At 45.1% G+C, this 288,358-nt stretch overlaps 1 protein-coding gene, 1 long non-coding RNA gene and 1 pseudogene across 12 annotated transcripts; 2 read left to right on the top strand and 1 right to left on the bottom strand.

The window, feature by feature from the left end:
- Window positions 1-7,643: 7,643 nt before the first annotated feature.
- Window positions 7,644-7,701, top strand: LOC120096366 (U6 spliceosomal RNA; annotated as a pseudogene).
- A 41,613-nt stretch (window positions 7,702-49,314) lies between these two features.
- C13h1orf21 (similar to human chromosome 1 open reading frame 21) lies at window positions 49,315-258,701 on the top strand. Of its 3 annotated transcripts, XM_063272097.1 has the most exons (7): window positions 89,888-89,947; window positions 97,946-98,029; window positions 139,264-139,485; window positions 168,337-168,431; window positions 228,868-228,944; window positions 236,127-236,187; window positions 257,495-258,382. In XM_063272097.1, the coding sequence occupies exons 3-7, from the start codon at window positions 139,392-139,394 to the stop codon at window positions 257,531-257,533; spliced, it is 366 nt and encodes a 121-aa protein (XP_063128167.1). In that variant the 5' UTR covers window positions 89,888-89,947; window positions 97,946-98,029; window positions 139,264-139,391; the 3' UTR covers window positions 257,534-258,382. The 3 variants fall into 3 exon arrangements, with proteins under 3 accessions (XP_038946372.1, XP_063128167.1, NP_001099429.1); XM_039090444.2 differs by lacking the exons at window positions 89,888-89,947; window positions 97,946-98,029 and adding an exon at window positions 49,315-49,735; NM_001105959.1 differs by lacking the exon at window positions 97,946-98,029 and having other exon boundaries at window positions 89,890-89,947; window positions 257,495-258,701.
- Window positions 79,542-89,799, bottom strand: LOC108352552 (uncharacterized). 9 transcript variants are annotated; one of them, XR_010057069.1, is made up of 7 exons: window positions 87,594-89,799; window positions 86,217-86,366; window positions 85,923-86,050; window positions 81,843-82,150; window positions 80,137-80,199; window positions 79,803-80,013; window positions 79,542-79,662 (listed from the first exon to the last, which is right to left on the bottom strand). It is a non-coding gene; the product is annotated as an uncharacterized LOC108352552 (long non-coding RNA). The 9 variants fall into 9 exon arrangements; XR_010057070.1 differs by having other exon boundaries at window positions 79,803-82,150; window positions 86,217-86,309; window positions 87,594-87,886; window positions 89,591-89,799; XR_010057066.1 differs by having other exon boundaries at window positions 79,803-82,150; window positions 87,594-87,733; window positions 89,591-89,799.
- Window positions 258,702-288,358: the final 29,657 nt, after the last annotated feature.

Here is a 288,358-nt window from a genome sequence, read left to right as displayed (position 1 = left end):
AGTTTTCAGGATGTATAAGTGCTCTCTGGGGCATATAATTTAAAATAAAGGTCCCTTACATAGGCATTGAATGTCTAAAATTCTGAAAGACAAGACCGGGGGAGAAAGGCTCAGTAAAGTGTTTTCCATGCAAACCTGAGGACCTGGATTCAATCTCCAGCATTAGGAAGGCTTTTTGGTTTTGTTCTCAGTACTGGGAAGGTGAAGACTGGTAGACCCGTGGGGTTCATTGGCCCACCAGCCTAGCCAATCAGAGGAACCAATCACACTAGCCGGCATGCATAGATACATATGACAATATTAAGTACTGGCAAACTTGCTGAACAGATAGTGTGCTGTGATAAAATGTCTGTAAAGCCATTCCCATGAATTCCCATTCCTATGAATTTCACAAAGAGAAAGGCAAACATGTCCACAAACAGATTTGTGTACAAGGTAACTAATAGCTTTACTCAAGAGAGCCTAAACTAGAAATGATATCAAACTCTATGTACGTGGACATATACAAACACATTTTAGTTAGGATTATGTCATATAATGGAATGTTTCTCACCAATGGCAAAGAATCTGGGTCAGGAAAAAAGGGGAGTGAATCTCCAATACACTGAGTGAGTGAAGTCAGACGTGAGAAAGCATGTGTTTCATGTGTCTACTTGTGCAGTGTTCTGCAAGGGACAGTTCTCAGTGATGGTGTTAGCAGTTCCCTGTTTGCCTGGATTGTCATTTAGGTGAATTTAACTAGAAAAGGAGGCATGTGGAAGTAATGCATGTTTCAGGGATGGGAAGCACTCTTTGTGTTAGCTGTATTAGTGCTCATGCAGGCGTACGTACTCACAAAAATGAATAGAAGTAAACTCTAACGTTAGTATGCATGACTGAGTTTAACGTACTCCTTAATAAAGTTGACTTTTAAATGTTTGTGGACTCCCACTTTTAAGTTCACAGGAGCTTCTATCTAAAACCACACAGCCCAGCCTTAGCACCTATACTGTCACAGGAAGATGATGCCACCCATCCATGCTATTGAGACCCTGAAACAACCCACAGAATAGCCCGTGGCTGTGTGGTTAATATTCTTAGGCCCTCGTCTCCTTAGAGCTGGACTCTTGCTATCCTTCTGGTGGATACCGGTGGTCTTCAACCTTTGGACCAATGAGACAAAGCAGAAATAATGTTGCTTCAGAGCCAGGCCAGATCGCTATGAGTCCAGTCTCTAGGAAGCCTTAACAATAACTCTTACTATTGTTCTTCCTATGGGGTTGCCATCTCCTTCAGCTCATTCAGTCCTTCCCCTAACTCTTCCACAAGGGTCTCTAACCTAAGTCCAATGGTTGGCTTTAATTATCTACATCTGTCTTTGTCCTTGGCTAGTCAGGCCTTTCAGAGGTCTGCCGTACTAGGCTCCTGTCTTCAAGCCCTACATGGAGGACCTGGAAGGGGCAACTTCTGAATGTAAATAAATAAAATAATTTAATAAAAAAATAAGTCCTACTACCTTACTTTAGAGAATACATTGAAAAACTCCCACAGGCTTCATGGACAAGGAAAGGGGTTGCCAAGCCAAACTTTTGACATTACCCCCCAAAATACCCAGAAAATGTAAGTGAGGACGCCTGGACCGGAAGGGTAGACCAGACACCACATGAGCACTGCTCAAGAACCCCAACTGCTTAGGAACCGCTACCACCTCACAAGGCTGTAGACTCATCCAGCCAAGTGCTGACCTTCATCTTGACCCACAGAACATGACAGAAATTAAAAAGTTGTTGTTCTAACACTTAGTATTGTACAGTTCTGGTTAACCCCAAATCCATTAAAGGCCCTTCTTTTTCTCCTGCTTCCCATATTCCTGTTTTTCAATAGTTTCTTTCTCTGATATGTCAAAGTCAATACCCGTCTACATATTAATTATTCTACTCGTGGGATTAAGAAAGGGCAAATATCTGAGAGACTCATAAAGGCCATCCTCACTTGTCACATCAAATCCACAAATGAACGATGAGAACTGTCAAGTCAGAGCCACCGTCATCCCTAGCTCCCACCACGGAGCCTGTGCTGTGGATGGATGCTTACCTCATGCAAGCTAAGGTACAAATCACCCATAGTACAAATGACCCCCAAAGGAAACACTCTCGAGTTTCCTGTGGATGTTTAGGTAACTCCTCCTCCTCCATGGAAGGCAAACCTCTCTGAAATGCCAAGTCGCTCCTTGGAGTCCCAGGTAAGCTGTTGGGTGCATCTGAAGGAAGAGATCTGCTGAAACATGGGATGGCAGCTGACCTCAGCATCTGTGTTGATACATTATGATAAATAGAAAACACTGATGCTTCACTTCGTGGCCCTGGAACTTTGCTTAGCTACAAAATGCCAGCTGTCCCCGAGGCTCCAATTGCTTACTACTCAAGAATTCGTTCCGAGTACGAGAGAGAAAAGAGGACCGTGCACAAGCTGGTGGCAAACCCCAGGGAATAGTACAGATCTGAGAGCTGTTGAGACGAATCCGAGTGCTTTCAGATCATAAGACCTCCATTCGTCATCACTTCTAAGCATATTCTTGCAGAATCACTGTTTCACTGATTGTTTGGTATTTATAACAATAACCTATACGTCTACAGTCTGAATACTCAAGGCCAAATGCTAATACTTTAACAACCTGCCAGTGCCACTAGGTTATCCAATTATGCCACCTCCTGAATAAAAGGCTATCACGGTTATTTACTGTACGTTATTTACAATGACCTAAAAACTTTGCCATGACCTTTGTACCATCAACTTCTTTTACTTGATGCTGTCGCCAGTCCCCAGTCACAGGGGCCTTTATTAAGCATTTTCTATGTGGTGTACTGTATACCATGTTTTTAGATGTACTATTTTACCTGAATTAATATTCATAATAGCCCCCAAGAAAGACACAATGTTATCATTTTATATGTAAAGCCCCAGAAATTGTGTGACTTAGCCAAGGTGACCTGAATAGAGTGTTGGAGCCAAATAGTCAAGTCTTTGAATACCAAGTTCAGCCCCCCAGATGTGTATCTTCCAGCCATATAACCAATTGCTTGACTGCTATTTTTACAATATGACTAACAGACACGTGAAATGTACTGAATAAATAAATAGTTCTCATTGGCCCCTTCCATCCTCCTGTCCCTGACCTCAGTCAACGGCCATATCCAGTTGTCGAGGCAGACACATGTCATCTTTCCTTACCCTTAGTTCTCGACAGCGGCTACCCGGTTCTGTTGGTTTCCATTGTCATGATATTCATCTGAGCCACCTCCATAACCTCACCCACTACAAGAGCACGGTCTCTGCATACAGAGGCCACATTGGAGTCTGTAAGGAGTCATCACTCACTTCTTACAACATGCCCCACACAGCGATCTCTTCACATCACACACACTATGACAGCCAGACTCCCGGCACAAATGCACAAAGAGCGGCAGCCGGCCAGTTTTCAGTCTTCTGGTGCTCTCTTCAGTTTTGTAATGGTTGAAGCCATTGTTATTGGGAAGGGAGGGAGCCCAGGCAGAGTCACGTCAGTCACCATCTGTGCTCCACATTAGATCCCTCTCTTGCTTGTCAGTTGGCTTATTTCCTTTTATACAAATCCTCCACCCATGTGTCCTCACCCTAACATAAGCCACTAACTATTCCAGGGTGTTTTGTTCAGATGCTTCTGGAAACAGTGCATTGATGTCTTCAACACACTTCTTTGTTTGTCCCACTGTGTTGTCCACAGTGGTCTCCAGCTTCTGAGCTTCCTACTATCCTTCCACCTCAACCTTGGAGAGAGTCCACTGCAGGTCCTGATGATGCATGGTTTTCAGTTACATTCTACCCTCATCGTTTCACTCAGGGTTGTGAAGATGCATCTGGGTAACATGTTCCATACAGTGTCTATCTGGTAACTGCTATCCAGGACTCTGATGTATCCACTATTTGACAGTTTAGCCCTAGAGGGATGGTCATCCAAGTCAGACTGGTTCCCACCCTCCAAATCACAAATAGTAAATCTCTCACTGCTGTGGCCTTGTGTGGGTGTCACTTAGTCAGTCATACCGATGTGCAATCTTGCATATTTAACTGGAAACTGCACTGCCAAACGGCTCCAATAAAACATTCATAATGAGACAGCCATTGTCACAGCGGGATAGCTAAGAGCTGCGGGTGTGTCCCACACAAGATGAGACCGTGTCAAATAAGATAACATGATCCTTCTTTCAGAATGAGACAATCTGGTACACAAGTAAAAATAAAGAGAGGGTTGAATAGTATATAAAAACCAAAATAAATAAAACACCTAGAATAATATTAATGTCTCCTCCTGTGAAATATGCAGTTTTGGCAGAGCCACAAATGTTGACAAAGTGAGATACACAGATACACCTATATCCATGAGGAAAACCTTACATATTAAAATTAGGAATGATCCAAGAAGTTAAGAATAAATTATAAAATGTTAGTCCAAGCAGTAGGTAACTACTTGGAAATTTAAAAATATGGAACATTTCTAAAAGGAAATTTGATCAAGAAGACCTTAAAACTAAAGTTTTAACTCCATAATAAGCAGTGAAAAAAGGAGAAAGCCTCACACGACAGTGAATGAGGTGAAATGAGTCCTCTGAGCTGACAACAGCAGGGCCATGACGCCGGTCTTGCTTTCAGTGACAGAAACAAACATCTTTAAAGTGTATCATCTATCTAGAAATATTTTTACAAGTTAGGAAAAGAAAATGTATGGAGACAAAACTTCATTTTAACCAAAAGAGAAACAGAACAATGAAGTACATGATCTATTGCAAACTTGAGTAAGGCAATAAGAGAATGTGACAATACAGATGACAGAAAGTGAGAGGGACCTTGGAGGTGGCAGAGTAAAGATGCTTGCCATGAAAGTCTAAAGATCTGGGTCTGAACCCTGGAACCCACCCAAAGGCGAGAGAGAACCAGCTGCACAAATATGTCCTCTGACTTCTATGTGCACACCGTAGAACTAGTGACCCACACATCTCACGCATGTGGGTGATCATAACATACACACACACACACACACACACACACACACACAGATACACACACACACAGATACACACACACAGATACACACACACGTACATAGACGCACACACATGCATATACAAGCACACAACAAAAGTAATAAATTGAAATAAATTTAAAGAATGAGAGAAGAGTATGAGCTACAACGGATGGGAAACTTTTAAAAATTGTAGACATAATTGCAAGTTTTCAAATCTAGAAGAAATTGATAATTTGTTAATAAAATATAAACCACAAAAATTAACCCCAAAAGTAAAATATGGAAAACTTTTAATGGATGAATTGCCTGGAGGATGGTAGAAGGTCTGTGGACACGTTCACTAAAAAATGTCACATACCATTTCAAAGCTTTTACCTAACCAGGCTTTAAGGAGCAGAGAGTTTCTATCTCACCAGCTTCCTTTATTCCTACACTTCCTTCCCTTCTCCTCACTGCTTTTACTTTCTTAAACTGATTTTATCTTCCATAGCTTTAACAGCATAAAAGCAGACACAATCTTTCTCATTTCACAATGATTTGCAATTTTCTGTTGTTGTGTCTGACTTTAAAGAGAAATAATGGGCATATACCCAAAAGATGCCCCAACATATAAAAAAGACACGTGCTCCACTATGTTCATAGCAGCCTTATTTATAATACCCAGAAGCTGGAAAGAACCCAGATGCCCTTCAACAGAGGAATGGATACAGAAAATGTGGTACATCTACACAATGGAATATTACTCGGCTATCAAAAACAATGACTTTATGAAATTCGTAGGCAAATGGTTGGAACTGGAAAATATCATCCTGAGTGAGCTAACCCAATCACAGAAAAACACACATGGTATGCACTCATTGATAAGTGGCTATTAGCCCAAATGCTTGAATTACCCTAGATGCCTAGAACAAATGAAACTCAAGAAGGATGATCAAAATGTGAATGCTTCACTCCTTCTTTAAAAGGGGAACAAGAATACCCTTGGCAGGGAATAGAGAGGCAAAGATTAAAACAGACACAGAAGGAACACCCATTCAGAGCCTGCCCCACATACATATACAGCCATCCAATTAGACAAGATGGATGAAGCAAAGAAGTGCAGGCTGACAGGAGCCGGATGTAGATCGCTCTTGAGAGACACAGCCAGAATACAGCAAATACAGAGGCGAATGCCAGCAGCAAACCACTGAACTGAGAACGGGACCCCCGTTGAAGGAATCAGAGAAAGAACTGGAAGAGTTTGAAGGGGCTTGAGACCCCCTATGTACAACAATGCCAAGCAACCAGAGCTTCCAGGGACTAAGCCACTACCTAAAGACTATACATGGACTGACCCTGGACTCTGACCTCATAGGTAGCAATGAATATCCTAGTAAGAGCACCAGTGGAAGGGGAAGCCCTGGGTCCTGCTAAGACTGAACCCCCAGTGAACTAGATTGTTGGGGGGAAGGCGGCAATGGGGGGGAGGATGGGGAGGGGAACACCCATAACGAAGGGGAGGGGGAGGGATTAGGGAGATGTTTGCCCGGAAACCAGGAAAGGGAATAACACTCGAAATGTAAATAAGAAATACTCAAGTTAATAAAAAAAAAAGAGAGAGAGAGAGAAATAAAACGACAAAGTCTTCTTTCTAATCATTAACTGATAATTTCTATATTAATTCAGTCTAAGTCAATAAATAGTTATTTGGAGCCAGTGAAGGATGAAGTACTGATTGTTCCTGGGAAGAACAAAAATGCCAAGTTAGAAGAATTTAAACAAAAATTTGAACAGCATAGTTATTATGTAGCTGTTTTCTCTGAATTGAAATATTTATTCTTGGAAGGAAGTGGGAGGCTCTTAAGACTTGAGTAGAAGAAATGTAAAAGGTTCAGGAAGTAAAATTAAGGGGCTCAGGAAAGTGCTGAAGCTTACAAGACTCACATGGCCCCTCCCCTAAGTTATAGGAGCAGTAAGAATTACCTGTTCTCTGCTCTCTGGCCAGCCTAGCTGCATCCAGTTATATGTGAATCTTCAGAAGTACAGCTCTTGTGAGTTGTCACCCATGTTGGTGTAGAACTTTTGGCAAGTTGGTTACTACTTTTGGTCTTCCATATTTCTGTAAGTGACCCCAATAAACTAGCTAGATTTGAATAAAATCACTCTGCAGTCTGACATAGATGCCCTATCTTAGTTGAAGTGATGTTTACTTAAATCTCATTAGAAAAATTAAACAACAAAAGTTAATACCCTTCTCTTAAGACATAAGAATAGAAAAGGAAATATCCACTAGTCACCAAAATGACAAAAGCTGTTCAGTCTCACAGACTGTTCAAATCTTCACAGCTATGTCTTATGTGAAATGATCCTGTCTATGTTCTGGGAACCCTCACAGCTGCCATAGTCATAAACAGGCTTAGAAACATTAATAAATGGTGCTGAAGAAGCTTAATAATTCTGGTAACTAACAACCAGCATGTTCTGCAGTAGATTCTTCTTTCCAGGGCCATCTGGTTCATATATCAACATAGAATTTTGTTTAAAAGGAAAACAAACTAACAAACACAGGTTAGTGAGAAGGCTCTGGGGGGGTAAAAGCACTTGCCATGCAAGCTTGAGGACCGTGCTCGCTTCGGCAGCACATATACTAAAATTGGAACGATACAGAGAAGATTAGCAAGCTTGAGGACCTTCAAATCCCTACAAATCTACATTCAAGCCAAGCTCAGTAGCCCATGTCCATAATTCCAGTGTTCCAGTGAAGACAGAAGTGGAGATGGGAGAATCCCTGGAAACTTGTGGCCCAGCTAAACTGGTACACATATGATGAAAACCTCTCTCAAACAAGATGATAGACAATAACCAACATTTAAGGTTTTCCTCCGACCTCTACTCATATATGGTGACACATGTATACCTGCACTCACAAACGTGAAAATACACACACGCACGCACGCACGTACGTGCAAACAAACTTTCTTTCGTGGTTAAAAAAGAGCTAAACCATTGTCCCTTACCTGGCTGAGAGCATAGCTAGACATCACAGACTTAAAGTAATTGTTCTATGGTAATTAAGGGTGGGGGATTTTGTTTTGTTTTGTTTTGTCTCTTCAAAAAGGCATATAAACTACAAAAAATAAAGGAGATTAATGCCATTGAGAACCCCGTTGCTGATGCAGGTAAACATAATGAATTTAAACATATCTAAGCGGGAATAGGAAGTGGCATTTTATTCCCCGTGAGTCTGAGGATATTGCTGCCTTTAAGGACTTATGAATTCTCTCCCTACACATTAGTTACTTTTATTATTGCTGTGACCAAATAGCTGGCAAGAAGGAAAGGAAGGGTTTACGTTTGCTCAGGGTTTATGAAGGGATACAGCGCATCGTGCCCAAAAAAACTTTGCAGGACTGTGAGGCAGCTGCTCACATTGTCTCTTCAGTCAGGAAGCAGAGAACAGACAGGAAGTGAGCTGGGCTCTAAAGCCTCAAGTCTTACCCCTCATGACGCACTTCCTCCAGCAAGACTCCACCTTCAAAGGGCCCCGCCCTTCCAGAACAGCGCCTTCAGCTGGCGATGAAGTGCTAAAACACAGGAATCAACAGTGACTATTTCACAACTAGTGAAACTCAGAATGACATTATTAAGAATGTCTGACCTGGGGTTGGGGATTTAGCTCAGTGGTAGAGCGCTTGCCTAGGAAGCGCAAGGCCCTGGGTTCGGTCCCCAGCTCCGAAAAAAAGAACCAAAAAAAAAAAAAAAAAAAAAAAAAAAAAAAAAAAAAAAAAGAATGTCTGACCTGAACATTCAAGAAGACACGGTGTGGTGTAGTAGGTTATGGAATTGAATCAATGGTTTCCAAAATTTGGGCAAATATGGCCCTCATTTCAAGAATCCGGATTGGTATTTGCTGTGTGCACAACCTTATGCAGACTGTGTTCTCCAGAATAGAGATGACCAGATGTTAAATCTCAAGTCCACACGAAGAATTTCCATACCAAAAAGAATAGGAATTGTTGGCTTTTTCAAATTGAGCCATTTCAGAACTTTTGGAGGTGCAGGGCCAGACAGCGCCTCACTATACAGTCCTGGCTTGCCTGGAACTCACTATGTAGACAAGGCTGGCCTTAAACTCACAGAGAGCTCCCTGTCTCTCACTGGGATAAAGATGTGAGGCCAGATATTATAGAAGTTTTAAGAGCCTGTGATAGGTTCTCATCTCTACATGGTTGGCTGGAAGTTCTCGGACTGGGTTGCTGAGGGGTACAGGGCAGGTGTGGCCTATCACACAGTCTTCTTTCCAGTTTGACTCAGTCTGAGGCTCACGTCTGAGGCCACAAGGAGAGTGGCTTTCTGCAGTCTGCCCTCATGCGTGCTTCCTGGTGTCTTAGTTTCCTAACCGCTTGTAGTCTGAACTGAACCCCCTCATGCTTGATCTAACCGTGCTGGCATTATTCACTAGTTGTTTCGAGACTTGGCACTCATCTCTCAGCCATCCTGATATGACCTCCTCACAGGTAGGAACTTGTCTTCTGTTAGTCTGGCAGGCTAGGGATCACTGCACCAAGCTAGATCCTGCAAGCGTAGGAGAGACATTTGGTTGGTCGGTTGTAGACCATAGGGAATGAATGGTGCGTGTTTCTCCTGGCCTGCCAATTTAAAGATACAAGTTCCTCCCTCTCGAAGGCCTATCACTGAATTATGTACAAGGGCGTGAGGGTTACCATCTGCTCGTCACGGTGTGCTTTGCTTGTCATTAGTGATTTCCTACATGGTCCTTTAAATTAGAGAAATGCTGCACATCCATTACTCATTGCCCACAGTGATGCTTTTGTGAGCCGTTCCCTGCTTATCTCAAGGGACGTGTGGGACTGACCCAGAGCAGTCTGTGAAATAAGCAATTTTATCTCTCCTCCCATCCTTCCTTCTTAGGCTTGTTCACAGCTTACCCGTCCTTCCAGCCTCCTTCTCCAACCTCTCTCAACTAATACCCTATTCATTAGTTGGTAAGAACTATAATATATCATATGTCAGGTGTCATATATCTTACATCTTATATATCTTATCTTATATCTTTTATATTGTGTATCTTCTTATATCTTATATCGATCTTGTATCTTAATATTATATAACTAGTATTAACTCTTCGCAGGACTGTTTTTATTTTACTAAAGAATTCATAAAGAATGGGGTTTTGGGCATCTAGAGGAATTAATCTGTAATCATATATTTCCTATCTTGAAGAGTGGAATGACACTTAGTGACCAGCTTCCTGAAAGGTTGCTTTACTCAGTCAAGACCCAGTGCTCACGAGATTTAAGAAAAAGGTCCCGTTTCTATATGAAAATTTAGATTGTATTTTTTTAACTTTGCATAGGAATATTCATGCTTTAGGGGAACAGGCTTGAACTAATGAAACTCATGAATCACTATAAGTCAAAAAGTAATTAGCATGTATTTGTTTTCTTTATTATAATACTCGTAATTCTCTTTAAGAACGAGGTGTCACACATCTGGTAGAAATGCCACAAAATGTCCCCCTCAGCTCAGCACAGAGCTTACATAGCAGGCAGGCAGACATTCCTGTTGAGCGAGGCTGGCTGTGCAATGAGACTTTTTGGCTGTTGCTGTTCTCCACGATATCAAGGGACCTGGAGATTAATAATTCATTGGACTACTGTTTGTTGAGAATGAAATCAAAACAATCGATCAGGTATCAAAACATGCAATTAGGAATGAAAGCAACACACATGAAAAGCAAGTCCCATTGAGGAGATTATTAAAGGAAATTGGGGGTTAGAATATGAAAGGGATGGATCGCTACATAATTAGTGTCGGCAGAATTCAAATGTTTACTCGCTTCAGAAGGTTTAAAAAGATAAAAAAAAATTGGTGTAAGAAAGAAAGGAATGGCACAAAAGGAGGGAAAATGTATTTTGTGTCTTTATTTGTTTATGGCGTTGGGCCTGGGATCACACTCGGGACCCATGCACACTAAGCTACATCTTCAGCAAGAAAAACAATTTTAGTAGCCGGTCACAGGAAAGACAAGGTGTTAGGCAATGTCCTTATTTTGCTGGCTGTGAACGTCCTAAAGCTACTGGCTACACAAGCTATCTATCCCTCAAGCAAAGCCAGAGGCATAGGCCTCAGGCATAATTCCATACGGGCAGCAGAGGAGACAAACAGGATTACGTGTTCTAAGTTGATCTCAGACAAAGAATTTGGGCTACAAGAATAAAGGGCGAGAGTGGGAAAGGGATTTGATCGCTTCACAGAATCTTTTTCAGTCACTGCCAGCCCACTACCTGGGATAACTTCGGAAAGACTGCAAAACCAAAGCTACAGTTACCCTTGAGCAAACTTGGAGGAAATGTTATTCCGCCCGTGTCTCTTTAAGTAGTCCTTTGAGCAGCCAGAGACTTCTGCCGTCACATTCCCTCATAGCATTGCTATGTTCCGTATAAAGGCATTTCTGGGTTAATTACGTCTTAAGAAAACAGCTTCTGTCAAGTCTAGGAAGCATATTAAACTGAACTGTTCCTTGGTTGCACAGTGTAGGACAAGCCAATGTGACATCCTTAAGTATGGCCGTTCTGATTCCAGCTATTTCTCGGTCGAGAGCATAGCTGTACATAGGTGCTCAGTAGCTATTTATGAGATCAATGGAGACACGGCCACCAATGCGTCCTTTTTCTCCTGCGTGTTTCATGTTCAGAAAGAGCTTGTATGGGAGATGACAGTGACTGCCTTACTATGTTTGTTGTTTCAGGCCAGCATGCTAAAGTGAGTTTTAATTCCTGGAACTTCTTTAATACAGTCTAGGCAGAGAAACAACCTCAGCCCCATCTTACTGAGCTCTAGATATTGAAAGACTTTCAGGGATTGCTTTCGGCCCTATTGATCTGATTTGCATTGCAAATATATTTAATTCATAGTGCATTTTACTTCAAAGGAATAAAAAACACTTCCCTTTATTTGTAAAAATGGTTTATTGATTTATTTTACGTGCACATGTTTTGCTGGCATCACGTCTGTGTGCTACATACAATTCCGATGTCTGTGAGGGCCAGAAGAGGGTGTTGGGTCTCCCTGTAACTAGAGTTACAGATGGTTGTGAGCCACCATGTGGGTGCTGGGAATCAAACCCAGGTCCTCAGGAAGTGTAATAAATGCTCTTGACCACTGAGCCATCTTGCTAACCCAAAGGATACTTTCTGCTTGAATACTGCCTTAGAGGGGAAGCTTTTCTCATTGCTGTGTTTATGATTCTTATCTCACACTACAAAATCCAAACAAATTCCTCAGCCCAACCTAAGAAATAATTGTAGAGAATTGTAACATTAAGTTTAAAAATTAGTCTAATTTTCTAATTAGTCTAATATATTGTACATTCAAGAAAGGTTCAAACATGGAAATGTTGGGAAATTACAGATTTTTAAGTTTAGTTCCTCTGCACATAATGGTAAACAAAATTAATTAAATATTCTTTATTAATGTGCAAGTGTTCAGTAGCTTTTATGTATATATAATCACCAACATAATCAGTAAGAATGCTAACTCCTCAATAGAGAAAGACGTAAAAAAAAATCACTGACAATTTTAAAACAAAAGGATAAAAATAACCTTAAAAATATGTTAATGGTCAACATTCGTAATAGTTCAAAAATTAAAATTAAAATTGGAAGCTCGGTTTTCTCTCTGTCATGTAATACATATTTCGCAAATAACGTTTATTTTTGGCAAAAAACAGACACTTTCTGGAAAGCATTTCTGTGCCAAGACAAAACAAATATGCTTTGATGTTCTCAGGCAAGCAAAAGCAATGTTCTACTTATGTTTTCTTCATCATGTTGCTTATAATAGCTAGAAGTGGAAAAAATAGAGATTTGAAGTGAAAGGGATAAAGTAACATGTAGTCGGAAAAAAAATTCAACAAAACTGTGAGATCATGAGAACCTTCATATAAAGCAATGCTAAACAAAAACAAAAGTACTCCTCGCTGTGCATGCGTATGGCTTGGCTACTTCAGCTTATGCCTCTGTGCATGCTTGGCAAAAGCTTCAAAGGACATTAAAATTATTAAAATACTGAGTCTGCATTGTGCTGATTTACCTGATGTTTTCTTCTGTGTGTCTCTTTCCTCCACACACTTCCTCCCGTGATCATGTGTCACTCCCTTGAGTTTTAAAATGTAGCTTCTCAAAGTTAAAAGAAATGAAACGCCTGCTCCAAACTGCCTTCTAGACGTTTCCACAGAAGCATTCAGCTTTTTCTGGGGGGAAGTGATCTCTCTGCACATTCCCTAGGCTCTGTGCCCTGATACTGTATTACAACATAAAACTGCTCTCCGCTGACTCCTCTGAGGAAGGGATACTTGAGTGAGAGATGTTGCCAGTCTTTTCAGACCGTACCTGAGAGGCAGGTCATGTCGGATGGATCAGATGTACAGTTAATACTAAGAAGGAAAATAGCCTGGGACTAAGGGTCTTGGCTCAGTGGTGTAGCATATGTTGAATGTGAGAGGCACTGTGTTCAATCTCTAGCACACACACACACACACACACACACACACACACACACACACACACACACAAATGTAGGGAAAAATACAGTGTATCACAAAGATATCACCATCAGCCTTCAGAAGAAAAGAAACATCTTACCTAGTGCAGTGTCCTTGAGAAATCTTTCTTAAGCCTTCCCTAGTGTCCCTCTGCCTTTTCTGTAGTCTTGGAGATTGTCCTGATAGGACCTCAGTATTTGCAGCACTACACAAGACTCCGTTCCCAGCCTCATCCACCCAGCCAATCTGTGCGTCCCTTAAGCATAAATGTCTGTTTTATTCATTTCTGCCCTGTTGATGTCTATCCTGCTGAGCAACCAGAGGTATTTATTGTCTGGGAGGCTCAACTGAACCTTGCCTTTAAAAATGAATTCATGAGAATCCTGGTGGCACAGGCCTTTACTCCCAGCACTGAAGAGGGAGAGACAGGCAGATCTCTGCGTTTGAGGCCAGTCTGGTCTACAGAGTAAGTTTTGGGATGGCCAGGAATACTCAGAGAAACCCTGCCTCAAAAAAAGAAAAAAATTAAAGTGAGAAGTGCAATATTAATCTTGAAGTCAGATCAGTGGATGGTGCAAAATCCTGACTCCCTCTTCAGTTCTGTCTAAAGCCACCCATAAAACGAGTGGTTTTAGATTATTTGATCCAAAGTAGCTTCATGAAGCCCAGCTCTTGTGTCTTTAGCACATGTTCTCCTACAAGACTTCTTGTCCATCCACATATGGAGCCTTAACTCAAGCATTTATTTTAATAACTTTGTTTGGAAATGACTACATAAAGCCATGAAACAGAATTGCAAGTTTTTTTGTTTCACTGAAACTGGATCAATGTTTCCTGGCAAACACTAAGTGCCGTCAGTGGCTGGCCAGGCTTCTCTGTTGGATGTCTGGTTGTTTCTTACTTGTATAGCGCAGGAAAAGTTGGATGGTACAATCTACCAGAATCCTGAGAGACTCTTGAAGCTGGGCAAACCGCTCCGTCTGGAGCACACATTCATTGGTTAGTGCTTTCATTCATTGGTGAGTGTTAGTGCTTCCTGTGAACTCTGCCTGGAGACCTGTCGTCCTTTTAGGGCCTCCGAGAAGCCTTGCCTGACCACTCTGCCATGTAAGCTCCTGCTGCACTTGGAATGGACTTCTTCCCACATCTGCTTATTTCTCCAGACGTGAAGTCCTGTGAGGGCATGGACAGCATTGTATATGGTTTTGTAGCCTAGTGGTCAAGCACAGTGCATAAAATGTAACCATTCTAACAGAACTAAACCACTGGGGTAGGGGGAGCCGAGGGGGACTATGTTTTTTAGATAAATGCTTGCTATATTTTTACACTTTCTCTGGGAATTATCGCCTCCTAAAAAGAATATTAAGGTTTCCTAGGACATAGGTTATATTAGTCATTTTTTTTTTTTGTTGCCAAGCTAAAAACACCATGACCAAGGCAAAGTATAGAAGAACCAGTTTACTTGGGCTCTTTGTTTCGGTTGGATAAGAATCTTCAATGGCAGAAATCATGGCTCCAGGCATGGTGTCAAGAGCAGGAAACTGAAAGCTCACATCTTCAAAGGTCAGAGAGCGAACTGGAAGAGGTTCTGAGTTTTAACTTTCAGAGACATTTCGGCAAGTCCACACCTACCTATAACCTTCTCAGCGTCACCAACTGAAAAGGAAGGATTCAAATACATGAGCCTGTGGAAGACATTCTCATGCAAACCACTGCACTGGGTGACTGTTGGAAACCATTGGATTACAGTTCTGTCTTAGCTCTCTCTACTGGCAAATTAATTCCTCTTGAACCTCAGTTTCCTAATCCCTTAGCTGTGCTGATTGAAGACTAAATGAAACAATGTTGTTCTTCAGAAACCTTAGAGGGATTACTAATCTCTCATCTATGGCTGGAGGTCACCCTATGCTCGTAAGAACACACTTTCCCACCAGTATTTTCTTTTCTTTTTCTGTAAGCTTCTTGTTTTTACCCATCAATCCCTTTGACACTCTAGAGCAGTGATCAGCAAATACGTTCCAGAAAAGGTCAGATGTTGGCTGTTATATGTTTTAAAAGCTTTGCGTGTCCGTTGTATGCCATTATTTTTCTTTCATTACAATCTTTTTAAGATATAAAATGATTCTCAGTCTAGATACCGTACAAAAGCAGGTCTCCAGTCAGCTTAGACCTATAACCTCTAGTCGGCTGACCCCATTGTCCAGCAATGGTCCCCGACTGGCAGCATCAGCAAGTTGAAGGAACTCATTAATAATGCACATCCCTATAGTCCCTTTCTCCTCTCTGCCTCCTGAATCAGAAACTCTGACTTTGTGCCTAACAGCCTGCCCCACCCCAGGTGATTTGAAGGCCCATTGTCAAGCTCAACTGAATATCAGACTCACGGAAGGAGCTTTAAAGCAGGTCAGTACCAAAACTCCCTTGGATACCCAGTCAGAAATTCTGGGTGTGGGACCAAGGCACAATGCTGTTTAAGATGCTGCAGGTGATTCTGTTTGCTGCTTCTGTGATAATGGCTATATAAACCCAGGAGAGACGGCCTTCACATCTGCAAAGAAAAGTTTAGTACTGATAATGTTGCCAAAGGTTTGTAGTGCTTCAGAGTCTTCTTTTGATAATTTTTGAAGGGATCTCGCTACAGCTAATCAGAAGACAAGTACCTACAGTTACATATAAAGCAAAATATTAGGTAAAGTGCACATTTTAAAGGTGTATTAATTGAAGGCTGAGAGTGGAGCTCAGTTGCGGTGTGGTGAAACACGCCCGTAATCCCAGCACCCAGGTTATCAACTGTACTGGCTGGTTTTGTGTGTCAACTTGACACAAGCTGGAGTTAACACAGAGAAAGGAGCCTCCCTTGAGGAAGGAGCATTTTCTCAATTAGTGTTCAAGGAGGGAGGGCCCCTTGTGGGTGGTGCCATCCCTGGGTTGGTAGTCTTGGGTTCTATAAGAAAGCAAGCTGAGCAAGCCAGGGGAAGCAAGCCAGTAAGAAACATCCCTCCATGGCCTCTGCATCAGCTCCTGCTTCCTGCCCTGTGTGAGTTCCAGTCCTGACTTCCTTTGGAGATGAACAGCAGTGTGGAAGTGTAAGCTGAGCAAACCCTTTCCTCCCCAACCTGCTTCTTGGTCATGATGTTTGAGCAGGAATAAAAACCCTTGACTAAGACATGAACCAAGGATGGGGTTTATTAATTATCGAAAACACACTGAATTAAATTACAAGCACCATGGAAGAAATCACAATGGTGGAGAGAAACTAGAGCAGAATAAGTGGATATCTGCTGACTGGCAGACCACTAGTGTGGTGTGTGTTTAGCATGCACAAAGACCTACATTCAGTCTCTAGCTGTGGTGAGCATTGAAAAAGTGGGAATCAAAAATCCAAAGTCAGGGTTGGGGATTTAGCTCAGTGGCAAGCGCAAGGCCCTGGGTTCGGTCCTCAGCTCAAAAAAAAAAAAATCCAAAGTCACCCCCTTTTATAGATAGAGTTTAAGGTGAACCAGGGATTCAATTCGAGAGACTCTGCCCTTCCAAGTGTATGGATAAACCTAACTATATTTGACTAATTTGCATATGAAAAAGAATCCTTTTCATTTCAAAGTAGCCCACAATTTCAGTCTTACAAAAAGAATCACTCTAGAAGAATCACTCAAGTTCTCTTTCCCAATTTACTGAGGTGAAATCTGAAGATTATCTTTCTAAACCCCAGGCCTCACCACAGTGAGCTTGGTCCATTATTCCACTAACTGCTCAAAGAGTATATACTGTGGGATGTTTCACTCTAAAACCCTGTTTTCCTATATGTGTTATGTATTATGTGGAGAAACATCTGCATGGTTTCATACTGGTAAGATCATGCTAGAGCGTCCCATTTGACAAATGACATTCAGATAGTCTGCTCTAGCTACAAACCAGTTTAGCACTCATGCATTATTTGGCTTCAGGTCAAGGTGGTGTAATATGACCGACAGGGTATACTGCAGTGTCCCTAGCAGCCATCTTAAAGATCAGCAAAACTCATTCCTGTAAGAGAAGCTCATCCTGTAAGGTCAAGCCCTATGGTCATAGGCGTGGGATCTTTGACTGGAATTGTTCCTTGCAGGGAGAGGCTTCTGGGTTCTGTCTCCGCTGTGGCAGCAGGCTCACTGGATGCTTCTGCCTTTATCCTCGTCCCCTCTGGCCACTGACCACTACTCTGCCTTCTTTGTCATTAGCATTCCCAGTTTGCTCAGGAACCAGATAGCCATGTTCTCTGGGGAACTCTGTCCTTCTTTCCAGTTGATTCCTGCTGGCGACACAAATCGTGGTAATTCCACTGTTGTGGTTAGTGTTTGGAGTGAGAATGGAACCACAAATCTGGCCAATGAAACCTCAGAGGAAATCTGTAAGAAGAGCTTCTGGAAAGGTCTCCGTCATTCAGTGGGGTGCAAAGAAAAAAAACCTGCCTGCCTCCCTTCTTCCCTCCCACCCCTCCCTCCCTCCCTCCCTCCCTTCTTCCTTCCTTCCTTTTTCTTTCTTTCTTTCTCCCTTCATCCTTTCTTTTCATTGTTGGGAACTGAGTCTAGGGTAGCAAGTGCTTTTCCACTGAGTTAGATATTAAGCCACAACATGGAGTTTTGTAAAAATGTGTGTTGCTGGGAGCCAATGTAGCTATGTTGCAATGAAATATGTCTTGAGCCAAAAGCTGACATAACACATAGACGTACAGTATGTTAATTGGGATTTGCTACAGAAATAAAACCAATTATAAATCATTTTGGAAGTACAATTTAGAGAGTCCAGGAAATCCCTCACTCTTCCCACCTACAAGCCACAGTGTCCAGAAAGCTGGGGCTGTAACTTTTGGTTCAAGGTCAAAAGTCTGAGAAGTATGCTGGGTGCAAGGGCTAAGTCTTGGACAGACAGATTGGGCACCAGGAACACTAGCATCCAAGGCACTCTTAGGCAGATAACCAGGAGTGAAAGAGCCCTGTAGGTAAGACTGCTCAAGAATATGGCTGTTAAATGAACCCACACACCTATGGTCACTTGATTTTTGACAAAGGAGCCAAAACCATCCAATGGAAAAAAGATAGCATTTTCAGCAAATGGTGCTGGTTCAACTGGAGGTCAACATGTAGAAGAATGCAGATCGATCCATGCTTATCACCCTGTACAAAGCTTAAGTCCAAGTGGATCAAGGACCTCCACATCAAACCAGACACACTCAAACTAATAGAAGAAAAACTAGGGAAGCATCTGGAACACATGGGCACTGGAAAAAATTTCCTGAACAAAACACCAATGGCTTATGCTCTAAGATCAAGAATTGACAAATGGGATCTCATAAAACTGCAAAGCTTCTGTAAGGCAAAGGACACTGTGGTTAGGACAAAACGGCAACCAACAGATTGGGAAAAGATCTTTACCAATCCTACAACAGATAGAGGCCTTATATCCAAATATACAAAGAACTCAAGAAGTTAGACTGCAGGGAGACAAATAACCCTATTAAAAATGGGGTTCAGAGCTAAACAAACAATTCACAGCTGAGGAATGCCGAATGGCTGATAAACACCTAAAGAAATGTTCAACATCTTTAGTCATAAGGGAAATGCAAATCAAAACAACCCTGAGATTTCACCTCACACCAGTGAGAATGGCTAAGATCAAAAACTCAGGTGACAGCAGATGCTGGCGAGGATGCGGAGAAAGAGGAACACTCCTCCATTGTTGGTGGGATTGCAGACTGGTACAACCATTCTGGAAATCAGTCTGGAGGTTCCTCAGAAAATTGGACATTGAACTGCCTGAGGATCCAGCTATACCTCTCTTGGGCATATACCCAAAAGATGCCCCAACATATAAAAAAGACACGTGCTCCACTATGTTCATCGCAGCCTTATTTATAATAGCCAGAAGCTGGAAAGAACCCAGATGCCCTTCAACAGAGGAATGGATACAGAAAATGTGGTACATCTACACAATGGAATATTACTCAGCTATCAAAAACAACGACTTTATGAAATTCGTAGGCAAATGGTTGGAACTGGAAAATATCATCCTGAGTGAGCTAACCCAATCACAGAAAGACATACATGGTATGCACTCATTGATAAGTGGCTATTAGCCCAAATGCTTGAATTACCCTAGATGCCTAGAACAAATGAAACTCAAGAAGGATGACCAAAATGTGAATGCTTCACTCCTTCTTTAAAAGGGGAACAAGAATACCCTTGGCAGGGAAGAGAGAGGCAAAGATTAAAACAGAGACTGAAGGAACACCTTCAGAGCCTGCCCCACATGTGGCCCATACATATACAGCCACCCAATTAGACAAGATGGATGAAGCAAAGAAGTGCAGACCGACAGGAGCCGGATGTAAATCGCTCCTGAGAGACACAGCCAGAATACAGCAAATACAGAGGCAAATGCCAGCAGCAAACCACTGAACTGAGAATAGGACCCCCATTGAAGGAATCAGAGAAAGAACTGGAAGAGCTTGAAGGGGCTCGAGACCCCATATGTACAACAATGCCAAGCAACCAGAGCTTCCAGGGATGAAGCCACTACCTAAAGACTATACATGGACTGACCCTGGACTCTGACCTCATAGGTAGCAATGAATATTCTAGTAAGAGCACCAGTGGAAGGGGAAGCCCTGGGTCCTGCTAAGACTGAACCCCCAGTGAACTAGACTGTTGGGGGGAGGGCAGCAATGGAGGGAGGGTTGGGAGGGGAACACCCATAAGGAAAGGGAGGGGAGAGGGGGATGTTTGCCCGGAAACCGGGAAAGGGAATAACACTCGAAATGTATATAAGGAATACTCAAGTTAATAAAAAAAAAAAAGAAAGAAAGAAAAAAGAATATGGCTGTTAGCACTGAGGAAGCGAGTTCTGGTGGGAGACTGATCTTTTAACAGCTCATTCATTTCTTAGCCCCCTCCCTTCTCAGAGGTAGGTAATGATGTTTCTTTCAATGTAAGTTCTCTCTATTACAAGGCTACATCTCACTGAAGTTTGTAGCTTTGTCGTCCAATCCTATGCCAGACACTGCACAGTGCACCGGCCACACCATGTGGTTCCTGGCATTTTAAAAATCTGTTTATGTTTATCACTCTTTACATTGTTGTTACCATGGCCACAGTCTGAGCTGCCCGAAGGCTACTCTACATGCCTCTACATGCCTGGTGCTTTGCATGTCATAGGAATCTGGTAACCATCAGATGACTACACAAGTGAACTCTTCTTGCAAATCAAAGGCCAAGGAGGAGCTTGAGCACTTGGGCATATTTCTGGTTCTATCTTGGAGTCAGAACCCTGAGTACTAGCTAGCATCTTCTTCCCACACCGAGTTAAAAACCAGAGTGAAGAGTATTGTAGCTCATTTTTAAGAGCACAGTGACTCCTTCCTTTTCTCTTGCTCGCCCTCCATGGACACTTTTGAACTAAGTGACTGGATCCTGTGGATATATTTAAGGCAGACATTTTTATGTCTTCAAGAAAATTATTCTTTGAAGCCCTAAGAATTTCATCATTGCAGTGTGTGCAGTGTGTGTGTGTGTGTGTGTGTGTGTGTGTGTGCGTATGCACATATGTGTACATGCATGAGTGTGAACACAAGCATACCTTTTGAGAGAGATGGCCAATCATACCAGTTCTACAGTTACAAGTTTATAGGGAAACTTTGAAAGGATGGACCAAATCTAAACATAATACTGCTTGACAAGTAAGTGCCTTCAAGGGAAGTGTCTCATCCAGCAGACTGACTCTGGTAGCTGGCAAAAAGGAATTGGCTTAGATTACCTTCTAGGTACCCTTCTCTCCATCCCTTAGAAAGATAGATTTGTGGGCCTGGGGGTGAGAATGAGCACAGGAGAGTATAACGTCATTATCTACCTCAGAGAAAGGAGGCTGCTTCGTGCTAGGACCAGACGTCACAAGAAACATTGGGAAAGAGAGTGAAGGGTCTGTCACTGGAGACCAGGGTCCTCTGAAGCAGACTCTGATTTTGAAATGAATCCCTTTTTGGACAGAACATCCTCAGGAGTTCAACAAAAGAGGAGAGCATTCTAGACCGAAGCAAACATGCATATTAAACACGCTTCTTAAAGCCCTTGGCCGTCCACGTAGAGATGTATTGGCTGAATAACTGATACCAAGTGTGGTATTAATCCCACTGCAAACGCACTGCTGGAATCCTTGTGCAACACTCAATGTTCCCTATGAAATAGGGGCTTGCGTGTCTTTTACACTGCATTGTAAGTGTCTTAAGACGTGACGTCTTTGAACCTCAGTAGCCTAAAACACTTCCAGTGGCAGACACTCGGTAAATGTTTTGAAATGGAACTAAATCAGCATTTAATAGTGACACGGTCCAGACTCCATTAGTTGACAGATACTTACGAAGCCTAGGAGAAATAAAACAGGTAAGTGAAGATATTTCGCTTATGACCGGGATCTGGAATCAGATAGACCCCATTTGGTATCCCAGCTTTTCCAAGGTGCAGGTGCTTCCTCACTGAGCCTCAGTTTCCTCCTTGAGAAAATACGGGTGTCAGATTTCTCAGTGGAATGTTGGGAATGAAGGGAGGCACTGCCGTAGGTTGAACTGTGTGGCTCCTTCCAAATTCATGTGTTCGAGTCCTCGGTACATCACACCGTGACTTTTGGAAACGAGGGTATTGCAGATGTAATTGGGTAAAATCAGCTGAGGTGTACCCACCCATCCTACTGGAATATGACTGCTGTCTCGGTTGAAATGGAAAGTTTAGAAGGTAGACCTAGACACATAAAGAGTACAACAAGGGAGTAAAGCAAACATCAGAGTGACATTTCTGACCCCTCCAGATGCTAGGAAAGTGGCATGCATGGAACAGGTCCTTCCTCATAGCTCTCAGAAGGAGACAACCCACCAGCCATTTAGATGGCCTCCAGAATTGTGAGGTGATGGATTTCTGGTGCTTAAGTGACTCTTTTGTGGCGTTTTGCTAAGACGGTCCTAGTAAGCTCATATAAATAGCATAGCTGGGACAGCGCCTGGTCTAATGGGTGTCCAGATTTTATACTTACTGTTTGATGAGTATCATATTTTCCTGGGAGTTTATGCTTCAGGATGACTTTGGCAGAAGGTAAATATTTGATGGTTATGGGGAGCCACCGAGCACACTAGTGGGTAACATCATGATTTACATTAGAAAGGTCAATATTGGCTGCTAGGAGTTAAAATGGAATGGCAGGGAGTAGGGAAATGATATACGTTGTAAGTAAAATATCCCTCTCTGGAGAACCACATTTTCAGGAGCTTATTAAGAATCTCTCTCTCTCTCTCTCTCTCTCTCTCTCTCTCTCTCTCTCTCTCTCTCCCCCCTCAGTATTTTTCTTTTTTCATTTTTTTATACAATGAAAAGAGTACTTTTTCTTTTGTAAACTAAAAGTACCGAGAGATAAAGAATACCTTTGTAATCATCTCCTTTCAGAGCTGGGTGACACAGAGGAGTTTGTTTAATTTAACAGTTGTGCAGTTGAAGAGCACGCCAGTGGCTTCTGTTGGGACTCAGTTTACCAGCGTAGATGGCATCACAGTGGCCGGGGGCGGGGGGGTGAGTGAGGAAGCGGCCATGCTGGGACACAAGACGACCTTCTGGAAAGGTCTAGGCTTGCTTTTACCATCACAACTCACTCCGTGAAAATCAGCCAGGCTCCACTACAACTACACTGATTTGCCTCCTGAGCTCTCTCTCCGATGACTTAATTACTGTGCTTTAAGCCCCACCTCCTGAAGGTTCTTCCCACGCCTCACACATCATATAACATGAGGCTCAGGCTTCCAAAATGAAACTGTAGTGGACAAGACTAAGCCATACCTACACTCTGTTCTTCATGGTATATTCTTGAAGCTAAAAGGAACCAGCTAGCCAAAATTGAAATCAAAAACCTCACAGTTGCCTTCAAATACTCTTAATGATTAGGAATGAAACCATTGTGCCTTTAGGAGGAAAAGTACAGTAAATTCTTCTTTTATTTCCCAGTGTTTAAAATAGTCTCTTCTTCCTGTGTCCAAATTTAACAAACAGCGGGCTATCCATAGACACTCTTTCATCCAGCAGCAGATTCTGAGTGGGCCTTTAACTCCAGTTGGTGCTGCAGGCTGAGGTACCCTGTGATAGGTTTTCTCTGCTGACAAAATGAGCCAATTCAAGCTGAATTAAACTATAAAGGCAGATTTATTAGGGGAAGCTCTCAAGTTCACCAACCTCACAGGAGGTGAACCTTGGATCACTGAAGCTGTCAATCAGACAAGGGGTGAGGATGGGGAGTGATGGGGGTGGGTAATGGGGGAGGGGAGGCAAAAGAGGGAGAGAGTCTGGATTATATATGGAAGCGTCTCTGGGCAATAAGGAGCCCAGGCCCTGGGCTCAAAAATTCAGATAGAGGGCTAGATATGTCAGTCATGCCTTTTAACAGGTAGGGACTGAGGGATGCTATGAGAACCTGGGAGCCAGGTTTAAATATGCACCTCAGCCACTTGTCCTGAGTCTGACCATGGTGTCCCCTGAGAATGTCTCAAGCTAATGACAGATGATCAAACAACCCAACAATTCCCGTTGGTGGAGAAGAGCATCTCAAGATTCAGGAGCTTTAAGGGATTGTGCTGTGGAGAAACAACCCTGCTAGAAAAGTCCAGAGGGACTTCATGGGGCTATTGAAAGGTCCCATTTCAAGAGATGAGCAGGGCTGACCTAAGTGGGATTCGGAACACAGACAAAGGGTATCGTGTCTAGCATAAGGAAGAGATTCTTCCCCTGAACCAGTCTAAACCGAGAGTACAAGGGAGGGGAGGTCTGGAACCCCATAGTGCAAGAACAAGAGCTCAGTGCTATGCATGGCAGGAGAAATGTGTGCGGATGGAGCTTCAGGTACTGGCAGGGAAGGAAGGGATCATGTAGTCTCCGACACTGCTTTTCCTGGGTGTGTGTGTATGTGTGTGTATGTGTGTGTGACACGGGTATGTGGTTTTGTGTGGAGGCCCCAGGCTGACAGCAGGAATTTTCCTAAATCACCCTCCCACCTTATCCCTCTAAGGCTGCTTGTTCTGGAATCCTGTCTCTGCCTTCTGCGGCTGGCATTGCAGGCAGGGTGCCACACCCACCTGGCATTTACATGGGTTCTGGGGATTCTATTCAAACTCTAGTTAGTGCCCTTGTTTGGCAGGCAAGTGTTTGAACTACTGAGAAATCTCCCTAGACCCAAGGTCATGAAAACTCTTGCTGGCCATACTAAGCTGTCTTTATTGGATCCCTTTGGCAGTGAATGATACTTTTATTGTGAGGAAATATACACCCCACCTTAGTAATTTCTTTAGTATGTAAGTCAGTGACAGTAAGTGTATCCTTTGAATTACACAGCCTTCTCCACTCCCTACCCATTTCCAGAACTTTCTTATCACCACAGATGCTGTGCTAACTAAATACTCCACCCAGTTACCCCATCCCTCTTCTTGGGGACTTGGAAACCACAATCCCACTTGCCACCTCTAGAGATGTCCCTCTTCCAGGAGCCTTATGTGAATGGAATCATTCGATATTTGTGTCTTATTTTTCTGGTCTGGTTCACCTTGCATGAAGTTTTTGAGCGTCATCCATTTGCAGCCTGCTTAAGGATATAGCGCTCTTTTAGTGCCGTGGGTATACCGCACTGCGTTGTGTTTGTGGTTGCTAGGGTTGCTTTTGCCTTTTGGCTCCTGTAGATCATGGAGCTGTGAACAGCTGTGGGTAGCTACCTGTTTGAGTCCTTGCTTCTAACTTCTCTAATGGAGCTGGCAGGCTGTACAGTAGTTCTATATTTAACTTTGTGAGGAGCAAACTATTTTCCATAGCGACTGTTCTGTTTCGTGTTGCCACAGGCGATGCAGCGGCTTTCCGATTTTCCATGTCCTTGACAAAATTTCTTACTCTCTGTTGTGGGGTAGTAGTTATAGTCACCATCCTGGTAAGGTTAAAATGGCAGTCTACCGAGTGTTGGGTTTTTTGTTTGTTTGTTTGTTAGTTTGTTTTAAAACATTAGTTGGAGTGGGTACACCCATGCATGAAGGACAGCGGACAACCTGCCAGTTTTAACTTCTACCATGCGGAAGCAAACACCCGTTGAGCAGTCTTTCTGGCTTGTCACTGGACTTCAGAGCTGCATCTCTCTAATGGTTAGGTGACGTTGGGCATTTTTTCACGTGTTAATGGAACTCCCGTATGTCTTTGGAGAATCGTCTATTTAATTCCTTCGCTTTGTTTGAAGTTAGGTTGGTTTTGTTTGATTGGTTTTTTGGTTTGGTTGACTGGTGGATGTTGAGTTGTAAGTTCTCTTCATATTTCTGGGTATTGATTGCTTACCAGATTCATGATTTGAAAATATTTTCTTCCATTTCCTGGGTCATCTTTACATTTTGCTGACAATCTCTTTTGATAAACAAAAAAGTCAGTGAATAGTTTTTCTTTTTTCCCCCGGAGCTGAGGACCAAACCCAGGGCCTTGAGCTTGCTAGGCAAGTGCTCTACCACTGAGCTAAATCCCCAACCCCAGATAGTTTTAAGATGATAAGAGGTTGTCATGAGTTGCCCTGAAGTTGTTTGTATTCTCGTGTTAATTCTGCTTCCTCAAGGGGGGGTTGTCCCAACTAGTAGTTAGTCCTACTCAGATGATCCCATTTTAACTGGTGAATAAAGGCTAGAGCCTGTGACCGGGCAGTGGAAGGGATAGGTGGGACAGAAGATCTTAGAGAGGAAGGCAGGTGGAGAGAGAAGAGAGGACAGAAGTGGAGGAGGAAGCCATGATGGAGCAGAACCATGTGGCCAGGAGAAATCGCAAATACAAAGGGGCCTCATAGCTGGGGAATAAGTTAGTTGGACCGGCCTTATCTAGGCACATAGCTTATAATTATAATAACTGGGCTGTGTGTGTGTTTTTTAATAAGGGCTTATTGGGGTTGGAAATTCCAACAACAGGGATATTTTCTAGTCCGTGTATGGAGAGGGAATTTGAATAGGGCAATGTCAAAGGCAGAGAGACAGGTTGGATGATCATAACCCTAGGCAGGGGATAATAAGATACGAGCTATGAAAGAGAAGGGAAGGTGGGGAGGAGGTGGTTTCTTTAGAAAAGTGCTTGCCCCATAAACAACAGAACCAGAGTTTGATTTCCCAGAAGTCATGTAAATTCTGTGTGGGCATGATCAACTACCAACTCGAAGAGAGAGACAGGCTAAGCCAGTGTGGGAACCAGTTAGCTATACTAGTTTGGTGAACTCTGGATTCAAAGTGAGAGACCAGTCTCCCTAAGAAAGATGGAGATACCTAATATTAACCTCTGGCCTCAATGGGCACACACTTTTGTACACACACACACACACACACACACACACACACACACACACGTGTATACATACATGGAGGCACACAACACAAATATAGGTGAAAGGGGGAGCTGGAAAGAGAATGAGAGAAGAGAAGGAAGAATTCCGTTGTGTGACTTTTTCTAGTGCTACACGAACACCTCACGTATGCAATGATGGTAGGCCTGAGAAACCATCCCACCCAAGTCTAGCTTAGTGAACCAGGGAGTTTATGAGGCTTCAGATAGTTTATCTGAAGTATAGATGGCTCAAAGGCAGCTGGACGGCTGCAAAATGCAGACCTGCATAGATGACTAGTTGCAAAGCTGCATTCTTGATGCTCCTGGGACAAGTCCCTGGCCTTTATGCTTAGGGAAGAGCCTCCTCACCCCGCCAATTGCCACTGCTCTGTATAAGCTTGGGGAAGAACCTTGTAAATCTGGAGCTCCCTGAACCTTGTAAGTTTCGATTACTTCTGGGCTTTGTGTGCTTTCTTGACGTCTGATGTCTCCTGGGGAGAGTGTTTCAGGGCAGAGAGTCACACAGCAACTTACTTAGAAGGAAGGTAAAAGTAAACAGGAATTGGGTGTGGGAGGAGGGAGAGGAATCTGGTAAGCAAAGCGGGGAGAAAGTGCTAGAAACTGTTTGGATAATTACGAAGAGATTACAGGACCCACCTGAGGAAATGGGGGTGAGGGCTGACAAGTGGGGACCCCTGGGAAGAGGAGGTTCTAATGGGTAAGATGAAGGTGGGGTTAACTGAAGGCCGGTACTCTGGCCTTGAACAACTCAGCACAACATCCCCTTGGTTTACCGTTAACGACCTAAATGAGGTTCGTCTATTACAGACTTTCTGGACCTTCCAGAGGTTAAATAATGACACAGAGACTTACTAATTTTTATTATTAGCTTAGGTCTTTAGCAGTTCTGACATTCAGCTAGCTCAATCTAAATTTATCCTGACCCTTCTAGCACCACCAGATCTATGTCTTTGCTGATGTTTGTGTCTTCCCACCTCCATGTCCCGCTGATGAATCTCCCTTTTTCTCTCTCAGAGACCCTTTCCCTGCCAGGAAGTTCTGCCTCCATTTCCCGCCTAGCTATTGGCTGTGAGCTTTTTATAAAAACCAATCAGCCAACAAGGAAGGTGAATGTTTACACAACATGTGATGGGCCCCAGGAACCACAATACCGAGATCCAGTCAGTACTTAGCTCTCTGCCAGTACAGCAGTCAACGTTGACAGTGGACACACCTCCACATAACATCCCCCAGCGACCTTCAGTATGGACTGGGCTGGGTGTTGGGAAGGATGAGGGACAATAAATAAGTGTGAAAAAGAAACTCGTGTTCAAATCTGCATTACTCTGTGCAAGTACTGGTCCTTTGAATACACATCCTAACCTCTATTAGCTCCAGGTCCTTGTCCGTCACAGAGAGAAAACAAAAGCCTAGGAATGGTTTGAGGGTCAAACGGAAAACGATTCATGTATGGTTCATGCATAACAGTTAGCAGTGCACCTAGCACACAGAAAACCTTGATCTGTGAAAGCCATGTCTACAGCTCTGTCTCCTGTGCTCCAGGAAGGTGCTGGGAGAATCTTAGGTTTATAATCAGAAAAGTAGGTTTAGGGGCTGGGGATGGTTCCATGGATAAAGTACTTACTGTGCAAACGTGAGAACTTGGGTTTGGATCCCCTCTCCCAACCCCATCCCCACATCTAAATAGCTAAGCCTTGCATCATGCAATTGTGATCCCAGCCTTTGGGGAGACAGAGGATTCTGCTAGTCTAAGCAATCAGTAAACCCCAGGTTCCATGAGAGACCTATCTCAAAAAATAAGGTGGGGGTGGGGAAGAATGAAGAGATGGTTTGGTGGTTAAGAATACTTGTTGCAATTGTCGAGAACCATAGTACAGTTTCTAGCCTCCAAGTCAGACAGTTCACAAATGCTTGTAACTCCATCTCTAGGGAATCCAAGGCCCTCTTCTAGCAACTGCATGCACACACACACACACACACACACACACACACATACACACACTCACACACATACACACTCACACACATACACATACACACACACTCACACACACACACTCACACACTCACACACACATACACACACTCACACACACAGACACACTCACACACACATACACATACACACACACACACTCACACACACACACACTCACACACACATGCATATGTTCAAGTAAAGAATAAAATAAAATTTAAAATACAGTGGAAAGCAACAGAAGACAACTGACCTCCACAAGCACACACATATAGTTGTACACACACACACACACACACACACACACACACACACGAGCATGTGTAAATGCACATGTGAAAGTTAGGTTTTTTCAGTCTTTCTTAGTAAATCACATGCTATGTGCCTTTGCAAGTGCCTGTTAACCTGGCTACCTCGTTCAGATCCCAATATACCCCAGTTCCCACCCAGCCTGCACTATCACTCAAATTACTTCCAGGAGCAGGGGAACACCCAGACCATGCACATTCCACATCACTTCACATGCAGACAACCAGCTAATCAGTATTTGTGAAGCATCCTAAATGCCTATCGTGGTCTTCATTGCTTTCCTAATTCGAAATTAGAAAAGCCCAATGTACTTTATATTGTGCCCGAGGAACTTTATAGCCTAGGCATATGGCATCCAGCCTCACAGCCTCTAGCCACCTAGGATTGCTGAGCTGCCAGACTGCAGTTAATCTCAATCAGGATGTGCTGTAAGGGTAAAGAAAATACTGAATGCCACATTTAGATCAATAGTAAGGAGCATTATTATTAACACTTTTATATGGACTCCATGTTTAAGCAATCATATTTTGACATAGTGGGTAAGATGTACTCTCATATGAAAATGATTCCACTACTTCTCCTCAGTTTCTGTCTTAGCAAGGGTTTTACTGCTACCATGAACAGATACCATGACCAAGGCAACTCTTTTTTTTTTTTTTATTAACTTGAGTATTTCTTATATACATTTCGAGTGTTATTCCCTTTCCCGGTTTCCGGGCAAACATCCCCCTCTCCCCTCCCCTTCCTTATGGGTGTTCCCCTCCCAACCCTCCCCCCATTGCCGCCCTCCCCCCACAGTCTAGTTCACTGGGGGTTCAGTCTTAGCAGGACCCAGGGCTTCCCCTTCCACTGGTGCTCTTACTAGGATATTCATTGCTACATATGAGGTCAGAGTCCAGGGTCAGTCCATGTATAGTCTTTAGGTAGTGGCTTAGTCCCTGGAAGCTCTGGTTGCTTGGCATTGTTGTACATATGGGGTCTCGAGCCCCTTCAAGCTCTTCCAGTTCTTTCTCTGATTCCTTCAACAGGGGTCCTATTCTCAGTTCAGTGGTTTGCTGCTGGCATTCGCCTCTGTATTTGCTGTATTCTGGCTGTGTCTCTCAGGAGCGATTTACATCCGGCTCCTGTCGGTCTGCACTTCTTTGCTTCATCCATCTTGTCTAATTGGGTGGCTGTATATGTATGGGCCACATGTGGGGCAGGCTCTGAAGGTGTTCCTTCAGTCTCTGTTTTAATCTTTGCCTCTCTCTTCCCTGCCAAGGGTATTCTTGTTCCCCTTTTAAAGAAGGAGTGAAGCATTCACATTTTGGTCATCCTTCTTGAGTTTCATTTGTTCTAGGCATCTAGGGTAATTCAAGCATTTGGGCTAATAGCCACTTATCAATGAGTGCATACCATGTATGTCTTTCTGTGATTGGGTTAGCTCACTCAGGATGATATTTTCCAGTTCCAACCATTTGCCTACGAATTTCATAAAGTCGTCGTTTTTGATAGCTGAGTAATATTCCATTGTGTAGATGTACCACATTTTCTGTATCCATTCCTCTGTTGAAGGGCATCTGGGTTCTTTCCAGCTTCTGGCTATTATAAATAAGGCTGCGATGAACATAGTGGAGCACGTGTCTTTTTTATATGTTGGGGCATCTTTTGGGTATATGCCCAAGAGAGGTATAGCTGGATCCTCAGGCAGTTCAATGTCCAATTTTCTGAGGAACCTCCAGACTGATTTCCAGAATGGTTGTACCAGTCTGCAATCCCACCAACAATGGAGGAGTGTTCCTCTTTCTCCGCATCCTCGCCAGCATCTGCTGTCACCTGAGTTTTTGATCTTAGCCATTCTCACTGGTGTGAGGTGAAATCTCAGGGTTGTTTTGATTTGCATTTCCCTTATGACTAAAGATGTTGAACATTTCTTTAGGTGTTTATCAGCCATTCGGCATTCCTCAGCTGTGAATTGTTTGTTTAGCTCTGAACCCCATTTTTTAATAGGGTTATTTGTCTCCCTGCAGTCTAACTTCTTGAGTTCTTTGTATATTTGGATATAAGGCCTCTATCTGTTGTAGGATTGGTAAAGATCTTTTCCCAATCTGTTGGTTGCCGTTTTGTCCTAACCACAGTGTCCTTTGCCTTACAGAAGCTTTGCAGTTTTATGAGATCCCATTTGTCAATTCTTGATCTTAGAGCATAAGCCATTGGTGTTTTGTTCAGGAAATTTTTTCCAGTGTCCATGTGTTCCAGATGCTTCCCTAGTTTTTCTTCTATTAGTTTGAGTGTGTCGACCAAGGCAACTCTTACAGGGATAACATTTTACTTGGTGCTGGCTTACAGGTTCAGAGGTTCAGTCCATTGTCATCATAGCGGGAAGCATGGCAGCATCCAGGCAGGCATGGTGCAGGAAGAGCTGAGAGTTCTACATCTTCATCTGAAGGCTGCTAGTGGAAGACTGACTTCCAGGCAGCCAGGAAGAGAGTCTTAAAGCCTACAGTGACACACCTACTCCAACAAGGCAACACCTCCTAATAGTTTCACTCCCTGGGCCAAGCATATTCAAACCATGACAGTTACAAATACAGGCATTAGATAAATTTACATTATACAAAGTTGTTTGCCTAATATGTCTTCTTGGGTAGCACTGATCTTGACTCAATGTGGGTTTAGTAGAAGTTTACCCAAGTCCCAAGAGGTGGGAGTGAAATATGCACTATAATGAAATTGTAGCATGAGTCTGAAGAGGTGAAAGGTGACCTGGCCTGGATCCATCACTTGCCAGAACTGGAGCTGACACCTGTTTGTTCTTCCATTTCCTTCCCATCTGCTTCTTCTGCCATAGCTGAAATGGTGAAGGCGATGACGATGGTGAAAGGTGAGTGTGGAAAGGTGGGGCAGACTGTAAGAGTTAGGATTCAAGTCTGCTCACAAGTTGTGCTTGTTTGGATCCTCTGAGAAGCAATGTCAAGATGAACCTGAACGATCAAGTATTTTATTAAGGGAAATGCTTGTAAGAGAAAAGACAAGGAAAGGACCACAAGGCTGGGCCAGAAAGCCTGAGACACAGGAGGGAGAGAGGAAGAGGAAGGCTAGAAACATCCTAGGGGCCTCATAGTCTAGGATAAGCCCTACAAAGGGCCCACAGTAGGGAAAGTCTGTTCTGTCTTAATTACTGTTCTATTGTTATGAAGAGACACCACCATCAAGGTAGCTTATAGAAGAAAGTGTTTAACTGGGGGCTGGCTTACAGCGTCAGAGAGTTAGTCCATGACCATCAAGGCAGAAAACATGGCAATGGGCAGGCAGGGACTGTGCTAGAGAAGTAACTGAGAACTTATGTCCTGATCTGCAGGAGGGAAGGAGAAAGGGAGGGAGGGAGAGAGGGAGGAAGGGAGGGAGGGAGAGAGAGAGGGAGAGAGAGAGAGAGAGAGAGAGAGAGAGAGAGAGAGAGAGAGAGAGAGAGAGTCTGTTGTGGGCTTTTAAAAACTTCAAAGCCGGGGTTGGGGATTTGGTTCAATGGTAGAGCTCTTGCCTAGCAAGCACAAGGTCCTGGGTTCGGTCCCCAGCTCCGAAAAAAAGAATAGAAAAAAAAACAAAAACAAAAACAAAACTTCAAAAGCATATCTCCAATGACATACTCCTCCAGCAAGCCACATCTCCTAACTCTTCCCAAACAGACTACCAACTGGAAACCAGACATTCAGCTGTATGATCCTATGGGGCCATTCTCATTCAAACCACTGTGTCTCACAGGAGTGGGTCTTAGTAGCCTGGCTGTACATAGTTGTGGACTGGAGTAGTGGAGCTTTGCAGCAGTGTGTCAGGGAGCATAGTCACTAGGTCCCTGGTCAATGTTCTCCCTAGTAGGCATCTGCTGGTATACCACAGAAGGCAGCCCTGACGACACATAGGTTAGTTAGGCAACTTAGAGAAAGCATGGTCAGTACATTACTGGCAAGAGATCAGAGAGCTAAAACACCACTCTTTTCTCTCATATACTTAAAGAAAAAGGACAACCACAGCATGTCATTAACTACAGTGTAAATTGAAGCCCGGTGAGCCTAATACGGGTTTGAAATGAAAACCTTAAAGGTCACTTCCACTCCTGTACTTGTTATACGTCTCTTTTTCCAGGGAAAGACTCTTTTCTCAGTTAACATGCCCTGTGACCACAAAAGTGAGATATTTGTAGATACGAAAATATTGTAGTCAGTTCCTGCTTTGTAGAAGAAGCTCTGAAAACTGAAGGAGAAGAAGGTAGAGAAATGGTACTGAGAAGTGGTAGTACTATAGCTCAGGCTGGCCTCAAACTTGCTGTGTAGCACAGGTTAAACTTATAATCCTCCTGCCTCAGCCTTCCAAGAGCTATGATGACAGACATGTGCCACTACAGGTGGCTAAAGATAATGTAGGTTTCAGTGTGTGTGTGTGTGTGTGTGTGTGTGTGTGTGTGTGTGTGTAAGTCAGTATCTTAGTTACAGCTTTACTGCTGTGAACAGACACCATGACCAAGGCAACTCTTGAAAGAACAACATTTAATTGGGGCTGGCTTACAGGTTCAGAGGTTTGGTCTACTATCATCAAGGCAGAAACATGGCAGCATCCAGGCAGGCATGGTATGGAACGAACTGAGAGTTCTACATCTTGCACTGAAGGCAGACAGGAGAAGACTGGCTTCCAGGGAGCTAGGATGAGGGTCTTAAAGCCCATGCCCACAATGACACATTTCTTCCAACAATGCCACACCTACTCCAACAAGGCCACACCTCTTAATACTGCCACTCCTTGGGCCAAGCATGTACAAGCCACCACAGTCAGAGAACAGCTTTATGGAGTCAGTTCCTGCTTTCCAGGGATTGAACCAATCATGAGCTTGCTTTTGTGACAATGACCCATATCCCCAGTCCAAGATTTTAAATACATATAAAATATAATATATTTATATAATTATATTTATTTTTATATATCACATTTGTATAAATAAAATATCTATTTCCATATATTTATATATAACTGTATAAGTATATGTAAATGATATATAAGTAATATATAAATGTATAATATTTATATATATACAATATATAATACATATAAATATGTCTTTATTTTATAGTATATAATATATGCATAAATATATGTTATATACAAATATGTATAAAAGTATACATGATATATAATATATTATATTTCTATATACTATTAGCTTTACTATGAAATATGTAATAATATGTTAATATATTATTAATATGGTAATTATATTATATAATTAAAATACATTAATATATTCCCCTGTTTTATTGAAAATAGATTATTTTCTCATATGATATATCCTGATTACAGTCTCCCCTTCATCTATTCCTCTCAGTTCTTCCCCGTTTCCCCTCCCATCCGGATCCACTCCCTTTCCGCCCCTCATTAGAGAGGCACAGGCTTCTAAAGGATAACAACGAAACATAACAAAATAAAACATAACAAGCCAAAACAAAACCCACCACATCAAGGCTGGACAAGGCAAACCCACAGGAAGAAGGGTACCCAAGAGAAGGCACAAGAGTCAGAGACCCACTCACACCCTCAGGAGTCCCACCAAAATACCAAACGGAACAAAATGGTATGTACACAGAGGACCGGGGCAGATCCCATAGGCCCTGCGTTTGCTGCTGCAGTCTCTGTGAGTTCATACGAGCTTCGCTCAGCTGGTTTACAGCCGGGCTACGGATCAAGCCCAATCCTGCCTGGCAATGTATATTTTTAAAAGCAATCGCTCACACTCTGCAGTGTAGAAGTGGCCACTATTTGTATTTTACTGTTTTTCCAAAGCATGTGAATATGTAAGTTAACTAATTTTATTAGGTTTTTACAGATTTATTTATTTTTATTTTATGTATGTGAGTATTTTGTCTGCATGTATATATATGTGCCTGGAACCTGCCAAGCCCAGCAGAGGGCTTTGGACCTCCTGGAACTGGAGTTGCTGGCGGTTCTGAGCCACCATAAGGGTGCTGGGAACCAAATCCAGGTCCTCTGCAAGCACAGTAAGAGCTGTTAGCCACTGAGCCACTGCTCTAGCCCTAATCTAATTTATCTTTGCTATACTTGTGATCCTATGAAATGAATAATTTCCATAAGATTGTAGTGTAGTCAGAAACATTCCTATCATCCTCCAGCCCTTAAACTAACGTGTTCTAGTGAAGACCTTTGGTTACTTCCTTATGGTAAGTTCCTGCATGAATAACTAGTAAAGGTAAGGGTAGCTTCTGGTTACATGTTCATGGAAACGTTATCGCCAAGAGAAGAGTCTCTTCTTCTAAACTCTTGTCAGCTCCACATATAATAATTCAAAAAGGAAAATCATTCCTAAATGAATAAAGAGAAAGATCCCATTTTAATGTTTTAATTATTAATAAAATGAACCTTTTCATTTATATTCTTAGTAATCTACTTTCCTTAGCCATATCTTCATATCTTTGAGCAATTTCCCATTGAATGGTGTCTTTTTCATTTGTAGGCCTCTTTGCATATTAAGAAAACTATAATTTGTTTATCAACTATATCACGGATATCACCCGGTGTGTCACTTACTGTGATGCTATGTGGCACAGAACTGTTTCGAAACTAGCACTTTCTTCCATTCGTGAGATAATGCTTGCCTGGTTTTGTATTTGTAAAGATTCCTCCTGTGTTTGGTCTTCTACTAAAATAAAAGCAGAAGCGGCTTTACTATTCAGTTTTAAATATCTCATCATCCAACTGGACTTCAATTGTTTTGCTCCATCTAAAGTTGATATTTTACGGCTGTTGCCAGTTTATCCCTGTAATTACCACATCCACCCTTCCCTCTTCACCTTTCCCACAGGGAGCTGCTGCAAATCCTTCTGTTCCACATTCCTGGTTTTGTTGCATCAGATAAGGAAGCGACTCAGGGCGTCTACGTGAGGAAACGCATTCACATTTCTACTTTAGCACGAACGGTGGGACTCAGCTTTGAGCTGTGTTGCGAAATGAATTTTTATAGCCAATGAAGTATTTAAGCGTGTGAATGATGTTTATATCTTTTTATACATCAGAGTGTGTTTGAAATCTCACTTACAGTCGTAGTTCTTGGTGTTGTAGTGAGGCAGACTGATAGTGGCCCTAGGCAGTCACAGCAGTGCTGGATTGGATCTTCCCAACTTCCTTTGCGTTGGTGTCTGTGAGGCCTGGCCATTCTGAGATTTCTGATCTTGCATTTCCAGAAAGTTTCTGTTTCCCATTATGTAATTACAGTAATTCTTTTTGCTCCCTCTGACTCAAGCAATGATGATTAAGCTTCTATTTCTTGCAATTAAAAAATAAATAAACCTACTTGGAACGCCATGCGTATCCTTCAGGGCTAAAGAAGAGACGAGTTCATCAAATGAGGGGGTGTTCCTGCCTGGAAATGGACTGGATGTCTAAGGGAGGCAGGCAGTCCTGGCAGTAGGGATCCGCTCTGGTGAGCGGCTGTTGTATAAATGCTGCTGACAGTGGCCAGAGCTTAGCTGGGGTGGATGCTCTTTCAACAGTGATCTTAGCGATGTGATGCACTCAGGATTTTGTAGCCGGTGCATTCTCTGGGGGATTAGTAAGTGCCTCTTCCTACCTCCAAGGCAGCTCTCACCTCTCTAGCCTCTAAGCTGCAGTCTAATGAGTGTCCCCTGCATACACCTTCCTCCTGCTTCAGAGTCTTTCTTTTGCAAGTACTGAATGTAGGGCTCCCATTCTTTTCTTTCAAAAGAGTTCTGCTTCGTTGAAAGAGTGTCCAGCAAACAGTTCTTAGGTTTTCCTTGTTGAGGTTTGGTCTTTTGCTATCTAATGTAATGCTACTAAGTGCAGGCCCCAAAGACCGGGTTGTCCCAAGTTACTTCTGATTGGTAACAACCAACAGCCAAGAGCTGGGCAGAAGAGACATGAGTGGGGTTTAGGTTTTGAGGGCTTGGGGGTTGGAGGGACGAGGAAGAAGGTGCAGGAGAGAGGGAAGGAGAAATCTCCACTTAGGAATTGAGAAAACATGGCTTCGAGGGCTAGCAAATTGGAGTTAAGAGCAGTCCAGATGAAACATAGTAATGACTCGGGATTATCGATAGGAAAGTAGATTTTAACAGAATAGAGGAAAGGCAACTGCCCAGTTTTTGTGCTGTTTAAGGCTTATTGTAAATATACAGGTTGTGTGTATGTTTATCTGGGAACTAAATTGTCTAAGGCGAGGTAGAAACCCCGGGTTGGGGTTAAATAATATCTACAATGCTTCTGTACTGTAGAAGCAGAGCTTGAGCTTCTAAGATGCTTGCTGAATGGCCCCTATTGTTTTAATTCCTTTGAAAGGAATTAATTTTCAAAGGAACATGGGTGAATTAGGCTTTTGTGTTCCAACTACCATCGCGAGGTGGAAATTCTTTCTTGGTGTTTAAATTTTTTTTCTTATTTAAAAACTAAAAAAGAATTAATTTAAAAATAATACTTTCTTGGTAAGGTATTGTGGCTGCACCTTTTAATCCCAGTACTTGGGAAGCAATGGCAGGCAGGCAGAATACTGCGAGTTCGAGACTGCCTTGGCTTATATAGGATAGTTCCGGGCTACCCGGGGATGCATAGTAAGCCCCTGTCAATGATGATGATAATGATGATGATGACGACGACAATGATGATGATGATGATGAAAATAATAATAATAATTTATTACTGATTCTGCCAAAATAATCATCGGGAGAAATGCAAAAAGAGGAGATTGTTAGTAAAAATGCCAGGATATCTCAATAGCTGAAAATATTATTCAAATACAACTTGAATCCTCTCAGAATATAGTCTGTTCTTCCCTCCTTCATTTCTCCATTTCCTCTTCCCTGCCATTTATTTATTTATTTATTTATTTATTTATTTATTATTTATTTAGATTTTGCTGTGTTCTTCCTCCCAAACAATTTGTTATTTGTTGCTGTTCCCTCGTTTGCATCAGCCACTCATGTGGTGCAGGCTGGGCTTGAATTCTCTAAAGCCAAGGGTGGTTTTGAATTCCTGACTAGTCCAAGTGCTGGGGTTATGCATTCATGGGCCAGCTTCGTGCTTTCTTTCTCCCCTGTCTTCTCCTTTATTTTGTTTAGTGTGTTCAAGGGTACTCCCGGATGATATGAGACAGGAACTAGTGAACTCAGTTACCACATTTGAATCTCTCCACTTAGCTCTGTGCAAAGGCTTGTGGGAAAGCCAGAGGAAGCCTCGTGCTTGCTGCCACGATGGCAGACTTCCAAAGTGGGGACAGATGAAGACACATCGTGATCGTCATTACGTAGATGCAAAGCGAAGCCAGAATGAAATGAAGTTTTTACATCCACCAGGAGTGGGAACTTAAAAAAAAAACAATAAAAATGTCTGTGAGGACATTGAAAACCGACCCTCCTGGATGCAGGGAATATGTAAGCGTGTCGGTGGTAGTGATTGTGGAATTATGTAAACATGTTCAAAGTTACCAAACCGTATGACTTACAAAATCCGTACATGCTTTGTAATAGCTAAATAATACTATTATAATAAGTGAAAGAAATACACCACATTTCAATCTCTCTCTCTCTTTTTATTCTTTTTGTTTTTACAATGCAGACTGTATCCTCCTCCCAGTCTACCCTCTGACTGTTCCACATCCCATACCCTCCCAACCCCCAACCCCTCCCATCTCCAAGAGGATGTCTCCACCCCCCACCCTATCAGACTTCCCCTCTCCCTGGGGCCTCAAGTCTCTCGAGGGTTAGGTGCCTCCTCACTCACTGGGGCCAGACTACTCACTGTAGTCTTCTGTTGTATATGTGTTGAGGGCCTTGTATCAGCTGGTGTATGCTGCCTGGTTGGTGGCTCAGTATCTGAGAGATCTCCGGGGTCCAGGTTAATTGAGACTGCTGGTCTTCCTATACGGTCGCCCTCCTCCTCAGCCCTAATTCAACCACAAGGGTCAGCAGCTTCTGTCCATTGGTTGGGTATAAGTATCTGCATCTGACTCTTTCAGCTGCTTGTTGGGCCTTTCGGAGGGCAGTCATGATAGGCTCCTGTTTGTAAGCACACCATAGCGTCAGTAATAGGGTCAAGCCTTGGAACCTCTCCTTGAGCTGGATCCCCGTTTGGAACTGTCAAAACAAACAAACAAACAAACAAACAAACAAACAAAAAACAGAATAGCGAAAACAATACTTAACAATAAAAGAACTTTTGGGGGAATCACAATCCCTGACCTCAAGCTATACTACAGAGCAATACTGAAAACAAAGCAAAACTTCATGGTTTTGGTACAGAGACAGGCATGTTGATCAACAGAATAGAATTAAAGACTCAGAAATAATACACAACCAGGAGGATTTGAATTCAAACACTCACCCCATCTTTAAAGTCACAAGTCATGTGTGCTTGCCTGCACCTTAACCGGAGGTGGAGACCCAAGGATCACTAAGGCAGACTGGGTGCCAGTCTAACTCAAGGTCCAGTGAGAATCTCTGTCAAAGGAGAGTAAGGCAGAGAGTGAGAGAGAAGGACATCTGATGTCTTCTCTCCTCTTTTCTCTATGTATGCACACAACTACACACACACACATACACACACACACACAGACACACACACACAGACACACACACAGACACACATACACAGACACACACACAGACACACAGACACAGACACAGACACACACACACACACACACACACACACACACACACACACACACACACACTGGTTTCAAGGTAAAGAGTGGTCAAGGTGGCTTACCCAGGACCACACAGTAAGCAAACGGTAGGGCAAGCGGACGGTTTGAGAGGCAGCGCTGAAGACGTACAGGAGTTTGACTGTCCCAGGAGTGGTGAACACAGAGAAGACACACAAGATGGCTCAAGGAGAGAAAACTACACAATATGGGTGGGAACCTTTCAGCGCTAGGAACTGAAACCAGTCTGGAAAAGCAGGTAGGGCCCAAACTATGGGAGGACTGATGTTCCTGATTGGCAGTTCAGACAGACTTCCTTCAGACTCTCCAATAAGCAAGAGCCTCTTAAAGTAGAATGAGAATTATGCAGTGGATTCCTCCAGGTTGAAAAGGAGAGGGGAAAAAAGCCCCCCCAAACCTCTCTAAGGTGGAGGAGGCTCAGAAAACGAACAGGCTCACCCATCAAGCAGTAAACAGTTGTGGGGAAGATGAGACTTTGGTGAGGTCGCCTCCTGGGTGGGGCAGAAGGGACTCTGTGACCCAAGTGCTATGAGTTGTCACTATGCTCGTACTCTTTTGATAATGCCCCTGCCTGAGGCAACCATGCTCCTGTGAAGTAACACTGCTTCACCAGCTAGACTTGTATAAAATCATTTCTTTGGTCCGTGGTTGTCCTCTCTGTCACAGGAATAGGTGTTTCCCCGCATCTCCCAGGAAAAGTAACATAGTAATAAAATGTTTATGTTGTAGCAAGAAGACTCCAACGAGAAGACCTGTGTATAACCACTGGTGAAATCAGATATTGGAAAGGCTGGACCCACATCAAGGGTGGAAGGGATTGAACTTAGATTGGGGTTGTAGAACTAAACAGAGAGAAAAGAAGGAAATAAACCACCATCCCAAACTGCTGTGAGTGTATTTAGTCGCTTATCTGTTTGCTTGTTTTGCTGTATTAGGTTCTGACCGAAGGGCCCTCTGCTCCCTAGGCATGAGTTCAACCACAGACTCTGTTATAGCTTCAGCCTTGTGGAATGTATTTAACGGTTTGTGTTTAGACTTAACTTGACATTGACATCTGGCATTTTGAAAAGGACGAGACTATTTTTTACCAATTGTTATTCAGGACCAAGGAAGACAAGTGTAAGCATTTGAAGTGTTGAAGTGTAGGGTGGTATCTTGTCCCAAGCCACCTTTGGCCTGTAATCTCCAACCTTGCTTAATGGTCTCCTTGCTAAAGACATAGGAAACTCCTGTTCATTAAGCAGCTCTGTGGTCCCAGAGTAGCAAGCCCCTCTTCCTGTCCTGGAAGCTCACACAGGTCGTGCTGGGAGGTGTACTGAGGATGCCTACCATTCGGAGGATTCCAGACATGAAAATTGTTCTTTGCTATTCTAAGTCACAGTAGCTTGGCAGGCACGTGGCAAAGAACCCTGTGTAGGGCCAAGTCTCAGCTCCGTCATTTCTCATCTGGATAGTGTGGTTTGGGGGCCTACTTACTTAACCGTTGTGTTCCTTGAATTTCCTACCTAGAGAATAGAGTGAACATGGCCACCTCTCAGCGTTGTTGGACGCTTAAATGAGCTGAGATGTGAGGAAGAATTTAGAAATTGCCTTATACATTGCAGCATTCAGAATACTCTGAGACCTTGTTTTGAGATTTCCTAATCTCTTTCTTTTTCTTTTCAGAAACAGTCAGAAAACAATGGTTTGCTGGTTTCTCTGGGGTACCAATATTTTCCATTAGGTCTTAAATGGTCAAGTTCTCAGTAATTGTGCCTGAATAATTGTTCAAGCACTGTTTACAATATCTGAAACATGGAATCATATCCAGATGCCCTTCCCTTCAGTGGATGAAAGGATAAAGTGGTGTGTTTATGCAGTGGAATACCATTCAGGCATACAATGAGTCAAAACTCTGCCATTTTCAGTACGGTGGGTAGAACTAGAAGTCACTGTATTAAGTAAAATAAGCCAGACAATGATAAACAAACACCGCATGCTCATCCCCATTTAAGAAACAAAAAGTCGGCTGGGGATTTAGCTCAGTGGTAGAGCGCTTACCTAGGAAGCGCAAGGCCCTGGGTTCGGTCCCCAGCTCCGAAAAAAAAAAGAACCAAAAAAAAAAAAAAAAAAGAAAAAAAGAAACAAAAAGTCACCAGTTACCGTGGCTCACACCTTCAGTCCCAGCACTCGGAAGGCAGAGGCAAGCAGATCTCTGAGCTCAAGGCCAGCCTGATCTACAAGTAAGTTCCAAGACAGCCAAGACTACACAGAGAAACCATGTCTTACTCTGCCCCCACCTACCCCCAAAAAGTAACCAGAAAGTGAAGCTTGTTAGAAGCATGGGACAAGCAATGGTTACTAGATGTGGGGGAAGAACAAGATGGTGTGAGAACAGAAAAAGAAATTGACGAGGGACTTTTAGACACTGGGAAGATGCTGGGGGGGTCATAGTCCTAGAGTAGATACAGAGGAAGTGGTTAGTTCTAAAGTAGGAGCAGATGGGTGTACAGAATAAATGTACAGTGTGTGCAGTGAGGAACTCTCACTGTAAAGAATTCCACTAGTTATACAAATAATATGCATTTAGAATATAATTTCTAAAAATCATCACAGATACAACATAACACAGAACCATATTGCAAGTCAGTTCACGTCATCAGGCCCAGTGCAACTGATGACACTAATCTGGGGGTTGGTGTTTCATTGTATGAGTATTTTAACATTGGACCACTTTCTGAAACAGAGTAGAGAAAAGAGGGGGCATTTTCAAAGAGACAAAGTTGATATATATATATATATATATATATATATATATATATATATATATATATATATATATATATCACGCATATGCTTATTTCTGTTCCACATTCTCTTCTCTCTTTATCTCACCTTCTTTGGGTTGTGCCACAATTGCTTAGCTTTCCGAATGCTGGGATTTGCTGTCACCATTAAGAGGAAGAAAACAGCAACTTCACGGATCAGTCCCCCAGTGCCTCCTTAAGGCTGCACTAGGCCAGAGTATTACAGGACTCACACAGTCTGCCTCTGTCTCTGTTTCTCACAGAGTTTAGTAGCCTGGAGCATGAGGCCATCGTGTGAAACAGCAATACTTTATGTCCAAGTAAAATGGAAGCAGGGCTATCATTCAGCAAAGATCTGCAAAAACCAAATGACGTGGGCATCCAGGGATTCGTTGTCACGCTCTGGGTAGAAGAGCTGGTCTGTGCATTGGGAAGAAGGGCTCCATACTAAAAAAACTCACCTTGCTAGCCTCCAACATTGGAGTAAAGCAAAGGTCATGAAGCAAAACGGAGAGGAAACAGACAGCTCTGCGAGCTCAGGTTAGCCCTCATTCCTCATCTCAATCCACCCCCCCCCCCCCCCCCGATAATACAGCTCTTAAACTCCTGGCTTCAAGCCTGAATATTTTGGTCTACCTGCTCAACTTGTGAAAACAAGATAAAAGAAAATATATACCCTAAGGAGAAACCCAAGGAAAAATAAATGTAAGAGCTGTAATTTTCAGATCTAGAAAAGCAGGTTACTCGGAGTAATTCACACATTGTTGAAAGACCAATTAGAGTCATTAACAAGTTGTTGGCACTGACTTTAAACTCTCTACTCTGATTTAACCTGGAGCTGCCTGTCCTAAAAGGCATGATTCGGTATAATCAAAACACACATACAGCTCTCAACCTACAACTGCATACAGGGTACAGCGTGTGTAAACTTTGTACCCTACTCCTCAACGTTGATTTGATGGAGGGACTAAAACTAAAGACGCACATGACAGGTTTTCGAGAGTGTAAAGCTGTACAATGTTGTCATGTGGAGAGGGGGACATGGTACACTCAAGGGACTGCTTTCATTCAGGTGGAACTTTTAGACTGAGTCTGAATTTGGTTTTGGAAAATAAACTTTAAAAAGTAGACCAGTTTTTCCTTCCTTCCTCCCTCCCTTTCTCCTCCCGCCCTCCCTCTTTCCCTCCCTCCCTTTCTTTTAAGGAAAAATAGACGAGAAGAAAAAGAAAATATCTGTCTCCCTGTCTTTCTGTCTGTCCCTGTGTCTCTCTTTGTCTCTCTGTCTCTGTCTCTCTCTGTCTCTGTCTCTCTGTGTCTCTGTCTCTGTCTCTGTCTCTCTCTCTCTCTCTTTCTCTTTCTCTCTCTTGTTCTCTCTCTCCTTCCTGAGACAGGGTTTCTCTGTCTTGGAACTCTCTTTGTAGACCAGGCTCCGGCTGGCCTCGAACTCATAGAGATCTTCCTGTCTCTGCCTCCGGAGGGCTGGGATTATCGGCATGCACCACCATGCCTGACTGCAAATATATTTAATAAAGTGTGGGCTCCGGCATGGAAGCAGTAAGATTCAGCTGCTTATGTCTTCCCTTCCTGTCCCTCCACCTCCTGACCTCTGTATCTTTGTGTCTGCTCGGGAAGACTGATAACAGCATCAGACTGTGACATCAGAAAGATGCAGTGACTTAGCTCAGAGTCATTTCGAGTTACACAATGTACGCATGACACCCAGCACGTAATCAAGGCTCACTGCTACTGCGTGGAGTAAAATGAGAAGAGCAAATTTCAGGGCATTCGAGGATGACTTCTGTTTGAATTATCCTGCCCAAAATACCTACCTCTGTTTATTTAGAAGACTGAAAGCCTCTTGAAACTGTGGGACGCTCCAGGAGAGCAAGACGTAGCTTTGCTATCTTCTCTTCATCTTAGCTACTTCCCTGGGTTTCCGTTTTACATCCAAAGGTAAAGGGACTCTGTCAAAGTCAGCTTATAACAAGGGGTCATAGACTGGATGACTTAAGGCAAAAATGTAACTTCTCATTGTTTGGCAGGGTTCAAAGGCCAAGATCATGATGTCAACATGGTTGGGATTTTCGTAGGAACCTTCCCCAGGGATTGAACTCATATCTTCTTGCTGTGTTACTGTGTGGAGGTGGGGACATAGCACAATATCTGCTTGTTCCTGTCAGGGCACTGATCCCACCATGAGTACTAGGAGCTCACCTGGAAGACCTCCTGTGTCTAGTCACCTCCCAAAGGTCCTACCTTCTATCCCATCAGGAGCTAAGCTTTTAATATATAAATTTAAAAAATAACCTACACAGTCCATAATACAATTATGTTTAAAATAAAAAGTTAAGCTGGTGTGTTAGATGAGTGGGTGTACAGGGCAATAGCTGTAGGGATAGGAAAGATGATGGTGATGATGATGATGATGATGACGACGACGACGACGGTATCTTTGAAGACTTTTTTAAATGATCCATTCATTCATGTGTGTGCACACACACGTGCTGAGATCAGACAGCAACTACCAGAAGTAAGTCATCTCTTTACACTACTTACTTATTTGCATTTATTTATGTGTACATACACATGACACAGCTGTCCCAAGGACAACTTGTATGAGCCAGTTCTCTCCTTCTACCACATTAGTTTCTAGGACCAAAGGCAAGTCGGCAGGCTTGAAGCCAAGGACGCCTACTTTGTTTTGAGGCAGGGTCTTTCTGTCTCTGTCTCTGTTTTTCTGTGTCTGTCTCTGTCTGTCTGTCTGTCTGTCTGTCTGTCTGTCTGTCTGTCTGTCTGTCTGTCTCTGTCTCTGTCTGTCTGTTTCTGTCTGTCTTTCTCTCTGTCTCTGTCCATCTGTCTCTCTGTCTTTGTCTGACTCTGTCCCTGTCCATCTGTCTCTCTGCCTGTCTGTCTGTCTCTGTCCCTGTCTATCTGTCTCTGTCTCTGTCTGTCTGTCTCTGTCCCTGTCCATCTGTCTCTCTTTCTCTGTCTGTCTGTCCGTCTGTCTCGTGTCTGCTGCTTACTGGCCCAGGGAGCTTCCCGCTGATTCTCCAGTTGTCGGAGAGCAGGGATCACAGCCCCTTGGCTTTTTATGTTGGTGCTGGGATCGGACTGAGTTTGCCTTGTGCAAGGAGTGCTTTACTTGCTACAGTCATCTCCTCTCCCCATCTTTGCAGATGAGAATGCAGCTTTTCTGGGCAAAAGGGCCGTCGTTCTGGAAGTTATATTCAAAGTGTGGATGGTACGGGTTCAGATAGTCTGGTGCTGCGGAAGAGCAAGGTAGTGACGCTTGTATAAGAAGATGCCTTGGTAAATCTGCACATAACTACTTATATTTATTATACTCACCTTACCAACCATGTGTCAAGTAGAGCAGTTATTTTACAATGAAATGCCTAGTAGACCGGGCTGACCAGGCCGTTGGTTTTTTTGCTGTTTATTTCTTGAGACGGGGTCTAAGTGGTCCTGGCTGGCCATTTTGAGATCGTGAGGCCCTCTGCTTCTCAAGTGCTGGGTAGACCGTTGAGGAGCGGCCTCTCTGGCTCCAGGCCAGGGTGTTTGTGGTTATGACTTCTGCATGGGTTAGAAATTGCTAGGTAGGATGCTTACCACCGTGCCTCATACAAGCAGGGTTTTCAAAAACAGACTTTTATTTTTGGTGTGTGTGTGTGTGTGTGTGTGTGTGTGTGTGTGTGTGTGTGTTTGCGCATGCGTGTGCACGCATTGCACTGGCATGTATATAGTGTATCTACATGTACACCTGTTACTAGAAGGGAGTGATGGGTCCCCCAGAAGTGGATATACAGATGGTTGGGTGTCAGGACAGAACCTGGGCGGTCCACAAGCTCAGGGAGAGCTCTTCACTTGCTGAGTCTGTCCTGCCCAGGCCTGGACTTTTGCAGTTCTCACTCCGGCATGGGTTAGTGGCACATTTGGCTCCAGGCCCCCTAGTGGCGGTGCTTCCTGCTTCCTCCACCCACGTGGCATTCTACCTATTGCTGGGATGGCTGGGCGTGAGAAGGTGGTGGTGCTCTCTATTGCCCTCTCTCCCAAATAGGTGGGCAAAGATCCATGTAACATGAGGAATTGGTGTGTACTCTGAAGTAGTGTTTACCACAGAGGTTAATTTCTATAAGAATTCTACCACCAGTGGGTAAGCTAAGAGACTTGCATATGCTCTCCATGTATGCCAACCCTTCCCAAGGGTTTTTAATGCTTTTTTTTTAAAAAATTAATCTTAAGAATGGTTCAAGTTGTAGATATTTCATGCCCTGTGACACTAGATTGATCGTCTGTGCCAGTATGGACAGTGTCAATGAGATCTAAATGAATAGTTTCTCCGAGGAACAAATAATATTAGCAGTGTATTGTGACTGGGACCCGATAAATTACCTGTTCCCCTAATGAGGTGCTTAATACATGTGTGCTGGCCAAATAATAGTAGAATAAATGGGGGAAAAAGTCATGCACGAAGCACTTAGCAAGTGCTTCTCTCTGGACAGTGGAATTATGATGATTTTTTTATTTTCTTCATATTTAGCTGAATTTTTCACATTAAAAAAAATTTCACAGCCTGGTATGGTGGCGCATCCCAGAGATTCCAGCACTTGGGAAGAAGAGGTTGGGAAATAGGGGTTCAAGGTCAACGGAAGCTACCTACCCTCTACAAGAAAAAAACGTAAAGAGGAAAAAAAAAGCACGCTAAATTTGAGGTTAATATACACTGAAAGTGACCACTCTTGTTTATTTACTTCTTATGCCAGACATGAAGTACCACCTGTTTATTTTCTTCTTGCTTTCCTAGCAAGCTTATGAGGAAGAGACTATCAATTCCATTCTGTAGAATTAAAAAACAAAACAAAACAAAACAAGGGCAACAACAACAAAAAGCTGACTAAAACTTCCACAAGCATCTTCCCTTCCTAACCACCCTCTTTCAAGGGGTTAGGCGACAAATATAGGTAACAGAAAGAAAAATAAACTAAAATATGGGTATGTTAAAAAAAAAAGGCAATCCAAGTTGAGTTTCACGAACAATGTAATATTAGCCTTTGATGTTGACAAAAGAGATTTAAAAAAAGAATTGAATTTAAAAATGAAGAGGCCGACTTTCCAGACACGAATGGGCGGGTTTTTTAGCTTATTTCATTAAGCCAAATTATGAATTTGCTTTTCAATTAAGTGTCATATCACTGTCACAGCTGCGTCTTTTTCTGTCTTCCAACTTCATCCTGGCCGAATGTGGGAAGTGGTTTGGCTGTGTGTGTAATCGGTGAGGTCTGGGGAGGATCTTTTACCACCATTGTTTCCATGGGTGTCCTCACTCTGGGGGCCTGGCATTCCTCAGAGTCTAAGGCAGTGAAGGAGCAGTGAAGCGCGCAGAAGCTGCACAAAAGACACGCAAAGGCTATCAGTGTAGAAGGATCAATTCAGCGCGCACAAGAAAGGCCCAGTGCGCCTGGATGAGGGGGAAAAAAAATCCCTTCCCGAAGGGAAGGGAACGGGTTGACCTGTGGGGGTCCACAAAGAACTGGCCCACTGGCCAGGGACGATCTTTCTAGGTTCTTTATCAATCACTCAGCTAGGGCGGCCTCGCCCCTTCTGTCCAAGGAGGCCAGGGAGGGTGGGGAAAGCAGAGCAGGGCGTCCACATCTTTCCCCAGCAGCTTTTAGCTTTTACTAAGTTGCAGAAGCGTCTTCCTTCATTCATCTTGCAGGCGCCGCAGCTCCGAGGCAAGGTGGAGACGCTCAGAGGCGGATCTCCTGGCCTTGGATGCGGCGGGCTCTGCCCAGCCTAGGAGGGGTAGGGCGAGGCTGTGCAGCCTTCCCCAGTTAGCTCTGAGCAGGCATAGCCTCTCTGCGCGGCCCAGCTCTGTGGATCTGCTGGACAAGCATCTGCCCTCCCGGCTCCTGCCTCAATCCTGGTGAAGCCTCGGTCCGCGCCCACGCCGCCAACCAAGTGACAGGACCCTGGAAGGCCAGACAAGACACAGCCTTCGTATCTGGGCCTGCCCTCCAGCCTGCACGGGTGCGCGCGAAATCACAAACACATACACACACACACACACACACACACACACACACACACACACACACACACACACACTCCGTTCCGGCTGCACCCACACCCGCCACACAGACCCACAGTCTGCTCTTCCTGCAGCGCGCACACACACACACACACACACACACACACACACACACACACACACACACACACACACACACACAGCTCGCCCTCCCTGCAGCACGCGTGTGCATGCTCACACTAAGCTCTCTCCTCTTCTCCCTACAGAACACACACACACACACACACACACACACACACACACACACACACACACACACACCATACACACAGACACCCCATACACGCACGCACACACAGGTCAACAGCCAGACACAAGCTAGTACACCCTCCTCCCTCCCCGAAGCCCTGGCTGCCCAGCCCCTCTTTCCCGAGCGCCGCGCCCGGCGGCCTCCGCAGGCCCCGCCCCGGGGGAGGAGAGCCGGCCGCGCGCGGGAGCTGGGCAGGGGAGGGGACGGGCGGCGGGGGAGTGTCTGGCTGCCCCCGCCCCTCGAGTGAGCGCCTGGGCGCGGAGGTCCCCTCCCTCCTCGCTCGGAGTCTGCCAGCTCCCGCTCGCTCCCTGCCCACTCCCGGGGGGCCGTTCCGTGGCGCGGCCGCCGCGGCCACCGCTTCTTTCACACTTTAGTTGCGAGCCGCGCGCCGCGCTTAGTGACTGGAGAGCTGGCCGCGCGCCGCCTTCCCGCACGCACGCACGCGGGCCCAGCTCCGGGGTTTTCTGCTTTTACTCCAGGCGGCGGGGAGGAGGGGGAGCCCCGGCCACACTGTAGGGAGGAGGAGGAGGAGGACGTGGAGGAGGGAGGAAGAGAAGAGGCGAGGAGGCCAGGGGCGGGGGGCGGGGGGCTTGCCACCTTCAGCCCCCCCCGCGAGCGCCCAAGGTAAGCGGGAGCCACCTCCGGCGCGCTGGGCATCCCGGGTGGGCGAGGAGGGAGGCCTGCGGGGTGTCTGCCGAAGGGATGGGAGCCGCGATCCCCGTGCTGCCGGCGCTCTGCTCGGGCTGGGCTGCCGCTGCGGGGCTGCTGGAGCTGCTCGCTCCAAGGGACCGGAGCCAGGCTGGGGGAGTTGGAGGGGGGCGTCTGCTTGCAGGGGCTGGGATGCGGTTAGGGCTGCTGACGACTTTCGTCACATCGAGGCCTGGGTGGTTGGTGTGAGACACCCCTCCCTTCCCACCCGCACCCCGCGCCGCCCTCAGCCTTCCTGCTCTTCTCTAGCTTTGCCTGTGGCCGCTGTTACTTTGCAAGCAGGAGCTGGGAAGAAAAAAAAAAAAAAAAAAAAAAAAAAAAAAAAAAAAAGAAGACACCCAAATTTAGAATCTTTGGCTAAGTCTCCAAGTCCCTTCTCTGGTTCCCACTGATGGATGCGTTTATGTAGGGGATATGATCCCCGGGATTTCTGAAGTTTTGACCTTTTCAGGGTGGCTGTTTTTCTGTACATCTGCTTGCCTTCCTGGGTGTATTTATTATTCGTGCCCTTGCAGAGGGTGCTTGGTTGAATTACAGAAGCAGATTTCTTTCCCCTCTGCAGGCAGGCAGTTCGAGAAGTGCCGCGGCGGCTGGGCTGCCTTTGCTCAGCTGCTTAACGTCCTTCCTTATCATCCACCCTGCCCCCTCCCTCCCTCCAGAGAGAGATTCTTTTTATACCCCTATGTAATGTGTGTGTGGGAGAAGTCCCTAGGCCGAAGAGCTTTCATTGCCCATTCATTCCTCTTGTGAAGGCCCTGAATGGCTCAGGCATGTTGATAAAATTTTGGTGGGGGGTGCCTTTCTTTGCCTGTAGAGTTGCTTGGCCGAAGATAAAAATATACACACCCAAACACGCAATAATCTTGAGAGAGCAGGCACAGTTTGAGAGGGAAGTGATTTGTTTCCAGTAGGAAGTTGACAACCTATGAGATACCTTCATCGCCTGCGAGTTAGGAAAAGTGTTTTAAAATAGAGCGTCTGCTCGGTGTGGCTGGGAAGACAGCCATAAGTTCAGTTGCTGAGCAGCTCTGAAAGCGATACACCCTGACCAACCAGAACCTCAGTGAAGACAGCTAGCTATTCTGACTCAGACATTGGGAGGGGGCCGGCCGCCTGGCCACAGATGCCCCGCACCCCCTCCCCCACTTTTAGACTTGTGAGGAACTGAGAAGCTCATTACACAAATGGTTATAAGGAACACCTTCCAATTCAAGGCGATGTTGTTCACTTTCAACCTAATGAGAATAACCTTTGAGTTTGGCAGAATTGGGATGTACCAGGAAGAAACAAACATGGGTGGAGTGGACCTGGACTACTTCATCTCCTATGGGGGGGTGAGGGTGGGGAAAGGAAGATTAGGTGATATTTAAGAAGGGTCTGTTAAGTCCAAGATGCAGAATTTGGGGGTTCCTACCCTCTCCCTTTTTTGTGCTTTGGGACTGAGTTATATGATTCACTGAGTACGTCCTGGGTTGGCTGTTTGGAAATCCAATTGATGGGGTTTGGAAATTAATCTGGACCCCACCATCTGCTTTTGTTTCCCTACTTAACAAGGTAGGAAGGGTCCCTGGGATAGAGCAGCCCATCGTGTTTAAAGGCATTAGACACTATGCTGGAACCGGTACTTCAGAGATCAGACGTGCAGCATTGAAATGTAATCCCTTCTAGTGTGTGGTACTAGGCTTAGAGCACAGGGTTGTCAGGAAAGAAACAAACACAGTGCTCAGGACTCCGGATGCCTCCAGAGAGGGCTGAGGTAGCTCTGGCTTTCAGCTCGCACCTCATTTGGGATAGAAACTCTGTTCACACCCTGTCCAATTTGGAACATGTACCCCACTTGCCCTCCCTCTACCAACTGTGTGGTTGGCAGAGAGGATCCACATCCTTCAACAGGAAGAAGTTCATTCTACGAGGATCCCAGCTTCTTCCTTTTTCAGGGTTAAAAATTTTCACTCTAAGTTGAAAAAAAAAAAAAACCAGATAATTTTGTTTTCTTGTTAACCTCTTCTCCAACCTACCTCACTTAATGATCTTGTATGGATTTCTGGGCGCTGATAGGGCACTGTACAGACTGTTTTGATGAGATCCTGTCTCAAAGGAGGTGGACAAAGTTTCTGAAGATAACACCTGAGGCTCATGTTCTCGTTCTCTCTCTCTCCCCCCCCCCCCAATATCTTGAAGAGTCATAGATGTGAATGAAGACTGTCCCCATTCACAGGTGCTGTCTGTGTGACTGCTTAACACACGGTCTAAGGATGAAGATGGTTCACACCTTGTACCATGTCCAGGCTGCAGGCGCTTTAGTATTGTGTTGGGTTTGGCAAGCTCTGTTCAACATCGTACCTGAAAAATGGCTTGCTCTAGGCACTTGTGTGGCCACTTCTACTGCAGTATTCCTTATCAGAGAAGTTATCAAAAGCTAATCGTCCCTGTGCTTCCATTAAGTCGAAAGAATGCAGGAGACATTTATACAGAGGAACCCACGTATGTCAATAGCCATATAAAAACAGCTTTAGTCACAGGCCCATTTAAATAAGAAGGTAATGGGTTTTTGTATCCTTCGGAGTTTTCTTCAAGCCCTACTTTGAAGATAAGCTCAAAGGAGAGACTGTGATGGTAATTCTGGCTGGACACTGGAAGAAGACTGTCGGTTAACAGAAATTGCTCAGCTCATGTTGTCTTATAACACAATGACTTGTTTTCCTTTGGTTTGTTAGGAAGGAGTACAGAGGGGGTGTGGCATCGCTTTGTGTGTTAGGAATGTAATTTTCCCCCTGCTGTGTGGCTGAAGTCTCAGGCTGTGGGTAGTGGTTTGAATGGTTTAATTCTGGATCTCCTCCTGGCTAAGCTCTTGAAGCCTAAACTCACCAGCGTTTGAGGCTGTCCCCTGCACCGTGCCTTGGTTGTATGTGGGCAAGCCTTCTGAGCATGGCTGGCCAGAGGCGAGACTTGGCGCCTTTGCTCTTACAATGCAATTTTACGTGAAAATGTTTTTCTTTTTCTTTCTTTTTTTTTTTTTTTTTACATAAAAGTTGACTTTCCTCTAACTTTTCAGGGACATATTGACCATGTAAAGCAACCCCCAACATCTAGTGAATAAGGACTTCTGATATTGAAGGGGCTGGACTTAGTTTCATGAAAAAGTACAGAACTTCAAGAATACTATTTTGGAAATGATTATAGGATGGGCTCCACCCCACAGGGCATGGAGGGTTATGAGAGGTGGCACAGGTATGAAGACCCCACACAGTGCTCATGGTGAGTGTTCAGGGTTTCTCTGACTTGTCTCTGCTTTTAATATATAGTGTATTTGTGTGTACTCGGACACACGTACATATGAGGGCAGAGGGCAGCTCGAAGGAGTCGGTTTTTTTCCTTTACCTTATGGGTCAAACTCAGCTGTCAGGTTTGGTAGCTGGTGCCCTTATCTGTAAGCTGTGTCACTGTCCCAGGTAGAAATAATTTTGTCACTAATATGTTTTTACTAAATATATCCATCTTCAGCTATTTCATGGTGCTTTGAGCTTCACTCCTTAGTGTGGAGGGAGTAAATCATATTTAGGTAGGTTCTTGATACATCCTGAAAAGTGGATTGCAACAGACAGTTCAAAATACTGCTTTGAAAAATATGGGTGCATACAAACACACACACACACACACACACACACACACACACACACAGAGACATAACATACACAGACACACACAGAGAGACACACAGAGACACACAGAGAGGCACACACAGAGACACACAGAGACACATAGAAAGAGATACACATAGACACAGACACACACATACAGACACATACACACAGAGACACACGCAGACGTAACATGCACAGAGGCACGCAGATACACATACACACACAGAGACACACACACACACAGACACACACAGACACACAGACACACACACAGACACACACACAGACACACACAGACATACACACAGAGACACATGCAGACTTACATGCACAGAGGCACACAGACACACATACACACACAGAGGCACACACACACAGATACACACACACACAGACACACACACAGATACAGGGGTAGGCCTTTTGTGCAGGAAGAACTGCAATAGTAAGAGTGCATTTTAAAAAATAGTGACAGTTTTGACTTTTGGGGCTCATAATTCCAGAGCCTGTCTGAAGCGGTGTGTAAATTACAATACACATATTTTTTAAAGTAGGCAATCATTTTAGCCTGACGGTGTCAGTTCTGAAGTTTAATCTTTACAAGTTACAGCTGCAGTGAGGAGCATGGTGACATGCTGCAGTTGTGCAGTTGTGACAGGAGTTCTCGGGGGTAAACTGGGGCCGGGTAAACATGGGGGCAAAGCACAAGGGTGCCTGCAGCTGTGGGTACTAATGCGATCCCTGACTTCCCTGTAAGTGCGTAGCTGGACGACTGAAGTTGCTCTGTTTCCTACCCTCAGGGAAGAGTACAGCTTTCCCAATCTGAATTCAAGCTACTGACCAAGCTACTGGAAGGCAGGGCTGTCTTGCTTCTCTTAGAAACCCCCATGGCAGCTGGACCGGCGTACCACTTCGCACTTGGAAGTCACTCAAATGGTGATCAAACTGAAGGAATTAACTTAATTAGTTAAGGGTCTGTAATGTGTTTAAGACCTTGGAGAAATACATTAGATGCAGACATAGTTTTTAATAAATCTGTGTGCTAGTTTATTAAGAGCTGTGTCTTAGGCCTCGGGGTGGGGTTTTTGAAACATACTTGACAGAGAAGTTAATACAGGTTGCTCCATTAGTCAAACAGGATGCTCCGTTAAATTACCTCAGTTCTTGATGGGGTCATCTTGATTTGGGGTAGCCATAATTCCCTTGATGAACCCTTCTCTCCTGCTACCTCATTATTTGTCAGCCAATACCGATATCTCTTACTGATTCTCTCAGGGCGTTCTTTACATGTGTATAGTCTTGGACATTCAACTTCAGTGGTAGCAACCAGGGGTTTCCATGTTGGCGCCTGTCCTGGTGCTGAGGTCCTTGGGGAGAGAGCTCTAGCTCTCCCAACTCCCAGTTCATTAGGTTCATAGCTGCTTCCTCCCAAATCACCTGGAAAAAAGCAACATGGAGTCCTGCCCAGTTTTGTGAGCTCCTTCCGCTCCCAGCATCCTATGGCTCTCTCAGAAATCTGTTCTCTTGGGCTGGCCTTACCTCCCTCTAGTTTCTCAGCCAAGTATCCCTTTCAATTTTCTGTCCTTCCTGGAGCTTTTCCACGCTTTTCTGCCCCACAGATGTTCACCCACAGCCCCTTTGCCCTCTCTTCCCTCCACTGTGTTTATACCTGTGAGACACCGAGGTTTCTTTGAGAATGGGCTGCCCTATTATCTTAACCACATCTCAGGAGCCACTTTCTCTGCGTTCCTCCCACCTGCCCCCCAACTGCAGACTTCCTGCTTCCAGCCAGGCTCCTCCCCTCTGCCCTCAGGGGCCTGAGTCCTGCTTTACCCTACAACTCCTTACTCCTCCCACTTTTTTTCCACCCATCAAGCCTTAGATCTTCCAGCACATATCTGCCTCTGCCTGTTTCACAGCCTTCTGCCATCTCAACAGACGTGTTTACAGCACTAGTGAATTGACAGACAGGCACTCCATACCTCATGGGATAGATGGAATTGGAGCACTCCAAGTTCAGGGAACTTTTGGACTTGGTTTTCACTAAATTGATTCCGTGGTGCTGTTGTTGATTTTGAAAACCTCCTAGGTCGTTTGAAAGTACTTGGAGCATCGCACTTCTCTGCGTCTGTGTTGCTTTGAGGTTCCGTCCTCTGCCGCCGGATAGTAGCGAAAGAAACTGTCCTGACGGTGACGGCTATTTATAGAAAAACGTGATCAACAAATCCTCGGAAGCATTTCACAGCTTTCGGTAACAGCCCCAGCCAAAGGCTTCATTACACATCAGGTTCTCCTTGCTAATCACAAATAGAACGGTTTTATTTCATCTTGATCTTGTCCTCTCCTTTAGTTAATATTGCTATAACCTGAGCCGCATCCCCTCTCCGCTAATTTTTTGTGATTTTACAGTTCTCTGTGAGAGTTTGAGAAGCCCCTGGGACATGTTTATGCCAAGCAGAGGGCTGTGTAGCCAAGAGCTACCTTGCCGACGTCACCCCTGAATCCGTAGTGGATATGTTGGCCTGGCCAGTGAGTGGAACCACTTTGACAGAGGATTACAGACTGCAGCCTGGGCAGATGTAATATAGCTCAATGGTTGGGCACGTTTTTAAAAGCAGGTCTGAGGCCATAAGTTTGATTCTCAGCTCCAGAAGAAGGAAAAAAAAAAATAAAAGCAAAAACTGTACAAGCCAACTGACCTGTTTGTTTGCGGACTGGGCTTTAGAAAATTGGGCTTGAGAAGCAGCTAAGGACCTGGTCGTGCCCAGGGAGACTTGGGTTTAAGTCAGGTTTTCTCTCTGATGCCTCACTGTTACTGGAGGGTGGCAGATATTGCAGGGGTTGAGTTCATCACCGAACCCATGCATTTCACTTCCCATGGTGACTTACGGCTTTTCCTGCCCGAGAAGTATGTTGTTTGCCCTGGAAGGTGGGTTTTTCTTTTCATACCTGTGTTCAGTAAGTTGTGAGTGAAGTGGGTCTCCCAACAGCCCGAGAGGCACTGTGCACGTCACAGCTGCTCCGGATGGCTTCTCCCTGAACTCCCTTGTGGTGGAGGAGGAAGACAGCATTCCTGGGCCCCAGTGTGGGAAAGGCCTTGGCGTCACATGGCTTCTCATAAGAAGATCCGAAGGACCCAGGTAAAGTGAGGCAGACATGGTTCCTGTGTGCCAAGGGGTGACGCCGGTTCTGTCTGCAAGCTCTGCGGAAAGCAATTTTCCTATGACAGCCGTGTAGCAGTTCCTAGGATCGGAAGGTGGTAAGGGACGAAGCAGCGTCTACCTCATTACGAATCTCAAACGGATGCTGTGATGGAGGAATTCACCATCTAGGAATCTCTGAGCGCTGCCGAACGTCTGCCGAAACTCCAGTGTTCTGTTTTCTAGGTCAGGGACCTAGGGCTGAAAGACAGCTTCCCCAAAACATATCTGCTCACCCTCCTCAGGCTGTCCGTGGGATAGCCTCACTTTTGCTGTTTCTCCTGAGACTAAAGAAGCCCTTTCTCGAGTCTGAGTTCTGATCCTTCATGAGTCAAGGAACTCCTTCTGCTGTGAGATTAGTTTGCTCTTTACCTTCCGGTTACTCCTCAAGCACATCTGTTGTTAGTACCTTTGGTTTCAGGTTAGATCATTTTCTTTTCCACATAGAACCTCGGATGTTACACCGGGCAAGCCCACCTACCACTGAGCTGTGTCCCCCGTTCATCATTTACGTACTTTTTGGTCCCAGCTAAATCAATGCTCTTCTGTCCTGCCTACTGAGGCAGAAGAATTGACCGTGTTGCCTAAGTAGTTATTGGTTGGTTGGCAGCTAATAATTGATTTTAGGCTTGGATTTCTTTAAAAAAAAATTTTTTTTTTTAAAAATGAAAATGGTGCTCCCGTTTAAAATTCTCTTTAAATGAAGAAGTCTAGTCTGCACCGGGAAAGATAGTGTTGTCGTTGGCCCAAGCGAAGGCGCTAATCTTTATTATTTGCTCCGATAATTTATTGAGCAAACATTTGCCTTTGTTGGTGCCTCTCTCTGTCATCTCTGTGCCTGGCCCTGAGGAGATGCTGGAGAGAGCTAAAGGCCTGGCCCCTGGCTTGGTGGAGTTCCCAGGCGAGCCGGGGAATTGTTGTGTGAACACGGCCGGTGCTGAACACACAAAGCTCAGATAAGAAATCACTTGAGTTGGGAGACAGGCCTACAGGACAGCCATTCTCCCTGGGAGTAGTCACTCTTACTAACACTGCTACCACATGACCTCACGATCCCTCAGGAAGCCTCAGGTTGGACGGTCGAATGTGTGCGGTTTGATAGGTTTTTATTTTTCTCATTCTGTGCATTGCTGGACTCTTAGGCTGGCATTTTGGGACAAACAGGTCTGGAAGGAGGACGATGAAGCAGGCCGCCACGGGCAGACCCTGAGCTGAGGAGCCTCATGGGTACGGCTCTTCGTGGCAGGCAGCTCTTGTCAGCTGAGGGAGAGCTGGAAGCCGAGGCTCATGAGCTGTGTAGAGTTGGCTGTAGAGCTTGGGCTTTTACTCAGCGTCTACGCAGGGGGAGTCACTGGAAGTGGGAAGACGCATAGTTTTACATGGCCTTTTCTTGAGTGTAGAGAAGAGACTAAAGGGGGGTCAACCAGAACAAGTGGACTGTTCTGTTAATGCCCAGCTCAGTCAGGGATACTGAGAGCCCAGTTAATTCTTCTGCAGGCAGATAGGCCAAGGATTTAAAGCTAAACAAAACAGACCAGAACTGTAAGAAAAATGGTGAAGGCTAACTGCTAATACTCTCTGGATGGATCACGCTCGCTAAGACGGAAGTCTGTGCATTGAAGACAAAGGTTACTGCGTCAGTTTAAAATACACGTCTTAGTTTTGTCTGTTCTCTCAGGTGGAGAGGCCTAATAGGTAGCTGCCCTTCTGGCCTGGCTTTCAGAAGGGCGGTTGGGGTAGAGTAACAGGCTTGACCTCAGCTCAGTCATCATTTCTTAGCGAATCATTTTGCAATTTCCAGGGCAAGGTTAAATCCCTCCATTCCACCTCCTTACTGTACCATGTGACCCCTCCTCTGTATATCACCCGGTGTCGCAATCGCGTGCACACTTTTTATGATTTTTGGATTAACATTAATTCTGCACCCCAACCGAAGGTTAAAGCACACGAGGGCAAAATTATGTTTCTCTTTGGTCCTTCTATATTAATAAAGAATCCCATTACACAGAGAGGAGAAACAGCACATGTGTGTGTTGAACATATGTGTGTGTGTGTGTGTGTGTGTGTGTGTGTGTGGGTATATGTGTATGTATGTGTGTGTGTGTATGTGTATGTGTGTGGGTATATGTGTATGTATGTGTGTGTATGTGTGCGCGTGTATGTGTGTATGTGTGTGTGTATGTGTCTGTCTGTCTGTCTGTCTGTATGTATGTATGTATGTACATATGTATGTATGTGTGAAATGTTATTGTGATTTGGTTTGAGATTGCCCTGGGAAAGGATCCAAGAAAAAAGCAGAACATTGAGTTCTGGGAAACTCCAGCTTTTATCTGTAATGCGATAGAAAGGACAGAGGAGAAAGTTGCAAAACAGAGGGTCTCAAGGAGGCAAGCAAACTAGGGCAAGAGAGGTGTCTGTGAGACGGGGGTGGGGAGAAAGGATGGAGCAGTGGTGTGTATCAGAATTCTTGCATGAAGGAGTAAAATAATACTGATGAACCTTACCCAGGATTCTTGATGTCTCTTATTAAAAATGCTGGGATTATCTACTTCATTGAAGAATATCAAATATTTCCTCACTCTTCAGAAAAAAAAAAAGCCTTCATTGGCAACTTGCCATTGTTAAACTAGGCTCGGCTCCACACAAAGCCTGAAGTTCAATCAGTGCCTTAGTTTGTGTGCTCAGACTCTCAGTTTGCCACTCTGTAACTTACACCTGAGGAGGTGGTAACAAATTGAGGCTGGGTTTTGGAAGGAAGATGAAACAGCACAAGGTTTAATTGTTGTGGATTTATGACGGCGTATTGATTTATAAGGGGATAAAAATACGTCTTGCTGATGAATAGCTATTAGGACTCACCACACAGTTGCAACATTATGGGAAACGACGGCTAATTGTCTCCTTCCAGAAGTGGAGGCTGAGAAGCGGGGTCATTAACCATGGGTAGTATAAAGGGAAGCCCATGTAGACTCTGGCTTTCTTGTTTTCAGTCTCTGCAGAGAGACTCAAGGTAGAGGTGGGTGATGCACCCTAATACAGTGGGAAGGATATATTAGCTTTGGAGTCAACAGACTCTGTTCAGCTCCCTCCACTTCTAGCTTGCAATCGTGACTTACCGTGGCAATACTTGGCAATAGTACTAAGTGAAGCTAGTGTACTGAGTGTTTACTCCCTCACAGGTGCTGTGCTGAGAGCATTACATACATTCTGTTTAGTGCTCACAGTAGCTAGCTGCGACAATTACTCTTTTTAATTTTATTTTTCTTGGATATTTTATGTATTTACATTTCAAATATTATCCCCCTTTCCCTCTCTTCTTCCCCCCTCCACCTGCTTTTATGAAGATGTTCCCACTTCCACCCACCCACTCCAGCCCCAACACCCTGGCATTACCCTACACTGAGGAAATGAGCCTTCACGGGACCAAGGGCTTTTCCTCCTATTGATGCTGGACAATGCCATCCTCTGCTACATATGTGGCTGGAGTCATGGGTCCCTCCATGTATACTCATTGGTTGATGGTTTAGTCCCTGGGAGCTCTGGGGGGAGGGGGGTGTCTGGTTGGTTGATATTGTTGTTCTTCCTATGGTGTTGCAAACCCCTTCAGCTCCTTCAGTCTTTTCTTTAGCTCCTCCATTAGGGTCCCCCTGCTCAGTCCAGTGGTTAGCTGCAAGCATCTGCCTCTGTGTTTGTCATGCTCTGGCAGAGCCTCTCAGGAGACATCCGTATCTGACTTCTGTCGGCAAGCACTTCTTGGCATCAGCCATAGTGACTGGGTTAGGTGGCTGCATATGGGATGGATCCCCAGGTGGGGCAGTCTTTGGATGACCCTTTCTTCAATCCCTGCTACTCTTTGTCTCTGTATTTCCTCCCATGAATATAGATGGGGACAATTGAGAAGCGGCATGCTTTGACCCTTGGTCTTGTGGGTGACAAGATGTTGTGATGAGACCAGAATCAGTTTCTCCGACTCCATTATACAGCTTTTTAATGATCAACTCCTTGCCAGCTCTGCCCTCTCCTCTGCCCGTTCCCCTTTCCCACGTTTCTATTTGAAGCATAATTACAGACATGGTTATCATCTTGTCTGTGTCTATAGAATACTGTTTCCAAAAGATAAGAACCATTTTTCATATAACCACAATATCATTTCATTCCTCAACTTTTCAGCAATAATTCTTTTTCTATCAAATATCAAAAAAGCAAATTATCTTGATTGATTCTTTTCTTTCTCCTTCCTCTTCCTCCTCCTTCTCTTCCTTTTCCTCCTCCCTTTCGTCTTCCTCTTCCCTCCCCTTCTTCCTCCTTTTCTTCTTCCTCTTCCTCCTCCTCTGCCTTCCTCTTTTTCAATGATTTCTTGGTGACACTCAGGATTAAATGATGTTCATAGCTGAGAAATGCTTTTATAGTTTGGCTTCCTTTCTGTTTATCTGCATTTCTTCCTCAGTTTCTTCTCTAGAGTTTATCTGCTGAAGAAATGAACATGTCTTTAGAGGTTTTTGCATTTTTTATCCTTTACATTCTCTTCTTTCCTGTTCTTTCCTGCACACTGTTTGCTCATCCCGTGGAATGTGGTACACATCCCTTTACATCACAAGAGTGGTCACAAACACCATGCTTCTTCTGGGAGAAGTTAAGAGGCAGCATCTTGACTCGTGTCTCGTAGGTAGCGAGCGAGGTGCTGGGACTGCAGGCCGGGCTCTGGGGCCTTGTTGTTAAGCTGCCCCTCCCATAATGATCCCAGGCCCTTTGAGCCACTGAGGGCCACCGCCGTTGCAGAACAGGTTATAAAGCTAGGTTAGTCTTTTATCTGCACTTGCTAGCTGGGAGTTTTCTCTCATTAAACGTATCAACCATTTGGTAACCTTGAGCTACATGTCTTTCAGTATAATTAATGATTGTTTTTCCTTCCTTCTATTTTAATTAATGTTCACAGTGATGAGCTGATTTTCTCCTATCTTCCAAATGAGACCAGAGAGGTAGCTGTTGTATTGCTTAGGTAAATATCACTGTGAACACATAGATTTTAATGTAATTTCCATTTATACCCCCTGTGATTGTTTATTCCTTTTTGTACTTTTTTTTTTCTAGACAGGGTCTTGCTTGTAGCCCAGGCTAGTCTCCAGTTGACAGTCTTCCGGCTTCAGCCTTCAGATGGTTGTTTATTTTGAAACTCATTCTATGTTTTTTCCATCGGGAGAGTCTTTATATTGCTCTTTGAATCCACTTGGCAAGACTAGGAAGTCATTGATAGACTCGCTACTCTCTGGTTTTCAAGGTATTGCAGCTGCACGTTGCATGTTTGTGCCTCAGCTCTTAGTAGGGTAAATGGTGTTTAGATACCAGAGCCTGGATAGTGAGCGTTCTTGCTGCCTCCAGACCTTATTGATTCTTTCTTCCAATGGGAAGAACTAGGAAGGCATATACGTATACACATACCCACCGAGATATGGGTATAAACATATATGCAAATATGCAGATGGAGATAATAATTTATGTGCACATATTTGTATATGTGCATCTTTATACATAATTTTATCTGAGGTTATCAAAATTTTTTTTTTGTCCTTTTAGGAAAAGCAGTGGCATTCTGTAATTCTATTCATTCCTCTTTGCACTTATTTCCCTTTGGAGTTTTCTCATTACATCTTACAACTGTGACTTTGTGGTGTTAAAGTATCCAAATTAAGCATTTGAATAGATGGCTGCTTCTAGTCTTCTGCACTTGAGTTGTAGTGGGGTGTGGTTTCTTTTTACTTGCAAATCAAACAAAAACCCTTGAGTGTACAAGACTCCAGTGGAAAGCCTGGTGAATATTTGTTAGTATTCAATGCCTTATCTTTATCATAGGTTCTAAGAAGTAGAATCACTGGGCCAAAGGATAAATACCATGGGGTTTTGCTCAGTGCAGTCAGCAGTCCCCTGTTGCCCTCAGAAATGCTGCAAGATCCCCAATGGATGCCTGGAAGTGGCAGATTATGCCCAAGTCTATTTTTTTCTAGACCTCTGTTAAAACTTACCTTATAAATTAGACATAGTAAGAAGTTAAAATTGAACAACTGTGACACTATGCAGTAATAAACGTTATTAAAAACATGACTTACATACTTCCAGATGTTTCCATTTAGTATTTTCAGATCCTCACCATTAGATATACTGTGAAACCTTAGTATTTTTGTTATCTGAATCGTGAGAGATGATGACTTCACTACCTGACTCCACCTTGAGTCAGGGTCTGTTGTGTCCCAGGGTCTTTGTGGCCAAGAATAACCTTGAACTTCTGATCTTGGAGCTTTCGGTTCCCAAGTGCTGGGGTAACAGCTCTTGCACCATCGTGCCCAGTTTTATGTGGTGCTGGCCATCAAACCATGGCTGCATGGATTTAGAGGAGCAGCCCAGCCTTCTTTGTATCTCTTCTACAATGAGCTGCCTTGCCTTCTTTCATGGTTCTGGCTCAGGTGCCCTTCCCCCCACGGATCATCTCCCGTATTTCCTTTATTGTTATTTTGGAGATGTGAATCCTAATGTTTGTGAAGTTCTTCTTGGTTCATCGTTTATCATGCTCACTGATTGCACTATTCATTGTATAAATGAATAATTTCATCTTTTTATTGCTTCGTGGTTTTCGAGTCATGCTTTGGAAAAAATCATCCTTATTTTCCAGGCTTTAGAGTAAGACTGTATAATATAATATAATTAATATAGTATAAACCATGCATGTAATTTGTTATTAGCTACAGTAAATATGTAGATGAGATTAATTACAATAATGTATTTCTTTTAACCCCCAAATGTTATTTTAATAAGTAATCTATATTTAAAATTATTGATACTTAAATTTTTATTAGTGTATATTATTCAAAAATAGTTAAGTTTCATTGTATTCCATACATCTGTAGAATGCATTTTGATCATATTGGCCCATGCTAAACATTGTGAGACCACGTGTGTATGTTTTAATTAAAAAAAAGATTTAAAAAGAATTTTGTAGCTATATATGCATGTGTTTATGTAAACCATGTGTGCAGGGGCCCTTGGAGGCCAGAGGAGAACGTCAGACTCCTGGCGCTGGAGTTACAGGCAGCCTGAGCCACCACGTTGGTGTTAGGGATCGAGCCTAGGACCTGGGCAGGAGCAGCAAGTGGTCTTGACCTCCCAGCATCTTTTTGTTGTGATGTTTTAACTCTTGGCATAGCTCAGCTTTGCCCTACACTTTTGCGGTAAAGACTTGCTCTGTATTTAGGTTTCACAATTTGCAGTTGAAAAGGAGTGGTTTCTATAACTGTGTCCCAAGTGCACCCGTTTCCCAGTAACTGAATGCAGTAAGAGTGCTTGATCTTCACTTTCATTTAGTTAAGAGTAAATCAAATAATACTCAGTTCCCGAGCACGCCGGAGCCACGTGTGGCTGGCAGCTGCCATTTTGGAGAGCACAGTCATCGAGAAACTCACCTATGTCGTGGTGATTCTGTCAGTAATTTTTCACTATCAGTTTATCTCAGTGGATGGTGTGGAGACTGGATCCAATTTCCTCTTCTTTCAACCCGGTTATCTGGGTATTGCAAGCCCCTGCTTAAAGAGTCCATTCTTGCCCATTGGTTTTTAGATAGGCCCCAATTATAGAATTAATTTCCATAAGTAATCAGTTGTACTTCTACATTTTCTATTCAGCTCTGTCCCTTCATGCTCCAGTACCCTGCTGTTTAATCATACCGAATGTAGAATGTATTTTAATATTAAAACCATTCATGGTGTGGTACCATCTCACGCTTGGCCAATCTGTCATTGTCAAGTGTTGGGCAAAGACATGGAACGGAGGGGCCAAGCCCATGGTGCTGGTGATGTCAGATTGATGCAGTGATTATGGGAGGATGTTTGGAATATATCATTCCCTTAGCTGTCAGGAGAGTGGGATGGGGTCTCCTTTCAATATGTAGCAAGACTGGAGTGGGAGCAGTAAGCTTGGTTTACCACACCAGCATTCCCAGTCTTCATTTGTGTTGGGTTGGCTTCCCAATGAGGAACCCCCAAACCCCAGTGAGAGTACAAGAATGCCTGGGCAGGGCTGGTCATGGTAGCCACACTCTTGAAATGGCCAATGCATCTGCCAGCTGCACACTGAGTAAGGAGGCTCTGTATTCATACAAGCAGTAGTGAGGGTCACCTACACGTTGGTAAGTCACCCTGAAGTACCCTGATGTCTTGTCCTCCTATAGGCCTGAGTGCTTTTAAAGCTGTCATGTTCGAGGCTCAAGGAAAGACCACTGGGGCTATAACACAGTAGGGCACCATGTAGGTGAGGTTTAAAATTGCTTAAGCAGTCAACGTGCCTTTTTGCGTAATGAGAGAGTTGTGTGCGGGAAGCTGTATTCAGAAAGCAAGGGGATGATGATGATGATGATGATGATGATGGTGGTGGTGGTGGTGGTGGTGGTGGTGGTGGTGGTGGTGGTGATGGAGTGTGGGGGCTGTGGGGGCTGCAGGGTGAAGGCAGGTTGTGCTTGGGAAGGGCCTTGTGGGAAATTCCCTGGGTCCTCGCCTGGTCCAGAGATGGGCATACAGATGCTCCTTTTGCTTCTCGGTTAAAATCTACATGGGTTATTGAGTAATTCCTTGCAAAAGAGGAGCCAAACAGCATTGATCTGAATCCAGACACAGAGGCTAAGTCAAGCTCAAAGTAAATGTATGTGGGAGAGAGCCTAAGCCTGCCTGGTTGTTTGCTTTTGCTTTTTTGTGTGTGTGTTTTTGTTTCTTGTGTCATAACAATGACTTCTCAACTGTATGAAAGACTGAAGGCAGAATTTCCATTTGGTGTCTTGTCAAGCAGCAGGAAGCGTGTTCTCATGTAATATGTGCACACAAGGGACCGTGTCACCAACAGGTACAGTATGTACAGACTTCGTCGGTGCTTCCACAGTAAGCAAAAGAAAGCACGCTACTTAAGTAATCGTCACTACCGTCATTGAGTGAGAGCACGTTCTCCCTCCTTCCATCTCCTTGCTCCCTCCCACCTTCTCCTTCTTCGTCAGGATCTTACGTGTATCAGGCTGGTCTCAAATTCACTATGTAGCAGAGTCTGTCCTGGAACTATTAATCCTCCTGCCTCGGCCTCCCAAGGGCTGGGATTATAGGCACGTACCAACCATGCCTAAGGAGAATGCATTTTCATAGCAAACTCCTAATGAGCACGTGTTATCTGCCAGATGCAATATGTGCAGGAGCTCATTGGGTTTGAAATGCAGCCCTGTGGAAAAGCAGACGCGGTTTCCCCTTTGTAGATTGATAAACGGTTGCCTAAGAGGATAAACGACTTGTCTGAAGTCACACAGGAAGCACATGGTGGACTATGCATGCACGTTTATCCGGCCTCCAAATCCACATTCATAATTTCTGTTTCAGACCATTCTAACTTCTGCTCTTTCTCTCTGTCCAGTGCTTCAGCTTTTCCTCTGTTCCTTTTTGCTGGATTGTTTCTACCTCCTAAGATTTTAGACAAGGAAACCCCTCCGTCTTTCGGGAGCAGCCCTTCCTGATATCTCAGTTGAGTTTTAAACATCAGTCGTAGACTTCCTTCATGGCGGAATTGTTAAGTGGTTGCTTCCTGCCTCTCTGACTTGCATGGATTTCTTGATGTGAGTGGATCTGGTTCTGTGGGAGGCCCGTCTCTGCGTCTGATTCCTTGTTTTTAAATACAAAGCCTTCCTCAGTATGCGTCCTTCAGACTAGCCTGTACTCCCAAACCTTTCTTAGGTACAAACTCCACCAGCGTCTCTCTCAAACTTGTCAGGTTGTGGTACCCATGATGGTTTCTTGCTTCCTAAAGAACCTACACTTTCCCACTTATAATAACAAACAAGCTGTGCTCCTGATCTTTTATCTTTGGTATTACAGTTTTTTTAAAAAGCAGAGTAGTGGTAATTCTTACTTTGGCTTGATGGTACAGATGTGTGTCTTTGCAAGTCCCCAGGGCTACTCCTCCCTTCTTTCTACTGATATTTCCATCACCAACTGCAGCTGAGAAGGGGGACTGGGCGACAGGATAGGAAGGAAAATTCAAATGAGCATTTGGTTGCTAGGGAACCTGGTTTACTCAGAGATTATGACTTCCAAAAATTATGTAGAAATGGCAGGAGAACTCCTTGGGAGCTGCTGTCCCTTCTTCTGATTCATGTCTCTGTGGCCGTTGTGCCTCTTCCCCTGAGAGTGGATATACTCATTGTTTCAAGGAAGTGAAAGTGGAAAAAAAAATAAATAAAAACTAGGGATGTAGGTCAGTGGTGCAGTGCCTTCTTAGCACATAGGATGCATAGGTTCGAGCCCCAGCACCAGCGGAAGGCAATAATGTCTTAAAATCAAAAAGAGAAAGTCAGAAAAAACGAGAAAGTTGGGGTAAGAGTGAAAATGGTGGCTGCCTTGTACGACTTTTCACATCTCTGGTGAACTGTAGGTCTTCGTGTGCCTCTTGATGACCAAGGGAGGCACTGTTAGAATGACCGACAGGCTACATTTTTGTATTTCCTCCATTTTTGCTGTTTCGAGTCTCTGCCGAGTCAGCTTTAGGTTCAAGGATAAGGAAACGTACGATTGCATGGTATAACCTTTGCTCTGTGTGAAGATGAAATCTTCAATTTTTCCACTTTAAAAAAAAAATCATGTTTCTGATTAGTTAAGTTAGAAACTAACCACATTTTCCCCTGCACAAACTCCTCTGGTTGGAGGAGAGGCACAGTGTGTAAATGTGGAAAGGGAGAGCAGGGAGACCCAGCTTGGCTGTCTCCCACTCTGTCAGATCATGCACTCCCCATTTCTGGGACTCTTTTTTGGCTCTTAAATGTCACAGAGATAGGATTCAAGTGAAGGCCAGGGATCAATGCCAGTGACAGAGAAGGAAAAACAACCCTATATACGATCAAGTACTGGTTTTGGGAGGTGTGATTTCTGTTTGAAGGTGTGGCTAGCCTACTTGTTAAGTGGCAAGGAAGATAGGAATGGGGAGAGGATTCTTCATTGGACTAGCGCTGCCTGCCCTCAGAGGCCCCGACTACAACGACGACGTCCTTGCAATGTAGGAAATGCATTCAGGATGCTTTCCCCAGTGATTGCTCCATTAAAGGGCTATTCAGGAAAGACTTGAGCCTCGTTCTGACCCTGTTCCATTGTGTGGAGTAAGGGAACCTTGTGGAGACTGGTTCAAATGTGGATGCATGTAACAGTAAATGAGCCTTTCCCCTCTGCCCTTGTCCCTTCGCCTCTCTCGCTGTGTGGAGTTGAATCTTTGCTGTGGAACTAACTATGCTTGTCATGCTTTATGTGTTCAAACCGAGTGAGGAAACAATTAAATACATACATAGACACTATTTCCTATAATCGAATGGATATACATTTATCTGGTAGCTTTTAATGGGAAAAAACTAAAGAAATCTACCAGGTGATGTCTTCTTTCTAAGCTGAATGAACCCGTCCCCAGGGGTCCCATGTCCAGCTCCACTCCACTCCCTTTGTGCAGTGTGTACATCTGCCAGCCCAGGGCATGCTCATCTAGAAACTCAGACACGTTTCCCTCTTGAGCAAACACAATTCAGCATCCTGGGTTGCTTTGATAGCTTTAATAAATAGGTTGTTAATAAATCTGTGTTCCCTTGGAAGCATGATGGCTTTTCTGGGAATGAGGAGCAGCAAACAAGAATGTTTAAGACAGGGCATGAGATCTCTGGCGAACTAGTCATGGTGACTGGGATGCTACATGAGTGTGATGTTTAATATAGGTGCTCATTTATTCCTTTTTATCAAGTATGCCTAAAGTGTGTGTGTGTGTGTGTATATGTGTGTGTTGTGTGTCTGTGTGTCTGTGTCTATATGTGTTCGTATGTGTGTGTGTTGTATATGTGTTGTGTCTATGTGTGTGTGTGTCTGTGTATGTGTTGTGTACCTGTTGTGTGTATATGTGTGTGTATGTTGTATATGTGTGTCCATGTCTATATGTGTGTGTGTGTCTATATGTGTGTGTGTCTATATGTGTGTGTGTCTATATGTGTGTGTGTCTATATGTGTGTGTGTGTCTGTGTGTGTGTTGTGTACCTGTTGTGTGTATATGTGTGTAAGCTGTGTGTGTCCATGTCTATATGTGTGTGTGTGTATGTCTGTGTGTGTCTGTTGTGTACCTGTTGTGTGTATGTGTGTGTGTATGTGTGTCCATGTCTATATGTGTGTGTCTATATGTGTGTGTGTATGTGTATGTCTGTGTATGTCTGTGTGTGTGTCTGTTGTGTACCTGTTGTGTGTATGTGTGTGTATGTGTGTCCATGTCTATATGTGTGTGTCTATATGTGTGTGTGTATGTGTATGTGTGTGTGTTGTGTATGTGTTGTGTGTATGTGTTTGTATGTCTATGTGTGTGTGTGTGTGTCTGTGTGTTTGTGTGTGTGTGTGTGTTGTATACCTGTTGTGTGTATGTGTGTGTGTGTATGTTGTGTATGTGTGTCCATGTCTATATGTGTTTGTGTGTGTGTGTGTATCTGTGTGTCTCTGTGTGTGTGTTTTGCACCAAGAGTCATGATGGCGGGAAGAGTTTACAGATGCAGTGTCTGGTCCTTGTTTGGGCGGATGGGATAGTGGCTATCGGGAGAGGAAGAGAGTTTAGAGTCCATCAGGTAGCACTGGGAGTCTGGCTTCTGGTTCTCACATCTTATTAACCTGGCGTCTAACCTTGTTAGCTCAAATGACTGATATCACTCAGAGTAGTTGAAGGATTAACAGGCAAGTGACACCAAGCTCAGGCAGTCAGGGCAGAGAAGTCTCATTCCCTCAGGAATTCCCGAATCTCCGTGCCGAGTAGGTAGATGACTCAGTACGCTTGGTAAAACATTAAAATTGCTCTATGAAAACTGGGAAGCTTGTGGATGTTAATATTATTACATCGCAGTGGGGAATGGCTTGTTTTTGGCGGTGGTGTGTCTGAAAATTAAACATAAACCCTGAACTGAAACCTTACTTTTCAGTGACTGGATGGATGGGCAGCTGAGTGAACCCCAAAGCTCAGTCAGTTATTCCACGGCAGCCACGGAGTTCAGAAGGTTTGTGCTTATAGACATGAGCTCCTGCCTTTGAAGAGACTCCAGCATCTCATAGCAGAACCTGCTAGGAGTGGGAGAACGCTGTTGTATTGCCTTGATTTCTGTCTCTCTGCCTCTGTCTCTCTCTTCTTTCTTTCATTCAAATCCAAACCGACAGTGGATTGTGATGGGGTCATTTGCTTGGACCTGGGGCTCTGTAAAATTAAAACTATAAAGTAAATGTTAGTTGTCATGAGGCGTGGTGGCGTACATCTTTAAGTCCAGCACTTAGAAGGCAGAAGTAGGAGAACTCTGTAAGGTCAAGGCCAGTGTAGTCTACTTAGAGAGTTCCAGAGCTACATAGAGGGACCGTCTCAAAAAAAAAAAAAAAAAGTGTTCTATCCAAGAGGGATTTAAAACAACAACAACAGCCACAGCAACAAAACCTGTTTGTTTCTTGAGGAGAGGAACCCCTGCAGAGACCTCTGGAGTGGCAGTCACGGGTAATGCTAACTGGACAGAGTACAAAGGTGTGTTTTCCTGAAGGCTCCATCTTCCGTAGGGGATTCTCTGACATTTGAAAAAGCTGTTGTAAACGGTCAGATTTCACCACGCTTTCTACTACAATCCAATCTGATGAAGCCTCATGCATAACAAAAACAACACATTAGGGGCCCTTTATCTAACGCCACAATGCTCTCTCAGAACGTCTGTGCCTTTTGCTGTTCTCACAGTGACCCAGTGGGCTTAGATGTCAGCATTCTGTCTATCGGAGACTACCTAGAGTTATTTCAGGAAGAAGGCAGGGCGTGGGTAGTTCCCAACAGTCTTCTTTTTCTTTTGTTTAGACTTGTTATTTTAAATTATGTGGGTGTGAAGGGGTTCAGGGATGGGTTTGTGCATATGAGGCAGGTGACCACAGAGGTGAGTCGTGTTGGATTCCTCTGCAGCTGGTGTTGCGGGCAGTTGGAACCTGCCTGACTCCGATGCTGGGAACCTAACTGCAGTCATCTGCAGGAACGATGCACTCTTCCCTGCTGGGCTATCTCTTTACACCCAACACTGCCATTTCATTGGTCGTTTTTTTTTGTTTTTGTTTTTGTTTGTTTGTTTGTTTGCTTGTTTGCTTGCTTTTGTTTTTGTTTATTTTGGGTTGTTGTTGTTGTTGGTGGTGTGTGAGAGAGAGAGAGAGAGAGAGAGAGAGAGAGAGTATGTGTGTGTGTGTGTGTGTGTGTGTGTGTGTGTGTTTGCTTCTCTTCATTTTTACTCTGTACAAAAACAGATTCCTTTACAATTTGGGGGAAAGCTCAACCTGTGGTTGTCTAAAATTGATAGGATTTTGCTGTGCTGAAAGCCTTGGTCTGGGGGCATCCCGAATTCCCACTCCACAAACTATTCTTCGTTCTTTGCCGGTTAGATTCCTCTCATGTTGGATCTGATTCTGATCCTTACCTAGTGTAGGAAGAAGTTTCTTCACAATACGGGGAGGAGGTAAAGGAACCAGAGTGGAAATCCTGGAAGTGGGAACGTGGGCTGTGGACTTAGGAAGGGAGGGGGAAATCTGCAGAAAATGAACTCAGTGGAATTTAGGGCAACTTCTGTCCCATGTGCGCCCGATTGAAGGGTTTCTTCATGGGTGCTGGCAAATTCAAACAGGAAGAAAGTGAGCTTTGCCAAAGGATTAGTATTCTCTTGGTCATGAATTACCAACTCCTTCCAGAACAGCAATTAATCTCTTGCCGAGTGAGGGCCTTGCACTGCCTATCTGGGCAGCTCCAGTCTCACCTTGCTCCAGGCCAGGCTCATAGTGGGCTTGACAAATATATACTGAACTGAATTAAGTGTGTTGACTCCAGGAGCTCCCAGGACTTATTGTTTCATATCCTTCCACTCTGAGTTACTGAGTAATATCCTACGGTTCTAGCCATACCCCAGTTGGCTTTCCTCTTATTTATGCCTTTCCCCTACAGTACACCAGAGCAGCTACCGGCTAAAGAGAATCAAAGCATTTATTTAAATTTGTGTAAGGGCAGGGAAAGAGATAGCAGAATGGGGGATAAAGGATGAAATATTGACGAGCTTATGGGAAATAAAAGTGATATATTAAACATTCTCTACAGAGAAGAAGTTATAGAGATGGTGGGAGATTTACTCTTTCAATATGAACTGAAGTATAATTTATCTAAAAATTTAAAGTAACATCTGTAACAGAGTTTCTATGGCAAAATCCTTTCTCTAGCAGCCCCAACAGGCTGTCCTTTGTATGCAATTAAAGAAGCGAGCCCTGGAGAGCAGGGGGTTTTAGGCACCGTGATGGCATCTGTAAGGGGAACAAGTAAAGGGGTCCACTGATCCCCAAACCCATGGTCACACCTCCAATGTGTGTTAGGGAAAGAACTGGAGTGTCAGTCAGAGATCTGCAGACCTAGGCAGTTGCAGTCAAAGTGGGGTCTGGTCAGTCTTTTTCTTGGTTCCAGTTCTGAAAGGTGGTTAAAGAAGCCCTTACTGGTTCTGGAGGAGGGTTCATACTGCTTTTGTAGAGGACCTGAGATTAGTTGAAACTCCACCTCCAGATCTGATGCCCCCTGTCTTCTGTGGACACCTGCACTCACGTGAAACAACCGCTCTCCATAAACATGATTAAAATTAGTATTAATAAGGAAGGCTTTACTACTGGTCCAAAACATACAGGAAATCTAGGACTCAATGAGAAGATCAAACCTAAGGATAATAGGTATAGAAGAGAGTGAAGACTCCCAGCTCAAAGGACCAGTAAATATCTTCAACAAAATCATAGAAGAAAACTTCCCTAACCTAAAAAAAGAGATACCCATAGACATACAAGAAGCCTACAGAACTCCAAATAGATTGGACCAGAAAAGAAACACCTCCCGTCACATAATTGTCAAAACACCAAACGCACAAAATAAAGAAAGAATATTAAAAGCAATAAGGGAAAAAGGTCAAGTAACATATAAAGGGAGACCTATCAGAATCACACCAGACTTCTCGCCAGAAACTATGAAGGCCAGAAGATCCTGGACTGATGTTATACAGACCCTAAGAGAACACAAATGCCAGCCCAGGTTACTGTATCCTGCAAAACTCTCAATCAACAGATGGAGAAACCAAGATATTCCATGACAAAACCAAATTTACACAATATCTTTCTACAAATCCAGCACTACAAAGGATAATAAAGGGTAAAGCCCAACATAAGGAGGCAAGCTATACCCTAGAAGAAGCAAGAAACTAATCATCTTGGCAACAAAACAAAGAGAAGAAAAGCACACAAACATAACCTCACATCCAAATATGAATATAACAGGAAGCAATAATCACTATTCCTTAATATCTCTCAACATCAATGGCCTCAACTCCCCAATAAAAAGACATAGATTAACAAACTGGATACGCAATGAGGACCCTGCATTCTGCTGCCTACAGGAAACACACCTCAGAGACAAAGACAGACACTACCTCAGAGTGAAAGGCTGGAAAACAACTTTCCAAGCAAATGGTCAGAAGAAGCAAGCTGGAGTAGCCATTCTAATACCAAATAAAATCAATTTTCAATTAAAAGTCATCAAAAAAGATAAGGACACTTCATATTCATCAAAGGAAAAATCCACCAAGATGAACTCTCAATCCTCATCTTCGGTCGGTTTATATACAAGTGTGCAATTTCTAGGCTTGAAAGTAAAATGATGCTATCTGGTGCTGGATAGAGGAGCGTTATTTTTTATTATGGCAGCTTGCTATTTTTGTAACATGGTGATTTGGTTGAACACAATAAAGTACAGTAGTAACTGATCTCCCCTTCTTCCTGGATGAGTGAGGAGATGATTAAATGTTGATGTCAGCATCCTTGAGCATATTCAGATGAGCTTCTGCTTCTGTTGAAAAGGATGCTGTGTTTGATTGTGGTCCGAAGCTTTGAAGCACTACTTGGCATCTCCTTCCTTGGAGGTCTCACTGTTTAAACATAACAGATTTGATAGCTTGTTGGTAAGGTGAGGTCCAGCTTGTCTCCACTAGGTCATCTTCATGTGAATCCGGTGGTTATACGGTTTTGTTTTAGGGATATTTCATTTTTTTAATAACGGTTTTAGCTGACATTCATGGAGAGAATGAATCCTTAGAAGTGTGCCACTAGTGAAAGGAAATCCTGTCTAGAGTATGTTTCTTTACAAAGCTGTGTCACACCATCCTTTGGGCCCTCTGCTGGAAAAGTAGAATCAAGACTCAAATAATGCCTTTTAAATTGTATCCTCTAGTATTATAGATGTAGGACAGTACTGTATCATACCTCTGTGGATATAAAATAGCTTGTACCTGCTTTATGATACGTAGTAGTGACCGTGCTTTATCAGAGCTGTTTTTACTGATGTTGCTCAGAATGTTTTCTTTCCAGATGATGATTGAGAAGCTAATTAAAAAAAAAAAATGGTGCCAGGTACCACAAGAGTAACAGAACTGTGCTGTTTTCTCGGGTTTTGTTTTTTTACTTTTTTTTTTTTTTAATGGAGTGTGCTGGATGTCTCTACAGTTTTGTTCAGATGACTGCAGAACCTGGAAAAGCTGTTGCTGCTGTTGATGCATAACACACTGCTATTATTGGTCTTTTTATATAAATATAAATATATTTATATATATTAATATTTATATAATATTATTTATATAATATATATTTATATAATTTATATAATTTATATAATATATATTAATATATTATATATAAATTTATATAATTTATATAATATATATTAATATTATATATATTAATATTTATATAATATAAGATATATAATTTGAATTTTTTTGAAACTTTAGCTGTGCTGTCAACTTTGGAAAAAAGTATCCCCGTTTACTGTGTTGAGTTGGCACTGTACAGAAATTAACAGCCATATTGGTCTAGAAATGTTGAACTTAAGTTTTTTCCATTTGTACAGGGGTAACACACTGTATTAAATATGTAAGGTCTTAAAAAAAAATAAGGAAGGCTTTAGTGCTCGAAGCGGTAAGGTGGTTCTCAGGAGGCATTCCTGGGTAGAGCTTTTCTCCTGTGGGTTATCACCTTCATCTGCTGGGTGGTCTGTCCTGGGAGGTTTTGAAGTTCCTGGAATCCATGGTGATTCTAGAAGAAGGGTTAAGGACAATGACACCTCTGTGCTTTTAGCCAGAGCAAGGTCTATAGACACAGAATGTAGGCAGAAGTCAAGCTTTCATCTCTTAGTTCCACTGTGGGCCAAGGGAGCAGCCCTTACTTTTTAGCAGAAGCAGCTAGGGGGAAAAAAAGTCTTGATTTATCTAGGAAAACAAGCTGCAGGTTTCTTCTTATTGCAGAGTTTTATTAATATGGCCCATAAAAAAAATACTATGTAAGCTAAAAGATCTGTGAATAACATGTCTGAGAAACGCAGCATTAGAAGCAATGTTTGATAATTGTATAGATGAGATGCTTAAAGAGATTGGGAATTGTCTTGGGACCGTTCGCTTGAAATACAGGATGAAAAATTTTTTAATAGCTCTAGGATTTTATGCCTTCACCCTAAGTCCTGAAGATGCTGAGTGGGCAAATTGTTACAGCACAAGCGTAGTGTAGACCGCTCTGTAATTTTGGAACAGCTACTGCTAGTTCATCTCCGGGTGGACACATTTCTGCAGATTGAAATGGACTACAATGGATTCTGAATAGCTAAAACTCACTAATGGTTTATGATGGTATTCAACAAGAATTTGCAGTCAGGTTTTAGATTTTCTTTCTTTCTTCTTTTTTTTTTTTTGATTCTTTTTGGAGTTCTGTAGGCATTTGTTTCTTTAGGTTAGGGAAGATTTCTTATATAGTTTTGTTGAAGATTAGATTTTCTTCTAATATAATTCTTCTGGTTTATTTTATCTGGCACAATGAAAGTTTAATTTACCAAAAAAACATCTCTTGAAATCTCTGTCAACTGATGTTGCTTCTCTTGGGCAACCGTGGAGTCCTACGTAGGTAATGTAATACATTTTTCCAGTTCTGTACTTTACTGATAGTATGTCACTGTTTAAATTCGAATCTTTCTACCTAAGGGATAGTTTATGATCAGATCCAAGATCTGAGAGTCCCCTCTAGTTCTAGAATTTACCTGCTAAGTGGACTTGCTTTGAGGCTGTGGAGGTCTACTGGGCAGGACCAGAGGATGCTCCTTGTTCATGACTGACAAGTGTGGATGCTTCTTATTTGTGACAAGAAGGGATGCTAATCTGTTGTTTGGAATGAGTTGCTGAGCACCTGGTGCTTTCCCACTGTCCGTCTGTTGGTTGGTCCGTCCTGGAGAGTGAATGACATCTTCTCTTAACCTACATCCAGCATCTAGTTTAAGGAAAGAGTGCTGACCACGTGGTTTCCTCAGAGCCCATTCCTTTCACAAACCCAAGTTTAGTCTGGGCCCACCTGGTTCGCTTCCCAGAGTTCCCAGAGTCATGTGAGATACTAAACTTACCTGACGCTAATGCCACGGGTGGGAGATTCACAAGACGATTGCGTGTTTATAAATTATTTGACAGAGCTGTCCATCATCGTGTGGAACCTCTGAGGAAATGGGGCATTTGTTTGCATTAAACTCCTGTCTGCCTGCAAGTGGTGGATTCTGTGATGACTATATCATTGGCTGGTTTCTAGGTTTCTGTTTACTTTAATTACTTCATTTCTGTCACCCACATTTAAATATCATTCGGGTGAGATACAACAAAGCTTTTCTCAGGAAGTAATGAAGCCGGGTTCAGTTACATCATTTGAAAAAGATGGCAAGTCATTTCACCGTAGTGGGCTGCGGGGCCTGCAGGGCCTGCAGTGAGGCTTCTTGTGTGAGGAATGTGTACTTGAAGATGTATCTTAAGGACTCCGGTCTAGAACATATTTCTGTGCTTGAGAATGTTCTGACGGGAGGTAAGCATCCCTTAGCAGGAATGAAATAAATTATGCTTAGGCACTTATTAAATATTTTTTGGCGTGTATGTGTTTGAGTGTGTGTGTATAAGTATGTGTGTATGTATGCATGTGCGTATGTATGAATGAGTGTGTGTATGAGTATGTGTGTGAGTGTTTATGAGTATGTGTGTATGTATATATGTATGTATATATGTATGAGTGTGTGTATGTATGAGTGTGCATGAGTGTATGTGTGTATGAGTGTGTATATGTGTATAAGTGTGTGTTTGAGTGTGTATGTATATATGAGTGTACGTATGAGTGTGTGTGTATATGAGTATGTGTGTATGAGTGAGTGTGTATATGAGTATGTGTATATGTGTGTATGCGTATGTGTTTGAGAGTGTGTGTGTATATATATATATATATATATGCATCTGTGTATGTATGTGAGTGTGTGTGTATATGAGTATGTGTATATGATTGTGTGTATGTGTATAAGTGTGTGAGTGTGTGTGTATATATATATATATGAGTGTGTGTATGTATGTATGAGTGTGTGGGTATTTGAGTATGTGTGTATGAGTGTGTGTATGAGTATGAGTGTGTGTGTTCATGCATAGGGATCAACTTCAAGTGCTGCTTTTTTGAGACCGGGTCTCTCACTGCACTAGGACTCTCTCAGTAGGATAGCTTCGTTGTCTGGCGAGCACTGGGGATCTCCTGTCTCTCCCCCCTCAGCACTGGGTAACAAGTGCACAGCATCATGCCTGGCTTTTTTTTTTTTTTTTTTTAAAAACCAAGGGTTTAGGGGATTGAACTCAGGTCTTCAAGCTTGTAAGGCAAACACTTTAACAACTAAGCGATTGCCCTTTTCCTATTTATTTATTTCTTAAAGAATCACAATAATAAAGACAAAAAAATGCCATAGTCATGTAAAGCCAGAATGTTCATATCTAGAAATAACATAGTATAATGCCTGCCTAAGGTCATCCAAGTCAGTCTACAAAGCTGACCCCAAGTTTCCCTGCAGCCACTTGAAGAAGCATGATTGGTTACGGACTCAGTTATTAGGTAAAAATATATCATTGCTCTGGACAAGCGTGCTATTTCTGCTACTATACAGGGCGGGGGTGGGGGTGGGGGTGGGGTGTTCTCCTTGAACATTGGCAGTCTAGCTTTACCTGGGAAATGCCACGGTTCCTTCCCCAGGATGCCTAACAATTCTGTTGATGACGGCAGGCGTGAGCTTTGCAAGACACCACTCTCATCTTTTGGGATGAGGTCAACACAAGGTCCCACAAGCAAGAGGAAGGAACCTGGTCTCCACAGTTCCTCCCGCCGTCTGCCGGGGAGAACTGTGTTGCTGGAGTGAGGCTGCAGTGTCCTCTGTGAGCAGATTTCAAATTCAGTCAGGAGACTGATTGAGGCCCCCATACGCCGTGGTGTATGGGTGTTACTAAACAGCACGTGAGAGAAACTCTTGATGCTCTGGTATCCAGGCCTGGGGGTGTAGCTCACAGAAGTGCACCTGACTAACAGATGGATCCGGGACTCAGTCCTCAGCATAGTACATATTCCCCGGTGCCAGAGAATGGAACAATGTAATATCTGCCATCCAACCCCTAGGGTGAAGCTCATCTCCAAATCCTCATGAAGATGATGGTGGATTTGTAGTCAGTGCTGGCATTCATTAGAGCTAAATCTCTTTCGCTCAGAGCGACTGCGAATTGGGGAGCGAGAAGTTTGCTTTGGATTAGCATCCTTGTACCGTGCGAGCATGCGAATGGTGTCAGAGTTGGTTCTGTTAGCTTCGCTCATGTGCGTGAAGCCTGGAGAATATTGCTTTCCTGGGTTGGTCGGCTCTGCAGCTTGGCAGTGAGGCTCTGCAGTAGTGGTGCCAGACCTCACCATACCAGGTGAGTGTCTCTAAAGAGCACCCAGGAGGCTGAGGCATTGAGTGTAAGAACAAACAGGTCGCTGTCATAGGGAAGGAAGTGACAGCTCCCCTCATCCTTGTTCTTTTTCCCAGAGCTATGGGGAAACGTGTCTCTGTCATTGAAACTATTGCTGTGTGTGGCCGAGGAGGCCATCTTGTCAGGCCTGCTTTTCTTATTTCTGTTTTGTAAATAAGAAAGGAAGCTAAATACAGGAGAGGAGAGGTGTCCTACTTTGCTCCCTGTTGTTGAAACCAGGGCCAAAAGCAACTTGGGGAAGAAAAGATTTATTTCAACTAATGTTTGCAGCCCGTCACTGAGGGAAGTCAGGACAGGAACCTGGAAGCAGGAACTGACACAGAGGCCGCGGAGGGGTGATGCTTAGTGGCTTTCTCTCCGTAACTTGCTCAGCCTGCTCTCTTTGGTCCTGCAGTGCCAATGTCCCTAGTGGGCAGTGCCTTCCCACATCAATCATTAATCAAGAAGGTGCCCTACAGACTTGGCTACAGGCCGGTCTGACAGAAACAATTCCTTAGTTAAGGTTCCCTACGCCTAGATATTGTCTAGGTTTGGGCCAAGTTGACGAAAGCCAACTAGCATAAAGGGGACAAGTCAGATCCAGGAAGGTGGAGCTAGGAGGAAGGAAAGTCCCTCTGCCCTTGTGTACCTCTGGGCAAACACCACAGATAGATTTCTCCGTCAGTCTAGGGGTACTGTTGTGCACTTCCCTGTGTGATGGGCGACAGCCCAGCTCTGACAGACTTACAGAGGACTTTTGTAGAACACTTGAGTAGTAGTGTGCCTCCTTCCACCCTGTAAAGCCCGACGCTGGACCAGAAGTTAATAGCTGCTCATTGAGTCAGTTTGGTCAGATGCTAGGAAATTGGCTTTGGGTTGTAAATATCACATTGGTCTTCCTATGGGAATTACACTATCTAATGTGACCATGTAAACGTGAATCAAGCGGACACGGCCTCTTGGTGGTGGTGGGGTTGTTATTAGAAATGCAAAATCAAAAGCCTAACCAAGCTACCAGTTGGCAATAACTGTTCCAACCTCATGTTTAATCTCGTCTTCTCGAATAGCTTTATGTAGCACCTGTAAAGAAAAAGTATTGATGTTGGCCTTCTGTTAAAACCTTGGCGTGCCATTTGTAAGTTTTATGCTCTAGCAACTAAAATAGATAGTTCTGATTCCTGGTTTAGTGATCATCTCAGCTTCTTCTGTATGGTTCTTACCTCCAAATGGAGACATCCCCTCCCAGGGGGCTGAGAGGGACTCTGAGGAGGCGAAGGAAGTTTTCAAGGCTGGGAAGATTAGAATGTTGTAGTTTGCTAGGAGGAGGCTCATCTGTGAAGCTGTGTGAAGCACAGCTGGGGTGAAGCCTTCAGGAGCCTTCACCCATGCTGGCGTGGGCCCTTGAGTCACCCATTCACCTCTAAGTAACCCCTGAAAGAAACCACAATAAAGTCACTGGTTCACCACTGGGGACTTTGGTAGAATCATTTCCTTGGGATAAAGAAACACTTACACACATCTCCCCAGGAGAGATCAGTGACAAACCCTTCTTACCTCTGAGTGGAGCGGGGACAAAGCTTCCGCTGTTTCATTTTTCAGCCCGTGAACATCATTTTCCTTAAGTCAGACGTGGATTTGATAGAGATCAATACAGCCTGTGCAATGCAACCTGGGGACTAGAGAACTTCTCCCCCACACCCCAGAGCCTTGCCCTGGGTCAGAAGTTAGTTCTGAACTTGGTCAGAGAGATTTCATTTTGTTGTTGTTGTTACATATACATATACATATACATGTACATGTACATGTACATGTACATGTACATGTACATATACATATACATATACATATACATATACAATACATATTCATATACATATACATTCGATGTGCATTTGTGTCATAGCACTTCAGAGTGAAAAGAAAAGCTGCATGTAAGGAAAATGGCCTTTATTACCATCCTGGGGGGGGAAACAGTCAAAATACAGAGCTGCTTTCATAGCAACAACCCTGGTCTTCAAATGTAGTCAGATCTTACGTCTGCCCTTCCCTCAAAGACACCCCTGGTGTCAGGACAACTCTGATGGTGGTTGCAGTTGGGAAAGCTTTTAATCTTGGAGTGATCATTTGTAAATGGCGAGGTTTGCCTTCCTGTGGATCCCACTGTGTTGTTGTAAAAATATAAAAATAAAAAGAGTAGTTGTTTTTTGCCTCGCTAGGTCTGTACTGCGGTGCCCAAGGTATCTACTAGATATCTTGGCGGAAACACAGCCCAGCCGCACACTTTCCTACACTCAAACCCTCACATAAAAAGAACACACAACACAATAATCTTAGATCCAATTGGTAAGATATAATTGCCCACTTAAACATACAAAGTCTGGTACCATCCATCGCTTGAGAACATTAATAACAACCTGTGAATACACAGAGCAGAATCTTAACATCACCTGCCATGGCTTCTCCCCTCTCTCCGTCTCCCTTCTCCCTCCTAGTCTCCTCCTCTTCCTTCAAACTTCTCTCCAGCCCATCCTTCCTTCTCCTCCAACGACAGGCCTCCTTCTATCCTGTACCTGCCCCTCACCTGTACTTAACAAACTCAATGGAGAGGTGGTTCTGGTGAAGTCACCTGAGTCCTGAGTACCTGACTAGGCAGCTGTCCTTGGGGCAGTGGAATTAGCATCAAAATACAGTTACTTCAGGGCAAACCACAACACCACTGGGCATGGCAGTTCTGGTTCCTAGCGCATAGGTCAGGTATGGGTTACTGGTCTAGAGATGGGCATGGTTCAGCAAAGGAGCTTTATGCGTTGAAGCGTACTCGCCTGGCCGGCAGAGGCAAGGGTCCTTGCTACTGTCTCTGCCACCAATTAGAAGTGGGACTTTGAAAAATCATCCAGCCTCTCCCTGTCCTTCGGTCACATGTCTAGAACAGAATCAGCGACTTGAGAGCAGAAGCCGGTCTCCTGAGCAGCTCACTGAAACGAAGCTCATGGGTTTTATCTGCTGACGACAGCCCGTTAGGGATGGAGACCAGCAACCTGCCCCGCTTTGTGTGTTCTGTTCTGGTTGAGGTTGGGCTGTGGCCCATATGCTCACAAACATATGGTATAGGTCAGCGCTCCCCTAACTGTGGGAGGTGACCCACCATGGTCTTGGAATTCATTTAGTACAACTTGGAAAGCTGTTTGAAATGTTGAACAAGAGAAGAGAGAGTACCAGAAAGCATCGAGGAGTAAGGAGTAGCCACGTTAGAAAGTTACCTTCTGTGTTGTTAGGTACTTGTTATACTCAAACGTCCTGGCTTCAAAAGACTGTCCTGCCTCCTCAGCTGCTGGTTGTATTGAAGAGTCCAAAGAGGTGAGATGGGGAATCCCGGGAACAAAGGAACTGTCACTTTAAAGAACACACCATTCTGATCGGTGTGCTGAAGTCGTGTGTCACCTCACTCCATACCACTGGGATGCAAATGAATTGTTCCTCCCGTGTTTCTTCTTTACTCCCTCATGATCGGTTAGTAGTCACGCTAGTTGTCACACCAGCAGCGTGAGTTAGTTATCCTGAGAACAGACTGTTTAAAGCGTGTTTTATAGATGTTACTCTGGAGAATGCCATGGTTTGTCCAGGGTTTATTAACTATGATATGGATATAGTTCATCTCCCAAAAGTTCATGTGATAGACGTGCGCTCACCTTCGTAGCCGTGTTGATGTGATACAAGTTCTAAGAGGTGGGCCCGGTGAAGGCTAATCGGGTTTTAGGGTCTGTTGTCCTCGGAAGAGATTAATTGTAGCTTGTGTGTGAGTTGCTTCTCTGAAGAGCATATTGCTTTAAAGTGACATGATTGGGGCTGGAGTAATGCTTAGGGGTTAAGAGCACTTGTTCTTGCAGGGATCTGGGTTCAGGTCCCAGAACCCACATGGTGGCTTACAATGTCTGTAACTCCAGTTCCAGGGGAATAGACACCTTCTTCTGGCCTCCAAGAGCACAGGACACAAAAGTATTCATGGAGGAAAAGCCCTCACACAGAAAAATAAAATAAATAGGGAAATCACAGGCTTAGATCCTTATCATATTGTAATGCAGTTGGAGACTTGCTAGGATGCTGCCCTACGCTATGAGCTAAATCTTCTTTGTTAAGTATCCAGCTTCAAGTAATTTGTTTTAACAACAGAAAATAGACTAGTGTAGAAGTAGTTCAGACATCCACTGGACATCTTAGAATATATTTACTTAAGACAGGGGGTTACTATAATAGGAATCTCAGTTTTTCTTCTACTTAATTAAAGTAAGTCCCAGACCAAAAAGACTGTCAGGGAGAAGCTAAATCTTCACAAGAACAAAATAATTTTTTTTTCACAAAGAGATTATTGAGAGAAGTCTCCACAGTTAAAACTCCCACGACTACTGTTCCTCTCTCTGCTGGTATTTACTCAGTACATATTTTTGGGTCAAGGCTCTCTAATGCCCCTTCCGTGATTTACGTAGGACTTTTATGTATTCAATCATTTATTCTTTGAGGACTCATATTTTATTGTTTATTTCCACCAAGCAGGCGTTGAGAATAATACAAAAAATAAAGTTTGTGGAAATCAACCAAATTTCTAGATTAGGAGAAAACTGGCAGAAGTCATTGATTCAACTCTACTCATTCTCTATCTGCATGTATATCTAAGTGGGAAATATCTTCAGAGTGCCTTTGGCGATTTTGTACCAATTCCAAAGAAAAGCCTCGTCGTCGCCATGTAAAAACAAACACAGCCCGGGCACATCCATCACCCTGTCCGTGTGGCGCTCTTCTTTAGAATTTCCCCTCAGAGTGAGATTGTGATCCTCACAAGAAAACCAGTTTCATGACTTGAGGGTTACACCTCATTTTTATGAAAAACAGCATTACTCAATGTGATTGCCTGCCCTGTTCAGCAAGCCTGGCTCTGCATGCCTGCTGCTTGCTTCCCTGAGCTCGGCCTCTCACAGGATGACAGTTCGCAGCCCTGAGCTGGTGGAGTGGCAGCTCAGAAGGCACCGTAGCAGGGGGATTAGTACATCAGAAGCAGCCTTCTTGGGAGTCTGGAAGAAGCACCGGATTCCCAAAAATGACCACGTAGGAAGGCCAGCAGACTGAAGTGGAAAAATTTGGAAACAGAGCAAAGCAAAAAGTATTCACTCCCGGGGTCACAGTTTGATTAATGGCTGTTAAAGAGAGCCTGAGGGTTTAGAGTTTGGCCAGGCAAACCATGACCAGGAGCTGGGTAGACTCCTCTGTGATTCCTTCCAAGGAGTGTGTGTGTGTGTGTGTGTGTGTGTGTGTGTGTGTGTGTGCGCGCGCGCGCGCTCTCTCATGGTACATGGTATGTGTATGTGTGTGTGTGATCATGGTACATGGTATGTGTGTGTGTGAGCATGCACGCGCAGTACATGGTGTGTTTGTATGTGTGTGTGTGTTTGTGTGTGTGCTCACGGTACATGGTGTGAGTGTGTGTGTGCATGCAGTGCATGGTGTGAGAGAGTGTGTGTGGGTGTGCTTGCGCTGGTGTGTGTGACCCAGTTGATTGATGGCTTGCCCTCAGCACTTTTGGTTCAATAGTGAGTCAAGGCTGATTGCCTAGGCAAGGCAGGGCATGCTACATTCGATGTGCATTTGTGTCATAGCACTTCAGAGTGAAAAGAAAAGCTGCATGTAAGGAAAATGGCCTTTATTACCATCCTGGGGGGGGAAACAGTCAAAATACAGAGCTGCTTCCATAGCGACAACCCTGGTCTTCAAATGTAGTCAGATCTTACGTCTGCCCTTCCCTCAAAGACACCCCTGGTGTCAGGACAACTCTGATGGTGGTTGCAGTTGGGAAAGCTTTTAATATCTTTTTCCCCCCTAGGGACAGCCTGTTTATTTTACATTAAAATTGTTACAAATTGTACATCTCAAAAATTAAGACTAAGATTGTTATCACGATTAAAAAAAAACATTTAGTAGGGATTTAAAATTTGGGCTTTTTAACAGTTACCAGAAAGGGAGTTCTTGTCATTTATGTAAAATCTAATTTTAGAGCTTGGAACTCAAAATACAGAATTAACAAGCAAGAGGGAAACTTCAGTTAGCTGTGGACTAGATGTTTCACTGAAACCAGGCAATTTCTAATGTTGAAATGTCAGCTTCTCCTTAACCTTTGGGGGGGCCGGGGAGGGGGATTGTACCTAGTTCATGAGAGCCACTCTCTATCTGAAAAGAGTAAAAACAAGTATTTCCTCACACAGTGTCAGGGAGAGAAACCATAGGTGAATTTAGGCGAAAAGACAAAGTCACCTATGTTGGAAGAAGGCCAGGCCTGGAAGGTGACAAAGCTTGGTCATAGTCCTTATGTGGGGACTGGCCTTCCCTCCTTGGCCCCCACTATCTTTGATTCAAGACTTGGGTGAGGTGGCACCTCTGTCTTCATGCCCTGCCTGCTCTAAGTCAAACAAGAACTGATTTGGAATCCTCCCTCCCTCCCTCCCTCCCTCCCTGAAGACTGGCTGGCCCTTCTGGCAGTGCTTGCTCATAGACTTGGCCTACCACCGTGGTGATTCACAGGAGTGAAGTCCCAGTGGTGTCATGCCTTTTTCTGCTGCTCCATGGGGCCTCCTGGACCCAGCTGTTCTAGCTGCGTTAGGTTTTGCTCTGCTGGGCTTGTGGACTGCCTGTCAGTCTTCCAAAAGCCAGGCATTATGGCTAAGAAGTAGCTGACTTACAGGGACCTTTTTCTCTTGAGGCATTTTTTTAATGCATGGGCATCTTTTATTTAATGGCAAGATCTGCAGGGACTACAGTCGCTGGGGCAGCATGATGCCAGTTTGCGAAGACTAGTGAGGAGATTAGGGCTTTCCTTATCACAACAAGCCTTGAGGGGGACCAGGGCTGAATTTAGTAAGCTGGGCCATCTCATTACATTCTGTTGTTGTTGGTTTGACTGTCAGAATGGTGTGATTGAGTTAACAAGATGACCAGATATCTTAATATACAAGTATAGCATTAGTCAGGCTTGGTGCGTTCCTATGGTTCCAGCACGGTGGAGGCTAGCCTGGGCTATGTAGTGTGATTTATCTCATAAAACAAGAAGAGTATAGCCTCTTTCACAGTATGCCTCCCATTCACTTCATTGAATCTTGCTTTTCTGTCTATCACTAATGGAATCCCAGAACCTCAAACACACACACACACACACACACACACACACACACACACACACACACACACACACACACACTCACTCACTCTGTAGGTCTTTGGTAATCTCGAAGGCATGGATCAGTTTTGAAATGAAAGCAAAGTGGAACTCAGATGGCCTGGGCCTGCAGAGAGCTCACCTGGGCGTTTTCAGTGGCGTGTTCTTAGATGATTCAGTCTTTCTGAGCCCAGTGTACGCTGGGAACGGTAATGCCTTGCTCATTGGCTTTGGTGACGATGAAAGGAGAAGAGATGTGACACTCCGTGTCTGGCACAGAGCAAACGTATATTATTAAACTGTGACAGTCAAGCATTCCTGCGCTTCAGTATCTCGGCTCTCCCTACCCCACCCCCCCAACCCCCCCCCCACACCCCAACCCCCCCCACCCCCCGCCAAGGCAGATAGTTATAAACAAAAGATTTATTTAGCTCACAGGTCTCCTGGCTGGAAAGCCTAGTGTGTGGTGCGGGAGTCTTCTGAGGACTTCCTGGCCGCTTTAACGGATAGTAGAAAACATGCAGGAGCGCTGCCAAGTGTGGTGAGTAGGGCAGTGTGGACGAGGCTGAATGGCTGGGTAACCTTGCTGTGGAGTAATCCACTCCTGAGGGACCAGTCCAGTCCCACGATAGCCAGGACTCACCAGGAAGCGCATCAGTTAATTACTCTAGAGGGTACAACACCTCCCAACATGGCTGCTTCCAGAGTGAGAACCTTTCGGGGATGGCTGAATCCCAGCTAGATGTAACCCAATCCTGGTCCTGGAAGCTTCAGTTGGTGATAAGAGATGTCCAGTTGGGGCTGTCTCGCCCCGTTGTTTGGCAGTTTCTTTAGATCTTTTGCGTGTGTATATTTTACAAAGTTGCTGCGTTGAGTTTCCATGCTACCTCTCAAATGGCCCTTGATTATAGCTGCCTTTCCCCGTATTCCTCCCTTATTGCCCTCTTCTCTCCCGTCTCCACTGGATCCTCCTGATCCCGCCCCTCCCTCCCTCCATCTCTAACCTTCTAGTCTATTCCCACTCCTAGGGAGATCCTGCCATCTCCCCCACACCCAGTGGCCACCCCTTACTCTGCACCCACCCTCTGTGGCTCTGCAGATGGTAGCTTGGTTATCATCGACTTCACAGTCCATACCTACATGTAAGTGAGCCAGTGTGTGCACACCACATCTGTCCTTCTGGGGTCACCTTTCCCGGGGTTTTTTTTCCTACCCATTTCCTTGCCAATGTCATGATCACATATCATGTCCTCTCTTCAGAGACAGTTGTCCTGAGGGACAAATACCCCTTTCCTTCCCTCCTATTCCCTTCCCCTTCTCCCTCTTCCTCCATCTCCTGTCCTCTGTCTCTCTGGGGCAAGTAAATCTCCTTCTTCCTGAGAACTCAGTTGTGGGGATCCCGAGCAGTGGATACTTGCCCTCTGACCTTTGACCCCCTGAATTGGAGTCAGTGTATACATTGTAGGTCTTCCTAGCGCTGAATACAGTGTATACATTGTAGCTCTTCCTAGTGTGCTGTCATTCAAATTCAAAATGAAATGACTAGGCAGGTACGCCAGGGTGCTTGTCACCAACCCTGATGACCTTTGTTCAGAGAGCCTGTTCTCATAAATTGTACGCTCGCTTCACTACGGGAGCAGTGACAGGCACGTGTGCATGCGTGTGCACGTGTGCGTGTGAACGAGACAGGCCCACACATTCACATAAACGCGTAGTAACAACAGATTGAAGGGGCTCTTCAGGGGAATTGTGAAACCGCCCTTTATGCCCCGAGAGCCAGGATTTAGGCTGTACAGGAGGGAAATGTGCTCACCTCATTTGTTTTACTAACAATGGATCCTTGGGCTTGAAACCCGAAGCAGTTTCTGTAGCCTCAAGTGACTTTTGAGTTGTTTGTCCATATTGCCTCGTGGGTGTTTGTCTATGTAGCTTGAGATTATAGACGGATCCTTCCTGTACAAGTGAGGAGTTCATTATCTTGGCTGTGAGATGTTATTAGAGTTATATCTCCAGGCCTGGGCAACTGTGAAGTCAGCTACCACCCAGTCATGGGACCACAATCTTGGCAGTGTTAAAATGAAACCTGTGATCACAGAACATCTTTACCTAAAGAAAGATAACATTGCAAAGCCATTCATTTTAACTCTTGGGAGGAAAACCCTGAATGTGTCTTGGGTTTGCTTTCCATTAGGGCCTTGTTTTTGTTTTGAACAATCGTTAGTGCTAGTCTAGCCCCTAGGCTTTCTGCCTTGCCCCCAAAAATGTCTTACTCAGCATTAAAATCCACGTGCGTTCCTCCTGACGTTAAAGATTGGTTAGTTCGGGGCTGGAGAGGTGCCTCAGTGCTCAGGAGTGCTTGCTGCTTAGTTAAACCTGGGTTTCATTCCTAGCACCCCGTGGTGGCTTCTATAACTCCACTTCCAAGGAACCCAGTGAACTCTTGTGGTCCCTGCTGGGCACAAGGCATGTACCTGGTATTCTGCAAAGCAGCGATACACACAAAATAGTTCTAATGTAGAAGTAGTCTTATAAGTTAAGCTTTAACATATTGATCTCCTCTAGCAGCATCTCCTTGAGCTAATTTAATATTTTAATTTAATATTTTAGGCCCATAATGAAAATGTGAGATCTGTAGTAAATAAAGGCTGGTTAGTGTACAGAAAACAGTGGAATGATCCAGAGAAAGGCCCATTATCTAAGGTTTGGGTAAATTTGCCATCTTTTCAGTTGTTTTGCCTTTTTGCCTTAGGGTTGCAATCTCCCTCCTCTCTGTGATTGGGTCAGTCATGCACGTCAGACTGTGATTGGGTTAGCCGTGAATGCCACACTTTCACTGTTGTTAGGTGCTTTCTGTGCATCTCTTCTCATAGCCGATATCACTTCTCATTTATTCAACTTTAACGAGGAAATCAACACAGTGTGCGATCTATGGCTAGTAAATGCGTGAGAGGCAGGGTGGAGTTTCCTTGGATCGTCAGTTCTTTTTCTATTGAGAGTTTCAGTTCTCAGTAATAAATCACAGCTTCTGGCTGGAGAGATGGCTCAGTGGTTAAGAGCATTGACTGCTCTTCCAGAGGTCCTGAGTTCAAATCCCAGCAACCACATGGTGGCTCACAACCATCCGTAATGAGATCTGATGCCCTCTTCTGAAGATAAATAAGTAGATCTTTAAAAATATATAATGTTAAAAAAAGAAAAGTAAGTGAATCACAGCTTCCTTCTCCGTTGGTCAGAAATTCAACAGGTCAAAGGGGAAGTATTGTTTACTGCAGTGGTGTGCCTGCAATTTGGGGAAGTTTTCTAATTTCAGACTCACCATGGTAAGTCTGCGCTTCAGTGGGTGAGCATTGTCTGGGGTTCCATACAATAAAGCTGCTTCATGGTCATATGACAAGCACTCCAGGGGCCCCGTGGGTGCTCACACACTGTGTGTGCCAATATATGTATGTGTATATATACATATATATGTCCAAGAGCATGTGAAAGTAAAAATACTAACACTAACCCTGGCAAGGGATGCGTTAGCCAGGCTTGTGAGATGGGGTAAATAGCCTTTGAAGTCACATGATATTCGATGGTGGGTATGATTTTGGTGTCGTGGTTGCTAGAGCATGTGTGTCAGGCAGGGAATGAGCCATAGGACAAGGACAAGGCTGCTGCTGACTCTTACTGCCAGACGTGTGCCACTGTCACCACCACAGTAACCACCACCACCACCACCACCACCACCCGTTAGTTCCCTACTTGTCTTTTTATTTGCATTTCAAAACTTAGTTCAAATCTCCCCTGTAGTCCCTGAAGAAGACTTACCATTTAGACATAAAGTCTTCCCAAAAGCCTCGTTCTGATCCCTGATTGGTGTATCCAGTTACCAAGAGGCGATTACGAGGGCTCTGCCTTACAGTGGTTGTGTCCGCTGAGTGAGACGTAATTTGATGGATGTATGTAGACTTGGAGAGGCAAGGCCTAGCTGGGAGGAGGTCCCTGGGGTCATGTCCTTGGGTGCTCTTCCTTCTAGGCCTCTCAGTCTCTGCACTTAATGGCCACTATGAGGTTAGTGGGTCTTCTTTGCCACACCCGCTGTACCATGACGATCTACCTTGCCACAGGCTAAGAGCATTGAAACCAACTGGCCATGGACTGCAGCCTCTGAGACCAAGACCCAAAGTAGGTTGTCCCTCTTCTCCTTTCTGGTGCACTCTGTTCCAGGGCTGAGAATCTGATTCCGAAGCCTGAGATTCCTAAGGATGTTGGGATCGCACCCTCAGCTGCTACTCTTGGGCACGTTACTCAGTAGTGAGACGCAGATCGACATCATATGGTAGCAGCGTTGTTGGCTTCGTTGCCGGCTTAGTCGTTCATCTCCAAGCTATTCCTGTGAGGCAGGAAATGCTGTCTACCTTCATTTCGCAGACTGACGGAACTGACGTGCAGAAAGAAACAGGAAAATTGTTTACGGGCACACAGCAAGAATGCGGCTATACTGGGAGTTAGCACTGGCACTTTGACGTCAGAAATGTTGTACTCTCTGTAGATAGCTTTGCTACACCACTGTGTGTTTAGTTGTAAAGCCTCATGGTGTGACTTTCAGCGGTGCTTGGCATGCAGTAGTTGCCCAGGACCGAAAGGCATGGTCATCATAATTTCCGTCCCTTTAATTTGATCGAGAGCCTTTTCTTCTCATATATTGTTCTCTGGTAGTATTTGGTGCAGATCACGCTCATTAGGTTGAAAGCATCTTGAAGGCAGAAACCACACATGGCCTGGGTCCCCTAATAGTCGCTGAATGATTAAACGCATGAATTGCTTTGATCCTGCTGCAGAAAACCAGCTCTGTGGAGTGGCTCATATCTAGGACTCCCAGGCACACACTGCTGGGTTTGAAGCCTGCCCCTGTCACCCGTTGTCTTTGTGTCTTGGGTACGTTATTTATCTTCCACTCCCTTGTTTATTTAATGGGGGTAATATATTTGTTATAAAAACCAAAGAGATAACGCCTATCAGGGCCTCAACAGAATGTTTGCTTTGTAAGGGGTCAACAGTTTCAATTTTTTTTTGAATTTTTTGAATATTTTTTAATGAATTATTGCTAAAAGATAGGGGTTTCGCCTCACGAGGTGGAGATTGCTTTCTCACTGAGGAACTCCGCCTATCACAGGACGGAACTATGAGCAGATACATTGTAATTATGTACAGTAAGTTACAGTAGGTAGAGTCTGGGTAAACTGCAGGGAAAGGAGAAGAGCCAGCGATTTGGTAGGGAAGATAGGTAAGTTGGGTGTTGACCAATGAAAAGAAGCGGTAAGACAGAGCAGGAGTAGGGTCTGCAGATGCCGGGATTCCAGACTTAATTGAATAAGGAATAGGAAGTCATGGAAAGTTCCTGAGTGGGAGGGTGACATCAACAGAGCTGTCCTTTAGGGAGATTAATCTGACAAAAATATGTAGGATGAGTTAGCGGGGAGAGAAGCGAGGAAATAAATATCGCATAGACCTTTAGCGGAACCTCCTACATGGGATAGAAATTCACTCCGCAGCCGCCTCGTACAGATGGTCATCCAGCTGATGCCTGAACCGCCCAGCAATGGGAAGGTCACTAGCCCATCCCGCGGGTCCCTCTTTCCTATTCCCCTCTACGTCCCTCCTAACCATCCGTGCATCCATCATTTACTGTTTCCCGTGTGCCCCACAAGGCTAGGTCCTGGGAGAGTCAAATCATAGTCTTGCCTTTGAGAATCTCAATCCAGTAGTCTTTCTGTTTGTTGGTGTTTGTTTATTTTTGTCCGTTACCAAGTAGTTCCGATGGCTGGGAATTGCTTCTTTTTAGCGTGATCCTGATTCCGCTCACCTTAAGCCTCTTCCCCCTCACCCTGTGCCCTCAACCTCAGTGTGCGCATCTCTCACGCTCACGAACTTGTATGGGGGGGGGGGGGGAACTTTCTCTCTTCTCTGTGGGAAGCCAGCTCCTTTATGAGAGAGAGCCTCATAAAGCAGATTTGTAAGCCTTAAGAAGTTCTGGAGGGAGGCTTTGAAGTCATCGAGAACCTGTATCTCGGCCCTCATCACTCTAAGGTAAGATTTGAGTCACAGATAAGTTGTGACTTGCTCAAGATCACATAGCTGCCAAGTGACTAAACTAGGTCAAGAACTCGGGCTTTCCAGTGTCCAGACTTGCTAGGCTCTTAAGTTGTCTGTCTCATAACCCCGCCCAGATGTCCCACACATTTATAGCCTCTCTCAAAAGTCTGGAAGCAGAAGCCAAGTGTCCTAATGCAGTTGTGTTCTGATCTGGATGGAGGACCGAGTTAGAGTGGTAAAGGCTATTAGTGGAATGCCCCAGCATCCTGACAACCTCATGCCTATATATTCTCATGCCCTCTCTCAGTGGACCCTGTGGGTGGGTTTGTTGAACTCCTGTCAAGAAGGCAAAACCAAACCTCTGATTCGGATTTTGAGGATTGAGTGCTCTGTAACCCTCGGCCGCCAAGCTTGTGTATGGATGTGCATGCTGGAAAGCACTGACTTCAATGTCAGTTCATCCTTCCAGAATTTCTGTCAGACCCTAATGGAGATGTACCAGACAAAGCACGGTATTTGTGAACTGCTGTCGATGGCAAGTGTGGGATGCTTAGGCATTTGTTCCTTGAAGGGGGCGGGCACTTTCCAGCATGTCTGTACACAAGCTCTGTGACCAAGGGTTAGAAAGCGCTTCATTCCTGTGATGTTCAATTTTGCCTTCTTGAGAGGGATTGGTTTTCTTGACCATGTCTTATGGGGAGAAGGAGACAAGCAACATTCTTAGGAATCAATCAAGATGTGAAACAGGCCAGTACTCGTGGAGCCATTTTGAAACCAGCACATGAATGCTAATCCTTGCTTCTAAGATACCGAAGAGGCCTGTCTTGCCTTTGAGGTCCTGCTGGATGTCTGTCCTGTGTCCTCACCTTCCTTAGACTTTTCGTGCTGTGAGGAGAGCCCCTAACCCCCCACACACTCGTTTTGTTACGAGCGAGGCCTGAGGCCACTTTTGAAAAACAACTCATATTCTCTGGGCTAGAATGCACTTCTCCTGTCAGCACATGTTCTGTCTGGCAAGCGCATTTACACATTTATGTGGAAGCCCTTATCACAGCCTGGAGAATGTTTGCTTTGCCCAGATGTGCCCCCAGCCCGAGAGTTTCTTGAGAACATAGGCCAAAAGAGGGGTTCAGTCTTACAAACCTCTCCACTGCCTGATCCGGTAGAGAGGTCAAAGTATGCTTCAGTTGCCTCTGGTGTTGGAAATCCCTCCCAAATTTATGTCCTGGGCAGTTTTGCTGGTTTCCCTCTGGCGTCTTCCCTATCAAGATAAAGATCTTGGAAGGGACAGGGACCAAGGTCGGAGCCAAGGAAAAATGTGGCCCTGAGGAAGCTTCCTCTGAGTTACTGTGGGAGCATGCATGAACTTGGTTGCTGTTACGTAACTGTGAACCCTCAGACCTGGGTGCGACTCATGTTTGTCCATTCTGACTGAAACTGCCAGGATTGCTACAGGGACTCACCTAACTGGGGGCTTCTATCCCTCTGTCCCCCAGTCCCCGAGTTGGTTCTGCACACACTGCCAACACGGCCCTGCTCAGAGGCTGAGGGATCCTACGGCTCCTCTGTTGCCATCCCTTCGGTTCCAAGCCCCATCGCTCTTAGAGCAGGCATCAGCCAGCACCCCACCCACCTCTCAGGCTTGGCCTTCTCCTCAGCCTGTCCTGTGGTACTGTAGGCTTTGTTCTCGCCTCCTAGGCCTTCTTTTCACCGCTGGACCTGACAAGCTTTCTTCTTCTGGGACTGTCTTCTGCTAGCTTTAACTTTCTAACCCTGTCTTGATTCTTGGCTTTGGTGCTATTGGGTTAGGGAAATCTTCCCCAATGGTGTCTCTCATAGCATCCGGTACTATCCTTTCTTAACACCGATGTGTTAATTCACTTAATCTCTGTCTGTACTTTTCTGTTGTTGTGATAAACTCAAGGACCATTGGAAGAAAACAATTTACTTTGGATTACAGTTCTAAAGGGCTAGATATGCAGGTGAACAGGAAACTGGTCATGTTTCAGACACACATAGGAGGCCATGTAAGCTAACTGGAAGTGGATCAAGCTAAGGCTTCTCAGAGCCCATCCCTAGTGACGTACTTCTTCCCAGTGCTAAAGGTTCCACAACTCCCTTACACATCAGCACCAACTGGGGACCTCGTGTTCAAACACATGAGCTGGATGGGGGACATTTCTCATTCAAAGAACAACACTATCCCTCAGCTCCAAGGAGAGGCCAGGGCCTTGTCTGTTTCCTAGCAAGACCTACTGTGTGCTCCTCACAGAGTGGGCACGTCTCAGTTTCCCCATTCAAGTGACACTGAGATCTGAGTACCTACCTGTTGACTTGGGTTCTTCAGACAGATGAAGAAACCACTAGGGTTATATAACCTTTAGCCCAGTGAGTAAATGGCCCTCTGGGAGTAGAGATGTTGGCTGAGGTATTCAGAGGGCTGTCACAGGTGTGTCAAGAAGGCTCTGTCTGAGCCGAGTTCATCTCTAAACTTGCTATTTTATGCTTCGGATGTCAAGACTCTCGACACCCCAAACGGACCAGACTTTTCCTGCTCACTAACAGTTCTGTCAGAAACAGGGTATACAAGTTAACTTGACGAGGTATTCTTAGTGAATCCCTATTAGTGCCTTGTGATTATAAAAATCTCTGCTAAAGTTCCATTTTAGCTTTGACAGAAACCTGGCGACTGCTTTAGTTTTCTGAATCTATCCCCATTTGGAAAGAAAAAAAAAAAAGGAGAAAAGAAAGCTGACCTATCAACTCGTGTTTGCAGTTGCTTTTTGAACTCTGTGTTTCCCCAAAGATTCCCACAGAGGCTCAGAGGGCAGGATCTCCTCATCTGTTCTCTACTGCCTCCCACCCCTCTTAGATATTTCTTGTTATTTTCCCCTGTTCTTCTTGCTAGTAAGCCAGGGAGGGAGGTATCTTAGGGTAGGAACCAGAGTGGTGAACCTGGAGGCCTGGAGGGTGCTCTCTTCAGCTGGATGGTAATGGGGCAGCCTTCCCTGCCGTCTGTTGATAAAGTAGTTGACACGAATGAGCTTGCTCTTTGCAGCTTGTTGCCCCAGGCAGCCCCACTTCCTGCTGTCACCACCTTTCAGCTCCAGAATACAGACCCAGCAACCCTTCTGCTTCAGTTCAAGGCCTACATAGCTTCCTTTTCCCATCCTCCCTGTCCCCTTGACGGGAAAGTTGGGCTTGTTGCCTTTCTTTTCCTTTAGCCTTCCTGCCCCTTTCTCCTAGCTTTAGTTTATTTTGGGAGTGGCCATTCTAACTGTGTCCGGATTTGGACCATACTTGGAAATGGCTTTGTCCGCCTCATACCAAAGCTCACTGACTTAACTAAAACTACATTGGGGCGCCCAAATTTGAATTCTGCCCCAGCTATCTGGCTTTTGGGTAGGATCCTTCACCTTCCTAAGCTCCCCTCACTTTCCTTGTCTATAAAATGAGAATGATAATAGACCGAACTTCTGTAGATGCTAGGAGGTGTCAGTAACTCAGAGGTCAGTAAGTCAGTGGAGGGGAGCAGGCTTTCAATGTTAGCCACCTCAATGTTTGTCTCTTCAAACTTTAACCATGGAGAAATCCCCCAGCAGACCTACATTGAGTTCCTTAACTGACTCAGACAGTATGTCACCATGGGTAGGGACTATGACTGAGACTTTGTAGGTTAACAGATTTGCCACATGAGGAACAGGACTATAGAGGGCAGCTTGGTGGGGGTCGGGGGGATGGAAACCAGGGCCCAGAAGCAAAGATTCTTGTTCCCAAGTAGGTGTAAGAGGTGCTCTACATGACCAGAGCAGCTGGAGGCAGGGAGGGAAGTACTTAGCTTGGACAAGGCTGACTGGATCTCACGTGTCAGAGTTAATGAAGTATACACACCTGTTTAACCACGTGAGCCCTTGAGTTGTGTTCGTATTTTCCAGGCATCCATGTGAGAATTTATTTATATTATTTTTGTTGCTTCAGGACAGGGTCTCATGGAGCCCACGCTGGTCTTGATTTTCTATGTAGCCAGGGCTGGCCCTTAGCTCCTTGTTCTCCTGCTTTCTGAGTGCAGCTTCTTCCAATATCCTCTTGTGTCTGGAGATAATTGTTCCTTCCTAAGGACATAGATGTTTCTGTTGGTTCCAGAAAGACCTATGGTTTACTGGCCTGTGCCCCCGGGGGATAAAATAGGGAGACAAAGAGGAAGCAGCGGACTGAACAGGATGCAGTGGGAGATCTGTTTTGTGGGATCCAGATGCAGGGCGTGATGGGAGTTCTGTTTCATTATTAGGATGTCCCACGCAGAGGACTCAGTTAGGGAGGAGGACTGGGCAAAGCTGTGATCACTGTGCCCATGGGCGTACCCACTTTAGTCTTTCTTCTCATGTGGTCCCCTCTGTGTTCAGTCTCGGTGACTCTAGATAACAGAGTCACACTCAGGCGTCCACTGTATCTTACTCGGCCTTTGAATGCCCAGTGCTCGGCTCACATCGACGAATCTGATGCCCATCGAGTCTGGAGACGCTCACAGTCCATTTCTTCTCTATTTACAGCCCACTCACAGAAATGGCCTCTAGGTTGCTAATGGTGGGAGAGGAAAGAGAATCTGGAGCCACACAGCTGGGCATCTGGCTCCTGTGAAGTTAACTGTGCCGTTCACATCCGTGCCGACTGCGGTTGTAGGAAAGTTCTTCCCTTTTGCAAATGACATATTTTTTTTTCCTTTAAAAAAAATTCTAGAATTGCAGGTTTCCAATTCTGAAGTTCTGTGATTGTATGGTTCTAAATTAATTTAGGAAAGTAGGCAGACAGTTTTGAACGTGTTTCCATGGACACTGTGGGTGTTGGTTGAGGGGCCTGCTTAGTCAGAGTTGTTGCCATCTGTCGCCAAGAACTGCTGGGTTTTGGTCCGAGGGCAACTCAAGACACAGCCAGGGATCTGCTGTCCTAACTTTCGGCTGAAATATTAGAATGTTCCAGCAGCTTAGTATTACCCTCGGACCTCTGTATTCCAGGCAACGTACAGCATAATACGTAGCCTTTACCTATACTAGTTAGAAAATGATTCTTAGTGTAGGTCTACCCAGTGTGATCCGCTTTAGGATAAGCGTATGCTAAACATTATCTACTATTAATGCAGTCATTATTCAGGTTAATTGAAGGTAATTTGCATGTGTGTGTGTGTGTGAGTGTGTGTGTGTGTGTGTGTGTGTGTGTGTGTGTAGTGGTGGTGGTGGTGTATGTGCCAGGTTTGACAACCGTAGGCAGCATCCGTTTATAATCTGTGACCTCCTGAATGTATTGGCCCGAGTAACAGTGACAGGCAGCAGTGTCTCTCATGTAATAAACCTTTCAGTCAGTTCCAGTTGATCCCTCCACTATGAGCCCTAACTCAGAGAAGAGTTGCTAGTGGCGAGTCAAGCCTGATAGGTCTTATTATTCGAAGGAATTTGATTTTTCTTTTTCTCTCACCGCTAATGAAGTGACAGTCCTTTCATTAAAATGACCACAAATATAGTGTACATCTTAATTATCAATTGGTTACTTACGTTTTTGAAAAGCCGTGATTTTCTTTTTTTAATTTTTTATTCGGTGACATTTGAGTTCATGAAGCAACGTAGGAATGCTTCTTATCTTTGTTTTTCTTATCTGATAAAACCGTCCTGGAGTTTATAGGGGTCAGGACCTGTTAACTGAACTACGTCCACACCGGCATCTGCCTCCCAAGCTGTCCTGCAGTTCATCTTTGATTCTTATTAGCTTTGGAATATTTATAGCCGTGCCCATTCATCATTTCTTCCTTTAAGACCCAGCGCCTGTGTGAGGAGGTAGGAAAATTACAGCCTCGCACCATTCATAGGCTTTTGATGATTTAAGGTATGCACTGAAATCCTACGTGGAAAACATGAGAGGTTTGCCAAATCCTCGAGGGAACTAGGAGCTCCCTGGTTTTGCTTCTGCTGTGTTTAGTGATAGAAACAAGAGTCTTGAGTGCAAATTCGATGCTTTCCCTATCGTAGTTGTGATAGGTCTAGGAATCTTTTATTTATTTATTTTTTAAACCTTCATTCAGCCACTTCATTTCCGCAGTGACATTCAGGATCAACGCGCTCTAAGGCACACCACAAAGTACGGGCTTTTATCCCCTCAAGTCTGAAGGGGGAAGAACCACAGGTAACATTGCTTTCCTATTTCTTCTGCTGGGGTCACCATTCCTGATGGCTCGTCATCTGGTGGCAGGGGTAGAATCTGTATGCACAATGGCCACTGCACCGGTCCCACCATACGAAGTTGAACAGATCCCTGAGAGGGGAGTGAGGGTGACTGTAGGGAAGAAGGAAACTAAGATTCAGAGATGAAGGTTAGAAATCAGGAGGACTGTCCAGTGGTGACAGCCTTGAGTTTAGTTTTCTTAGGCTTTCTATACCTTACACCATCCTGAGAAACAACGTCACAAGCTAACAGAGACTGTGACTAACATGCATTCGACATCTGTACCCATCCGGAGGCCTCCCTGTTTCTCTCTGTTCCTTCCTCTAAGATTAACCAAACATTTAGCCCCTCCACTTGAGCTTCAGGTGTATCTCCTCTTATTGTTCTATATGTCAGTAGGTCAAAAAAAAAAAATCTGTCAACAGATGCTGGCCTGACCTGACTCTGCCTGATGGGCAGGCTTTCACAGAAGCAGACAAAATGGCTCCCCACAGGCTACTCATGACCTTGAGTCATTCACTCTGTAAACATCTGTTGAACACTTCCTAGTGGCTGACACTGACCTCTGGGTTAGGAATACTGTTGAGAATAACACAGAAGGTCCTTGGTTTCATGGGAGACCAGTCCCAAGAGCGAGTGGCAGCCATAACCAAGAAAAGAGTCATTTTCAAACAAACATTTCAGATACTGGTTAAGTGTTGCTAAGTCAACAAGTAGGGTGGTAAGGTCCTCTGGCCCTGTTGTGGTGGATGTCCTTTTAAGTCAGATGTTCTGTGCTGAAACCTGATGGGTAGGGTTAGCCAGCTGTGAGAAACTGGCCACCTGGAGTGGATGAGGGTGTGACAGTGGGATCCACTTGAACATTTTTTGTTCATTAGACCAAGATGCTTGAATCTCACCATGGAAGGGATTTCAGTAACCTCCCTCCCCGCATTGCACACAACCACACGCATGCATGTCACCCGTTGTTGATTTCAGGATGCACACATTGTGCTGTGAACGTGCAAAGGGACTTGGTACTTGAATCACACTTACCCAAAGAGAATACAGAAGACTGACCCGACGTAGGAAACCAAGGCCCTTGTTCCAGTAATTTACACCAGAGCAGTAAATAAGGAAACCTTTGTCTATCCGGAGGTTTCTCCCACACCGTCCCTTGGCCTGCTTGACCTCTTGTCTGAACTCTGTGTTAGGTTCTTCCGTTACTCGAGACCTTTTCTCAGGGTGCCATACCCCGAGTATAAAGGCAGCAAACAGCATCGGGTGAAGTGGACAGGAGACATGGGGGTGTAAGGTGACCGGTGTGCTTGGATGGTGGGGGCCAGGGTTAAGTTACATGTAAATCTATAGCACAAACACTGTATTATGAGCTTTCCCCAGTGATCTTAAAAAAAAAAAAAAAAAAAAAAAAAGGCAGGCTTAGAGAGATGGTTTAACCAGCCAAGGTACTTGCCACCAAACTTAAGGACCTGAGGTTTGATTCCTGGAACCCATGTGGTCAAAGGAGAGAACTACTTCCCTCAAATTGACCTCTGATTAAAGAATTGTAAATGCACCCCATCTACACACACACACACACACACACACACACACACACACACACACACACCATAAATAGACAGCCATATTTTAAAAATTAAACTCAAATAAAAAGAGGAGGTTAGAGTTCGCATTCTCAGTAGCTTTTTGGAGCTGACTTGTCCCTCCTGGTTGGGACTTCGCTCATTCCCACGCTCTGTACTGCTTGGCCTTCAAGGGGCCACACTGAGAAGACAGTTTTGTTTTATAGTTGTCTTAGGAATTCAGGAGCTGGAAGTGGTTTGGGCCTTCTGTAATCAACCAGGGAAGAAGCCTTTACCTTTCTCTTTTCAGATGATGTGGTACTAAAAGGGCGGATGGGTCCCTCTGCATATGTGGGACCCATCTTTCTAGCTTTCACCTACTTCACAGCCCACAGGGAAAGCAGTTCTCACAGCAAAGACATACTAAGTGGACAGAATTGCTCCAGGTCAGGTGTGGATTGGCGCCTGGGACTTGGGTACAAATTTCAGACAGTAACACAGCAGAACACCCCCTTGGCGACCTTCTCGTTGGAAGCTCTGCCAATGAGACAAACCCCTTTATAAGATTGTGCACCCCTTTAGGATAGGGACTGTATTTTGTCTCTTCTTGAATACCGTTGTGCTATTAAAAAAATAATAACAACAGCTCAGTCATGAAGAGAGTTATTTTGGCTGCGCGTCTGGGAGATTTTAGTCCATTGCTGATGACCACTGGCTGTTGCCTTGAGACTTGAGGCGAGCAGCACGCTGGTAAGCAAGGCTCATTTACCTCATGACTCATGTGAGAGACGGAAAGAGGAAGGAGCTGGGATCCCACAATTCCTTTAAAGATACCCCAGATACCTTAAAACCTTCCCCTTGGCCCTACCTCCTAAAGTATTCGTCCCCTCCCTATAGTGCCAAGCTGGGATTAGTCCCTTAAAATGTGGGTGTTCGGGAGGCCATTTCGGGCCTAAACTATAGTACTATAGTCCCATGCAAAGTTTTCTACAACCGGGAGAGAGCCCCGAGAATATGGTCACCTTAAATGCAACCAAGATCTCCAGTGAGGGGGAGATAACAAGCGTTGTCATTGGGTTGTCATGACACATCATTAAGAACTTTGTTTTTCTGGCTTTGGCTTGTTTGCTCAAATCCCTGTGGTCTGAATCCTGGCTCTCACATGGGTTGGCTGTTTGGAGCAGTGTTGTGGTGGTGCTGTCAGAGATGGTTGTAGAACTGTGGGAGGCAGGGCCTAGCCTATAGATAGAGGTCATTAGAGGCAAGCCATAAACCCTGTAGCCTAGCCTCACTTCTGGGCCCAGTCTCTGCTTTCTGATCCTGTTGCCATGGGCTGACCTGCTCCTACAGCCATGCTGTCCCAATCATGACAAACCCCTTCTTCCCTGAAGTTGTTCCCACCAGATAGTGTCACAGCAGTGAGGAAAATAACCAGTGCAAACAGGTTTACCTCATCTGCGCAGGCCCTGGTCTATATATCTATACAAATGAGGATGATAGAGTTATGCGCAACGGAGCCAGACCTCACTCCAGGGCTGTCCAGATAAAAGCATTGTTTTACCTATCATATCCCCACCCCCTGACCCCCAAAATCTCCGCTCCCTCCCTCCTCTCTCCCTCTCTCCCACCCTTCTTTTAAACCTACTCTCTGCCTTATGTATCGCATACAAGAAGCCAGGATTAACTTCTGTGATTTAGTTAAAATAGAAACTGGCTACTAATGAGATCTGTAAGATGCTTGAGACCAATCCAACAGTTCACGAACGACAGGTCACCCAGCATTTGTTAACAGGGCATCATCTTACGTGTTAAGAGTTACAAGGATTGTTAAAGTTATGATGCAAAGAAAAGTGGCACAAAAAAAAAAAAAGAGAGAATCTATTGATTCCTAAAGGGCTTTTCTTTCTTGAGGTTGATTTGGAGAGGGGCAGGAATTAAGAGTTTATTTATTTGGTGGTATTTCTCCAGATACCATGACTTGAAGACTCACATTAGACAAGTTTTCTGATTCTGTTCCTCTAGTTCTGACGGCACCGAGTCTCATGAGGGTGTGGGCCACTAAGCTGGATTTTAGAATAATTGGGGGTGGGGAGAATAAGAGAAAATGATTTCTGGTTCTTCCACAGTAGAGGTGGATGGCTTTGGGAATCTTGCTTCAAGATCAACAGCAATCAGAAAACATGTCCATTGACTTTTTTGTTTGTATGTTTAATTCAAGAATTTGTCTACATATTTACCTTTGGAAACTCAGGGACTCTCTTAGTGTCTTTGAAAGAAACTTACTAAGAAGTTAAACTTTCTTCAGTATAGCAAGGCAGTTAGTAGATTTGGAGAAGTACTGTCAATACTCCCAAGGCTACAAAGTGAAGGTGATGCAAGCGTGTGTGTGTGTGTGTGTGTGTGTGTGTGTGTGTGTGTGTGTGTGTGTGTGTAGTGTGAGTTGGGAAATGTATGTGTCACTTAAAGGTAACCTTAAGTTATGCATTCAACAATTATAGGAAACAGTACTGAGAAACTGCCTTGAGAGTCAAACATTGCACTCCCCAGGGAAGCTCCAAAAACAGGAAGGTAAACAATGAAAAACAGCTTCAGGAAGTCCCTGAAACTGACCAGATTCATTCAGCCCCTTCCCTGCCAGAGTAAGCAACAGAAGCTGCAAAGACAACACAAGCTAAGCAGAAGAAGCAGGTGGTTCTCAGACTCTCAGAGTCCTATTGAAGGTAAAGCAGTTGCTTGGAAGGGTAAATTCCAACTTGTTGAGTGGCTAGCAGGCTGTGCTGGGTGCTTCAAGTTTCCCAGTTTTGTGAACTGTCAGCTATACTCTGGTCAGACTTGGTGAGTCCTTTTTGTTCCTGTAAATAACCCTTCACTCATACTCTGATAAGTAGTCCCAGTCAAACTCATTCCTTCACCACGTAGGACCCTGGTGATATGTGTGCTTTGGTCTGTTGTGGGACTCCTATCTGGGGTGAGTAGACAAACGTGTTGTATCTCATATAACAGAAACCTCAGGCTTTTTGTTCTTTGTTTACTGAAAGAGGCTAACCAGAGGCTATCTTCTCTGGAAAGGTGGAGTCCTGGAGCAGCTTTGCATTTTCTTTAGGGTTCTGATGCCAAAGACTAGGAGAGGTGTCTGCTTGTGTTTGAACCTGATGGTCCTCTCCCCTGCTCTCTGTTGAACCCAGCCTCCTCAGTAGCTAAGTCCCACTGGTTCCCTTTGGAGTGGCATGGAAGGCAGAGGTGCCTTTCCTCTTTTGGTTAGTGGAAATTTCCATCCCGGGTTAAACCGGCACTTCACCTCAGTACAGCTTCCTCTTAATTTTTGTCATGGAGTTATTTTTAGCGAGTTACCATGTTTCTCTCATTCCCTGTTTGACTATGCTCTATCTATTCCTTCTCTTTCGCCATTAATTCATTCCCACAGCTCTTCCTTGAACCTTTCCTATACTGAGAGATACGGTAAACTTTTGTTGTTGTTCTTTTTAGGAAAAGGTGGGGAGGGGCATCTGTTCTGTTTGGAAATCAGGTGTCAGATCCGCCCTACCGCAGGTTCTGGTTTCCAGGCTAAGACTTTCATTTAGCATAACACGATTAGAATTTATTCCCTGAGCTGTTTATTCTTTTATTCACGCCGAACCTAAAAGGACCTTACTATTTTTAGGTCCAATTTCAAATGAGAAGGCAGGAACAATGCCGTTTGATTATTACAGTGACGAGTGATTGTGTGCATCAGAGCTAAGCACACACACGACCTTCCTTAAATCCCATACTGAAGCCATGAGTAGGAGGTTGTGTGTTTCCTGGTTTAACCGCTGTGGAATGAATGTATACTTCCGAGCTTCTTGGAAACTTATTAGTGTATTTAAAGCTCCTGCAAACTGCAAGATAATCTAGGATTTGTCATTACTGTAGAAGCTTGTTGAAGAGTTGGGCAGTAATTAAAGTAAAACATTAGTTTGCTTTTGTAGCATTTCATGTACGATAGGCATGGCTGTTAACAGGGCTTGGTGTCCCTTTACTGGTCTTATGGAAGATAACAATGAGTGTCACAGCCCAGCCTTTGGATTCTGTTCAGCTACGGTGTGATCAGTAAATAGAAGATGCTGATAAGGAAACGCACCTTGGACTCTTGGGTCACGTGGCACTTGATTCACGTCCTAACTTTCCCCTTACTCTTGGGTGGGCTTGCAAGTCACTCAGCCTGAGGACACTCACCTGTAAAGTGGAGACAGTAGACCCTTGGGTAACAGCGGTCCCATTCAAAGGAGAAATAGTTGTGAGTTGCTTAGGACTGGGCACACAGGAAATGGTCATTAAAATGACAGCTGCTTCCAACTGTCATCATGTGCAATGCAATAATAAACTGTAAGTTAGGCAAGGCCACGCAGTGCAAGTTCTGAGTCTGTCAGCCGTAGAACCCCCATTAAATCCTTTTGTGTCTCTGTGAGCTTATTTTGATCATGAAGATATAGAAAAGAGGGTTATAATAAACCTTATGATTGGAAATATTGAGCGCTGACCGACCTTCATCAATGCTGGTGACCCATCCCTTTGGCTGACAGACTTCTAGGACAGGGCGGCTCTAGGCACGGAGAATTACTGGGGAACTTTTAATTACACTGGCCATTAGTCTCCCTGTGGCGCTGACCAGTTTGGCTCCAATCCCGTGTTTCCGGTGACTGACGTATACTTTCTGGGTCAAGGCTTGGATTATTAGATCCTTAAATACTCTGAGGATCCGAACTCATTTGATTGTTAAGATTAAAGTCTTTATTCTTCTCGAGTTGCCATTCTTCAGAACATCTTTTTTTCTTTTCCGTTTTAAGTTAATTTTAAGTTAGGATACAGAGTCAGCTGTTTCGTTATGGCGTTTAAATATGTATATGTCATCACACCGTGTTTGTATCCTCTGCACTGCTCTCCCCCTCTCTTCTTCCTGGTTCCCCCCTCTCCCCGCGGCTTTCATGTCACGTTAGGTGATCCTACTCTTCATCTTCTTGGATGTATTCTGTGATGATAAAAATTCTGCGTTTGAAAAAGGAAGGTATAGTGAAAGGATTATGACACCGTCTCCATATATATTGTCTCCATGTCAGATGATCCCAGGTGTGATTGTTAAGAGTGAGTCAGAATTTGGTGTCTGACCGTCAGTGTTTTAAATGATTAAAATCATATGATGTTTTCATTTTCAAAGAATTGGCTGCATCCTCCCGGGCCAATCTTGCACGAGGCATTGTAACTTGACGTTGGTAATAGCAGTGGTCTGGGCTTTGAGTATGAGCCATGGCAAATGGAGAACGGAGAGCCCCTCTGTGCCTTTCCCGCCAACGTGCAGTCACTGCTTCGTTGATTTGGCCCTTCGGTTCTTATTCAGTCTGTTTTATTTCTATAGTGGTGTGCCCTGCACACACAGCCCTGGGTGAGACTCGTATGTTTAAGGAAGGGTCTTCTTCCTTAGCTGGGGATGACAAGAAGTGCCTGAAGTTTGTGCACCACTGGATACTGGATTTTATATTCCATGGGGAGGGGGATCCATAAATCCTGTGGCAACTTTTCCCCTCTACTTTCAGGAGCTCGTGACTGGTACCAGAGCCTATGATCTTAATTTCCTTTGTAAATATGAGAAAGCAGTAATGTGTCCACTCCTACTTCTGCTTCTTTTTCTGACCTCATGGCCTCAAACTCAGCAACCTCCTGCCTCACCCTCCCAAGTGTTGATAGACTAGCCCTCTGCCTCCACATAGAGCTGTTTGGCATATCGGGAGAATTCAAGTCCTTTCCCTGTAATTAGATGGTTGATTTATTTCTTTGGGTGTCACATCCCTTCCTCCTGAAGCTGTCCCGATCGTGTCTGAGGGACAGTAGTGAAGTCTCTAGAACTTCATCTGTCATTCCCTCCCTGTCATTTGTGGAGCATCTGAAGGGACGGCAGGTCAACTGTAGGTTCCTGTTGATGTGGCGACTCTGAAATCACTGGGCCAAGAGTGCTCAACCAAGTCTGAAAGATACTGATTCTCGGGGATCCGTAGCCTGATGTGTAGCCTTAGCGGGAAATGAGATGTCCTGTCCTCGGTGGGGTCTGCACAAGGACAACAGCGTTTCCATAGTGACTGGAATCAGACACAGTATAACTTTCTACAGTAAGCAGATATTAGAGTTCTTTCCATGAAAGAATTCTTTTTCCAGGTGTCTGGACTTCTAACAAACTTTTCATCTGTAGGTGCTAGCGCTAACTTGTTGTTCTTCCTTCCCATGATGCCACTTTCTGTAGAGATCCCAGGCTTGTGATCTGTGTCTTTGCAAAGAGAGATCTTTGGCCCTTCCTCTTTGAGTTCCATCCCACGGTTATGCTAGCCATGGCTCCAGTCTGTCATTCTCAAGTGCATGGGGCTCCAGAACGCCCGCTTACTAGCCAGGAGACGTTGGAGGAAGTCATATTAAATTCTAATCTAGTCCTTTTTAATCTGAAGACAAGCATGCGATATCAATGCACAAAACATGTGCAAGTCCCATGATTGTCATGAGTGAAATGCTTTATGCTGTCATTCAGGGAACACTGAATGTGCACAAGGAGGGAACTAGCCAAGAGGATGCAGACAAGGAGGGTTAAGAAAAGAGTCTCCAAGCTGGGGAAAACCGATGGTACCTGTTGAGTTCTCAGTGTGGAAACGCCTAGAAGGATTGAGCATTGGTTCACGGGTCACGTGAACTGTGATTTATGCTGAGGTAGACAGGATACAAGTGAGAAAAGAGCCAGCTGTGGTGGGTTAGTGCTTCCGTGACGGGCGGGGAAGTCTTCCAGCAGAGGAAATGTTTGATGGGCCTGTCAGATGACAAAACTTCCTGTAAATGCTCATCTGTCGCCTCTACGCTTGTTCTCTGTGGTGCTTGCCTTTCGGTGGTCTCTGCACTGGCTTCCCTTGCTGGCTTTTGACTCAGCATCCGTCCTAATAAAAGTACATTATAGGTGTGCATTGAGAACAGACTTGTTCTCAAACGTCACTCTCCGGGTGTACACTTTTGTAATGAAAAGTCTGTTTACTCTTCTGGGTCAGTTTTACCTCAGACTACTGCTCTACTAATCAAAACTCGCTTTGTTTTAGACATGGTATTTATTTCTAATGACCAGGTAATTATAGTACGTGGGGCTAGTCAGTGCTTTGGAATATTTTGGATGTAAATGTTGAAGATAAATTTATTCTTTAGGGGTATACACAAGAGGAAGGTTAAAGGTGACGAGGCAGCTTTCCAGAAGAGGGGCAGTCTATGTATGCACTGAGTGTGTTCTGAGGGACAGTCTATGTATGCACTGAGTGTGTTCTGAGGGACAGTCTATGTATGCACTGAGTGTGTTCTGAGAGACAGTCTATGCACTGAGTGTGTTCTGAGGGACAGTCTATGTATGCACTGAGTGTGTTCTGAGGGACAGTCTATGCACTGAGTGTGTTCTGAGGGACAGTCTATGTATGCACTGAGTGTGTTCTGAGGGACAGTCTATGCACTGAGTGTGTTCTGAGGGACAGACATTGAGTGTTCCTGTGGAGAACGATGCCGTGTGGGGAAGAGAGTGAGAGTCAGTGTCATACAACCTTGAGTCACCATGATATCTTATGTTAATAGTTAACACCGACACTGTGTCATTGGCTAAATATTTTTCTTGCAAGATAAAGAATTGTGGTTGTATGGACTTTGTCTACAAAGTAAAGATAAGTTATCCCTTCAGTTGACGTGATAGAGAATTCTCTTCTATGAGTTTTCTTGGAAGAGAGCACAGACATTTCTTATTTTGACAGTTGTCATGTGCAGACTTTTAAAGCTCAGGACTTCCCATCAAAGTAAACACACAAAAAGGCTACAGTGTGTTGTTGTTTGTTGTCGTGTGTGTGTGTGTGTGTGTGTGTGTGTGTGTGTGTGTGTGTGTGTGTGTGTATGCGGGTTGGAGCAGGCGTTGAAGACTGGCACAGAGTGTATCTGGAAGTTGGAGGACAAAGTGTCACTTCTTGCTTTTTAACTTGCCCTGCCTCCCTCTACCCCCCTCCTTTTTTTATAACTGGCTTTTTCCCTATAAGAGATAAGGAATGTCAGTGCTCTCCTCTCTCTCTCTCTCTCTCTCTCTCTCTCTCTCTCTCTCTCTCTCTCTCTCTGTGTGTGTGTGTGTGTGTGTGTGTGTGTGTGTGTGTGTGTTTGTGTGTATGTAGGTCAGAGGACAGTCTCCCGTGTCATTCCTTAGAAATCATCTACTTTATTTTTTGAGATGGGATTTGCCGTTTTCTTGGGGCTTGCCAATGCGGCTAGATGGACTGACCAATGAGTTCTAGGCTCTTCCTCCCCAGGGCTGGGATTACAAGTTTGTGCTGCCACACTCAATTCTTTTCCCTTCTGTCTCCTCTCCCTCTCCCTCTTCTTATCCCCTCCCCTCCCCCTTCCCCTCCCTTTCTGTCCTCCTCCCTCCCCCCCTCTCCCTTCCCTCCCTCTCCCTCTTCTTTTACATCTTTAGATCCTCATTCTTGCATAGTGGTCACTTACTACTTTACTGATTGACTAAGCTGTCTCTCCCATCCACTCCAGATGAATAATTTAAAATAAAATAAAATACCCCCATTTATATATCCTGATAGAATTCAACAGTCTTTAAAATTATGTTTGCCAAAATACTGAACCTGACTTTATCTGATCAGAAGTCTACAGCCAATGTGAAGGGATATAGCTTGAAAGACACCAAGGGGGCCCGTTCTAAAGGAGGGACTGGATGCTGATTTCAATGAAAGGGAAACAATAGGGGGATTGAGTGTTGAACACTAGCCTGGTTCTTACAGGTTTAAAGAGTGTGCAGGGTCTGATAATGGAGTAGTTATGCTTTTTTTCTTTTGGTGCATAAATGACATTTGATTTATTTATAATCTTATATAAAATTAATTATGTAATATTTTCATTATAAATAATTTTATTTTTTATGAGGATTTTTAAATTCTTTTTATCTTTTTTTCCCCCTTTTTAAGTGGTCCTTCTAGAGACAGAATCTAATATTTAAGAATGAGATCACAGAGGGGCAGGCTGATGATTTAAAGTTAGACATGGGTACAAGGAGCTGTGTTTTACTGTTTTCTGTACTCTGAATATTTATTCAAAAGTGAATATTAAAAACAGCAACCAACCAATCAGAGCCTGACTTTGAAATGCACCGACTTCCTCTGTTCTTCCCAGGCTCCTGAGCGACTGTGCCTTGTATGGGAGGGCGGGGTCTCCAGCCACAGACCAGCTTTAGCTGTGTCGTCGAGACTGCATTTTCTTCTGTTTTTTTTTTTTCTTTTAAGATGTGTTTTTCCTTTGAGTGTGAGTCTTGCCTGCATGCACGTGTATGTCTGCTGCCTGTGGAGACCAGAAGTTGCATACATAGGTTCTTTTGGAGCTCGAGTTAGAGACAGTGTGAGCAGCCATGAGAAGGCTGGGGCCTCTGGAAGAGCAGCAAGTGCTCTAACCAGTGAGCCACCTCTCCCGTCCACTCCCCATTGCTTAACCGCGGTTCTCTCAAGGCTTTGTTTTATTCTAGAATTCCTATCAGTTCATAGATGAACTTAAAAAAAATTAATTAACTCCTCCGAGACGTACTGCTTTGTATATGCAAATGTGTGTGGGTTTTTTTTTTTTTTTTTTGTCTCTGTTGTTTTGTTTTAATCCAGGCTTTTGACTTTGATCTCACCAGTTCAGGGGCACCTGATTTAAGCGCATTGTGGACTGCCTCACGTCCTTCTCAATTATCGTGGCATGTTTGGTTCTTCTCTGGTCTGCAGCAGACCCTGGACATCTTTTGTCTACCACTCTCTCCCTTGTTTGCATTAACACCTCAGAAACATTGTGTGGGTGATTTCTGCTCAGAGGTCGCATAACCCTCTGAACTAGCCAGCCTGCCTCCCTCCCTCTCTCCCTCCCTTCTTCCCTCCCTCCCTTCCTTCCTCCCTCCCTCCCTCCTTTCCCTTCCTTTCACATCTCTCAGTCTGTTGTACCCTCTTCTTATGTGGTACATTGTCCTAGTTCAGACCCTCAGCATCCCACACTTGCTTAGGGTCTCAGTACAGCTCTTCATTAGCCTGCTCCTGTCTTTATTAGCCAGCTCCTGTCTGTCTTCATGAGCAGTCCTGTTCCTAACGACTCCTCCTCAGACTTATCTGGAGTGTTCCAAGTCAGACTCCCCCCCCCATCCCCCCTTCTTTGATTGCTGCACTTCCGGGCTGTCAATGTGGAAGATGCCTCTTTATCCTTCCCAACATCACTGCCCAGGACTGTTGTGGGCTCTAGTTGTGTGTTCCCAGGGCTGGGCGCTCCTCTGGGAGGACTCTCGCAGCATCCTTGAGGATGCCCAGTTGTTGTTTAAGACTTGGGAGCTGCTGAGTACAAGTTTCCCAAGTCCTCAGGGACTTGCTGTGGACCTCACTTCCTGTTTGCCTGGAGATGGGGATAGGGAGACCACACTGCCTCTTTTCTTTTGGTTTTCATGACTCAAGAAGGGAGAGAGATGAGTCCTGGGCTGGAGGAGAGGTGAAGAGAGCATTTAATGATATTTTTCTTTAGTGGCCTGAGTGTTTCTCCCCTTTTAAATCCCCCTGTTTTCTTCTACCTTTTTTTTTTTTTTTTTTTTGTGACTCCTATCAGGGGTAAAGCAGTTGTAGTAAGATTATTCTCTTCCTAATCTTTGTTTAAATATACTTTTGAAATCAATAAGGCGATAAATTATTATTTTAATTCCATTATGTACTACTTTTAACAACACAAAGGGTTTAACTGGATTTATTTTGAATTAATCAATTACTATGTTGTGTTCCTGCGACCGTGTCTATGCATGGCATGGTGCATGTATAGGACAGAGGGCATCGAGTTTGCTCCTTTTACTTTTACACAGGTTCTGGGGCTCAACCTCAAGTCATCAGACTTACACGGTGTGCCACCGGCTCTGACTGGACTTCTTAATGCCCACGAACCACCGAACTCACTGTTGATCGTAGACCCATCTTCCCAGAAAATAATAATTAAAAATAATCTTCAGAGAACAGTTTGCATCAGAGAACAGGCTTTCTCAGTCATCTCAGCATTGTGTATATAACGCCAGTCATTTAAGGTCCCCGTGTTTTATATGTTTGTAAGCCGAGGATGAGCAGCTGTGAGCTTGTATCTAATTGTGTGATCGTGCATCTACATAGCTTCCTTTCAGTGGCTAGCAACTTCTTCACACTAAGAGGCCAAGCATGCAGACCCTTAATGGTTTTGAAAAGGGGGAACGGAATGCTTGTACTAACTTGGTTTTAGAAATCAAAGAGAAGTTCTCCTAGCTGGTGTGCAGGGCATGGATCCCGAGCATGGAATTGAAGGAGGACTTTTATGCTGAAATTGGGTATGAGGCATGTTGTAGCTTAAGGATAGTGAGCCTTGAAGATGGTTGCATGGTAGGGTCCTGGGTGGATGCCTGGCATAGCTTGGGTCACTTCACTGAGGATTTTTTTCAAAGGGTTCGTCATCCAAGTTTCAATTCAAGAAGTCCCATTTTACTGAACTCACTGGAGTTGGTTAAATGTGTAGCATGAAAGGTGTGGGCTTTGCTACCCAGCCAGGCCCAGTGGCCCTCCAGGCAGGCTTCTACCTGCCGCCCTTTCCTGAACTCCTCTGGTCCCATTGCAGTTTGTGAGATGAATAACCAGAGGTAGTGGCATGTTATCTGCCCGATAGACATCCATTGAAGCGGATGCTAGCAATGTCTTAATACAGAGAACAAGAAGTCTGTGCTTTATGGTGGCAATGTTTGGCATTACACAAAGGTATCTGCACACACTTTCCTCCAGAGCCTCCAGCACACACACAGAAGGGGAGGGGAGAGAGATGTCTAGGTTGACAGTTCTTTTGATGTAACTTTTATATATTTTGCTTTGTCAACATCAGCATTAAACTTAATGAAATTCAATGTTCACAAAAAGTTTTAGAAAGGTCAGGATAGATCAGAACCATTTTTTTTTCCAGCTAATGAGTTATTTTAATCCTTATAATGAGCACTCATTTAGGGTGGCTCACAGCTGCCTGTAACTACACCCCCATAGGATCCAACACCCTCTTCTGGCCTCTGCAGGCACCTGCGCACACACACAAACACATAATTGAAAAGTAAATAAATCTTAGATATTAGATATTTATTCACTTTTTGGTACTATGTAATATAAGGACAGTTTTATGCAAGTACATATACGTTAAGTATAATTTTAAGTATTTTTTAAATTCAATTTTGAACATTGGTTTTAATTTCAACCTGTCTATCAACATTTGCTTAATATTTTGTGGCTCTGAGGAGTGAGAGAAAAAAAGAAAGGGTGTAGCTGGACTTTTGGTTACTTTGTGTGTTCTTTTTTCTTTCACCTTTTTCTACCTTTCTTCTCTTCCACACTTTTAACCCCCTAAGGTAGGAGAGGAAAAAGGATAGAGGGGGAAGGGGGCACCAATAGCAGGAAGATTTCTTTCCTGCTGCTGGTAAGTAGCATTGCGTTCCTTGGTGCAAGCTTGATCTTCACTGTCAGCATATCTAATTTCTTCTTCCTGTCTTGCACGCAACTACTTGACAAACCACAGCCGACAACATCCAGCTACCAACTGGCCAGTCAGCCCCTTTTCTCAGGGCCCTGGCGTCTCTGAAAAGTCCCCCAAAATTCCAAGCATCACACACTCACGGAAACTATCTGCAGCTGGCAAAACCACGCCCCTGCTAGAGCCCAAGGCAAATCGTAGTCACCTGCTAAGAAGCAGCCCCATGTGACCACATCTAGGATTAAAATGAAAACATATTCTCACAGTACTTCTGGGTTTTTTTTTTTTTTAAAGAAACCAAAATTCTTGCTACCAAAAGGTTTTCCCAGAGATCTAGAAAGCATAGCTGCAAAGCATGCGGCAAACACAATTGTGTGGGGTCTGGCGGCACGTGCCTGTCATTCCCTGCATCTGGGAGGATCCTGAGTTCAAAACCAGCTTCAGCCCCACAGCCGTGTCTCAAAAGAATTATTATTCTTTTAAAGCTCGTTGTGTAATTTCCTCCCTGTGAGTATTGGGCGCATTGAAGGCCTCTTTTGCTGCAAGTTCACAGAGAGGGCAGGAGTGAAAACCGGGCATTAGAATACTCGAGCTTCCCTTGTTTATAAACTGGGCGGGCAATTGCTTCACCGACTGATTACAGCCGATGTAAATTGTTTTGATTTTAGAAATAAATGTTAACATTTAGTTAGCTGTCGGACACAAGCGTGCTAATGAGTCCCCGAATGATCTCTCGCTGCCCCTTCAAGGCAAATGTTTTGTGGCATTGAAATCACAAGCAAAGCCAAGGCCAGACACTTAGGTGAATTTCTCCTTTGGTGACATATGGAGCAGCACTCTGGAGGAATACTCTTCATAGAAAGTTTTGGATCTTATTATTGAGAAGGTAGCAGACAGTAGAACCGTGATGGAAAGGAGGATGGCATGTTACTGCCGTGTCTCCTAGGCAGGACTTAATGCTTTGTTTTGAAAGAGTCTCAGGCTGTAGTTTGGGCTGGCATCAAATTCAAGGCAGTCTGCTTACCTCACCTACCTCACCTGAGGACTAAGATCACAGCCCAGACCTGGAGATACAGTGATTACCCCCCTCTGTCCTAAGTGGAGTCGTCGCTGGGGATGCTCCGACCTCTCCTCTCATTGGCGAGGTCACTTACAGAGGCTCTAGGTCTGTCTTGTTTGTAACAGACAGCAGACTTAGGAATTGCTCTAGAAATGACCTCTGTTTGCGACAAGGTCATGTGACATTTAGCTCATGCAATAGCAGCGTGACCCCCATCATTGCCAAGAGAGGCATCGCGACCACCACGTTCACTGGTTTTCACCGTGTTCCTTTGTGACTGACAGACATCTCAAAGCAAGCTTTGGTTAATCTTTTTAATCAATAAACGCCATGGAAAAGTTCTGTGAATCCCTTTGTTTACCATACCACACAGAGTCGGTGAAATTGTGTTCTCTAGGGCAGGAACAGATTCCATGTGCTGTCTTCCTTGTTTATCCCTTCCTTGACTCTCTTGGAGCACCGCCTTTCTGTGACCCGGCGGTTTCAACTGGAAACCGCCTGTTTGATGGGGGATTTTTTAAGGCCTTTAAGAAATGTAGTAGCTTTGCCCCGTCTCCATTGTTTGTACCTTAAAAGCTTTCACTGGCTTCCTGTGAAAGTCACTTAGAAGGAAGCACAAAGACTTTTCCTGAGTGGACAGCTGTCTCTAGAAGCTATTGATACACATACAGACAGATATACAGACAGACAGACAGGCACACACACAGACACATAGACATAGGTATACACAGATAGACACACACAGACACACAGATAGGTAGATACATACACACACATAGATAGATAGATATACACAGAGAGACAGACACACACAGACAGACAGATAGGTAGATGCATACACACACATAGATAGGTATACACAGACAGACAGACACACACAGAGACAGACAGATGAGTAGACACACACACAAGGTAGGTACACACATACATACAGATAGGTACACCCACAGACACACAGACAGATACACACAGACACACAGACAGGTACACACATAGACACACGGACAGATAGGTATACACACACACACACACACACACACACACACACACACACAGAGTGAAATCCATTTCTTTTGGAAACACAGTAAAGAATTTTTCATGTTTGAAGGTTAGCCCTTTTAGTTGCTGAAGCTGCGAGCTGAAGGAATGGATGGGAATGGTTCAGATGACCCAGCTTTTACCTACTTTACTACGCCATGCTTGAGACAAATAGGTACGTTCTTTTCTATGTTCTGTTGTCAGGATGGGTATAAGTAGAATCAGTAATTGTAGTCGCAGATTCTTAGATGCAAGTTTAATGGTCCAACAGCAGCCGGGGAGCAGCAGCTGGCAGCATAACCCACCATCACAAGCTTATGGGAGAGGCAGGCTCTGTGAACAGGAACCTGGAACAGCGATTTGATTTCCCTAAATTTCTTAGAAGACATTGGTCCCGAGCAAGCACAACACTGGTCTCAGAAAGGATTGCGTTCTTTGGAGGAAATGGGGAACGGTGCATATTTTCTCTTACATAAAGAATCTTAAATAAATTATGTCCTTGTTTCAAAACAGTCTAGATTTTGAAAGTGGGAATTAAAGTTTAATGGGGTGTGATGGGCCGTGGGTATCTAATAATAGATCTGCTCTGACATCTGCGTTTTGAGTTTCTCCAAGTTCTGTTGTTAAAGACGCTGAAGATATGGGTAGGTGAGTCTCCAACTTTATGACCTGGTGTGTGTTAAGGGCTTCTGGGCCCCCTCCAGGGCGTTGGCATTGCCATGTTGTGATGGCTTAGATAAGAGATGTGGAGCTGATCTTGGGTGATTGCATTGGTAGGGGGTGTTTTTCAAGTTACCTTTCTTTTCTAGAAATTGGCTCCATTTATTTAAGTTTCAGATGCCTTCAGAGAGAATAAATACTGTGAGCCTAACCAGAATTAAGCCGTGTTACAGAGACAGTAGTGTTCCATTGCTGTTTAACCTCACCAAAGTCAAGTCCTCAGACCCTGGCTCTACCAGACGTTTGGAAAGAGCCTTAGATGTCTGCCTTACCACTTGCTGGGTGAGCTGTCTAGCAGTTGAGCTTATAAATAAACCCAGTTCCAGCAGTGCGTCTGCACCTCCAGTGTGCATACGAGGTTTTTAGCAGTCGGATTCCGAGTCCCGGGTAAGGGCCCGAATCTGTGTTCCTGAAATAATCTCTCTCTGGGTCTTGTTGGTCCCCAGATCACACCTTGGGAAACAGACATAGAAAGTGGATGTGACACAGTGGTGCTCCTTGCACCCTGCAACTGGAATCAGTGTATCCTTTGGGCAGTAATCCCCTCTCCCTTTGGGGACAGCAGTGGGCACAGTATCACACATGCTTGCTGATGTTAAGATTTACTACATAGCTACTGAGATGTCTGTTCTGTTTCCAGCATCTACAAAACCTACACATATCAGTCCGTGAATGAGTGTCTGCCGAGTGAGGTTATGTATGAGTGACTGAGTAGTGCCGTGACTAAGGATCTTAGGAGTGTTGTCCACTGTGGGGGGTTTTGTTTGTTTGGGTTTTTTTTTTTTTTTTTTTTTTTTTTAGGCAGGGTTTCTCTGTGTCCTGGAACTCTCCCTGATCTTGATCTCAAAGATCCATCTACCTCTGTCTTTGTCTCCCAAGTGCTGGGATTGAGGGCAGGTGACACCATCCAGCTCCTGGCCACTTTTGGCTTTCAGTGTCCGGGTTTGAGAAGTCACCTCTGGGATCAGACACAGCAAGAAGCTGTCAGTTCTTCTGCGTAGAGATGAGTATTGCATGTGCTGAGACCCCGCTCCTGTCTGTGTAAGATGTCCGTGTTGACACCTGCTTTCCTTTTCAAACCTGCTGCTTGCGTTTGCTTTCTGATTCACCAAGATAGCGCATCAGAGCCAGTAGGTTACAGATGGTCTGACTTAATTTTGAGGTATAGAAACTTGATCCTCAGGAAGGATATGTTTCTCTCATGTTCTTTTATGACACTTCTGTTTCTCATTCCTCTTTGGGACCAAGTGTGGTGGCCCAGACACAAGATTTGAATTTTATAATGCTAAAATTCTCCATGCCCCATCACAAACCTAAGGATCTCTGCAGAATTTTTCTGACTCCATGGAGACATACCTTGTAGCCTTTCCTCTGATACTTAGTTTTCTGTTAATTTAATCTTACTGTATTCACAGGGTTTTTATTTTGTTTAGAGTGTATAGCATGATGTTTTGATATGTGTATGCCTAATGAAGTGACACAACATTCAAAGTAACACATCTAGATACTTTCTTACCAAGGTCCCTTCTAAAAGGTGGGCACGTATGTATGTTTTTGTGTATGTGTGCATGATGTGTGTGTATGTGTGTTTTGTGTATATGTGTTTTGTGTATGTGTATGTTGTGTGTGTGTTTTGTGTGTGTGTGTTTTGTGTGTGTGTGGTGTGTGTATGTGTTGTGTGTGTGTATGCACGTGTGTGTACATGTGTGTAGGTATGTTTGGCAACAGCACCAGAACTCTACAGTCAGCAACTTTCCTGTGTAAAATGCACATGTAATTTACTTACCCTCCATGGTTGCAGCCCTTGAGCCACTTCCTTCCAAACCCACAGGTCTTTCTGGTAATCACTATTCTGGCCCCTGTTTCTGAGTATTTTCCTTTATTTTAAACATACGTCCCAATTGCTGTGAAAGGCACACAGTATTTAAGAGGCCATACAGTATTTGCCTTTCTGGGTTAAGCTTATTTCTCTTAGCTTGAGACCACCCAATCTACTGCATATCTTTGTACATGTGAGGTCTTTTATAAGACGTAATAAGACTCTATTTAAGAGTACCTCTTTATTCGTGCATTCTCAGACAGTTGATTTTCTCTCTTTTTCTATAATATGGCTCTGTGAACCATGCTGCGGGAAGCATGAGAGTGCCGCCATCTCTGTGAAGGCCTCATTCTGCTGCCTTGGAGCACACGTTGAGAAGGATTGCTAGAGCGTGTGGTGGTTCTAGTATTGATTCTTTGAGAACCATCCGTGCTGTTTCTCAACAGAGCTGTAGAGTTGCGTTCCCTCCAGCAGTGCACAATGTTCCAATTTCTCTACCTTCTCACCGACACATGTTGCTTTGTTATCTTTTAGAAATGGCCATCCTAGCAGATGTGGTGATTATCTCATTGTGGTTTTCTTGGACATTTCCCAGTGACCAGGAATGCCAGGACCTTTTCACATATCTGCTGGCTCTTCCTATGTGCTCTGGAAATAAGTCTGGAAATAGATCCATTTCCCTCTGTTGAAAAATCAGAATATTTGGTTCTTTTTTTTGGTTTCTGTTTTTGTTTGTTTGTTCTCTGCTATGGTGTTCTTTTTGAGTTGTTCGTTCCCAGTCTTAGGTATTTTCATTTGTGTAGATACTGGATATTGCCCTGTCTCATCTTCCCAACAAGTCTGCCTCCTACTTTCATGGTCTTTTGTGCATGTGACCCACTGAATTTACTTACTGTTGCCCATATAAGCATGGGTGGATGGTCAGTTCATCAGTGTCTGCACCACGGAAGAGAGTGACACTCTTTTCACCAGCCACCAGCCACATTAACTTTATATGGTTTCTTGGTGATGGTGGGTAGCATGGTCCCTTCTCCCAGGATGAGATGCTGCCTGGCCTAGTCCTGCGCAGGTCTCGTGCAGGTCGCCATAGCTTTGTCAGTTCACAGTTGCATCAGCCATGTCATATCTAGAAGCCCTGCTTTCTAGAACCTTCCCCAGCGTCTGGCTCCTGCATTCTCTCTACCTCATTTTCTGCACTGACCCCCGAGTCTGAGGAGAAGGCTCCATGTTCTATGCCTGAGGACTTCACAGGTCCTATTCTCAGCCTTTATCAGTTGTAGGTCTCTGTATTAGCCACCATCCGCAGCAAATGAAGTTTCTCTGATGAAGGCTGAGGGCTTCGCTAATATGTGGATATGACGATAAGAATTTAGGATCCAGTTTGCGTTGCAAGTTTCTCATCACTCGCCTTTTGCTCTCTGAAAATTGCTCCACTGGAGTCAGATCATAATATAGACCTCTGTATAAGTTTGGGTATGCTATGCTAGTCTAATAATGAATGTGGACTGAGGAAAATCAAGGAGTTAAAGGCCTAGCTAAGACAGAAAATTGTCTGGAGTACCCTTCTGGAGAGTTGTCAAAGGATCATTGGGATCAACTTTCTCCCATGACCATAGGTACAATAACACCACCCTTTATATTTTAGAGTTGTAAGCAAATTCTTCACAAGACAATGTTGCCTTGTGTGCAGTAATAAAGATCTTAGAACATTCTGGAAATTCTTACTTGAAGGAAGGAAGGAAGGTATTCAGGACATAGTTGACTAGAATTACATCCTTCATCTTGAGAGGAAAGTTAGTATGATTGACAAATAATGAACCAACGTAAGTAGACCTGCCTTCTAGAGGCATAGGCTGTGTAGTACATGGACTAACAGACAGACAGACCGCACTGACCTGGTGAGACAGACAGAAGGAAAATACTATGAACATCCAGAGGGAGGAGACCTGATCCTAGCTGAAGGAAGTTTAGGCTAACAGTTGGATAGAAACATTCCTCCTTTTCTTTCTTTATATTATTCTCTTTTTGTTTGTTTGATTTTGATGGGGTTTCACTCTGAAGCCTTAGCTCACCTGAGACTCAGTGGTAGACCAGAGATCCTCCTGCCTCTGCCTCCTGAGTGCTGAGATCAAAGGTGTGTGCAACTACGCCAAACTTGAAATATTTTTTTAACCTAGATTTTCTTTCTCTCTACTTCTTAAGCAGACTCAACAGGTTGCAGGCAGTCTGATGTCTATGAATATACTATCATGATATTCTGGTGAGGTCTGTGTCAATTTGACATAATTCAGAGTCATTTGGGAAGAGGAACTCCTGCTCGAGAAAATGCCTCCATAAGACTGGCCTGTGGGCACGTCTAGCAAGCATTTTCTTGATTAATGATTAATGTGGGAGGGCTCAGCTTACTGTGGGTGGTACCAACACTGAGCAGGTGATTTTGAGTCTTTTTTTTTTTTTTTTTTTTTTTTCTTTTCCGGGGCTGGGGACCGAACCCAGGACCTTGCGCTTCCTAGGTAAGCGCTCTACCACTGAGCCAAATCCCCAACCCCGATTTTGAGTCTTATATGAAGAACAAACCAGTAAGCAGGAACAGTGTTCCATGGTTTCTACTTCAGTCCCTGCCTTGGGTTCCTGCCCATACTCACTTCAGTGACAGACTATTACCTGGAAATATGAGATGACAAAAAGTTGTCCTCGAGTTGCTTTTGCTCATGTTTTATCACAGCAGTGGATCGTAGCTAAGACACATGGGCTTGGAGCTCTGCCCATGTACTGCCACTGCACTGCACGTGTGACTAAGCCCTTGTGGACTCTCGCATATGCTTGTGTCTCATCCAGGCCACTTTCATGGGTAACGTGCCAACCTCTGTCACGCTTGCATCCACCTTCTCTTTCCTCCATCTGATTGGCTACGGGCTTTAGCACAGGTAAAGATAAAATGAGCTTGCATCAATTTTGAGTGTCCTGAGACACCTTTCTGGGAGTAACACTTAGTATAAACTTCACCAAGGCAGCAATAGTCCTTTTTACCACTGAAGGGTGTGTGCACTTCCTCATAGAGAGGCACTTAGCACTTTTTTTTAGTGATCCTTACCCCCTGTAAAAGATCTACTAAGGTCCCAGTAATGCACTTTTTGCTTTGGGTACTTTGCTTCAGGTATGGATCCCAGAAGGACCCAACAAGGTCAATGCTAATTTACCTATTTTGTGGGAGATGAAACAGGTTTAAAGAGATTAGCTCTTTCTAGGTTCGGTCCTCTGTCCAGTTTGTCTGTCTGTAGGTGAGGAGTGAGTGTCCCATGCTAAAAGCGGGTATGCTTAAAGGAGTCCTGTTCTTGCTGGAAACCAGAGCAGAGGTTGCTGATCATGGAGGGGGAACGGCTGTTTTCTCTTGTAAGGGTTGTTCCTGAGGTTCCTATTGCTTTGTTCAGCTTGGGTGCAGGGGGTGGGGGAAGTGTCCGCTGGACATCAAACCCTGGGTCTCCTGGATGCTTGGTGAGTTATGGGGCTGCGAGCAACATTTCAGCCTGTCTTCTGCAGCATGTGCTTCTCCTCAGGAGGTCAACTAGGAGCTACGAGAAGGTTTATCACAATCTCATTGTGGGTTGTTTGGCTGTGCTGGGTTCCCTTGGCTAAAGCAGATTAGAGGAGTCTACTCTAAAGAAGTTAACGTGTGTAATTAAAGATCTCGACAATAAAAACAGCGTCTCATGCCTGGCCTGTGTGCACTAAAGTAAATGGATATGCTGTTGAGTTTGCTGTAATCTGAAGCAACCCCACAACAATTCAATTTAACGTCTGCATTCGTTTATACCAAGTCTGACTTTTACAACGGTCTGGCTCGCCGCCAGTTATCACAAGAGATTTGGGAGATTTTTCTCCTAACGAAAGTTAATTTTAATTCATTGCTAAATGTATGCCATAAAAGGAACTTGAGAGAGTCAAACTAATTCAGCGTCTGAGCACTGAAATTTGTGTCAGGAAAGAACACAGTGGTGAAAGGCGTTGTGTCGAAACCGTAAGAGATTAATGCTCGCACAAAAGCTCGCAAGTTGATATGGCTGGAAGTCAGGGTGGTATTTGTGTGTTACTACATTTCTGTATTGTAGAGGTAATTTTCCGTGAGGAAAGTTTGGGTCTTTAGAAAGCAACCTGGGGGTAGTTTTCAGGCTGAAGTCTTCCTTGGCTGCTTTCAGTGTGTCTGTTTGTATGTCTGCTTCCGTGTGTCAGTTTCAGAGTGCTAAGCCCCACGTCGGCTTCCCTCACCCTCACTGGCTGAATCCAATGCTCTGCAGAGCAGTCTAGTTACTGAGCAGCCAAACTCCAAGGAAGGGGTTCATAACTCTCTCAAAAATAATTATTTCTCTAATCATGTCTTTTCTTCCCTTCTGGAGAGGGTAGAAGCTAAGTCTGTTTCTTTAAAAAAAAATTGCACTGGGCTCAGGTCCCCGTGAGAGCAAAGCAGTCCCCACACCACTGAGCTATCTTTCCAGCCCCCAAACTCTGTCATGCTGTTCTGTCTTGCTTACATGCTTTTAGAGCAAACACTGTCAAGTATTGAATTTGTACTCTTAAGGAACTGGCACCGGTGGTAAAGTGCCTAATTTGGTCTCACAGAACATTGAAACAGCATGCGACTTTCTCCTTTATTTTCCTGTGAATGAATGACTCCCTCAATTTCCCATAAAAGAGATTTTATTGGTGTTCCTTGCACCGTGCATTGGCTTAAGATCCCAGAGCTGCCTCGGGATCGTTATAGCCTGTCTCTGTTTATCGACACTGTCTACATTTTTAGCTTTATCTGTACTCAGGAAGCATGCTCTGGACACCGCGCCCAGTCACAGTACAAGGAGTCATCTAATAGTGAGGGGAGAGTGCTGGCTTCCATTTGTCCCTCATCCTTGGCTGACTCGACAGACACTTAAGAAAGGAGTGGGGAGAGTTACAGAAGGGCTATGACTATACCCTGTGAGGGGCTGTGGATACACCCTGTGAGGGGTTGTGAGGGTTGTGAAGGGTTGTAAATATACCCTGTGAAGGGCTGTGGATATACTCTGTGAGGGCCTGTGACTATACCCCATGAGGGCCCATAGATACACCCTGTGAGGGGCTGTGACTACACCCTGTGAGGGGCTGTGGATACTTTGCAAGGGTAGAGGTAATTGAGGCTTCCCACAAACCAGATGCTTCGCCCTGAACATAAGAGGTGGAAGTGAGTAGCTTACAGTGTTTCATAATTATAATCCCACTACACTGAAGGCTGGGGCAGGAGGATTGCCATGAGTTTAAGGGAAGCTTGGGGTATAGTGAGTTCTAGGTCAGCTGTACTACACTGGGACCCGGTATGAAAAAGAAAGAAGAAAGAAGACGTGACCTGGCAGGGAAACAGAGCATCCATTCCCGTCTCTCTATTTCTCCCAGTGCTTCCTCTGGCTGCTCCCAGTTTTCTCTGCCTCCCATGACCCCTTAACACATAGCTATATTTTTTTTTTACCCCTTTACTCTCCAGCTTTTTTGTGTTTCAGACTTTCCCTACTAGAACTCTCCACTTGGCCCTATCTAGACCGGGGGTGGGTGGGTGGGTGGGGGGGGCTGCAAAGGCAGGAAGTGCCCTGGGAGAAAACAGCTTCACTGTGGATAGAAACCATTATCAGTTCTCTATAGAGACTTCGTCACAGATTTAATTCAGGATCGTCTTGTGCGTGGTGATCGGAAGAGTAGTTAAGTAGAGCTGAGTGAGAGGAAGGAGGTCACTCGGGGAGCCCCAGGTACCAGCACTCGTTCTGCCCCCTGCAGTTGCAGGGTGGCTCATGATCCCTGTGTGGCTGGGACGTCACCGACCTTGTGCAGCTTCAGAGGACACTGAATGGAGTTGGGTTGAGACTGGGGATGTTGCTCAGTGGTGGGGTACATACATAACACGTGTAAATCCCTGCAGTCCTGTCTTAGTTGGGGTTTCTACTGCAATGAGAGCAACACCATGACCAAGAGCAACTGGGGAGAAAAGGGTTTATTTCAACTTAAAAACTCTCAGATCATGTTCTGCCACCTGGGGAAGTCCTGGCAGAAACTTAGAGCAGGAACCCCAAGGCAGGAACTGAAACCGAAGCCACGGGGCACTGTTTACTGGCTTGCTCCTCGTGGCTTGCTGAGGCTGCTTTCTTATAGCGCCCACGGCAACCACATCCCAGGCCAGCATAGCCTGCAGTGAGCTAAGCTCACCACCACCAATCATTAATCTAGAAAACACACCACAGCCTTGCCTACAGGCCATCTAGTGGGGGCGTTTTCTCAGTTGAGGCTCCGCCTTCCCAGGTGTGCCTAGGTTTGTCCTAAGTTGAAATCAAACTGACCAGGAGACTTCCATGCTGGCACTGCTACCAAAATAAGATAAAAAGAAAGAAACTGACTTGTGTGTGCTAATAGGAGAAACCAAGGTGAAAGAGGTTATAAATGCCATTGACTATTATCTAATACTCTTAAAACACACACACACACACACACACACACACACACACACACACACACACTGTTACTCTCCTGCAGAGATCACATTGAGGTAACGACTCCTTGGAAGCCACCATCTCCTCATTTAGCCTGGACACCCATTCTGGGTTAGCTTCCTTGGCATCTAGAACCATCTGTTATTTGTCCTCCAAGTTGTCTGAATGAGCCTGACAGACTGACTTGGTGTTGGTGCTAAAGACACCGCGTGAGTGCGTGATGGGGTGTTGCATAAACTTGAGTTTGTTGCCCATCACCATGGGACACTGAGGAAGGACCTATGTCTTTCCCTGTCCCCAGCTGTGGTGTGATTACCTGCTGTCACTGGGCATTGCTGCTGGGAATAGTCTGATATCCTCACCTCACTTCCTGCTGTGACCCCGAACGTCCACGGCATTCACTCCACTCTTTGTACCTCTGGTTAGAGCCTCAGAGACACAGGTTCTGGACTGGCCTGCCCTCTGTGGGGTCCACCTCTTCTGGTGGCAGTGAGCAGGCACTGATAACATATCATCCTCTCGACAGAGTTGTGTGGGTGTCCAGCTTCCATTGATGGAGCTGATGGGAAGGAAGGTACCACAAAACTGAATGTAAGATTCTGAGCCTTAAAGCAGTCCACATCCTCACATCTGATCTCTGGTACCTTGGCAAGTTTCAGCCTCCATTTCCAAGGCAGAGCTTTTAAAATTTTTCTCCACTCCTGAACCCTTTTTACGAAGAAATTCTGACAGGACTTTATAGGTCTACACACTAGACATTTATCGGGCATTTCCTGATGACAAATCATCAGAAGATGTCCTTTAAAACAGTTCTTTGATAGACATAGAATTTTGCCATTTATTAAAGCTGACACAGGTTTGTTTACTAAGATTGCTGGGATTATTTTCACCTAGAGTTAAATCTTGGCTGAATGTTTGCATTTGTCAGATGTAGAAGGCCTTCAGCATTTTCACATGTGATGCCTGTTTTGATCTTATCAATGTTGAGAATGCCATGTTATCACATGATCGCATAGTATAAAACAGCAGAAGTATGTTTAGAAATACTTACTTTGGAAACTGTTGGAAATTCTGTTCTAATCCTAAACCAAAACAGGGTTTCTCTGTGTAGCCCTGGCTGTCCCGGAACTCACTATGTAAACTTGGCTGCCTGGAACTCAGAGATCCTCCGATGAGGCTCCACCAGGACCCAGCTTGCTTAATGCTTTGTAAGTCAGCAACTCAAACATCAGCATGTGCATTCAGACATTTTAACACAGTATAGATTGAGAATGCTAGTTTGGTGCGCACTGAGAGATAATGGTTGGAAGGATAGTTGAAGTCTTTGTTTTCCAGGGCTGGGAAGATGGCTTCAACTGTAAAGTCTTGTTGTTGGTGTGCTAAACACCACGGCAAAGAGCGGCTTAGGGGAAAGGGTTGACTTCATCCTGTAGAACAGAGTCCATCATTGAGGGAAGATAGGACAGGAAGGTAAGCAGGAACCACGGAGGAAAGCTGCTCACTGGTTGCTCCCAGACTCAGTGCAGCTGCCTTTCTTTATAGCACAGATTCACTTGCCTTGGGATGGTGTTGCTCACAGTGGGCGGGGCTTTGTACATCTATTAGCAACCACGAAAATGTCCAGACTGTTCCCAGGTTAGTCTGGTGGAGTCAGTTCTTCAAATGAGATTCCCTTTTCCTAGATGTGTCAAGTTGACGGCCAAGAGCAGCTGTCACACAATGTAGACTTTCCAGCACACACACACACACACACACACACACACACACACACACACACACAAAGCCAGGTGTGGTGATGTGTGCCTATTATCCCAGGACTGGGGTGGCAGAAACAGGAAGGTCCCTGGGGCTTGCTGGCCAGCTTGATTGGTAAGTTCCAGGTTCAATAGAGATAACACCTAACACTGAAATCTGATCTGGTCGACACTCAGACACACACACACACACACACACACACACACACGCACACACACACACACTTGTTGCACATGAACACAAACACACACATACACACACACTTGCATGCACAGGAACACACACATAAACACACACATACACACCCCTACAGTTTTATACTTGTCTTCCATAAGTAAGCCGTAATGTTTCTGTAACAGCAGAAGACTTGATATGAATGGTTAATAAATCAAATATTGCAGTGGATAGTGGTCTCTAATCTCAGCTATGTCACTCTAGGCATAGCTTTTTTTTTTTACCACTGCATGGTATGGACAGCACACGTAGTACAAAGCGTGTGTGTTGTATGTTCAGAACCTCTAGCTTTAATTGTTTGACCCCATGTTGGACTCTGATCCACAGCTTAAGAAGTTGTATCTTGGGCCCTGCCACCTATAGATCTGTATCTGGTTATTGCTGCTTCCCCGTGACCCGTCTCAGTGGCAGCCCTTCCTGCATTACAAAACAGAGTCACTAGTAGACAGGAGGCAGCTGATGTTTAAAAAGGCCGCAGGTCTGGCTGCAGCATTTCCTGTCTTGTAGATTGATGGTGTCCAACTGCTCAGCTGATGCCGTTGTGCATCCGTGTTTGAGAGGACAACAGGGGAGGAGGGTGCTTTTAATCTAGAAAGAACTCATTACTCCGTGAGGGATGAAGGGTGAGCTCCTGGCTTCCTCATGTTTGACTTGTTTGCTTCACTGGGGGAAAAACGAATGACTGTGCCATCCTGTAGTGAAGGCCACTGTCTCTTTGACATACGAAGAAACAGCCTTCCACATTTGATTTATTTATGTATTTTACTGCCACTGGAGCTGTTAAGTTTTTAAAAACCACATTGTTATGTTGCTTTATTTTATATTTTCCCTTCAGTTTTGGATGGGAAGACGAGAACCAATAAATATGTCTCTGCTTTTTATTATGTAAGACGTGGAGGGCTCTTAACTGTAAGTGACCACTAGAAAACCAGAGCCCTCTAAAGTCTGATGGATGTGCCAATAAAACAAACCAACCCCAGGGAGGAGGACAGGGGCTAAATTGTTTCTGGAAATATCTTTGTGATGAGGACTCACCTTTTATCCGTTCATTAAAAGAAAGGATTAAAATGCCCTCCTCTCAAGAAAGCATTAAAATGCCCTCCTCTCACTCTCCTGCCCCCTTTATCTGTCAGAATGTAGGCAGTAATGAGTTCATTTGTTCATTTTCACTACAAGGGCATATCCGGCCTGCAGGTATCCAGAATATAAAAATGTTGGGTGCTGGCTTTTAAGAGCTTCTAGCTGCTTATTAGTGTGAGTGGTGCCCAGGCAGAAGTGTATTTGGCAACTGGTCCTAAGTCACGTGTATTTTCCCTCTTCATAGTCCCGATGCTCAGGTTTTTGGAGCTGGCTTCAAGGCTTCTGTAACCTTCTAGTTGTTTTTCTAATCTGTCAGTATCAATTTGTCAGTTCCAAACCTGACCCGAGCAGTGGCTCTCTAAGCCCATGCCAGGCAGGTATACATAGACATGGGAACGGTTTAGGAAGAAGCCTCTCATGGCTCTGTTGCTAGGTGACTGAACCCTGAAGAAACTGGGCCCCCCATATCTATGCTCCAAATTTGTTATTTATGGTTGCAAACAGATGCTGTTCATAGTTGGATAAACAGTGAGATACAAAATTAATAAAATGAAATAGTTGGACACGGCACCTCAACAGATAACTAAGGCAGGTGTCCCGGGCATGCTCAGTGAAGGAGACTGGTTTGAAGTTACTGTTTATGCCCAGGGAGTGGTGGGCTGTCTTCACAGAGCTGAGACATTCAATCGGTTATGAACTTGAACCCTGTAACCAGAGCCAGCTGACGAGGCTGCAATCTAGTGTTCCTGACCTAGAATGGGATTAAAAACATCAATTTGGGATATAGGGTTTTTAGATTTTTTTCCTTTTATTTACTTCTCCCACTAAAATGTCTCTTTTATTGATATTTTAATCATATGAGCAATTTTTAAAAATTAAATAGCCCTTATTCAGAGACAACGTTTACCAAATATTTGACCTCTTTAAACAGCCCGGGATAGTGATTTTTTTAGTTGTACTTTTCATAAAAGTTTCTCTAAGAGGCAAAATTACTATTGTTTTCACATCCTATACATGTCTGCCTTCTAACCAGCATCTAAGGTTGACAATTGTTAGACTCCTACTTTTTGCAAAGAGTTGCAGAAGATTGGAGTAATCGGAAGCATAACTGGCCCTCAAAATTTATAAACAGCACCAAAAGTTCACAATGCAAAACAACAGTATGGGTGATTCCCTAAGGCTGTGTATAATTATTTCCTAAATAATTATATTAATTATTTTATATTAATTATATTAATGCCAATGTCAGAGAGAGAAGACTTCAAGTAGTCCAAGTTAGATGGAAAAGGAAAGATAGGTATAGACTTACAGCAACTTGCAGGGTCCTGAGTTGGTCCCGCAGCCCCATGCTGAATGGGGTCCCACAGACCTATGCTGAGTGGGTCCCATAGACCCATGCTGAGAATGATAGGGGAAGGGAAGAGCTGTGGCTTAGATGTATTCTGGCTGGCCTTTGAAGGGTGGGAAGATTTAGACAGCAGGCAGAGATTTTAGGAGGAGTTGTGTTTTTAAGGGGACAGGTGAGAACACACAATTCCATAGCTAGACACCACGCTTACCTATTGTATCAGAGTAAAAGCTAGAAGGAATGGCATACGTGTATGGAAAACTTTAAGTCACAAGGCAAGGATTTAAGCTTTCTCTTGGAGAAGTTCATTTTTACTCTTTTTAAAAGATGCATTTAATTATGTATGTATGCATGTGTGTATGTATGTATGTATATGTATGTATGTGTGTGTGTGTGTGTGTGTGTGTGTGATATATACTGTGTGTGCAGGTGCCTTCGGAGGCCAGAGTCATCAGATCCCCCTACGTACTAGCAGCCAAACTCAGACCCTTTGCAAGAAGCCCTGTGCCACTGAACCAGCCGTCTCTCTAGCTCTTACTTTCTACCTTTACATATTGTAAGTTCTGTTAGAAGCTGGAGTTAGTGTGAGGCGTTATGGGTTATGACTGTTGACCATAACCCCAGCACCGAGGAAGCTGAAGCAGGAGGGTGACAAGTTTGAGGCTGGCCTGGACTACCCAGCAAGAAACAAGAAATCGAGTCTACACTGCATCTTTCTGGAAATTATAAGATAGGCGATTGGGCATGAAGGCTACTTTGTGCTGTGATTGGTGTGGGGTGGGGCCCTGAGTTGGGTAACCATCCGTGGTTCCAGCGCCTTTTGAAGATGTTGGTTTACGTCCTCCAGGAGTTAGGCCAAGGTGAGGCAAGGTGGAGTAGCAGCTTGGCACTGTGAAGATTTGTTGACTCCCTGTTCTCTCATAGTCAGAGCTTCCAACATAGTCGCGGGGAAAATAGGGAGACGGGGTCTACCTTCAAAACACTACTGCCTCACAGTGTCTGCTATACTGCCATGTCTAAGGCGCACCACCGAACTAACTAATGCCCTAAGAAAGAATTTAGATGAGCGAGAGAACAGAGTCATGGGATGTGGTACAAACATGCTTCCCTGGGAATGTGAAGGCTACAACGGTGGTTTGTGGAGGGCAGAATTCTGAGGGAGAAGGTACTTGGTGAGACTAGGCTAGTTGCTGAAGCAGTAGGAAGACGCAGTCATGGTTTAGCAGGTCTGGGCGAGAGTTAGTAATCTAAATTCCCCAGCGTTCAGTGCTCTCATTTGTAACTTTAGGACCCTGACCTTAATTAGCCTGAAGATGTGTCTCACTTTAGAAATCCGAGTATCTCAAAGCCTTTTACCCCGGAAGCATTAGTGAGTACTGGTAGATTTGAAGTCAGAGGAAGGCCTTAATTTTATCACTGTCATGGCAGACATTATGAGGGCAGTAGTGTTTTGTAGGTAGACCCCCATCTCCATATGACATTGTCCACGGATGAGATATTTAGGGATTTGTGAAACTCCGTAGTAAAAATTTGAATCGTTTTCTGATGCTTTCAAAACTGACATCCGTTGGACATGACTATGCAGTTTTCCCTCTCAGGCCAAGCGAAACAGAAACACAGGAGTACAACAGAGTGAAAACGTGAGTTTGAAGGCCAGGTCCAGAGATGATCTACATTTTGTCTTATTATCCCAGCCTGTTCCTGGGTTGGCAATAGCAGGGGACAATGTGGTGGCATTCCTCATAAGCACAGCATAATAAACAGCCTGCCCTGTGTGTGTGACCTTTAGACATAGATAACCACAGCAGGTGAGCTTCCCGCTGGTGGTTTTACAGACACAGCTAGGACAAGGGCTAGCTGGACTGGAATGTCGTCAGATCCTCCTCTCACTTCTAAAAGACCTCTCTGAGGTTAACCACTGAGCCAAGTGTTCAGTGCTGTTTCAGATAAAGCCTCCGTGCCTCCAGTGAGAACTGCCTGTAGCCAGCATGTCTTGATGCTGCACTGTGGGCCTTCCAACCCGTGTGGTGCAGTCCTGTCGAGCTTGTCACGTGGTCTCTTTCTCTGAGTGCATGCTGTGGACAAGTAGGTGAGAACACCGTGTTCACGAACAATATGACTTCAAGTAGGGAACACTGGGTTGGTTCAGAATAATTATTTTAGTCAGTCGCAATTTGTAGAAACGTCTACAAGGTCATCATAGCTTGAGACCTTTAACCCCATGTATTCTTTAATAGAATTTCTGCGGCCAGATAAGAACACCAAGGCTGCGGGAGGAGCATCATTTCTGTTTGTCCACTCAGACTCCAGTGACAAAGACTAACTGTAGGTGCAGTGAAGAGACCCTTCTGTCCAGAGTTAAGGTTAAATGTGGCAGTGGCAGGGCCAGCTGACCCACTCTAGGGCATGGCTCTCACTGTGCTGACTTTGTCTTGTTCTCTTGGATCTGGTCTCCAAGCTTCTTAGAGCAGTGATTACACAGAATGGCTTTTTGGCTGAGTGCTGCAGAATCAGTGAGGTTTCCCGAAGCCTTATGCTTTTCTTTAGAACAATATGAGGAAAAATGGAGATGCTTACAAACAAACAAACAAACAAACAAACAAACAGTCCAACTTAGACTGAAGGGTCTGGGTTTTGTGACCTGACCTGAAATGATATTTATCAATCCAACTTCTGAAAGGCCTTGTCCTTATATGGCTCTATCGGATTCTATCAGATAGGTCCATTGGTAGTGCTGAGGGCCATGTATTGATTCCGATAAATGGGGACATGCATGCAGCTGTGTTCACATGGGGAGGGATGGGCGGAGCTGGGGAGCTATTTTAGTTTAAATCTCCAAACCCTAGTGAAAAGTAGAAAGCAGGTTGTCAAAAAAAAAAAAATACTGTCAAAATAAGTAAATTGCACACGTCCCCAGAGCAGATTAGGGTCAACATCCGGGTACCAAAAGCTTTGAAAATTCTGCCATTATTCCTTTTCTGTCTTTTTGGGGGGATACATTTAAAGTTCTCTAGTGCTGGCCTAAATGAACATTCTGAACTTGGATTATTGGTGCCGTAGTAAAGATGCCACTGTCCAGGAAGGTAAATTAAGACATGAGGCTGAAGGCAGCTCCCTTCCTTAATAGCATCCTCCCATGTGTGCCGAATTTCTCTGGAGAGAGATTCATTTCCAAGACACTTCGTCCATCCGCCCTTTATCAACCGTTGGCCTGCCAGCATGGGGGACCGAATACGGAGGGAAATTATCAGGACAGGTTGTAATCTTGGAAATCTCCCTGGCGAGGGGGAAGCATACAGAAGCTGGTGAGTTTCGTGTTCCTTGGAGCTGAGACCAAGTATAGCTTCCTGCCCTCCAATGTGTCCGCACACAGCCCATGTCTATAGAGAGCGACACAGAGACTGACTGCCCCATACCCGAGCACAGCAGAAACACCGGGCACTGCTCAAGGCTCTTAATTTGTGCTGCACAAGGACCACGCGCTTCTCCTTTTGCGGAAAGAACCCTCTCCCACCTTACCTTCCTTTAGATTGGCCTGCTAACCTCTTGTTACTAAAACCCATAACCTTGCATGACTTAACTCCCTTCTTCTGTTTCTTTCCTTCCTTTTGCCTTTGTTCTTAAGCTCCTCAACGTGCCACTGATAGTGTGGACAATAGGTACTTAGTGGTTGGTTTCTTCTCACCGGGGGCCATCTTTGGTATTTGCTGAAGGCTATCTCTGCTCTTCTCTGCATTCCCAAGGCCTGATTCCAGAGTACAGACGAGACCCAAGACACAGTGAAGTAAGGAACATTGCCTGCACATCCTTTCCTAGAGATACTGGGTGCAATTTTCTACCTCGTGTCTCTGAGAGGAACATCTTCCCCACGTGAGGACATTTTATCTGTTTACATTCTCCAAGCTCTCAAGGCCCTTTCAAATCACAAACGACACTCTCTAGAGAAAGTGTGACGACTCCAGAAGACAGAATTTGAGGTAGCCTAGGCTTTCCTGTAGAGATGTTTCAGCGAGAATTTCACAAAGCAGCTGGGGTCAGAGAGCCAGTGGCTCTTACAACCACACATGCCTGAGATCCTAGAATGAGAGCCCTTAGGCCAAAGGAAACACCAGCCTCTTGTGGGGAATTTCATTTATTTTGGTCCAGGGACTAGAAGGAAGAAGAAAGTTATTTTGGGAGGGAAGAGGGGTGTATGTTTATATTTTTAGGAAAACTGTTTTAAAAATTGTAGGACTAAGATCTTTTTTAGTGTTCCTATTTTATTAAAAGTAATACTAATTCTGGCCATATTAAATATATCGTCTCTCAAATATCAATGCCAAATTAAGTTCTCAAATAAAATCCTTGTAGTCTTTTATATTTCTAAGTTATAGAGAGACATTTGTTTCTGTTTCATCCTTGTTTGGTTTAATTCTTTTAGAATTTGGTTTATTTTTATTTACGCATATGTGTGTATGAGAAAGAGGAGGGGGGAGGTGCATGCAGAGGTCAAATGAATTGGACCCTCCCTGGAACCAGAGTTAAAGGCATTTTTAAGCTAGTATGGGCGCTCAGAACTGAACTTGGGTCTTCTGCAACACTTTTGAGAGTCCATACGACTGTAGGTGTGTGGTTTTAACCAAAATCTGTTTGTCTGCCTACCTTCCCAGAAGCCACATCTATTACTCATGGACTTTGATATACCAGTATGTAGGTAACACAACAACAGAATTTTAAGGCATGGTATAACTCACTCCTGGAGTTTTTTCCTAACCAATTCCTTAGAAGAAGCCTTGCGAGAATTAATTTTATTCATGAAAGCCAGGATTGTTCAATTCTTGCACATTGAAGCCATCACCCATGGGCGCCATCATCCATGGGCCACACGTTATCAGTAACAATACTGATATTTCTGTATACTACTACCTTGGAGTACTTCTGAGAAGCGTCCAGGCTGTTTAGACTTACAAGCATCTGCTAATGGAGAAAGTGTTTTAAAACAAGACAAAATGAAAACAAACAAACCACTGTGTGCATGAATTGAATCTAGGTGAGAGGAAGGTTTTTCCCGACTGGTTGCTTTACCCTTTTCCTTGTGCCTTAGGTCAGGTAGGCCACAGAATGGAGCTTGGCTGTATGAAAGCCAGCCTCGGTCCAAAGGCAGGCCTGTGATGGCAGAGACCGGAGTTGTTGAGCTTCATGTCTATCTACACTTTCCAGTCCCCACCTTGTCTCTCTGCCTCAATTGCAGAGTCCCACAGAAAAGCGGCTCACATAAGGCCTGCTGCTACCATAATTCTCTGAGACTCCTCTGTCTGACTGTTCGTTTTAGAGGTGTGAGTTCTCCCATTAAGAAAACAGAAGCCCCAATCCATGTGCCTTCGGAGTTAATAGCGTATTGTTGATCGTCACGATACCGAATGCGTGTGAGCAGAGGGATGAGGACAGTCTGTGATGCTTGACTTCCAGATACCTTCGTGTCAAATGTGGCATCTCTGTATTTTTAGCAGCCACACTGAAGGATGAAGAGGTGTTAACAGTAGCCCAAGGACACTGATAGATTAGAAATCACTTTTTTTTTCTTTTCTTTTTTTCGGAGCTAGGAACCGAACCCAGGGCCTTGCACTTGCTAGGCAAGTGCTCTACCACTGAGCCAAATCCCCAACCCCTAGAAATCACTTTTAAGTTTTCTTTCTTCTCCCCTTCCAGTGGGCTGTGTATTAACAATCATTACTGAGAAACATAGCAGATGGGCCAGCAGACCGATTAGTTATTTATACATACATATATACATGTATATGTGTATGATTAGTTATTTATACATACACACATATATATACATATATATATACATATATACATTTCTTTATGGAGCTTAGATATATCTCTTCAATAAATGGAAGTCATTCTTGTCTTGGCTTCCCTTTTTAATCAGAAGTACAAAAGGGGCCACTTCACTCTGGTCTATTAATAATGCAGCTACACCCTTGCCTTAACTGCTGTCTTCATAGTTCTCTGTGTGCCTATTGCAGTCAGAATTTGATTTCTCTCCAGTCCTGCAAGGCTCGTGTGGACCTTCATGTCCATGTTCTTTCCTGGCTTCAGTTTCTTTATGAGGTTTATCTTTTTTTTTTTTTTTTTTGGTTCTTTTTTTCGGAGCTGGGGACCGAACCCAGGGCCTTGCGCTTCCTAGGAAAGCGCTCTACCACTGAGCTAAATCCCCAGCCCCTCATTTTTTTTTAATTCACTTTTTTTTTCCAGAGGTGTTTTTCTTCACAAGAATATTATCTCAAATATTTTGGCGTTCCTGTCCAAAATGAAAAGGTCTTTGATTGATTGGTACAAGGTAAAGTTACCTATAACATTATGTAATCAAAAATCTTTCACTGTAGCCCTTTTGTTTAAACAAAGGGGTTATTTATCTCTTGGACTGTCCTCAAAAATAGTTTTTTTTTTGTTCTAGTTTTAAGTTTTATGAAAGTGATTTTTTTTTGAAAAATGAAACCCTGCTTCTCCTAATTTTTCCTTGTGATGGGTATCTGTATAAAATTCGTGCATGCATACGGGTGGGATTTTCCACGGCGTGCCGTGAGTTAGTGTGGAGAACTTGGAGGACTTTGAAACATGATATGGGGAGAGGATGCACACGCAGGCTCACACACTTTTAAAGTCCTTCATTAAAAAAAAAAACCGAATTAGATTCATACATTTGCTAATGGATTTTATAAAAATTATGGAAATGGTCTATAAAAATGGCATTGAATTAGGTTAGGTCATGGTATTGTGGTACCCACATTTTGAGGACATTATAGATGATATGAACCCTCCCCCCTCAGTCATTTGAAGAGAGTTATACACAAAGCTATAAGCAATTAATTTGTCTCTGTGTTTTCTGAGACGCTTGATGGCCCTGTCTCATAGCTTGCTTAAAACCATATGAACCTGTGAGTGAGTCAGTTTTAGAAGTGTCCATCAAACTTCAAAGAGGTGCTTCAGTTCAGTTCTCACACTGTGATCCGCAACTTCAAGCCATAGCTCGCTGTTAATAACGATGTGTGAAAATGTTTGCACCAGAGCCTTGCCTCTGAGTGCTGTGGGGGCTGGGAAGGAACTCAAGCAAAACTGAAAGAAAGGTGGAAGCCGAAAGGAAGCTGATGTTTATGTGAACCAAAGGGGAGTTCTCCTGAGCAGGTGATCCGAGCCCTCTTAGGGAGAAGTTTCTAATGTCCTCTCAGAAAGACATCTTAAGTTGACTGAGAGTAAGTGGAGATGAAACTTTGACATTCGACACTGGTATAAAAGGTTAGTGTGTTTTGCAGTTCAAAGGCGTTTTAATGATGGTTCTTCAGTTGTGGTCTGGTCTCAACCCCAGCACCTCCCTAGACTCACTTTCTCAAAGCTGAGTCAGGTGCCTGTGAGGTGAACGCCCTGTCATCCTGTTTTCAATCTGCAGAAGCCTGGACCACACTGCTGTGAAGCTGGTCTAATTGCCTCCTCCACTGATCATTTATATTCTGTGGGGGCAGAGAGGAAAATCATATTTCATCTTGCTTACCACCGTGTGCTTGGTACCTACCAATCACAGTCTATTACTAAGGAGTTTTCAATTAACGTCTGCTAATTAAATGGTTGAATGATTGGACAAGTGCTTGGGACATATTCAAAACTTTTCCTCTGTGATCCGTGCATGATTAACTTTACAAATTAGAGGTCTGCCCCTCAAATGACTCCAGTACCATCAAAGGGGTAAACTTATTAAAATATATTTTCAGTATGCTTGTAAAACTTGAAAATGTCACTTTTAAAATCAAAATAATGCTGTAAGCTATAGTGTTATTTCAGAAATAAACTGCACACGGACTGGTGATGGAGAGCCAGTTCCTACTGAGGGACAGTGCTTATTAAAGCGTAATTAACTGGATGTGGTGACACAAGCCCTCAGTTCCATCTAGGGAGAGGCTGAAACAGGAAGATCGCTTGAGCCCAGGAGTTCAAGGTCTCTCTCGCCCCTCTTTTCCTCTACCTTCCCCCCTCCCTGTGTGATACATACTGAATACTCTCTATATACAATATATATTATGTATTATAGTATAAGTACAGTTCAAAGGAGTTGTTATAGTATATAGTATATGTATATAGTATATTATATACTATATAGTATATAGTATATAGTATATGTATATAGTATATTATATATAACATATATGATATATAACATATATAATACATTATATATCATATCGTATATAATGTATATAATATATAACATACATATGTATATAACATATAACGTATATAATATATCACATAATATATAATGTTGTATATGATATGTAACACATATAATATATATACACATATATAACACATATAATATATAATGCATATATACTATGTAGATATATATTATATATAATATATGATATAACACACATAATATATAATGCATATCACATAATATAATATATAATATATAACATATGTAACATGTATATATTATATAATGTGTATATGTTATGTATATAGTGGACATTCATATATAACTAAACTGAAAAACGCCTTATAAAATCATTTGAATGAATACAAATTATGTTCAGTATCCTTGTTAACCTGACCCTCACTCACTCTATACTCGACTAACATAGGTCTCCTTTTAAGAACCATCTGGCATGTTTTGTCTTTGTCAGCCTGAAGCAATACGTTCGTTTGTTTTCCACATAACTTTAACTCTTTACGTCCTACTGCATTTTGAATGTGAGCACAGCTCTGAAGAGTGAGGAACACCTTAATGCTACTCGGGGTCAGGAGGTTACTCCTGTCAGCTCCCCACGTTACAGAGGTCTCTTCTCACCTGTGGTCTCAGTATCCATGGTTTCAGTTACTTGAAGTCCACGAAGATCCTAAGAGTCCTGACTCGTTCTGTAGAGAACAACAGGTTCCCATGAGCTTCTGCGCGGTATCCTGGTTCCCACTTACTAGTATTCACCATCCCTCGCTTACAGTGGCTAATCTGTAAAGTGATTTTCGTTGTAAATATGTGTATAAGGAGAAGCATGGTTATGTGCCATGTTGGTACTGCTCCATTTCCATCTGGTGAGGGTCTCAAACATTCACACCTGGACAAGAGTAAGGCTTCAGAAGTCTTTGAAAGAAACCACACGGGAAGCATGAAATTTCAAATGTGAAGTTGGAACAGAGAGCAAAGCGGAACACCTGAGGTGACTGGGGAGGACGTGGTGAGAACCCCGGTGATTGTGTTAGTACATTTCTCTTTTTGTTTTCACTTGATTCTGAAGAGGTGGCGAGAGGCACAGAGAGAGGTTTCGGTCTGTGTGGTTTGTCTCCCCCATGCCCGTGTGAGGTGGTTTGCTCGTAGACTTCCTTCTTGGAAAGGAAGGGGCATCCATCCACACCTGTGACCTCCTCCTCTGCTGCTGAGCTGAGGACAGGGCTGATGCCAGGCTGAGAAGGGGCTGGCAGAGTCCAGAAACCTCAGCCGCAATGGCTGGGCAAGGGACTGCAAGAACTCTTAGCTGCTGCAGGCTGGGGAGGATTTCTCACCTCCTTATCTCTTGTTTCTATGGTGGTTTTTCAGAGACTAAACAAAGAAGGCAGGGCATAGCCATCCTACTGTCCTATGACGTATGATGCTCACTTTATTAAGTCGGGTGGAGGCGGCAAGCCACGCCTTCTCCGGGATCTTCACACAACACTAACTGTGCTGGCCTCCTCCTGCCCTGACCCTTCTGGAGCAAGCACACAAATGTGCTCTGTCTTTCCCCAGCCCAGGCCTTAGTTCATCTGCTCCTCACGTCTGCACGCGGTCGCCGCGTTCTCAGACTGGCCAGCTTCTACCAGATCCTTACTACCCCCGAAGAAATACCACTTCCTCTGTCTAGTCGCTGCTGCTGCTGCCCAGTCAGCATGTGGGCTGCTCTTTCGAATCGTACGTTGCCAGAGATTCGGCCACAGCCTTGTGCGTGCGTGCGTGCGCTTTTTTTTTTACTGTCAGCAGCTCTACCCTGTCAGGCTCCTGGGAAGTAGAGTTGTTTCAGAGACATTTCTGCTAAGTAATGAAGTAGCTTGCGTGTGTGAGGGTTAGTGTGTACGTCCAGAAGCCCAGATTCTGTATAGTCTTAAAAGAATGAAATGTGTTCATTTAAGGTCCCCTGGTGTGTGAAGGAGGTGTTAGCATTAACCCTCTAGGAGACAGAGCATCACGGTCTGTAATGTTTCTCCGAGCACCTTTATACTTTCTCCTCATGATCAGTGACAAGAGAATGAACCGCACTATTATATACATGAGGTAGCTCATGTTGTGGTCATAGTTTCACTGTAGCTCATGTTTGCGTGGACTGGTTTTGCATCATGACCTTTGAATTTAATCTTGTTCGTTACATTAACTGGGTTGTTGAGAAGGTGTTCTTGGCTGAGGTTATGGCTTACATGATCAGATGTCTATATCCATTGATATCCTTTGCGTTCCAGGAAGGGCTTAGGGGCCAGCAGTCCTGGAGAAAGGTGAAGCTTACAGGTCATGTTTTGGTAGTGCCCTCTGCAAGACTTGGCAGGCTGGACTGTTCATAGCAAGGATGGGGATGGTGCTGGCAGGACGTGGATGCTGGGGAGGGTAAAGGACGCCGTTTCCTCGGTTTTGCCGGGGCCTCGAGGAGCCGAGGGTTACGTGGATAATGGGTGGATGTAGGCAGAGGGCTGGATAAGAGCCGTATTTCAGCAGGGATAGCTTGTAGGCTGTAGTACCTCATTTACAGGGCTGGAGTGGCTGGATGGGACAGATGACAAAACCCAGCCAAAACAAGCAACAGTGTCTGAGTGCACTGAGCAGCCACCTTCCCTGTGGCAGGGCAGGCAGTCTCACTTCCGTCAGAACGAGGGGCAGCTCTGAGTGGTTTTTTCATAAGCAGTTCTATGCCTTTATGAGAGACAAGTTCACCTACAAGCCATGCCGGGGACTAGACAGGCTGGCTGAGCTCTGCTTTTCTCCATCGTCCTACATGTACAATTCAATCCTTAAAACGGAGAGTGAGCACAGCCAGTCTAATTCTTGACTCAGGCCAACTCCAGATGCATAACCGAGCCCATGGCACCGTCTTGGGAAGAAAGGCGGTCTCCTGAGTCAGATAAAACCTAGCGTTGGCCTGCAGCTAGAGGTGCAGCAAGGTACAGTGTGGCCCTCGCCAGTGCGCTCTGCTTGCTGGCGATTCCAGAAGGCCAGCCAGTCCGTAAGCACCTTGGATGCTGTGTGACACCCAGTCATTCTCATTCCTGGAGGGCTCTGTCCCTCTCTTGAAAATGGTTCCTTCCCAGCGTGCGGCATATGCAGCATGCCTTCCTGGGTTGCTGTCTGAGCATGGATCAAGAGGGGATGCCCACCACACTGTACTGAGTGAGGAAGGCAGGGATTGGAGTGAGGAAGGCAGGGATTGGGCTATGGAATGGCGGCCAGCCACTACCCCTGGGCTGCAATACCAGGTGTGCAGTCTTCCTTTCTGACCCCAGCTTTCTCTTCTTGCAGGTGCACACCCTGTTGCCAGCACCACCACAAGGTGGATTTCCTCTGTGCTTGAAGAGAGAGAAAACAATGTCCCCGCGCCTGTAGAGATGATTTGCAGTTCAGCCCAGCTGAAGCTGACTGAATGAGCTATGGGCTGTGCCTCTGCCAAGCATGTTGCTACTGTTCAAAACGAGGAGGAAGCACAGAAAGGGAAGAGCTACCAGAACGGGGATGTGTTTGGCGGTGAGTGTTCCCATGCTTTCCTCCCGGCCCGGCCTGGTGGGTTCTGGGCCAGGCCCTCTGGCGACAGGAAGTGACCAGACCGATCCGTGCCTTCTGCTGTTGGGTCAGAGATGGGTGAGAATGGGCGGCGTCAGTGCAGTCCCTTCCTCTTCTCAGTCGATGTCATTAGTATCCAGGGAGGCTTGGAGACAGTCAGAGAGGTTTTATGTCACCTCCACCTAGAGAACTAGGGAGGCTCAAGTCGTCGAGGTATCAGGCAAGGATGCGTGTCCTCAGGGGCGACAGCTGAAAACATGGGCCCAAAGTGCGGCGAAGGGAGGTTTGTGAATGGAAAGGCGGGTGTGTTCTAGAGTTAATAGAGTGAATCCATATTTAATACTTCAGCGGAGGATAATTTCAGTATACTTAGTGCAAAGGTCACACAAATTGCCTCTTCCCTAAGCCCAAATAATTAAAAAAACAAAAAAGGCAGCTTTTAAACACCAAGCTGCTTCACAACTAACACTCAGATGTCTTCAGTAGCTCTCACAACTCTGGGTCTTCATTTCTGGGAAATCAACAGAATAGTGTTCTGTTTGCCCCTTCAGTCAGCCTGTGGCCTCCATTGAACCACAAACCCCTCCCCACAGAGGCTCACCAAGCCTAGGTCACTCTGGGGCATTACCTTCCTAGCCACTTACTGAATTTTGAGCTTCTTGACTTTGGGTTTGTCCTTCGAAAGATCAATTTCTTCTTGATGGAGTGTGTATATTCTGGTTATAATATAGGGCACATGGAGCAGGTTTGGTTAAATGACTTTAACAGAAAAGTCCACTGCCTGAAAATATACATTAAAAAAGTAACAAACAGGGGTTGAGGATTTAGCTCAGCGGTAGAGCACTTGCCTAGTGAGCGCAAGGCCCTGGGTTCGGTCCCCAGCTCCGAAAAAAAAAAAAAAAAGTAACAAACAACACCGTTTCCTTTCTTGCTGGGTAAGGAATCTCACCAAGAGTTCTCTCATCCCCAGTTACTCAAACAGTGCTGTCCCTTGTACGATGCCTAGCTGTGAGTGTATGTATGCGTGCGCACATGCCTGTGAGGGAGTGTATGTGTAAAAGTCACATCCCCCAGTCCCCAGTCACTCTCAGTGTTGTCAGTTGTACAGTGTCTAGCTGTGCATGGGTGCACATACCTGAAAGTGTGTGCATGTGTGTGGAGACCAGAGGATGATCTTAGATGCCTACACTTAAGCGCAGTCCACCTTGGGTAGTTTTGTTTGTTTGTTTGTTTGTTTGTTTGAATGAGTGTCTCACTGGCTGGGCAAGTTCCAGGGATCTGGCCTGTCTCCATGTCTCCCCAGTGCTAGGAGTATAGGCTTGTGCCACCAAGCTTGGCCTTTTGGTATGAGTTATGGAGAACAAGACTCAGGTCTTCATGCTGTAAAGCAAGCTCTAAACTGACTGAGCCATGTCCCCAACCCTGGCCTTCGATTCACTGTAATGATTGTTCTTGAACTGGGATTCCTACTGTTGCATTGCCATGTTCTCTAATGAATGAGAAGTTTTATTCCTATAACAAATTTGTTGTGGTAACTGCCTGGAGGATTTAAAGGATACGGGAAAATAATGGATATTTGAGCATCTTCATAAAGCCAGATACCAGCTCACTGAAACCTCACCGAATGGGAAAACAGCTAATTGGAGCTGGAGTCATTACTGTGACCCTTTCAAACTTTACATCTGAGAGGAAATGATCCGTCATCAAAGACATTTTTAAACTAGCCTTGGCGATGGTCTGTCATGATCACTTTCATGGTGGAGCTACTCCAGCAGGAGCTGTTACCATATGTCAATACCGGGAGGCATTCGCATTCATCTTCATGTTGGATTTTCACAACAATCCTGTGAAATATGTGCTGTCTCAATTTGCATATGTAGAGGCTGAATCACAAAAAGCTGGCTGCTTCCAAGCTGCCCAGCCATTCTGCGTCAGTACCCGCGTATCTGGGGTCCTGGTTCACCACCGTCCCATGCTCCCATTGCAGGATAGCGTTTAAGGCCTTTTGCGAAACATCATGGAGATTACAGAGGCAAATATTGCATAGCTCTTGCTATCCAAGACTTTGTAGGAGGATGAGGAAGTGTTGTGAGACAAAATAAACCAAATAGCAGAAGATACCTATCATAGTAACTTTAAAGGCAGAATCAGAATGAATTATTTTCTCCCATAGACACACACACACACACACACACACACACACTCTCTCTCTCTCTCTCTCTCTCTCTCTCTCTCTATATATATATATATATATATATATATATATACACACACATATGTGTATACATATGTGTATACATATATATATATCACATATGTGTATATGTTTATATATATGGGGAATGAAGTAAATATACATATGTATATGTATATTCCTTCTCCCTCCTCTCTCTCTTTCTCTCTCTCTCTCTATATATATATATGTATATATATTCTCCATATATCTAAGTGTATACACACATACACACACATATATACATAATTTATATATTATACATAGATATATTTACTTCTTGACCACAATTCTCTCCCTCTTTTTCTCCTAGTCCTTCCTCTCACTCCTTAGCCCCAGCTGCCACATCCAATCTTCCTCCATTTCTTTTCAGAAAATGGCAGTCCTCCCTCCTATGGCTATCAGGCAGCCGTGGCACATCACTTTGCATCTCCTCTCCTCTTAAGGAGCGATGAGGCAGCCGGGTAGGAGGAAGGAGCCCCAAGGGCAAGCAACAGCATTGGACAAGCCCCTGCACCTGCTGTTAGGAGTCCCACAAGAAGGCCAAGCTGCACAACTATGACATTTGTGCAAAGGGCCTAGGGACTCACAGTGGCTCACAGAGACTCGGCCAGCAACCAGGCAGCCTGTGTGAGTGGATTCATTATAGAGGTGGCAGGTAAACCCGGCCTGGAAGCGTCTGAACTTGTTGGATATAAGATCTAGGAGAGAGCTGGGTAAGGAAAGGCTTGAAGTAATACGAGACATATTCAAGAATTAGAAAGAGTCCAGCTTGAATGGAGCATAAAATATAAGTGAAGAAATCCAAGTCAGGGTTAAATCGTAGGAAAGGCATATTAAATTACAGTGGGTGATACTAGTATACAGTGTTTGTAGTCAGCTAGTCAGCTGTTGCTGGGTAGACTCTCAGTGGGGTGCAACAGCCAGAGCTGGTTTTATCGCTGAGTCAGCTGGGTGCCATTTAACCCCTCCCTCACCCTCCTGGTCCTGTACACCGCATGCCACTGAGGGCAAAGTCTCCTTCCTAAGACTGCGAGACTGTGAACCGCACAGATAGGCGGTCTCTAGGGACAGTTATCCTGCGTCACACCTCACTAGACAAAGCAGATGGCAGAGGCCCAGAATCAAGAGGGAGAAGTGCGTGCTGACCGTAGTATTGCATTCGTAGCAAGGATGTGCATGCAGGGAGCAGCTAGAATTTGGGGCATCCAACTATTCCAGGTCTACATAGTTCCTGCTAGCTCTGTGCACCCGTGCCGTTCAAATCTAAGAAGTACAGATAAAGAAGCGGCTGTTGTTGTTTTTAACATCTCCCTAATGCTGAAGCTTTATTTACCCCACTATTAATCATCTGGTCAGTTCCGGTTACATATTTACAAGTTTGTAGTATAATGTTAAGTAAAGCAGAAACACAAAGGTGAGCAAACCTTCACCCGTCACCAGAGATTCCTTCCTAGGGTTAGGCAGTAGAATTCCCAGAACTCAGTGTTGAAGTAAACACCCATATGTTGCTGGGTGCTGCAGCTTAAATATGACAAGGTGCACCCTGCTTCTGTCTCTCTGTTTGAACTAGTTTGCAAGAAGAAGGTCTCCTATCCCATTGTCACCACAGACAGTACAAGATAACTGTCTGCTTGTTATTAGCCATTTAACATCCTGTCACACAGGGGGTCAGTGCTCTGTATCTGTGCAGTAAATGACCTCCAAGTCAGCGTCATGATGCAGCGTTGATACATTGTTTCTCTTTGGTGGATCTCCTGGGAGCCCTTTTTTCAAAGAGAGGTAGAGAGCCCTCAAGGAGATGAGAACGACTCACTGTCACACAGCATCCGAGGTGGTGCTGGATTGGCTGGGGCTCTGAAATCACCATCGAGCAAAGCACACCGGCGAGAGCCACATACACACACAACAGTACTCTACTGTCCAAAATGGCCTCCGGCCCCTGCTACAGTTCTCTCTTCCCATAGAGTTGCCTAACTTTGCAAGCAGCTGCTCTCATCCATGTGGGGAAGGCTGCCCAGTGTCGTCTCTAATGCCTTCATCTCCTCAAATGCTATATCAAGGGTCGACTGTTGGGCGAGCCTTTTCTGAGGACTGCAAAGCTTCTCTGTCTCCTCAGCCCAGTTTTATCTGTCCTACGCATGTGTGTTTTTGTTGATGGGTATGATCTCTCTTATAAGCTGGTTAGCAAGCTGTGGGTAGGAGATGCACGGTCTTTAGAGGACCCAGGTTTCCAGAAAGCTAAGCGCAGGATGAAGAGGGGATGGCCAGAGATCAGGTTGAACGCTGACCCTTCCCTCCCCACTTTGTAACTAAACTGGCTCTGACCGCTGCTGAGTTTGGTTTAAGGAGCACCCGATGTTTCCACCAGCCCTTTAAATAGAGATGCATGGACGATTGCAGTCCAAGTCTTCTGGATGATATTGTAAGGCCAAGCAGCCGGCAAGCAACCGGAACCGGCTGCTATCCCTCACGTGGACTTAGTTATATTCTCATGCTTGACAGTCCATGCATTGGAATATGGCATCCACGGCTACCTGTTTAAATTGTAGGGACCAATTTGTCAGGGCCATGTTGAAGATTAAATGATAGGCTGCTCCCGGTGTATTCAGAATTGCAGAGCAGTGGGAGGCAAAGTAATAATTCATTGTGTATCTCTCATAATTTTGATTGCACAAAGTGAAGATTCATTAAGGACACTTTGCTCATAAGATAATTACAGAGAGGATAATGTGTCTCTGTGTGGGGCCGTAGCCATTAGCCACATGTGATTCTGATGATGTGGCCGGGCCTGAGATACTTTTCCATTTTGTAATAAATGAAGAGACTAATGTGGAAAATAACATGAAATAGCTCATTCATCACTATCGATCATATATTCAAATGGTGATTCGGGTCCATCAGATTAAATAAACTGTATTATTAAAATTACTTGCACCTGCTGTTTTCTTAATGCAGCCACTAGGAATGCTAAGAAGCCAGTTTAGGCATGGCGGCACCTCCCTTTAATTCCAGCATTTGAAAGGGAGAGACGGGTGGATCTCTGTGAGCTTGAGGCCAGGCTGGTCTACGTACTGAGTTCTAGGACTGGCAAAGCTACATAATGAGACTCTGTATCAAAAACCACCACCTCCTCCTCCTCCTCCTCCTCTTCCTCCTCCTCTTCCTCCTCCTCCTCCTCCTCTTCCTCCTCCTCTTCCTCCTCCTCTTCCTCCTCTTCCTCCATACCACCACCACCTCCTCCTCCTCCTCCTCACCACCACCACCTCCTCCTCCTCCTCCTCCTCCTCCTCCTCCTCCTCACCACCACCACCTCCTCCTCCACCACCACCTCCTCCTCCACCACCACCACCTCCTCCTCCTCTTCCTCCTCTTCCTTCCTCCTCCTCCTCCTCCTCCTCCCTCCTCCTTCTCCTCCTCCTCCTCCTCTACCACCACCTCCTCCTCACCACCACCTCCTCTTCCTCCTCCTCCTCTTCCTCCTCCTCTTCCTCTACCACCACCACCTCTTCTTCCTCCTCTTCCTCCTCCTCACCACCACCTCCTCCTCCTCCTCTTCCTCCTCCTCTTCCTCCACCACCACCACCTCTTCTTCCTCCTCTTCCTCCTCCTCTTCCTCCACCTCCTCCTCCTCCCCCTCCCCTTCCTCCACCTCCTCTTCCTCCTCCTCCTCTTCCTCCTCTTCCTCCACCACCACCACCTCTTCTTCCTCTTCCTCCTCCTCCTCCTCCCCTTCCTCCACCTCCTCTTCCTCCTCCTCCTCTTCCTCCTCTTCCTCCACCACCACCACCTCTTCCTCCTCCTCTTCCTCTACCACCACCTCTACCTCCTCTTCCTCTTCCTCCTCCTCCTCTTCCTCCTCCTCCTCCTCTTCCTCCTCCTCTTCCTCCTCTTCCTCCACCACCACCACCTCCTCTTCCTCCTCCTCCCCCTCCCCCTCCCCCTCCTCCTCCTCCTCCTCCTCTTCCTCCTCCACCACCACCACCACCAACAACAACAACCGGAAACCAGGATGTCAGAGGCTGGAGGTGTTAGGATTGGGATAAGTTATGGTTGTGGAAGCTAAGAACTCAACAAGCTAACATCAAAAGGTAATCCAATAATCAAATCAAAGAGAGGGTGAATGAAATAAACAGGTACCTTTCAGGAATATCACTTGTTTTCCGTATGTGGGATATTTAAAAAGACACTACTGTAGGACTAGGAACTATAAGGGAACACCAATGTAGATAATGAAGGTTTCAAAATTTTCAGAGTACTTCATGTACTTGTATAGAAATACCACAGAACCCACTTTTTCATATAAGTAATGTACATTAATAACAATAAAAGAAAACGCCGGTGCCCAGTATATGAAAACATGATGAACACTATTAGCCTCCAAAAGTACAACTCAGAACTTCGCTGTGCTCAGTCTTACACCAGACAAGAAGAAAGGCACAGAAAATGCTGTCAAGGATTGGGGCAGGTGAAGGAACCTTTACAACACAGTTCCTGACAGTGCCAATCAGACCAGCCACTGTGGAAACGAACGGTATGGAGGTTTCTTCAAAACACCAAACTTAGAACGACGACCATATGATCCAGCTATTCGACTGATATGTGTGTGTGTATGTGTGTGTGTGTGTGTGTGTGTGTGTGTGTGTGTGTATATACATATATATATGATATATATATATATATCATATATATCATGTATCACCCAAAAGAATAGAAGAATAGGAGAAACCCACATACTCATGTTTGCTGTGGCACTAGCCACAATAGCCACGCTATGGAGTCATCCAGGTACCCCGAAGGGCGTGACTGCCTAAAGTAAAGGTAGTCTACACAGGCAGTGCCTTCTATTTAGTTACAAAGAACAAAAGGAGGTTGTGTGCAGAAAAATGAATGGAACTTGAGATCTTTATGTTAAAAAAAAGCCATTTACACACAGACAAGTTTGTGTTTTTTTCTCTCATATGCAGAATTTTAGGGAAAGAGACTTAAAAGTAAAAAAGGGACTAAAATAGATAAACTAGAAAAGATAAGGAAAAGGATATGACTAAATCTCTTTATAGACCTATGCATGGAAAGGCCACTGTAAAATCTGTTACCTCACATAATTTCTGTTTACCAATAAGAAACTGAAAAGCAAAACCAAAAGCCTTAAACATATCCTAGTGTGGTCTTGGAAGATGTCATGATGCTTCAAATAAGGGCTTGGAAAGCTTTGCTAGAAGGCCACACAGACTTCATAAATTATAGAAAGCTGACATGCTGGCCAAGAGTTTTGCCTGCTTTGTTACTTAAAGCCTTTGAGAATCAAAACTCTACCGCCTGAGGGAAGTTGCTTCTGGAGACCTTGGAGATCCTAAATTAAATCAGTGTTTTCTAAAACCTGCCTGTTGCACACCAAGTAGCCAATGACATTTGTTTCTCCAATGTGTTGGGCACCATATTAAGCATGCGACATATACCTTCCTCTATCTTCAAAACAGCCGGAAAGGAGAGAGGGCCTCTAGTGTGCCAGACTCTATTATCAGGTGATCACACACAGACAGACAGACAGACAGACAGACAGACACACACACACGCACACACACACACACACACACAGAGAAAGAGAGAGAGAGAGAAAACGCACACACACACACACACACACACACACACACAGACACACACATACACACATATATTTATTCCCAGGGAATATTCCCAAATGTTGATTTTTCATTCGTCAGTGAGTACCACAAGCCTGCTCTCTTGGTATTGGAAATGGCTGTAAGTGAAAGGTAGGATCATATCCTGCTCAGTGTTCCAGGCAGCCAGACTCCAACAGGAAGAAGCCTTTGACTTGGCAGAACCTGTTCCAGGATTGCCACCAGAGCCCCCCAGGATTTCCAAGGGGTCCCAGCAGATTCCTTTAGTCAGTCGGTTGTCCCTAGCTGCCTGGTTCCCTCTGGCTATAGTGAGGTGAGCTCGGCTTGGCGGAAGGCAGCGGCGAAGTGCTGCTGCTTCTGGCAGCCTCCAGTGAGGCACCAGAGCTCAGGCAGGGCTCGTGTGGTGCTGGGGGAAATTCTCCAGAAAGTGACTCATCAGCAGGAGTGGAACTGGGAGCATTTCTCTACCTTTAGCAGTTCTCAGTGTTTCCTTCCAAAATGACATCGGAGAATTTGAAACTGTGACTTCTTCCCGGAATCCTGGATGGCGTAACCAAGGATGTTTCATGGGCACCTCCTGGCAGCCTTCATGTCACTTCGCCCACCTGGCGGACTGGCTTCCTTTTGTCTCTGATGTTCCTATGTAGAGACCCACGCTGAGGTCTGCTGCTTTCACCACTAAATTATTACACGGCATCAGAGACATACTTCTGGACTCTGGCATTACATTCTAAGTCTTTTCCACATGCGGTTGCTATCACTATTACGTCTGTGCTGGAGAGGAGGAGGCTGGAGCTAGGGCCTGTCTTGGTCACGTAGCTGAAGAAGTGGGATTGTTCGTATGATGAGGAAGGCAGCCTGACTGAGGGGATTCCCACCTCAGGAATAAGCTTATCTGTTGGGGACATTAAATCTGAACTAGCCTTGGCTTAGGAGCTTTGGTTAAGTAATTGCTAACTGCCTGCCTTAACTCGGCCCTGGCTGTTAAGTGAGGATGTCTGGAGATTCTATTGTGGTGATTAGGGTTATTTTTGGTGGAGTTGAAGTACAGACATGCTCACCACACGGCTCTGAAATCTGGCAAACCGGCTTCCAAGCCTGCTGAGCTCCTCATGAACACATAGCCTTGTCAGACCAGTGAGCTCATTGGCTTAGGTCCTCTCTGTGCAGCGTGGAGGAAACCAGCATTGTGCACGGACTTGTGGGCCTCAGAAGCCTGTGTGTTAAGCATTCCCCTACTACTTGGTGACACATGATAAGCCGTGAATGGGTGCCAACTGTTAATCTCCACCGTCCTGTTGGCAGCCTGAAGACATGCGTGCTTGTGTACGCAGCTGTGACTTCTCAGAGTTGTTGATCGGTCCTCTGCGATTAAACTTGGGGGAATCGTTTTCATCGTCTTACGGTTGTCAGATTCAACAGACTTGGACAATCGATCCATTAGCCTGATGACACTTACCTTTTTGTTTTAGATTTTTAATTATTTGTGTTACTGTGATTATTCCCTTCTGTCTTGACCTAATCAGAACTTCTGTCTGTGTAAGGGGTGTGTGTGTGTGTGTGTGTGTGTGTGTGTGTGTGTGTGTGTGTCAGTGAAATCAGGAAGATAAAGAATATGACTTAGAAAGGATAAATATGACAAAATTTTGCTGGATTTTATAATCTAATAAGCCTGTATAAAAGGCACACAATCCAGATATTTTAATTCTGAGCCATATGCCTAGACTGGGAAGATCTAGGGCTGCACTAACTCATTTCCCAGCTATGAGGTCCCTTATCACTTGCTGTTTCTCCTGGCCACACTGTTCTGGTCTGTGAATGCTTCCTCCTCCACCCACCTTTCTTCCTTTCTCCCCCTCTCTCTCCCTACCTGCAATTCCCTCTCAAGCCTTCCCAGTCCCACCTTTCCCCTCCACTGCCCAATCACAGGCTTTAGCCTTAATTTGACCAGTTATCTAGGGAGAAGGTTCACCCTGCATCACTTGAGTACCTGATAATCTGCTTGCAGGGGCAGCCCCCTCTTGAGGAACTAGTGTTAGGATTTGAGTACAAGCAGAGCCAGGCAGACCCACTGCAGTGAGATGGCATAGTTCCATTAAAGTATGGGTTTAAGTTTTTCCCACCATACAGCTCAATAAGTGTATACGTTATTCATTGTGTGTGTGTGTTTTTTATTGCTGTGACAACATACCCCAGTAAACAGCTTTGGGGGTAGGGACTTACTTTGGTTACAGTTTCAGCCAGTATTGGGTTGCTCCAGCTCATTGGGCCTGAGGTCGAACCAGTCATGGCAGTGGAAGCTTGTGGCAGAGAAGGCTGCTCCTTATGGGGCAAGGAAGCAAAGAGAAAATGAGGAAGGGCCCATTGACTGCTTCCCCAAACTAGACCTCGTGCTGTAGTCCCCCCACCTCTCAGTGGTTCCGTTGAATTATGAATTTAAAAAAGAAAACATTGTGTCCACTGATGAGGTCTCTGATGAGGTCACTCGTGAGGTCACTCATGAGGTCAATGCCTTCATGACCTTCCTCATGCTTCACCTCTGAACCAGGCCTTCAACATGGAAGCCTTCAGAGGACTCCAAACATACACAAGCCATATCACCAGGCATAAATTAGTGTGTGAGCGTGTGTATGGCTTCCCAACTCTTCCTGTGCATGTGGACTGGGGATGTTTCTAAAGGGTATTTCTTGTGAAGCAGTGTATTGGGGATGAGGAAACAAGACACTAACGGTGCCTGTGCCTGTCATAGAGAACTGCATCTAGGACTGAATGAAAAATCAGGATCACATACAGAATGGGGGTTATTTCAGCTCGCATTTTATCTGTGAAGGACGGTTATATTATTAAAATTGAATTACTAAGAATTTCCAGATAAATCTATTATAGTTTTATTTAGTTAATGTGTGTGTGTGTGTGAGTGTGTGTGTGCGTGCACGCTTGTATACATTGTGCACACCTGTTACAGTGTATTTGTGGAGGCCAGAGGACAACTTGTAGGAGTTGGTGCTCTCCTCACTGGTGTCACCATGTGGGTCCCAGCAGTAGAACTCAGATAGTCAGGTGTGGCTGCGGGTGCCGTTTCTCTAGGCGTCCTCTCGCTGGCCCTTCAGATGAATCTAAAGATGTAAGTATAAGATAAGAAATCTGGAGCTGAGGGGTTAACCTCAGTCCGTAAAGCGTTTTCCACACAAGCATGGGGAAAGTTCCATCCCTAGGACCCACGTAAAAAGTCATCCGTGTAGGGCCCGGAGAACATCACCTAAGGATGAAGAGGTGGGGGATGGGAGGTGTGTTCTTAAAGAGCTCTTCTGGGTGAGACACAGAGGTTGCACTCGTGAACTCCTCACCGTGACTGTGGTTACTCACACAAGACATGCCCAAGATTGGACCAGTCAGCATTTCATCATGGAGAGGGGAGGAGCTGATGAGCCCCTCGCTACTCCCTGACGGTTGATTGACACACTCTTTAGTCTTGTAGCCAGTAATCAGTTGCCCATGCTTCAGTAATACCTCACACAGGAAACCTAATTAAATACAGCAGGTCTCTCACACACAGAGAAGACAGGAAAGTAGGGGAGGGGCATTATGGGAAGAAGAAATGTTTCAGAGAAGGAAGGAGGGGGATGGGGTCAATGGGGGGTGAAAATGGATACAATACAGTCTATGGGTGCAAGAAACGCAGAGTAAAAGTACATTTTACAAAGTAATATTTTACAAAGTAATTTTTTCCAAAGTGGCAGCTGTGATGACATCATGTACTTCGTAAGCTCAGGGCTGAGAAGGAAGAACAGGGGCTCCCGGGCCAGCCAGATTGGCCGAGTGCCTTCATAATCTTAGGTTGCAAAACGTCTTCCATACAATGCTATGAAATCTGACCCCATAAAAACAAGCTGACAATTTTGGCTGCCTGAAAAGTCTAAAACCCCTGCTTGGCATTAACTAAACAAACCACTGTAGGCTGAATTAAAAGACAACGGTCAAACCATGAATACCATTTGCAAAGCAAGTAAGGCCAATATGGGAAAAATTTAAAAAAGAATTCTTGAAGTCTAAAACAAAGAGCATCCTAAGTGAGCACTGGACTAAATGTGTGACTAGGCACAAATTTAAAGAAAAGTTTACAAGAGTTCAATAAGCAGGCAGAAAAATACTCAACTGCTTAGTCGTAAATAGCCCCTATGCTCACCCCCATTCCCAGCCAAACCCCCATTCCCACCCAATCCCCATCCCCCACTAAAAGAAAGTAAAACAAAGCAGTTTTTACCACCTCAAACCAGGCCGGAATAGACATCTGTCTTATGTTCTAATGAGTAATGTCAAACCAGAAATTTATTTTCTGGAGCACTAAATAACAATGTGCATATGGGATTTAAATAATTATGCCTTTTGCTCCTGCAGTTTTTCTGGGTCTTTTTTTCCCCCTTTAATTAGGAGATAACTAGACAGGCAGATGTTGTCCACTCTTGTATGCTCGAAGGTCTCCTTCACTGTCGGAACATATGCGCCGTAGAGCCGTCAAGGGATAAGTGACCCTGCAGTGTGAGGAGATCTCGCACAGCGTGGCTTAACGATAATGGTTTCTCGAGAGTTTCATTTCCAATTTTATTTACTTGTTTGCTGGTCCGTTTATTGATCTATTTATGTGTGCACCACAGTGCACATATGGAGGCCAGAGGACAACTTGTGGGAGTCAGTTTTTCCCTTTCACTACGTAGACCCCGAGACTGAACTCAGGTCCTCAGAGCTGGCAGAAGGCACCTCAGCTGTCTTGCCATTTGTCTTTTGGTTTCTGAGCCTTACAGGGTAGCCCAGGCTTGCCTACAGCCCATTGATCTACCCAGTCTGGTCTCGTGTTCATGGCAATCGAATGTCTCTGCTGCGGTTGGAGGCATATGGTACCATACCTGTCTGCACGTTTTATTTGTAATATACGTACTATTCTGTGCTGGAACATAAAGAAAGAAGGTATTAGGAGCCTTCACTAACATTAGCAATAGTTGTCTCCCTGTGATAGTTTCAGGCGATTTTGAATTTTGAATTCAGCTGATCTGAATTATAAATATAAATTATTTTTTATAATTAATGCTTTTTATTCCATACAACTATTTATATTGATAAATGTAATTTAAATGTTTCCAACCTCCAAAGGGTTGTATTTTCGGGGAGTGCAGATTTGCTCCCTGAGGAAAGTGTACTATGTCTGGGAATAGCTTTGGGTCATGGTGTGATGGTATGTTTCCTCAGGTAGACAGATGGGGTCTCATCTAGTTTCACTCAAATCTTCGTGTTCCTTGTCATTCTGCAAAACATTTGCTGGCTGTTTTGCGTGCTTTGGACACCATGCTAGGCATCGCGGCTCATACAGACCTGACGGGCAAAACTGCCTTTAGGGAACTAATAAGTGGGTGACAGATGGATATCTTGGCGTACACTGTTAGTATCCTGTGGTGATACAGCAGAGGGTGCCTCATTGAGGCTCTGGGAGGACACACACAAAGGATGATTAAAGTCTTTGCCTAAAAGATGAGCAAACAAAAGAACTGGTGTTTCTGAGACAAGGTGCCAGTAGAGGCAGAGGGCTCAGAAATGGTGCAGTGAGGACAAGGTCTGTCCAGAGGAGGCTAGGGGACCGAACAAATAAGCAAGAAATCAGAAAATCTCACATCAGGAAAGGAGCCTTAAATATTTGGGAATTTTACACTAATTTTACCCCCCCAACACCAAAAAGCTCACACAGACAGTATAAGAATCATGTTACAGAATTGGAAATTGGCAGAACATGTGGAAAATGCTAGAAAAAGAGCCTAGAAGATTGGGAGCTAATTTCTTAGATGGTCACCCTTACCTCATATTAGATCATAAGGACCCTGAAATGATAATTCCAGAGCACAGGCTCACATGTATGCCGAGACTACGTTATTACTAAACCATGACAAAACCAGAAAAATCACGGTATGACAGTGTAACCCTTGTCCTTTGTGGGATTGGACGCGACCTACTTATTTTTGTGAATCGATGGTATCTTCAAAGAAATGATATGTGCAATTTGTACGTCCTATGTTACATGCAGATAGTCTTCATGAAGACCGTCAAGGGAGCTGGTAAAATGGCTGTGTGACCTGAGTTCGAGACCAACACACACATAAAAGTCAGGTGCAGTGCTAGAGAGGTAAAGACAGGTGGAGCCCTGGGGCTCATTGGACAGCCAGTCTCATCAAAACCGTGAGCTCCACATTTAGTGACATAACTGTCTCAGAATATAGGTGGAGGGTGACTGAGGGAGACATTCAATATTGACCTCTGACCTCTGAATATAGACACGTGGATGTATACCCATACACACTTGTGTGTGTTCTCTCTCTCTTTCTCTCTCTCTCTCTCTCTCTCTCTCTCTCTCACACACACACACACACACACACACACACACACACTAAGCTTTGGGAGTGATCACCGCCTTAAGATTTGAGTTGCTCCCATTGCTTCAGTGAATTCTGTTTCTTTGCCTGTTTCTAAAGGGGAAGACTGAGACATGGTGGGAGGAGTCTGTAGTATCATTCCTGTGGGACAGCAGGAGAGACATAGTAACTGTGAGATGTCCACCTCCATGAGACAGCAACAGTGTGGTACAGCGGTCTAGCTTTAAGCCACATGCTCTCCCCTCAGTGTTCTTCAGCGGTGAAGCATTTTCAGTTGAGCAGTTTGTGATCATAAATTGTTGTCACAGCTTAATTGTGTTCCTGATAACAATGTTCTAACTGTGAGGAAAATTGCCCCGACCAATTAAGCGCTCCTAAGCAAACAGTCCTCCGTGAGGGGTGTTGATTGGCTGTTACGAGGTTAAGAGTGTTGCATGGGAATGAGTTCATAGGAGAAGGCACTGTATGCTTTCTGGGAGTCAATACCAAGGGTTTAGATCAGGCATCCCACCCGCAGGTTTTACAAGGAAACTGTCAATGTGTAGGAGGTCGTTCAGCAAGAAACGGAGGACACAAAGCAAGCACTAAAGAGCAATGCGTGTCCTGAGGCCCAGATGTCTACCAGTGCCCGGATGTTCCTGCTCTGAATGTTCATGTCACCTCTCAAGTTAACATAACGGGATTCTAGCTTCCGATTTAATGTTCAAGGTTTGGTCTTTGGAGATGTGGTTAGGTCCCGAGACAACACTCATGAATGTTATGAACGAGTCCCAGGAGAGCTGGCCTGCAACTACCCTGTACCAACACATTAAGGCACCATTTGTGAAAAAGCAGGTCTCACCAGACCCCTGCTGGCACACTGAACTTGGACTTCCCAACTTCCAAAAGAAGCCACATGGAAGTGGTATAACAGCTGAGCTGACCTAGACACTCGGGTGATAGGAAGATCCAGTGCATCCTGCTTTAGAAGTTACAGAAAGGGCTGGAGAGATGGCTCAGTGGTTAAGAGCTGACTGCTCTTCCAGAGGTTCTCAGTTCAAATCCCACATGGTGGCTCACAACCATCTGTAATGGGATCTGATGTCCTCTTATAGTGTGTCTGAAGACAGCCACAGTGTACTTATATATAATAAATAAATACATCTTTAAAAAAAAAACAGTTACAGAAAAGAGCAGAACAAGATGAGATAGACTTTCTCTTCCCTGACAGAAATCTAGCCCCAGTGCAGGTGGTCATCATTATTCTGGGATCACTGTTTGTGACCTGCCTGAAGAAGGTGTACATGCTTTACTACGTGGTCTTGTGCACACTCACAGGTAAGGGAGCGAGGTTGCGAGAGACTAGGTGTCTTCTGAAGGTTCTCACAGGTCACTTCTTGTAACATCTGGTCAGAATCTCTCCTCTGTTTGATTCCCAGACCTCATTCTGTCAGTGAACAATGTGTGCTACTGAAAGAGGAAACGAGGAAGTCGGGCTTCTAGGCACGGAGAGGGATTAGGAAGATATCCAGAGACAGTGCCTTTGTTCTAGAAGCTTCCAGTTCAGTGGAAGAATACCTTGATTCACCTGTCTCTTGCTTTATCAAGAGTTTTGATTTATCACACACTGGTTTATTAAGCACTGTATAAGTGAGGCTTTTTTTGTCCCTTGTCTGCCGTATGGGCAGCAATAGATAGTCACTAGGAAGTGGCGACTACTGTGAATCTTCAGGTGACAGTGATATCAGAGCTCTGAAGTCATGCCCTCCTACTGTAACTTCCTCCTGAGCCAACTTTGGGTGCTGTACTCTAGGCAATGTGATTCCAAGAAAGGCCAAGGGTACCTGTGTCTGGACGCTGACTGCTAGAGACTCATCTGATGTTTGGCACTGCTTGGCTCTTGAGCTCCTCGGACCATCTGAAAACTGCGTGCACCAGATAATTAAGGTCACAATAGTAGTATGTGTATAAATGTCTTGCTAACATATAACTCTTACTGTTTAAACATGCATAGAGTTACCGTTCTTAAGGTTTCTCATAATAAAAGCTCAGCTAAAAAGGGCCGTAAGTGGGGAGGGGTGAAGACTATGGGAAACAAACATAGTTTCTGTAGTCCACTTCCTTGGACTCATAACCCATATTTGAAGGTATAGTGTATATGAATATTCAGGTTTTTTTCGTTTAAAATGTTTTCATAAGCATATGTGTATGACTATTAAGAAATGGAGTGGGGCTGGAAGCACAACTCAGGAGTTAAGAGCACATACTGCCCTTGCGGTCTCCATTCCAGCATACCATCCTGTTGCAGGGGATCCAGTGCCCCCTCTGGCCTCCCCAGGTACTGCACACAGGCGGTGCACATACACATACAGTACAAAATAAAAGTTAAAACAGAATTAAAAGTAGGGGAATAAGGGCAAACCAGAAATTGTATATCTACATCCTCCACACTGAACAAGCCCCCCAAGCTTCAGGCAAAGCAGCAACCGGCCCAAATCTCTGTGCAGACCACGGTGCATTTCCAGTTTGAAAACTATACTCAAAACAAACTAAATCACATTTGAATTCTCTTCCAGCCATGGATATTCGTGCTTGACTATATAAATGTCACTGCTGATCCTGATAGGCTGCCACGGAGGAAATTGTCAGATTGTATATAAATATGGGCATTTAGTTTTAATGTACCCAGAGCCTTTGCGTTTATTATGTCATCCACGTGGCAGTATTTTTTTTTTAAATCTCTAGTTCTGTTTCCCTCCTTTCACTCAAATCATTACTTCACAGTGCCTGGAGAGAAGGGCTGTTCTCCTGTGCCTTACCAGGTTTCCCTGACGCAGCTCTTAGATTAGCAAGGTTTAAGAGAGGAAACGGTGGGATTTTAGTTCTAATGCAACTCTCAAAATCAGAATTACCCATTTAAGGAATACTAATTGTGCAACTATTACTAAAAGAAAGCTTGACTTTTGCTAGCAGATAAAGGAATGTAATTAATACCCATTTTGCTGATGTGATTAGACAACCAATGACCATAAAGTAGGAAATGAGCCAGACAGGAGCTGAAAGGACAGAGATATAATCAGACAGGGAAGAGGGCACACACAGAGAGAAAAGGGACCAGCAGGTGACTGAGTGACTTGTTCAGAGGTTGGCCAGAAAAGTCAAGGAGTTGGCTTTTGCCCACACCTGAAGGAACGAAGCCTGAAGAGACAGGGAAGTGTTTACAGAAGAGCTAGGCCAGCTGTCTGAGAAGGAGCTGTCTGGTGGGTCCCAGGAGGGAAGCTTGAGACGCTGGTGATACACACAGAGGAGCAGCTAGGCCCAATAGCCGAGGCCAGCATGCAGGAGAGGGTTCCCAGTGGATGAAGTCTGACTTTGGTTTTAAACTTAAAGAATCACCCAGGGCAAGAGGGGTCAATGGGTTCAACGTCATGGTCACATAGAAGAAATCCTGATACTCAGACGCACAGTTGGGTGACTAACCATAGTTAATAACAGTGTCATTTGTGTTTGAAAATAAGCAGGGGCAGGGATATTTGAATGTTTTTACCACAAACAAATGGTGTTCAGAGTGGGCTAATAACCCTGATTTGGTCATCGCATGCTACACATATACAGGAGCGATGCCCTCGAAATGTTTGTAAGTGTTGTTTGTCAGTCAAAAAGTTAGGAAGAACTTTTTATCAAGCACTGTCCTGGCTGTCATGTGGGCAATCAACTGTAGGTGAGAGAGAGGCATACTATGGTACACCTTTAATATCTGCTCCTGGGGTACAGAAGCAGGTGTCTGTCTATGAGTCTGAGGCTAGCCCAGTCTATATAGTGAGTTCTAGGCTAGCCAGGGCCATGCAGTGAGACTCTGACTTTGTGTTTTGTGGGAGTGTGAGAGCGGAGGAGCAGTTAAGAGCTCTATCCCATTGTTCTAGTAATCGGCGCGATGGGGTCTGAACTAGAGTTGTCAGCTGGGGTGGGGAGCCACTTCTGAGTTAGGGATTCGTGTGAAGAAGGACAGTGCACGTGCCTCTGTGCCTGTCACAGCCGTCTCACCCCTGGTTTTCCCCATGTGGCTGGGAGTGGTCGGACAGTTTATACCCACAGAAGCTCCCCTCCTGAAGCAGAGACATTCTCTGAAGCTTCACAGTGTGACTAAGAAGCTTGAGCATTTAGGAAGTGTACCGGGCTGGACTGAGAGACTAATTCAGTCAGAGCTTTTGCATATTGTCCCGGCCTTGTTTTTACATTTGATTCTGGCTAAGAGGTGACGAACAGGCTTAGAGGTGATGGTGATGTGCTTACTGGAGGGTCTGGGGCTCAGCTGTGCACAGGCACACGGTAGAGAGTCACTTCTGGTCTCTAGGGACCCACGGAACGCAGTTACCGTCCCGTGCACTCAACCTAAGCGTGAGAGGGGACTTTCAGACATGTAGTGTTTGTTTAGTTGGAGTGGATTATTCCTTGGTTGGGGGCCAGCGCTCCCAGCGAGGCCTTCCTCTCCGTGACAGTCATTTCTGTCTTTCTGCCACAGTCTCCGAGTCTTCCACTCTAGTCACACCTCAGGGTCTTCTGAGCTCCTGTTTATGTATTCCCCATCTGCCCTCAGCCTCAGGCCTCCCTGTACCCCCACTTCAGAAGCATTCACTGAGTTCTCCCCAGGTAGCAGCAACAGCGGGTGCTTCAGGAGAGGAACAGTGTGCACTTAAAACACTGCTGTCTGTGGAGTCCAAGCAAGCACTCAGATAACTTCCCACTGGGAATCTGCAGCGTGTTCTCTCATCTGCCCTCTGTTCCCACCATCCCTACCCTAAGAGCACCAGGAGTCTTTGGAGTGCTCAGTGGGGATGAGAGAGGAGGGGGATAGGAGGGAGGGGCTGGGGGGAGGGGGGAGTGCCCCATAGCAAGATACAGTGAATGTGTGAGCCTCCTGTGAGAGACATTGATGTTTGTGTGAAGGTGGCTTGAGCTCTACGGATCAATGGTGGGGAGTGGTCAACAGAAGACGGATCTTGAAAGGTGAGGTGGTAGAGACAGTACAATGGCCAAGTGCAAAGGGTAGAGGAAGGAACAGGAAACTGGGATGATTAAAATGGGGTTTAGTAAGCCAGAGCCAGGCCCACCCAGGGAACATCCTGAGGGAGCCATGAGGGCAACTGGAGGTGATCTTTGGTTTTATGAGGATGCAGCAAGAAGTACAGGCTTATCAATGGGAAGGCGAGCTGAGCCAGCAGACCTCCCTCCGTGCTCCCGGTATTCCCGCCCCTCATTAACAAAATTTATGGACGAGGGAAGCAGGGAGTATTTTTCAGAAGTAAAGAAATTACATTATTTTACCATGAAGTATGGTTCGGATGTGTTTTTCTATTTTCAAAGTCCGATCACACACGTATCGGGGAATTACTTCAGCTGAAAATGACTCTGTCTATTTTCTTCCCATTCTTTCTAATGACTTCGCTGCCGCCAAAGTCTTTTTAATAGTTCCGTAACCCAGGGAAAGCAGGGCTCCTGGAGGCCAGCATCAGTCCAGAGACATATTAAAAGGAACACCCTACATCACTGAAAAGCCATTTAAGCTTTCACTGAATGACCCCTAAAACCTGAAACGTCATCTCATTCATGAACAGCACATTGAAACTTACTTACTCCTCCATGAATTTCTACCATTGGCTGTTCCTGTCTTTCTTCTTTTGGACTACCTCTGAAAGACCCCCGGAGCAGGGAGACCCTCACTCAAGTCTCGGGATGATGCGACCCCCCAAGAACTCACGTGAGACCGTCCTTGCTGTAATAAACATGAGGTTTATTGATAGGAACCAGTGCACTGGGGTCGAGACTCGTATCCCACGCAGGGGCAGTGGAGTTCGACCCTGAAAGGCTGGGAGAAAGGGTATTTAAAGGGAGAAACCACAACCTGAGGGGGCAGGGATGGTGTCATTGGAAAGTGTCAAGAATACTAATGAAAAATCACAAGGAGGAGCTTCCTGTTTCTCAAGATTATTCTCTAAGATTTTAATCTAACTTTATGGTCAGCTAGTACAGGTAGAGGACAGGGCCTGGAATTTGAGGTATTTGAGGCTTTTTTAAACTTCTGACTTCTTAGCTGCATTTTTTATTCTTTCACCTCAAAACTCTTTTCTTGAATGCCCTGCAACTTTCCCTCTAGACCAGCCTACCAAGGGCTTCCTGCTTCTCCATACCTCTCTCCTCCACTTTAGCCTTGCAACTCAGGTATCAGGCAGACTGGCCTGGTTCCCTGGCTCCTTATGCCTCTCGGTCTATACCACAAATCTCACTCTCCCCTCCCTAGGCAAAGCAGCCTTCTTCTTGAGTCCCAGGATGTCAGGTGCTTAACATCCAGACAAATGAGGCAAACAGTTCTCTGCATCCTGTCATGATTATCTGAGAATCTTAACTCTACCAGAAACTCACTGAAGTCAGGATCCAGTGAAAGGAATTAAGTCAGGTGGACATAGTCATTAGATTGTGGTTCTTCACAGAGATACCCAGATGTGCATGTCCATGCAGACACATGGCAGACACACACACACACACACACACACACACACACACACACACACACACACTCCTTTGCCTTAACAAAAGGGTAACGGGGAGGTTTCTGGTGTTGGCTCAGGATACAGTACCTGCTCCAGAAGGAGTATGAGATTATTCTGGAGCAGACATGAGTGACCATGGCTGAGGCACAAGGACCGAGTTGCATTGGGGTTTTTTGGACTCTTATAGACACGGAACATAACAAAGCCATGAATCAATATGTGCCAAATTCATTGATGGGGACGCCAGGTAGGCTCGTCCAAGCAGAGCAGGGGACCTCTCCGATGCTGCCCTTAGTCTTAGACTTGTTGATAGAAGCAAATGGTCTACTACGTACTACGTGCATTTCAAATGTTTTACCTAATAGTGACAAAGACCTTCAGTCAGATACAGAGTTTGGTAGCGTTTACTGAGAGGACTAAAGACACTTTGGTAGTGTTTTGTCTCCCTACAACCATGAAGTTGTACACAGTCTGAAGGGCCAGCTCCAGAGAACCTCAGTTTGCAATGGATGATCACACACTGCCTTCCTAATCAGCCATGGTATGAACTCGTGAGTATGTTTGCTGGAGGAATACAGATGAAACACTAAAATCTATCAGAAACACAACTTGTGCTTCTGGCCCTCCAGGGAGTGGCTGGGGAGTACAGGTCTCATGTAAAAAGGACATGCGTGACACTGTGGCAGTGTTGTGTGTTGTCTGCCCTTGCTCTATAGTTTGCTCAAAAAAGAATGTCAGGGTTTGTATTTATTTTAGGTTTTAAATAAAACACATACAAATAGACTATGTAAATTCTGTTACAGACCCAGTTCTGAAACTCTGCTATATCATAACCCAGTCAATGTTCCATGAAATTGGATCATTAATGCCACTAGAAGGAATTTTAACTGATTTTTGCTTACCTTTGTTTAAATATAAACAACCATTAGGTTTCACTATTGAATAAACACACAAAAGGCACAAGGGATTTCATATTAGTGAGAGTCACACACTTAGATTATGTGGTATCTTAAAAGAACTGTATATATATATACACATATATACACACACATATATATACACACATATGTATATATGTATATATATACACATACATATATATGTGTGTATGTATATATGTGTGTGTGTGTGTATATATATATACACACACACACATATATATAGCCGCTGTGCTTTCTCTAGCAGCCTTCCTAGAGTTATATGTTCTGAAGTTCAATCCCACAAAGTTTAAGCCCAAAAACCATTCTCCTTGTTCCTTTCAAGCAGTTGGGATTTCTAGGTCATTGACAAATGGTTTCATGTTGAAAATAGTTTTTATTTATCAGGATTTGATTTATACCCTGAAAAGAACAGAAACATCTATGGATGTGCGGAAACCTCATGTTAGAGCTCTTTGAAATTTGAGGCGCAGGGCGTGTATAACTTCACAGAAACTATTCCGTGGTAGCCATCGCACTAGAGCTGATGAGATCCCTTTATACAAGGGCAGTGAGGAAGTTAAGGTTAGGGACTGCCTGGCTCAGGGACTTGATGGCAGTTCGTGTTCCCCAGTGGGGAGTGTGCTTCATGCATAGCCGTTCCAGATTTAGAGTCCATCTGGTGAACCTTGGCAGCGAGATGCTCCTCAGGCTCTGTGTGCTGAGGGATATGCCCAAGCAGGAGACATTTTCAGAGTAGTTTTCCCTCTCTCCCAAGACAGCTATTTTCCTTGAATGCTTTCTACACTCCTGTCCCCCATTCGCCTACATAGTTTATCACAGAACCCAGCACCTAGTGTATATTTGATAGGAGTTTTCCAAATGAGAAACGGTTAAAAGTGAGCTCTGATCTGCTGGCACGATCAAAGCCTTCGCTATTCTGTGTGCTTTAAATGCCTTTACAGCTAAACTCCAGCTCAACAAATGTCACACGCCGAGCGCTGGCTACAAAGGGGAACATAATGCTCAACTGTAGAGAATGATGTGAGAAGCTGGAAACCATGAGGAACTAAGAGTTACGGCTAGAAGTTAAAGTGCCCGGGCTCCCAGTTTCCCTCTTATAAGCTGTGTGTAAAATGAAGGGGTGAGGGAATGGGAAGTGAAGAGAGGATGGCAGGAGAGGAAGGAACAGAGAGTAAGATGTACCTGATGAAAAATGTCCCGATTTGATCAAAAGCAGAGATCCAATGTTCAGGAGGCTCAGTAGAGCCCCCAGGAAGAAAAAGGCTGCATGATACAGGCGGTTGCGCTGTAGGCTTCTTAGCACACATCCAGCCTCAGTTTCTCCCTTGGTGCTGTATACTTTGGAATGCATCCATTACAGATCCTTCCTTAACAAAAATAACCTTTTGACTGGGCAGGAAAGAAAGTTTGAGAATATAAAAGTTTGCGGAATGACCTTGAGGCACGCCTTGGTGGGGTGCTGCCATGGAGGGGCAAAGGTAGTCGGCTGGAGCTCGCTGGAGCTCGCTGGAGGCCTGCAGAGTGGCAGCCCCAAGGGAGGGGTTTGAAGAGGAGGCGGTTTAACTGCAAACACCTTTCTGCCTGCTTACACTGGTGGCTCAGCTCTAGCCTTCTGCCAGGAGAGGAGAGGAAATGCCCCCTCTCTCCTCCAACATCACAAGACTCTCTCCTCCCAAGACCGGCTGTGAGAATCTCTGTCCTCTTTGGGACCTGGCTGGGCTCTCTTTAAAATAGAGGGGCTTCTAGGAAGGAAGCAGAAAAGAAAACTTCTCTCCTGTATTTTCTGTGTGTCAAAAACATAGCTTTTAGTGTGCGTGTGTGTGTGTGTGTGTGTGTGTGTGTGTGTGTGTGTGTGAGAGTGTGTGTCTTTCTATGTGTATATTTGTGTTTGAGTGTGTATTTGTGTGTATATATGTGAGTGTGAGTATTTGAGCATGTGTGTATATTTGTGTGTATGCGAGAGAGTGTGAGTTTATGTGTGGGTCTATGTGTGTATTTATGTTTGAGTGTGTATTTGTGTGTATATATGTGAGTGTGGGTATTTGAGTGTTTGTGTGTGTATGTATGTGAGAGAGTGTGAGTATATATGTATTTGAGTTTGTGTGAAAGTGTGTGTCTTTTCTATGTGTATATTTGTGTTTGAGTATGTGTTTGTGTTTATGTGTGTGTAAGAGTGTATTTGTGAGTATGTGTGTATTTCTGTGTGTGAGTGTGTATGTGTTGTTGTTTACTTTGAGTTCTTGCTAGAAAGGTTAGTGGTTTGACTCCCATGCATGTCTCTCTGCTTCCAGATTCACAATTGCAAATGGTTGACAGTCAATAGTGGGATAAGGAAAGATCAACCCCCAGCCCCCTTTTTTAAGATTTTTTTCTTTTTCTTTTTACGTGTGTATATGCGTGCCATGTGATGTGTGTGAATGCCTACAGAAACCAAAAAAAGTCAACAGATTCACTTGAACTACAGTTAAAGGCATCTGTGAACCCCAGATGACCAGGATCTTTAGCTAGGGCAGCCCCTGCTTGTGATTCTGTGTCACCTCTTCAGCTCTGAATGGACCCTTCTAAGTGAAAAGCCCAACTAACTCTGGTTTTGAAGAAGCCCCATTCTGTGGGAGACCAGGGGCTAATCTCCAATTCGAGGAAAAAATCACAAAGTCCACCTGAGCAATCATCCCATGACCCACCCCCCACACCCCCTTAGCAACAGCCAGTCTACAACAGCAGGACCAAGGTACATGGAGATAACCTGAGACACCCTGCAGAGAACAGGTGACCTGACCATCCTGTTGTCTGGTGGTTTTGCTGCTTGTTTGGCTCCTGCAGATTATGCCAGGAATGCAGTTTTTTTAAATATTAATTTGCTGACCTGTATGGAAATTCCCCAAGCTTGCTGCGACCACAATAAATCCTCTGTACCCTTAGACTCAAGGCTCTCACTCTGACCCGCCACAATGGGGACAGTGAGAGACTTGCTCTTGAACTCGTAATAAAGCCCCTGTGTGTTTACAAGGGAATCAACTCTTCAGTGGCCTTTGGGTACCTGCAACTTGGGCACATAAGTCCTGTCCCTCAGTTGCTTGCTGCTGTCTCCCAGGTTTACAGATGGGCCCTCGACAGGTTCCTTAATAGTAATACTTTTAAGACCCTGTCTTTGGGACTGGAGAGATGGCTCAGCAGTTCAGAGCGATGGCTGCTCTTTCAGAAGATCCAAGTTCCGTTTCCAGCACCCTGGTGGCTAACCACTCTCTGTAACTCCAGTCCCCCAGGCAGCTGGCACTGTCTTCTGCCTCAAAGGTCACTCCCTGCATTAGTGTAATGCAGACATTCGTGCAGACAAAACACTCATACACACCAAGTAATAACAAATTAGAGTTCTCCAAACAAAGCAAACAAACAAACAAAACCCCACCCTGATTTTAATCAATTAGCGGGAGACAAGTGCTTTTCTAATTTCAGAATCATTAGAAGTCGGAATTTTCACAAGCATTGCTGCTAGAGGAGGGAAAGCAGAGGCTTTCTAGGATGGGTCCTCCAGCTACGAAGACAGTTGTTTTCCATGACAGTGAAAATCTGAACCAGCTTGGACACAGTTTTCCCTTTTCCTCTTTTTTCTACAATGGCTGCTTCCAAACAATTCCTAACTCCCTGATGCTGTTGCCTTGAATAAGAGGCAAACAGAATCCCACCACAGATCTGTTTTGACTGGAAGCCTGAAAGTGTTTACAGGGCCTGTGTGTCTGGCATGCATTTTAATAAGCCACCTGACAAGATCAGCAGAGAGAGAGGGGACAGGTGTGAGGGAGAAAGACAGTCTAGCCTCTGCTCATCAGCCAGTGGCCACACCTTGCTGCTGTCAGGACTCCGGCTGTCCCCCCAGTGCAGGCTCTGATAAAAGGGGCCTGAGGTCAAAATTTAACTCACCTGTGCCTTTGACGGAAGAAAATGTAGATTTCGGCCGTGAATATCTTGCTGCCATAACCCGAAATGCTGGGTCCACCCCACCCTGAGGCCTGAAGCAGAGTGCTTTCCTGTGGGTCACATCTCCATGGAAATGTATGGCGTCTTCATTAATGGATTGTCTGTCTCCAGATGCCCATCTCCATTTCAGGCCTCAGCCTTCAGAAATCTGACAGGCCCTTTTATTATACTTTATTTTATTACGTATTTGGTTATTTTTAAATTGCGGGGTTTTGTTTTGCTGACTCCTTGTCTGATTCCAGGATGGATTATGCATAGTGCATTGTGTGAGTAGTGGTGATAAGCCAAGCTCATAGTCCTAGATGTTAGTTTCTTCGTTAGTAGTCACATCGAATTGTCCCAACAGAGCCCCTGGCCAGCCAGCCAGGCTACTAAGGACACCGTAAACCTACCTGCTGTCTAAATTGGTCAGGATTGTGTGATGATGAAAAGAAAGGAAGAAAGCCCGTGTTCGCAGGAGCTTTTCCCTTTCCTTGGAGAAAAATATTAATAGCTATGATCCCATGAGGGCTGAGAAAAGAGAGTGATTGTTTATCGTGCTGCTCAGTATCTGGTCAGACTGGGCTGGGGTGGGCCAGACTGTAGAGGGCCGTGGGCAGGGGAAGAAAGGTGGCCCTTTCCAGGGGACACCTGTGCTATGTAATATGCAGAGAGCTGTCTGGTCTCCCAGAAGTCTCTGCTGTGTTCTATAATGATCTGGAATCTTCCCTGTCCTGTTGCATGAGGTTTGGGGCCCTGGGTAGAACAGGGTCTACCAGATTGTGATAGTTGTTGAATTTAATAATTGAAGGCTCAACTAAGCATGTGTTTGTTCAATTAAACCATGGCAATTATGTCATTATGCTGTGGCTTATCACTATCAATGCCTCAAACCAAAGTTGGGATGCCTGTTGTTTTTTTTTTAATTTTTTTTTTATTTTTATGTTTTTACCTTTATTTTGATCTCTGCATGGTTATACTGGGAACATAATTATGTCTGTTCTTTTTTAATTAGCAGTGTTTTTGCAATTCATGAGTAAACAATCCTTAATTAAACGTGTTGGTATTATTAACTTCCTTTTTTCATCTGAATAGCAAATCAGAGGATGAGAGTCTCTTGTTTGTTTTTTGTTTTGAGATAGCATTTGCCGCGTAGCCCAAACCGACCTCAAATTCACTATGTAGCTTAGGCTGGCCTCAACATCAAGATCTCCCCGCCTCAGTCTCCTGAGTGTTGGGAAAACACACATGAGCCGTCATAATGGGCTGTGGAATACTTTTACTTTGTACTTGTCAATTCGCATCTGTCTGTGAACTTGATAATTTTAGACTCAGGATTCCTGAAAGGCTCATCGCTGTAATTCTATAAAAGTCTCTCAGATTTCTTTAGAAGGAAGTTGATAAGGGGCACGGGAGATGGTAAAGTGCTTGTCGCTTAGACGTGAAGACCTGAGTTCAAATCCCTAGCATGAATGTAAAAAGCCAGGTGGGAGGATGTGCCCCTGAAATCCCACTTTTGGAGAGACAGAGATATAGGGTAATTCTGGGACTTGCTGGCCAGGCAGTCTAACTGAATCATCAAGTCTAGTTTCTACAAGAGAGCCTGTACCAAAAAAAAAAAAAAAAAAAAGATACAGGAAGACTCCAGAGATTGACCTCTGGCTACCACATGAATCCAGAACACACATACACACCACACTCATGCACAAACATACAATAGAAATACAGAAAAAAATAATAGAATCAAGATCTACCTTGATTTACTAAATGGAAAAACCAAAAATGGCTGAGTCATAAACATTGGGTCTTTTTATACACATATACACTAGCTTCATAAGGACAATACAAACATTTGCCAAGCACAAATAGATGTCACTCTAGCTAGATTTCAGAAACACTGTGTTAAGAGGTAGAGTGGAAGGAGGACCAAGAGAGTCAAGTAAACTGGACCCTTGGGGCTCTCAAGAGATTGAACCACCAACCAAAGAGTAAGCATGGCTGGACCTTGGCCTCCCCACACACATGCAGCAGATGTGCAACTTGGCCTTCACATTGGTCCTGAACCAATGTTAGGAGAAGGGGCTGTCCCAAAAGCTGTTGCCTGTATGTGGGATATGTTCTTCTAGCTGGGCTGCCTCATCTGGCCTCAGTGGGAGAGGAAGCACCTAGCCTCGCAGAGAGAGTGGTAGGGAGCTGGCTTTCTTAGAGACGACTCCGTACCATTTTTGAGGCAACTGGCCGGTGAAGTTTTCTAATTCCCTAATTTCTGTGATTTTTCTTCCCCCACAAGTTGGGCCAAAGATGAGTCAAAATCACACTTGTTTTTGAACTCAGTGTGCCCAAGTCGTTTCCTGTTGACAGGAACCTGGTGAAAATGTCATCCTTGTCATCGCCAAATCTCTGTCCTGGAGAAGGACTTTGGGTGCCTGCTTCCCTGATTTTTTGTCCCATGACGGGTTTGACTCTGAGATCTGTATTCTCTTCTCAAGTCCAGGTTCCTCTACAGCCCCCTGTGCTCTCTGCAGTGGGGCCTTACCAGTCCCACTTAGAACTAGTTGATAGTTAGGCTCAGATTTAATGGAAGGGCCCTAAAATGAAATAAAGATCCCATTTCCAATTGGTCTTATTTGTCACTACAACTCTGTAGTCATAAACGGTACTATATTTTCCAAAAGCGGAAAAAATTAAGGAGCGAATGCCCAGCTGAAATAGGTTGCTACAGACACTGTTTACAAACGGTTTCCTAGGGATAAAGGAGGATGCTCTCGTGCTCCTGGCTGGGGTGTGGTGCTCCCCAGTGTGCCTGATTCCAGAGACTTTGAGAGTTGGAAGCGCCTCCATCTTCAGAGTGTGCTCGGTGTGTATATAGTGTCTGTGGTCACACAGGGTCTCTCTGGATTGGGAACCTCAGCCAGCCCTCCAGCAGGCCAGGCAGAACACCTACTGACAGGGACCCAAGCTGTCCATGCATGCTTCTTCCAGACTGCTCCAGATGAACCCCGTGTAAGCTACCCGGGGTAGAGTCTGGCGCGTGGCTTTTGCTTTGCTGACACTTTTCTGCCATTGTGGTAAAAGACCTTCGTGTTCTCTGTCTTTCAGATGAGTATAGGATCAAACCCGTGGAAGAGGTCAAATACATGAAAAACGGGGCAGAAGAGGAGCAGAAAATAGCAGCCAGGAACCAAGAAAACCTGGTAAGGACGGAGGCTCTCCTTTAACAGTGACTTGTGGTGACTGTTGTAAAAGAAAAAAAAAAGAAAAAAACCCTGCATCGCACATTGATTTGAGGCTCACACCCTGGTTCAAGATTTCTTGAAAATGCTGTTGCTATTCTTAGCTTGCCTGGAAGCTTGCACCATTAGCCTGTATCCTGTTTGTCTCGGAATAGGTCCCTTTTTAATCCTGATAAGAAATGCTCCAGGGAAAACTCAGCAAACTTATGTTTCTAGAAGTGAAGCTGAAACCCGTGATGTAGGATTGAGGTGTGCAGGAGGAGGACCCGCCCCCTTGCCTCCTAACTCGGATTCAAGTCAGGTTGAGTAGTAGTAGAGTTTCATCATCTGAACCCTGTCACGAGGAAGTTGTCTTTCAAAGGAAAACCGCATAATTCTAAAATAGGTCCGCATCCAAAGAGCCCATTCTTCACGTTCATGGTGTCAGAGGCACCGCACCTTTGAGTTAATGCGAGACATGTAATAGTCGGGGTCAGCGAGCTCCTTGCTCTGTTATCAATCACTGTGCACATTCTTCCCCAGCAGCCCACCTCGATCAAATATTTAGGCAGTTATCATATTAATTGACTTCTCAGAGTTTAAAATAGTTAAGAGCGTACATTTATTCGGTTGCACTGGTATATGATGGGTTTCGTTCATATTTTGCATGTATTTTACACTTGTAATCATTACACGGTGAAAGGACTCATATCCAGAATATATAAAGAGTCCCTTTAAATAAACAAGAAAAGGGTAATCTCTTTATAAAAAAGAAGAAATAGACCAAGTAGAGCGTAGAGCGTCAAAGGCGTACACAAAGTTGTTCTCCATCACCTGGACACTGCGCACTCTCTCAGAGACACATTCTCTGTGTGTACCTGAAGGATACTGACCAGCAAGGCATGCTTCACTGGGTCTCTGGTGGGCTGATCTCTAAAAACACTTGAGCTTTTGTTCGTTTGATTTTTCTGTTTCCAAGAGCCAGAGGTGTGCTGGCTCTCAAACCGGTTTGTGCTGGTTGAATGTCATTGTAATTATGTAATTTAGTTAAATAATATGCAAGCCAGTGAAACACCAGCAGGGCAAGAGCTGTTACAGTGAAATTTAAATGGAATGCTTTGAAAAGTCTTGATGAAGGCGTGTTATTAAAAGCTTGCCGTTTAATTGAATTCTACATTCAGAGTCTTTTACGAGGGCCTTTACTTTCTCACTTGAGAAATCAAACAGAAGTCTCAGCTGTGCATTGAGAACTGAGGACGTGGTCAGTGAAGGTATGGAGGGGGTCCCCTCTCACTGTCCCTCCCGGAAAGGAAAAGCCATCCATGTTCTTGTGACAGAAGATGGTGAAAGAAACATGCATCTTGGTATCTTAAAGTAAAATAATACGTCTAGGGTACATATACATTTTATATGTCCCTACTTTCACTCAGTGGCTTTAATTACCTGTTTGGGTGGTGTCATCTCATACTACTTATTGTAATTAGGGAAATGAAAATTAAAAGCGTGATCCCATTTTTTCAACCATTGGATTGGCAAAGACTTGAAATTTGATAATACCAGATCTTGACCTGATTGTAGGAAAATATATGCTGATGGGCCAGTGAGAGGACAGTGTCGTCGTGGTTGGTGTCTATGGCAGTTTAAACGTGCAGAGCTGTGACCCAGCACTTCTACAACTTGTAGACAGTGGGCGGCTGCCCACACGCACGAAGAAGCTTGCATGAGGAAGCTCGCACGAGACAGTCACTAATTGTGCTGTTTATATCGGTAGAAAGTTGAATGAAGACCTTTCTGTCTGTCAGTAGGAGAACAGTAGTTACATTAGCCTAGGTAGCAATTAAAAAAAAATAAGGAGCTGGAACTGTTTTTTGAGAAAACCATGCCAATTTCCGTGTTGATCTATGTACTGTGATGCCAGGTAGGAGTCTTAAAAGTGAACCTGAAATGGCAGCGCTCTGTGTTTTCCCACAAATGTTTGTCGTGTGTGTGAAGATTCATAGATACAGATGTGCTCCAAACTAGTGGCATACCAAGTTCAGCTAACTGATTTGCACAGTGGGCACGATCCTGGAACTCTCCTTAGTGAGAAACTGTGCAAATTACATACGATGTTAGCACAGTTCCTGGGGAACACCACACCATTATATTTAATATTTAAAAATTAGAAAACTGATTTATTCTAAGGGGCTGTAATAGCAGTTTTCTGGTTTTGACTACTTTGCAGTCATAAGCAAGATGGTGACATTTTCTCCTTGTCTCAGGTAGGTAGATTCCAGGAGGTGGGGGCACTAGAAGTCAGCCAGGAGGAAACTTAAGATGCGTTCAGTTTCGTTCTATGGGAGTTCACAGTTTTGCATGTAAATAATTTAAACATATATTCTAGACTTGGCAGGATCTAACCCTTTGCCTCTGCTAGCGTCTGAAGCCCTCCTTCCTCGATGTTTAATAAAACACCATCTCGCTTTCCTTCATTAACACGTACCATTCAAAGGCCATCCTCTCCCCCCCCCCCCCCCCCAGTAGCTGTTAAGTCGTGCGCTGCCAGTCTGTTTCCTATGCTTGTTTGGAACTTGCGCTTCCTAGATTGACAAGTGTTGCCTTGATCTTACTCACCCTTCCAAGATATCTTTGTCTAAATAAGAAGACTCATTTCCCTCTAATGATACACAACACAAACTTTTGATTTCTGTCTTGTCCTTAGAGTTGAAGGATGACCTAAAACACCACTCTCCATGGTGCGGAAGAGATGGCTCAGTAGTTAAGAGACTTTCCTGTTCTTGTGGAGAACCTAAGCCAGACTCCAGAAACCCTGTCAGGCAGCTCTTAACACCCTGAAACTACAGCTGGAAAGAACCCAGGCCTCTCTTCTGGGTGCCTCAGGATAAGGCACCGTGTGCACAGATCCACACACAGATATTCAGTCACATAACTAAAGATTAAAAAACAGGTTTTAAAAACACCATTATTCTAAATAATCAATAGTTAAGAGTCAAAAATTTTTTTTTTTAAAAAGAGATGTTCTAATGCACTTCAGCAGGGATGTCGAGTGGAATTTAGTTTTAAGTGTGGTCATACTTGATGCTGGTGAGTATGTTTCCAAACATACCACAATGCACTGCAGTTCCCCAAAATATCAGCACATTAGATCACCAAAAAGACTTGAAATCAGGAAACATCTTTGGTGAGAGACAGTGGGCTAGACACATGAGTTTTTTTAGAGCAGTGGCATCTAGCCGGTGAAGCAAGAAAGTGGCCCTGGCAAGAGGGCTCCCGCCCTACAAAGCTCTGAACTGAGAAGCAACTGGAAACACAAACCAGAGGATATTTGTGATTCCAAATAGTTTCGATTACCAGGGAGCTGAGTGCCCAAGACCATGGCCACCAAATGAGTCTGATTATCAGTTACATTCTGTAAGGAAGGAGGGCATGTGAGCAAAGACAGAAACTTCTGGGTGCTAATGCAGCGTGTGCTCTAATCATGTAAGCTTACCCATAGAGATGGTCTCATAATTAGCAGTGCAGAAATCCATGTGGACTGCGCTGGCTTAACTTTCTCCACTATGTTTACCTTTCCTGTGACTTGTACAGCAACCTTTACAGCGCAAAACGACTTCTTTGTTCAAAGCCCAGCCCGCTGATCTTACTGACGACTGCCTTTGACCACTTGTCCTCAAATGCAAGGTTAGATGACTCTTTTTAGGAACCAAATAGTGCAGAGCGCTGACTCTGAATGTCTCGTTTTCCCGGGCCACTGGAACATCCCTGGTCCTCTTTAGAACGAGGTGAATGAGCTGGCAGTGACAGAAGTGGGGGTGCTTCATGAAGCATCTCTACTCCATCAGAGCTTAGATGTGTCCTCAGATTGGGGCTTAGGTGAGTTGGTGGGAAGGGGGGTGTCTGAACTTGGAGGGACTTCCTGGCTTAGGGACCTTTAGACACTGAAAAGTTCCCACAACCAAGTAAAAGAAGACATGTTTTGTACTTTATTTATGCAAGGACAATTAGTTACCTGCCTGGATGTGACCAAATACCCAGAAAGAAGCAACTTAAGGGAGCGTGAGTTCATTTTGGCCACAGCCCCTGGGGATAGTTCTCATCTTGAAGAGGAAGGTCCTGGGCAGTTCCAGGGTGACACGTGTATCCCCGATAATTGATGCAGCAGGAAGCAGAGACCAGACAGGAAGTGGGGCAGGCTGTCAAGCCTTAGGGCCTCCCCTCCAGCGACCTACTTCCTTCAACAATACTCCACCTCTAAATGCTCCAGAGCCTTCCAGAACAGAACCACCAGTTAGGGATTTACGTGTCCAGACACATGAGCCTGTGGAGGAGATTCCATATTTAAACCACAGCAGCAGATAAATAATGTGGTTACCGCTTGAGCGTCAGGCTCGGCCCGAGCACATGAAGAGTTCAGGTTCTCCAGAGGTAAGGCATCCTCTTCCTCCCCTGTAGTATAGGTGGACATCAGGCTGAAGTTCTTCCAGGTAACTGTCAGCCAGAGGAGGGCAGAGTGGGCGAGCAGAGGACTTTGGTGGCGTCCTTCTCTCCCACTGCTGACTGTCTCTTTATCGATCTTGGACCATTTCCTTTCCCCGGCTGAGCTGAGTACATTCAAGGTTCCCCAGATTATTCTGGCACTGTGGTAATTTGTTTTCAAGTCGGACAAAGGTACTTTAGTCTCTAAGGAGGAGGGCTTTGTTGGCTCAGCCTTCTGAGTGCTCCTGTGAGGAGCAGAGGCCTGGCTCCTGATTTGGGAACAGCATGTTATGGAGTGAAAACATAACAGCCCATACAGTCCATTGCAAGCTCCAGCCATCACTGCCCTACCTAGTTAAGCAGTCACCGGATCCACTGATGTTACTGGTGTTTTACGGCAGAAACAAAAGTAGGTTCTAGATAATCATTTCATCCACTACCCTTGAGAAAAAAACCTATCCTCTTGGTGTACTTGCAGGAAACAAAGGATCAGTTATACACAACTTTACTATACACAGAAATTAATGATGCAAATGTGGCTGGGGGGATCCAGGGGCTAGGAATTGGGCCCAGAGCCCCACGTGTGCAAGGCAGGTGCTGTACCACTGAGCTGCACCCCAGCTCCTCAAAAATGGTTTCTGAAACAACGGCAAGGCCATCATGAAAGGAAAGCATAGAAGAAAATGACTGGAATCCATTTCGGGTTACTTTTTCTCTTTCCCATACTTAATGCATATAGCAAGGAGAATGTGAGCAAAGTGTGTGCTCCCAGAACCGTCTGTCTCTTGAATAAATCCTTCTCTCAGTGATCTCAGTTCTGACCGTCAGTTGGGGTACATTAGGCACACTGAAGGAATGGAAGGATTGACGAGGCCAAGTGGTATCTCTCAGGAAACTCTAAGGGAGACTGATGTGCACGGTGCAAGAAGAAGTAAGGGGAGTCTCTTAGTGAGGCCTCAGGAAGGCAGGAGAGAACTAGCATAGAATGGTGGGCCCTCACTTGGGATCTTAGGAGAGTCATAGTGGACTGGCTTGTCATCAGCTGGTGACTGGAAAGAATTTGAGCAGAAGGAGAAGTTGAGCCAGTCTTGGGGAGGGGACAAGATTCATCAGTGACTTGGGAGGCTGGTGGAGTACTTAAGGAAGTCTCTGTGACTAGTTGGCATATCATCTGGCTTTACATAGCCATTGGGTGACACATTAGTTCCGAGTTGACTGGTAGTCGTCACCTTATGTAGTATAATAGAGCATTCGAATATACAAACTGACTAGAGCAGACCCTGCTGGTCTAAGTTAAAGGTGGAGGGTGGTGATAACTTCCGTTCCCAGCATTGTTGTCAGAGTAATTGCTTTTGAAGATGCTTTCCTTAAATGGTCTTAGACAGATCTGTTCTCGGTCTGCATCTACCCAGCATAGACAGCCTCTGGAATAGCCTTGAACATGATAGAGTTGACACAGCAATGCTTGGATTTAGATTTCTGCTTCCCTTTTCCAACTGTGATCCTGATGTTTAAGTAAAACTTGACAGAAGCCATCTTGAAGGAGGCATTCTGTTCAGGTCATTTAGATATTGTTTGCTCTCACACATGGACATTTTGTTTGCAAGTGGCTCCGTTACAACAGTGGAGTCTGGGAAAAGAGTGACAGCCAATGTCATCCAAGTGCTTAGAGCCATAGTACAGTGGTGTGCCGTTTCCGCAGGCTGTTCAGATTTCTCTATTATAACCTCTGTCACGCTAAAAATAAAAACCAGAGTGTATAAATTTCGCTCCTCTGTTGACAAACTCACAAGGTAGCTTCACCCCAGTTTAATAATTTATACCATGGAAGCGAGAGTATCCAAAGAAGCCATCATGTGTCCAAAAGCTGGGCTCTGGTCAGAGTCTCTCCTTCGTTTGTGAGAAGATAATATCTGGACTTTGTGGAGATGAAAGATTCACCAGCTTCACGGCTTTTATCTTCAAAGGGTTCTTGCTAATTCTGAAACTCTGAAGGAAGCAGAAAGAGAGAGGGAGGGAGGGAGGGAGGAAGGGAGGAAAGGACGGGGAAGAATAAATGAACAAGGTATAAAATATTCATCCTTCTCCTTTAAAAGCAGAAGGGCGTGTTGCTTAGCCTGTCAATATCATAATAGACAGATGAAAATGCTGCTCTAACTGCCTGCTTCCCATGCGTGATGGGGCTAATTTAATTTATTTACTCAGCGTTCTGCATGATAGCTGATGCCAGATTTCTTCCTACTGTGTAAAATACAACATTTGAGAGTGACAACAATCTCTTTGCAAACTCGATGAGCTGTCTTGTTTTTCTTTGTCTGAATGGGTGCTACCTTACAGGTTTTCACATGTGGGCAAACTTCCCATAACCTGGCGATTTGGAGGTTTGATTAAGCTGAAGTGAACAGTTCCTTGATGGATTTTTATGTTTAAGGGAACTCTGACCAGAAGTGAGATTGGACTCTGGAGACAGGAAGGAGTATGTGAAGGAAGGATTGGTCCAGAAACAAAGCGGAAGGCTCACTGTTAGAACAGAGACACGCAAGGCTGGCGTGACTCTGGGTCTCCCAGATGTTGTCCAGGGTCTCCAGAGTTTGTGGCAATGCTGAGCCTACAGGGGACAACGGGAGGCAGCAGCTGTAGTCAGAAGGGGAAGGTGTGCTCTTGTTGCTGCTCTGCAGAGGTTCCTTAACCCCCACAGCGCTGAAGCTTGCTATCCAACAGTCCCCTTTGGCCACGGGGAGAGGGGTCAGACAACGTGTCACCAGTGCCGAGCATTCATGCCTGTTGTTTAGCTGTGCTTCCAAAATTAACTTCTCCTTGTTCATAAATATACTACTTGCTCGAGTTACTTTAAAGCACCCTTGGCAAAAGATAGACGTGAGTAAAAATAAGGGAAATCATTCACAAGTCCCGGGAGAACCGGTTATGTTTTTATACCTCATATGCATAGAAATGTAACATTCCCAAACAAAAATAGAACTTGCAGGGCTAAATATAGCCCAGCCCCATGTCCAGCAGTGATGCTTTTAGACTATTTCCTGAATTGATTGAAAAACCATACAGAAGCCACCAGACTCCTGGTAAGACTTCTAGTCATAATCACCTGACACTAGAAGAAACCAAGATGTCTTTGGCGGATGAGTGGGCAAACTATGGCACATGCATGCCGTGGAATATTACTCGGCGGTGAGGAGTGAGCTAGCAGGCAGCGGGAACTTTTAATGACTCGTCAGTGCATTTTGCCACCTGGAAGACGCTGGGCTTTTTACTTGGAATCACTAGTGCTGAATTCCCTCTGGCTGTCTTGGGTAGAACTTGACGTGGAAAATGAAAATAAATCCAGCTATTAATATTCTAAAGCTCACCACGGGCAAGCTTACATTTGGGCTGTTGCTTTTAGAAAATAAGAACTATTTGGCGTTCGGTGGTAAAGTCACTCCCAGTGTATTGAATCATTTTGTAAGCCCTACCCCTGTTTCTGGGCTAAAAATAAAGACCTACGTTTTTAAAGATCCCTCCCCTTCCCACCCACACCTATGGATAAGTAATCCAAACAGTAAGTAAAATGTTTCCGTGGAAACATTGTTGGGGTCCCTCGAATCTTTCTGAAGTTAACTTTCAATAAGCGAGTTTGAGATGACAGCCCAACCACCACTTGAAGTACGTATGGTATTTTAGTGTGCACAACCTATTCCCAAGATAAAATTCTAGTTGCTTACGAGAGGTACAGTTGATTCTTCTAGGCTTTGCCATCAATACCGATCTGATGCGCTGGTGTTATATCTAATGGCGGGCCTCTACGCTGCCTAGCACCTTTCTTCCTTTCTGAAGCTTCTGCTGGGATCTCAGGGTTATCCGCTTAGGACATGGGCTGTGCTTGGCTAGATGATCACGGTGGTTTGCACACAGGGCTGCAGTTCATAGAGGCTGTGACCTCACCTGGAGGTCAAATCTCCACCTGGGACTTTTCTACATGGTGTGGGATTCTTGTAGCTGGTTAGGCTGACGGTAGTCACACATTCCAGCAGATAATTGGCTTTGTACAGGCAGCGGCACTCCCTGTAATTGTCACAGAGCCTACCAGGTGTAAAGAAGAGGAAAATAGACCCCACTTCTTGATGGCAGAGTGACAGGCATGGCAAAGGGACAGGGAGAATGTCCCAGCTACCTTTGGGAGCTATAGTCCTGCTATAATCACTAACTTGCTTGAAGGCGGGGAATGACTTCAGACATCTCTACTGAGCCCTTTGATCTAGTTCCTGTTCAAAAAGAAAAGTTGATCAAGACAAATAGGACCTCATGCCCCTGTCCTGAAGGACGCACCCTTGGAAGCACTTAGTACCCACGGGCACATTCTCTACTGCAGGGGACAGAGAGACCTGTTGTCCGTCAGGTCTCAGAGTGAATCTGAGATAAAGCACCAACCTTGCTTCTAACTCAGCAACCTGACCCAACAGCAAACGCTGCAAACCTTGCTCTCCTTCCTCACAACAGGAATGACGGTCACAGGTCTGGGTTACTCTGAGGCATAAGTTATATGCTCTTTGTAACACCTAATAGACAGCAGCACATAGTAGGTTCTTAATAAAAGGTAGCTGCTGTTCCTCTCAACTGTTTCCTGATTTACATCTGGAGCAGTGGCTCTCAACCTTCCTAGTACTGCAACCCTTTAATACAGCTCCTCACGCCGTGGTGACCCCAAACCATAAAAGTACTTCATAACTTCAAAAGTTACTTCGTAACTGTAATTTTGCTGCTGTTATGAATTGTAATGCAATTCTCTGTGTTTTCTAGTGGTCTTAGGCAACTCCTGTGAAAGGGGGTTGTTTAACCCCTGGAAGGGTTGTGACCCACAGGTTGAGAACCACTGATCTGTAGCCTATGCCTTTAAAACTTTCTAGAGGATTCCAGGCACTTCAGTGCTTGTGAATCATGGTTTTACTGTTCTGTGACCCATGACCCATGGAATCATTCGAATTCCAATTTTAGTCTTTGAACATAAGTACAGTATCATAATAACTGTCGACTCTCCTAAGAGTCCTAATATGGCGGTCATTGTTGAGTTGTTGCATTTAAAGTGGAAGATTCCGAATCTTAACTTCGAGCCTTCAAGTTTAGATTAGCCCATATGGCATGTGAAATTTGAGAAAGAACAAATTCAGAGTTTATAGTGAATGATAATTGCTTGTCTAAATCACACATTAATGAGGAAACGCCGTGTCTATCTTTAGCCAGTTGTCTTGTCTCAAGAGCCTGCTAATTAGCTAAATGTTTGGCATATCTTGGTTACCCCGGTGGCCTTGATAATTAGGGTCAGCTTTGGACTCACCAGTCTTTCTTCTTATTTCCACTTTTGAAGGCGTCTTCATCCACAGAGCTTTCTGGTAGCGCCTCACTTCTGAGCAGCACAGAGGGTACAGAGAGAGCAGGTTCACCAAGTGAATCTTCTCACTTTCTCTGCTTTCAAAGGATGCTTAAGTTAAAAATAGCCTTTTACTTTTCCAAAAGTAAAGTTCCTATTTTTAAAATGGGGGAGGGAAATCTCTACAGGGCTAAAGCTCTTGGTAACTTCCCAATCTCTGACAAGAAACAGAAAGATTCAAGATTCAGCACGAAGGGACCAGTGGTTGACCCTTTTATTTGACTTGTTGATTTATTTTTACACAATCTTCAAGGAGTCCAATAGTGTGCTACTGAGGTAATCCAGCGTGTTACAGATGGAGATGTCGGAGGCTGGAGAGAAGGCTCAGTACTTAACAGTCCATGTTGCTCTTGCATAAGACCTGGGTTTGGTTTCCGGTACCCACGTATTTTATCACAAACATCCATAACTTCTGTTCCAAGGAATCCAGTGCCCCCTTCTAACCTCTGTAATCACCAGGAATATTCATGATGCATACTTATATGCAGGCAAAACACTCATATACATGAAAATAAAATAACTAAATCTAAAATACACAGTGAGTGGAACCCAGAACCCAGAAAAAAGAGTCTTGACTCTATCCATCTATCCATCTACTCACTCACATAGTAAGAATTCATTAGTCACTGACTTAGTTCCTGGCTTGGTTTTGGGTGTGGTCTGGAGTACGAAAAGTCCTCTGTCTGCTGCTGAGAGGCAAACCCACGAGGAGCATGTTTGCATGGAAATTCCTAATGGGTCTAAAAGGTGGACATGTGACACTGTGCACATGACTCTAAAGTCCCGTAGAAACCTCGGTGGAGGGCCACATGCTCCTTTACCTGTCTGTGTATATTGAGCAGTGCTGCAAGATTTGCCTCATTGCTGGGAGTAACCTCTGTGCTGGGATGAGCTGTTCATTCCACAAGTAATCATGTATGGGCCCAGAGTAGAAGTAAAAGGGATCACAAAATTGCAAGAAACATGGCCTCTTTGTGATGTCCATATTCCAGAAGAAATAGACTGGAAAAGAAGTCTAAAAGATGGCACTTACTAATGTCCAAGCTCTGAGCACAGACCAAACGAGCAGTGGTCATCGGGACAGTCAGTCAGTTACCTGAGGAGCTGTGAGAAAACTGTGCAAGGACTGGAGGGCAGTGAGAGAAAGGAGGGTGAGGGATAGCAGGAAGAAAGGCCAGGGAGAATCATGGCAGCCAATCAGAACTCTCCCGGGCCTGACATGACGGAGTACAAGACTTAAGATCTGAAGGGCTTTGAACACACCCGGACAAAACTGGACCCAGGGTCACATGATGGTGAAACACCTGGCTGTGAACCCAGATGCCAAGGCTCAGACCTTCTGCACTCTTAACTAGAGTGCGGTTACGCACCTCTCTGAGCCTAAGTTTCCTGAGGACATGACACAGAGCAAGGAAAGCCTCAGCCCCCAGCCTGCTGTAGCGAACAGGAGTGACCTTGTATCCCATAGGCATTTGGAAGCCTTTGAAAGTCATTATTTTGCTATACTTAACTCTACTCCAGACTACAGAATCATGCATTATCTTACAAGATTTTTGAAGATTCAGCGAATTAATCTTTGTGAAGTGCTACTGACTGCTGGTATGTTTCTCAGTGGTAAGACTTAAGCTGGCCAGAGCAACGTGAGGAAGGAAGGTTTTCTTTGGGTCTATACTCCTTGGCGATTCTAAAGTCTAGTTAATAAGGAACATTAGGCATCACAGTCAGGTGTGCATGTTTATAACCCATTAATTTAATGAAATACGAGAAGCAATTGAAAACCGTTTTGTTTTGTTTTTATTTGACAATGAGTCCAGTAAATTCAGAGAAGCTGAGCTCCTTTGCCTGGGGTGGTTCATGTAATAAAATGAAATCCAGTATTCAATGTATATCCCACTCCACTTTCAGGGCCACTACGTCTTCGAGTTTGATTTAAAGGACATATGTAATTCTGTCCTCATAATTGTCCATCGGGGTGGGGGTGGAGAGCCATCTATCTTTGTTAGATGCATATAATAGCTTTTATAGCTGCACAGTCATGGCCAGCATAAATTTTGTATTTTTTTAGTATTATATCATTTTCCATTTTCCTTTACTGTCATCGTGTTAAATTTTAATGGGTGTGTAAAAGTACTTCAGATTGATTTCCCTTTGCTTTTATCCTGCAGCTGAGTATTAGTCGTTTTCCTGTCATTCATCATTACATAGTACACCGTGTTTCTGTGAGCATGCCCCCCACCCCCAAATACAGCGTTCCTTCCCTTGATTTATTTCCTTAGATAAGTCTTCAGAAGTAGGATCACTGACTCGATGGTCATGAATGGTTTTATTGTTTCCCACGTTCACTGCCTAGAGCCTCCGCCTTGTATGGAGACTGCCAGTCTCAGCCCAGATCTAAAAATGAACATTTCATGTTTTAAAAACTTTTGGCGACGTAATGGTAAATACAGATGATACCTCAAGGCCACTTTTGCTCTGTGCGCTTTGATGACTAACTCTTTGAAATATGTTTTCACCTAATTTAATAACCCCCCGTTTTTTCTTCCTGATTCCATTTTTCTTATTCAATTAGTAAATGCGTCTTGAGTATCTACTCTTTGCCAGACTTATGCTTTAGAGACGGAAAGGAAATGAAAGACACAGGATTTTATAGTTTGCTAGGGAAGGTGTGTGGATGGGGGAGCAGCTTCGGTCCCTGAGAAGTGTCCACATGTGATCTGCGTGAGACACCAGAGGCAGGACTGTGACTACTTGCTGAGGAATGTGACTCCTGAGCTGTTTTCAAAGACGTTATCAATGCTACACACGTGCAGACACATGTATGAGTGTTCTTAAGAGCTGTGTGTTAGGAACACGTGTTACTCATTATCGTGGTATGATGGCACAAGAGGAATGGCATACAAAGATGTGTACACCTACCTGTAAAGGAGGAGACAGGAAGATGTAGCAGCCCAGAAAAAGAGAGTGAAAGGCTCAAGAAGGTGAGGGAGCACTGGAGGATGACGGCAGTAAGGAGGTCGCAGAGTTTGGGGGACGTCTGCGAAATTGGGCTCCCCCTGAAAGTCCTCAGTAAACTTGGCAGAAGCAGTCACTGGGCCTTGTCAAAACTGAAGTCAACCCCATGTCCTTTTAGCTCTAATGTCCCCAGAAGGGTAGCATAGCAGAGAAGCAGTTTATGTGTCAAAGAGACACTATTCAAATATGGCTGTGCAGCCTACTAGCTAGGTGGCCCTGTGCATTGCTAATGCCACCAAAGATTTACAGCATCTCCTGTTAGAGAATGATCAGATATAAGATGCTTAATGCAGTGCCTAGCACATATGGGTCCTTTGTCAATAGCAGCTGCTGTGATGGTTTTTGCTCCTTTAAATAGAGTGTAAATAGGATATACGTGCAGTGTACATCGCTCAGTAGTAGAGCATTGTGCTAACCTGAATGAGGCCCATAGTCCCATCCCTAGCAACCACGTAAGTAAAGGAATGCATATGTTCATAGATAGTGATTTTTAAAAGAAGTATTTACATATCTACCCCATTCTTCTGGTTGCAGGGAAGCTAAGCACTTAAGAACGGGTTATAATCCCATTTAACTCAGGACCATTGGTAAAATAACTTGGTCACTCTCAACCTCCGTTTCCACATCTGCAAAAACAGAGACAATAATTACACCCACCACATAGATTCATTTTGAAATTTAAAACAAGATGATGCCAGCCATCTCGTAAGTGCTGAGTCATGGGTGACAATGCATTTGTGACAGTGTTACAGTTTTGACAGGGATGAAGAGGGTGGTGATGTTTACAGTGATGGTGCTGGTGACAGTGACCCCCCTCTGGATGAAGTAACTCGAGTCCACTTACAGCATAAGACTAATTCTAGGACTTCTGACTTTTAAATGCCTCTGTTACCCATTAGTAACATCATCCACTTTTACTTAGCGATCTTAACGTTCTCCTTTCTTTCTTTGTGGGCTTCACATTGTGAATCTCAGTCCCTATTATCTCCTCGTCCCCTTGTCCCCACCCTCTGCTGTTACATTTTCTGCCTACCAAAATAAACACACACACACACACACACACACACACACACACACACACACACACAAACAAAAACTAAACAAAGCAAAGCATAGAAAACATATCGCTGTGGAAGCTGCAGTGTGTTGCAGTCCACCCCTCTGTCCACACATCTTCACCTGCAAATGTTCACTGCACTGAGTCATCAGTCTAGCTTAATGTCTCTGGCTTCTGTGACATTACCATTATTGGGTTTTTATGGGCCCTCTTCTGATTATCTTATTGTTTCCCTGTGTCATGGAGAGGCTGCAGTTTTAGATCAGCATGTGCCCCAGCAGTTCACAGATGATGTAGGTTTTGGGCCCACCTGCTCAGTCTAGGTTACCCAATATGGCCACTGGCAAGAGGCAGGGTCAGCTCTGCTCCTCATGCCCTCGGAGCCAGCTCACCCACCACACTCATGCTTCCAGAGCCAGCTCCACTGTGTTGCCCAGTTGAGGCTTGGGGCCCAGTCTCCCAAGTGCTACAGCTGCTCAGGGTGTGGGACAGCTCCTGCTCTCACACCCTTGAGCCTGATTCACCCACACCTTCTCCATCAGGGCCCGCTGCACTGTGTTGGTCAGGCGAGGTACATAGCCTGCTCTCCAGAGTGCTACAGCCACCATCACAGGTGGCAAGAGGCAAATCGTGAGGGGTGGGGGAGGGGGAGCAACACCCTGTACCCACTCCACCTCACATCAGATGAGCGGTGGAGCCAGCTCTCACCCTCTAGACAGAGCCACCCATAACCTCCTACACCAGCTCTATTGTGCTTCCCAGGCGAGGAACAGGGTCAGCTCTCACAGGAGCTGCAGTTAGTGAGGGGCAGGGCCAGCTCTCTGCTCTCCTGATCCTGGGGCCAGCTTTCCCAGCTGCCTGAGGTGGCGAGGGGTGGGGGAGAGATGACTCTCTTTTTCTTTCTTTTGAGGTTCACTCATGCTCAATTTTCTGTTCCTTTTGTCTTAGCAATCTCATCAGGCCGTTTGATCAATGCTCATTGGACCATTTGATCCATCATGATCGATGCTAAATAACTTTTTTTTTTCATACAGGGTCTCACTATATATCCTGGGCTGATCTCAGGCTCACCGTGTAGCTTCAGGTGGCCTTGAACTTTTGACACCCTTGCTTCTGCCTCGCAAGATTACAGTTGAAAGCCACCATACCCGGTCCCATGTGCTTTTTAATAGGTACTGCCTTCTCTTTAATCAATCATCATATCAGTCATCATACTTACCTATTACCCCACACAGGAGTGACTGTGGTCACCAAGGCCTGTCACTGTCAGCATCTCCCCACTGAGAAACTCCTCTTTCTCCATCCCTGGTATTTGGAGCAAACCGATTTTTGTAGATACCGTTGCCCACAAAAGCCTGATGGAATTCATCCCATGTAACTAGTCTGTAGGCCTTTTCCCTTCCCTAGCCCCTAACTCCTCCTCATTGCTTCTCATTTGCTCTCCACAGCATCTGAAGTGGACTGTACACTTTTCTACCTGTTTGGTTTTTCTTGGCACCACGCTTAATGCAGCAGAGGCTCTGGTCAGTGGTTCACCGGTCTTGATTTGCCTTTGGTGTTTTTAGAGAGCTGCCTCTCTCCTTTGCTCTTTGCCCACTTCTCTGGAGGCCTCTCAGTGCCATCCGCGCTGGCTGTGTCTGCCATTTTCCCTCCTTTCTCATAGCTGCTTATTTCTCACCACCCTGCGTCCATTTCTAGTGCCTGGGTCCCACTCACCCACCAACCTGTAGCACCAACTTGACTGTCACCTAAGCTATGGGGATGTTATCTCTGTCACAGAGCAGGTGTGTTCTGCTCTGCTTCATTTCTTTCTTTTATTTTTAATTACATTTTTTTATTTACATTTTAAATGTTATTCCTTTTTCTGGTTTCCCCTCCAGAAACCTGCTATCTCCCCCTGCTTCTATGAGGGTGCTCCCCGCACCCACCCACCCACCCAGTCCCTTCCACCTCCCTGCTCTGACATTCCCCTACACTGGGGCATTGAGCCTTGACAAGACCAAAGGTCTCTCCTCCCATTGATGCCCGACAAGGCCATCCTCTGCCACATATGCGGATGGAGCCATAGGTCCATCCCTGTGTTCTCTTGGGATGGTCATTTAGTCCCTGGGAGCTCTGGGTGGGGGGTGACCCATAAGAGTGAGTAACATCTGCTTCCCAACTATTTTTCACAGCATGTGCTAGGTTTATTTCAAGGGATTTATAATTGCCTCTGAGGTCTTGTGGGCTTTCCTTTTCCATTAGTGCTGCATGGCTATCATTGAGGCCGGGTTCCCCCTGCTTTCTTACACTTTCTCTCCTAGTGTTTGAGTGTGAGTTATAAGAAAATGGAGCTTAAAGTCCACTTCTGCCAGCACTGGGGTGGAGAGCTGGTCTACTCCCTGACCCTCAGGAGTTGGCGGGGCACAGCTAGGGTTGTAGTTGGGCCAGTTTTAGGGCCCATGTTTATCTTTCCCCAGCCACCTGGTCACTGTCAGTGTTTATCCCCATAACAGACTAGAAGCATGGCTCGAATTTCATGCCATTGTTGTGCTGGTCTAAAAATAACAGTTTTCTTCCCGTCTTGATTTTTATTCATGTATGTAACCCACGGCCTTAACTCTCAAATAGTTTTATGTGGGCTCTGTTTTTGTTTTGTTTTGCTTTGTCTTGTTTTGTCTGTTTAAAGGAAATTCTCTCTTCTTCTCATCTTCCTCAGCAAGCTGAATTTTGCATCCGATGTTGGCAAAAGTCTAGAGCCAGCTCTAGTGTATGGAGAAGAAGCGCCCGTGGGCTCTGATCACGTGGCCTTGCCTGTCCGACCTCGGACAAGTCCGTGTGAGCCTCAGATTTTCAACAGAAGCAGCCATGCTGACCTTCCAAGAGGGCTGAGAAGGCTGAAGGAACTAGCCAGCGTGCCGCCCTTCCCAGGGTTTATTAAACGATAGGTGCTGCTCTTACGGTCCTGAAACTCCCAAGCGGTTGGGAAGCAAGGCCAATTTTATAATATTGATCTAACTCAAACACAGGAGAGAGCTCCCAGGTACAGTTTTTATATTAAAAAAATAAAACCACTGCATCAGGACTCTGCAGCTCTTTGTTGTGCCTCTGTGATGACCACTCCTCCATCCACCCTGCTCTCCATCCCACCCTGCTTGCTCCAGTGATTCTTGCCACTATTAGAGCCATGTCTTGAGCAAAGTCAGTGGCTTCTCGTGGCTGTTGTATTAACACCAGAGTAGGGGAATCCTTATGATCATGTCTGTGGGCTTTGGTTCCCCTTCCCGGAGTCCTGAGGTTTTCAGGTTTCAGCCCTGGGTTGAACCCCCTAACATGTGCCACTTGCCTGCCCCACAGTAACCACTCTGAGGACACTCCCTTACCACCTTCTCTCAGAAAACAGCCTTTTACCGCCTGTCACTCTGGTTTATGCAGTGCGCAGCCACCGGCTCCTTGGAGCCGAGTGCATTGGGAAGTCTGTGTGGTGGGTATTTTCGTTTTGATTTGAATGATTTTAGACAAGGAGAACCATGGAGGAGTGTTGCTTGCCAACTGTGGCCTGCAGTTTACTTTGGAGTGAGGTGGAATTCCTGTTTTAATTTTCTGAATGTCAGTCTCGTGGCTTTAAGGAGATGGGAGGCTTCTCTTCCCCTCCTCCTCCTCCTCCTCCTCCTCCTCCTCCTCCTCCTCCTCCTCTTCCTCCTCTTCCTCTCTCTCTCTCTCTCTCTCTCTCTCTCTCTCTCTCTCTCTCTCTCTCTCTCTCTCTCTCTCTCTCTCTCTCTCTCTCGTCTCCTGAGCGCAGTGTGGCCTCTCATTCAGTGCTTCTGCATTATCAATGCCTGGTTTCTGTAAGGCAGTACTACCAACCATAACTGCTGTCCTCTGTCGTATTCATTTTTTTAATTTACATACTAGTATATCAGGGTCCCTCTTTCTCTCACTCTGTCACTCAGGAACCATACATTGACCCTACAGCTTCCAAAAACCAAGAACTGCCCCATGGTTGAGGAATAAAGTTAGAGGATAATCCCATCCCCGAGGTGCTTGCAACTTGTCGGGATGTTTTGGAAACATAAAAAAAAGAAACTAAAATATGGTTAAACAGACGATGCTGTGGAGATCCAAGATCCAAGATTATTTTCCCTCAGAGTCGGAGAGAGTAGGCGAGGACACCCAGAAAGAAGACACTTGGGAGATCGTGAGAGAGAGTGCACAGAGGGATTATGAGAAAAGGTAACCCTGAAGGGGAGCGTAGGTCATGCTTAGCCAGCAAACTGAGCAATGGGGGCGGAGAATCTGGAAGGGTTGGCTGCGGGTCCTATGAGGTCAGAGCTTAGGTGTTCTCAAGCAGCAGAGGCCCTGGGGGATTTTGAAATCCAGCATGTGACATCAGCTTTGAAACAGTGACAGCATTGAAGAGTCTGAGCACTCCAAAGTTCAGTGAGGCACAAGAGCAGTTTGTTCTAGGAAAGCGAGCCCCACCCCCACCGCTGTGATTCCCCGCTAGTGCGAGTGTGGAAAAATGACTCAGGCCGGCTGAAAGGGGACACGGAAAGAGGGATGTGTAAAATTCAGCCTGCGAGTTCAGTTGTCACGTGATGCAAAGTCAGCCCTCTCAAGAGGTTTTCCCAAGCGAAACCTTAGCAGAGCTGTTCCAGCAGGGAGAGAAGAGCCCTACCCATCCCCTGCTTCCATAGTCGGGATCTCAAGCATAAGCAGGTAGACAAGTTGCCTCCTGAAGCACTTCCCAGCCATTTTGTAACTCCTCACCCACAGCCTCAGGTGCAGGAAAGACAGCGGGCATCCCGTTCTCTGTTGAATGTCATTTCAAAACAAGTGAACAACCAAAGAAACGTTGAAACCTCTTCCCCAATCTGATCATTAGCCCCGCCCCTCAGATAGTTAGCCCCGCCCCTCAGGCGGACTCCACCTTAAGTGAGGCAGTGTTTTCCCCTGTGCTCACCAAAAGCTGCTTGTGTTTACCATCAAAGTCGAATCCCAGTTATATCTGAGGTCAAGTGCAGAACAGATCACTGACCACTGCTTGGAGGAAGAAGTGGGTTGAGAATTGTCTGGTGCATCTGCTTCCTTGGTCACAAACTTCAATTTCCTACTTGCTTTAAAGCCTGCGATCTACCACCAGATCCACTGGAGTCTTCTTTTAGCCTCTCTCACATCAGAGTGAGCCAGCTCACACAAGTACAGTATCACCCTGTTATAAGCATTTATTTTGTGTACACATAACACTAGCACACAGACAGTCTGCAGGGTAGTTGTGGAAGCTTTCCAGATTCAGAGACCCAGGCCCCTTCTGTATTGTTGCTCTACCATATCCAACAGGCAGCTTTCAAACTGGATTTTAAAATGCCGCTTCCGTGCCTGTCCGCCGCTCCACATACCAACCAGCCAAATAGAAGAGAAAAATGCCGGAGGTGGAAGGGGGGTGATGAGTGCACTCCTTCCAAGACCCGACCACTCCCTAGCCTCTGTGCATACCTTTCTGACTAGAAAGTAGTAACAGGTCACACCTTGTTGGGAGAGATGTGGAGAATCGCTGCTGTGCCTTGTAATATAAGCGTCATGTGCTATGTAGCCTGTGTGAGGGTTAGATACTTGAGAGCTATAATAATCAATGCAGGCTCCGTGTCTAACTGCCTATAAACTAGTGGGAAAACCTCTGACAGTATCAGCAGGGAGACACTGCCAGATTCACGAGACCCCGCTGGAATGCTTTACTTTTCCTGGCAGGTAGGATTCATAGTCCCTCAAAGGAGAGAACAAACAAGAAACATATTCTCTCTCCTAACTCTAGAGAAAAAAGGACTGGGGCTTTAATTTCCTTTTAACTATCTGTACATCCATTCTTTGTTTTATATCAAATCAGTACAGAGTTTGTTTCTGTTGGGTGAAGATTACCAATTCCCTCCCTTTCAAAGCCCAAGATAGGAAAGCATAACAAAGATACATTATTGAAGCCGGGTGTATGCTGCATCTAACGCTTGAATATAACTGGGGTGGACATTTGCTCAGTTGTGGCGAAATCCATATAGAAGATCCCATCTTTGTCATTTTCTAGGTGAAGTAGATACACAGTATGGAAATGTCACCAACATCTCCTTTCCATCCTCAGAAACGGAAATTCTATTAGATTAATTAATCTCATACACACACACACACACACACACACACACACACACACACACACTCATCATTCTGCCTTCTGCCTTGATGTTTGTCTACTCCACGTACGCCACGTCACTGGAATCTGTAGGGTTTGTCTTTTGGAGATGGGCTCTTGCGCTTAGCATAGTATCATCAAGATTAACCCTCACTATGCCGCGTGAGAATCCCTTTTTACGTGTGGATAATAGTCTGTTGAACATATTCAACTGTTAATCTTCACTGTCGTCTTGGTGAGGTGGAGAAGCTAGAAGCACCATGGAAGCGCCGCTGTGTGCGTCTACTCGGGCATTTCCAGAAAAATAAAGAACAGAGAAGACCCATCAGGAAGCAGATGGCCCCGTCCTGTAGGCGAGGTCCTGGACTGGATGGTGAGAAGAAAGTGATCTATGGAGGTGTTGGCCATTTTAGGAATTTTCTATGTATTCTGGGCATTAGTTTTATTGGATCTCTTTCTTATGTCTTCTTCTGTTCTGCAATTTCCCTTTAATATTGTTGGCTTTGTCTTTTGCTGACTTTTTAAAATTTTTTAATGATGTTCAGTTCTATCTTAATTTGTTGTACAGGTCTTTAGTGTTTTTTTGTTTCTTTGTTTTTTTTTTTTTTGTCAAGTATAATATTTTTAAATCGTTTGACTCTGCTGTCTCCTATAGTTTCAGGTCTTGCAACAAGAGTTTTGTCATTTTTTTTTCCTTAATAGAATTTTTTATTTATTTTGGGACAGTTCCATAGATAAACACAATATGTCTTAGTCATATCCATCCCCAAGTCCCTAGTCAGCACTCCTCCCACCTTTATGACCCGGTTTTGCTTTTAATAACTCATTAAGTCATCAGTGCTGCCCACAAGAATGAACAGCCAGCCAGCCATATCCCTGAAGACAAGTGACCCCCTCGTCCCCTGCAGCTTTCTGTCATCAATAGCGCTTGCTCAAAGGTTATAAGTACAGAGATCACATCACATCCAGAAGACAGCAGCCCACCGCTCCCCCCCCCCCATTCTCCAGCTCCTCTATTCTCTCTGCTCCCTCTTCTGAGATACCCTCTGAGCCTCATGGGAGTTCATGTAGAGGTCTCCTTAAGCACTGTCCACTCCACAGTCACTAAGCCTCAGCACTTGGACCAGTTATGAGGCCCTGGCATTGATGGCTGCCTTCTGCAGAAAGAGACGTCTCTGACCAACATGGCACAGCTGTGCTGAGTTGAAGGTCAGAGTAGCTCCCTCCAGCCTAACGTGCCCTATCTGGTAATGTGGAGAGGAGCAGCAAGCGGGAGCCCTTGGTCCTTGCAGCATCAGTGTTCGCTGTGGCTCTGGGATGTGTGCTGCACTTACTTAGGTCTATGCTGTTGTGTCTTGAGAGTTCTGTAGTCCTGGGCCTTATACATCTCATCCATTTGACTTGGGTCTGTGCATGGGATTAGGGCCCAGCTTCGTTTTGTGCACGCACATGCCCATCTTTTCAAACACCAGTTGTTCAGAAGAAATATGCATCCTTCCTGCACTATCTTGGCTCCTTTGCCAGAAATCATTCAACCGAGTGTGCAAGAGCTCATTCTGGGACTTCCGTTCCATTCTGTTCTTCTCTGTATCTTCCTTTATATCAGTACCATACTGTGCTTGGTATTGGTTTTGGGACAATAACAATTGTTGGGTTGTTTTTTTTTTTTTAATGTATTACTTTTAACAATTTATTTTGTGAGGTTCTCCATACTAGTTTCTGTCATCTGCACACATACCTTTTTACAACTTTGATACTTTTTTCTTTCTCTTCCTTAGCTTATTGCTCAAGGACTTCAAGTTGTACACCAAACCGAAGTGATGAAAGCAGACTTTTATTTTATTCTTTGTTCTTCATTCTGAATGCTAGAGAAGAGTTACTAGCTTTTGGGCGTTGAGTCTACTGTTTGCTGTGGGATTTATATGTAGCTCTGGTTATGTTTTATCTTCTTTTTCTACATCGTTGACCTTTTTTTTTTGTCTTTTTTTGTTTTAATTTTTTATTAGATATGTTTCTTTACTTACATTTCAAAGGTTATTCCCCTTCCTGGTTTCCTGTCCATAAGCCACATTCCTTCCCCTCCCCCTCCCCCATACAGGTATTCCCCCTATACATTCTCCCTTATTGCTCCCCCACACTCCCCTGCACTGGGGGGTCCAACCTTGGCAGGACTAAGGGCTTCCCCTTCCACTGGTGCCCAACAAGGCTATTCTCTGCTACATATGCAGTTGGAGCCCTGGGTCAGTCCATGTACAGTCTTTCGGTAGTGGTTTAGTCCCTGGAAGCTCTGGTTGGCTGGCATTGTTGTTTTTATGGGGTTGCAAGCTCCTTCAACTCTTTCAATCCTTTCTCTAATTCCTTCAGCGGGGGTCCTGTTCTCAGTTCAGTGGCTTGCTGCTAGCATTGACCTCTGTATTGGACATGCTCTTGACTTTTAAATCATGAATAAGTGTTCGATTTTTCCAAGTCCTCTTTGCTTCAGCTAAGAGGGTAATGTGGGGCCCATCTCTTCCTTCAGTTAACAAATGGTGTCATAGCTGACCCTCTCTCACTCCTCATCCATACATGGCTGAACCATCCTGGATTCCAGGAGCAAAATCAGTACGGTTTTGACTTGTAATCCTTTTTATTTTACCCCAGTGTTAGTAAATTAAGTTTGCTAACACTGTGTTAGTTTCGTGTCAGTGTCAGTCTGTAGTCGACTTATGTGTAGTGTAGTGGCTTTGGCTTTGGCGTTAGGATTATTTTAGAGTTAGGATTATTTTAGCGAATAAGTTAGCAAGTGTTTCTTTTTTAGTTTTTTAGAAAAGTTCGATAAAGACCACGTTCATTCTTGTTTGGTGTCTGATTGAATTCATCAGGGAAGCCAGGGGCCCGAGGCATTTCGCAGACACTCTACACCCTTCCCATTACAGGGAATCCTGTAAAGCTCCTGGGACGGTCGAAGTCACTCTGGGTGCTCACTGTCAGCATCCTCAGCCTTCTCCCCTTGGGCTCACAGGCACGTCATTACCCCAGTGACTCTGTGACTTGTCTTACCTAGAGTGGCAGTGGCGGTGATACATATCGCATCCAAGGGAATCCCTTGAGCCAATGCAAAATTCCACAGGTTCCTCTCTGCTCCGTGTCATGATGAGTAAGTGTCTGGATTGCTGGTCTCTTCGTCTGTGTCTCTGAGCGAGGCCATGACTTGCAGCAGTTTCTCAACGATGGCGGGCGTGAAACCTGAGTTGTCATCTGAAACCAGTGAGTTCAGAAATGTGTTAGCACAACATGAGCCCCTCTGAGAGAAACACACACCCCACCCCAGGAGTGGTAAGTGACAGGAGCCGGGGTAACTCCTCTCCGGTCTCCATAAAGTGAACTCACTAAGTAAAATGTCCACCGTGGTTAATAAGTGCCAGATAAATCTTGTGTGTAGTCTGTGTGTCCCTCTGAACACTTGTATCCAGATGCCAGTCAGTGCTGCTCTAATTACTTCTCAGTTTATTTGCTGTCCTTTCCTGTACTTACTCATGAGTGCTGTTGGCAGTTTTTAAGTGAATGTATACCTCTGAACAGCTTATGTTCTGAGTATCTTATAGATGTATCAAGATTCTAAAAGGAATCAACAGACGTATATTCTTGAATGTGGCAGTTGTCGCTGTTTGGGGGGGTTCTTGCAGTTGCTAAATTAACTTTGAGAACATTCAGTGTGCTAGAACGTTCCATATGCGGTCGCATGATGAGTGGTTTTCTGTTCTGTAAACTGTAGATGGTCATGTTGGAAATACTGTCATACCGGCTTTCCGCTCCAAGTGTCTACCATGTCTGACTTATTATCGAAGTATGTTTTTACATTTTAAAAATAACTTGTTAAGGATAAACCCACTGTGTGGAAGCCAGTTATAGGAATAAATAACACTACATGTGTGCTTTCTATGTGTTACATCTTTTAAGTGATGCACATAAATTAGCTCATAAAATCTTTGTAACAATCACATTATGCATAAGAAAACTGAGGAATAGAAAAAAATCAAGATATTTGCTACTTTTATGCCTTTCCTACCACAGTTAGCGTATGGTACTTTTTAAACCTAGGAAACACAAGTGTTTCTCTGTTGGAAGTGACTATTATACATAGTTTCCACGTCAAGCATCATGCTAACTGGCAAAACTTTCTATAACGATCCGAAGAACCACAGTGGACCACTTGGCCGAAGCTAGCCTGTGCTCTTTTTCCTCCTACCTCAAAAACATGAGCTCATCTCCTTCTTAGGTCCCAGGCTAGGACTCTTGATAAGCGCCTGTCTGGATGTCTTAAAGTAACAGAAAAGGGTATGAGTCGTTGCTCAGGTCCGGCAGAATGTCCGGCTCTGACCGTGACATATTTACCTAGAGAGGTCATTGTGGCCCTTGGACAGTGTCAGGAACCTCATTTACAGTGTTACTCAATGAACACTTTAACAGCAGTACCCTGGCTTTCTTCTGCATGGCGAGCAGGGTAGTCCTGGAAGTACAAGTTAGGAAGCTCATCTTGCTCTTTGGGAACGATGCACCCAGGAGTGGAACCCAGTGGTGTCTCAGACTGTTGTACAGAGATGCTCCAGATGAACCCTCTGAATGCCAGCAGGGGGGCGATAGTATTTAATGTGACTTCAGTGGAGGTGCTGGATCCTGGGCCAGCTATCCCTTTACACTTTGGTAAGGGCAGAATTCCTGACTTTTTTTTTTAAGTTGAACATTGTAGGGAAAGAAGGAGGTGATTAATTGCTCAAACTGTGTTAGTGTTTTTGTTCTCAGAAGAGATTCCTCCCCTACAGAGTGCAGTCATATTTAGCCTGTCAAGATAGTGTCGCCTCTTGTAAGGACGCTCATCACCGTGGCACTTGCAGCTGCCTATTGAGCAGAAACCCTCCAGCCATCCTGCTGGTCTCTGGTGGCTGTGGAGATCCTAAGGAATGGGACCAGGGAGTTCACAGAATAAAACCAGGAGCAAACACCACGTGTCTGCAGCAGGCTAAGGGCTTTAATGTCTCCGCTCATTTACTACGAATACTTTACTTCATACTAGGAGTATGAAGAAGGCATTTCAGTATCTCTCCTTCCCAGAGAAGGAAATCTTACATACCTAGGTAATGTGTCTAGCATCATGTAGGCAAGGCAGCCTTGCAGGAGAGGCTGGGATGACCCAATCATAGTCTACAGTATCATTCTCTCAGAATAGTAACCTATAGGATGAATACTGACTTGTGTATCATTACTTCTTGTTATCTGAAGTTACTGGCAACATCTGGGACATCGATTCTGAGCTGCTAAGGAGAGGAGAAACCTCCTCCCGGGAGAAGCTGTTAGCCCTCCCTGCCAAGAGACTGACACAGTTCCTCAGTATTAACTGGCAGTGCTTACTCACAGATGAGAAGTAGGAAATGCCTGTGTGAAGTCCAGTATGTATGGGGCAAGTGTCAATGACAAGAGAGAGATCATAGCCTTAGTGTCTGCCCAAGGACTCAACCGAGCTTCGGGTGAGAGTCAGAGACCCAAAGCTCCAAAGTTAAGCTTCTCAAAGACTTCCTGCCTCCCAAAAATACATCATTTGGGGAAACAGGGCAGGTGGTGAGAGCCCCATGGCTTCGTCCAAAGCCATCTGTGACCATGGATAGAAAGGAGAACTCACTTAGAGGTTGGGAGTGCGTCTGCCTGTGAAATGTCCCCCTGTCTAAGCCTTGGAGAGCATCCCTTGCCACCAGAGCCAGTGCTCTTTGATTTTCCTGCCACCGACCAGTGCAGTCTGGGGAAGTACCAGTGACAATTGAGTCGGACTGTGACTTCATTCCGTACTAAGTAAGGAGCCAGCAAGTCAGTTCCGTAGCCGTGCAAGGCCTTTCACTTGCTCACTTGAGAGATTAAAGTGACCATTTCCTACCACACATCCAATCGGTTTTGATGTTTACACAATGCTTTTCTAAAACGAGGACTTCCCCGATGCGGTGTGGAGAGGTATGTTTGCTTGTGTCATTGTAAGAGGTATGTTTGCTTTCATTTGTAAAAAATGCTTTTGATGACTTCTGTCAGTAGAGGTACCGGTGGTGGATAATTGAGTGAAGTGGAAATTATCAGAAGTGATAATTTAGATCACTTCTGATGTTCCTAGCATGAAGTTCACCCTTAAACCTCACATGATCACTTACTATTCTGTGTGGTTTAGAGAGAGCATTCAGAGCGAGCTATGTCTACTTTCAAACCCAATTTTGGTGGTTATTATTTTGTGATTGTGGTGTGGTGATTTTAGGCATGTCATGGTAGTGGTGTGGAGGTTGAGACATGGTGGCTTCCAGTCTCTAGGAATAAACCATTTGGCTCTGTAAGAAGCCTCTGCATCTCTGGTGATGTATTGGGTGCATGCTAAGACCTTTTAAGATGAAAGAAACCCAAGTCAGTGCAACCGCATGGCATTTCCCCCACTAGTTGAACACAGTTGTTTAAGGACTTGGGAAAATCAGAGCTCTCCTGCTTCATTGGCATCACATTCCTTGATAAAAGTTTTGGCCAACAAACCAAAGCGCATACACAGGCTGGTCTGAGGCCCCCCCCAGGCGCATATGAAGCAGAGGGAGAGGATGCGCCTAATTCTGTAGAGGCTTGATGCCTCAGGGATGGGGGTTGTGGGGGGGTGCAGCTTCTCAGAATTGAAAGGGAAGGGGGATAGGGTACAGAACTCTGGGAGGGGGCATTAGGAAGGGTTATATAAATAAGTGAAAAAAGAAAGAAAAAAAGAAAAACTGTTGGGAAAAAAAAGTTTGGGCCAAATCTTTTCAAATTTTACTGCAAATTACTTTGGGGGTGAGAGGTTAAGACAAGGTCTGATCTAGTCTAGGGTAGTCTGAAACTCCCTCTGTAGCCAGAGTTTGCCTTGCGCTCCTGACCTTCTTGCCTCTGCCTCCCAAGTAAGGAGTTCATAGGCACGTGCCTGGCTTGTGTGGATTCCTTTGATCTTGGTAGTTCACCATTAGGCCTTTATCATGTGTGGTGTACTAGTTATTTATTACTCTATTAGGTGTTGCCATGGAAATTAGCATAAAACAAGCACTTATTTCCTGCCATCGTTTCTGAGTTCGGAATCAGGGCAATTAATCTGGAGTTTCGGGTTCACGGTATTTCATGGGCCTGCACTTGGCCAAGGTCTCCATTGTCGCAAGCTACAAGTCGGGCTGGGGGATTCCATTCCAAGTTCCCTCATGCCTATGTGGAGCCTCAGGACCAGCCTGTATGCACGCTCATAGTGAAGCTGCCTGAGCATCATCCCAGAGGCAGAGCCCACAAGCCAGAGAGCCCCCCCCCCAGAGGAAAGCCCCACCTTTCACAATGTATCTCGGGGAAGGGGCACGCCCACATTTCTGCAACACATCATTGGTTAGAGGCCTGGCCTATGGGAAGAGACTACCCAAAGGCGTGAACTCTGGATGCTGGAATTCCAGGAGGCCACTTGGAGATTGCAAGCTCTCAACACAAACCCCAGGGAAGTTCCACTGAGCCGCATAGCCACCAGCCCACGCAATGATGGGGAATTATATTGTCGACTCCGTTGCAAGCTGTTAAGATCTGTGTATGCAGATATGAAAATATATAAATCACACTAGTAAATAAAGAATCGTGTTAGGAAGTGATGTATCGCTGCCTGCATTTTACGTAAAATTAAAAATAGATGTGCACGCAATCTGGCATGATATTCCTTTTTTAAGAATGGAAAACCGTTACCAGCAATTGAATCTTCTGTCTCTTCCTTCCCCTTCCTTTCTCTGGTGAGGAGTTTTTAGAGCTTTGGGATTGAGGCAGCTCCCTCTGTAGGGATGACTTATCCCCCAGTCGACTCTGAGCGCTTTGGTCCCCCCCCCCAACCCCCACACTGATCTCTCCAGCTCCAGACCTAGGCCTGCAGGCAGATACTGCTGAGGCTGTAACCACGCCCCCCCCCAGCCTCAGCTTCTCATTGGCAGTATGCCTGCCACTCAGTTTGCAGCCTGTGTGACCGAGAAGCTCTGCTTTTCCGTCCTCAGAATACAGAGCAGGAACTTTTTGTCTCCACAAATACTTCATGTCCCAGGATGCCTTAGTCTATCTGGAGCCTCCTGAGCCACTAGAACTCTGTCCTGCCTGCTTCCCTCCCAGCCTGGGGTGTTGTCTCAAAGCCCTTTCAGCTCCACGCTGGCCTTGAGGGAGAGCCAGCCTGACTCTGCAGTTTTCCAGAAGAGCACGTTTCCTTCCAGCCCTAGAGGGAAATGTTTCAATGAAAATTCTCCTTCCGATTACGAATGGCTGGCTGCGTCTGTCAGCCTGCCGGGTTCTCCTCGATGTCTATGGGGGTCCTCACTTATTCTGTGACATGTATGTAAATCTAGGCGCCTCCTTCATGCCTCAGGTTGAGTACTTCTTCCAATAGGACTCCTCCATGACTGTCCTTTTCAGTAATTGTGTTCCTTAAAGACATTACTTTAGCATTTTCTTTAGCAGTGGCAGCGGTGATGAACAGGAAGCCTGGTTCCTGCCGTGGTGGTTCTTGCTACCCAATAGGAAAGCCTGTTGCTTCTCAGCTAAGCATGAATGACTGCATGGCCCCTTAAGGGCTGGGAATGAAAAGACCTGTTGTATATGAGAGGCTAGACCTTCAGAGTTGATGCAAGATTGTGCATTGCCTTTGTAGAAATTAGGGAGGAAAACCCCCTCCTCCTCCCTGTGGACATCTTGAAAGGCAGGCAGCCCCCAGGTGTGTGCAGACTCTCTGGCAGAGTCTGGCAGGTTGATGGGCCCGTTTTCTAGTGCTCACAAAGACTTTGTTTTTTTCCAGTTGACACAGCCCAGTCCCAGCACTCATGTCTTAGCTGACAGGGCAGCCATCCCACCCCTCTGCTTTAATGGCAGTTTGTCCAGTTGACAGCCCAGATTCTGGGCGCTGGCTGACCTGGAGGATCAGTGTAAGCCTAAGAGAAGATCTCAGGACGAATTGCTAATGACTGGGGGGGGGGGGCATCTATAGCCCTTTAGGCAAAGGAAGCTATACATCAAGAGTCAACAGAGTTGGGACAGGGAGACAGGCCACATAGTAGACCATTGCTGAGTAAACATGAGGGACTGGGTTGAGACCCCCCCCACATCCAGCACCGACATGGAAGCCAAGGGCAGCAGGCCTTGTCTACAGTCCCAGTCCTAGTGAGGTGGGAACAGCAAGTGGCTTGCTGGTCACCCATTCTCGCTCACTTCATGAGCTCCACTTACAGAAAGAAACCCTGATATCAAAAGATAAGGTGGAGAGTGATTGAAGACTCACTGCATGTTTATACATGCATACACACATGCACGCACACACAGGCCACCAAAGTAGGAGAGGCCTTGGAACTTCCAGGAACTAAGTTTAGAGAGCAGCAAACAACCTGGTCAGGATCTTCTAGGACAAGGCTTCAGAGTGGCACTGAGCATGCTCTTCCTAGGCAAGCTATGGCTTATGTTTAAAGTGGTGTCCTTGTCTATATAGGGCTCTGACCTGTGTGGCTTCCTTTTGTCTTTAAGTATCATCGTTCTTTACTTATATGAAGTTATGCCTATGATACTGTCTCACTACTAAACATTCAGAATGTCTCTCCTCTCCCTGCACAAAGGGCGTTATGTGTGTAAGTCCTTAGACTAGCTGATGGGAGCATGGTTTCCAAGAAGCACAAAGAAGAAATCTAGGAAATCGATCCTAAAGAAGCTCTTTGATTCCCTACCCCAGGTTTAGTGCATGAGAGGGAAGAAGAGAGAGACAGAGAGAGAAAAGAAAGAAAGAAAGCCCATCTGGTGTTATCTCCCTCAACAGCTGAGAGAATAAAGCCAGATGTGTTTCTCTAATTTTTTGTCAGGCTTTCGGATATTTAAATTTTTAGCTAATATCTTGATTTTTAAAACTGAATAGGTTAAATGAGAATAATCAAAATGAATCTACCGCCCTCTAGGAGGGTAGTGTGGGAAACTACCAGACAAGAATCCGAGTAATGCATGTCTGACATTCATAGCAATCTGAAATGTTGACCTAGGACGTCAGCAGTGTAATGCCCTGAAGTGTATAGTCCTGTGACTGGAAACAGACACGTTGTGCTGCCCCATCAGCAGCCACTCTGATGTCACCTGCTCCTTCTGACCATTGCAGAGGTTGTTATAGCCTAGGGAGAACCTGTCCTCTGCTGTGCCCTGCATCTGGGTCTGCTTCTCAAAGTCTTGCTCACTGTTTCTGGTGGTACTTAGTGCTGCATGGTCTGGGGGAAGCAGGCTGGCTGGTACTGGGTAAGAATCAGGCCAGTGTGGTAATTCCCACGCACATGACCCAGTCACATAAGCCCTCTCCCTCCAGCTCCCTCTCCTCCTCATTCTCTCCCTAGCAATCGCTCTCTCCTTCTCTCTCCTTCCCCCGCTACTCCCAAGAGTGGGCTGATTACATTGGTCCTAATAGAGAACATGAACTAAGCCAGGCCTAGGGGCACACACCTTCCGTCCCAGCATTGGGAGACAAAGGCAAACAGATCTCTGTGAGTTCAAGGCCAGCTTTGTCTGCAAAATAAAAACCCTGTGTCACAAACAGGAAATAAACAGTTTAACCTCTGAGTGATTCAAGTAAATGTTTAGAGGGAACTTTCGTTTAAGTATTCATCGGATCCACGCCCCTCACAGACTCTTTAGAGGAGACTGAACAGCATGTACTGAGTTCTGCGCATGAGTCTGCCCTGAACACCCACAGGACCTAGACGATGCTCAGGGAGTCTGTGAACTTGAATGCTGAAGTGCATTACCCTCACACCTTAGACCTGTGTTTTCACCTGTCTCTAGCACAATTTAGACTTCAATTCTGACCGATTTTCACAGCACCTCTCTTTGGAGGAAAGACTACAGTGCTCAGCAAGCAACATCCTGGTTATCAACATGGCTGCCATGGCGGTAACAGGGCCTGTGCACTTTGAGCTCTGTAAGTCACAAGCTTTTCCATGTAAGGTTACAGTCGTTGAAATGCCAGTGGACACACACAAGTGAGGCACACCTGGTGGGATGGACAGCCTCCTCCTCACTGTGGATGTTAGAATGCTAAGCTGGGACTCAGCTCCCCCATCTGTAAAACAGCTTAATCACACGACTGGAAGTCTCGGTGAAGGAATATTCTTCGCCCTTTAATTATATATAAAAGTCTGAGACCTTGTTTCTTGGCAGTTTGCTTCTCTGGCAATGTATTAAATCTATACTTGAATGGAAAATCATGAGGAAACATGTTGGGTCCAACAGTTACACCTCTTTTAGTTGTTGGCCTTAAATATTTAAGTCTGCAGTTTTCTGTTCATAAAACAATGTGTCCTCCAAACATTCCTTGCCTATGAGATAACATCTGTGGGTTTTATTGTTTTTTTAATTATGTAATGATAAATCATAATTATCATAAGGGTATCACTTATAGGTTACAAAGAGATGTTATGATTTTAATAAAGCGAAGAATGATAAAATTAAGCTGGTTAACCAAGCTATGACTTCAAATATTCGGTATTTTCGTGGTGAACATATGATAGTATCATGCACAATACTTAACAGCTAGCTGTGTTCAGCACGATGTGTCATACTCACCGCTCATGTCTGACTGTGGCCTGGTATCCTTGGATTATCATGTCTGTATCCCTCCCACTTCTCAGTCATTGGTGTGAGTTTGATTATTTGATAAGAGTCCACATGTAGTGTTTAATGATCTCCAGATCTATCTGCATTATCTCACACAACAATCTTCTTTGTAAGAGGTGGTATACGGGTATATTTTTATACATCATATCTGTTCACCCATCGATGGAAACTGTGATGCTATTCTGTTGTTGTAAATGCAGTGAACACGGAGTACAGATGTCCCTTTGACAAGCTGATGTCAAATCTTTAGGGGAATGCCCAAAAGAGGGTTACTGAATTGTATAGTAATTCTATTCATTCATTCATTCATTCATTCATTCATTCATTCATTTACTGTGAGTACCTAATGTCAGAGGACAATGTACAGAAGTCCTCCTCTCTTTCTACCATGTGGGGCCTAGGGTTAGAACTCAGGTCATAAGACTTAACAGCAAGGAGCTTCACTCGCTGAGCCCTTTTGCTGCCCCACATAGTAATTCTGGTTTTAGTTTTCTGAGGGAATTCCTGAAGATTTTCCGCAGTAGCTTTGCTGACTCACTGGGGGGTTTGTTGCCCTTCTCTGCTTGATTGATGGCTTTTGTGGTATGTGGAAATTGACACACGTAAGTAAGAAAGAGACTAACAGCGACATAGTTCTGGAATATTCCTGGCTGGTCTTTCAGCTCCATACCCCCACCCGGAGCTATCACTTGTCATTTTAGTGGAAAATATCCTGTGGTACTAAAATGATTGATTTCTGCATTTGTTTTTAAGTCCATAAGTGGTACTACATTGGACAAATGTATACATTGTTTCTTTTGAACCTGAATATTTAATCGTCTGCAGAAGGTGCCTTCAGAATGATGACTAAGGGTCAGAAAGTAATGGCTGGCTAAGGGTGTTACAGTGACTTCCCTCAGGGGCCCCACAAGTACTGAATATTACCTTCTAAAAACAATAGCCAAACACAGTGCTAGTCGGGGTTGCAAGGTTTTATATTGCTTGCTTTAAAAAATATTGTGAGAGGACAGTAAATGCATTTGGTTTAGTTTTATAGGCCACCTGATTTTTTTGAACTTGTTTCTTTCAAAGGCAAATTATAATGCCGCAGAGAAATTATTGATCAGATTTCTCTTAGCTGCCTTACTTATTTAGCCAGGCAGGGCTGATAGGCAGAGCTCAGACACTCAGGCTGGCCTTCCAGTTTAGTTCCTACGGCTTCGGTAGGATGGATGGATTCACCGGATGGATCTGAAGCACAGGTAGTGGTCAGTGACGTGGTAGAAGAAAGGTACCATTTGATAACACGTTCTGTGGAAGGGGAAGATGCTATCACAGACCCTGGCATATACAGCCAAGTGACGGTGATTAGAAATGAGAAAAGAACCCGCACACTGATACAAGCTGACGCACAAGTGTTTGAGCACCACAGCATCGCAGACCAGCGGGGGAAATACCGCTTGATCAGTCACAAACCACCTACCAGTGAATACTGATGAACTCAAAAATTGTCCTTTGTAATCATGTTATTAAATTCTATGAGAAAACAATTGGTAGTTGGCCCATATTGGGATGAGGTAGTGTTTGGTTAAAAAGCAGAACAAACCACAAGAGAAGTTATCGTTAAACTTTATCCTAAGTATGAGAAACAAAATCAACTTGAATTCCCACAAATCAACCAAGATGTAACCTAGCGAGATCTCAGGTAACCCGAGGGCAGGACCAGGGCTGAAGCCCGCATTCCCAGATCCAAAGGGAAGTACTTCTAGAATCTGGGGGTACTCTTGCAGCTGCCTCCCTGCCTGGCTTCATTACTGAAGCTCAGTTGCATAATGGGGTTCTACTCCTGGCTAGCTGCCCTCCCTGTGGCAATCTGCTGCTTAGAGGGAGGGTGAGCCCACTGCCTCCTCTGGGCAGGAGTGCATTGGCCAGAAAGGAGCTCTGGGCAAAGCAGGGGTGATTGGTGGCTATTATGTGTGAATTTGAAATGCCATAGATTGGATAACACGAACACTTTAAAAGACTGAGAAAAATAACTTGTGATGATTATGTAGGGTTTGTTTGTTTGTTTCCCCAGGAGCTCAGTCAGCCTTTCTTCCCTTTTTGATTCCCAAGCTTGCTTTGTATGGGTTTTTGGTGTGTCCTTTTCCTGCCCATTTCCTAATGATACCTTCTCTAGCTCAGCTCAGCCTCTCCTGGCTCAGCTGTCACCAACTGTCCTCTCTGCCCACTCTGCTAACCCGAGTCACTTTCAACTGTTTTCACTCAGCTCAATCTGATTTCTTCTCTGGCCCCACTCAGGCGTCTTTCTTCTAGCACCAACTGTCCTCTCTGACCCTGCTCTCTGACCCAACTGCAATCCTTCTCCAATCCCATTCCTGTCTCCTGGACCCTTCTCCAACCCCTACTAAATCCTACTCAATCTCTCTCAGCCTCTGCTGGCTTCTTTATAGCCTCTCCTGTTCCCAGAATTCCAAGAGGCAACCACCACTGAAGGACATAGGGTCCTTTAAAGGGCCAGGCACACAAAATAAATCACACTGCACAAGTGTTTCCAAACAGTGATGCCTCAGAGAAGAAGGTCTTGACAGTCCTGAAATGTCTCGCTCAGTGCAGCCTTTAAGTGGGCTGAGGAGATGATGGACAGGTTGCAGGAGGAAATAGGATGTGTGGAAGGAGAGGAGAAAGTTAACCTCAGCCGGGTGTAAGAGACACAGATTAATAAAACAAAGTGATGGTTTTTGCTGAGGACGCCGGCAGCGCTTTTGTGAGGTTGGCCTGTTTGTTTGTTGTTTTTTTTTAAATCATTGTTCGTTTTAGCAAAGAGTGAGTCAGATCTTCACAGTCTTCTGCTGAGAAGGTAAATAAATACAAGCTTTCTGGATAGAGATGTTGCAAGCCGAAGATGTGATCCCATTCCATTAGCCAGTGGCCCTTAGAAGGTAGCCAAGGAGACAGCCATGGAGACCGTACCGTTTGCAGGAGGTCGATGGGGGGGAAACTGGGAATAGCCATCTTTACTTCATGAGTAGACTGTCCATGGATTTAGAGGGCATGTGCCCCTGAAAATCATTCAAGGATGTCTAATTTTGCCGTTCCTACTTTGTAGATGTGTAGGAGGCAAAACTTTTAGAGGTAATATTCCAAATTTCAGCAGCATGTAGTGAATGTAATGAGAGATTATTTCTTTACTACAGTGAAAATACTACTTTGGTCATCAAAAGAGCGTCAGCAGCCACATACCTGATGTGTGTGCCAAAGATAAATGTCACTCTCAGATGACCCTCCGCTCCCTCGGCCCCTCCCCAATCCCGCTCTCCCCTTCTGAGGATCTGTGGCTGGGCTTCCTTTACCCAGGGAGCTAGAGGCTGTGCCAGAGGGTGCTCATATCCACACCAAGGCAGCCAGACCCTTGTGTAGTCCTTGCCCAGAGAGGTGGGTGTCCATATGCCACTGCCTGTGGAAGGCTCACTAGAGCCTGTGGAAGGCTCACTAAGGCCTGTTCTTCTGTAGAACCTTGGTGTGATGCAGGAACGAGCTCTTGGTCTCATCACAGTTACAGCCCGAAGGAGAATTCCTGAAATAAAAGCTGTCTACAGTGGCTAATTAAAACTTCAGTGATTGTAGAGATATTGGAATGTTACCATTCCAGAGACAATTACAGTTTACCTCGGGCCATCTTTAGCTCTCTCAAGAGCCATTTCTTGTCCACCATGTCTTGTCAGAGTTAGTGCCCCCCAGTAAACAGATACAAACCTTTTAAAGTATTAACTTAACAAAACCCCATTCTCCCACTAACCACGGGGCTAAGAACTCGGCTGGGTAGCATCTGAGTTCTAGAGCTGAGATTTCTCCTGCCAACCAAGCCACCCCTCAGCTGCTCCTACCAGTGCCTTTTTATTTCATTTCATTTCATCTCACTTTTTTACTTTTTTGAGACAGGGTCTTTCTATGTAGTCCTCGCCAGCCTGGAACTTGCTGTGTAGACTAAGTTGGCCTTGAACTCAGAGCTTCTCCTGCCTCCTCCCAAATGCTGGGATTAAAGGCTTGTGCCATCGCCCACAACGGATTTTAGAAATGCCTTGGTTTACAGCTTTTGTTGGTGCACTTTTTTACGTACTTTTTTGGGTTCTTCTAACTCTTCCTCCGTTTCCAACCCTTATTCCGCCTAACCCCTTCCAACCCCAACGCTAGGAAGGTGAGAAAGAGGGTTAGAGGTGAACGGGGCCTAAACCTCTTTCAGCAAACAAAATGGAGTACTTCCTGCTGATTGGGGGCATTGAGGGAACAAGTCCAGTCTTCACTGTCAGGAACCCTACCACAGCAACAGTTATCAGGAGCAGCAGGAGTGGGGTGAGGGGTAGGGGTCTCTGGCATTTATACACTCTCCAGAGTCCCAGAATTAAACTACCTGCAGCTGGCAAAGACTATTCCCCTCCTAGAGCACGAGACAACCATAGTTAATGGCAGCCCCCTATCCCACACCTCGGATTAGACAAAAACATACTCACGTGATATAAATGTTTTTTTTTTTTAAGAAACCAAAATTCTCATTACAAGCTTTCTTTGTTCTGTTACCATAACGACTTCCATGTTGGAGCGGTGGAGCCTGGGGTAACCTAAGTCGTTGTTCCCAGACCATGGTCACTCAGATTTGCCTCCGAAACAAACTCTCTTCTTCTTTGAGTTGAGAGCTGAGTTTTGGCATTGGCAGGCCAGTGTGCACACGTGTGCATGCACGTAAACATGTACACACACAAGCATGTGCAAACACTCCTGGTAGCTTCCTGGTCAGCCCTCCAATGCTCCTAAATTATTCTTCTCACTAAAACCACACTTTCTGGTTTCACCCTCAATTCAGAGGGTGACTTTCAGAAACGAGGGTGCTGTGAGGTTGTTGAGGGAGGCTTGACCCAAGTAAGAAGTCAGAGTAAGGAAGGCTTCCTTCCAACACAGAGGCATTCTGTGTTAGCTAAATGTGCCTCTGGCAGGAAAAATAATTTTCATCTTGCAGCTGAGCAACTGGAACCTCATGCAAATCAGCGCTGTGTAGAGCAGCCCACGGGCCTCCCATGCTGGCGGACACAGTGGACCCCTGGGGTGAACTCTGTGGACCCAGGGTGGACTCCTGCTAAGAACAGATAAAGCTTAGCTGTTCCCTTTGGCTTTGCTCCCAACTGTACTCTTGTAGATCTGTAAGAAGTATTATCCTAATCAGTAATTGCCTCTTCTCTTCCCCAGGGTTCCTGCCCTCCCTACCGCAAGAACGCATGCACGTATGCACGTGTGCACGCACGCACGCATGCACGCACACACACACACACACACACACACACACACACACACACACACACACACACACACATTTTCATAGTGTTCAGAATATCGCCTCTCACTTTGGAGCGTTGGCCAAGTACACTGCAGAAGTAAATGCTACTTGCTTCAGGGTTGGGGAGTCAAGTAGCAACGACCCAGTGGAGGCTCCCACTTGAGAACAGCGCCCCCCCCAGGCCTGCTCACTCACTGCATGCTTCTGATACGATAAAGTTATACCCAGCAACCCTCTCCTGCTTCAGCGCCCAGGAGAACCCAGAACCTATGTGGCAAAGGAACCTTTGTTTCTGGGTCTGGGCAGGAGAGGCCCTGGGACAGCCCCTTCGGTGTTTATAAACACACTAGGAAGGAAGGCTCTGCTTCAGGACACGGCCCCTGTAATGACGGCCCATTGTTTTCTCAGGTTTGTGTGGCCATGGAATGATTTGAGTCAGAAATGCTTAAAAAAAAAAAAAAAAAAAAAAAAAAACCCGCTACCTTTTATTTTGGAATAGCTCAAGGTGTGAAAAGAAAATACACAAAGGAAAACGGACTTGGATTTACAGATCGGGGAAAGGTGATCCCTGCAGTGTGTGGGCTCTGTACCATCAGGCTAGGGGAGGAACACAGGCCACACTTGCTTCTTAAATGCCTGAGCCTTATTGTTACAGAAGGTCGTTATAATTTTAGAAAGGAAAAGATGAATGGAAGGCTGTCTTGGCTTAAAGAATCTATTTCTATTTTTTGTCCAACTGAATCACTCCGTGATAAAAGCAGCCCTGGGCATCACAAGACTTACTAACCTTTAAGTCATCTCCCCTCCCACTCGGCTCCAGAAATGGCTTTTTTCTTCCCCTCTTGGTTTTTATCTCACTCTAAACAATATGTAGCTTCTCCACACTGGCTGGCATCACAGGGACTTAGAAATTATCTCGGATTTGTTTGCATGTGTATCCGCTGCCCTCTCCTCCCATGCCCTCACTCTCAGATTGGAAACCACAGTGTACACAGTGAACCTTCCCGACTCATGAATAGCAATGAGGGCATCATGAATTAATCATTACTGTCCTTAAAGTGTTGGGTTGGTCCGAGAAACCCAATTCAAACTACTCCCTTTGTGACTTCATTGTGCTTTTTAAGTATTTAGATTTTCTTGGTGCTTTTTTCAGAATGTTTCAATTTTTGCTTTAACTTGAAATAGCCTTGTAGCACTACCTCAGGCTAACTATAAGTAGGGCCTTGCTTTCTAGATCAGATGACTGATTGGACGTACCTGTTAGGATGTGGGGACTTGAGGGGACCTCACCAGAGTGTAGTATTCCTCAGGCTTCCTTGAGACGAGCCCTTTGTTTAATATTAATGCGGGCAAGCGTCTGCTTACAAAGCCACATATGCACCCTGCCTTATCTGCTCGGCCTTCCAAATGATAAGAGGAAAGGGGGCAGCTGTTCTGGAGTCCACAGCCAGCTTTCCAGGGGCAGGGTTACAATCCTGGCTCTCTTACTCATTTCTTCTTCTCCTTAATTCATTAGCAACTGTTAAAGTGGCCTCAGCTAAGGCTCCAACTCCTATCCGCTCCCTCTCACCTCCTCCATTCCAACACTCACCCATGAGAACATCTTACCAAGTCTGCTACAGTGAATAAAAGTCGTTAGTGTGCATCAGTAAATAGCACCCCCCCACCCCTCGGTCTATATGAGTCACAACTGTTAGTTTCACTCGCAAAGCTTCCAGAACTTTGCCTTGGCAAACTGTGCATCTTTTTTGTTTCCTAGAGTAACCGGTCCTAGGACTTTATGTTTTCAATATCCGACTTTTATAACAGGTTCCAGAGTCAATATATGTATATACCCTTGAGTTACGAACAAAAATTATTAAGAAATCTTTAAGAGTAAAGTAAGATGGCCGAGTACAACTGTCTGCCCTCCTCCAGCCTCTCCTGTACAGGGTCCAGTGAAGTGCTGATATTTCTTTAATAAGAAAAGGGATCTCCTACATCCCCAAGTTCTCTGGTCAGCCAGCTCACATCAAGAGTCAAATCCTTAATATGGAGTTAGGCTCTGTTTCTTCCTCCTAAATGATGTTGGCGGGGGTTGGGGATTTAGCTCAGTGGTAGAGCGCTTGCCTAGCAAGCACAAGGCCCTGGGTTCGGTCCCCAGCTCCAAAAAAAAAAAAAGAAAAGAAAAGAAAAGAAAAAAAAAGAGGCTGGCTAAATGATGTTGGCAACAGCATGTCATTACTTATTCAGAGAATAGTCACCAGTGTTATATCAGTTCATCTATGACGTATCAAATCCTTTGCACTATACCTGACAAGAGCCAATCACTTGAGAGCTGCTAGGAAATTCCTCAGGCTCTGTGGGTGGGATTGCAGAGTATAGGAGGCTAGGGCTGAGTGGGACCTACTCAGTAAGAGTCTACAACATGCCAGGAGCCACACTGCAAACATGAAAATTGAGTGGGTTACTTACCCTTGTCTGCGTTTGGGTTTCACGTCCCATAAAACATGGGTAAAGATTGTGCTCTCAGTGAGCGTTTGTTGGGGAAAGCAGTCAGTAAGATGCCCAGTCCTTTGGGCTACCAAGAATTCATGGACGATGCCTGGCTGGCAGGTAGGCATGGGACATGTTGCTCTTGGTTCAGTAGAAAAGGCAAAAGCAGAAGGGTCTACTGGCTTCGCTTTGATGTTCGTCACCTCGGCTCTCTACACATGATATCCTTAGTGTGTTATTTCAGGAGTTATTTCACATTTGGGATTTCTTGGAACCAAAGAAAGGGCACAGTGCGCTTTCAGAAAGTCTGGAGAGAGTGTTTCATACTGGCCTTGTAAGAATAAAGAATGAACGAATGAATGAATGAATGAATGAATGAATGAATGAATGAATTTCAGTAATAGCAAACTTCTGGGTCTGTTGACCCAAGAGGAAAAGGAAAGAAAGAGAAGGGGGAATGGGGAGGAGGAAGAGGAAGAGGAGGAAGAAAAAAAGGTCAGAATTATTTCAGATAAATTCATGCTATGTCAGGGTTGGGGATTTAGCTCAGTGGTAAAGCACTTGCCTAGCAAGCACAAGGCCCTGGGTTCAGTCCCCAGCTCCAAAAAAAAAGAAAAGAAAGAAAAAAATTCATGCAATATCAATGTTTCATTTGGAACCCATTCCAGAAAATCCAGTGGGCTCAAAGAATCCTAGTGTGATATCTTCCTACAGATGAAGAAGGTGGAGAGTGGGGGTGAGGGTTCAGGAAAGGGACTGCTTCCTTAAAGCCTGTGACCCCAAACACTCTTAGCAGAAAGTCTCCACTTTCCAGATGCCCCCGTGGAACCAGCGCTGTCTCCTTCAGAAGACGCTAGTCCCCGAAACAGAGGCAGCCTCTAGCTGGCACAGGGCCACCAGGAAATGAATCCTTTACTTCACCTTGAATGATCCTTTGATCATGGATCGAGGAGCTGGTGACTAGTGGCAGCTCCTAAATTGCCTGTTTTAAAGAATAGATGGAAATTATTTTTAATTAGTGCTCACCAGTTGTCTGTTTGTAAATGTCAACCTCTGACGTGCTTACGGGCCTTTTGAAAATACTTTTTTCCCCCTTACTTTAGCTAAGCAACCATTTTCTAAGCACTCGTGTTTCCAGTGCTCCCTGTAAACACTCTTGCTCAGTAGAGGTCCACGTACAGCCTTTGTAGAAACCTCTGATTTTACTGGAGGCCACTTTCACAAAGGCATCTTCCAGATTTAGACTAAATCAGGAAGCTAAGGAGATGGCTCGCTCGGTGGAGGAAAGTACTTGCCGTGTAAGCATGAGGTCCTGAGTTCAAATCTCTGGAGTCCATGGAAAAGCTGGAACTGCAACAAGGCGCCTTTAATCCCATCCCTCCTGTGAGGAGATAGGAGGTGGACGTAGGAGAATCTTCACAAGTGTACTCTCCAGACCCTGTCTCAGGCAAGGTAGAAGACACAGACATGGGCCAACACAAAAAGTTGTCTTGTGTCCCTCACACATGTGCTGTGACACACATGCACTAGCATTCATACATACAAGTGCACACACACATCCACACCCACACACACACACCCCACTCACAAATAACAACATTAATCATTGCTACGTATAGAATAGAATGAACTGTGAAACATTGGGTTTGCTTAGCCTGAGGACTTCTAACAACCATCCCTGTACCCAGAACAGAGGCATAGCCATGAGCGTACCCTGCCTCCAAGTGAGAGAACACCAAATTTCTGTTCAGCTCTAATCTGGTTGGCAAATACTCCCGGTGGCAGCATGGAGGCCATGCTTGGCATTGTAGTTTCAACTGTTATGATTTGGTCACAGGCATAATCTGATCACAAACCTTCTCCCCAGTCCCCACCCAATCACTTCTCGCCTGAATTTTCTCAGTGGCTCCCTAAATGTCACTTTAGGTTCTAAGGAGTCTAACTTAGTCTGGTGAGTGGCTATACTTTTCACAGTTTCTTGAAATCTGACCCTGTGGGGGTGGATTCCCTCTATGGCTTGCCTTTTCTTTCTTTATTTTTGATCATCTAGGAGTAGCTTTCACCCACCAAAACCCTTTTTTAGTATACTCATCAAAATAGAAGTTTTATTATTGCCAGCTGAAAAGAGCTATGTTGTGTACGCTGGGGGAAACTATTTCCAAGAACAAATTAAAGAGTTCCAGACAAAGCAGCAAAGGAAGGGACTCCTATGGTGTGGTGGGGCGTAGGGAGAAAAGCCACTGGGCCCCCGTGTTCCAAAAACTGTCAGGTCACAGCAGCAATTACACAAAGAAAAGGAGGCGAAGCTTTGCTGTTCACTCTCACCTTCAAGAGTGACGTAATGGTATCTCCCCTACGCTACAGAGGTGTGCCTCTGTGACCCTGGCTAGATCTGATTCCTTCTGGTCAGGGGTCGACCAACACATGTTCCCTGGGATCCTTTTGCTTAACACTACTTTGGAGGCTGTCTTAAGATATCAGTGATATGCAGAAATATGTTACTTCCCTTAAGGTATGGTACTGATACCTTTATAAACTGATGGCATGACTGTTCCCGTGGTATAGTTAAGAGGAAGGTTGTTTTTGTAGATCTGAAAGAAGAAAGAACAGCCGGAGGCATCTGGAAGGTTCTAGAGCAGAGACAGAAAGGAGCAGACTGGACCTGCTTAGAAAAGAAGCAGGAGCAAAGGGGTGTTGGAGTCAGAGAGAGTAGAGCACGGTAGGGGAGGGAAAGGGAGAGACAGAGAAAGACCAGTAGAGAAAGCATTAAAATAGAGAAATAGCAGGGCTGTAAGGAGAATGAGTGGCTAACTAGAGGGAAGCCAGCGAACTAAGAAAGTTGAGGGCAGGGAGGAGGTAAGAAAAGCTCTTGGCATGGACTCTGAAATGTGTCACAGGCACTTGAGATACTGAACCTGGGGGCCAGCATGGGCTTTAGTACGTTCATAGGGACCACAGATAGCCATTAGTCCTTTCTGACTTCTTGAATTTGGGAAAATGGAGTTTCCTTTGGATCTGATGGTACCTTAGTATGCTGTCTTTTATTTACACAGAGCCTTCTAGCCCATACAAATGACCGTCCCTCTCTTACTTTTGAGGAGGTACTGAAAACTGATTATGGAATCAGGTACCTTTACCAGTTAAGGAAAAAAAAATCACTAGCCATGTGCTGCTAAAATTACTTTATATTGGAGCTTAGCGTTCTACAGTAAATAATTTCTTACACCACCAGTGAGAGTTCAGAGGCAGGAATGTGGATGTGTGCTTAGTTCCTAATTATTTGGTCTTCGAAGTTAGTCCCGCTTGTCACTTAGCCTCTGATGTGTTGGGGAGGTTTTCGATTAAGGATGAGCCAGTGTAATTAAATTTGTGTCATTCATAATCAGTTTTAGGGCAAATCCAGCTTTAGGGGTCTTGTAGGACTAGACTTGGTAGCCACTCAGATAACATGAGTAGGGATTTAATCAGTGTGCCTGGCAGGAGAAACAGAGAAAGGGCATAGATGTGTCGAAACTCATCTTCAGGATACTGACATGAGCCTCAGGTTTCCTCCTGAAGAACACAGACAGAAGAGCCTCTGTAGTGAAGCCTAAGATGTGGTCTGGTCCATCCTTGCTTCTATTCTCGTTCTGTGAGGTAGTCCAAAGAACTCCTTATTGCTGGAGGGGACAAGATGGCTCAAAGGAGACAACTAATCACGTTCCTTACCAGGGATATCCTCTGGTGGGTAAGTGTCCTCATCTGCAGGAGAGGGCTTTCTCTCCAGGCTGTGTTGCTCCTGAGATTTAGAAGATGTAGATCAACTCGAAATCATTGGCATCTTGGGAATGGCGACAAGAATATTGTAAACAGCTGATAGGAAGACACCTGGGTTACTCAGATCCTGGGGTCTTCAGCCAGAAAGAGGGATTTGGAAGGTTAGGCAATACCAGTCCTTAGCTAGATACTCCTTGGGTGATTATCAACTGTACTTCCAGAGGTAAGGAGGTGCCCCAAAGCTCGGGAGACATGAACGATGAAGGCAGTGAGACCACCAGGTTTTATCCTGCCTTGTTTATTTAGTTCCTTGGCAAGAGTGGTGTTGAACAGCCGCTAGAAGCCCAGCATACACACCACACCATTCTCTCCTTCTTTCCCTGTGTGTTTCCCACATCGTGACTTAGGGACAAGTGTGCAAGAGGTCAGGACAAGATCTCCTGACCGATAATACTTTGGAGCCACTAAGCTTGACTCTGTTCGTCTTTTGTGTCACACATTCTGTTACCTACTGCACAAGGCAAGCCTCACACCCTCAGTTTACCACCTACATGCCATTGTCTTCTCATTAAGTTCCCGGACATGTGAGGAGAAAGACACAGTGACTGATGCTTCTGCACAAATAAGTCCCTGGAAATAGGATGAATGAGACTATTTTCTTAAATGTCTTCTGTTGCAAAATATCTTGTTAATTAACACTTACCAGACTGGAGCCAAGCAAATTTCAATTAAAAAGAAAAAGCAAGAATGAACTAACACACTGCACAATTCAAAGAAGCAAATGAACAAAACCTGTACACTTGTTCAGCAGTGCCCCCTAGCATGTCTAATTTTAGACAGGCGAACCATGAAGCAAATCCTGGCTGTCTTTTATTTTCTTTGAAACATGTTATTTTTACATGTCTAATTAAATGGGCAATTGTGGGCATTATTCCCAATCTGTATGTCACAGATAGCTACCAGCAGGGGATTATTGTATAACCTAGCAAAATTGCTTCCTGTTAAGATATGTCTAAAAGTGATATTTCTGCAACCCTGGGTATCCTCTATTCCTCGCTTCTACTTTGGTTGACTGCAGAGAGAGAATCCCCCCTCAACTTGGTCATCCGTTTAGGAAAGAGAAGTAACCAGGCAGCGAAAGGTTCCTAATGTGGGCTAGGGAAATCTTTATACATAACCTTCTTTGGAGAATGACCAAGATTCGGTCTCCGGAGCCACTGTCTCTGGATGTTGTGATCTTGAGGAAGTTCCTTGCTGCCGTGGGACAGGCTGTGTTCCTCTGTGAAACAGGTAATAGCACCTGTGCCTATGAAGTGGAACTGCTAAGCACTAACAGAGGAAGCAGTGTCTGTCATCCGTTGTCATCGTTACCATTAGTTCATCAGGACCGTGTGGATGTGAACAGCAGAAGCAGTCTCCTTTTAGATTTCCAACCTGAAATTCTTTAGGCATGTTCCTGGAACTCAGTTTCCCCATCTTGAAGTGGGGTGACATCAAGTGCTGGGCACTGTCGTACAAGTCGAAAATTCATGTCAAGGGCCTATGTCTTAGGGTTTCATTGCTGTGAACAGACACCATGACCAAGGCAACTCTTACAAGGAACAACATTTAATTGGGGCCGGCTTACAGGTTCAGAGGTTCAGTCCATTATCGTCGAGGCAGGAACATGGTGCATCCATGGCAGGCATGGTGCAGGAGGAGCTGAGAGTTCTACATCTTCTGACTGCTAGCAGAATACTAGGTTCCAGGCAGCTAGAATGAAGGTCTAAAAGCTCACACCCACAGTGACTCAACAAACCCAGGGAAGCCAGTTACACCCCACAGATGACAGAAGGCTCAGGAAGATGGACTAAAACCAAGAGGGTTGATTGGAACTTGGTTCTAAAAAAGCCATTTGGAGATGGGGAAATGGCTCGGTGAGGGAGGTACTTGTCTAGCAAGCCTGAGGACCTGAGTTCAGACCCTCATCACCCTTGAAAAGCTGGACAGGTGTCATGCCCCCCATAATCCCAACTCTGGGTGAGGGATGAGAGGGGAGCTTCTGCCAGTTCCTGTGAAACCCTGTCTCAAAACTAAGCTCAAGAGCAAATGGTCTCCATGCTCACCCCAACCCCAACACACAGACACTCACAGACACACACACACACACACACACACACACACACACACACACAGATACACACACACACAGACACACACACACACAGATACACACACACACACAGATACACACACACATAGACACACACAAGCATACCAACTCCCACGTCACCATTCTTTTTTTTTTTTTTTTCTTCAGGCAGTCTAAGGGAAGGATACTAAACTAAAGTCACATCTCTTAGTGGAAGCCTACATTCCTAGTGCCAAGACCCTTGGTTGTTACTCCCTATTTGGTACCCAGCATGCTGGCAAGAAGGTACAAAACCTCCTGTAGATGAGATGAGCCAAGCCTTCTCACGCCCCCTCTTCTGCTTACCAAGCAAACACATAGCCAGAATTCGTCAAGTCTTTTAGTCTGTCCAGACACCCATTATTACCACAGTGCACACCCAAGGGCTGGGAATTACTGCCGGACAGCAGCCCTGTCTCAAAGCTGATCTTCAGAGCTGGTTTCCAGGCAGGAAACCCCCCTTCCAACAGTGGTTCATCTCCAGGCAGGAACTGTGCTGCTCTCAGCCTCTGACTTGGCTGTACTGTCATGCTCCGGACAATTCCGTGCCCCCCTCGCCCATAAAGAGCTCAGACACTGAAGTTCTGTGGACCTCTGGATCCCTGTTTCTCTAAGGAATCAGCTGCTTTGCATTTTCAAAGTCCACAAGAATCTGAAAGGTTCTGCAGGGGTGCAGCTTCTCTTTGACAGCACCCTGCATATCGATCTCTGTGGCAGTCGTGATTGTTCCAATCCAGCCGAGCATTGAGACCACCATTGTTCAGTGGATTACGTGGCACCAACGTTGTCCTGCGATATTACACTGTGTAAGCACACTAGTAAGTGTTTCAACAGATCTAATATATGTGAGTATGTTTTCTGTCTAGTGTTGGTTTCGAAATAAGAATCGCGTGCTTCGTTAAGTTTGATCGAGGATTTTAAAATACGTATTTTTAAAAATTCTGTATTTTAAACTATATAGGATAATATATAAAATAAGATTTGCCATTTTGAAATTTTTAATTCTTTTCTTTTATGGTTACATGTGTGCATGTGTATGTGTGTGTGCATGGGCATTTGTGGCCATCCTGGTGAGTTTAGTTAAGCTTCCAAGAGCATGTGCAAAGGGCATAGACTACCTATCGGTGTTTACCCCACTGAAGAAAATGAGACTCCTTCCGGAGCAACCAATAGGCTCTCAGAAAGGGGTGCCACCTCTCCCTTTGACAGGTGTACCGCATGTCAAACTTGCAGCACTGCCAGCACAGCGTCCTCTCCAGGACTTTCTTCCTCTTGCAGAACTCCAGCTCTGTTCCCATTAACCCCTCCCTCCCATTCTTCCCAGCCCCTGGCCGCCGCCATCCTACCGTTCCTGAGTGCTGTGGATTTTGTAGCTCTTACACAAGTGGTTGTTGTTATAAGTGAATGGGTAACAACTGACATTTGTTACCATTGGATCCAGAGATGTATGGTGAAAATACTTCACGGGCATTTAGAGTGAAGCTAAGTTCTTTTTCCATTCCTTGAAATAACTCGAAACATGTTTTTTTGAGGAGAAAACCCCACCACGAACCTCTCATAGCCTAGCTTAAAGGGGAGGAGGGAATGAATGAATTTTGGTAAATGCTATCTCTTTCCGGCTTGCTTTTCTTTTCTCTCCCGCTCTCCTGTTCTCAGAGCGTTAGTCAAGGGTACAGTAAAGACACCAACCCTGTGTCTCTGTTCTAAGGATCACCCTCAAGATTCTCCATCCGTTTCTGGGCCCAGATTTATTTCAAATGGAATTATTGTGTAGCAAACAAGAAAAGCAAATGGTCACGAATCCACTCAGCAGACACAGAGTGACTACTGTTGCTGTCTGCTGTTGTGACTTGGATATGATCTGTCTCCCGAAGGCTCTGAGCTGATCAGTAGATTAGCTCTGGGTGGATTCTGATTTTATGGTATTAATGGTGGATGATGGGAACTGGTGGGAGGAAGTCGTCACCAGGAGTGTGCCTTTAAGAGGTACCTTGTCCCTGGCCCCTGCCTGCCTGTCCACTTTCTGGACACTATGAAATGAGTGGCTTTCTCTGTCATAAATTTCAGTTGCCACGGTGCCGTCTTCCCCCAAGACCAAAGCAATGAATTCAGCTGACCTCGCTCTAAAGGTTCCAGGGCTGTGGACCAAAAATAAATCTTTTCCCTTTTAAGTTCTTTCTTTCAGATATTTGTCACAGCAACAAGTCTATCACATCTGTATATAAACACAGAGTATGACTGCTGGTTTTAAAGGACTTGGATGGAGGCATTTAACCCGGGCGTTAAGAAGAGGCAGATGGATCAAGAGTGATGGCTGTCTATTAGGACAAAAAACGGAAGGAGAGGTTCCACCCCAGAGGGTGTCAGTGTCATCTTGGCGTCTTCCTTATCTTTCTTCGTAGTCTGGGGCGTTGGGCTGGACTACTGCGTCTTGCTTACACGGTAACGTGCTCACAATCTGTGGAGGTCATTGAGGAACCATGAGGTGGCTCTGAAGCAGCGTAGTGGGTGGGTCCTTACTTGGGTAAGAGCAGGCAGTGCCAGTTGACACTTCTCCCATTTCCTGTTCACCACAGATAAAGGATGCTTGAGGGAAACATTGCCACATAATTATTTAAAGTCACTCTAGCCTGGTGATTATAAAACACCAGCCTAGGTGGCTAGAGCAAACAGATACCATGTATTAAATAATGCCTCTACAGAACGAGAGTTGATGAAACAGCTTACAGGGGGGAGGGGCAGGTTTTGATTATGATGTCAATATCTGTGTTGTAGTTGGCTCACAAAATGCCTAAATATTTAGGAAGTAGTTCTAATATATGGCAGGATAGGTATGCATCATGAGTTGCACTCTTCAGAGTGGGTGTGCTCTTTAAGTTGTCTCTGGTCTCTCCTCCTTGTTCCTCGGAGCTCATTGACCCTTCAGGTTCTGGGCCTTGACTTGTTTGGGCCTGGAAAGGCAGTTACAGTCTCTAAGCAGTGACCTAAGGACTCTGTCCTTAAAAATGGGCCTGTCATCCAGACCTTGGTCTCACCTTTGGATGTTAGAACATAAAAGGGAGCTTTGAAAAGGAGAGGACTCCTTCTTCCCTCATCCTCTTTAATTGATGCGGTGTTGGCTTCTCAAGTAACGCCAAGTATGGATTGAAGAAGATGTCCATTCGGGGCCACTCTTTCACCGTGGATTCGTGTTATCTTAGACTCTCCAGTTCTTTAATGGCTTCTGTCTTATCCTCACCTTACATAGTTGTCAGAAGAACTGATACAAATTAAATAAACAGTAATAGTAAGAATAATGGCCGACATTTACTGAGCCCACTGAGTCCTGTGATTGGATTTCATCTGTATCTAAATCAGTTAGAGCCTAGGGGTTAATGTGATGCCTGACAAGGGAAAGATGTTGTCAATGCTGGCTATTATTTTTATCCTTGTTACTGCCTTTCTGGCGTTGAGAAACCTTCAGTAAGGCAGAGTCAGTGTCTCTGGCTTCCCTTTGTTGAATTCCCCTGGGAAATTCAACCAGTTAAATACGCATGCTCTCATGTCAGAAGCAAATGAAGCATTGTCTAGAAGTTTATCCCTGGTAGCCTGAAATGAGAGAGCAGCAAGCACAGGAGGGGAAAGTGAGACCATGCATTAGGCACAAAGACCCAACATACATGTCGTCTTTTGGTGCCCCCAAAAGACGATTAGACCACAGACGTGGTGCGCTGTGTGAGCCTTCGTGTCAGCAACGTACTGTCGAGATTTTGCAGAGTGGCATGAGGTCTCCAACATATCAATTAAATTATACCGTGAAACTTTGGATTTTAATCAGAAGCTGTTCTTTCAGCCACTTACATGGTAAGTTCCTCTTACATTATGGTTTGTGTCTGTTTGGAAAAGTGGAGGCTGTCTTCTCTTTGAGTCTCAGAGGAACAAGCACACATTTGTTTTGAAGAGACTTGGGGGTTGGGGGCGGGGGATGCAGCCTAAAACAGTGACGTGTTTTGTGTGCTTCCTTTGGACGTTTTAAATCCTTTCCAGCAGGTCATAGTTTTTCATGTGTTGGTTTTTCCTAAAAGAAAAAAATACCTAGTTTAGTCATGACCCTTGGTGGGACCTCAGAAACAGTCCTTGCTCGGAAGAGATTGGCAGTGTTGTAAGGTCTCGTGTAAGACAGGCTGGCCTTGAAGTTGAGATACAGTTAAGAATAATCTTGAACATCTGATCCTCCTGCCTCCCCAAGTGCTAAGATTGTAGGCATGAGCCAGCACACTGGCATAGGCAGCTTCCAACAGTTACTTTGAAAGGAGAGCACAGTGAGTGGCAGGGTGTACCGTACCGGGGACTTAGCCTTAAAGGGTCAAAGTGCATCTTATTGCACATGCTCAAGGGGAGGATGATACGCCCGAAAACAGCGAGACAGCATTTCAACAGCATTGAAAATACCGGTGAGACTTCGTGATTGAAAACATCGATGTCAGAGCGCCAGAAAAGTTTAAATTATGTCATGAATGTTGCAAATTAATATTGCTTCTTTCATGCCGTGTCACTGTAAATACGTGCAGATACATCTGAACTAATAAACTATATTGAAATCTAAAGGTCACAGCAAAGATCGTCATAGTTAAGCCTGCCAAGAGCTGCCTTGGTAAAACAAGCAACCTTATCTTCGCGTCCCAGTAGCCGATTGACACCCATAAGCCTGCACTTTCGTTTTGTTTTATTTTTACTTTTTTACTAAAAGAGAGGAAGATTCTTGCTGAGTTCTAGAGATAAGGGATGAGGGATTCAGCAGACTGACTCTCAGAAAACTAATCTTTCTCTAGTGTCCTGGGTAGGAGGGGTTTCAGCCTGATGAGTCTGTGGCCCAGGCACCTCTCCCGCAAGCAGCCGTAGTCTTGACTTATGCCTCGTGGGAGAAGACAAGGCCATATGAAGCAAGGGGGGTTATGTTGCTGTTCCTCTTTTAGGATAAGAGCCCTGGGGGAGATAGTTTAGTGCTTGCCACAGAAGTATGAGAACCAAAATGTACTCCAGAGCCCACGTAAACATAAACGGTGGTCTTATAATTTCAGCACTTGGAAGGTAGAGAGGAAGGCTCCCTGGAGCAAGCTGGGTAGGTAGCCATATTGGTCAGCTCTGGGTTCAGAGGAGAGACCGTGCCTTAATAAATAAAGTAGAGAAAAGATTAAAGAACACTCCCAAGTCAACCTTGGGCTTCTAGCACAAATGACTTCTAGCATAAATGCACACACAGGCCTGTGTATGTGTGAGTGCGTGTGTGCACATGCACACAAGACAAGAAAGGAAGAGGATAATGTACATTTAAGCACCAGCCCTCAGAGAGAGGTGTCCGTCACCTGAACAAAGGACAGAAGATCGTACGCACTCCAGGGGAATATGGTTTTGCACAGTGACGTCGCCTGGGGGGTAGTGGGTGGGATTGTGGATAGCTTATTTATGTTCACATTCTAATGGAGGAAGACATTCATGGGCTTTAGGCAACAGTCCAGGAAAGTCAGGATTTCCAAGAATAGAGGAATTCTTACCTGAGGTTTCTAAGCATGTCGTGAGCCAGATGCATGATGGGAGCAGGCAACTTAGCAGGACCAACCATTCGAAGGTGCCTTTATGGCAAAGGGCTATAAGCCATCGTCCGTGTCGGTCGGTCACATTGGTTGTACCCTGGAGCTCATAGACCATCTAACACTATTCATTTCAGCCTATTAGCTTCCCTGCTTATCTGGCTTACCTCAGCTGGACCTCAAGGGCATGCAGAAAGTGGAGAACAGTGTGATCAGAAGCCTTTGCGCAGGGGCCAGTTTAGTAAGCCTCGGCTCCATTGTCAGGGACGAAGTCCTAATCGGAAAGTCTCCTAACACTGATCCTCAGTTAGGCCGGACGAGTTAGACGCCTCCTCCCTGACTGGCCACTGTGCCGTGCTGCACAGACCCACCACTGTCCATTCCACCCTCTGTAAATCCTCCCCTCCGGTTTCTTACTGGGGTGTGCACCAAATTTGGGGGCTACTGTAGAAAAAGATAATACGGGAGCTTTACTGGAAGCTTCTGGAAGACTGGGTAACTAAACTAATGAAGAAACAAGGCTCAGCATACCTTTAAGCATGTCAAGGTGAGCGCCACTAATTTCTGGCTGTGTGCTTCTCTAAACGAAGCAGGGGAGGGAAGAGGCGTGCTTGCTCTGTACGGCCTATGCACTGTGAATGTTCGCCATGAAGAGCTTTTTCAGCCTAGTCAATACCTACAACCAGACTTCACCTGAAGCCTTGGCTGTGGGTCCTTACGTAATGGAACGCTGCCAGATTTGATTATCGAGCACACAACTGTTGGGAATCCAGTGACAAACTTCATCTACTCTGTAAGATAATTATAGCACAGCAGATCTGACGTTTCTATGAGCTAGAGAGCCAGAAAAGGAGGGTGCTATGAGAAAGGGTTTCTTGTGGGCTCAGACTTCCGAGGGGGGAAATGTGGAAAGAGGGAACTAAATTGAAAAGAGCTAAATCTCTAAAAAGAACTAGAAAACAGGGCCTCCCAAAGGTGTGCATTTTTATATCTGTTAAAATAAATTTAAGAGTTACAGGGAGAAAAGGGGGAAAAAAAGAAATCTTTGTTCTCCCAGTTCTAAACTCAGACCTCTCATATGTGTATAGCATACACTCACTATATGGGCTGTGTTGCATAGATTATCTTTTTAATAGTATATTTTACATAAACATTCACGTGCATCTTAATAGAAAGGATTTGTACTACAGAGAGACCGTAAGCAGAATAGCAAATGTGGTGACCATTGCATTCTCTTTTCCCAGCAAAGTCCTCTGTCCTTCTATGACATCACCACCATCACAGGAGTGACCAATCTCAATGCTTTCCGACCGTTTTTATAACTGGAACCACAGGAGAGATTTGCCTTATGGGCCATGGAGTTGGAAGGATTGAATCTGGAACTGGTGGGGTCAGGGAATAAATTAAACCACGATGATAAGCAAAGACAGACGGACAGACCGACAGACAGACAGACTTTACTACCTGCATGAAGCCAGGTGCGATCAGATCCATTCCCCTTAGGTGTAATCCAATACATTCCTTACTGGCTTGAGGGAATCAGATGGACTGTCTGACTCTTGTCTCTGAAGGAGTCCTAACTGGTGTTCTCTCAGCATCTCCGGGCTCCACCCCTTCCCCTCTACTCTTTCCATCCACGCCCACATACCTCGGTCTTCTCACTTCACAGTCTAGCGTCTTCTCTACGGTGAGGCTCATGCTGCACAGTTGGTCAAAAGACCACACCAGGATTCCTGCATCAGACTCCTCAGGAAGCAACCTGCCTCTGCTTCTCCTGCTCTACTGAGATGCTTCTGGAGCTCATATCTAGTCATAGAACGTCCCTGCTTAAAACACTTCAGAAGTCCCCATTATGTCTGTAGAATAAAATCCAGAATCTTTCATTCTCTCTCTTCCAAGCCTGGAGGCCTGTGGCAGAATCTCAGGTGGTACTTAACGCCACACCAGCTGTGAACAGGGACACAGGCAGAGTAGACGGTTGAATTCCTAAGACCTTTGACCCTGTTGATGAAGATCACAGTGGATGGGACCCTCATTCCTGTGTATTTTGTTTTGTTTCGAGGAAAGGAGCAATGGAGTGTGACTGTCCATGCTTTCTATGAACTTTTCTGGAATCCATGAACTACACATGTTATGTCCAGATTGCATTTGACACAATTTAGCTAGCCACCCTGGTCGCGCATTCAAGTGCTTTAGTCCATTCTGAATTTTGGATGGTATTTTGATTCAGTTCAAATTTGCACTGACATCTTTCTGTATTTCTATACAATTTCACATTTTAATATAACTAATGGTATTTGTTATATTATGCATCAGATTGTTCAGAAAGGGAAAATTCTATCATTTGTTAGGTAGTAATACGCACACACTTTTAAAAACTAGAAATATGACAGTTACTACGGCTATCTAGAAATAATCCAGTTCTCCTCAAAGCATCTCCGGGCTACACTGTATAAGATTGTGCTCGATCCCGTGCATGCGTGCGTGCGTGCGTGCCTGTTAAGCCTCGGTTAAGGAAATGCCTCCATGAGATCCAGCTGTGACCAATGGAGGAGGCCCAATCCATCCCTGGGCTGGTGGTCCTGAGTTCTGTAAGAGAGCAGGCTGAGTAAGCCATGAGGAGTGAGCATCAAGCAGCACCTGTGACCTCTCCAAAAAGGTTATGAAACCAGAGCAGCAGAGTACTTGCGTTTCATATCGATCTGACTTGTGTTTCTGCTCTGACTCGTGCTTTGAGGACGCAGAGAAACGAGGATTCAGATCTACTCTATCTTCTCATCTTGCTTATGGGCGTGTAATCCAAATAAACCCTTTTCTTCCCAACTTCCTTTTTAATCCCGGTGTCTCGTCGCAGCAATAAAACCCTTACTAAAATCCATTCTCTCCCTCCCCCACCCCCTTCTGATTTCTTAAGACACGGTCTCACTATATAGCCCTGATTGGCCTGGAACTCACATTGTAGACCTGTCTGACCTCACGTTTAACCTACTTATGACCGTATATGTTCTGTAACATATGATGGCCAAGGAAAATGAGGATTTAACTTTGATGACCTCCAGCAGGGTGAAGTTCTATTGATGGGAGCCTCAGCCTGAGTGCCCTGCTCGGACTAAGGAGCGGGTACAGGAAGTAAACTTTCTTCTGTTAATCTCCTGATATTAGAGGCCATTTGTTACACAGCACAAGCTACCTCTCCCTAGCTGATAAAAACATCATGGGAAAAAACTGAACATAGATCCAATATATGTGTACGCTTTGAAAAAAACCTGCAGAAGAAGCGTCTTTTAAAAATATCCTTAACTTAGAATTGTCAGTAGGATTTGGTAACACTGTAGCTTGTTTCTTTTAATTACCAACATAGTGACTTAATGACTTTGTTCTAAATTTGTTGATATACAATTAAATCTGTTCCGAGCTATTTCCTGTGGCTGTTTAACTTACAAGATTGTTTTAGATGTTTCCGGTCTGCCTTAAAAAGCAACTGCAGGGAGAGCATTGGGATGCCTGAAAATCGCTTTCCCCCTTCACATTTGTTTGCTGTGAGGTGGGACGCATGGCAGAATTCTTCATTTATGGGGAAAGAATTGCAAAAAAGCTGAGACTTCACATTTTAACTTCCTCACCAGTAAATGACTTTAACAAAATACTGATAAGTCTAGAAAGCTCTGTTCCCAAGCAATGACAGTGACGTTTGGGGCTTCATGCTATTGTTCTGATGCTGGTTGAGCCACATTTAATAGCTGCGGCTGATGGAGTGGACATCTCGATACCCCAACATGCGGTAATTCTGGAGAACTGGATGTGGCTCAGCTCATCACAAGCGTGCAGAAGACAAGCTATATAAAAAGAGATAGTGTCCTTTTCCATTTTAATATTGTGTGAGAAATCAAATACGTGATGTCACAGGAGGTGTTTTACAGACTTGGCATTCTATGAAATACACCCTCCTGTGGTGAAATTATTTTGTATCTGAATATATTCCTGTTTTTCAAATGTGCATATGTGCCCCAAATTTTCTTGACTTGGCAAAGTGTTTTGTTTTGTTTTGTTTTTTCATAGTTTCCATGGGCTTTCTGAAATGAAGTGATTCAGATATGGAGGTAGACAGACAGACAGACAGACAGGCAGGCAGGCAGGGTGTGGGAGAGACACCATCTACAGGATAAACCTTTCTTGTCAGGTGTCACTTCTCCCACAGAAAGCTGTAGCGGTTCCAGGAACTGTTACTTTGCTCCAGACCTCACGGTCTGCCAATTGGGTCTTCTAAGGAAGAGAGAAACCCCTGAGGCTGGGCATTCGAAGCCATGAGGGTTCCTCTCTACACTTTAAGCCCAACTGGAAGAGAGACCCTCACAGCTATCCCTGTCAACCCAGGCAAGATGAATAAGACAAAGAAGTGACAGAGAAAAATATGCCCATCCTTCTGCATTAAAGCCCTTGGCAGGTGAATTTCTGTGAGCATCCTGGGTAGATGCTGCCTTCTTCTGCATGGAGGAGGTGAGGTGAGAGAGAACGTTAGGAGAGTCATTGTCCCTTCTGGGTATTTTCTCCTCCCCACCCCTCCCCCTCTGGGCGTTACCAGTAGGGAGGAGGAGCTCTTGGCGTCTACCTTACTACAGTTGCTTCGGCTGTCTTCTGCCACTGAGAAAGGAATGATCAGTTTACTCTGACAGGACAGTATGCTCTGTTCCTAAAGAAAGAAATTATTCCAGGCAAAGAAAAAAACTAAGTTATTTAAATAACCTTGTCACTACCTGACAGTAGTTTGCAAGCGTCTTTTGGGAAATGGATACTTCTTCCAGCTGAGGGAGCCATTGAGCGTTGTTAGGGGGTGGCTGCCCTTGCAGGTCTCTATGGCCAGGCTGAGGTATCTGTGCAGAGCCCTAGGAACTGTGGAGGGCAAGTGGGGGAAATCCGAAGGATGAAGGCGTCTGTACCCTGAAGTGGAATGCGCAGATGTTTGAAGAATTTGCCGAGGGCTCCTTTTCCGGCTGCAGACTTCTCGGCCTGTGGAGCCTCTCTTCAGGGTGTTCTGCATGGGCCCAGAGTCTGTGTTCTAGCAAGCATCCCAGAGGGTTGGGATGTGGACAGAGGAAGACCCTTCCGCCCGACCCTGTTGTCCCCAGCTGAGGTAGGAGGGAGGGTACCTAGTTTTTAACAGCGGGGTAGCAATGGACCCTTTTTTATCTTCTAAGGAAGAGAACATCTTGGTTGTCTCTTGCTCCTCCCAGTTTCACTCCTGGTGTGGGTGTCTCAGGGCTCCCAGCACACGTTGCGTTAACACCTCCAGCGGTGATCATGAGTCTCCATCCCTCCCAACCTCTTCAGCCATTTTTGTTTCCTGCCCCATCCCCTCTGGGTTTCCATCCCTCCCAACTACCTCTTCAGCCTGTTTTGTTTCCTGTCCTCTCCCCTCTAAAAAAGGGCAAAGCGCCTCACATCCCCTGACAGACAAACCCTGGTGTACAAGTGGATTGTGTGTCTAAACAAACATGAAGCTGGCCTTCTTTGATAAATGCGGGCAACCAGTAAATATATAGGGCCAGTGTGTGGCAAGGCACAGATGTCCTGGGAGAGGCAGAGGGAACAATGAGAACACATTCCTAAAAGTCAAACTTTAATGGTACAGTTCCCAGGGGAATAGGAGGAGTGATTCAGAAACTGGCGGGTGTGGAAGGGAGAACGTGGAGAACCTGGACCCATCATGCATTGCGGATGAGAATATGTTCCCTCGGGGGACGAACCTTACCATACAGCCAACAGTCCCACTCACAGGAGTCTCCCCAGGAGAGATTAAAGCGTACTCGCCGGTACACAAGAATGCTCACGGCGTCGTTCTTTATAAAGCCCCAAACTGAAAACAATCTAAACTGCCCATCGAGTGATGGCTAGGAGAGCGAAATATGACCTGTTCATATGCTGGGATGTTACTTTTAAATTAGACGAAGTTCTGATGTGGGTTGCATGTGAGTAAATCTTAAAAACAGGCCAGGTGAAGAATGCCGAGACCAATGGCCACCCCCGTGTGATGTCACTTATATGAATATAGAAAATGCAGGTTTATAGGGACAGCCATGTGGTTGGGATCTACAGATGAAAATGAGGATTGTGTACATCCAAATGGTTCGGGAGATATTTTCGAAACAATGGAACCATTAAAACGACTACAGCAATCTATATACCGAACTACAGTTATACTATAGAAGTTTTATGAAATGCAAATTGACCCCACGAGGCTGGTAATTTTATTTACATGAAGTGTGCACCGTGATCAGATACTCGGTAAGCGTTTTTCTGTGAGAAAAGGAAGGAACCGAGGCCAAGGGTGGTGTGCACAGCCCTTGGGTTCCCTAGGAAACCCTCACCAGGAAAACGCAGATGAGACTACCTGACCTTGGGTTTTCACCTTCCAAACTGAGCTAACTAAGCCCCTTTTCTTTTTATAACAAATTACTGCTTCCGGTATTTCATCATAGCAACAGCAAGCGCTAACAGTAGTGTGTATCGGCCGCCCCATCATGACTCACAGTAGACAGCTAATTTCCATTTTCACTCAAGAATGCGCTCAATGAAGCAATATAAATTTAATTTTATTAAATCCTGTGCTTGGAGGCATCTCTCTTTAACAGCCTCACAGTGCAGTAAGAGATCTGCATAAAGCATTTCCTCTGCCTACCCAAGGACAGCGTCCTCGTGAAGAAGAGCGGCACGGTTGATGGAGTTGTTAGCTGAATTAGCAGCTCCTTCTTCTACTGGAAGAGCAGTGCTCCTTTGCAACAGAGACGCCTGGCGGGCAAACCACTGATGCTCAAACCTGGGAATCTGCCATGCCTTTTTCTCAAAAAATGATTGAAGAGAGATTCCCACTTCGAGGAAAATAATTGACAGGAGTCTGTTTTGGATTTTGCTGGTGATAAAATTCAGACGTTAACCAAAATCTGTAATGTTGAAAGGCTTTCTGTCTACCATTATGAACTTGGAGTGGGCAGAGATTTCAACCAATGCATATTTCAGAATAATATGAATGAAGTGTCAGAACTTGGAGATTATAGATAGAAGTGGTGATTCTAGACATTTGAGAACTTGTGGCCTAGTGACCAACAGTGTGAGCTCAGTGTCAGGCTGCCGGGGTTCAAATTCCAGTCTCACCACTCGTTACTTATGTAACTCAGTTAAGTTCTTCATCTCTCAGTGCCTCAGTTTGCTAATCTATAAAATGGGGCTGAAGTGATCAGGAATAGTGTTGTACGCTGTAATCTCATTGTGCTGGAGGTGAGGAAAGGAAGGCTCACTGTCTCGAGGGTAAAAAGCAAGAGTGATAAAATGGCTCATAGCTCTGGGAGGTGTTGTGGGTGTGAAAAAGAAGTTAATGTATGTAAATACTTATGAACAACATATAAGTCCATATATGTAAATTCCTTAGAATACTGTCTTCCTCAAAATAAGTCCTCGATAACTTGTTACTACTGATCTTGATAAGTTGTAATTTATAAAATAAAGGCTTAAATGCATAGTAGAAAGTTTTGCCATTGAGCCTGCCATTTGGGAGTTTGTTCGTAACATAGCAATTATATATTTAACATATATTATGAATAGCAGATATAAGTGTGTATAATAGGCTTTTAAGGGGGAGTTGAAGAGGTATATAATTATGTTGGGTAGTTTGGTAAGTGAAATATAAACAGGTTACAGTTGTGTGACTTGTCAGCTCCCTGCCTCTGTGATGTGGAAAGTGATGATGTTACCATTTGAGCTCTAGGAATTTAGGAGATTGAACGATGAGGGGGAAGTGGCAGACCACACCTGCCTACTTATCAGTGTTTAAGGAAACACACAGCTTCAAGGACAAAGTATCCCACCCTCCCTAGAGGGAGGTTTCCTCTCAGCTCTTCTCTAAGGCAGGTCTCTTGCTAGGACTGTTTCCTCACACTGCTGCTCCGTGCTGAGCACCGTGCATGACACTTGAGACCCTTGTCAGGCAGCGCAGCCCCAGTGGTAGCAGTGGACATGGCCTGGGCTACTGGAGCTGCTGTGTGCAAGACCCAAAACTATGTGTTGTTCCCTGTGTTCCCCAGCAGAGGAAATAGTATATAGCCCATACTTGTTTTTAAATTTATTCTGTTGATCATTAGGGGGCGTGGCCAACACAGCGTGCTCATGGAGGGAGCTTTGGGAGTTAGTTCCCACCTTTCGTGTGGTTTCTGGGGATGGAACGAAGTCATCAGGCCTGTACACTGAGGACTGTGACTCACTGAACCATCGTACCAACCTTATTTTATTCTTCTTCAAATAAAATAATACACTATTTTACTGTAAAGAAGGTAAGGTGACCTGTAGGGAAGCGGTAATTGTTTTCTTTTTCCAGAACATGAAATTACCATTATTTTCAGAGTTGGTAATATTATGTTAGCCCATTTGTGTTTGATGGTAAATAACAACTGGTATAAAGGTTGCTGGAACTGACTGAAATGGCATTTCTTCAGAAAAATGGGGACACAGAAGAGTCCATTTGGGGTCCGTGGGTTTCACGGCATCCGGGTTACACCACATGAGGTGAAGCCGATGAGCTAGCCCATTGTGGTTTTTTAGCTCCTAAATTAAATAGTGGTCTCTTCGATTTTGGCCACATTTCAAGTTCTTTAAGGATGAATAGCCTCCTATTAATGAGGTCTAGAATGTTCTTTCCTTCCACTTTAAGGGTATGTTTTTCGAGCTGTGTGTAAAGCACTTAGCACGTGTCTCTGAAGCACAGGCTGGATGTCTTTTTGAGACAGTATAGGTACTGGTACACCAGCAGTTTAATACTTGAATGTCTCTTCCTCTGTGCCTGCGCTGCTGGAAGTACATGATCTTGTCAAGCTAAAGCCAAAGACTTTTATTGATCCAGTAGAATCTAGTCCCAACATTTACTGTAAGTAAAGCTATTATTAGCCCTTTGCAGTGATGTCCTTGTCCCTGCTAGCGTCCTACTCACACTCTGTCTTACAGGACAGCCAGTTCACCTGGACAGGTAGACAGTGCCTGCATCTGTCCCAGTCCCCTCTTCCTGACACTGGAACCTTTTGTCCCTCCTCTCCCTATTAGAAACCAGTAATTAAAGCCTAGCTGCATGCTGTTTTCTAAAGGGAGTGGTTGCCAAGACAACGCCTCCTTTCATTCCAGCCCTTCCTTGTTCAAATGTCTGGCGGGTTCTGCCTGTGCTGTGTAACACCTTTGCAAGGACCTTTGTCTTTGTGAGGGACATAGCTTCGATGGAGGGGCTCTAGTAGATCAGAGGTCGTGAGGAAAATGCTTGCTATGGCCTGGCCGCAGGTTCTTATCTTCCCTCTTACCCTTGTGCTTGCATTTCAGGAAAAAAGTGCCAGCTCGAACACAAGGCTTAAAACTAATAAAGAAATCCCTGGATTCGTCCATCAACCCAGAGCAAAGTAAGTTCTCCTTTCTGCTTTCCCTGGATTGTCTCTAAAACCCCAGTTTTGCCTCTCGGGTAATCGGGGCTTATTATAAAGCTTTAGTTATTGAGATGGTTAAAAACAAAGCAAAGAAAATGGTCTCAGAGCATCCTTAGTGCATATCAAACCTGACAGTTCCAGGCCAGTTAGTAAAATAAATAAAACAGAGGGATAGCCTTGTGGCTTTCATATAGGTGGGGAGGGGGCAGGCAGTTCATTAAGATACAAAACACACACAAATCTTACAGAAATGTTCTAATCCATGAGCGCATTAAGCTTGTGAGCGTATCTCCATCAGAATATACTATAGCGGTCACAAAGCCAAGAATGACACACAAATGGCTGGGTAGGTTTCCCAGAATATAGAAAATAATTCTGCAAATTAAATTGCAAAACCCAGAGAGTAGGCTAACACATGTGAACAGCCGCTTGCCTGAAGAGGAATCCTGAGTGGCTGATCTGTTCAAAAATCGAGTTATTTCATTGCATTAGATTTTCAAAAAAAAAAAAAAAAGTGTAAGTCTGACAATACAAAAATAAGCCAAAATATGAATAGCTAATGCTCTCAACCCCTGCTGTGGGTTACTGGGCAGCGTGACGTCCGGGAAGCCAGTTTCCTGTCTAGTAAAGTTGAAACCAGGCAAACTTCACCCTCTAGCACTGCTGGTGTCCAGTATATGCCCTTGAGAAGCATTTCCCATCGGGCTGGGGGAGTGTCCATCGCACAGTTTAGAAGATAAACCAAGTGTCCCTCACCGGTGCCATGGGTAACGTGCTGAGGTGTACTCTTTGGATGGGGATGCTGCACATCCGTGAAAATGAATGAGGGAGGGTACGTGTTACACACATCAGGGCGGGTTGTGCTCAGAACGGTAAGGCACGATGTTCCTTCGAACTCAGAGACATAAAAATCAATGTTTTGCCTACAAGTATATGGCAAAATAATAATAAAAAAAGCCAAGTAATAAAAAAGCATTATGTTGAAATGATGGCTCCTGACTGGGAGAGACACAATTAGCCAGAGGCTCTCTCCTAATTACAGGATTGCTGCTAATAATATGCAATTTTAAGAGATCTTTGACTTGAAAAGTAAAGTTGTACATTTCCTCAACTGCACAGGCAAAGGTACGTGAAGATATTATGGCTTACCAACATACGGACACTCTCATTTTAATAAAATCGATAATGTCCTGGCCATGGTCATCCATGACTGCACTTAGGAACAGAGGCAGGAGGATTGCCACATGTTTCTGGTTGATCTGCTCACTGAGTTCCCGGCAAACCAAACTACAAAGACAAAGAAGCTGTCTTAAAAGGAGTTAGCAAAATAATGCACTAGAAAATAGATTTTGATTCATTCGCAGACTGTCCCAGGGCTCACTCCATGCTGGCGACAAAATCACTTTGTCACACGAGACTCTTGTTACATTTCTTGAGAGGCTGTTAATCTTCGCTGTAGTATCTACTTAAGGCCAAGTTAATTCCCGGGAATGCAAGTACGTTTAACAGTCACCTCCTCCACATTCTGACTGCTGTATCAAGCCCATAGCAGAAGTCATTGTCGAGCCTTCCTTGAAAACCTGAGATTAAAACAGACTGCTTTGTGTGGTGGCTGTTCCTGGTCGTCAGCTTGCCTACATCTGGAATTAACTAAAACCTAAATGGCACACCTGGGAGGGGTGTGTTCTCTCTCTCTCTCTCTCTCTCTCTCTCTCTCTCTCTCTCTCTCATCATTTGAAGTGAGAGGATCCACTTCTAACCCAGATCCTTGAGGTGGGAAGATAAACTCTTAATTCAGGTCTTTTGATGTGGGCCACGTCTTCTGCTGAATGCCTGTATGAAGGACATAACAGAAGGAAGCTTTTGCTTGCTCTCAGTTCCCTCGCTGGCATTAGAACCTACATTTCCAGATTCTAGCATATACTGAAGACCAGCTCAAGCATCTAAGCTCTTGGACTCAACAACCATTGGGTTCTTCGGCTTTTCATTCATAGGTAGCTATTGTTGAATTAGCTGGACCACAGCCTGTGAGCTCCTCTTCCTTTGTGTGTGTGTGTGTGTACACATATATACATACACACACTATACATATACATGCATGCATGCATGCACATGCGCGCGCGCGCACACACACACACACACACACACACACACACACACACACACACACACTCAGTCTCTAAGTTCTGTTCCTTTAGAGAACCCTGACTAACACAGCCCAGTATCTGTGAGTGACTAAGCCCTTGACCCACATGGCAATGAGTTTCCTCATCGGGTTAGGGAAGGACTCAGAGATTTGATGTACACTTCAACAAAAAATGAACTGTGTAAATGTACATAGGATTCGCTGTGTTAGAGTGATGGCACAGCTGACTGTCTCCCACTGAGACCCATGCTTCTTGTCACCAGGCCGTCCCCAGGCAGCCTCTCTGATGCCTGGCACTGCTGTGTACTCCGTCTGTCTTTGGAGACCACAAGACACCTAGTCACACAGCCGCTCACTTCCCATGCAAGCACCCTGAAGTGGGCTGGTTTTTAAGACGTGTCCCTTGGATCTGAGTTCTAGGAGATAGCTGCAGGGATGGGAACTGCTCCAAACTGCTAGAGAGAACACCGTCAGTGTGGACACCTGGAAACTGCGTGGTGTGCAGGGGCAGACCAGACTGCAGCTTTCAGAGATATGTATTAAATGGACTCATGTGCTGTCTTGAGAAATCGCATTTTCTGCACACCAGCGCGCGCGCGCGCGCGCGCGCGCGCGCGCGCGCGTGTGTGTGTGTGTGTGTGTGTGTGTGTGTGTGTGTGTGTGTGTGTGTGTGTTTTAAGTTGCAAATGCAATCTCATGTGCTTGGAATGCCTTGTGAGTGAGGGATAAAAGGACAAATGCCCTTAAACGGGGGCCGCATACATGGAATACAAGATACTTGCCCAATGAAAGATGGGTCTGCCCTGTAGCCCAGAGCTCTGCAGCAATGCGCAGTACCACACGGGTCCCGGCAGCTTGCTATTCATCCTATACAGAGCATGCTGCACTATAAATTTTAAAACTACAACCCAAGGCAATAATTGGCTTTTTAGCACAGTCTGAGGCACTGCCAGGTAAAAGGCAAGAGAGGGTTCCTCTGGGCAGAGAGACACACAGCTGGGAACTAAGCCTGAGCAGTCGGCTGTGGCCTGTAATCAAGGCTCTGGTCATGAGTTTGGGTTTGAGCTTCATGGGCACTGACATTGGGTTTTTGATTTGTTTGTTTGTTTTCAAAATGAATGAATGAATGAATGAATGAATGAATGAAGCTTTGTATGAACCACCGCTGGGAGTGTGTCAGAACTATTAGAATTAGAACAAACGAAAAGCACCACAGTGACAGGGACACCTTGTAAGTCTGATCTCCATCACTAAGACAAACTTCCGAGAAGAGACGCCTGAAGAAAGGGAGCTTCATTTCCTTCAAAGTCTTCTGCTCTGCTGTTCCTTGGCCTCTGAGGAAGCAAAACCATCCCGGCCAGGAGCATGTGGTACAAAAAAGCTGCTTACCCCGTGGCAGCCAGGAAAGTGGAGGCAGGAGACAGAGACAGAGACAGAGAGATAGCATGAGCTTGTAAAGAGAGACAAAGCGCATCCTTCAGGAGCTTCCCCCACTGGCCTCCAGCCTCCTCGTTCTGAGGTGGCCACCACCTCTCAGTAACCCTCAGTCAGTGATGAGCTTAATGGTCCCCACTCCCAGAGACCCTTCCTTCTGAATCCTAAGCCTCCGAGGCAATGCCTTTAGGAGGTCATTATCGGATCTAAACCATATTATAGCTATATATTATGGGCTGAAGTTTCCCATCTTTGGAAACTGTATATGTCACAGAAATGGAAGCCGAATGCCTTAAGCTCTGGAGGCCATTTTTACCTGTCATCCCTTCACTGGATTGCTTTGCATTAAGATTCCATAGTCCCACTTATCTGAGAAGCAACAGAAAGAAAAACCTCTGAGGGTGTACAGTGGTTTTCCAGAGCTTTGCAGTGCCTGGGGTATTCACTGAACTTTGATGGTGAGTGCAGATACCAGAATATAGCTTTGTATAAGAGTTGGGTCTGGTCAGTATTACCCCACATATTCATGTTATATAAACTTGCCTGCAGCAGAGCAGTCCCTTCCTAGTATGTAGAGAGGAAGGTTAAGAAAATCAGTGGATTTTGCCTCTCTACCAACTCCCAGTCATCAGTTGTGTCTCAGGAAAAGAAGATGCTTAGAATAGAGTTGGTACCCAGGGACCTGGTCCTCACAGGGCAGTTTGTCTCTTAAATCAGGTAAATTATGGTATCACGCTGCTGCGTTAGTAGGATCTCTGCGTGGTTAAGGGGAGAGTCCATGTGTATCCAGGCAGCCTGTCTCATCAGAGTAAAAATTCTATGGGATTTTATTCTCTAAAGGAATCTCTGCAGAATTCCTTCTGGAATGATCCCATGGAAAACAGAGTAAGCCTTCCTCTTTCTACCTTGCTAAAAGTAAGGTGACGAACAGGTAGCTAGGACCTTGAAGGGGACATTTGTCCCTCTGGCAGTGTGCCAGAGCCCTCTGGCAGAAGCATGTGTCTGAAAGAGCTCTGTCCTGCATGAGGTTTTGACGATGAGAAGCCCCTCAGTTCCACTGACTGCAGGGAGCAGACTGCATTTTGCGAGTGAATCTGCCTGGTTTGTCAAGGCAGAGGCAGCACTTCCTTGTCAGTGGGCAAACTAAAGGTGCTGAGGTTTTTGTGCTTGTGTCTCCACACACGTCCGTGTCAACAGCCTTCACCTTCAGCCTAAGTTCCTGACACAGAACCCATAAGCTCCCTGTGATGGCGATGCAGAGTTGAGGTTTCCCCCTTCGCCCTCTGTCCCCCATGCCTAGGGACGACTGCCCACCAGGCATTGCTGTTTTCGTGTTGTAATCATTAAATAAGGATGTAAGTGGAGGTTGGCAAGGGCTGCCGATGGTTAGTGGAAAGCCTGCTTATGTATGAAGAGAAGTGTGAGGTCAGGCACCAACCTCACCCATGTGACGAACCACACTGCCTCTGTGAGGGGTCAGGAGTCACATGAATTTAAATAGCATTCCATCAGTCAACTAGATATTAATTGCCTTGCTGTTACATTGCTAAGAAAAACAACCAGGGCGCTAGAGCTGGATCAGAGGTTAAGAGCATGGACTGCTCTTCCAGAGGTCCTGAGTTCAATTCCCAGCAACCACATGGTGGCTCACAACCATCTGTAATGGGATCCGATGACCTCTTCTGCTGTGTCTGAAAACAGCTGAAGTGTACTCATATACATTCAATAAATAGTTCTTAGAAAGGAAGGAAGGCAGGAAGGAAGGAAGAAAGGAAGAAATACAACCAGAAAGTTTGCACCATGAACACCAAAACCTAAAACACCATGTTCATGGAGTCTCCTGGACATTCGTCCACATAGACATGTGTCTCCTCAGTGTTCTATATGAAGACACACACCTTTTTTTAACATCTTTGCTACCTGCGACCCACAACTGCTCAGAGCCTGGCCAAGAACAAAACCCAAAGTATGCCCATGCAGCAAACCTGGGTGCCAGACGGTTCATGTTCTGCGCCCTCACGGAGCCTCAGAGTCTCGCTTTCACTGCAGGCACAGCTGAAAAGGAATGAAGCTGACAGAGGACCAGCGCTCTCACAAGAGACAGAGAACAGTCTCAGGGTCAGGCACAGAACTAAAGCACTCAGGCTGCAGGTGATTGGCTGACAGCCGACAGCCCCGTTCATGCTGGTGGCCCTGGGTATCACAGTGTTGCAGGAAAGTATGCTGATTTAAGGCTGCCAGCATGGCCTCTGGTCAACTTATAGTGAACCCTTAGAGTGTGCAGTTGGTCAGGTTTGCCTCCAGAATCGCACAAATAAGCAGAACGTTTTGACGTTTAAGCAGGTAAAGCCGTGATCGAGCTGGGAAAACTTGCCGTGGCACACACACGGGCTTTTCTGCTTGGAATTCCGCCAAGAGGCTGCTGACTGTGTTCTCTTCATCCCAGATGTCTGCCATGTCTTTTAAACCAGCATGGGAAAGAGGGCCCAGTTCCCAAATAGAGCATTTCTTTTATTTGAGCGATTTCATAAAAGGATGGCAAAATCACATGCTAGGTGTGAATGTGCTTTGTAAACTGTGAACTGATTAGTGGTGTCACCGGTGTACGGTGTTTGCCTTCCATAGCACAGCCGATGTCAGGTGCTCACAGATTTTTAAGTCTTGGCCTTACACCTAGAGGAGAGCTTCTCGTGGGGGTCCTGTTCATGGAAAGCCTGCACAGCTTCGGGACACTTACCCCTTCCTGGGTCCTCTGAAGGGTGAAGTGTCAGTCTAATGGCACATCGCCTGGGCTTCTCCCTACACTCAACTTAAAGCAAAGACACCATCCTAGGCCTGCCCTCCATCCTCATCCCCAGACACTGCAACCAGTGTGGTGTGCGTCTCTCACCCAGGGCCCTTCGCCTCCTCGGAATATCTGCAGGTTTTGACAGGCCGAAAGGACCTCATGAGTAGAGAACATTGTGCCATGCCTTTTCCACCTGTGACCCCTGTGTCTTTGTGTTCTTCCCAACACCCGCCATCTAACTAAGCAGGTACAACAGAGCAAGCAAGCACACGACTAAGGGCCACTCAAAGGCTCTGCTTAACTTGTATTCCAGTGGAGTTTCAGCCATTTAAAGGTGCAGAAACTGGTCAGGGGCAGTGCAGTGTCAGGCTGCCATTCTGCCCTCTGCTCGTGTGCTCCCAGTTGGATGTGCTGGTGGTGCAGCCTCTGTAAGATCCGTATTCCACACACAGGCTGAAAATGCCACACATTGCATGTCCTGACTTTCTTCTTCTAGAATCCCAAATGTATTTCTAAAGAAAAAAAAAATAACTGGCAAATCGTGCCCAGTCATGACAGTATAAATAAAGTTGTATTCCTCACATCATGAGCTCTCGTACATAGACTTAGGAAAGATGTTTGCAAGGTCAGTGCTGTGACATCTATTCTAAAGTAGCTTTGGGGGTTTGAGTGGGAAAGTCTGCAGTAAGGAGCTGTGTGTCCCAGAGTTTCAAGGTCCACCGTGGTGTACTCCAGAGGGTGTGGTTTAAGGAAGCGTTGGAATAAGCACTCTCTCTTCTTTGTTTCCCAGCATGCACATCTCTGAAAGCCAACAAGAATTCTTCAGAATGCTGGATGAAAAAATTGAAAAGGTAAGGAGGCAAATAAAAAGCTACATTACTTCAAGATGAATGCACTAACTGCGAGTTAGGAGAACGATGCTTTTAACCCTGTGTTCTAAATCTTCTGGCAAAGGATTGGACCAGAACGTAACAGAGTATATTCAGAGATGATGGGATGATAGAGGCCCCCAGTGCCGTAGGGTTCTCTAGCTCATTCTAGTAGGTCAATCAGGGAGAGCCCGTTGAAAAGCTCAAACCTCACACTGCCTGCAAGAGTCCATCGAGCACCCCCGTGTGCCTGCCACCTCTGAATGCTTTACAGACATCCTGTACCTGTTTGTATTCTTGCCCTCCTCTAGGCAGTGACCTTTTTTGCCTCCAGAGCACACCAGCTCTTACCATAACACAGAGGGCTATCGTCTGCATTTTGCTGAGACTCCCGATGCTTGAGTCACTCTCCCACAGTTGCCTGGCTAATCCACTGCTCCTACAGCTTCACTTTCTACAGTTTCAATTACTCAAGAGTCAAGGGAGGTCCAGAAACACTAGTGAAAAGGGCAACCAATAATTCATAGCTCTTAAGTAACTCATAGCTATTGTCATAATTATTAATTGTTGTCGTTAACCTCTTACTGAGCCAGATTCATACATTCAACTTTATTATACACACATAAGTGTGTGTGCGCGTATTTTCACACACAGCCTAACTATCGTCCAGTCAGTGTGCATACACGAGGGTGATCCCCTAAGGTGACAGATCTGCAAATTCCTCACACTCAGTACTGTCGGAGCTGTGCTGTTACACCACAGCATTGCTTATAAGTTTGCGGTGATGACATCATGCAAACCATACTCCACTACCAACCGCATGGAAGGACAGCACGTACACTTATGGTGCATGATGCTGGGTAACAAAGGGCTATACACCACTGCCTACGTTACTTGTAGCTGTTTTAAATGTATACCCTCTACTTATAACAAAATATAAGTTATTAAGAAGTGGTGGCCTTGCCACATTGACATCTGTCTCATGCATTGTGATTGACCCTTGCCATCTAGTTCTGTGGGAGGGCTCGTTCTCTCTCTCTCTCTCTCTCTCTCTCTCTCTCTCTCTCTCTCTCTCTCACCTCAGGATTGCCTAGTGATGTATTTCTCTAAATGTGTCTTCAGCGTGACATCACATGTGAGTGTATAAGATCTGCCACTGTCCCCAGCTTTAAGGATCTTTGGGAGCCTTGGAGACCTATTCCCAACAGATAATAGGGGTACCTATAACAGTCCTGACTGGAATTCCGTAGTCCTGTCTCATCAGAGTCTCCAAGTTGCTTTTCTGCCTGTGTATTGATTTGCATTGACAGGAAAGTGCGAAACCCCATGTCCTGGATGGAATATGGAACCAAACGACAGTGCTAACTTACAAATCTGACGTAACTTACCAACACTATTCTAAAGAGGAGCAAAATAATTGAAACATAATATGCTATAATTAAACCATCACAGGGCAGTCTTTGGGTTTCATTTCTTTTTTTTTTTTTTGTTTTTTTTTTGTTTTTTTTTTTTTCCGGAGCTGGGGACCGAACCCAGGGCCTTGCGCTTCCTAGGCAAGCGCTCTACCACTGAGCTAAATCCCCAACCCCGGGTTTCATTTCTTATTATTTTACAGAGAGAGAGAGAGAGAGAGAGAGAGAGAGAGAGAGAGAGACTGTCTGTCCATCTGTCCATCTGTCTGTCTGCAAGTGCACATGTTTGTTGAGGTGCACATGCATGTACATGCATATGGAAGCCAGACATCAATCCTAGGCATCATTCCTCAGAATCTCTCTGCTTTGTTTTTTGAGACAAAGTCTCTCAGTGGGACCTAGAGCTTGTCAGAGAAGCTAGCCTTTCTAGCCAGTGAGCTCCAGGAATCCACTCCTCCACCTCCCCAGCTCTGAGATACAACCATGTACCATCATGCCTGACTTTTTTATGCGGTTTATGGGGATAGAATTCTGGTCCTGTGTTTTCGAGTTAATTATTTCATGGATGGAGCACTCTCTCTCTAGACTCCTCCCCTTTTCTAGATTGAGGGCTGTTAGGCAGGTGTTGTTTTAACTTTTATTTTTTGCAAACTTCAAACACATATATACTGTATCTTGTCATATATGCCTCTCGCTCCCCACTCCAGCTCCTCTCCGGACTCCTAACTTCATGTTCTCTTTTGTGATTTTATTTATTTCTGATCCACTAAGTCTGATGGGCCTTAGTGTTCTTCATACGTGTGTGGACATGGGGGGACATAAGGAACCTACCTGGACCCACACTCCTAAAAAGAAGTGACTCTCCTGTCCAGTAACCATCAACCATCAGTAACTCCTAAGCCACGGGTGGGGTCTTGTAAAGCCCTCATCCCTTCTGGGCTGGAATTGACTGACTTGATCTTGGGTAACCACAACTGCTGTGAGCTTCTGTGTACAAAGGCCACGCCATGTCTGGGGGGTAACAATTCACAGCACTCCCCCTGTTCCTCTGGCTCCTATAATCTGTCCCCACTCGACATGACGGTCCCTGGGTGTTGGACAGAGGCAGGGGTGATATGGACGTCCCATCTGTGGCTAAGCACTCATGGTCTCTTCCTCTCAGCCTCTTGTTGAACACTAATGCCTCTCTGCACTAACCACTGCCCTCTGCAGTCAGAGCTTCTCCGAGCAAGGATGGAAACAGCCCAGGTCTATGGAGATAAACACACATGGGAGGCAGTTTGGCAACATGACCATTTAGAAGCATGTCAACAGATTTTCCTCTGTGACTTCCCTGGTCGTGGATTTTTGGCCATGTTTGCAATATCAGGCATGAATTTCCTCCCGGGGAGCAGACCTCAAATCCAAGAGAAAGAGTAGTTGGTTACCCCATTGACTGCCACCATTGCAGCTGTGGGTGCATGTTGCCTGGAAGATTGGAACTGTAGCATGCGGAGTCCGTGATGGGCAAAACCATTGATATCGTTCATGCTCCGGCAGCCTTCCTCACACCTTCCACCTCTGTGAAAGCCAGCCAGCGGGGAGCTTTCTGATCAGCTCAAGACTGATTTCTCTGTGTTCAGCAACCAAAGTGTGGTGTCTCCAGCAGTAAGATGTTACCATCTACTTACGGTGGGCAAGCAAGAGCAATGACTAGAGCCTATGTTATTTTGGGTGTTCTCTGAGGAGTAATTTGTACGGAGACATCCCATACCTGGCATTGAAATTTTCACTTAAAAACTGGTGTCTTTGAAAACGTGGGGTACTTCTGTTCAAACTCCCTTTTTAAAAAAAAAAAAAATGTTTTTATTTGTTTACAGACCAGTGGAGTTTCCTAAGGCTTCTTCAGAACTGTAATGCATAATTATAGTTAACACACCCGTACATCGACTTTACCCACCCACGTGCCCACACCCACTCAGACCTCGAGCTTCCGGGATTTTCCCCTGTTCACTCAGAACACATATGTTCTACTGTCTCCCCCACTTGCATCACAGGGCCACGAGTCCCCACGCAGACATCGTTTTGGCTAAGCCTTCTCCTGACCCCTTCTTTCCCCTCCCCTCCACTACCCGTGTGAGCCATTCTTCCTCCAATATTCCCCATCTACCTCATTGCTCCTAGAGTTTACTCTTTCCCCTCCCTGTATTTGAAGTAAGGATACTCACAGGAGAGAGGATATGTGGCGTTTACTTTCTGTGGCCATTTCATCTGGACATCTCTCGCTGAGAACCCTCACTTACAGTCACACTGTTTAATGCACGATAGAGATGCTCTCAGATTTATAGTTATTTCAGAGTAGACCCTGTTTCAAAAGTGAGCTCGGGAAAGAGTAAGCTCATAGTCTTGTCTCTCATGGAAAAAGCACCAGTGTGAAGCAAGAAGTGGATAAAGAACTTGAACGGCGCTCCATGGAGTTCTCTGCCCGGGTAGAAATATTTTAAATGGGGGGGGGGTGTTTGTTTTCAGTAAAATATTGGCGTATGTCTGGCTTGACATTGAAAACTTCATTTCAGATCAATTACCCAACTTCCCATATTGGTTCAAAGATGTTCAGCATGCTGATATCAATTTGTTTAGTAAAGAGAAGAAGCAAAAAAAAGAAATATTTTGTTCCCACTATGATAAAGATCTTCTCTTTTTCTGTTTATTTGGATTTTCCCACTACTAGTTTTGTTTGTTTGTTTGTTTTTTAATTGTTGGTTTTTTGGGTTTTGCTTTTTGGGTGTTTTGTTTTGTTTTGTTTTTTGGCAGTTAAAAATTTTTAAAAACGTTGTGGTCAATGTAGACTAGAAAAACGGAAAGCTGGATTCTTAAGGTATGTTTTTCAAACATTCATGAGCCCTGACAAGGCATTAAGATGATCTCGTCCCTTCTCAGCAAGTTCCTGAGACTGAAACTTTTACTCACTGCTCCTATCTAAGCGCCTAGGAGAGAACATGACGTCTTTGGCACAACAGAAGCACTGTTTGGACTTGACCATGTGCTGGGTCAAACCTTTCCTAAACAAGGAGAATTTAAGTTCAACATGAACAATGTTCCTACCATTAGGGACCTTTTCTCTCTCTCTTTTTTTTTCTTCTTTTGTGTTTGGCACTGATAATCAAACCCAGAGTCTCCCTCATACATGGTGCCCACTGGGCAAGTATTCTGCTTCTGTGCTATGCCCCAAGCCCAAGCACATGCCTGTGTGAAAGAAAGCTGTCACTCCATCAGCTCTGCACTCCCTCGATTCCCACAGATGATGCCCTGCCCTGTAGACTGTGTCTTTCTGGTCCTCCTGCCTTCTCTAAAATCCATCCTTTCGCGTGTGCTATTGTAAGTACTACTGAAGCATTAAGCATGCAAAACTCAAAATCCCCCATCTCAGGGCACGTGTTTGACTCGGCAAAGTCCTAGATATCATTCACACAGCCAAAATTAAGGTTAAGTTCTCACGGGTAATTTCCCTGGGCTTTTAAAACATTGCTAAGCATTTCTTTGGTCAATACAAGCATGAAGACAACTACAAACACAGCTTAAGTCATCTTTGGGGTTTTTTTAGCGTTTATTCAAGCCGTTTTCACCTGGAGCTTTGCACTAAGAATCATGCTGAGAAGTTTTGAGCCGGTGAAAGTTTGTCTCTTCCAGAAATGTCCAAGAACTCCTTTTCTCTTCCTAAATTTTACAGAGCCAGCCCTGTGGGTAAAGCCTGGCTTTGATTCGTCCTAGATTGTGTAGGGCATGGGTTGAAATTGACCTTTCTGTCCTCCTCTCTGGATAGATACCAAAAATTTCACTCCTCAAAACAAGTGTAAAAGCACACTAGGGTGCCAGGCCAGGACCTGTCAATTTGTCTATATAGGAAAACTCGCCGTGTGTAGCTGAACTGCTCTCACCTGGGATGGCGCATCTGGACTGCAGCTGACCTTCATACACAGTTAGGAACATGATCTTCTAAGAACTCCCTAGTGTCCCCAATCCCATATACTTAACACACACATCTGCCAGCTTCAGCTTTTAAATCCCTCCCCCACCCCCATTACCTCAGCTTAGCCCTTGGCTTCCTTACTCTATATAACATCCCAACTCCCAAGCGTTGAGAGGCTGATTTGGAGGCTTATCTTCAACTCTTTTAGGATTATTTATATAGTTGCTCTTCAGAATAATGGTTTCCTTATGACATTACACACTTACGAACAAACGTCCTCTCCCTTTCCCAGGAGTTCATTTTAGGGCATTTTCTTTCAATTAGTTCATTTCTTAGGGCAGGGCAGACGGTCCACAAGCTGTACACACGTGAGGACCTGAGTTCAGATCCCCACTCCCCATATAAGAAGCCATGGGTGGCAATGCACACCTGCACACACACAGGTGAACCCACTCACACACACACACACACACACACACACACAAACATGGACGTACCCACAGCACACACATGCACGCACACACGAGGAGTCCAGGGACACAATATGAATTTAACATGGCGCTCTTTGCAAATGGCAGACTCTCCATTCCATTAGGCCCCTGTTGTCCTGGGCTTCGCTCCCTGTACTGAACACAGGATTTGCTCCATAAGTCAGATCCTGAGACCTTAAAACAGTCTCCTCACTTGGGAGAGTTTTGGAGACCCTGGGTACCATCTCACTGTGCCAGCTCAGAGAAATTCTGTCCCTGCCCTACTGTCCTACGTTGAAGACAATGGACTTAAAGGCACTTTGCAGTCCGTTCTGCTTCCCTGTGTTCGTCCCTTGGGTGATTAATAAACAGAGCTAAAGGGCACCACAGACTCATTCGGGATTAGCCTTGCTTCGGTTGTTGAGATGGGACTCCAGGCTGTAATACAGGCTAGTCTAGAACTCACTGTGTGGCCCAGGGTAATATCAAACTCACAGCATTTCTCCTGCCTCAGTCTCCCCAATCCTGGGGTTGCAGGTGCACACTACTGCGCCCGACCTTGTTTTAGGTCATTAGGTTGGGTGGGTAAGGTGGTGAGGAGGAATTGGGGAAGAGGAGAAAAGCATCAAAATATATTATGTGAAAGTGTTTATAAAGACTGTCCCTATTAAAATATGCATCCTATCAAATATAGACTCCATGGAATCTGTCCGTGGGCCCCAGCTCCTGCTGCTGCGATTCACTGCTATGAATCTTACAGAGTGCCCGTGAGCACAGAGGACCCAGGCACTGATATGTATGTGTCCTTTGAGTGAGAAATGTCCACTATAGGCTTATGTCTTAAACCCTTTGTCTTCAGTGGGTGGAACTGTCTGGGGAGATTGTAGAGCCTTTAAGAGGCAGAGGATGGCTGGAGGAAATATGTCACCAGGGCTGGCTCTGTAGCCTCCTTTCTCTCCCTGTTCTGTCTCTCTGCTTCGTGTGTGTGTGTGTGTGTGTGTGTGTGTGAGAGAGAGAGAGAGAGAGAGAGAGAGAGAGAGAGAGAGAGTGTGTGTGTGTGAGAGAGAGAGAGAGAAAGAGTGTGTGTGAGTTTGTGTGAGAGAGAGAGAGAGACAGCGTGTGTATGTATGAGAGAGTGTGTATGTGTGTGTGAGAGATTGTGTATGTGTGTGTGAGAGAGTGTGTGTGAGTGTGTGTGAGAGAGAGTGTCTTTGTGTGAGAGAGTGTATGTGTGAGAGTGTGTGTGTGAGAGAAGAGTGTGTGTGTGTGTGTGTGTGTGTGTGTGTGTGTGTGAGAGAGAGAGAGAGAGAGAGAGAGAGAGAGAGAGAGAGAGAGTAGAGCTGTGATCATCCGACTTCTCACACCTGGCTGATGTCACACCGTCTCTGCCGTGGTGAATGATTACCCTCTGGAAGCATAAGCCAGAATGAGCCTTATGTCCTCGGTTGTTTTTGATCCTGGTATTTTATCACAGCGATAGAAAAGTAACCAGTACAGGAGAGTTAGGAAGCAACGGGAAGTCCTCCCTTCCCATCTCTCCTTCCTTTCTCGCTTCCCTTCCTCCTTCTGCCTAAAAGTTTCCTTCTAAAATCCCCCATGCCCAGCATGACTTTGAGACGGTGGCTCTCTTGGTTAGAATTACTTGGGGCGCTATTGTTTAAGCAAATATCTAAAGAAGAGCAGCGTATGAAATCAGATGTTCTAAGATGCACGCTTGTTTGTGTAGGGACCTCTTCCCGGGGAACAGCTATTTACTTACACTTAGAAACTAGGAGAATCCCTGAAGGGCCTGATTTCCGTGGTCAAAGCTATACTGATTGGTAAGAAGAATATGGCAGCTCCGTGTGTGTGACGTTATTTCAAGGACCTTTGTCTGTTCTATGGAGTTGGGTCGGTCTGGCCCAAGCCCAGGGCACTGCATCAGGAGTCAGAAGAAGCACACTGTTTACCTGACCTGCTTATGAGGATGGTGCTGAGCTCGGGGTGAATAACTCTTTTAGGGACACATAGTCTCTGAGTTGCTGGAGAACCAAATACAATGTTCAACACATGCAGCTTATGAGCTTTCCTTTCTGACGGTGTATTTAAAGGCTCCTCCCATGCCTCCGACTAATGAGAAAACATGGGACTATTGTGTACAAGCCTAAAAAAAAGCCGCATGACCTGCAAAAGAAGTAGTGGCGTGTGTTAATTGGAAATGGGCTTGGCTGCCATGATCATTATATAGAATGGTCTCCTGCAGAGCCGCCATCAGTGAAGTGCTTGCTCAAGCATGAAGAACTGAGTTAGGTCTGCAGTGGGTGATAAAAGCTGGTCACAGTGGTGCACATCTGTAACCCAGCCCTGATGGAGGGGACACAGGGAGCATTCTGGGCGTCTCTGACTAGCAAGTTTAGCTAAAACAGTGGCATCAGCCTCTGGCCTACACACTGCACACACATGGGGGTATGGAAACTCGTGCACGTGCTCACGCACACAGCGCCCCTTCTTGCTCTGTAGTGAGCATGTCCTCAGACTGCAGCCACATTGCTCCCTTCACCTCTCGCCTTGCCTCGCCAGCTCTCTCCAGCTTGTACAGCCAAAGTAAAGCTTTGATTACAAAGAGCAAGGATGTGACTCACGCCTGGTTTGTTTTTATTCCTGCTGATAGCCTTGCGCAGATGACTTAATAATCGTGACCCTGGTGTAGTGTGAACACAGTCCAGCCTTTAAGAGCCCCAGCGTTCCCCTGTGGCTCGTAGGAATTGTTAATGCATTCAAGGGGAATGAGTGGGCCTAGAAAACCTCAAGCGTCCACTCACTTTCCTGGGCAGAGCTCGAGTCCCAGAGAATCCATGAGGTTCTGCCAGCCAGGTTCACTGGGGATCAGCAGGAGAAGTATTCGGGTTCTGAAGCAATGGAGAGATGAATGAAACAAAAGCTACACCATTGCTGTGAGGAAGGCATGGCCAAAAAATCCCGTGGGCTCAACGCAGTAAAGCCATCAGTGAATGGCTTCATCTTGGCCAAAATACCTAGCTAAGTGTGGTAACACACACCCTAAAATCTCAGATTTTCATAAGGACAAACATGATCATAATTTCAGGGCCAGCATGGACTACAGCAGGAGGTGAACACCATCTTGGGCAATTTAGTGAGACCCCGACTCAAAATCTAAAGTAAAAACGGGGCTAGAAGTGTAGTCCAGTGGTTAGAGCACACTTGCCTAGCGTTTTCCAGGCCCTGGGGTCAACTCCAGAACTGGAATTAAGAAGTCAAAAAATATTGGAAGCATTGAGCAAATCTCTGCCCTTAAAAACTGAGTCTCACTTGTGTTTGTTTTTCTAGAACACAGCTTAGGATATAAGCCATCTGTTGGTTAAGTGGGCTGTACTGACAAGACCACTGGGCTTCAGCGGGCAAACTTTACAAGAGATGGACATGTGGGTGGGAAGACGCCTGTGGCTTCCCATAGATAGGAGATACTTTTAACAGCTTGGATCAATATGGGAGCACACAGCAGGTACATTGCTAGGAAATTCAATCCACTGGGCCTAGAAGGGGATCACAACACACGAGAGAGCTATAAACCTGAGCCAAATGCAGGACCAGGCTCCCGCTGTATGATGGAGGGTGATCACTTAAACTCTCTGATCCTTAGTTCCCACCAAGAAGATTGGATGATGACGCCAACTTGGGGAATTAAAGAAAATCTATACACAGAGCTAGGGTTGTAGCCTAGATGTCCTGTGTTCAGTGATTCTCTGTGCACCACCGAACATTTGAGAGGTCTGTGATAGGAGCTGAAAATGAAGAGTTAACTCAGACCTTGCCTAAGCCAGTCCTCCCAGAGGCAGGCATCTCTACTCAGATAGAGAGAGAATGTTAGAACGGGGCGTCCCCAGCAGCCCTGGCCATCTTCATGTTTTGTGACATCACCTACACATTGAGTCAGTCCGTCGGTGACACAGTACAGCCCAATCCTCATCTAGATTCTTTTCCTATTTGAGGCTTGGTTAAGCTCCTGTAGATTTTTACAACTTGCTTTTATGAGACTTTTAAATTGTATATTACTGTCAGCCCCAGCATGCTTGTAACAATAATAATGACCAAAAAAAAAAAAAAAAAAAAAAGGTTAAGAAAAGCACCATCCCCATCACAGAGGTGGTGAGGCTGGCTTCGTTGGTTCCTTTAATAAGCTTCAGTTAAGCACAGTTACTGGGTTCTCTGGAGCAGAATTGAAGCACGGGGGGTGGGGGGTGGATGAAGTATTAGAACAGAGGACTGCTTTCGGACACTTCTAATCCAGAGTGTTGAGTTGTGTGGAGAATGTCCGACCCTTTCTTCCCGTTTCATCTTCCTCTGCAGCGAAGAGTGGAGCTGCCTGGTGTCTGTCGGTCGTGGAGAATCGGGAGGCCCACTGTGCTTGCATAATTCTTATAGTATTTATTCCGGGGCCTCTTGTTATTCCTGGAGAAATCTGCTGCGTGGAGACGTAGTCTGCTCATTCCCAGAGGACTCTGCCTCCTGTGGACAGTCCCCTCTCTGTAAGAGGGGAACTAAAAGGTCCTACACTCATATCTTCAATCTTGATTTTTGGAAGTTTGGAGCTGGCCAATCACAGCTGCCTCCCAGTGAGTGACAGCTGACCGGGGAGCCAGCAGAAGATCCTGACCCAACACCCACCTTCTTAATGAGTTCAGTAATTCCCAGTACAGATCCAGAACTAGTGTGGAGTACACTTGTAACTTTAAAACATAAAAGGATTTGTGATTAAAATTCTCTTACACACACACACACACACATAAATATATAATATATATTATATATTTTTCACCACAGCAATCTGTGTTAATAGCAAAAATGAAGATTTAAGAAGCTGGAAGCCATAAGGAACAAATTAAATCTTCTATATCCCAGTGTTGTGCGGCAGTTAAAAGAACTGAGCCAGATGAATAGATAAGCACAGTTCCATTTTTCAAATAATATTATTAAATGAACAGAATAATTGTATTAAAGGTGTATGTTGTAAAGAAATACTATGATACGTTTTTATACTTAACATTCAACAAGTAGACACCAGGTTCTGGTCAATACCAGGTACTGACAGGCATATGACAAATGCATGTGCTTATATCCACATTAGTATGGTATATTCTATATGAAATATTTATAAGTGGCAGGTAATTATATGCTAGGTATTTAAATGTGCAGACACACATAAAAGGATAATTTAGTTGATATAGTGTATTGAATGTTATCAGTATTACAGGAATATCGAAGTCTCTGAAAGGCTTGGGGGTGGGAGCACGGCTCAGTGATAGAGTGTATACCTTTGCCTGAGTTCAAACTGCAGCATCAGAACTAGAAAAGAAGCTGGAGCGACGAACACCAAGCCAGAGCCATTGTAGTTCCATTTCCTAGTTTGGGAGATTTGATGGAAGCGTGTTGCGAGGTGTTCTTGTGTCTGAGTGGTAGCTAGATAATGTCCGCTCCGCTCCTTGTCTATGCTGAAACGTTCTCAGAGTGAAGAGAAGACCGTGAAAATGGGAATGCGTTCCTAACAAAATGTCAAGTGGCAAAAAAACCAGATTACAGAGTGGTCAGGGGCCTTGTTCACGTGTCCCACTGCATCCAGCATTTGCAGCTGTCAGAGGAAGTCTCCAGGAAGCACTAACATCCTGTCAGGAGGCCATGCACCAGGTCACCTGAAACATTCCTATTTTAGATTTCACTTGAAACTCCTAGTCCCAAGGCTCCCACAGTCCTACCAACAGATAGAACTGCATTGCCCGGACCCCAGGAAGTGCTGGTCAGATGTGTACAAATCTTAATTTAATCAGCGTTCCACAGCCCATCGAACCAAACAGTCTCCACGTACAGTTGATGCTGCCACCTCAGCCCCTTACGTTTGTCTGAAGCCCACAGGGTAGCCATCCTCCCTGCATGCTTTCTGGGGACATCCTCTGGGTCAGGCTAGCCAGCAGACAACTCCAGACACAGTGAAATCCAGTGGACCCCACCCACCTTCCTTTCTGGAATTCAGACAAGTTTGCCACCATTACCATTCCCTGGAAGAAGAGGGAAGCCAAGTGGGAAGTGTTCTGACCCGGAACACGTATTCAAGAGGCCTTTCTACTTCCTATTTGGTTCGCCCGTGTTCTACCTTCACCGTTCTTAACAGTGGCCCCTTGTGCTTCCTGTTCTGAGAGCCAGGAAGGAAAGGAAGGTGAGCCTCGTAATCCAGCAGGCAGTGACACGGCCCTGGGGGGGGGGGGGGGGAGGACGACAAACCACCATGTTGAAAAGTGACCCGTCCGCTGTCTTCAGTGGGCCTAGTCTGTGGGGCAGTTAAGAGTGGTAAGCAGTGTTCTCTGCTTCTCCACTGTGACTAGTGAGACCAATCACTGCCCTTTGGGGGAAGTGAGGACGCATCTGTAATCCAACAGACAAGCTGATGGTCCCAAGACTTTTGCTGTCAATCAAGTCAAAGGGGTGTGACTTGTTTTCCCAAACGTCCACCCTCACTTTAAATCCTAAACACCGTCTCTTCGGGTTATAAAGATTTTACAAAATTTGGAGTCACATCTCTCTCACGAGGCAAATGAATTCAAATCTAGATTTGCCAATGTACAAAATGGGCCTTGGGGAGACCCACAGAGCCCCCACCTACCAAGTGGGTTATATTAGAGTTCCTGTCTTGGACTGAGAAACTGACAGGACACTAAAATTAAGAATCTCTTAGAATCAAGTTCATCCAGGTTTCCCAAAAAAATTACTGCACATCTGGCTATCACCAAAAGAAAAAAAAAAAATCTGAACAGGGAAATGTTAAGAAAGATGATGCCCGGTAGAGAGAGAATGGAGTAAAAAAGCATGCTTTCAGAGGATAGAAACCGCAGGAGAATGTTGTTGTGTAGATGGCGAAGGAACAGATGAGCCGTGAAATTCCAAACTGAAGGCTGTAGCCGGATTGTTAAGTTAAATTTTGTTTGCCGTTTTCTCCGTGGTGGATTGGGATCAGTGTTTTTTTTTATAAGTTGCCACCTCCTGGATATTTTCTGAGTTGCGTGTCCAGCAGATTTCAGTTTATCCTGGAAGAAATGGCAAAGCTCTCAAGGTGACCATTGACTCTGGTGTCTGATCCTTAGAGAAAAGGCCACCAGGTTGGCCTCTCAGTGTAGGGACGAATCATTGTGCTTTTTAGGCCCGAAACAAACTGAAACATTTCTGGTCTACATGAAAGGAATCATCTTCACGTATTTAAGAGCTGACTGATGAAGGGACAAGAAAATTTTGCACTATTTGACAAGTGACATGAAAGTCACTTTTTGGTAGCCCCAGGTAGTTTCCTGAGGAGTCATGGTTGAAGGTGTTTTAAAACGTGTCATACTAGATAGCCCAGCTTGCCTCAAACTCTTATCTTCCTGCCTCTGCCCCCTGAGTGCTGGGATAGTTGGCACCACATTCTCTGCCTTATGGCTGCTTTATGGCCGTGGGTCTCAACCTTCCTAATGCTTCAACCCTTTGACCCAGTCGCTCACGGTGTGGTGACCCCCAACCATAAAATTATTTTCATTGCTACTTCATAACTAATTTTGCTGGTGCTATGAATCATATTGTAAATATCTATGCTTTCCAATGGCCTTAGACAAACCCTGAGGAACGTTCATTAAACCCTGCAACCCCTGCAGAGGGGTCACAGCCCACAGGTTGAGAACTGCTGTGTTATGGGGGCTTAGCCCCACTTGTTAAACTGTAGCAGGGGCCAGATGGACAGAGCCTCAGAGGAAGTTTGCCACTCTTTCCTCTGGGGCGTGGGTTTGGTCTGGCCTGGAGATAGAGGTATCCCAGGTTCTCTATCCTGTCTCTGCTCATCCCTGTCTTGTGGGGAAGAGCATCACCGAAGTGATGTAAGCACAAAGGCAGACGAAGCTTGGGAAATGGGAGTTTTCCAAGGGTCTGAACTGCCCTCGGCTGTTGGTGGATGGTGGTGTGGCTACGATGAATCTGGTGCCTGGGGGAGGAGGGGCAGGGGGGCAGGAGGTACACACTCTGTCTTGAGAATGAAAAGTCCCATATACCAGGACTGTCATCGTTTCTCTTGTCTCGGGATCTTCCTGAATGTGGCCCAAGAAGCAGTCAGAGGCGGTCACGCTCTGCTGCTTCTCACCAACCAGGCCTTTTTTCCCCACTGAAATAATAATGTCTGGGCCTAATTAGAATAAAGCTCATTAGAGACAGAGGCAGCCATTAATGCCTCCACTGATTTTTCTAATGAAATAAGCCGGGGGAGGGAGGCGACTTTAACGGGGCAACCTATTATTTTTTGTTTTCTTCAGCATTTCTTCTGCGTTTTAAAACCGTTGTTGTGAGCTGTCACTGGACTGAAAATGAAAACGGAGCTGAAAGTGACATGTGACATTTCCAGCCCTGGGGAAGGCATCTGCTTCCAGCCTACACCCCTGCTGGGAGCCTTAAGACCCCAGTCCCAGAGGCTGCTCTCTCCAGGCCCGGCCCGGTTGTGCTTCCTCTGCATTCTGGCTAATGGCTCTAGGTGCTATGGCTGTGCGTGTGGTTATCCTGCCTCCCTTGTGCTCCTGGTTCAAGGCTGAAAGTCCACTCCACAGAAACTTGGATATACCATTGCCTCAGGGCCATGATAGCCAAAGGAACCAGTTGTGAACCAGCTGGGCAGAGAAGAAATCCCCATTGAATTTATGTGCAGGAATTCAGATAGGGCAATCACATTTTATTAATCCAAGTGCTCCCTGCTACTCAGAAAGCAGTAAGCCCCACAGTGGCAGGTAGAGGCTGTTACAGAAGGATAACAGTCGTTCAAACCTGAGTGTGTGGTGGGCAGGACACTTGTCTAGCATACATGAGACAGAAAACAAAGTGGACATGCTCCTACATACAGTGCATATTGGAAAAGCTCAAAATCATACAAATGATGGCTAGTGGACAGTGGGGATTCTAGTACAACTTCTAACGCCTCCTTACATCCGCCCAGCCCTTCCTCACTTCCACAGTTAGAGCAACACAAGCCCACAAGCCAGCCTGACCTCTGCTCACCCTGTAGCTGCAGCTGATCCTGTTGAATTGGTGGAGGGCAGGGCTTCCTCCAGTGGGCTCTAAGACAGCTGACGGCTTCCTTCTCTCATCAAAACAGCAGGGCACTTTGATTGCTAACACTCCGCAGCCTCCTTTCAAGGTGGAGTGTTCACAAGTGATGTGACAGGAGGCTCACGGGATTCCAGTAGACACCAAAGGACAGATGAGCGGGAAGCATCTCCCATCCTCTCATGTAAGGGAGGCCACCATTTTAGTCAGAATTACTATACACCCTGTTGGGGTAAAGTGGGGCCACCAAGAGGGGAAGAAACGGATTCTCCTTGGAGCGTCTGGGGACAGATCAACAGGAAGATGCCGTATCAGACCCAGGTTATAGCAAGTAGCCAGGCAGTGAGTGCTGGAGACCTGTGGAGGCAACTTAGTTGGTGTATGCAAATCAGCGGCTGGGACTCAGGGAGTACGCCAATACTCAAGTTGTTTGTCCTTGGTAGGCAGTACAGGTAGGTTTATCTTGGTACCTGTTTTCACATACTTTTCCCCATGTCTAGTAAAAATGCTATGAGATAAAGACTTGTCACTATAAACATATAAAGCTAGCTGATTTTACATGCCCTGGCCAGTGGTTTTTAGGAAGTAAGTTTGCCCGACTGCAGAGCGGTCAGCACGCTCTAACTTTTAAACACTCGTATTGCATTATTAAGGATGATTGCTTGTGGTCAGTGTCCCGTCCCCACCTGTGCTTGTACATCTCCGGGTTCTGTTTCTCTGCTATAAGAAAGGATACAGATCTTCACATGGCCCAGTGGGGACTGCTGGGCCACTGTAGAAGCAGCTGTAGCCACCACACACTGCAGCTAGCGTAAGTGAAGCCTGCGCCCACGGTGCACCCTCAGAAACCCGCCGCCATGCGTAATAAGTTTTTAATTGTTTTTTTTTTTTTTAATTACTAACGCAGAGTATGTTTCGCCTTGTGTGCTCTGGCTTGTATTTTGTTTCGAACGAGTTCCCCCCCACCCCCCTGTGCTTTACCTCTCTTTAGGGTCCTCTTACCTGTGTCCTCATTTAAAAGGGAAGTATGAATTTTTCTTGGTTTTCAGAGATTTCATATTAAATTCTTTGGCTGTTTTTGCCAAAGTGAAGTTTTCCCTTTTCTAATGTGTAAGTATAAATATGTGCAGATACAAAGGTGTATGTCTGTCTGTCTCTGTCTGCCTGTCTGTCTGTGTGCACCCATGCACACACCAAAGACAAACCTGGGTATCATCCTCAGGAGTGCCTCTCCTTCCTTTAAAGCAAAGTCTCTGACTGACCTGGAGCTCACTAGTTAGGGTGCATTGCCTGGCCAGCGAATCCTCCTGTCTCCACCATGCCCAGCTGTGTGTGTGCTTGGGGGCGGGGTGCACTGTGCGTGTGTGTGCTTGTGCATGTATGTGCTTGTGTGCATGTGTGCTTGTGCATGTGGAGACTTAAAGTTGACCTCAGTGATTTCCTCAGATGTTTTCTACTTTATTGAAAAAGGCTCTCTCTGAGTCTGGAGCTTGCCCAGTTGGCTAATCCGGCTGCCGAGCCTGCTTCAGACATCCAGTACCTGCTCCTGACTGCTGAGATCACAGGGGGCCACTACCCCTCCCCAGCTTTGTAAATAGTTCTGGAGTTCCAAACTCTGCTCCTCACACTCAACCCCAACACCAGCTTTTACGTGGATCATGGAAACTGAGTCCATGTCCTCCTGGTTGCAAAGCAGAAGCTAGTGTCTCTATGTGATGCTGATTTTGTATTTGTGTGGGTTTTGTTTGTTTTTCATATGTTCCAATGCACACACAGGTGTTCTGTTTCTTTGAGGCTATTTAACTGCTTAGTTAACATCTCCTCAGATTAATGCAAGTTCAATGTTATGTTCTGGTACATTAGGACACTCTCAGATACTTAATTTCCATGCAGCTTAATCTGTATTCCTGGGACATGACATTCAATATCTGAGGCATGGGGTTCTGGACATTTGCTTGTTTTGGATGTGTCTTTAAAGAGGAAGAGGAGGAAGAAGAGGAGGAGGAGGAGGAGGAGGAGGAGGAGGAGGAAAAAAGAGGAAGAGAAAGAAAAGGAGGAGAAAGGATTCAGAATCAAAGGAGTGTTGAGATAGAAGCAGGTTAGTCTCAGGAAATGGAGCCAAGGTTGCCTTCAGTCTGCAGAGGCATCCACTGAATCCAGAGGCCTTCTCTGGGGCTACACAATGCAGGCTTTAGCTTCTCTGTTCTAAAGGATTTGTCATTTTGTGTTTGTTTGTTTTCAGTGCATGGGGCAGCACATGCTAGGTAGACACTTTCTCACTAAGCCGTACCCTCCTTTTTTGTTGTTTCTTTGTTTGTTTGGGTACAGGGTTTTGATAAGTTGCCAGAGCTAACCTTCAATGTGGAAGCCTCTTACCTCAGCCTCTCAAGTAGCTAAATATTAGTCTGTGCCACCGGAGCCAGCTTTTCCTGTAATTCGAATCTACACCAAAGGGGCCCCATGGCTCTTTCAAATAATCTTCCTAGTCATCATCATTCAAAGTTTCCATTCTCGCAGTGTGCTGGGGTCTCCAGGAAAACTTCTGATGGGTCCTTCGCACAAGGCGGGGATCCTGACTGACAGTTCCCAGCTCTGGTTGTATCTCGGGGTCTTTACAGAGGCTTTAGTTTTGGGTACCTTTATGGAGGTTGGAGGGACATAGTTAAGAGACCTACTGTGCACCACTCAGCCTGCTCACTTCCTGACTCCTGACAGCTGAACATTTGATGATGCTGTTTTTCAGCAGCTCTTTAACTATTTAAAAGAGACATGAATTTCTCTTAGCAAAGGTTCCCTGGCTAGCCCAGGACTTTATATAAATGGGGGTTCCCATGGGTTATGGAGCCTGGATTCCCTCAGCAGTTCTCTGGGTCACTTAGGACTGGATGTCATGTGGTACCTCTTAACCGCAATATGTTCTGATTTCAGAAGTCTTTGCTACCAAAATCTTTGATCCTCTGAGCTGTGGTCAGGTGATAAGAGAAGCGAAACCGACTGGAATTTGAATTTTCTTATCAAGTCATTACAGTCTCACAGAAAAGGCAAGGATTAGTGCAGGGTTCTTGGGCTTCTCTGAGATTTACTCACAAGCCACAAGGCTCCACTCCTACCCTGCAGGGCTGACATAAATAATAAATGAAATGCTGTCTGCAGAGAAACTCGTGGCGCTTGTCCCCTAGCAATTGCAGAAGTTTAGGGGAACACATTCTCGGGAAACGAAGGTTTCAGGATCTTGGTTTGACAGAGGTTTGTTCAGCCTCATCCCTCAAGAGGGTCTTCGTGTGTTAGCGTTAAACTTGGAGGATCTGAAACGGCCCTTAGGTTATTTGATCGTTTTGGTTTTTTGTAATGTGTGTTCATCTAGTTAAGAGTGTGTGTGTGTTTGTGTGTGTGTGTGTATGTGTATGTGTATGTGTTAGTATGTGTATGTGTGTTTTCATCACATGCTCTAGGAGACCAGAAAGATGTCAGAACTCCTAGATCTGAAGTTACAGACAGTTGTGAGCTGCCATGTGGACACTGGGAATTGAACCCAGGTCCTCTACAAGAGTAACAGTGCTGTTAACCACTGAGCCATCTCTTTAGCTCTGGGTCCTTTAGTAGTTTTATAATCTTGTAGCTCTTTTGTATGGTTAAAAACACTTGTGTTATCAATAAGTACAAAAGGTTTCATATACATGCATGTGCATGTGTGCGTGTATGTGCACATATGTGTATGTGTGTGCACATGAATGAGTGATCGCTGCCAAGTTCTTCCTCATGATGGAGGAGGGGCCCTCTCAACCTCATGTGAACTACCTGAACCTTTGCTTAGATGTGAGGCCTTATTTTGACATAAGATGGAGAGGAACTTTAGTTTTTACCATAGAACTTGTGTTTGTGTACAACAGTTGGGGTCAGATCTGCCTAAGACACACTGCCAAGGAGGAAGCGAAGTTCTCTGCCCCCTGTCAGATCACACCTTATGGCCACAGCCCTCACTCACAAGGGTTTTTCACCCTTGCCGGGAGCCTGAACAAACAACCCACTGTTTATCCTAACAGTGAGAGCAGAAGTGGCAACAGCTAACTGTATTGATTACCTGACAGAATGATATATTTTCCCACACATAACCCTGATCACAGCCCTATTGGATAGAGATCATGACTGTGCCCAAGAAACCAAAGCCTGTCATTTTACCCAGCATCCGTCAGCGAAGCCACTCTGAGCCTCCTCAGTTTAAACCACGTGGAGAGCATCCCTTGATGTTTGCAACCCTGTGCTGCCAGATATGTATGTAGCCTGTATCCCACGCTGGAGAAAAATCCCCAGTGGTCGAACCCTTTACAGCTCTGTAACTAACAGGTGACTGAGAGAACAGCCCCTGCCTGGTTTGGGCCAAAGTGAGGGACGGTGTCAGCCTGAGCCATGTCACCAGGAAGGCTGTCGTGGGGCGACTGCTACCTACATCCTCTTCCTGGGAGCATCCGTTTTCTCTGTCCAATAGAGGTTTTATGCTGCAAGTGAATGAAACCTCAAGTTGACTCTGGACTTACAGGTCCTGCAAGGCATGGTGGGAGGGCAAGGAGTAGGTTATCATTCCCGCTTCCGTGAGTCCCAGGGCTTCATTGTAAGGCAGTGTGTGTTTTGTTTTGCTTTGTTTCTGCATATGAAACAACTCGTGTCCACACGCTATGAACAGATGATGTACCAGTCACTATTTCGGCACTGTTAATACTAACTTTCAACAGCCATGTCGAGTAAATGTCATCGTTTTTATTTCATCAGTGAGAAAACTGAGACTAAAAGAGGTAACTTGAACAGAGCAGTAAGAAACACAGTCGGGATCAGCAGCCAGACGTGGGGCTAAAAGTTCATTAGCATGACACTTAGGAAGTATGAAATATTCCCAATGTGCAGATGCATAGCAAACCTTTGCACATGTTTATGTGTGTGATGAATAAGTCACATTTTAAGAAATTTAAGTACCTGTGTGTTTAAGAATGGATTCCAATTGTTTAGACAATTCTGGGCTTGTTTGAAAAAAAAAATTGCTGAATATGCTAGAAGGAGCCATGGGCTGAGGGTTAGAAAAATACCTCTGGTAACCAAAATTTGTAGGGTCTTTGTTTTTGTTATAATAAAATATGACTTATATTATTCCGAATTGAGCCTGAGCTCAAAGGAGTGGATTCACGGCAAACAAAGAATTGTTTGCCACCAATGCCTCATGCACATCAACTACAGAAAGGAAGTGGAATAAAGAAAACTAAAAGAAACACAAAGAAAGGCTGCACTGGAGCTGCCTGAAATAAATGTGTTATAAAAGAGTTGGTGAGGAAACAGCCTGGGATGGCGGCTTGCTTATCTAAGGCAAACTACTGAAGTGAATACTGCCATACACAAGCTCTAGTTATATGGCTTGAGGTTCTTATTTTTATATGTTACTGAGCCTAAAGACCTGTTCTTAGGGGAGCATGTGCCCCCAGATTTAGAGCATCTGGCTTGTACTTGAAAAGAGAAATCAGAAACCAAATAAGCCAACGTGACCGTTCACAGAAGCCTGTTCTGTGGCACTGTGATGAGACAGAAACTTTTGCCTTGTGCTGTCTGTGGAGACTTGCCCTAAAGAAGTTTGATCAGGACAGCTGAGCTGGGCCAGATAAGGATCCTTGATCCTGGTCGTCACAGTGGAGAGGACGCTCAAAAGCAGCCCTTCCCTGCCGTCCTTAAGCCACCAAGGACCTGCTTGCTGGCAGGCTCATCAAAGCTCCTGTCCTCGTAGTCATTCATGAGGACCAGGCACAGCCGCAGATCTGTCGCACGTGATCATAAAATCCTTATTTGCTGTTCATCATCTAAGCCATTTTAGTGTGAATTAAAAACTTAGGCATCCCCCTGGATCACTCACCCTCCTCCTTGGATTTTAAAATCCAAGCATGGGGAGGGAGCTGCAGATTGTGAGCCGCTGAGGGTGACAGTCGAGCCTTCCGGCTGAGAGACAACTCCTGACCGCATCAGCACTTTGACTTTCTGGTATAAGCTGTACCTCATACACGCCTGTAATGTAAGTTGAGATAAATTCTTACCGGCACTTTTTTAAAAAGCTGATTATGGGCTTGGGTCCATGATGCCTTGAAATAAATAGAGCTTAAAAACCAGCCCATGTGTGCGCATGCACCATGCACGCGTGCGTGCTCCTCGTGTGCACTCCTGTGTGTGCTGCATCCGTCTGAACCCGATGGTCACTGATGAATACTTGATTCTGTTACAAAGCAAACCTAAATCGGAAGGAAACGGGTCAGCCGTAACTATTCCAGTCGCTGGTTTAACTTGTTTATTCCTGTAACCTTTGCTCTTTTTTTTTTTCTTCCCAGGGTCGGGATTACTGTTCTGAAGAAGAGGACATCACATAGCATCAATTCTCCCAGTCAGACCAGGAACTACTACTGTGTAAATAGGTTACACCCCAGTTGAAACCTTTGCAAAGGTCGGTTCTCTTCACTGAACAGCACTATAGCAAACGAAGACTGTTCCATACCCTATGCCCCATTAAATTACAGTGTTTCTTAATGAACCTGCAAAGGAATATTGCTAAACACAAACACACACACACACACACACACACACACACACACACACACACACACACACACAGAGAGAAAAAGAAAAAAACAAAAAACAAAACTGTTCTGGAACTTTCTTTGTTGCTGCTAGTTAAAACTTGTTACAACTTTTCACTTCTCTCGTGTCCAAGTATGCAGCAAAATTCTGCAGTTCACCTTAAAGATCCTGTTGGTTTCACGATGCTCTCTAGCCTGATTTCTCTACGGTGGGGTAGAGGTGAACTCTGATACAGACGTCAGTTCTAGCCTGGTTCTGCTTTGATGTCAAGCATCCCTCCCCTCTTTTCTCCTTCTCCGTCTCTTTCGAGTGGTCTAGAGATGGCCTGAGCCTTGCTTCTCACTGGTAATGTGGGGCTATGGACACTGGATGGTGACCATGGTGAGCCTAGTTTCTCTGCTCAAAAGCAGAAGAGCCACAATTGTTGTGACCTGACTCCCGGAAGTGACAAAGGAACGTGCGAGCGAGGGAGCAGTAGGTCGTTCCACTGACTAGGACTCTTAGTGCAGGACTAAGCGTGTAGCTTTGGCTTTTGCTCAGACGCAAGTGGAGGTGTGAGCACGTGACCACAATCATTTTCAACCCCTCCTTCCTCGCCTTTTTTTTTTCTAAGAAAATAAACATTTTGCTGTTTTTATGTATCCTTGTCTTCTCCCATTCATCCAGTTCAGTATTTTAAGATGACCCTAGGTGTGGAAGCTAAGTCCTCCTTTCACAGTGACACTGATGATTGGCCTAGATGGCTCCCCACCCTTCTGGTGACATCGACCATGGTTTGGAAGGGCTGTGAGTGGTCAGAGGAGATGAGGACAACCCGGTGACTCCTTAGGAGGGCTGGAAACCACCGTTAACCTTCCACTTTGTTAGCTATTAAAACGCCACGCTGTTTTCTAATCCCCAATTCGGTATGTTACTTGAGCTTTGCTCATTCGTTTACGTCTCCAGCTCTGGTGGTGTGGGTAAAAGAAAGAACTGTCTGCCTACTGGAAAACATAGGACATTCAGACTGGTGATGTTATTTGGAGGATGTGAAAGCCAAAAGCCCCTGGTGGTGGGGAGTGTCGATTGTGTGTTCAGTAGAGTTTATTTTTCCATACTATATGAAGAGAATGGTCTCTTCTCAAAGACAGAAGTAATATTTTTAACAAATATTGTCACAAGTATATAGCAATCAAAAGGAGAAAAATAATTTTGTATTTTTTTAAATCGTGTTTGATAGCTTTGATGAGGGTTCTCTTTGTTACTTTCAGGGGAGGGCACCCTATTAAATGCCATGCCAGCAGTCCAGGGGTGGGCTTGTCCTACACACACACACACACACACACACACACACACACAGACACACACATAGAGGAATGCTGTGTCTTTCTAAGGGTTGTGAATTTCAAGGGTCTTGCTATCGGCCACACTGCCTGCCACCTTGGAAGACAGTTAAGCTGTTCCCAATTGTCAGAAAATTGTCTGCCACAGACTAGAACAGGAAGCTAAGTTCGCTCTTGCTAAAATGAGCCTTGACTTTCAAAGCTGTCCACAAAATGGCAAGATTCTTCATCTCCTGTCAGACCCAAGGCAGCAAAAGCGAGGGTGGGGGAAATGCAGTCGAGCGCTGTAGAAAATGGACTCGGGTGTTAGCAACAAAATCCCATAATTCTTGCAGCCGGCAGCTGCTATTTTGGGGAGCAGCTGTGGTTGTTACGTAAATAGAGTTTCAGCCAAAAGCTAAGGTTTTTTATCCAGCTTCAAGCAGAAAAAGGCAGGGAGAGCCGAGCAGTCTAGGGTTTTAAGTTCTCTCCCCTTGTGTGTTTTTTTGGCCAAAGGACGAAAATAGTTTTCCTCAACTGTAAATGAACCGCTAAACCCCACCTCAACCCTGTTCACTGGAGACTTTGTTCCCTGTTCTCTGGATGGCCTTTTCCGGGATCTCATGTTCTTATCAAACAAGAAGGAAGTGAATGTTACCATCTTCCATTTGACTCCTCTATTTGGTGTCTAAGACAGTGTCTTCCCAGAAGACCAACTCCCTGTACCCGGAGACAAGACACCCATGTCCTTTTCCTCAGTCACAGTTATCATTTCGGATGTCACTCGGGTCTCTCGGGAACCTCATTTTTGAGTGTTAATGAACCCCTTAAGGGCTGTTTAGGAAACAGCAGTTTTCACGGTTCTCCTCTCCCGTGTTTCACTCGGATACTTTGCTGGACAAAAGTGGTTCTATCTTCAGACGTGACTCTGGTTACCTCTAGAAATAGGTCCAAGAAATGGGATGGTTGACCGGCTTGGCCTGAAATGCTTGACTGTGTTAGCAACGCTCAAAACTGTCTGTTTCCCATTTGTTGGTTTGAATCATAAAACTGTCAAGTGATTCGTGTTTGTACTTTTATTTTTCTATACATTCTGGAAGGATCTAAATTAAAACTACAAGCCCCACACCCCATATCAGAACACTAAGCAGATTGTCTCAGGTAGAATGAAAAGAATAATACAGTATGAACGGTGGAACATCTAGTTGTCCTGTCTGGGTGACTCAGGAGTTGGGAGGAGGGAGGGAAGGACGAAAATGGCCTAGTGAAGCCAGGAAATAAATGTTTAAAAAAGAAATGGACAGAGGCTATTTGGAGAGCTCTTAGAGTGGCTGTGTGCTACGGCAGTTGGTCTAGTGGCCAGTGGGTGGAGTGGGCCTGCTGGCAAGATGTGTAGCTGGGTTGCACACAGCTCCTGTCCTCCACGTTGTAGAGAGTTGTAAAGGTTCAGCAGTGTGTGCACAGCTCTCTTTTGCTTGGCAGAGATTCAGGACCGCGCTCGGAGCACTGCTCTCATAACTGAATACGTGTTGCATACTGGCAGGGAAACTCAAAAGAGCCTTTTACCTCCACGAGGCCTCCCAGCCCCAGGCTTAAGCATAGGGACATAGAGTGACATTGTGGTCTCTTTAGGAACAAAGAAGGTACAAAGTCCAGTGATGAGAAAACTAGGTCAGCCCCCAGAAACAGCCACATAGTGGCTGGGCTCTCCCTGTCTGCTGTGCCTAGCATCTGAAGCTGGCCTTTGATGACTCAAGCAAGAAACGCATGCCCCAGGAATAGCCTTGGCTCGCAGCTCCCAGGCGAGTTCCTCCACTATAGAGACACTCTGTGCCTTGGGCGTACCCAGGTATTGAAGTGGCCGTACCAGAGAGACAGCAGCCCACGTGTGGTAAGCTTCACACTTGACCAGGTCAATGGCCGCCAACCTTAAGTTATAACTTCGTCCTCCACCCAACCTCATCACACTTCTTCCTCTACAGCAGAAGTCCTATAACCCTGCCGAAACACATGACACCTCCCCTGAGTTTTACCTCAGTCAACTACAGTGCAGTTGGGCATAGCCGATAAGTCCTGTTTAGATGCTGGATGAGAATTTAAAAGTTGCCCCATCTCTACTGGTCCTAAGAAAAGAGACTTCATTAAACATATCTGTTTTGTAGTAAAAGAAAAGATCACCTTCTTAATGAAGGAAAATATGAAGAATGGGGGCAGTGTCACACTGTACTCTGACTTTATGTAAACTCTGCCTCCCTGGCTTTTTCCACCAGAAAGCTATCTCTGAGCTGTATTTCTTTATACGGCTTTAGAAATTGATCTTTTTGTTAAGTTGCTTATAACTCAAGGCATGGTTGGTGGGAAGGGACAATGTATTTAGAAGGCATAATGAAATGGTAGCTAGAAGCAGGGGCTTCAAGATGTCATGGGTGGGTTGACAGACCCCAGGGTGCCCCTGCAAAGCTGTGTGAGCCCCTCTACAGATGCTCTGGGATAAACTGTTGGAATCCCTTGAATGAGGTCTGTGGATCTCCTTTTGCAGACAAATGGATGGTTCTTCTAATGGGGAAGACACCTTGATTTCCACAGTCACCTTTTCTATTGTTAGATCTCCAGGAAAGAAAAAAAAACCTCTCACAAGTCTGTGGGAGGATTAGAGGCCCCTCGTGACAAAACCTGGGAGCCATTAATGAAGCTGAGCTTTTCAGGTTTGTCTATCTGAGATCTGATTTCGTCTTGGATGGGAAGAGGAAAAGGAGCTCTAATGGTTGTTACTTGTGTTCAGTCTGTGCCAGATGTTGCCGATGACATTCTGTCCTTTTCTCGTGTGTTCCTCAAAATACTCCCTTCACCCCCATGTTCTGAGCAGTGTGTCTTACAGTTGAATCCATCTGTCCAGTGAAAACACACGTGTTGAAAGAGGAAATGTCATTAGAGTATATTACTGTTAATATTACTATTACTACACACCTTGTAACACTGTGAAAAAAGTCTTTAGGGGGCATCCACCTTCTACAGTCTTTCTCTGGCTGGGTTACCAGCTTACTCTCCTCATGGGGAGTCTTAGCTGGCCTCCCCTAAACCTATAAACTGCACAAGAACCTGAAGAAGTCACTGGTGACAGAGGACTTTGGGGTTCAGAGGGAAAAGGCTTGGAGAGGAGGCTTGGTCACATCCTTTCAGCACTAAGAGGCAACGTACCCCACCTTTTGGATGCTATGGGTTTGGTTTTCCCCCTCTTGGTCCCCGAAGCTTGTTTCTTCAGGGGCTTCTCTTTGGTAGGTTAAAAGCCTCACCTTTGTAGAGACCTGAAGGACTGAGGAGATGCTGCCTGGACCACTCACTTGGACAGAGATCCTCTCTGGTGGGCCACAGTTGAGTATTTCTTTTTGACTGCTGAGCTGGGAGTCTGACTTTCCAAGCTAGTTTAAGTACCAGACCTAGATCTTAACTCTCAAGATCTTAACGTTTTCAGTCATGTGATGACCTAGAGAGAGTCACTCTAGTCTAAGGTTAGGCCAGCAGCTCAGGAACTCCACAGACTTCATTGCCTTGCTTCAAAACGCATGGGGCAAAAAGATAACTCATCCTTACAGCAGCTATAAAGGTGCCACGTGGAGGGGACCCATGGACACCCTCATCCACGAAATTCCCTGCCTGGGTTCCTTGTGACAGGATCCTTGAGATCCTGATTGTTTCTAACCTAGCAACTTGCACATTCCTTCAGGATGATATGAGGATGGCTCTTATCTCTTAGAAGCCAGAGGAATTCCTTCAAGTCAGGAAGGCCCCACCACCCCGAAGTCTCCTAGAAGACATTGTCTCTTTGCCTTGGCCCATTCTTCTCCCCTTCCTGAGGGTTATTTTTAGACCAAGTCTTTGACTTTGACTGAATAAGAGTTAAAGGAAAAGGAACAACATAAACGTAGCAAGAACTGCCTTTGGTTCTCTGGAGTTGAAAGTTAGATCATAGGGTTTCCTTGGCTCAGACCCCAGCAGTCAGAAAGAAAGGGGGGGGGGGGGAAGAAAGGAAAAGAAAAGGCATTTCAGTCCAGACCTTTCACAGACAAGTGAGCAAAGAAAGTTTGGCAGGAGACTCCAAGCCAGATTTTTCTTCATCCAAAGAAGTAAATTCATAAAAGTTACCATTTTCCTGGATCAGATCCAGGCAGTTGCCTTATTAGGACTTTAAATTTGATCTATTCTTTTAGCACATACACAAAGATAGGTGGATAAAGAAAACATAAATACCCAATCATAGACAGGATGAGGGTAGGGGGAAGCTGGCTTTTACCATTCTGTAACCGCTGCAGTAATGTCTAGGGGGCTATCCATGTAACTGTAAGGACACTTATTCAGCAAAACCCGTGGCTGTTTTTGCATACATCTTAGTCAAATCTAGTGGGAGCATGGAGGTCTGTGAGTGGGCTCTCACTTTGTACCCTTCTGTGCCTGTGTCTGCATGTGTCTCTGCCTCTGGGTCTCTGGGTAGGCATTGTGAGTCATGCTCTTTCCCAGCTCACAGTGTGGTCAAGGACACGTGCCATGGCATGGCTCATCAACCCCACGCATCCGTGTGACCTTGACTGTGACATTGTAGCTGCTCTGCTGGGGCGCTCTGTCATCAACCTGGAGAGTTAAGATACCTTTCCTCCGGTTGTCCTAGGTGTAGCTATTCCTGGTAGGCTCCAGGCCCTGAGCCAATGGGCAAGCAATATAAAGGCGAACCACAGTTTCTCTCTTCCAGGAGCCTATCACAAGGGGGAAACAATCCCGGAAGGGCCACCTTAGAGAAATCACAGCAGACTATGGGATCAGATTGCTGTGGTAGCCAGCCAGCTTCAGGCATAGAAGCTTCCAGAAAACTACGAGAACAAAATTCATCCTTGTCCGGGCACAGAGGGAAAGCTATCAGAGGAGTCATCCAGGCTGAGAGGACAGCATAAGACGTACCATAGGTGGAGATGGCTATGCGGCCTTCACACCATTGGGCCTTCACGGGAAAAGGGGTGGAGCTTAGAGTTGCAGAGAGAAGCGAGTAGCATGAGAACAGGGTAGCAAACCAGGCTCTAGGGCTTCCCTGTGGACTCTCAGAGTATGAAGGAGAGTTTCTGACACACCTTTGCACTCACTCCACCCCACGTTGGTCCTAGAGCTGGATGTGACCATTCTCGGGGTAAGGAACGCCTTCCTCTGGGATTACACAGCTACTGGCTGAAAAGAGTGATGCCCATCCATCCTTTCTCCCCGCCTCTAAAAACGTCTTTGAGTTCAAGGGCTTTCCCCTGGGCTAGATCTAGTTTGGAGATTCGTGGGAAAGAGGACTGGGTCAGCCTGACCTGTCTTTAGAGAAATGATGACTAAAATACCTCTTGGTTGGTTGAGATGAGAGTGTACCCTAAAATAAACATTCAGGAAGCAGCGAGGGTTTCCCTATTTAGTGTGTGATTCTAACCAAATTCATAACCTTTACATAGCCCTCCCTCTCCCCGGGTTAGGTCACTGACCAGGGAGACAGCCAGGCCTCTGCTAGGTCACAAAGGCATACCTGAGCCTTGCCAAGGAGAGGAGCTGGGCAGCTTGTGGGGGGTTGGGGGGTGGGTTTGTTCTGTTTTGTTTTTATCCTAAAGTACAAGGTTGTGAGCAAATGCAGACTATGCACAGTGGCTGAGGACCTTGTGGGACTGTCAGTGCAGGGAGTGAGGCAGGGAAGACCAGGACAGCAGAATCTGGCTGTGAAACAATTCACAGTACCTTTTAGGTTTTCTACAAAAACTTATTCAGTTCACAGCACTGGGGGTCGAGTTCTCTCTCTCTCTCTCTCTCTCTCTCTCTCTCTCTCTCTCTCTCTCTCTCTCTCTCTCTCTTCAAAAAGAAAGAAAAGTTGTAGGCAGAAGAAGCAGAACTAGACCCATCAGAATCCTAGCAATAAGTCAGCTTGTCCAGAAAGCTAAGCAGAGACTCACATGGGGCAAAGTTTGCCTGAGAGGCCGGAGGCTGAAGACAGCTTTTCTAGCCACATGGCCCTGCTCCTCTGCTTGGGGATCCCAGGCAGCGCTCCCTTCCTGCAGCTTCAGGTTGCTTGCCCCTGCCCTCCTGTGCGCAGCCAGACATACCGGAGATCCACACCCCCTTCTAGGAAGAAAGATAGATGTGGAGGCTCAAAGTGCCCACTCTTTTCCCAGCTGGACCTCCAGCTCCTCACCCAAGGATTTCTGGTTCTGTGTCTTGTGGTTCCCTCTGTCACATGCCTAACTCTGGTCTGTTTTGATGCGGATGCCGGAAGCCAGTGGAACATGTAGCCTCTCGCATATCAACCTCGTGTCATTTTCCGCCCCTCCCCCAGCCTTGTTCATTTCCCCTCATCTCCATCTTGATGCCAAGACACGGTCCAAGCCAGGCATCAAAGGCTGCATAATGTCTCCTCCCACAGGTATTGGTGGTTACTTAGGACCATTGCCTACTAGTGAAACAATCAACCTCAACCCAGCTTTGCCCTTCTGAGCCCCTGAAAGATCAGCTCGAATGGGGCTGGGAACATGGAGGGGCGTGCTGCCTGCACATGGACCTGTGAAGTAGTCAGGGCTTCTGTCCCACGTGGCTGCCCCAAAACCTTTGTGAGGTACTGCCCTCTGTACAGTAAGCCGTCATAGTGTACATCCGTTTACTTTTATAGTAAGAGACATAGAAGAAGAGGGCACAGTTTTAAAACAATGATATGTAAAACAGTGCGAAGGTATGATTTCCTCTCTGAACTAAGTGTGACCGTGGGTAACTCTTGGTGTGTTGGACACCCACTTGAACAGCCACTACCCTGGCCCAGATCAGAATACGGCAATGGCATCCCGAACCACTGTATGGCACTCAGCCTGCGGAAGGGGAAAGTCACAGAGCAATCCCCAAGAGCTTTGAGTCTGAGAAGTCTGAGGCAAACAAACTCACACAGGATCAATTTAAGTAACAGAGAACACTGACAGGGGAGCTGTTCCTAGACAGCAGTGGCTACCGGTGCTAAGAACAGACACACTGTACAAAGCCAGGCTTTGTTCACCTTCCCTCCCTGGGTCCCCCAGAAAGGACATTGTCAGTACCCCATCACTCTCCTGAATGGAAGTCTTTGAACCCTCAAAGTGATTAGGCTATACCAATCCCATGGCACCAGTGGACTGTGGCTTGAATATTTTTGATCTGACTTATCAAAATGTTCTGATGATTCTGTTCCATTTTGAAAAGGGTCTGAGAAAGTATACAAGTCTAATTATATCTACATATTTATACATGTGTATTTTTGTTTATTGTTACATTTTGACATTGGACTTTCTATTAAATAATTTTTAACAGTTGTCCTGCCTGGCTCTGTTCTTTTCTGACTACCTGGATCCTGGATGAAGTGGATAGAAATGTCTGTGTGAGACTTTGTGGATAAATCCTTGCCTGCCCTTTCTCTCCTCTTAACTCCCCTTCTGTGAGGTTGTCTTCTTTCCTTTCTGTTTCCATGGGGCACACGCTCGATCAGATACCCAGTTGGGAGCCCCCAAGCATCTCGCCTTCTCCAGAGTTGCCCATCAGCTTCAGAGCACTCACGAATCCATACACCTGATAAAAATGCACACCTGGGAGTAATACAAAATAATGTCTTGAACTTTATCTCTGCGTGCTCCCCACAAGACACACAGGTGCACACACATGTGCACACATGCACATGAACACACATGTGCACATATGCAAGTACAAACACACTACTGTGAGACCTTGGGAAAATTGCTTAACCTTTTTTGCACTTAATAAAAAAACAATAGTTTCCTCATAAGTTTGGCTAGAAGCAGTCCTTAGAAACCACCTAACAAAAGGCCATCTGTCTCCCAAAGATGTATTTATTTGTTCTAGTCATTCTGCCAGCTCACACACATTACTTGTTCACTGTAAGCTAAGCTCTGGACTCCCTCAAGTAGAGGGTCTGGGATTTGAGGACATACAGATGCTGCCATTCTAGAGGCAAACCAGGCCGGAGGGGCAGCATGAACGGGGAGCCTGTGCATTACATGCCCAGCTCAACCCTTCCACTACCTGGCTGGCTTTGAAGTCTCCATGGCACCCAGGGTCCATCCACCTCTGACAAGCACTGGTCTGATCTGTTGGCCCAGCAGCCTCTTCATACAGTGAATCCTACCAGAAACTGACAAGAAGAATCACCAAGGGGTCTTTAAAACATGCGCAGGTGTTCGGCAGAGCCCTAGATGTTAGACAGACGGATATGTATATCGGCCATCCCGTCTAACTCCTCAGAAACTCTGATCTACAGGTTTCAGAATGGTGAGTGATGGCCCGAGTGTGAGAACCAGAGTGAGAAGGCGAGAAGACACGGAAGCCTGAGGTTTAGCATGTGGAGAACAGAGAGAACAGCAGTCTATGGAGGCAGGAATTCCAAACAACTTAGTTACCGAGCGCTTCCAAACACCACAGGAGAAATGCCTGCTGGTAGTAACTCTCATTCCAAACATGTGTGACCCCAGGTTTTCATGGTTCAGACAAGGGCTACCAGTAGGCAGGGAGCGAGAATCTGTCACCTCAAACACATTAAATAAATTAATAAGCAGCTATGGTGTCACTTTGGCAGGACTTACTCAGTCCGTGAACAGATAGGTCTTCGCCATGCCTGTATGTTAGGCTAAGTGGGGACCTCTCCCTAATACGGATGTCCAGACCTCAGGTTAAGTCAGTCCACATTCCCTGAAGCATAGAGCTGTACTGGGGATTTTCATGTATCTTCCTGGACAGTTGTGAGGTAAGGGGCTGGAGGGGATTCATGCGTGGCCTTCAGCAATTTGACTAGACACTAGCAAACAGCTCAGCAGAAGGGCCCATCCTTAGGGAGCCTGGGGAGAGGAGGAGAACGGGCTACTAAGCTTGCTCCGGGGGAAACTACACCCTCCAGGAGCAATCTCTTAGGGACAGAGCAAAGCTGAATAGGCCTGGGATAGAGACCACCCAGTGCCAATTACAGAAGCAGACAGGGAACGTATCCTAATGATAAGCGATTCCCATGTGACCAAGATCTTGGTATACGGCTAGACCTCCAGGTTCTCTGGTTCCTAGGCATGATTTTGTTCCTGCCATTGCAAAGGAGGAGGCTTTTGTGACTGTTTCTTCTCCTGGCAACTGTTTCACAGGACAGCACTCTACTAGCTGACTTCATGCAATATATTCTAGGCCTGTTCTATCCCTGCATCAACCCAGCTAACCCTGCTATGACCAGCCTAACTGTGGGAGGCTAGAACTCAACCCAGACAGCAAGACTCTTTACAGTCTGCTGTCAGGAAATCAAGGCAAATCCCCACTCCCAGAAAAGTCTCCATGTGAAGAAGGACTTGGGGGCAGGGAGAGACACCTCAGACTCCCTACCTGGTCTCTCCGGCAGACTGAACAGAAAAGCAGGGCTTAAGCACCCAGTGCCTTTGGGGAAAGGAGCTGACGTTACTAGTACTGCAGTGGTTGAGTTCCTGGCAAAGGAAGACCATCTTGGTAAGTGTGGGAATTGTTTGACCCAAAACAGGGCAGCCAGACTCGTGGCTAGAATGTCAAGCACTCACTCCAGTTGTTTGCAGAGCTCGGGCATGCCCATCTGTGGGCCATGAGTCTGATGCTGGATTCTGTAACTTCCTGTCAGATTGAGGGCTGAGAGCCTTGTTTGCAACAGCATGGAGTCTCCAATAACCAGCAGCTGTAAAGACTCCAGCTTTCTCCTCCTGGCGTGAGGGTCAACTGGAAACTGGGGATGCGGGGTGGTGGGTGTTTATGTCAGTTGAAGCCTCCAAGGGATACTTATCCATCACAAACCCAGGCCAGTGCCCACAGAGATGCCAGTGCTCCAAGATCAGACTGGAAGTTTTAGATTTAAAGGCGAGGTTGGGTAGTGTGTGAGGAACAGGGCACATGAAAGGGAATCTTTTTCCCAAGCGCCATCATGCTAGGAGTGAAACCGAGGTCACTAACAAGACCTGGTCTGATTTTATTCCCACCCTCTACTCAGGGGCTTTGACCCAAGAAACAAAGAAACTTGGCATCACCTCTTCCCAACACCTCCTTTCTCCTTGAAACGGTGGGTCTGGTGACTGACTCTGCTGACACAATGGTGTTCTGGTGTCTCAGAGGACACTGCAGAGGGCTCCAGGGGTCACCTCAAATATCTCTCCCCACCTCCCAACCACAACTGGAAGGGAAGAGCTTGGAGGAGCCTCCAAAATGTAAATATTCAAATAAGGATTGGGAAGAAGTCTGAAGCATCCTCATTCGGTAGCATGGTCTCCCGGAACACTGGCAGAGTCCACACGGGCGGCAGAGCCATCCTCTGACCCATCCTTGTGAGCTCAGATAATTCACCTAATAACTCCTAGTGACTGGGATGCAAAGTGGATGAGTAAAAAAGTAATAATAATAAAATTAATTAATAAATAAAATACTAAGTGCGCGCCAAAAGAAAAAGAAAAAAGAAAGAAGAAATGGCTACTGACCCTTTGTTTTATAGTTAAAGAAACTAAGCCTCAAAGAAATTAATTTGCCTGAGGTCACACAGAAGTAAGTGGTAGAAATACATTACCAGCTCAGGTTGGTTCTATTCAGAGGCCTGTTTATCACCATTCGGCTCTAGTACCCTTCCTGATGTCGTTGGCATCACTGTGGCTTTGCCGAGACACTCTGCCCATCCTTCAACAGAAACTGGTGTCTAAGTGTGTCCCTCCTGTCCTGAATCCGGCCCGCAGTCCTTTGCGGGTAGATCCACACTGCCTGGAGGCACGGTATGGAGACACCGAGTTCTACCCGCTGGCCAGTTTGACCCTCAAGCAGCCCTTCACACAGAGGCTGCCACCTACTAAGTCCTGGCTCTCCCCCCTTCCCTTTTTTCTCCCTTGCTGCTTTCCGGAGCTGATGGCTCTCTTCTCAGCCTTTTAAGCTCATGAGTTAAATGAGTGAGGAACAGTAACGATCTGCGAGCATCATCTAGTATCTCAGGCATTGTAACAGGGTTCTCCCCAAACCATCCCTGGGAACTCTATCGCCAGCCATCACAAAGCCCCTGTCATCCCCTGGACCCTATCTGCCCAAAGTCTCCGGTAGACAGCACACAACCCCTTCTAAACGAAAGCGTGTGGTTTTGGATTCCCCAGAAGCCTTATTGTACTAAGGAGCACTGAAGAACGGCACCCATTACCCACAGAACCATCTCTGCCAGACTCCTCGACAGTGCGCCATTCTTACTGCTTGATTGGTTGGGACGGGCAGCTTCTGAGAACACGTGACAACTAGTAGCCAATCACTGCTCCCCACACCTAGCAAACTGGTGTATTTGTTAAGGCCCAGAGTGGGAGGCCGATTGAGAAGAAGATAGTATCTATGGATCAATGGCAGTAGGCCCCCCAGCATTTCAGAGCAAGAGGCCTCTGTGTCCTGTGTACTCTGTGGTTTCCAGGCTGGTGGGTGGTTGTTTTCTCTCCAAAGCCCTTCCTCTTACCAGAGGGCTGTGGTCTGGGGAATGTTTTGACTGGAAACATTCAGGTCCTTGGTGGTATTTGGAGTTGTGAGACCCTTCTGTGCTAAAAGTGGAAGAAAATGAATGGTCTATTTCGAGCCTGCTAACAATTCCCAGCCGAAGAACAGGCAGCAGCTCTGTAGCTGAAATGCTGGTTTTCCAAGAGAAGCCCCAGGGGAGCTGGCCACGCGGCAATCAGGGCCTCAGCTCTGGTTAGTCCTGCTGGAGGACCCTACCCTAACTGCAAAGCTTCCAGAATATTATGCCGTTGTTCTGGCTTTCTCTCCACCCTCCTCATCTTCTTCCTAGAAAACTCTGGTCCTGGAGCTTGTGGCGTTCTTTCGATGGTAGTTAGAATCTTCGCACAGGGACTGAGTACCTGTTCGAGAAAGCCTCAGCCCGTTTTGTTTGGGTGTGAGATGTTCGGTTTGACTTCCCCATCCCAGATGTATGCTCACCTGTGGGAAAAACATTAGCTTACTCCTCAGAACAAAACCGGAGCCCCTGCAGCCTGGCATGGCGTGCCTGCCTGGAGTTTCCATCACAAGAAAATGGTGTTTGCTTTGAATCCTAAGATCCAAAGAGACCGACAGCCAGGGGGTTCTAAATGTTCAGTCTATTTAAAACCTGACCAGTGGACTGAAATAACAAAGCTTGTTTCTAAGATTACCATAATTAGGAGTAAGAGTCCAGAAACAGACCCACCCATTCATGATCAATTGCTTCCAAACAAAGGTGTCACAGGAATTCATTCCGGGAAAGCATTGCCTTTTGTTTTTTGTTTGTTTCGAGACAAAGTAATCATTGTTTCTGAGTGATCAGGAAACTCACTAATAGCTTGAGTGGGCTGCCCTCTAACTCATCGCCTGCCTTAGCCTCTGGCATGCCAAGATCACAAGTGAACGCCACCACTCCTGGCGTACTTGTCCTTTAGATAGATGGAGCTGAAACTGGATGGTCCGATGGCTCCACACCTGTAATCCTAGCACAGAGGTAAAGCCAGAAAGGCAACCTCAGCTTCCTAAAATCCTGTCTCCAAGAAACAAAATCATGGCTGGAGAGACGGTTCCGTGGGTAAGATCATTTGCTGAGCAATCAGTCCTAAGGTCATGAGTCTGAACCCCAGCACCCACATTATAAAGTCTGGGCGTGGTCACAAGTGTCTATAACCCCAGAATTGAGGGCATCCACTTGACATGCTTTCCAAAATTCCCACACTCAACTACTTATTCAAGAGAAAGAACCCCACCCACCCAAGACTTGCGTAGTAATATCCATGGCAACCACTCATGAGAGTCAAAAGATAAACACTACTCAAATGTCCATCGACTGAAAAATGGCTTAACAGTTATGGTAGATCCATATAATATAAGGAAAATGATAAGGGGGCAGCTACTCACAGATACAATAAGAAAAAACACCCACAGCTTTTGGTAAAGTGAAGGGGGCCAATCTCCAATTCCTCTTCTAAGACATAATGGAAAATTACGACAGATTTGGATCTGTATTGTGGAGGATTTGGACGGAGGAAACTGCAAAGAGATCCGGAGCTATTCCCTAGAGACGGGGTATATCAAATACTATTCAAAGGTATATTTTGTGTTATTTAATTATCCCTTAATAAATCTAACTGAGAAATGAATCTTCAATACCAGCATGGCTCATAGAAACTCCTAAACGTGGATCCTTTTATTTATAACTAGTGACAATTTTTACCTACAAGGGACAGACAAGATTTACATCTCATACCTATGACCCCAGCACTCCAGTGGGATACTGAACTAGGAGGATTTCTGCAAATTCAGTGTCAGCATAGATAACAGAGTTCCAAACCAGTATAGACTACAAAATGAGATTGTCTACACACACACACACACACACACACACACACACACACACACACACACACACACACCAAGGTTCTGTAGAAACCCCTTACCCTGTGGTATCTTGTTATGGTACTGCTACGGATCAATAGATCCTCCCAGTAACTTGGCTGTTGCCACTTTTCTATAATGAAATTCTGGAGAAACACCCATGCCTACTCAAAGCCCACCAAGTGCCTTCCTCCCTCTCATTCTTCCAGAGTCACTCAGTTCAGGCGTCCTGCTTCCAAAGGTGACCCAGAGACCCCAGCTTAGCTCCATGATCTGGTCTTTGAGACCTCGTCTATGTTCTGTCTGACTGCACTGACCTGCAATTACCTAAGAGGTTTTGTCCTCCTGCCCCATAATTCCTTGGGTGACAACCATTCAAGGGGCCTCACCTCAATCCCCTGCCCTTATCCCAATCCCTAAGGCAGAAGGATAATGAGTTCTTGAGAAGTGGAAGAGAGTGCAGGGGGAGAGAAGGGAGGGAAGGAGAGGTGGGAAGGGAGGAAAAGAGCAATGAAGAACTAGTCTGAACAAGGTCTACTTATGATGACGCAGCAGCCAGGGCTCCTACCTTAGAGAGCTGATTTTTTTCATTCATGAGGTCAACTTGTTTCACCAGGTAAGTCCCATGGTCTCTTTATCTCTTATTCCTAGGACCTCATAGGTCTCCCAGCATGGAAACTTCACCTCCCAGAGACTCCCAAACCCAGGGCCTCCAGGATTTGTCCTCCTCAGATCCCTCCTACTGGTTTCCAAGTTCCCCAGCCCCAAGCTAGAAGAGCTCATGACAGCATCACAGACTATTAGAGCCCCTGCCATGGATCCCACCAAACAGTTTTGGTCTGCTTCAGCTATTTCCTGGGTCCAGGCTTTCTCTCTCAAATAGCTGAGGTCTAGGTGGCCATGGTTTTGGATCTTTTTTTTTTTTTTAAGTTTGTTAGAATCCTCTTCACACCCTCTGATGGAGACATCCCAGTGGACTCTAGGGAAACCTGGCCCCTTTTCCTACAGGCAACGTTCCCTCCCTGGGCAACTGGACGGCATCCTCAGTAAAGGCACCACGTCCTTGGGATAGTTTCCCACATGAAGGTAGGATGAAGGATGTCCTCACCCCACAGGCTAGTGGGAAACTCATGGATGAGACTGTTTATAAGGAAAGTAATGATGTCTTCTTCACTTGCCAGTGGGGTCCCTCCACCTAATGCTGTGACGGGGGCAACCAAGAAACATCAAAATGTACCCGCTGAATGAACGGGTGAGTGGCAAGCCCTGGGTCTCATTCTCCAGCTCCTTACTCAACTCTGGGCACTTATTGAAGAGTCAAAGAGGGAGAAAGGAGTGAAGCAATGTTGAATAGAGGTTTTCCAGACAAGAGACAGAAAATGAGAGAAGAACAAAGTTCCCAAGGACTTTACCGAAGTGTGGAGCCTTCAGCAAACGTAGCTCATGGAAAGTGGTCCATGATTTTACCTGAAATTATTTTAAAGATTTATAAGAAAATGTCAGAAGGCCATCTTGGTTTTCTCGCTTCTTTCCCTTTCAGTTTTATTTCTGTTCCAGTGATTAAATGCCTGACAAACGCAACTTGAGGGGGGTGGGGAGCAGTTTCTTTTAGCTTGCCGTTTGAGGTTACAGTCCACAACTGTGGAGGAGTCAGAGCAGGACCTCCAAACAGCTCATTTCATCACATCCGCACTCAAGAGCAGAGAGAAGTTCATTTTGATCAATACGTGCTCACTTGTTTGCTTGATTGCTCCTATATAAATCCAGGACCCTGGTTAGGGGATGGTGCCACCCACAGTGGGCCAGATCCTTCCACATGAATAGAAAATCTCCATAGACAACAGGACCTAGGCAGTGTATTGAGACTCTCATCCCAAGTGATTCCACATTATGTCAATTTGACAAAATTAATTGTCACACCTTTCTACTATCAATTTATGTCTCAGAATAGCAAAGCCCTTATACTTTCATGTACTAAGTGTACCTTTATTAGAAGGAGACATACTTTGATCAAGCTACTGGAAAAGAACCAGGTTCTGTAAGTGTTTCTATGCATAGGTTTACAGCTATCCACTGTGTTCTACTTTGCTTTCTGTTGCTCTGTTGCGACACCATAACCAAAGGAGCTTGGGAATGAGTGAGTTATTTGGCTTACAGGTTACAGGCCATCAGTGAGGAAAGCCAAGGAAGGAACTCACAGCAGGAACTTAGAGCAAAAACAGGGCTAAGCTGCTTACTGGTTTGTTCCCTTGGCTTGCTCCACTAGTTTTTGTGTACAGCCCAGGCCTACCTGCCCAGGGATAACACCTCTTTACATGTGTGTGTGTGTGTGTGTGTGTGTGTGTGTGTGTGTGTGTGTGTATGCGTGTATGCGTGTGTGCATGTGTGTGGGAGCATGTGCATGCGTTTTCTAAAAGGGGAGTGAATCTTAGTAAAGTTCTGAGGAATACAAAATGCAGTCCTTTCCTGATTCTGCAACAGATGCCTTCCTGGAAAACTTACTGCATTTGAAAATGTGCTACAAATCCTCCATGTCCGCGAGCCAAGTGGAGTGCAGTTTCATTTTATCAAGCATCCAAATAGAGCATCCCAGTCGTATGGGAAGAGGCAGTTCTCCCAGAGGTCACTACCCCAGAGCTCAGCAAAGCTTGTCCAGCATTGACCTCTTTCCCCTGTTAAATGCTGGGACCATCCCAGCCTAACTGAGAAGACATCCAGACATAACCCATATCTCCAAACTCCTCTTCAGAGAACAAATGCCTCAAAACTTGCAGACTTGGAGAGATGGGTACCATACTGGAATCAGTTCTGTTTCTTCAGGGCATCACTCCAGTGTGATTTCCTGTGACTATCAGACTTGTTGAAACTTTGTTCGGAAAAGGTCAGAAGTGACTGGGCCCCGGAGGAAGGGTCATGGCTGCTCAACAGGCAAAGCCCTTTCCCACACTGGAGCCTAGTAAGATTAACTTCACCTCTTGGTTTCTGTTTTTGTTTCTGTTTTTAAGGAGGAATGAGACAGGGGAGATAGCTCAGTTGACAAGCACCAAAGCTGGATTGCAGAAGCTATGTTCAAAGGCAGTGTGGTCACATTGGAGGGGCAGCAACTGGCTCTGGGCCAGTGAGAGCCACTATATGGTTTGCTGCTGCTGTTGTTGTTGTTTTGTTGTTTTGTTGTTGTTTAAAGGTGAATGTTACCTGATGACTGACACCCAAAGCTTTCCTTTGGCCTCTATACACATGCATGGACACACACACACACACACACACACACACACACACACATTTTCTAAGTTTGTGAAGAGGCCAGTGGTGTCCACCCAGCTAATAAATGTTTCATTATGACTCAATCACATGCTATTAATAGGCTGGAAATAACAGGGGCAGAACTAAATTCCATTCATTTTCAGCTTCTCCCTTTGTTCCTCTGTGTGTGTGTGTGTGTGTGTGTGTGTGTGTGTGTGTGTGTGTGTGTGTGTGTGAGAGAGAGAGAGAGAGAGAGAGAGAGAGAGATTCCATGTGTATATGTGCTGCACACACATGCACAGGCACAGGCACCACATACACACACATAGAAACTCACACACACACACACATGCCTAGGCACACACAAACACACAGAGGAACAAAAGAAGAGGGTGAAAATGAATGGAATTTAGCTCTGCCCCTGTCATTTCCTGCCTATTAATAGCATGTGAGTGAGTCACAATGAGACATTTATTAGCCGTCTCTAAAAGTACTTTTACCTAAAATAGTTCTCCAGCCATTTTTCTTTGCTACCCTGACACTGGGCAGCCAAGATGGTGGTAACATTTCCAAAGAAACGTGCATGTGAAATCACGTCTCGCTGGGACCGATGGGTTGGCTGTAGCCTGCTGGCTACACACAGGGTAACTGTGAATGCAGGCTAACATAAATCCATAAACTTACCTAACACATCATTGCTCCCCCCACCTTTTTATGGTCCTTTTGTATGAAGTTAATAGTTTGCATCACAATGTCCAAAGCTGAATGAACCAGCAGCCTTCTTCCCCAGACATTCCATTGAAGACACCTAACTGCCTAAATTCCAACATAGTTTCTTATTGGATTTTTGGGGGGAGGGGCAAATAAATAAAAAGCAGTGTGTGCTTTCACATGTACAAAAGGAACAGAGACAAAAAAGACTGAGATGTCTGCCTCCCAGGACTCCGATGCCAGTGTCTGTCCTCTTCCTCCTTCTCTTTTTCCTCCTCCTTGTCTTTAAGATGATAACCCTCTCTGAGCTAGCCCCTCGCTTTTCTCACTTCCTGAGATCCTCCCAACTTCTCTCTTCCTCTATCCCAAGCCATTTTTAACTGTCGGACTGGGAAGGATCTGACCTGACAGGACAATTAAATATTAATACCTTGATTGAAGAGCCTGTGTCCAAATCAATTAAAAACAGGATATGTAGGGACTGATGGAATATCTTTCATCTATTTTTCCTTTCTGTCAGGACACCTCTTGCCTTCCTAAGGACTGGGACTGATTTGAGGAAGTGCAAGGGCCCAGATTTCTGACTGGTCACCATCTGTCTCGATGAGGCCATGTGCAGGGGCTGATGTGGCTCTTGTCCTACCATGAGGATGAGAAGGGGACCCTGTAAGCCACTCCTCACTGCCTCCATCAAAATCTTCCTGGAGGGAGCAGCCACACCTTGGTCAGCATGTGTCACCCATCTGTGCTTGTTTGCTTTTGTAAGATGTGTGTTGCTTTGTATCGTGTAAGCAAACACAGTGAAGGCAGGCACTTTCTACCCAGTGCCTGACCCTGTGCCTGGAATTTGCTGACCATTTTTACCAGCTGATGAAATCTGCCTCCGTGAATGACCTCAAAAAAAGTCGTGTTCACATGCATTGTAAGTCTCTCCAAGGTTGTCTTAGTCAGGGTTTCTATTCCTGCGCCAATATCATGACCAAGAAGCAAGTTGGGGAGGAAAGGGTTTATTCAGCTCACACTTCCACATTGCTGTTCATCACCAAAGGAAGTCAGGACTGGAACTCAAGCAGGGCAGGAAGCAGGAGCTGATGCAGAGGCCATGGAGGGATGTTTCTTACTGGGTTGCTTCCCCTGGCTTGCTCAGCTTGCTCTCTTATAGAACCCAAGATCACCAGCCCAGGGACGGCACCACCCACAATGGGTTGGGTCCTCCCACTTGATCACTAGTTGAGAAAACGCCTTACAGCTGGGTCTCATGGAGGCAATCTCAAGGAAGGCTCCTTTCTCTGTGACAACTCCAGCTTATGTCAAGTTGACACACGAACTCAGCCAGCACAGCGGTGTGGGGGAGGAAGCACAGCCCTGTGGCTAAAGTTTACTGTAAGTGGGAATGTACTCCTTATTCACTTTCTAGGAAGAAGCAGAAGAAGCCAAGTGGGCAGCCACTCCCAGCCGGAGATAAACTGGTGGTCTCCTCGGCATAGAGCAGGGGATGCTGAACTTGGCTCTCACTGGCCCGGAGCCCAGGGAGTCCCCTTCCCAGTCACTGCCTCCTCAGTGCGACCACACCTGCCTTGGAGCATAGGATCTGCTCCACATTTGCCCTTTCTTTCCAGACCCTAAAGTATTCCTTCCCTGTTTGCTTGTGTCTGACTCCCTCACCAGAGTAAACTTGATGAAGGCAGAGATTTGGGCTACTCCAGTCACCAAAGGATCTCCAGGCCCTAGATTTTGCCCCTGGTATCTAACATCTAACATGCATCGTGTGTGTGTGCATGTGTGTGTGTGTGTGTGCGCGCGTGCGTGTGTGTGTGTGTGTGTGTGTGTGTGGGGTGTGTGTGTGTGTGTGTGTGTGTGTGTGTGTTTGTATGATCATTGTGAATTGAGGCCATATTTTCAACAATATATTTCTCTTCCTTCTCTTGACCTTGAACTCCCAGGCACAAGTGGACCTTTCTCCTCACCCTCCCCAAGAAGCTGAGATGACAAACGCCACCAGACCTGGTCCAACCATGACTTTTGGAAGAAACACCATTTTAAAAAAAGGGGGGGGGGGCTGGGGATTTAGCTCAGTGGTAGAGCGCTTACCTAGGAAGCGCAAGGCCCTGGGTTCGGTCCCCAGCTCCGAAAAAAAGAACCAAAAATAAATAAATAAATAAATAAATAAATAAATAAATAAATAAATAAATAAAAATAAATAAATAAAATTAAAAAAAGACAATCAATTATGAAATCTCTCTGCTGAGTGTAAGATTTCCAGTGCTTTGATTTCTTATCACATAGTCTCACAGAAAGGGTGTGTATATATTAAATGACTGTATTAACAAGTCCTGGCCCTGTCATCTGTCTCAAATATCAAGGGCCTCAGCAAGCGGGATATTTTACTTATTTACTTATTTATTTATTTATTTTATGAGAGTGCACACATCTTCTTGTGGTGGGGCACACATGTGTTCTCGTGTGTGGTCGTATGTGTATGTAGACGCAAGGACATCTATGAGTTCACACATGTGGAGTCCCAAAGCTGATTTCAGGTGTTTTCCAGATCACTCTGTACTTTATACACAGAGGGAGAGTCTCTCTCTGACCCTGGAGCTCAGTGATTGATTGGACTACTGTAGCTAGCCAGATCCACGCGCGGATCTCGTATCTCTGCCTCCCAAGAAGTTTGTGGCCAGCTTCCCTGTGGGTGCTGACTCAGCAAACACTTCATCACTGAGCCATCTCTGCAGCCCCAGCCAGGCTTTTTAATTGGACTTCGCTCCCACACTCTACACCCTTCCAGATTACTTAACGTGAGCGCCAGGCGAAGAGAGAAAGCGCCGTTCGCCTGCCCTGCTGTTGTGTTTGAAAGCCGCCGCCGTGGGCAACATAAACTAAGCTGGATAGAAACAAGGAAGCGGGAATAACTACAGGCAGAGCCCTAGCATCCCCGGGAAGAGATGGGAACGCCGCCAAGAGCTTCCACAAAGCCCAGGGCAAAGGCCTCCAGTATCACATGATCTGTAGTGCCTGGTGTAAGAGTCATCCCCAACACTTAGCAGCATAAAATGGTATCCACCGGTACCTGTGGTCGGGCGCTGAAGGCCAGATAGGCTGATGGTTCTGGCTTAGGTGCCTCACAAGGTGGAAGCAAAAGCTAACGTCATCTGCAAGCTCGAGCAGGGCTGATGAATCCATGCTTCCACCCAAGCAACAACTGATAGTTTTCCCGCGGCTGTCTACAGAAAGCCTCAACCCCACCACAGGTATCTCTCCTAGAGCCGCTAAAGGTGCTCATAACGTGGCAGCCGACCTCCTCCCCCACACCCCCAGAGTATCAGAAGTTTCCATGCGCTTCTGTCTGATCTTGGAAGTCACTCTGTCCTTTCCTCTCTATTCTGTTTGCTGGAAATTGAGTTACTAAGCTCAAATCTTAATCCACTACAGAATTCAGCGCGCCCTCTCTTGTCGGGGTGGGGGTAAAGCCAAAGGGTGTGTGTGGACATATTTTAAAGTCACCACAGCAGCTGCTATGGAGAAAGTGGCCTCCACAGCCATTACCGGATACAGTTTTGTAGACGCGGTTGGATGATACACAGAACAGCTGTGGGGCAGAAGAATTAGACATTCCAAATTCACATCTTAAGTCCATCACGCACCAGATGGGTGAATTCGAAGAAAAATTATTTTCTCCGGGCTTCAGTATTCTCTTGTTTAAGATGGAAATCTGGGCGGTGAGAACTAGGAGAAACTGATGCCCTTCCCTCTTCCGGGCACGTGTGAATGCTCAAAAGTGACGACCCAGCATGCCTCTTAGTCCTTAATCTTTGAGTGTTTATAAACCACTAGGGCAGGGTATAAACTGCCTTAAAGATTATCTACATGCTGCATAAATGACAATAAATGTTATTTAGTTTTCTAATGCTCGTGTGTGTGTGTGTGTGTGTGCGTGCGTGCGTGTGTGTGTGTGTGTTTATAAGAGGGAGACACTCCGCACTTAGATCTCCAAAGACATTTAATATTTTTTGAGTTTTTCTTTAATATTTTCATATGCATGGATGCTTGTCTGCATGTGTGACTGTGCACTACATATATGCAGTTTCCACAGAGGAAAAAGGTGGTGGATCTCCCTGAACGAGTCTCATACGGTCCTTAGCCACCATATGGCTTCTGGAATTCAAACCTAGTTCCTTTGGAAGAGCAATCAGTGTTCTTAAGTGCTGAGCCATCTCTCCAGCCTTCCGGAAGACATTTTAAATGGCTTATGATAATACCAGTTGCAAACTAAGGACACTAAAAAAAATACACAAGAAAAAATAAACACAAAACCCATGAATATGCAAAGCACAATCCAATGAGGAAAGAAATCCAAAACGAAGAAGAATCTAGCAAACCGAGACAAAACTGTGATGTATCCAAGTGAACAGAGAACCAAGATGGCTGCCTTCCGGGGGGCGTGGCTGCTAAACCCGTGCTTGGACTTGATTCTAGAGGAGTGTCTCACAAGAAAGTTACCACGGAACTTCACCACGGAGGGATGTAGAGCCATGTCTGTGAGAGAATGCTCACTGTTTTTATAGCTTGTTACCTCAAAGTGTGAACTTGTGACCTCAAAGTACAAATTCATGAGCTTAGATGCTGAGACATTGGAGGGACCCAATCCTCCCTAGGGAATATTAAACTGGGGGTTAAGCAATGTTAACACATTGATTCCATAGTAGGTCTTTAGCAGGTACCCTTTGACGCCCCCCCCCACACCTTTTAATTGATTGTAGCTGCCTTGGAGCTGCTTGAATATGTGATTGACAGCTGTCGGACACGCCCCCCTTGCCTGAGTGAGTGCTCTGAACAATCCACGGACTCCATTTGCGCCTAAGCTCTGCTGCCACTATAGCTGCTGCTGGAACTACAACTTCTGAGGTCCAGACAGCGTGCACCCACTCTGAGAGGCTTCACCTCAGCGGTGACAAAGCTCATGACTCTGACCCTCCTGGAGAGATTCTCAGGGGACCACCACCTTCCTTCCCACTCCCGTGACAGAACAAGCGTTATGAGTTCACCAATAAGGTGTGTGATTAGAAGTGCCTGAACGCATGCCCGGGGGAAGCTGGGTATTGGCTGTAGAATCAGAAGTCATGCACAAACTCCCCACAGCCTTGCTGGCTAGGTGTGCAGCTTGTTTCTCAGGCTCTTCGTGCCGGTGTGGTTCCCCTGCCCTTTCAGTATTGTACTGGGTCCTCGTAAAACTGTAATGGTTTATATGATACTGTGCTGCATGAGCTCAGATGCTTAAAGCACATGGTCCCCAGCTGGTAGCACTATTAGGGGAAGTTTGGGATGTGCAGCCTGGCTGGAGGAAGCACCCAGGGCAGGCTCTTAAGGTGAAAAACTTTTGTTGGTGGTTTCCGTCCTTGGGAGCTCTTGGAGCTCTGATTGGTTGATATTGTTGTTCTTCCTTGGGGGCTGCAAACCCCTTTAGCTCCTTCAGTCCTTTCTCTAACTCCTCCAATGGGGACCCCGTGCCCAGTCCAACGGTTGGCTGCAAGCATCCGCCTCTGTGTTTGTCAGGCTCTGGCAGAGCCTCCCAGGAGACAGCTATATCAGGCTCCTGTCAGCATGCACTTGGCATCTGCAATAGTATCTGGGTTTGGTGTCTGTATATGGGATGGATCCCCAGACGGGGCATTTTCTGGACCGCCTTCCCTTCAGTCTCTGCTCCACGTTTTGTCTCTGTATCTCCTCCTGTGAGTATTTTGTTCCCCCTTCTAAGAAGGACTGAAGCATCCACACTTTGATGACTCCAGCCACATATGTAGCAAAGGATAGGATAGCCTCGTTAGGCATCACTGGGAGGAAAGGCCACTGGTCCTGTGAAGGCTCGATGCCCCAGTGTGAGGGAATGCCAGGGTGGGGAGGAAGGAGGGAGTGGGTGGGGGAGCACCTTCATAGAAGCAGGGGGAGGAAGGATGGGATAGGGAGTTGCTGGAGGGGAAACCAGGAAAGGGGATAACATTTGAAATGTAAATAAAGAAAATATCCAATAAAAGAAAAAATCATTAATTAAGAGGAAAAGAAAAGTGAGAAGCTTTGTCTGTGTCCAGTTCTTTCCCTCTCTGCATCATGGCTGTGAGCATTCAGCTTCCTGCCCCAGCCGCCGTGCCTACCTTCTCTCCTTTGTCCCCGTCATGACAGACTCATAAACCTTCTGAAACCATAAACCAAAATTAACTCCTCCTTTATAAGTTGCCTGCACCACGGTGTTTTATTACAGCAGCAAAAAGGTAAAGGATTCCAAAGCTCTCTCCCGAGCAGTCTTGTATTTGCTCGTTGGTGGTATTTACGGTGGGTAGAACTGCTTTGGCTCAACAACAGAGAAAAGGCAGGCGCAGAGCTCCAGAGACAGCCTGGGAACAGAAAACTACAGCAAGCCGGGATGGTGGAAGATGAGACTCTCAACGCCAAAGGCAAAGAGAATGTGAAAAGTCAAGACAGCAAAGGCTGTGAACCCCTCAGAGCCACCAGGAGCCGAACAAGCCTTCCAGAAGCTTCCGATCAAGAAGTTAGCTGCTGGATGCTGGCCTTGGAGACTCAAATCCCAGACCAACTCTCCTGACCTGAGCATCCATGGCCTTGAAAACCCAAGGTAATGAGCATCTAATTTCCATTTGATGAGCCTCTGGGTCCCAAAGCCCAGCCCTTAGGCCTCAGTCATTCGAGCTCAGAGCTGTCAACATTAAGGCAGCTTCTTCTGGACTCTTAGCCATTTCCATCAGAGCCGAGCAATAGGAACCACACCCCACTGTTAGTGACGATCTGTAGTAGTCAAAGCTGTCCAATCTGTGTGGAGGAATAGACACCACCTAGGTTTTAACAATGCTTATCTACTAGACAAACTCTGACTATGAGAGGCATCAGCTGATGGACGGACAGCTGGATGCAGGAAGTCGGAGGAAGGCAGGTAGGTGCATGTGCGCACGTGGGTGCCCCATCCCTTCCCGGACGTGGATGTGTGTATAGCTGCTGCGTTCGAACACCGACGTCAGTCTCCAGTTAGTCTCCAGCTCCTCCAGTTCCTTACTCATTTGTTTCCTAGTGCTGGGAATTGAACCTATGGTCTCACACACGCCGGGCGGACATTCTACCCCTAAGCTTTATCCCTGGTCCCTTTCTATTTTCTATTTTAGGACAGTGTTTCACTAAGTCACCCAGGCAGGACTAGAACTTGTGACCTTCTTTGTCTCAGCCTCCTGAATAGCTGGGATTACCAGCCTGCACCGTTAGACCCCAAAGTTCTTCAGCCTTTCAACATGAACTCAATGGTACCCACTCTGCAGTGAGCTCCCAGGCCTTCCATGCTGGATTGGGATTCCCAAGGCCTCCGGCTTTGTGAACTGTTCAGCTACTGCATTTTCAGCTTCTTCAGCATGCAGACAGCCATTGTTGGGCCACTTGGCCTCTATTGTGAGCTAATCCAATAAATTCCCTTTTATAGTATATACATATATACATATGCATATGTACATATAGTATAGTATATAGTCTATTGGTTCTGCCTAGAGAATCCCAAATGACACAGGGCAATGAGCTAGAAGAAACCATCCTGTCTCAAAGTTCTGTCTAAACAAATAGTGTTGGCTTGGTTCTCTGTTAGCCGTGGAACTCACAGATTGATGACCCCTAAAAGAAATCTCTAGCAAAAGAAGATCAGAAAAAAAGAAAAACTAACGTATTAGTTTAATACTAATACGTTGGGAATTACGTTAGACGTATTAGTATAATAAAGACTCTAGGACATTGGTTCTCAACTTCTGAATCATGACCCCTTTGGGGATAACATATCAGACATTCTCCCTGTCAGATATTTACACTATGATTTATAACTGGCAAAATTACGGCTATGAAGTAACAATGAAATCATTTTATGGTCGGGGGTCACCACAGCATGAGGAGCTGTATGAAAGGGTCACAGCATTAGGAAGGGTGAGAACCACTGGTCTAGGACATTCTGTGCTCAGGAAATCCGTTTAACATCCTTTAAGCTGGCAGTCCTAAATGTTTTATCGAACTGTGTTAAGGTTCTGCAAGAACTAAGCAACTCCTAGCCTAAAAGTTCCCTTAGATTACTTTCAGCTCAAGGACTCTATGATTCTAGGTCTTCTTTGAACAGCAACGGTAGAGCTGGGAGGATGGTAAAGCGCTTGCCTCAGGAGCTTGAGGACCTGAGCTAGATCACAGAATCCATGAAAAAAAAATAATGGGTCTATAGTAACACACATGGAGTGATGGATAGGCAAAGACAGGATAACTGGTGCTCCTGGCTAGTGAGAGACCTGCCTCAAAGGAAGTGGACTGTGCCATTGAAGGTAACAATCAAAGCTGTGTTCTCCTCCATGCACGAAAGCATGCACACATGCATGACATTAGATAGACAGAGGCTGCACCCTTCCACATGCACACAGCATGAACACATGCATGCAAATAAATAAGTAAATAAATAAACCAATCAACAAATAAACAAAAGCAGACTGATTCCTCCCTCGTGCACACAAGCATGAAAATAAATAATACATCAATGAAACCAACAGTAAGAAGAGGATCTTGAAGTCGGGGCAACTAAACTCAAACCCAAGATCGGCCTCTGGGAAGCTGGAAACCTGGGTTCAACCACTTCCTGCCACAGAGCCTTGTCTTATCAGTGAATTAAGGACAATATCTGCATTATTATGCATCAGTGAGCATCAGAGTAGGTAATTGATACAAACTAAAATAAGTCATAATTAAACTGTAGCCCAGTGTACCCACATTAGCTACTGCTATTAATTCAAACCAAAACAAACCTCTAGGTTTGACCTGAAGACATTTGAAACCCCTGCCTAGAGTTGGTCCCCACGGCTCTATCTGGTCCTAATTCCTTGGAGCAATGACACATATTTCCAAAAATAGAGCAGATCCGTTGACGTCTGTCTTCTGTTCTCGTGACTGGCATTTGCAATGTCATTTCAACTGAGCCTTAGGGTTGCCAAGGGAAATGAACAAATGATTTGCCCTGTGCCCTGTCTTCAATCTGACTACCAGTGCTGCATGAAAAGCTTCCATTCATTCAACCCAAGGGGCTGCTGCATAGAAGGACAAACCATTTGTTTACAGAAGGAGTAATTCCCTGGAGAGATCTGAATTTTAAACCAGCAGTTCCCACATAGACAGTCCCCCACACACAATTCTTAAGCCACCTGATGCATCTGCCTTCTTTGTAAAATGTCTTTTTGGCCCCTCATGCTGGTCCCTAGCCAGACAGTCACCCTGGCTCCACGACGGATTTCTTTCTTAGATGCACAATGAATAGTATACATTTATGTCATGAAAACTATCACTCTCCAAATTCTCCTACCTACGTGCGAGTCTCTCTGTCATTCAAAATACTTTCCACTTTCCACATTACTTTAAATATTTATGTTTTTTAAAGGTCACCGTACAGAGTGAATGATTATAAAACTTCCAATTTTGAAGAATTGTATCTTGGTAGAGACTGAGGTAAGAGGATCATGAGTCGGAGACCAGTCTGTGCTACATACTGAGGGCCTGACCCAACAACCACAACAGAGTTGTCTCTTGCAATACAGTTGATTATACTGAAGGGTCAGTATTGAATCTGCGTGATGAAGCTTTCTTAGCTTTCTAATTTTTTTTCTCTTTTTGTCTTTTAGTAAGAATATTCCAGAATCAGGCTGAGTCACTGACCTCGCCCTGAAGGGTAATCGCAGCAGTATCTGAGATTCCTCAAAGTCTAACAGCTGAGAAATGCAGTTACCTTCCTGGGGCAGGATGGTACAAAACAATGACCGCCTGCACAGCAAAAGATGTTTCCGTGCGTTTTGTTCTATTTTGGGGTAAAAGTCCAGGTTTCACATTTCTGAAAAGTCCCAGTTGATGAAACTCCACTTGCATTTTTTTCTTTCAGTTTATCGGAAGATGTGGGGCATCGGCACTGGGAGAGTCATATCCACTCTTCCCTCTCTTAAACCCAGAGAGCATGGATATCTGTGCACGTCTTGCATGGCTGCTGCCTCACTCGGCAGCACCTGATTGGATGGACTTGTGGGAGCATCGCTAACATAGGGAAGCTCCATTTAGCTGTTCACGACCTAGGGAGCACAGAATGGAGCCTCCCAAATGGTTGCACGGTCAGTCTGCTGTTTCATTGCTGCTTATCTTCTCCTCGTTGAATTTCATGTCCTATTTTTACACTCAGTTTCACCTTATGATAGCAAAGTAACCCTTTGAAGATTATATAAAGTATGCTATGCTAGTTTATTTATTTAAATCAGTTTCACTTATTTAGCATTAATTAGAGAGTTCCCCTATGCATATTTTCATAATCATATGCAGATATACGTACACATGTATACATAAAATGCAAAGTATGCATATGAGCACTGAATATTATATGATATATAGTACAGAATGTATATACTACACATGTAAATAAGCATGTAGATATGATTAAGTCTATAATACATATACACTCATTCATTCAACTGTACTTATACTACATGTATGTATGCTCCATGACTTATACTTCTTTTCTTTAAGCTCTCTTTTAAATGTATTCATTTTTATTTTATTTGTCTGCATGTGCGTCTGTGCACTTCTTGAACGCCTGGTGCCCGTCATATCCCCTGGAACTGGAACTACGGTTGTAAGCCACCAAGAGGGTGATAGGACCCAAACCCAGGTCCTCTCCAAGGACGAGTGCCCTAACTGCTAAGCCAACTCTCTGGGCCAGTTCATGTATATTTTCTAACCAGTCCTTCTACTTCTCCACTGTAACCATTAGTTCTCCATTTCCCAAGCAAGGAACTCTCTCGCCCAAGGACACGCCATGATACCAAATGGTATTTCCCCTCAGTGCAGTCTGACTCCTCAGTTTGCCTCTTCCTTCTGGTAATTATTCCGACTTTCTCCCGGGGATTTTGGCTCATCGTAGCATGGAATGGAAGAGTAGGAGGAAGACACAGGATCACCTACCTAACCCTCCTGTTACAGGAGGCATTGGTATCCAGGGCACAGAAACGACTCGGACAGATTCTTCTTACTGGTTTATTGACCATTGCTTCTCAACACCCCCTGGCTTTAATCCAGAACTGCACCTCTGCAGTAAACCCTCAGCGTGAAGTTTTGTTGAGGTTTTTTTTCCCCCAAGTGAAACTGGATTTGATGTATTTTGTCTATAAAGGAGTGCCTGATTTAAAATACCAGCTTCCATTCCATTTACAAAACACTGTGAATATGCATGAAGAAATGTCTGAGAGATAAATCTAAGACATTAATGGTGATTCTTTACAAGCAGTGGGATGTAGTCAGAGCATTTCATTTAGCTTCCTATCTTTCTCTGTGCTTATTCCATATATACACACATGACCTGAACAAGGTAGGAAATCAGTAGCAGCCCCGTACTTACTCATTCTTCTGTTCATGTTGCCGTTTAACAATATGCAAATGTATAAACATGTGTTATGCAAGTATATTTTCCCCCACTGTATTAGTAGTTCCTTTTCTATTGCTGTGAAGACACCACAGTCATGACAACATACAGAAGAAATAGTTTATTGGGGCCTACAGTTCAGAGGGTGAGTTCATGACCATCATGGCGGGGAATGTGGCAGCAGGCAGGCAGGCATGGCATTGGAGCGGTAGTTAAGAACTTACATCTTCGTCCACAAGCACAAGGCAGAGAGAGGAGAGAGAGGAAGGGAGGGAGGGGTAAGAGGGAGGGTGGTGGGGGGAGGGGAGGGAGGTGGAGGGAGAGATATTTTCTGGCTACTGGGAATGGTTTAGGCTTTTGAAACCTTAAATCCCGCCTTCAGTGACACCTCCTCCAACAAAGCCACACCTCCTCAAACATTCTACCAACTGGGAACCAGCATACAAATCTTTGAGCCTATGGAAGCTATTCTCTTTGAAACGACACCGCCCACC

Source organism: Rattus norvegicus, chromosome 13 (assembly GCF_036323735.1).
Source record: "Rattus norvegicus strain BN/NHsdMcwi chromosome 13, GRCr8, whole genome shotgun sequence".
In the NCBI taxonomy this organism is placed as follows: Eukaryota; Metazoa; Chordata; class Mammalia; order Rodentia; family Muridae; genus Rattus; species Rattus norvegicus.
This window is presented reverse-complemented; position numbering and strand designations above follow the sequence as displayed.

Excerpts from the sequence above, each read along its gene's own strand:
- C13h1orf21 (NM_001105959.1), top strand. The coding sequence starts at position 139,392 with ATGGGCTGTGCCTCTGCCAAGCATGTTGCTACTGTTCAAAACGAGGAG. Across the intron at positions 168,432-228,867 it reads CCAGGAACCAAGAAAACCTG|GAAAAAAGTGCCAGCTCGAA; the intron begins GTAAGGACGGAG and ends CTTGCATTTCAG. Across the intron at positions 228,945-236,126 it reads GTCCATCAACCCAGAGCAAA|CATGCACATCTCTGAAAGCC; the intron begins GTAAGTTCTCCT and ends TTTGTTTCCCAG.